The sequence below is a fragment of the Panthera onca genome, chromosome E2 (assembly GCF_046562875.1).
Source record: "Panthera onca isolate mPanOnc1 chromosome E2, mPanOnc1 haplotype 2, whole genome shotgun sequence".
Classification (NCBI taxonomy): Eukaryota; Metazoa; Chordata; class Mammalia; order Carnivora; family Felidae; genus Panthera; species Panthera onca.
The window spans coordinates 14097313-14376534 of record NC_138353.1 but is presented as its reverse complement, the minus strand read 5'-3'; the positions used below and the strand labels follow the sequence as shown (position 1 = coordinate 14376534).

Genomic DNA, 279222 nt, shown 5'->3' with positions numbered 1-279222 from the left:
GCCCTTGGCCACAAAATAAAGCCTCTGCACACCTGCCCACCTGCATTTCCTAGAGTAGGTAGATCATTTGAGTCTTTGATGATTCCTGCCTTCCTCACACTTGGAGTATCAAGAACAGGGAAACAGCCCTGCAGAGTCCCCAAGAGCAGGGATGACGGTTGATGGGGGGACGTTGGATGGCTGGGTTTTGTGAGTATCTCTGGCCCTACTCCATACGGTCTTACTGGAGCACAAATGTGTTTGGTTGGACCAATTCCGTCTCTTGAGGTCTCTCTTTGAACACCTCTCCCTCTGGACAGCCCTCTCTGGTGCCCCAAGCTGGGAGGGAACCCTTCTGCACCCCACTGGCGCCAGGCCCGTGCTCTGCTTGATCACAGTTGAAGTCCCAGAGCCTACTCATGGTAGATGTTCACTTAGTATTTCTTGAACAAATACATGATATCAGTATCTATTTGGAAGTGAGATAGGAAGAAGGAAAAATGGTAGTCACAGGTCCTTGAAGAGACGGAGGGTGATTCCTCTGTAGACCACTGCAGGTTGAGTAGGGAAGTTAACTTCTTCTCCCCGGGACCTCACTAAAATAAGAGGTGATAAGAGAGTAGGATGTACATTCACAAGATCAGGAGGAGAGAGGATCTGGCAGCAACACGGTTTCGGAAAGAGGCAGATAGCTGCTCGTTAACGTAGCAGACGTGAAGCGGAGCCCAGACACAGATGCCCGCTTCAGAAGTCACAGGTGCCACGTTCTGAAGGTGAGGGCTGGAAACAGGCACTACCTGAAAGGCTACAGAGATCCAAACTCATACACCAAGTGCACCTAGACCCTGGAGCTGTAAATGAACGAGCTGTTTTTCCAGGCCCCGTGACCCTCCTGCAGCCTGGCTGGAGGTTTATTCCAGGAAAGGCTGGACTGCGGGTCCCCAGACTGGCAGGCCTGGAGCTCGGATGAGAGGGGGGCTGCTGTGTGGAAGACAGGATTCAGGGAGAGCCCCGGGCGGGCAGCTGAAGGATTTCTGCTGAGGAAACCGGGCAGCATGGGAGAAAAGAGAGAATGGGTTAAGACACCATAAGTCCTCATCTTTCAAGCTCGGTAGCAGCTAATACCTAAAACTAATGATTTTACAAAAGCATAGAATTTAGAAATATGGAAGTAAATTTCAAAAGACAAGAGGATGGGAAGCGGCTGACTCCTGGAAGTAGGGAAATACGGGGTGAGGGTGCCATGGGCACACTTTATACGCACTTTATACAATATTTAACCTTTTAAATTAGGTACTTAAAAACCGACAGGGGGGGCCTGGGTGGCTCAGTCAGTTGAGCGTCCAACTTTGGCTCAGGTCATGATCTCCTGGCTCATGAGTTCGAGCCTTGCATCAGGCTCTCTGTTGTCAGCACAGAGCCTGATTTGGATCCTCTGCCTTCCTCTCTCTCTGCCCCTCCCCCGCTGGCACGCCTGCACACTCTCAAAAAAAATTAAAACATTGAAATTTTAAAAAACCAAGGGAAAAAAATGGGGATTGTACAAGGCAGGAGATAACTTGGAAGCGAGAAGGTAAGGGAGGCAAATCGCAGAAGTGACAGAATGCACCCAAAACATCAGTGATAAAGGGCAAAGAAATTGGAAACAACAAAGCCAAGTGCCCCAGAAATGACAGCAAAGAAAATAACGGGGCAGGGCCGGGGGGGTGCGGTGGAGGGGATACTGCCACAATCTGAACGGAGTACCCTTCTTGGGAGTCACAATTGCAGGTTCCTGCTTCCATCCCATCAGGTGGTGGTGCGACTCAAAGCATCTGCCTTAAGTTCTGTCACTCGTGGTCCTCATCAGTTAAATGGGCATAACACCCAAGACCGAGGGACGGTAAGAGGAGCATGTGAAATCATGCACATCATGTGGACAGCATAAAGCGCTAGCAGGGCGAGACAGAAAACCCAAATCCTTCATGAAAGCTTCTCCTCTTGCAAGATAGTCTCTCCCTGAGTCCACGTGACAGACTGTGCCCTCAACAGGCCTGCAGTCTGGCGGTTTGTCTTATTTTGCTGCTGTTGAGAACTGTTCGCTCAACACCCCAACACTGCCATCTGGCGGGAGTGACCGAGATTTCAGGGATGATGCAGATTCAGTCCCTGTGGTCAAAGACCTGGCAGTGCAGAAGGAAGGCCCATTAGGTAAATCCCAAAGTTACATATATATTTTAACCTTTACTCAGTTTTCGAGAGACAGAGAGAGGCAGAGCATGAGTGGGGACGGGCAGAGAGAGAGGGAGACACAGAATCCGAAGCAGCCTCCAGGCTCTGAGTGCTCAGCACAGAGCCCGATGTGGGGCTCGAACTCACCAACCGCGAGATCCTGACCTGAGCTGAAGTCAGACGCCCAACTGACTGAGCCACCCAGGCGCCCCCCACCCCCAGGTTATATTTTAATAAAGGGGTCTACTTTTTCTGCTTTGAGGAAGTTGGCATTTCCTTGTGGCTTTTGAAAAATTAGGAATCTGGAAGATGATCAGGATAGGTTTGCTAATGTTCTCATTTTTACATTTCCCTGACCGCCCATCCAACTTCAAGTTCCTGGAGTATCTTTGAGAAGATGTGGAGATCCCAGAAAGTGAAGACCATGTTTCTTCTTCATCCATATGATGCTTTTACAGGGCCTTTCTCCATTTCCTTCAGGTGAAATGACCCCAAATGACTAGTGAAGAGTGACCTTGGTTACCCCCATTCCTCGAGGGGTCCGAGGCCTGCTGACCACAGTTCCGCATTTCAAAATTACTTTCTGCATTTTGAAAGGGAGCATAAGCCAAGACCACTGAGAGTAAAAGCCGCCACAATAATGCCATGATTAACTGCATTTATTGCCTGTGCTGTCCAGCCAGAGACCCCTAGGAACACACCCGTAGTCGAAAATTCTGGGTTTAGCACTCGTTATGAGGGAGAACACACACCACGGGGAGCTGTGCGGTGTCTTAGAGGGTGACAGAAAAGACACACCTTGGGGAGGGCTTCAGGAAGCGAGGCTTCGCTCTGGATTTGAGGCTATCAGGATACAAGAGGAATTTTATTAGGGTGGGACATTAGCTGCAGTGAAGGCAGACCAGGGTGAGGCTGAAGCTGTACTGGGTGAGAAGTAGCGGCCACTCCCATTAGCTGGGAGAGGGGGTATTTGGTCTGTTTTGTGACCTGGTTTGTCTGTGCTTAGACAAAATGATGAAGTGGCCTTGTTCCATCTCTCATTATGGTCTCAGAGTGACCTTGATGTTGGTGTTCTAGGAGATTGCTTATGTGCACCAGGAGAATAATGTGGCCTAACTGTGAGCGCCGGGACAGCTTTATGCCACCGAGGCCTACCTGTAGTTGTCAGATGGTTCCTGGACACCAGCAGCTGCTTTTTCCATGCTCAGTTACATGCTACTGGGTCAAGAGGGGAAAAGGCTGGTTTGCTGACCAGCCTGGGTGTTCTTCCATCTTAGAAGTGGTTTTTTGTTTTTTATTTTTTAGGCGGGGGGGGGGGGGGGGGGTTGTGGCAGAAGGAGAGAGAGAATTTCAAGCAGGATCATGCTCACTGTGGAGCCCAACACGGGGCTCGATCCCATGACCCTGGCATCATGACCTGAGCTGAAATCAAGAGTCAGATGCTTGAGCCACCTAGGCACCCTAGAGTGTTTAAAGCAAGTGTTTTCCTGCACATATATCTTTTCTGTGTTCCACTTTGCAAAGACTGGGAGAAGAAAAAAATGTCACTACATGTAAATAGTTTTGTTTTTAATTGTAAAAAAATAACACAGGAGCGCCTGGGTGGCTCAGTGGGTTGATTGTCCAACTTCACCTCAGGTCATGATCTACAATTCATGGGTTTGAGCCCCACATCGGGCTCTGTGCTGACAGCTCAGAGCCTGGTGCCTGCTTCGGATTCTGTGTCTCCCTCTCTCTCTGCCCCTCCCCTGCTCATGCTCTGTCTCTGTTTCTCAAGAATAAACATTTTTTAAAAGTTAAAAAAAACACAAAAAGTACCCACAATATAAACAATATAAATACAGAACGTAACAACTTCTAAATAGAACACGTGTGTAAACATTGTCCAGATTCGGGGGGGGGGGGTGTTTCCACTGAAAAAGAAATTCCCACACCCACAGGCGGTGATGGCGGATTGCGTCCCCTGCAGTTACCGCAAAGGCGCATGCGCTCTGGCTGAATACAGCAACACTTTGGACACCTGTCCATCATTTCCAACCTGTCTACAGGTCACGCGGATTCCTTGGTAACGTTTCCTTTGGGTGCTCCCCAGGGTTGGTAAACATATCTCAGATGAGATGACCGGGCAGTTACTGCTAAGGAGTTACAGATGGCTCTCGATTGTCACAGAGTACCAATGCAGCGGCGTGACACATGTCACCACAGTGTGCACAAACCAGAAGCCACGTGCTGATGGCATGGATCACAGCATGGCCAACCCAGATTATGCAAACACTGTCTTCCATGGCCACCACAGAGCAAGAGGAGGAGGATGAAGAAGCCAGAAGGTGGTGCTCAACATCCTGTTGGACCGCATCATTTTTCTGAGTCACGCTCACCCCTAAACATTACTTGGATATTTTGCCTTATCTTTAGGATCTTAAGGTGTATATACTGTCTGATGTGATAGGACAGGAGGCCCAAGCAGAGTCGCTCGGCATGCCAACTCCTACTCGAGCAGTGACATATCAGGCCAGGCAGACGCTGGGACTCAGGGCGCTTGCAAGGAACAGCAGAGTGGAACAGCCCCAGAAGTGAGCCTGGCCACCGGAGCCTGCTTCTATGTTTTCTACCTACCCATATAGAAAACTGTTAAGTTCATACTATTACGTCTAGTTAACCTAACGTCACAAGGTCCCTTCTCATTTTCTCCCTTTCCAGACCTGTTACTCCCTGCTTTGACAGGGAGAGAAACTCGGCTCCAGTGCCTCTTAATGTGTTTACTCGCTTGACAGGCCCCCTGTGTGTAACAAACTCCCATCGCTGCTCCGGCCCCCTCCCTCCTGCAGATGCTTTCCTCCCCCAACTTGGATTGGGTTCTGACACTCAGCACCTCCTACCTGGCCCGCACGAGTGTGCCCAACTCCATTTGGGCCCTGACACCCAAAGCCAGGCAGTACTCGTATCCAGATGCCCTCTTCACCCTGCTTGGGCTTTGAAATCTCATACCCATAGTCCTCCTGTGTGGACCCCGCCTTACCCTGATCAGGTTGACACCCCATGCTGGTCCATTCCACCAACTGAACTGCCCCCTAGTAAGTTCTGTCGCCCTGCACCAGGCCACCCCCTGTGTGAACACCCTCCTCACCCTGCTCGGGCTATAGATATAAGGTTGTGAAAATAACCTTAAAAATCTAAAAAAAGTAGGGGCACCAGGGTAGCTCAGTCAGTTAAGCATCCGACTTCGGCTCAGGTCATGATCTCGTAGTTTGTGAGTTCAAGACCCACGTCAGGCTTTGTGCTGACAGCCCAGAGCCTGGAGCCTGCTTCAGATTCTGTGTCTCCCTCTCTCTCTGCCCCTCCCCGGCTCGTGCTCTGCCTCCCTTTCAAAAATAAATAAACATTTTAAAAAATCTTTAAAAAAAGTATAATCTTGAAGAGCTACTTTATTTGATAAACTGTGCCATAATAATTATCCTTAGTTGGTTTATCAAATAAAACCTTAAAAGGTATAAACACCTAGCAGGTATCAAATAGAGAGGCTCACTGGCACTTTCCTCAGAGGTATAAGAAACTTCTGGTTAGGTGGAACAACCTTTTCTAAATAGGAGTTGGAGTGTCTCTGTGACCTGTGTTCCACTAGCACAATTTCTATTCTGCAGAAACAAACATACACATCACATATATGTACAGGTGCAAAGAAAAGTTTTGCTAAAATATACCTCCCCAAAATATGATCCTGGGGCTATTTTAATTTTCTTCTTTGTAATTCCCTCATGCATATAACGGATTAACTGCAAAAAGTGAGTATTAATTCCACAATCTTAAGTATATAATAGATCTATATCCAATTAAAAAGAATTTTTAAGTCTTAGAAGCAAACAGGTTTGACACATGTGGGAACAGAAATCAGTGGGACCGTTATAAAGAGCCTACCAGTTCTTGAACATTCTTCAATATGAGATCTTTATATTGCCAAGATTCTTCTTTAAGTGGACATTAATCAGGTGAAAAGCATCTGCAGACTAAATAATAAAATTTGGTCAAAGCTGACAAAGCAGCATTTGATTCTCCCTCTACTTCTCCACCGAGTAACCAACAGAAATATCGCTTTGGATATAATCCTTGTAAAATGTCTCAATCCCAAATATTAGTAAGTGAAATTTATATGAAATTTAAAATTGGAGTATTACTGTTCATCACTGAATATTACTTCACTCATATGTACTTTTTGTTGTCTTATGACAAATCTTTGTCAATATAAATCTCAATCCATTGATTCCTTGGGGAAATCCCTGCCTCTTATGACACAGATTTCCACGCCAAGCCCTCCAATTACATTCCTGCTCCCAAAAGCCTTAAAAAAGCAGATGACCATGTCATTTCTCACTCACGCCAGTCAAACCGCTTCTGATATTGCCTTATTTTTTTTTTTTAACACTTTTTTATTTTGGAGACAGAGAGAGACAGAGCATGAACGGGGGAGGGTCAGAAAGAGAGGGAGACACAGAATCCGAAACAGGCTCCAGGCTCTGAGCCGTCAGCACAGAGCCTGATGGGGGGCTTGAACTCACGGACCGCGAGATCATGACCTGAGCTGAAGTCGGACGCTTAACCGACTGAGCCACCCAGGCGCCCCTTGCCTTACTTTTTAAACTGAGGTTTTGGAGGTGGAAGATGATTCCATCTAAACATTACTCTCAGTAAAACAAAGCTTTAACTAGACCGCGGAATGGGCATTTCTTACTATTACAAAAAGTGAATGCTGAGGAATGATATGAAAGATGAGGAGAGGGGTATCTGGCAGAGGAACAGTGAGGAGAGGGACTCATCTGCATGGCCAGTTGTTCACTGGGAAGGCGGGCCTAGGATGAGCCGTTGGGCAATTTGGGAAAAGTAAACGTTACTAAAAACAAAATCGTGTTTATAAACAAAGAGGAAACAAACTCACCTGAGCTGGACTTTCGGATGTACAACCATTTTTCCTCCTTCTTTTGGAGAATGGCAGGGCTGGGGAAGAAGGAAACCTTGAGACGCCAGGCCTTTGTTAGAGTCGTGCAGACTAAGAAAATCCCCCTGCAGGGCCACATCTGCCCTGACGTCACCCACACAACCACATGTGAGAGGGCGGCTGCAGGTATGGGAACGCTGTGGTTCGGGAAAATGTAGCTGCACCCGCAGCGCCTCCAAGTAGGGGCTCTCCCATCGTTTCTTGCACGGAGTTCGTCCCAGGCACACTTCTAGCTCTAAAAGTCCCACCCCAAGACCAGTCCTCTGCCTTCCTGCTCGGAACCTTCATCCCAGGGCTCAGTGTTTGTCCTCTTGGGGAAACGTGCCCACAGTGCTCTGTGCAGACACTCGGGGCTGTGGGGCAAGCAGCAGGGACGTGGGGCAGTAACACACACCACACAGCCGGCGTTGCCGCGCGCGCGCGCACACACACACACACACACACACACACACACACACTGCCGGTCACAATGGGTTTCATAGCCCCCTCCTCCGGTCCTCACGCGCGCACGGGTGTGAGGCTCTGGACTCCACGCGCCATGGGCTCCTCACTAGGCGGCAGCTCCACGCCACGAGTCCGCCCCCCAGCCTCACCTAGAGCCGACTCCTTCCCGGACTGCCACCAACTCACCGCGGGGGCGGAACCACCGACGGCGCACCATCCCTGTCCCGGGAGCCTCCGCGACCACCGCCCCGGGGCTTCGGGACACACCTTCCCGCGGCCAGCGCGCCGGGCTCCGAATGCGCAGGCGCAAGCGCAGAACCCGCGGCCGCAGCCAAGGTCTCGCGACCCCGCGGTAAACCCACGCGTGCTCGCGCCTAGGTCTCGGCGCTCGGGGAGCCTCGCTGCTCGCCCTGGCGCTGGGTCCCCCCAGAACGGCCGAAGGCACGACCCTGCGGCCGAGCGGGTGTGAGTGGGAACGAACTCCACCAGGCGGAATTTCGGCTGTCTCTTCCTGTGAGATAGTCCGGACGGGATTATCTGAGTGTATTTTATTATTATTTTTTTTTTAATTTTTTTTTTCAACGTTTTTTATTTATTTTTGGGACAGAGAGAGACAGAGCATGAACGGGGGAGGGGCAGAGAGAGAGGGAGACACAGAATCGGAAACAGGCTCCAGGCTCCGAGCCATCGGCCCAGAGCCTGACGCGGGGCTCGAACTCACGGACCGCGAGATCGTGACCTGGCTGAAGTCGGAGGCTTAACCGACTGCGCCACCCAGGCGCCCCTATTATTATTTTTTTTTAATGTTTATTTATTTTTGAAAGTGACAGCGCGCTCGAGAGAGCACTAGCGGGGGAGGGGCAGAGAGAGAGGGACAGAGGATACAGAGTTTGCTCCGCAATGACAACAGCAAACCCCATGCGGGGCCAGAACCCATGAACTGTGAGATCATGACGAGCTAAAATCAAGAGTCGGTTGCTTAACCGACTGAGCCACCCAGACGCCCCAAAAGATTAATGCATTTAAAAAAAACCCCCACACAATTATTAGCGTAAAAGCTAGCATAGGAATAAGTACCTGACATTAAGCTTTTGACCACTGAGGCATCCATTTCAAAAGACATCCATTCTAAATAATAGAAATATTGCCAGCTTTTTGACACAAGTACTAGCAAAACAACCAGAGAAGGGACTGGGCCATCTTCATTCATGAAGCGCCTAGTTCCAGAAAGCCCTGCGGAACCTAGATAATTGACCATTTCGGTAACCTTGCTTCTCCCTTCCAGTACCTTAATTCCCACCCAAGGCTTTAAATTAGCCAATAAGGAGGGGCGCCTGGGGGCTGTTGGTTAGGTGTCCGACTTCAGCTCAGCTCATGATCTGGCAGTTCGTGGGTTCGAGCCCCGCGCCCGGCTCTGTGCTGGCAGCTCAGAGCCTGGAGCCTGCTTTGGATTCTGTGTCTCCCTGTCTCTCTGCCCTTCCCCGCTCAACACACACACATTCTCTCTCTCTCTCTCAAAAATAAATGACCGTTGAACAAATTAAAAAAAATAAATTAGCCAATAAGGAGTACATCTGTGAAACTCTAGACACCCTCCCCTCCCCTCCGTTCCTAATAAAGGCAGAGCCCCAGGTCTACACTCTCTCTCCCTATAGGTACAACCTCACTGTGCGGCTTTCAGGTATGCCATGCACTACCATCTGGGATCTGTGAGTAATAACACCTGTTCTTCAACAAAGTTCTCTGATGGTCGTTGCTGAGGTATATTCTGCAATCATAAGAACCACAAGGGATGGTCCAGCCACAGCATTGGCCCCAGCAGGGGAAATGTCTGGGAGGCTTGCTACAAGGACTATGGGCTTGGGCAAGTGTCTCAGGCATTCTCGGCCACAGCATCACTATCAATAGGCTGGGAATAACAGGACATCTAATGTTACTGTAACTTTGGTTTGTTACTCCAAGTCTTTTCTACATTAAGAAACTTTCCACATTAAAAGATTACCACCTTATACTTTGGGGCACACAGTGTATAAAGACATAATTATGTGACATCAACAACCCAAAGAGGCAGATACAGAGCTGTAAAGGGGCAGAATTTTTATACGTTATTGAAATTAAACTGGTATAGATTAAAACTAGGATGTTAAATATAATCCCCATGGTAACTACAAAGACACTATACACAAAAGAAAATAAGAATTTAAACATTTCACGACTCCCCCCCCCACCCCCCGCCAAAGTCAACTAAACACAAAAGAGTAATGTAGGAAGTGAGGGGAAAAATTCATAAAGCATACATAAAACAAATAGCACAATGATAGAAGTCTCTCCTTATCAGTAATTACTTTAAATGTAAATGGGTTAAACTCTTCCAATCAAAAGACAGTGATTGGCAGAATGGATAAAGAACACATGATCCAACTACATGAGCTCAAAACTCACAAACAGGTTGAAAGTATGGGAAAATAATATTCCATGCAAAAAGGACCAAAAGAGAGTAAGTGTGACTATACTAATATCAGACAAAATAGACTTTAAATCAAAAGACCTGGAAGAGCCAAAGCAATCCTGACACAGAAGAATAAAACTAGAGATATAACATTTCCTGATTTCAAACTATATTACAAAGCTATAGTAACCAAAACAGTAAGGTATCAGTATAAAACCAGACCCATAGATCAATGGGACAGAATTGAGAGCCCAGAAACAAACCCATATATTCATAGTCAATTAATACCTGACAACAAAGCCAAGAATACTCAATAAATAAAAGGCAGTCTCTTCAATAAAGGCTGCGGGGGAAATTGGATATTCACATGCCAAAGAATGAAAGTAGACCCCTTTCTTACATCACTCACGATTAACTCAAAATGGATTAACAAATTAAATATTAACACCTGAAACCATAAAGCTCCGAGAAGAAAACACTGGCAAAAAGCTCTGGCAATGATTTTTTACATATGACATATAAAGTTCAAGTAACAAAAGCAAAAATAAATTAAGGGGGTCTCCATCAAACTAAAAAGCTTTTGCACAGAAAAATAAACGAGATTAAAACAATGAAAAGGCAACTTATGGAGGAAGAATAAATTTTCAAACCACATATGGAACTCATGCAACTCAATAACAAAAAAAAATCCCCCAATAATCAAATTTAAAAATGGTCCAAGAACCTGAAGACATTTTCCCAAAGATGTTCAAATGGTCAACAGATACACGAAAAAGGTGCTCGATATCACTAATCATCAGGGAAATGCAAATCAAAACCACAATGAGATATTACCTCACCCCTATTATAATGACTATAATAAAAAAGGCAAGAGATAACAAGGGATGGTAAGGATGCAGAAGAAAGGAATCTTCATTCACAACTGGTGGAAGTGTAAATTGGTACACTCAATCTGACAAACAGTAAGGTTCTTTTTTGTTGTTTATTTTTTAGAGAGAGAGAGAGAGAGAGTGCAAGCAGGGGAGGAACAGAGAGGGAAACGCAGAAGTCAAAGCAGGCTCCAGGCTCTGAGCTGTCAGCACAGAGCCTGTAGCGGGACTCCAACCCATGAACTGTGAGATCATGACCTGAGCTGAAATCGGAAGCTTAACCAACTGAGCCACCCAGGAGTCCCAAGGAGATTCTTTAAAAAATTAAAAATAGAAATACTACACAATCCAGCAATTCCACTTCTGGGTATGCATCAAAAAAAAAAAAAAAAAAAATTAAATCACTATCTTGAAGAGGTATCAGCACTCTCATGTGCATTACATTTACAATAGCCAAGAAGTGGAAATGATCTATGTATCCATCATTGGATGGAGGGATAAAGAAAATGTGGTATTTCATATTGGAATATTATATATCATATGGAATATTATTCAGCCATAAAAAATAAGGGAATCCTGCCATTTTTAACACATATAAACTTTGAGGGCATTATGCTAACTGAAGTAGGTCAAATAAAGATAAATACTGTATGATCTCACTCACATGTAGAATTCAAAAACACCTGGAACTCAGATACAGAGAACAGATTGGTGGCTTGCCAGTGGCAGGGGTGGGGCTGGGGGATGGGCAAAGGTGGTGAAAGGGTACAAATTTCCACTTAAAAGATAAATAAGTTCTAGGGATGTAATGTATAGCATTGTGACTAGTTAATAATACTGTATCATATACCTCAAAGTTGTTAAGGGAGTAGATCTTAAAAGTTTTCATCACACACAAAAAGGTAACTATTGTGAGGTGACAGATGTGTTAGCTTATTATGGTAATCATTTAGCAATATATACATATATGGAATCACTATTTTGTACACCTTAACCTACTCAGTGTTATATGTCAATTATAACCCAAGGCTGGAAAAAATTTAAAAGTAAAAAATGAATCAACAATAGCCAAAGTATGGAAAGAGCCCAAATGTCCATCGATGGATGAATGGATAAAGAAAATGTGGCATATATATACAATGGAGTACTACTCAACAATCAAAAAGAATGAAATCTTGCCATTTGCAACTACATGGATGGAACTGGTGGGTATTATGCTAAGTGAAATTAGTCAGTCAGAGACAAAAAATCATATGATTTCACTCATATGAGGACTTTAAGACACAAAACAGATGAACATAAGGGAATGGAAACAAAAATAATATAAAAACAGGGACAGGGACAAAACAGAAGAGACTCATAAATATGGAGAACAAACTGAGGGTTGCTGGAGGGGTTCTGGGAGGGGGGATGGGCTAAATGGCTAAGAGGCATTAAGGAATCTACTCCTGAAATCCTTGTTTCACTCTATGCTAACTAATTTGGATGTAGATTTTAAAAAATAAAAAATAAAATTTAAAAAAAAAGTAAAAAATGAAATCTGTTCCCCAACTGTTAATTCCCATTTTTAGTGTTGCTTCCTTGTATTGGCTTAAGGTTTATTCTCTTGTTTTATAGCTTCTTGAGTTGCAGGCTCAATTCCCCCCCCCCCCCCCCCCAAAGTTTATCAATTTCTCATGTACCAGATGCAATAAAGGTGCTGGGGATAAAGTGCTGAACAACAACAAAATAAGGTTCTGGTCAAAATAACCTTGTATACACTGAAGAGTATTAATTTTGTACAGAGTATAGCTTCAGGCACATTCTACAAGTTCAATCATGTTTGCATTTTAATGCAATTCATTCCTGAACGGTCTATTTTCATTTTTTATTTTCTATTTGATTTAGGATTTAAATACAGGAGTATAAATTTCCAAAGAGGTGACAGTCTCTCCAAAGATCTTTACAATGGAGATCTGGTACCATGTTACCCAAATGATCAAATTTAGTTTTACTAACAAAGTAATGACCTGTCCTTACATGTTTTCTGACATGTTGCAATACGACATACAGACATAACCTACCAAGTATTTTCCCCTCAAAACATTTAATCTGAACCTAATGCAGCCTCTAGACCCAATTTCCTTTGTACAGAAAATACAAAAGCCAGAACAAAGCTAAATGACATATAGAAACAGAAAATCTAAACACATGGCAATTTTCCTGGACTTCTCATGAAGTCAACATTCTAAAAAATTTTTTTAAAAATTAAGGAGAAAGTTTCTAGACCAGTGACTCTCTGTAGCACATACCAAAATCCCCTGCAGAACTAGTAAAGATACAGAGGCTCAGTGGGCCTGGACCTCTGTATTTTTACTAGGAGTCACAGATGATTCTGGTACTCCAGAAAATTTGAGTTACTATCCTAGACTAAAAAAGACTAAAGAGAGCTTAAAACCAAATATAATACATAATCTGGAATGCATGCTATTCAGAAGATGAACTCCTAAAAAAGGCATTTTAGAGGCCAATGAAGATAGGTAATATGGAATTATGGATAAATTCCTTAAGGGTAATTATGGTACTATGGCTATATATGAGATTGTCTTTATGTTTGGGAGATACATACTGATGTAATAAGGGGTAAAGTACATGATGTCTAAAGCATATTCTCAATGGCACAACATAAAATATACAGAAAAATAAATGTCAAATTGTTAACAACTCTGAATCTAGAAGGGGTATATGGGTGTTTATTCTTTCAATTTTTTCATACGTGTGGCAATTTTCATGATAAAGAGTTGGATAACATAAATGGATAGCTTTTAGTTTGCTATTCTTTCACTAATATTTAATTTATCTTAACTTCTGGACAGAGAATATAAATTATACATTTTCTGCCTGTTGCCTTTTATAGACAAGTCACTTCAAAAACTCTCCCTGAGTCTTCAACAGCTGTTTTCTCAATATCTCCTCACGCACGAAATCCATAGGGTTTCTTTCCAAAATTAACTTTCTGATGTAACTTAAGGGATGAGCTCTTAATGAAAATCCTCACGTGTTCTTTACCTCCCATGAAATTTTATACGGAGTTACTTAAAACTTAATAGTGAATGGATGAGGTTTTTCTAAATGATTCACAATACACTTTTCCTGTCCTCAGTAACAGTAATGCTAATGGAACAATGTAAAAGCTATCCTTTATGAGCACAAGCATGTGCCAAATACTTTTTCAAGGATTTTCTGCGTACTGTAACACATTTATTCCTATAATTGCACTAGTACTCACTACCATTGCCATTTATAAATGATGCAAAAAGAGGCGAGGCACCTAGTCTAATGTCACATAGGTAGTGAAATAGCAATAAAGCACATGCCTCAGGTAGATGTAGCTTATATTTGTTCCAAGGATAGTTTTTCTCCAGTTGGAGTTTGAAGGCTTTTCTAAATGCATGAAATTAACATACGTAGTAAAATATCTTTCATGATTAGTAAACAATGAACACGACGGCCACCCTGTATTTCTTACATTTAAAGACTCCCTCATCAGAATGTCTTCTCTACTCTAAAGTGTTTGCTGTGACTGTCAATCCTTCCACATTACTTATACTCAAGGAGTTCCTCACCAGTAGGAATACTGTGCTGTTGAGCAAATCTCAGTCCGTGATGGAAGGTCTTCCCACATTCTTTTATATCCATAGGGTTTCTTGCCACTGTGAACTCTCTGATGATGAGTAAGCTGTTCATAACCAGGGAAGGTTTTTTCCCCGCATTCCTTATATTCATAGGACTTCTGACGATTATGAATTTTCTGATGTCGGGTCAGCTGACCAGTCACAGTGAAGGCTTTCCCACATTCTTTACACTCATAGGGTTTCAGACCTGTATGAATTCTCTGATGGGCAATAAACACTGACCTAAGTCTAAAGGCCTTCCCACATTCCTTACATTCATAAGGTTTCTCACCAGTATGAATCCTCTCATGTTGAATAAGGTTTGAGCTACAACTAAAGCTCTTTCCACATTCTTTACATTCATAGGGTTTCATACCTGTATGAATTCTCTGATGGGCAGTAAAGACTGAACAAAGTCTAAAAGTTTTCCCACATTCCTTACATTCATAAGGTTTCTCACCAGTATGAGTTCTCTGATGTACAGTAAGTTCATAATTATTGCTAAAGGCCTTTTCACATTCCTTACATTCATAGGGCTTCTCACCAGTATGAATTTTAACATGTTGAATAAGGTTTGAGCTACGACTGAAGGCCTTCCCACATTCCTTACACTGATATGGTTTCTCACCAGTATGAATTCTCTGATGTACTCTAAGTTCACTACTGCAAATAAAGCATTTCCCACATTCCTTACATTCATAGGGGTTCTCACCAGTATGAATTCTGGAATGTCCAAGAAACTGATAATGATGTCGAAAGGCCTTCCCACATTCCTTACATTCAAAGGGTTTCTCACCAGTGTGAATTCTCTGATGTACTCTAAGGTCTGTACCACGACTAAAGCTCTTTGCACATTCCTTACATTCATAGGGTTTCACACCTGTATGAATTCGCTGATGTTCAATAACTTGGCACTGATGTCTAAAGGCTGCCCCACATTCCTTACATTCAAACGGTTTCTCACCAGTGTGCGTTTTCTGATGTCGAGAAAGTTGTAGGTGAAGTCTAAAAGCCTTTCCACACTCCTTGCATCCGTAGGGTTTCTCGCCAGTATGAATACTCTGATGTTGAACAAGATTTGAACCACGATTGAAGGCCTTGCCACATTCCTTACATTTAAATGGTTTCTCACCAGTATGAATGTTCCGATGTCGAGTAAGCTGTGTCAGAAGAGTAAAGGCCTTCCCACATTCTTTACATTCAAAGGGTTTCTCCCCAGTATGCATTCTATGATGTTCAATAAGTCGGTAATGATACCTAAAGGCCTTCCCGCACTCCTTACACTCAAAGGGTTTCTCACTAGAATGAATTTTCTGATGCTGAATAAGGTTTGAACCACGATTAAAGCCCTTCCCACACTCTTTACATTCATAGGGTTTCACGCCAGCATGAATACTCTGATGTTGAACAAGGTTTGAGACACGATTAAAGGACTTTCCACATTCTTTACATTCAAATGGTTTCTCACCTGTATGAATGTTCTCATGGCGATGAAGCTGGGTGAGGAGACTAAAGGCTTTTCCACATTTTCCACATTCAAAGGGCTTCTCACCGGTATGAAATTTCTCATGTCGAGTAAGTTGTATATGGAGTCTAAAGGCCTTCCCACATTCCTTACATTCAAAAGGTTTCTTTCCAGTATGAACACTCCGATGTTGAATGAGGTTTGAACCACGACGAAACAATTTCCCACATTCCTTACATTCATAAGGTTTCACACCTGTGTGAATTCGCTGATGCTCAATAAGTTGGTACTGATATTGGAAGGCTGTCCCGCATTCTTTACATTCAAATGGTTTTTCACCAGTATGCGTTTTCTGATGTCGAGAAAGTTGTAGGTGAAGTCTAAAAGCCTTTCCACACTCCTTACATCCGTAGGGTTTCTCACCAGTATGAATACTCTGATGTTGGACAAGATTCGAGCCACGACTGAAGGCCTTGCCACATTCCTTACATGTAAATGGTTTCTCACCAGTATGAATGTTCTGATGTCTAGCAAGCTCTACTGGAAGACAAAAGGCCTTCCCACATTCTTTACATTCAAAGGGTTTCTCACTAGAATGAATTTTCTGGTGCTGAATAAGGTTTGAACCACGATTAAAGCCTTTCCCACACTCTTTACATTCATAGGGTTTTGCACCCGTATGAATACTCTGATGTTGAACAAGGTTTGAGCTACGATTAAAGGACTTACCGCATTCCTTACACTCAAATGGTTTCTCACCTGTATGAATGTTCTCATGGCGATTGAGCTGGGTGGGAAAACTAAAAGCTTTCCCACATTGCTTACATTTAAAGGGTTTTTCACCACTATGAAATTTCTGATGGCGAGTAAGCTGGATAAGAAGTCTAAAGGCCTTCCCACATTCCTTACATTTGTAGGGTTTCTCTCCCGTATGAATACTCTGATGCTGAATAAGATTTGAACCACGACTAAAGTACTTCCCACACTCCTTACATTCATATGGCTTATCTGTATTGTGAATAAGAGAAATATGATGAGTATAAGTATGCATTTTTTCATAGCTTGTTATCTTTTGACTGATATACCCCTCTTGATGTCTCTGTCGTCCCCTAAATCTATTTCTGCATTTTGAGTCATTTCTACAATTGGAGGCCTTGAGGCCAGGAGTTTTACTTATTTGCGTTATACTCTGTTTGGGCAAATTTATTTTGTAAATATCATTTTCTGGAGATAACTTCTTAGCTCCATAATTTGACTCCAAATCTGAAAGAAAAGGAGAGAGCAAACACATTTTATTTGTCTGTACATACACATGTACAAAATCCACTAAAGAATACATAACCCTAGGGGCGTCTGGGTGGCTCAGTCGGGTAAGCATCCAATTTTGGCTCAGGTCATGATCTCACGGTTCGTGGGTTCAAGCCCTGCGTCAGGCTCTGCTGACAGCTCAGAGCCTGGAGCCTGCTTCGGATTCTGTGTCTCCCTCTCTCTTTGCCCCTCCCCAACCTGCGCTCTGTCTCTCTCTCAAAAAATGAATAACAGTTAAAAAATTTTTTAAAAAAGAATACATAACTCTAAAAATATATAGAGCAAGAAAAATAAAAAAGATATATATTGAAAGTACATATAATATACTTTCAGAGAATTTGAAAAATGATAAGAAAAGCTCCAAAAATGAAGAAAGTTTATGTAAATAAGATGGTGATACTCATAATAGGGAAGAGATTAACTGTGAAATTTAGGTATTAAGTCAAAATCCTTTGGTAGGTTTGTTACAAAAGCTGATGTTCAAGCAACTCAGATGCATAGAATCGGAATTTTTAGGAATAAGTCCTAAAATGCTGTATTTTTAACATCCCTATCAGATAATTCTGATGCAAATCAAAGTTTAAGGGTCTGTACTTAAACTGTTTTTTTTTTTTTTAATGTTTATTTATTTTGGGGGGGATAGGGGAAGAGAGAGAGGGAGACACAGAATCCCAAGCAGGCTCCAGGCTCTGAGCTGTCAGCACAAGCCTGACACAGGGGTCAAACCCACGAATCACAAATCATGGCCTGAGCCAAAGTCGGACACTTAACTGACTGAGCCACCCAGGCGCCCCTTCTTTTGAGTCTTAAAAAATGAAAATGGTGTCTCCTATAAGCACCTCAGGCCACAGGACTCTCGTATGATGAAAACAGTCTAAGTGAAGCATGAAGTTATTGAAAAAAGGTTCTATCATGTTCTAAGCGCTGAAAGAAGGCAGTGTGGTAGAGACAGGATCCAAAGGGTGGCAGTGGCTTCATAGGTGGTCTCATTATCTGTGGCAAGCGTTTTGGATTTTATTGTAAGAGTAAAGGCAAACCATTCAAAACAGTTTAAGTACAGGGGCGCCTGGGTGGCTCAGTTGATTGAGCGTCCAACTTCAGCTTAGGTCATGATCTCATGGCTTGTGAGTTCAAGCCCCACATTGGGCTATCTATTGTCAGCACAGAAGCTGCTTCTAATCTTCTGTCCTCTCTCTGCCCCTCTCTCTTCCCCTCTCGAACTTGCATGCTCTCTCTCAAAAATAAATATTTAAAAAAAAAGAAAAGAAAAGAAAGAAAACCAGTGGGGCTTAACTTCACAAGTTTTTACAATCAGTGGGTAAACTGTACTTAACTCTAGGTACTTTAAAAATCAGCAGGCTTAGTTCTGGGAAAGCCAGAGGTTGACGGGAAATTTGAGTCCCCATCCTTAAAGAGCCAGCATTAACAAACAACCTGCTAAGCTACAACACAGAAGCGGCAGTTTGAAAAGTGCCTGCGGTATACATGAAAAACATTTATTTACCAATCTCAGAATGTGTGCTGGAGGTGCAGGGATCTTTAAGAAACTTCTCCAACAACAAAAGAGCTGGCAGGAACCACTCCCTGTGCCACCAACACTTGCCTAGACAGTTGGGAGCTTCAGGGAACCAGTGCAAACACACAACACCGACCTTGCTAGCACTGCATGCCCCACCTCCACATTCTCCTGTGGATCTGCCCCATCAAACCCGCCCCACTCCAAAGTGACTCCTGCTCTGGGGAGGGGGGAAGATAACCACCCCCACCCCCCCCCCACACACACACATGGGTATGCCTGCGGTTCTGGCAACTGAACCTCATAGCTAGCAATAGTGTGACCGCAGCCCCGGCAGATGGACTGAGGGCAGGCATCTGGTCTGGCTGCCGGCCCTGCCCCCCAGGGAAAGCCTCTCAGGGGACAAGGCATAGAGGGTGCCTTGCAGGTTGGTTCAACTACAGCCCCAGCAGACAGGCTGAGAGCAGGCATCTAGTCTAACTGCTGACACCACCACACTATAAGCCGCTGGAGGCCCCAGACTACCCCTTAACAACACCGAGATCAAATCTTGTCCAAAACAGGCAAAGTGGGGCACTGAGGCCAATGGACTGACAGAAGAGGCTCTGCCACAACAGTGAGGCAGAGGCTGAAAAGCATATGGATCTAGTGAACAGGGGACCCTGCACTGCAGGGCACCATGGGACTTCTCTTCTTCCTAAGGCCACTACTTTTAAGATCAGGAGCTGTAACTGACTCTCCTAATATACAGAAGCAAACACACAGAGTTATATAAAATGAGAAGACAGAGGAATATGTCCCAAATGAAAGAACAGGACAAAACCACAGCAAAAAAGCTAAATGAAATGGAGATAAGCAATGTGCCTGATAAAGAATTCAAAGCAATGGTCATAAAAATATTCACCTGACTTGAGAAAAAAGTGCATGATCTCAGTGAGGCCTTCAAAAACAAACAGTAAATATAAAAAAGAACCACTCAGAGATGAAGAACTCAATGACGGAGATAAAACAAAACAAAACAAAACAAAACAACACTGAGGGACTCAAGAGCATATTAGAAGAAGCTGAAGAACAGATCAGCGACCTGGAAGACAGTGTAGTGAAAAGCATCAAGCTGAACAGCAAAAAATAAAAAGAATAAAAAATGAGAATAGATAAAGAAAACTCAGCAACATCATCAAGAATAATAACATTCACATTATAGGGATTCCAGAAGGAGAAGAGAGAGAAAAGGGGGCAGAACATTTATTTGAAGAAATAATAGCTGAAAACTTTCCTAATCTGAGGAAGGAAACAGACATCCAGATCCAGAAGGCATAGAGAACTCCCAATAAAATTAACCCCAGGAAGTCCACATCAAGACACACAGTAATCAAAATAGCAAAAAAGTAGTAACAGAGGGAGAATTTTAAAAGAGAAAAATAAATGTTATATAGAAGAGACACCCTTTAAGGCTGTTTTGTTGATTTTTAGCAGAAACTTTACAGCCCAGAAGGGAGGGGTATGATATATTCAAAGTACTGAAAGGAAAAAAACCTGCAACCAAGAATACTCTACCCAGCAAAGCTATCATTCAGAATAGAAGAGATAGAGTCTCCCATACAAACAAGTTAAAGGAGCTCATTACCATTTAAACCAGCCTTACAAGAAACATTAAAGGGCATTCTTTGAATGGAAAGAAAAGACCATAATTAGGAATAAGAAAGTTATTGGGGCATCTGGGTGGTTTAATTGGTTGAGCATCCGATTTCAATTTCAGGTCATGATCTCATGGTTCATGAGTTTAAGCCCCACATCAGGCTCTGTGCTGATAGCTCAGAGCCGGGAGCCTGCTTCAGATTCTGTGTCTCCCTCTCTCTCTGCCCTCCCCTGCTCAAACTCTCTCTCTCAAAAATTAATAAACATTTAAAAAAAATTTTTTAATGGAATAAGAAAGTTAAGAAAGGAAAAAATTTCACAGGTAAATGCAAACATATAATAAAAGTAGTAGATTAATCACTTATAAAACCAGTATGAAGGTTAAAGCACAAAAGCAGAAAAATCAATTATATCTATAAAAATCAGCCAAGGGATTCACTAAATAAAGATGTAAAGTATGACATCATATACATAAAACAGAATGGGGGGAGTAAAACTTTAGTTCTTTTAGAATGGACTCAAACTTTAGCAACCATCAACTTAATATAGACTACTATACACATAAGATGTTATCTAAAAAAATTTTTTTTAATATTTATTCATTTTTGAGAGACAGAGAGACAGAGCATGAGCAGGGGAGGGACAGAGAGGGAGGGAAATACAGAATCCGAAGCAGGCTCCAGGCTCTGAACTGTCAGCACAGAGCCCAATATGGGGCTCAAACCCACAAACTGTTAGATCATTACCTGAGCCAAAGTTGGCTGTTTAATCAACTGAGCCACCCAGGCAACCCAAGATGTTATATATGACGCTGATGGTAACCACAAAACAAAAACCTATAATAAATAGAAGATAAAGAGAAAAAAATCCAAATATAACATTAAAGAAAGCCATCAAACCACAAAGGAAGACAGCAAGAGAAGAAAGGAAGAGAGAACTATAAACACAACCATAAAACAAGTAACAAACTGGCAATAACTACATACCTATCAATAATTACTTCAAATGTGAATGGACTAAATGCTCCAAACAAAAGACCTACAATAACTGAATGGATAAAAAAGCAAGACCCATCTACATGCTGCCTAGAAGAAACTCATATCAGACATAAAGACACATAAAGATTGAAAGTGAATGTATAGAAAATCATCTACCATGCAAATAGAAGCAAAAAGAAAGCTGTGGTAGCGATACTTATATTGGACAAAATAGACTTTAACGTAAAGACTGTAACAAGAGACAAAGAATGACACCACATAATGATAAAGAGGACAATCCAACAATACTATATAGTAATTGTAAATATTTATCCACCCAACATGGAAACACCTAAATACATAAAGCCACTGTTTACAGACATAAAGGAAGAAACTGACAATAATGCAATAATAGTAGGTGGGGCGCCTGGGTGGCTAAGTTGGTTGAGCATCCAACTCTTGATTTCGGCTCAGGTCATGATCCCAGGATTGTGGGATTGAGCCCCACAGGAGGCTCTGCGCCGAGTGTGGAGCCTACTTAAAATTCTCTCTCTCCCCCTCTGTCCCTCTCCCCCACTCATGCTCTCTCTCTCTAAAAAATAATTTAAAAAAATTAGGGATTTTAACACCTCACTTATATCAATGGATAGATCATCCAGGCAGAAATTCAACAAGGAAACCGTGGCTTTGAATGACACATATATTCAGAACATTCCATCCCAGAACAGCAGAACACACATTCTTTTCAAGTGCCCATGCAACATTCTCCAGAACAGATCGCATGTTAGGCCACAAAACTTAAAACTACAAAGTAAGGGGCACATGGGTGGCTCAGTCAGTTATGCATCTGACTTCAGCTCAGGTTATGATCTCATGGTTCTTGAGTTCCAGTCCCACGTGGGGCTCTGTGCTGACTCAAGACTGCTTTATTTTATAACCCGATATATGGTCAGTATAACCCAATATATGGACAGCTGGGAGCCAGAAGCCTGCTTCGGATTCTGTGTCTGCCTCTCTCTCTGCCCCTCAATTACTCACACTCTCTCTCTCTCTCTCAAAAATAAACATTAAAAACAGAACAAAACAAAACAACTATGAAGTGAGTGCCACTGACCACATTTCAAAGAAAATAGCTCCAACATGGGGCGCCTGGGTGGCTCAGTCGGTTGAGCATCTGACTTCAGCTCAGGTCATGATCTCACAGTTCATGGGTTTGAGCTCCATGTTGGGCTCTCTGTTGACAGCTCTGAGCCTGGAGCCTGCTTCAGATTGTGTCTCCCTCTCTCTCTGCCCCTCCTCTGCTCTCTCTCTCTCTCTCTCAAAAATAAACATTTAAAAAAACACACACAAAACAAACTTGAGACTACAAATACACATTCCTTTGTCAATCACACAGAACATTTATAAAAACTGACCATATATTGGGTTATAAAATAAAGCAGTCTCGACATATTTTAAATGAGTGAAATCATTTACTACAGTCTCTGGCCATACTAAAATTCTGCTGAAGCTCAACTCAGAGATTATTCATTCCTTTGGAAATGGAAAGGCATACTTGGTTGACGAAAACCACAGCAATCTCTAAAGAGACTGGATGTGATGTGATTCTTCATGATGCTATTGGAATCCACTGTGGAGCCTTCGGAAGCAAGTCATGAGAAAAATCTTTAAAGCACATGAATTCAGAATGCCACGCTTTAAGTAAACTAGCCTGTACTTAGACTCCAAAGAAGAGTGAGAGAGAAAAACCAAAGTAAAAAAAATTAAAATAAATTTTAAGGCACAAAACCTCTTTAGATAAAAAGGGACTGAAGAAACCTAACCATAAAAAAAAATAATAATAAAAATATCAGGGTTTATATTGACTATTTATATTGACTATTTTCCATTAAAAAAAGGCAGGGCTTTTTTTGAGGGGAAAAAAAGGGGGGGGGGTGGGGGAAATGTACAAGACAAGCCTAGAAACAGGCTGTCTTATTAGACAGGAAGGAGTCTCTCAAAGGCCACCAGGGTCATGTTAAAAGGGCTCCAAGAGCCAACTCGAAGAGGTTCGCACTGGCCAATTGATGGGACAATTTGACAGTCAGCAAACATAGTAACAACAGAGGGAAGTACATCAAATATTATAATTCCATGTATTCCTAATCATCATAAAAAAGGAGTCACCTTTGAAAGGACGCTAGGTGGGGCGCCTGGGTGGCGCAGTCGGTTAAGCGTCCGACTTCAGCCAGGTCACGATCTCGCGGTCCGTGAGTTCGAGCCCCGCGTCAGGCTCTGGGCTGATGGCTCGGAGCCTGGAGCCTGTTTCCGATTCTGTGTCTCCCTCTCTCTCTGCCCCTCCCCCATTCATGCTCTGTCTCTCTCTGTCCCAAAAATAAATTAAAAAACGTTGAAAGGACGCTAGGAAACCAACTCATTATTTAGAAAATTAGTGAGCAAAGGAAAAGAATACCTTTAATTTTTTTTAAATGTGAGATTGCTATTATATATTTTTTTAATTTTGTTAAACACTTATTTATTTTTGAGAGAGAGACAGAGGGAGAGGGGGATGGGGCAGAGAGAGAGTGAGACACCGAATCCAAAGCAGGCTTTAGGCTCTGAGCTGTCAACACAGAGCCCAACATGGGGCTCGAACCCACAAACTATGAGATCATGACCTGAGCCGAAGTCGGCTGGTCAACCGACTGAGCCACCCAGGCACCCCAATATCTTCAATTTTCTATTTGATCTGTATAACTGAGTAACCAAGTAGTAAATAACGTGATATTTCTTTTTACAGATGCATCCTAGCTAATAAAGAATAAATGACAGAATTATAATATCACCAATTTACAACCTCTAGTGAATTAAGGGACATAGTAACTGACTATCCATGACTGCTAACATCATTAAAACAAGAAACCCGGATACCACATGCCGATGGACTGAAGAATATTACCATTATCTAGGAAAACAGTCTTGCCAAAAAAAAAAAATTCCCTCAAAAGTTTGATTAAGCTTCTAGACTCAACTATCATTTTACAGGAAATAGGAGACAGTGGAACATGTTCCTCCATATCACCAAGACGCAATCAGCAAAATCCGGATGGTGTGAAACTACAGGACAAGTGATCTGACTTAATCAAGAAAAAACTGTTAACAACAAAATCAAGAAGAACCTTTAATTTGAAAGAGACTTAAGACTTTTTAAAACAAAAGGCCAAACAAAATCAGACTGGAGATGCTCACTCAGACAATAAACCTCTAGAGAAAAACTCTCCTTCAGGGAAGGAAAGGTTTGTGCGTGCAAACAGACACAAAACAGGCTTCCGGGACAGCTGGCAAAATCCTAACTCACAACCTGGTGTTTCATATATGTACATCTTAAAACAACTAATCATGCAATCCTTTGTTTTATGTGGTCTTCTGTATTCTTGTCATCCTTTGTTTAAAGAGTAAGAAATGAGGAAAACTTTCAATACAGATCAGAACACGGCTGTAAGTAACTCTGGGGAAAACATTCTATACTCCTCACAATAACAATCAGGACCTCGTATGATCTGGTCCTGGCCTAACTCTCAGACCGCCCTTCCTACCATCCTTCCCATATTCTGTTCTAACCTTCTTACAGCTCCCAGTCACACAGAAATCACTTCCATCTCAGGGCCTCTGTGTCTCCCGCTTAGTCTGAGCACACAGAATGCTCTGTCCCATCTTTGTGGCCCGAAACCTTCCTTCACAGTTCTATGCAAGCATGCCTACTTCAGGACATGCGCTCTGAGCACCCAAGCCCTGTTATTCTTTTTTTTTTTTTAAGTTTATTTTTAATTATTTTTAATGTTTTTTATTTATTTTTGAGAGAGTGCCAGCTGGGGAAGGGCAGAGAGAGGGAATAGAGGATCTGAAGTGGGCTCTGAGCTGACAGAAGCGAGCCCGATGTGGGGCTTAAACTCAGGAACCTCAAGATCATGACCTGAGCTGAAGTCGGATGCTCAACTGACTGAGCCACCCAGGTACCCCGATTTATTTATTTTTGAGAGACAGAGAGAGCAAGCAGGGTAGGGGCAGAGAGAGAGGGAGAGGGAGCAGCCCAAGCAGGCTCCCACTGTCAGTTTAGAGCCCGATGCTGGGCTCAAACTCACAAACCATGAGATCATGACCTACGCTGAAATCAAGAGTCAGACACTTAACCAACTGAGCCACCCAGCACCCCCCCCCCCCGCAACTGAGCCCTGTCATTCCTACCCCATTACTCCTATATACTTGTCTGCACAGCATGATTCCTGACATTACAGATTTGCTCATGGGCTTGTTTAACCCACGTCTTGCCAACTGCAGGTAAAGTCCACAAGAGCAGGGACTCTTATCAGTCATGTTCATTTCACTGTACAGACAATGCTGAGCAGTGCTTTGCTGGGAGTGGACACTCAATAAATATTTGCTGAATATATGAATGCATTTTTTAGACACTGGAAACACATGTAGAAATTCAAATGCAAAAGTAGAGCTGGAAAACAGCTGGATGCAAAATACATGTTAAAAGATCATATTGGGAAAGAAATCAGGCACTCCGCTGAAAGGGGAGGAAATAAGAGAACAAAAATGAGAGGTGACTGGCAACAGATGAAGTTCCTTGGAGAGCCCACGCTGTGAGCTTTACTTCCTTCCCGGGTCTCGGGCATCTTTATCTAACAGGTCTTGGGTCTCTGAAGGAATTTTCCAAACCACATCTCAGGGGTGTGAGTCATCTCTGACCCTCTCCTGACCCTCTCTGCCGGCTTCTCCCCTACTCACCTGGGTACCATCCACTTGTTTCTTTCCTCACAACCACCCAAGGCTCTTTCTCTTGCTCCAGTAAGGTAATCACATCTGGCTTAGAAATGGACCTTCCTGCTTAAAAAAAAAAAAAAAAAATGATACATGGTATAGAAAAAGAATTTTTTAAATCTACAAAACCTCACAAAACAAAACTTTGGTTAAGACCTGGTTAAATTTGTAATAATTTAAAAGTCAAAATGATACTAAGAAAAGACTTCAGAGAAGGGTTGAGAAGATTGTATGAGAGCAGCTAGGTTAGACAAAGGACTCACGTTATTTATTTATTTATTTATTTATTTATTTATTTATTTATTTTTAGGACTTATGTCATTTAAACTCACATAGGGTCTGTCCTTTGAGAAGAAGTACAATTCAGTAGCTGAGAACATGAACCTTCAAGCCAGACTGCCTGGTGAAAACCCTGTCCTGATACCCAGTAGCAACAGGACCCCAGGCAAGCCATCTAAACTGTGTCCATCAGTTTTCCCATCTCTAAAATGGGGATGATAATAATACCTACTTTATAGGGTTGGTATTAAAATTATTTAGTATATGTAAAACACTTCCAACATTGCCTAGCATATAGTACTACAAAGTTAATAGTATTTTTATTGTTGTTCTTTATTTTGCCTCCTTAACATTCTAGTTCGTTCTTAATATGTTCATTTCGTGAAAAATACAAACTTTACAGCCTGAAACTACAAAGCAGGTAAAGGAATGTCTGTTAAAGGAAATGGAATGTGTCCGCTTTGGTTTTAAATGAATTTGGTTGACCCAATCAATACCACATAAATCATAGAGGCTCTTTTGATAGAAAAACTCAAAACACTGTTCTTCTTCCAAGTGGGTCAGAAAAAACCCAGAACATCTACAGTAATTCTGAGATCAAACACAATATGAAACCTGTCTTAGAGAATGATCATACAATACATGTCCAAGATTCCTAATTCTGTCCCTTGGTCATTAAGAAAGGGGCAGTGACAGAGAGGGCAAGCGTAAGGGAGAAAGTTCAGAGGGGTGGGCAAGACACAGGCATTTCATGCACGTGCCCATTTTCAACCCAACAAATCCCAAACTATTTCCTTTGGGAACAAGAAGGAACTTGGCTTTTTTTTTTTTTTTAATGTTTATTTATTTATTTTTGAGAGAGAGTGCGCAAGGTGGAGAGGGGCAGAAAGAGAGGGAGACAGAGAATCCGAAGCGTGAAGCCTGATGTGGGGCTCAAACTCAAGAACCGTGAGATCATGACCTGAGCTGAAGTTGGACACTTAACCACCCAGGCAGGCCTGAACGCATCTATTTTTTTTTTAATTTTTTTTTAAGGTTTATTCATTTTTCAGAGACAGAGAGAGACAGGGCAGGAGGTGGGAGGGGCAGAGACAGAGAGGGAGACACAGAATCCGAAGCAGGCTCTAGGCTCTGAGCTGTCAGCATAGAGCCTGATGCGGGTCTCAAACTCACAGACCGTGAGATCATGACTTGAGCCGGAGTCGGACACTTAACCGACTGAGCCACCCAGGCACCCCAGAACACATCTATTTCTTAAAACACAGTCCTGAAATTCATGGTGAAGAAAGCTGATATTCCAGAGAACAGACACTAACAATTTATTAATAATTACAATTGCTCAATACTAATTTTATTGCAAAACGAATTAATCTCTCCAATTAATTAACATCGGGGGAAATAGTCTTACCCAGTGAGAGCAGGTGGCTATAGTTCTCCAACATCACGTCCCTGTACAAAGCCCTCTGAGCAGGGTCCAGACACGCCCACTCTTCCTGGGAGAAGCTGATGGCCACGTCCCTGAATGACACAGATCCCTGAAACTACACACACACATGCATCATGGTGAAACCGAAGGAAATTATTTCAAGGGGAACACAGAGGGGGGGCGAAGAACCACACTGCAGGAAAGGAGTGACTGGGAACTGCGCAGGGTGCCTGCAAGTTCTTGCGGTGTCCCGCTGCTGCAGAGCAAACTTCTTGTGTGCTGCGGGATAACCTACTTACCCCGGCACGTCTGGAATGGATAAAGAAAATGTAAAGTCATATTTCAAGGAGAGGAGATACCAACTTACATAGGCCATGTTTTTAGAATGACAAAATTGGTCCATTTTCCTCACGCTTCCACTCCTAGAGAGAATAAGAGAAGGGCTTAAGCCAAGCTGTGCCTTGGTGCTAAGTGACTTAAATTAATACAAAAATCTTTTTGGGGAGCCCGAGTGGCTCAGTCAGTTAAGCGTCTTACTTTTGGGTTCGGCTCAGGTCATGATCTCACGGTTCGTGACTCTGAGCCCCATATTGGGCTCTGTGCTGACAATGGGGAGCCTGCTTGGGATTCTCTCTCTGCCCCTCCCTGCCTCTCTCTCTCTCTCTCTCTCTCTCTCTCAAAATAAATAAACTTAATTAAAAAAATAGGGGTGCCTGGGTGGCTCAGTCGGCTGAGTGTCCGACTTTGGCTCAGGTCGTAATCTCGCGGTTTGTGGGTTGGAGCCCCACGTCGGGCTCTGTGCTGACAGCTCAGAGCCTGGAGCCTGCTTCGGATTCTGTGTCTCCCTCTGTCTCTGCCCCTCCCCAACTCACTCTCTCTCTGTCACTCTCTCAAAAATAAACATTAAAAAAATAAAAACAATACAATTTGTTCTTCCATTTCTATGTTCCAATTACTTCCTAAAATCCCTCTTCTGTCCCTCTCTGCTTCATACACTCTCCTTTTCCCTCTCTCCCGTCCGCCATACAAATTGGCATCAAATGTGAGGAGTCCGGACAAAATCAAGCTCTCCCCTCAAGCCACAAGGAACACGTTGTCCTCCAAAATATCTCAACAAGAGGGATCCTCCGTTCTCTGGATATGTGACTAGGCCTAGGACGACTGGGCTACTCATCCCACTCTGTGCAGATTCTCCTCCCTTGGTCCCACCTTTCAGGACTAAGAAGGGGTCACATTATCCAAATCAGAACCTCTCTGTGAACTCAGGACTGGGAGAAGTGGGGCAAGGCAAGAAAACTGGAAAGGATGTAGATGGAACTGCTCAGCAGTGTTCGGTTTTCTAAGTCCAACAAAGCCAACTGGTTAAATACAGCAGGGCATCCACGTAATGGAATACTAAGTAGGAAAAATCAGGTTACAAAATAGGATGCAGAATATGACTATGTCTGTAAAATATATGTGTGTATAGGGGTGCCTGCGTGGCTCATTTGGTTGAGTGACCGACTCGATTTTGGCTCAGGGCACGATCTCACAGTTCGTGAGATCAAGCCCTGCGTCAGGCTCCATGCTGACAGCAAAGAGCTGTTTTGGAATTCTCTCTCTCTCCCTCTGCCCCTCCCCCCACTCATGCTCGCTCGCTCACTCTCTCTCTCAAAATAAATAAACATTTAGGGGTGCCTGGGTGGCTCAGTCAGTTAAGCATCTGACTCTTGGTTTCGGCTCAGGTCATGATATCACGGTTTCGTGGGTTCGAGCCCTGCATCGGGCTCTGCACTGACAGCATGGCACCTGCCTCGGATTCTCTCTCTCCCTCTCTCTAACCCGCCCCTACTCGTCCTGTCTCTGTCTCTCTCAAAATAAATCAATAAACTTTAGGGAAAAAAAAAAGTATATCTAATTTCAAACATAGTATCCTGTCATTAGTAAAAAGAACTCACAAGTTTTACTTTCATATTCAGGATATGAATCTGAACTAAGACAATTAACCTCTGAGTGCCTCTGTCTCCTCATTAGTAAAACAGGAATAGAGTAAGGAGCACAGAGGGTCGTCAGGAAGAATACTAAGAAAATTCAATGAAAATGTACAATGACACACGTGAACTGCTTGATATGTGCCATCATTATTATTGAGGATAAAGATTACATTTGTTAAAGGAACTCTACTGTTTCCCTTTTTCTCGTGTAAATCATATAATAAAATGTGGCGTAAGGCCTGCTCTTTCTTAGAATGCTACCCTGAAACATTCAGAGCCTAGCCTGGAGAATGTAATTCTTTTTTCTTTTTTAATTTTTTTTTAATGTTTATTTATTTTTGAGGCAGAGCACAAGCAGAGGAGGGGCAGAGAGAGAGGGAGACACAGAATCCGAAGCAGGCTCCAGGCTCTGAGCTGTCAGCACAGAGCCCAATGCAGGGCTCAAACTCACAAACTGCGAGATCATGACCCGAGCCGAAGTCGGATGCTTAACTGACTGAGCCACCCAGGTGCCCCCATATATCACATATTCCTAATGTCCCTGTTGTATAGAAGGTGAGAGGAATGAGGTAAAATGACCACGCATAAACAAGAGCTAAAACGTATCAAGCACTTGCTGTATGCCTGGCACTGCTCCAAGGGGCTTTATACACATTAACTCACTTAAAACAGCTTTTTTTCTTTTTTTAACATTTATTCATTTTTAATGAGATAGAGAGAACAGAGCGTGAACAGGGGAGGGGCAGAAAGAGAGGGAGACAGAATCCAAAGCAGGCTCTGAGCTGTCAGCACAGAGCCGGACATGGTGCTCGAACTCACTGACCAGGAGATCATGACCTGAGCCAAAGTTGGACACTCAACTGACTGAGCCACCCAGGCGCCCCACACATTAACTCATTTAACATTCATTACAAACCTGAGACAGCCAGGAAGCAAACCAATATTCCAACCCAGGCACTCTGGATCCACAGCCCTTAGTTTCAACCACACTACACTGCTTCCCAAGGTCCACACAAAAAGAAGCCCCAAACACAACTCAAGCTGCCAAACTTCCACAAGATGTGGCCAGCAATGCAAATTTCAACTGATGGAACTTGCTAGAAAAATCCTGGCTCTTACTGATACCACCTCCTGTTGCTATCACTTCTCCCATTTCTGAAAGCCTCACATACTGAATGAAATAAGCTAATGATCTCTGTTCTGCCCTTGCTTTGAAAAGCAGGCCCTTAAGAGCAAAAGATATAAGGTGTGTGGTTCCACTTAAACACTAATCTCTTTCTTACCAAATCGGAGTCCCGAAAATAAAGCTTTAACATCAGTCGCTGGAGGCTTATTTCCGTGTCATCTTAGAAAAACAGAGTGCCCAAGCAGATGTGAAAAATTTACCCAATGGCTAAGTGAGTAGTAAGTGAAGAAGTGAGGGCAATGGGGGACCAAATGGCGGGGTATCAATTTGCACGTCTCCCCTACATTTCCTGAAAGTTTACTGGAACCTATATAGTCTAAAACCAAAAAAAAAACCAAAAACCTTTTTTTTTCTTAAGCAAAATAAATCACGAACTCACCCTTGACTTTAGATGTACAGCAATAATACTCTCATCCTCCTGGGGGTCCTTCTTTGGGATAATGGTAACGACTCTGGGGAAGGAGAAGGAGATGGAAAGCATGAGACCCCAGGCTTTTCTTGGGAGTGCAGACTAAATCTGAAAGCACACTCCAGGGCCACACCTCCCTTATTTCGCACCAAAAGGGGCGGAAGTAAAAGGAGGAATCCGTCTCCCTGGTCCCTGGGGACAGAACTCGGAGAATGCGGTGGGTCTCAGCAAGTAGCTGCCCTCGTGGGGGCCCCAGAGAGGCACTTCCAGCTCTAATATTCCCATCCCAGGTCCAGGTCTGGGCTCTCCTGAGGAAACTTCCATTCTAGGCTCAGTATCTGACCTCCCTACAGGGGCCACTGCTCTGCTGCAGCCACGTGGCTGGGAGAGAAGACGAAGGAAGCAGCGGGCCAATGGTCCCACTGACACACACACCTCCACAGCAAAGCACTACTCAGTGTCTACACGCCCCCTCTCCCCTCACCGCAGCACAAGGCGCGCCCCCAAGCACAGACTCCCACATTCCTCGTCCGCCACTCGCGCTCGCACAATCCCCCTCCTCGCTGCACGCTCGCACACGGGCCGCCGAGGCTCCTTCGCGTGCCTGTCAGCGCCCCGTCCTGAGGTCCTCTCTCTGCCCACCCACACTGGCAGTCCCTCCGGCTGGGGTCCTGATGAGCACAGGCAGCCACTGGTTTCTTCCTCCACCTTAGGGCCTCACCCTACCGGGAAAACGACCCCCGCATGCCAGAAGTGGCCGCTAACTCGGCGTAGTGGCCGCTGGGAAATGCAGTCCCAAAGAGGAAATGACTCAGAAGCCTAGGGTTGGGCGGATCGATTGATCCCGGCAGGCAACCTGGGCCCGCCCCTAAGGGTGCCCAGTGATTTGTGGGAATTCCAGTCTCCCTGAGTGCGCAGCCGCAGGCTGCTGCTGACTGAGGATTCGCCTGGAAGGAGTATTGCTGCGTCTTAGACCGTCGGTGTAACTTACTTTTCTCTTAGTGGAGAAGAATGCAAATGAACACAACTATTAAAGAAGGTGGAATATTACATATGGAAAACCCAAAAGACTCCACCAAAAAACTCAGAATAAATGGATTTAGTAAAGTTGCAGGATACAAAATCTACATACAAAACTTGATTATGTTTCTGTACGCGAACCACAAACTGAAAAACAAATTAAGAAAAAAAATCACATTCACAATAGCATTAAAAACAATACAAACTTAGGAACAAATGTAACTAAGGAGGTGCATAAGCTACACTTGATGAAAGAAATTGAAGAAGACACAAAAAATAAATGGAAGGACATCCCATGTTCCTGGATTAGAAGAATTAATATTGTTAAAATGTCCATACCACCCAAAGAGATCTACACATTGGATGGAGTCCCTAACAATGTTCCAGTGGCATTTTTCACAAAAAATAGGAAAAAAAAAAAATCCTACAATTCATATGGAAGCACAAAAGACTTCGAATAGCCAAAGCAATCTTGAGCAAAAAGAGTAAAGTTGGAGACATCACACTTCCTTACTTCAAATTATATTATAAAGCCGTAGTAATCAAACACTATGGTGCTGATAAAAACAGAACATAGATCAATGGAACAGAATAGAGAGCCCAGAAATAAACCCATACATATACAATCTTCAACAAGGGAGCCAAGAGTACATAAGGGGAGAAGGATAGTTTCTTGGATAAATGGTGCTGGGAAAACAGGATATCCATATGCAAAAGAATTAAAATCAACTCAAAATGGATTAAAGAAACATAATACCTAAAACCACAAAACCCTAGAAGAAAACAGAGAAAAAGCTCCTTGGTATTGGTCATGACAATGATTTCTCGGCTATAACACCAAAAACACAAGCAACAAAAGCAAAATAAAAAAGTGGGACTAATTTAAACTCAAAAACTTCATAGCAAAAGAAACAATCAACAAAATGAAAAGGAAAACTATGGATTGGGAAAAAAATATTTGTAAACCATATTATAATACAGGGTCAATATCCCAAAAAAAAGTCCTATAATTCAATAGCTCAAATATATATATTTGATTTAAAAATGGACAAAGGACCTGAATAGACATTTCTCAAAGATGGCATATAAATGATCAACAGGTACATGAAAGGATGCTCAACACCACTAATCATCAGGGAAATGCAAATCAGAACCCAATGAGATATTACCTCACATCTGTTAGAATGGCTATTATTAAGAGAAGAAAAGATAATAAGTGTTAGTGAAGATGTGGAGAAGAGGGAATCTTTGTGCACTGCTGGTGGAAATGTAAATTTCCAGTGTGCAGTCACTGTGGAAAACAGAATGGAGGGATGTTCAGTGTGGCATATATATACAATGGAATATTATTCATCCTTTAAAAAGAAGGAAATCCTGCCATTTGTGACAACATGGGTAAACCTGGAGGAAATTATGCTAAGTGAAATAAGACAGAGAAAGACAAATATTCTCTTACTTATACCTGGAACTGAAAATAGTGAAAAAAAATCATAGATGCAGAGAGTAAAATTGTGGTTGCCAGGGGCTTGGGGAGGGGGAAACAGGGAGGCGATGGTCAAGCGGTACAAAGTTACAGTCATGCGGGGCACCTGGGTGGCCCAGTCGGTTAGGCGGCCGACTTCGGCTCAGGTCACGATCTCGCGGTCCGTGAGTTCGAGCCCCGCGTCGGGCTCTGTGCTGACAGCTCAGAGCCTGGAGCCTGTTTCAGGTTCTGTGTCTCCCTCTCTCTCTGCCCCACCCCTGTTCATGCTCTGTCTCTCTCTGTCTCAAAAATAAATATAATAATAATAATGCAGGAGGAAACTTGGTAGGTGACGGATATGTCTATGACTTTGATGATGGTGATGGTTTCACAGATGTATACTTATCCTCAAACTCGTAGAGTTGTATACATTAAATATGTGCAGCTTTTTACCTGTTGATCATACCTCAATAAAGTAATTTTTAAAGTAATTGTACTAATTCACACTCTTGTAGAAAGTACCTAGGAGTCCCCATTGTTTCTCATCCATGTCAGTACTTGGCATTTTCTTTCTTTCTTAGTGTAGCCATTCTGATGTGTGAGTAGCAGTCTCTTTGAGCAACTTTTCCCGTGTTTACTGACCTGTAGACTATCCTCTTTAGTGAAGTGGCTTAGCGCATTTTTGGCCCCTTTTTTCTTTTGAGATGCATTTCTCTTACTGATTTTTAGAAGTTTTTTTCATATATTGTGGATATAAATCCCATATCAGCTATATATATATATATATATATATATATATATATATATATATATATATATAATATCTATTGAAAATATCTTCTCTCATTCTTTGAGTTGATTTTTCACTCCCTTAATGTTATTTGATGAAAACTGTTCTTGATTTTAATATATTACAACTTGCAATATTTTAATTTTACGGTTAATGTTTCCTGTGTCCTGTTGAAAATATCTTTGTGTCTTCCAAGGTCAAGAAGGTATTCTCCGTTCCCTCTAAAATTTTTATTTTACATTGCAGAGTCTCCAACTATCTGGAATGGATTTGGGGCAGCATCATTGCATTGCAGTAGATTGTCATAAAATCAAGTCACCACATATGTATGAGCCTATTACTGGACTCTGTTCTGTTCCACTGCTCCATTTGTCCTTGCGTTGGTATCTCACTGTCTTAAACACTGTAACTCTATAACAGATCTTTAAAAATGGCAGCAAAAGTCCTCCAGCTTTATTATTCTTCTGTAAATTTACCTTGGTGATTTGGGGCCCTTTGCATTTTCAGAATGCAGTTTTAGAATCAGCTTGTCAATTTCCACAAAATTTTCTGTAATTTTTAATCAGTACTGCATTAAACACATTTGGAGAAATTTTTATATATTTACAATATTGAGCCTTCTAGCCCATGAATGCTATATTCTTTCTTATTTAGGGCTTCTTTAATTTCTTACAGGAATCTTGTGTTTTTCAGTGTAGTGGACTTGTTCATTTTGTTAGATTCATTCTAAGGTATTTGTCGTATTTTAATGTAAATGGTATGATGTCTTCTATTTCTTACTTATCGCAGGTATACAGAAGTACAGTAGGCTTTTATTTATTGACATATACATAACAACATTGCTAAATCCATGAATTCTAAATTTATGTGGATTGTGTACCTAGAAAACCCAAAGCAAGTATATGATTTGCAAGTAATAACAGTTTCAGTCTTTTCTAATTCGTATGTCTTTTACTTCTTTTTCTCACCTTATTTCAATAGCTAGGACCTCCAGTAAAATTTCAAATAGAGGTTGTAACAGCAGACATCTTTGTTTTAACCCTACTGTTAGGGGGATCATTTAAACATTTTGATATTGAGTATGGTGTTTGTTGATTTGTTGGGCGGGGTGGGGGCGGGGGGACGTGAAGAGATATCCCTCAACAGACTCAGGAAGTTGCCCTCTGGTTTCAGTTTTCTACAGGTTTCATCATAAATGGGTCTTGCGTATTGTCAAATGTTCTTTACTTTTTTATTTACCAAGAGGATTGTATAATTTTTGTTTTTCTTCATTAGTGTGGTAAAATGCATTGAATGTTAAAAATACATTTCATTCCTGGAACAAACCTCATTTGCTCATGATGTAATATCCTTTTATATATCACTGGATTTGATTTGCTAATATTTTGTTAAATATTTTTGCATCTGTGATTATGACAGCTGGTCTATATTGTTTTCTTTAATATCCTCATGAGATTTCAGAATCAAGTTTATTCCAGACACACACAAAAAAGTTGGGAAGTGTTCCCCTTTTATGTTTTCTGCGGGAATTTTTGCAAGATTGATGCAATTTCTTCCATTGTGTTTAGACATAGGGTTTTCTTTATGATAAACTTTTATTGTTTTAAGTTTATTTATTTTGAAAGGGGGGGCATGAGTTGGGAGAGGGGCAGAGAGAGAGAGAGGAGGGAGAACACCCCAAGCAGGTTCCATGCTGTGAGCACAAGCCTGATGGCAGGGATTGATTCCAAGAACCATGAGATACGATACTTTTTTTTTTTAAGTTTATTTTTATTTATTTTGAGAGAGAAATAGACAAAAGATGGGGAGGAGCAGAGAGAGAGGGAGGCAGAATCCCAAGCAGACTCTGTGCTGTCAGTGCAGAGCCCAATGCGGTGCTTGAACTCATCAACCATGAGATTATGACCTGCACCAAAATTAAGAGTCAGTCGCTTAGCCGAACCACCCATGCACCCCAAGATATGATAAATTTTTAAACAGACTACTCAGATTTTCTGTGTCTTCTTCCACTAGTGAATTTGCAAAGTTTTTTCAATGAATTTGTCTATTTCACCTGATTGTCCAATTTACCTCCTTAACATTTTTCATAATACCTTACATTTTTAATGTCTGTATAATCTATATTAATGCCTCCTTTTTCATTCCTGATATTGTTCATTTGTGTTTCCTCTCTTTTTGTTTTGCACTAACCAATTTCATAAGTAGTAAGATTTTTGATGTAGTTTTTCTCTATTGTACATTTGTTTCTACTTCACTGATTTCTGCCCTTTATTATTTCTTTCCTTCTAATTTGTTTAGGCTTGATGTGATAGCCCTTTTCTAGTTTCATGAGATTTGGAGACTGAATTCTAAGCAGGAAGGTTTTTATTGCACCTCGTAAACAGATGTAAAAGTCCTTATAGAAATACCAATGATGGGTGCCTACGTGGCTCAGTCAGTTAAGTGTCCAACTTCGGCTCAGGTTATGATCTCACAGTTTGTGGGTTCAAGCCCCGTGTTGGGCTCTGTGCTGACAGCTCAGAGCCTGGAGCCTGCTTTGGATTCTGTGTGTGTGTCTCTTTCTCTGTCCCTACCCTGCTCCTGCTCTCTCTCTCTCTCAAATAAATAAACATTAAAAAATTAAATATATATAAAAAAGAAATACCAATAAATTGCGGTGCTTGGGTGACTCAGTCAGTTAGGTGTCTGACTTCAACTCAAGTCATGATCTCACAGTTCATGAGTTTGAGCCCCACACGGGGCTCTCCGCTGTCAGTGCAGCGCCTGATTTGGATCCTCTGTCTCCCTGTCTCTCTGCCCCCCATCTCTCTCGCAAATATAAATAAACATTTAAGAAAAAAAGAAATCCCAATAAATCACAAAAAAATTAAAAACATATCAAAACCAAATAGGGTTTGTTCAAGAAATTTAAAAATGTAAAATCCTTAGCAAACTAAGAAGAGAAGAAAAGTTCCTTATTCTTACAATAACATCTAAAATTTCTTTTTATTTATTTATTTATTTATTTATTTTTGGGACAGAGAGAGACAGAGCATGAACGGGGGAGGGGAAGAGAGAGAGGGAGACACAGAATCGGAAACAGGCTCCAGGCTCCGAGCCATCAGCCCAGAGCCTGACGTGGGGCTCGAACTCACAGACCGCGAGATCGTGACCTGGCTGAAGTCGGACGCTTAACCGACTGCGCCACCCAGGCGCCCCTAACATCTAAAATTTCTACAGCAGCAGGGGTGCCTGGATGGCTCAGTTGCTTAAGCATCTGACTCTTGATTTCAACTCTCTCAAAAATGAATAAACTTTAAAAAAATAAAATTTCTACAGCAAATCACAATTAATGATGAATTATTATAATTAAGGGTAAAAAATTGAAAGCTTTCCCCACTAAGATCAGAATTAAGCAAGGATGCCCACCCTCATCACTTTGTTGAGGTTCTACCCAATGCATTTAAGGCAAGACACATGTATAAAAGACATAGATTGGGTGAAAATAAATAAACTTGTTATTATTCACAGATAACATGGTCATGCACATGGAAAATAAAATGGAATCTAAAGGTACATACCATAATTTAGCAATGTTGCTGGATTCAGAGTCAAAGCTGATTTTATTTCTTTCTTTCTTTTTTTTTTTTCAACGTTTTTTATTTATTTTTGGGACAGAGAGAGACAGAGCATGAACGGGCGAGGGGCAGAGAGAGAGGGAGACACAGAATCGGAAACAGGCTCCAGGCTCCGAGCCATCAGCCCAGAGCCTGACGCGGGGCTCGAACCCACAGACCGCGAGATCGTGACCTGGCTGAAGTCGGACGCTTAACCGACTGCGCCACCCAGGCGCCCCAAAGCTGATTTTATTTCTATGTACTTTCTAAAAACTACCAACAAAGAAACTTTAAAAGTGATGCCATTTAGGAGTGCTTGACTGGCTTAGTCAGTGGAGCATGTGACTCTTGATCTCAGGGTTGTAAGTTTGAGCCCTACATTGGGTTTAGAGATGACCTTAAAAATATCTTCTTAAAAAAGTTATGCCATTTAAGATAGCATCAAAAACGTCAAATATCTAGGAAAATATCTAATAATGTGTAAGACTTCCACACTGAAAACCACAAACCATTCCTGAGAAAAATGAACTAAGAACCAAATAAATGGGGGGTATACTATGTTTATGGATTGAAATCTCCATTTTAGAACATCAATTCTCCTAAATCGACATATACATCAATGCAACCCCAGGCAAAATTCCAGCAGGATTATTCATGAAGATCTATAAGCTGATTCTAAAAATGTATGTGGAAACGAAAAGAGCAAAGAATGGCTAAGGCAAAACTGAAGAAAAAGAACAAAGCTGGAGGGTCTATTACAAAGCCATTATAATTATGATAGCACGACTGCGGTACAAGGATAGACAAATAGAGCAATGGAAAAGAGTGGAGAAGTCTACGAACTTACCTGCAAGTATATCCCACCTGATTTATGACAGAAGAGACATGGAAGTGCACTGGGGGTACAAAAATGGTGCTTGGATGGGTTGGGTATCCATAAGAAAAGAAAGTCTTTGATGTCTACCTCACCCACAACAATGAGACCACACATGTCATATATATATACGCATATATATATATATATATATATATATGCATAAACAAGAAAGTTTTAGATGGAAGCAGATAAGACTATGATCATGACCTTGGAGTATGCAAAGATTTGCTCAACAGGAAACCAAAGGCACAAACTTAAAGGGAAAAATAATACAACGGACTACTTTAAAATTAAGAAATTCTGCCAAAACATCTACCTAACTTCTTTCATTTGTACCATTCCTTCAATTAAGTAATTTGGTGCCCCCGCCCCCCAAAAAGAAGAAATTCTATTTATAATATACATGGATAAGAAAGAATGGGAGAAGATACAATGGATTCATACTGAGACTATGTGAAGACCTCTTAACAATATATAAGAAAAAGAGAGGTAATCAATAGAAAAACAAGGCAACATTTTGAAAAAGAACGTCATAAAAGAAGACAGCCAAGAGGCCAACAAGCATAAAGAGTCTTAACTTCAGTAGTCACAGGGGAATGAAAATTAAAATCACAGTGTGATATCACTACACACTCATCAGCATGGCCAAAATGGGGGGAAAACAGACAATATCAAATGTCGGGGGAATGTATATACATATTACATATACATTTATTTATTACATACATTATATATATATTTATATAATATATATATATATATATTTAATTGTATAAAGAAAGAGCACACACAAGCAGGGGAGAAGGGCAGAGGGAGAGAGAGAAAGAATCTCAAGCAGGCTCCACACTCAGCACGGAGCCCCATGCGAGGCTCCATCCCACAGCCCTGGGATCATGATTGAGCCAAAATCAAGAGTCAGGCACTCAACCAACTGAGCCACCCAGTTGCCCTTGCTGGGGGACTATTTGGAGCAACAGAATCCTCATACAATGCTGGTGGAAATATCAATTCATTGTTACAACCACTCTGGAAAACTGTTTGGTATTGTCTGTGAAAGCTAAAATATGCCTTCCAAACAAGGCGGCACTTTTCGCTATATTCTCAGAAGAATTTCATGTATAAATGTCCCAAAAGACATGTACAAACGTATTTACCACAGCCCTACTCTAATAGCCAAGTCTGGAAACAAGCCGAATGAACATGTACGCTAGAAGGATTAAGTTGCCTTGTATTCACACAATGGAAGAATACGCAGATATGAGAATAAAAGAACTTCAACTACAGGGGTGCCGGATTAGCTCAGTCAGTAGAGCATGGGACTTTGATCTTGGGGTCATGAGTTTGAGCCCCGCCTTTGGTGTAGAGATTACTTAGAAATAAAAACCAAAAAAAAATCTTTAAAAAACCCCCACAAAACCCTCAACTACACACAATAACATGTGAGTTTCAGAGTCACAATGTTGACCGCTTCTCGGCCTTTTGGCTAAGATCAAGTGCAGAGTCACAATGTTGAACCACAGAAGTCAGGTGCAATGTACATACTGCTTGACTCCATCTACACAGAGCTGGAATACAGTCATACTAACCTATAGTGTTAGAAATCTGGGTAGTGGAGGGGCTCCACGTGGTATGAAATACCACGTTTTCTTTATCCCTCCATCCGATGATGGATGCATAGATCATTTCCACTTCTTGGCTATTGTAAATGTTGTAATGCACATGTAAATGTAATGCACCTCTTCAAGATAGTGATTTAACTTTTTTTTTTTTTAAGGCATACCCAGAAGTGGAATTGCTGGATTGTGTAGTAGTTCTATTTTTAATTTTTTAAAGAATCTCCTTGGGACTCCTGGGTGGCTCAGTTGGTTAAGCATCCGACTTTGGCTCAGGTCATGATCTCACTGCTCACGAGTTCAAGCTCCGCATCAGGATCTGTACTGACAGCTCAGAGCCTGGGGCCTGGAGCTTCCTCAGATTCTGTCTCCGTCTGCTCTTCCCCGGCTCACTCTCTCTCTCACAAATATAAAATAAAACATTAAAAAAAAAAGAAATCTGGGTAGTGGTTACTTCTGGGATTAGTGGCTTCATTATGGCATAAAATTGGATCCTGGGATATTGGCATTAGTCTGTTCTTAATCTCGGTTTTGATTTCATCAGAAAGTGCAAATTGTGAAAATATAAGTCGGTACACTTATGATTTGGGCTTCTTTCCTTATGAATGTTATACTGCTATAAGATTTATGGGGGAAGAAAAGACATCAGGTCGAGCAAGCAAGAGCCTGGAACTTTTATAAATCTCATCTGTGCTGGAAGCTGGCACAGAAATAACAAGACAACAAAGATAAGTGTTTTCCTGGGGACTGTAATGACCTCAGAACAGGAAAATGTCAAATGCATAAAAATATATGCAAATTAATTTTTTTTTAATGTTTATTTATTTTTGAGACAAAGAGAGACAGCACGAATGGAGGAGGGGCAGAGAGAGAGGGAGACACAGAATCCAAAGCAGGCTCCAGGCTCTGAGCTGTCAGCACAGAGCCTGACGAGGGGTTTGAACCCATGAACTGTGTGATCGTGACCTGAGCTGAAACTGACTGAGCCACCCAGGTGCCCTAAGCATGAAGTCTTCTTGATTCTCCCTTTCTCTCTCTCTGTCCCGCTCCCCCACTTGTGCATGCTCGTTCTCTCTCTCTCTCTCTCTCTAAAATAAAAATAACATAAAGACCTTCTCTGATGAACAAAATAAGAGAATTTACCACTAACAGATCTTTACTGGAAGGAAAGTTAAAGGAAGTTCTTCAAATAGAAGAAAAATGATATCAGATGGAAACCTAGATTTACACAAAAAATGTAAGCTGCAAATGGGAAAAATGTAGGTAAACGTAAAAGCGGTTTTTGTCATCATTAATTTCTTTAAAATATTATTTTTAAAATAAAAATTATGGGGCACTTGTGTGGCTCTGTTTGTTAAGAGTCTGACTTCGGCTCAGGTCATGATCTCACTGTTTGTGAGTTTGAGCCCGGCGTTGGGCTCTGTGCTGACAGCTCAGTTTCCGTGTCTCCCTCTCTCTACCGCTCCCCCACTCAAACTCTGTCTGTCTGTCTCTCTGTCTCTCTCCCTCAAAAATAAATAAACATTAAAAAACCTTTTTTTTTAAAGAAAGAAAGGAAAGAAGGAAGGAGGAAGGAAGGAGGAAGAAGGAGGGAAGGAAGGAGGAAGGAAGGAAAAGAAACCACAGGCTGGAAGGAAATATTCACATTAACTTGTATCCAGAATATATAAACAACTCTTGAAATATATAAGAATACAAACAACTCCGTTTTATTTATTTATTTTTTTAACTTTTTTTAACGTTTATTTATTTTTGAGACAGAGAGAGACAGCATGAACAGGGGAGGGGCAGAGAGAGAGGGAGACACAGAATCTGAAACAGGCTCCAGGCTCTGAGCTGTCAGCACAGAGCCCGATGCGGGGCTCGAACTCACGGACCGCGAGATCATGACCTGAGCCGAAGTCTGACGCTCAACCGACCGAGCCACCCAGGCGCCCCAAACAACTCCGTTTTAAAATGAGCAAAATATCAGTCACTTCCCAAAAATAAATGGTCAATGAACATTTGAATAAATGTTCAACACCATCAGACATCAGGAAACATAAAACCACAGTAAGATATCACTATATAACTACTCAAATTGTTAAAATTGAAAGGAAGGAAATTGTTAAAATTGATCAGGAAGCACTGGACCTCTCCTGTACTGCGGGCAGGAGTGTGAAATGCTAACACCCACTTTGGGGGATAGTTCAGCAATTTCTTATGAAATATAATTACTCAACAATTTTGCTTCTATGTATTTATCCAAGAGAAATGAAAAAGTACGTCCGTACAAAGACTTATACATGATGTTCATAGGAACTTTGTTCATAATAGCCAAAAGTTGGAAACAACTCAGTGACTAGATAAATAAATTATGGTAGAGTCGCAGAATAGAACACTGTTCAGCAATGAACAATGATATGATTGAACAGAATTCTGCTCAAGAATGGACAACTGACACAATTACAATAAATCTCAAAAAAACATTTTGCTGAACAAATAAGCCAGGCACAAGAGAGCACGTATTGTATGATTCCACTTATATGAAATTCTAGAAGAGTCAAAATTAATCTATAGTGACAGAAAGCAGATCAATGTTTGCCTAGTTGCCTGTAGCTGGGAAAGAAGGTGCAATTGACTGCAAAGGAACATGACAGAACATTTCGGGATGGTGTAAATGTTTTATATCTTGACTGTAGTGTTGGTTACATGAATGTATACATTGGGCAAAATGCACTGACCTTATAATGGTCAATGTATTTATAATTGTGCTTTCTCCTGTCTGTGGATTATACTGCAATAAAATTGACTTAAACAGGGGAGCCCGGGTGGCTCAGTTGGCTAAGCGTCCAACTTCAGCTCAGGTCATGATCTTGTGGTTCGTGAGCTCAAGCCCCGCGTTGGGCTCTGTGCTGACAGTGTGGAGCCTGCAGCCTGTTTCAGATTCTGTATCTCCCTCTCTCTGCCCCTCCCCTGCTTGCGCTCTGTCTCTCTCTCTCTCAAAAATGAACATTAAAAAAATTTTTAATAAAATAAACGTAGAAGGAAACAGCAATCGAAATATCTCTATTAGGCAAATAAACCACTAATAAGCACTACAGACAAGATCCACAGATGGATGCTAATATTACCGGGCAAAAGTATGAGGAAACAATATTTGTATAGTCTCAAAGTATCTTCCTTAATACACTTATTAATTACAAAGGGAGGGGCGCCTGGGTGGCTCAGTCGGTTGAGCTGAGTGTCCAATTTCAGCTCAGGTCATCATCTCACGCTTCGTAGGTTCGAGCCCCGCGTCGGGCTCTGTGCTGACAACTCAGAGCCTGGAGCCTGTTTCAGATTCTGTGTCTCCCTCTCTCTCTCTGACCCTCCCCCGTTCATGCTCTGTCTCTCTCTGTCTCAAAAATAAATAAACGTTAAAAAAAATTACAAAGGGAAAAACAGTAACTTTATACTGGAGAAGCAGAGCAGACAGCACTGTAACCAAGTGATCAAAGTCAGCATCACCAATAATAAGACACACGGACACCAGGAAGCCCCGGATATAATTCACTGAGAAGAACGCAAAATCATTCATATGGTATTCTTGGCAAAAATGCATAATTCAGTTCAACCTAAAAGATAGCAGACAGTCCCCAACTTTAGGGACATTCTACAAAGCAGCTGTACTCTTCAAAAGTGTCAAAGTCATGAAAGGCAAGGAGATACAGAGGAACTGTCATAGACTATAGGGAGCCCAGGAGACAGGACAACTAACTGCAGTGTGGAATCCTGGGTTCAATCCCGGAACAGAAAAAGGCATCAGTGGAAAGACTGTCGAAATTCAAATCAGGTTGGCAGTTTAGTTAACAGTATACTTTGTTAATAATAATATAATAATAATAACAGTGCTAATCTCCTGGGGTTTTTTGTTTGTTTTGTTTTTTAAGTTTATTTATTTATTTGGGGGGGAGGGGCAAAGAGAGAGGGAGAAAGAGAGGATTTCAAGCTGCTAGCACAGAGCCCGACATGGGGCTTGAACTCACAAACCATGAGACTACGGCCTGAGCTGAAATCAAGAGTCAGATGTTCAACCAACTGAGCCACCCAGGAGCAACTAATCTCCTGGTTTTGATCATTGTACTATAGTGTTAATATCAGCAGGAGCAAGGGGAGGAGACAAATGGGAACTCTCTGTATTATCTGCAACTTTCCTCCAAATCTAAAATCATCTAGCATTGCAGTACCCACCTCACTGTCTCTGGGTCCACCAGATGCACGTCATGAGGACACTCCGGAGAGGGCCACATGCTGAAGAACAGACCTCCCACCAACAGCCAGCACTGTCTTCCACGTGTGTGAAGGGGATCCCCCAGCCCCAATCATGCCGTCTGATGACTGCAGCCCTGGAAAATGTCTTCACTGCCAGGGCTTTGAGCCAGAACCGTCCAGCAAAGCCTCCCCACTACCTGACCCATAGAAAGTGTGTGTGATAATAATAAACGTTGATGGCTTTGAGTGTCTTTTTAAGAGAAAATGTTGCTGTTGTGCACACTGGCCACCAGATGGCGCCTGGACCCCAAGGATGGAAACAAAGCTGCGGCCAACATTATAAATAGGTCAATTCCCCTGAGTTAGTTTATAAATGTACCACAACCCTAATAAAAATGTCATCAGGGCTTTTTCCTAGACCCAAACAACTTGATTATGAGGTTTATTTGGGAGTACAACAGGCGGAGGAGGAGGAGGAGGAGGAGGAGGAGAAAACAAAGGAATAGCTCTACCAGACATTAAAACCCATGTAAAACAATGTGGTATTGGTGTGCGAATAAGCATACAGATCAAGGGAAAATTTATAAAATCCAGAAATAGAACCAATTGTTCATGTACATTTGTATGATAATATAACCTTTTTTTTAATTTAGGAAAGGACTTTGGGCACATATCTAACTTACTAGTGTTGGAACAAATAGACAACCCAGGGGAAAGCTGGAATCACTCCTCACACTGGATACCACCTTACATTCGAAGTGTATCAAAGTTATAAGCAAAAAACTACAACCCTCCCATAATACAAGGAAACACTGCTGAGTCTCCTAATGACCTGGGAACCGGATACATTTTCCAAACTATGCCTAGACTTTCCAAAAATTCATCAAAAGAAGCAATATAAAAGAGAATCTTGATGGGGTGGCTGGGTGGCTCAGTCGATTAAGTGTCCAACTCTTGATTTTGGTTCAGGTCATGATCTCGCGGTCCGTGAGTTCGAGCCCTGCATCTGGCTCTGTGCTGACAGCATGGAGCCTGCTTGAGATTCTCTTTCTCCCTCTCTCTGCCCCTCTCCTGCTTGTGCTCTCTCTCTCTCTGAAAATACACTATTTATATATGTATAAATACACACACACACACACACACATACACCCAGTATTTAAAAAAAAAAAAAAAAAAAGCACAGAGCCCAATGTTGGGCTCGAACCCATGACCGGAGCCGAAATCAAGTCAGAACCTTAACCAACTGAGCCACCCAGGTACCCCTAATCAGGCCTTTTAAATACCTTCCATCGGGGCGCCTGGGTGGCTCAGTTGGTTAAGCGTCTGACTCTGGCTCAGATCATGATCTTGCGGTCCATGAGTTCGAGCCCTGCATCTGGCTCTATGCTGACAGCTCAGAGCCTGGAGCCTGCTTCCGATTCTGTGTCTCCCTCTCTCTCTCTCTCTCTGACCCTCCCCTGTTCATGCTCTGTCTCTCTCTGTCTCAATACCTACAGCTAATTTATTTGTGAAGCTAAATATCTTCCAAATAGCATACTACTTTTGGTGTTATGATAACTTCCAACTTTACACTTAAAGCATAAAGCCACATTTTTAGAGGAATCCATGGTATTCCAGTATTTATGAAGTCTGTCTCTCTCTGTCTCAAAAATAAATAAACGTTAAAAAAAATTTTAAATACCTTCTGTCACTTCTTCACCTCACTCCCACTGCTCTGGTTTGGACAATCTTCACATTTAAGCTGTATTATGGCAGCAAGCTCTGGACCCATAAGAGTCCAGTGAGGAGACAGAAACTACACCAGCTACTTTAACAGAGAGACTCTAGGGTTCCCAGGTGGCTCAGTGAGCTGAGTGCCCAACTCCTGATTCTGGCTCAAGTCATGATCTCACCAATCGTGGGTTCGAGCCCTGAGTCAGGCTCTGCGCTGCCTGCTTGGGATTCTCTCTCTCCCTCCCTCTGTCCCTCCCCCAGATTAAATTAAAACACAGACTGCCGGGCCTGAGTAGGGGTCTCTGATGGGCCTGGGGTGGGGCCTGAAACTCTGCATGTCCAACAAGCTCCCAGGTGATGCTGACCCCTGTTGGGAGGGGGGACCTCACTCTGAGAACCGCGGCCCGGTATACCATATACCATAGCTAGCCCCGCTAGAGCTGGGGGGCACAGAAGAGAGGGCACCAGCCGCCTGGTGCTGATGTTTGTGATAAAACTGAGTTTCCACATGCTAGCACACTACACACTGGACTCGGGTGCTCCTGCCGTGGCCGCCACCACAGGGAAGAAGCATTGCTGGGGGAGCTCACACCAGAGCAGCAGGCAAGTTCCTTCTGCGTGGGGTGTCCAGCCCTCCCGGGAAGAGGTTCCTGGGAGGCAGGACTTCCAGCGCTAATGCTGGGAAAGTCCTGGGCAAACTGGAACGAGTTGATCACCCGACTTGTGCAGTCTAGCAAGCCCTACTGCCAGGATCTCACAGAGAACCATCTGGCAAAGCAGAAACGTGGTTTCCCGGCTCAGCATCACAGTGCGGAGCAGAGGAGGGTGGGTTTGGAGCCCAGAGAGAGTAACTTCATCATTGATCCTGACTCATCATGGTCTCCCTGGTTCTCTTCCGTCCATCCTGGGGGTGCCATCAAGAGCACGTTACACACAGGGAAAACCAATCGTTTCAGACTCTTGCCAGAAGCTTTGCAATAGGTGCCGGTGCCTTTGTGATTTGTAGCGAGAAGCAGATATTGGATCTTTGTCCCCTTTCCAGACAGAGTCCCTAAAACCCTTGGATTTCCTAGGTGGTAAGAGTGATAAAGAGAAAGGAGCATCTTTTGTTTTTCGTAACAAGCCTGTTTCAACCACATCTGGGTTTAGGTTAATGGGGTGACTTCTAGAAAGCCCCTAGGATGAGAGCTGTTTGTCAGAGAACCACCTTGGAGAACTCTGACCTCCGGGAAGGGAAGAGAGACTGGAGGTTGAGTTAATCCCCAAAGGCCAATGACAAGCAATCATGCCTAGGTAGTGAGCCTCACTCAGACCTTCTAAGGGCTTCTGGGCTGAGGGTGCATGCCCGGAGAGGGCAGGGAGGCTCTGAATACGAAGTGTGAGATGATGACCTGAGCTGAAATTGGACACTCAGCTCAACCGACTGAGCCACCCAGGCGCCCCCAGTGACCAGTATTGAGAGTAGGGCCATGAGTAGACAAAGTCACAGAATTTATCCTTTTCGCTGCCTACCAGCCAATTTCGTGCAGCATGAACAGTTCGTGAAAGTTACTTTCTGTTACAGTCTAGCCTCATCCCCTTTCCTGAACTTTATATCCCAGAGATATACGAATCTTCAAGATTCCTAAAGCGAATCACATTCTCAAGGCGCGATGCTTTGAATATGCTATTCCCCCATCTGAGTGAAAAGGACATAAACCCTGATGTTTTAGAGGAAAACGTCGGATCAGAACATGTGCTTCCCCCTTTTAAAAACGGGGGTTAGTTTTCAATCGATGAAGTCTTAGCTGGATTTGAAGGCCAAAGAAAATCTCAAAGCAAATGTATTTTTGAATTCCACAGTATTTACTGTTCTCAAGCTTCTAACACCCGAGGAGAAAAAGGATGATAAGACTGCCCGTGCTAATGAAACTTGCTAGTTTTTCTTTCCTGTTAAAGATATTTATACCTGAATTCTTTCTAAGGCCTGAAACATTTTTAGATGAATTCCATCCAGGAAAAGCAATGTTGGTTTGAAAATTAGAGATGGTTTATAAAATCATATCTGATGATTTAAAAGATTCAACAGTAGTTTGCTAAGCCCAGTTTTTTGTTGTTGTTTTGGGGTAATCTCTGTACCTGGTGTGGGGTGTGAACCCACGACAACCCAGAGATCGAGTCTCACACTGCCAACTGAGCCAGCCAGGTGCCCCTCCTAAGCTTGTTTTTAAACTCAAAGGCTATTAATTAAGCTCCTGGTGTGGTTTGTGGTTAAGAGTGATTTTTTTTTCTCTCTACTGTGCTACTTTTTTTTTTTTTTAATGTTTATCTTTGATAGAGAGTGTGAGTGGGAGGGCAGTGAGAGAGAGAGACAGAGGGTCCAAAGCGGGGCTCGAACTTACAAACCATGAGGTCATGACCTGAGCTGAAGTCGGACGCCTAATGGACTGAGCCACCCAGGCGCCCACGGTAGCACTTTGGAGAAGACTGAGCTCCAAGGCAGCGCCGGATGATTATTATTTTAACCTTGAGCAAGTCTGTGGTTACCTGAGTCTCAGCTGACTCACGGACAGAAGGCGGAGGGCAGTGGGTGGCAGTGGGCGCTCTGGAGTCAGACTGTTCTGCTGGGCAGCTGCCCAATCTGTGGCCTCCTGTGAGTGACTGAACTGCCAGGGGCCTGCCTGCTCTTCCCACAGAACAGGGGCGACGGTAAAGAGGGTTCCTACGTCATCCATCCCAGTGAGGATTAAGTGAGGTGATGTGCGTTAGGTCCGGAGCACAGGGCTTGAGGCTTCAGACAGAATTTAAATGGTCACTGTTGGAGCTATTTTCTTTATTTTTAAAAATGTTTTATTTGTTTTTGAGAGAGAGACGGAGCGTGAGCAGGGGAGGGGCAGAGAGAGAGAGGGAGGCACAGACACAGGATTGAAGCAGGCTCCAGGCTCTGAGCTGTCAGCACAGAGCCCGACGCGGGGCTGGAACTCATGAACCGCGAGATCATGACACGAGCTGAAGTCGGACGCTTAACTGACTGAGCCACCCAGGCGCCCCTTACTTCGTAGTTGGAAGAACTAAAAGCAGTGATGTGTTCAGTGATTAACCGTGACTTCAGACTCCTTGTGTCTCCGTAAACTGTTCTGGGGCAGCTCCGTCTCCCCCGGAATGCACCCCCTCTGACCAGCTAGCTCTGCTACATCTTGTGCATCCCCCAGGAACAAATGTTCTCCAAAAGAAGGACCCAGGGAAGAGCTAGTCAGAGGCACCTGGGTGGCTCAGTCGGTTAAGCATCCGACTCTCGATTTCAGCTCAGGTCCTGATCATGGTCCCTGAGTTCGAGCCCTGCATCGGGCTCTGTGCTGATGGTGCAGAACCTGTTTGGGATGCTGTCCCTCTCTCTGTCCCTCTCCTGCTTGCTCACGCTCTCTCTCAAAATACACACACACACACACACACACACACAAAGAGTCATTCAGCCACACCACACTATCTCTCTTGACTCCTGCTGCACTGTTTGAAAAACCAGAGTAACTTTCCCAGACCTTGGGGTCACACCACATAGGAAAGCGCTGATGAAGTGGGGTCAAGTGCTGGCCTCGGGTTTCATAATAGCAAATGCCGCTCGAAGGAGTAGTAATGCCAAGTCGCCCCTCTAGGTTTCGGGTCAACGGCCCAGGCCCTGCTGATTTGCAGTGCTTCCCACATTCCTTTCCCCAAGCATGCAGCTGCAAGGCTGTGTGACCGTGGGGCCCAGCCGTGCCTCAGCTGCTGCATTTGGGGGTGATCTAGAACCCTCAGAGACCTAGCAGTAGCAGAGACCACAGTGCCTTTGCTATAAAAGGAGAAGCTTGCGGTCAGACCCGTGCCAGCACCATCCTGGCGAGGACTGAGACTAAGGAAGAAGGAGCAGTTCTTGGGTGACAGGAGGGTCACCAACCCTGGTGACCACAGCTGACAGATGTCACCTTGCCACAAGGCCAGTGTACTAGTTTTCTGGGGGTGCCGTTACAAGGTGCCACAGGCTGGGAGTCTCACACAACAGAAATGTGTTGTCTCCCAGGTCTGGAGGCTGCAAGTCCAAAGGCAAGGTGTCAGGAGGGTTGGTTCCTTCTGAGGGCTGGGAGGGAAGGATCTGTTCCAGAATCTTCTACCTGCCTCTTCGCATCCTCTTCCCTCTGTGTGTGCCTGTGTCCGAATCTCCTGCTTTTCTTCTTTTTTTAAATGTTTATTTATATTTGAGAGAGAGAGCGCGTGCAGGGGAGGGGCAAAGAGAGAGGGGGAATAGAGGATCCGAAGCGGGCCCTGTGCCGACAGCAGACAGCCCGATGAGGGGCTGGAACCCGCGAACTATGAGATCATGACCTGAGCCGAAGTCGGATGCTCGAACGACTGAGCCACCCAGGCGCCCCCAAATCTCCTCTTCTTCTAAGGACACCGGCCATACTGGGTTAGGGCACCACCCTAATGACCTCATTCTAAGTTGATACCTCTGTAAAGACCTATCTGTCCCATGCTTAGGTTAGGACTTGAACACATAATGGGGGGGGGGGGGCTACAATTCATCCATCACAGCCAGTTTGGCCATTCACAGTCACTAGAGACGTCAGTCACACCGTCATGGAGAGCTCTAGGTCTCCATCCCACAACTCACTGTCATGGAGTGTGCCTCGTGGAAACAGGACTTGTCCCAGCACTGTCTTAGCAGGCTGACAATAAAATAGCCCATACAACCCACTCCGTAAGATCAGTGAGGCCCAGGTTCCGCCATGTTAGGCACCTTGTATGAAAGCTTCACTGGAAACAGATGAAACCATTCACTAGCCGTGGGTCAGCCCATCTCATCAGGATCAGGTGGCAGCAACTTGCATGGTGGGGGGGGGAGGTGCAGGGTCTGAAAACTCTAGGGCTAGGGTGCCATTGCCAAGAGCAGAGGCTCCTTGGTTCGTGGGACTGGAGCCTATGGTGTATCTACCCAACCCACATCTTGGCTATCACCCATTTTACCGAAGTGAAAGCAGTTCTGACATCTGTTATGCGAATTCAAACTCTCTGTGTCGCCTAGAGAGGCAGATCACTAAATCCCTGTCATTGCCACCTCTGTCTTTCAAATGACAACTCACCCACCTGCAGTGTGTAGATCCAAACAGAATATCCACATATCCGTCGCTGTGTCCCAAGTATCATTTTTTTTTTCAATTTCAGATTTTTAGTAACTCTCTTAGAAAGAATCTTCTTTCTTCTAAAATAAAAAAATACATAGGGGCACCTGGGTGGCTCAGTCAGTTAAGCATCTGACTCTTGATTTCGGCTCAGGTCATGATCTCACGGTTCATGAGTTCAAACCTGTCTCTCTCTCTCTCAAAAATGAATAAACGTTAAAAAAGAAAAAAAGACTAGATATATTCTTTAAAAAATAATATAAATAAATAAATAACATTAAAAATAAAAATAAAATCACCTTTTTTGCACCAAAAGACATCTCAAGAAATCTTTCTTGACCGAACGCCCACTACTCCAAAACCTCATCACAGGCACCCCTAATATTTCATTTTATACCACATTTTGTTTATCCATTCATCAACTGATGAACATGGGGGTTATTTCCACTCTTTGACTACTACAGATAACACCGCTGTGAACATTCATGGACAGGTTTTTGTGTGAACATCTGTTCAATTCTCTTGGACATTATTTCCCAATGGAATCAGGAGACCATTTGATCTTGGACTTCCAGCCTCCAGAACTCTAAGAACATAAACGTCTGTTGTTTAGCTCCCCAGTCTGTGGTCTTTCTGTTATGGAAATGGCAACAGAAACCTAATACAAGTTTTGGGGCACGTGGGTGGCTTGGTTGGTTGGGCGTCTGACTTCAGCTCAGGTCATATCTCATGGTCGTGAGTTCAAGCCTCACATCAGGCTCCAATGCTGATAGCTTGAAGCCTGGAGCCTGCTTCAGACTCTGTGTGTCCCTCTCTCTTTGACCCTTTCCTGCACACGTGCCCTCTCTCTCTCTCTCTCAAAAATAAATAAACATTAAAAAAATTAAAACAAAAAACTAATACAAGCCTCTTCTCTCACCCATCCTCAGTGCTGAAGGACAGCAATGTAGTTCAAGGGCAGCACTAAGGATGGGTGAGAGAAGAAGCAAATTTGGTGGGGGGGTTGGGGGGACACAGTTCAATCCATAACAAGGTGATAAGACAGGAGATGAGTAGAGACCAGAAACAGATCACAAGAGCCTTGGGAGACATGTTTGGGGACATTCTTCCTCACCCACCCACCTCCAGAGGTCCCCAGGGATTTGGCTTCACGGAGAGTCCCCTTTCTGTCCTTTACTTTCCAGATAGGACTAATCAGCCTTTTCAAAGTTGTCCAGGTAAGAACAGACCCAGTGGGAAACAGCAGAGAGAAAAAAACCAGGAAGAATAAATGCCTCGGAGGTGTTATGCAAATTAGATGCAAATGACCCACCTATTCAGGGTTCCTTCAGTGGGTCAGCTGCTCAGCACTATGGAAAAGAACCTAAGCCTTTAATTCCTGCATTCAACAAATCTGAGGGCCTATTGTGCCAGGGACTGTTCTAGGCCCTGGGGCCCCTGCAGAGCTTTTGTTCTAGGCCTGTACCATCCAACATGGTGGCCACCGGTATGGTTGGCTATTACCCATTTGCAATGTAGCTAGCCTGAACCGAGATGTGCTAACGTATAAAATACACGCCAGATTTCAAAGACTTAATATAAAATATCTCATTAATAATTTCTATATTGAATGCATCTGAAATGGTGTTTTTTATATATTTGATTAAACAAAAATATATTATTAAAATTAATTCCATGTATTTCTTCTCACTTTATTTTTTTAAAATTTTTTTGATGTTTATTTATTTTTGAGAAAGAGACAGAGCACAAGTGGGGGAGGGACAGAGAGAGAGAGGGAGGCACGGAATCTGAAGCAGGTTCTAGGCTCCGAGCTGTCAGCACACAGCCTGACGCAGGGCTCGAACCCACAAACTGTGAGGTCAAGACCTGAGCAGAAGTCGGACGCTCAACCTCTGAGCCACCCAGGTGCCCCTTTACTATACTTAAAAAAAATTTTTTTTAATGTTTATTCATTTTTTGAGAGAGAGAGAGAGAGAGAGAGAGAGAGAGAGAGAGCGTGAGTGGGGGAGGGGCAGAGAGAGAGGGAGACACAGAATCCAAAGCAGGCTCCGGGCTCTGAGCTGTCAGCACAGAGCCCGACTGGGGGCTCGAACCCATGAACCGCGAGATCACGACCTGAGCAGAAGTCAGACGCCCAGCTGACTGAGCCACTCAGGAGCCCTTTTACTTTACTTTAACCGAGACTCCTAGAAATTTTGAAATTACATATGTGACTCACATTTATAGCTCACATTCAATTCCTCTTGGACTGTGCTGTCCTAGACAAGGCTCCACCTGGAAACCCTGTCTGATCAAGCTCATTCTGGTGGACAGAAACAGAGGGGGCGTTAACTGGGACCACCATTCCTAAGGATTAGGGGATTTGGAGGAAATACCTCTAGCTGATGATACCTATTTTAAAATGAGCTGTAGGGGCTGAAATAAATGGGAAAAAGAGGGAAATAAAGAAGAGATCAGCACACTGCTGGGGAGACCAGGAGGGACATAAAAAGTCTCTGAGGCCTGAGAGCCAATCTTCAACTTGCCTTCTGTGGTAGGTAAAATCATGCCCCCCTCCCACCGCCCCCAATGCCCATGTCCTAATCCCTGGAGCCTGCCAGTGTATTATCTGACCTGGCAAAAGGAACCTTGCAGACGAGATGAAGTTCAGGATTTTGAGCTGAAGAGATTATCTTGGATTATCCAAGTGGACCCAAAGTAACCACCAGCGTCCTTATAAGTGAAAGAGGGAGGCAGAAGGGTCAGAAGATGTGGAGGTGGACACAAGGAATACAGATGGCCTCCAGAAGCTAGAAAAGGCAAGGAAATGGATTCTGCCCTCCCTCAATTTTCCAGAAGGAATGCAGCCCTGGGACACCTTGGTTTTAGCCCAGTGAGACCCATTTCAGATTTCTGACCTCTCAAGCTAGAAGATAATAAATTTATATTGGTGGAAACTTCTAAGTTTGCAGTAATTTGTTACAGCAGCAACAGGAAACTAATACACTCCCTTGCCTGCTGGACGTTTCTTTGAGTTGCATTCCTCACTAGTTGAGAGAACCACTTCCTTCTCTAGTATAGTAGGGAAAGCTCTAGATTGGGTCTTTGGACAAGTCCCTTTTCCTCTCTGCTAAGGCTGGGGGCAGGAAGACTGGATAAAATGCGTGGCATTCGAGCAGAGAGGAGGGACGCATTTGTCTGCACTGGGCACCAGCAAAGATGTCATTACTAACATTAGGACTAAACACTTGCCAAAAATCTGGAGGGCTGTCTAGCGTCTCATTCAGTTCTGAGAACAGTCCCATGAATTAGATAGCTATTGTCGTCCCATTTTATTTTATTATTTTTAAAATTTTTTAACGTTTATTTATTTTTGAGAGAGAGAAACAGAGTAGGAGTGGGAGAGGGGCAGAGAGAGAGAGGGAGACACAGAATCCGTGAACCGTGAGATGGTGACCTGAGCTGAAGTCGGACGCTTAGCCGACGGAGCCACCCAGATGCCCCTACTATTATCATCCCATTTTAAAGCCAAGGCAACCGGGGCGCCTGGGTGGCTCCGTCGGTTAAGCGTCCGACTTCAGCTCAGGTCACGATCTCACGGTCCGTGAGTTCAAGCCCCGCGTCGGGCTCTGGGCTGATGGCTCAGAGCCTGGAGCCTGCTTCCGATTCCGTGTCTCCCTCTCTCTCTGACCCTTCCCCGTTCATGCTCTGCCTCTCTCTGTCTCAAAAATAAATAAACGTTAAAAAAATATTAAAAAATAAATAAATAAATAAAGCTAAGGCAACCAAGGTCAGAGAGGTTGGGTAACTTGTCCACAGTCACTAACGTGAGCCAAGAGTTGATCCTGGTTCACAGATGGCCTTTTGCTGATGGCGGGGGATGGGGGGAATCTGCCCGAGAGCGTGGATGCATAAATTTCATTCCTCTGTTCATCCCACAGAGAGCTGGCATTCAGGGTGGAGTGACGAACAACTCGGGCCAGATGTATCTCATCATGGGACCGAGGGAGGAACCGGGGGGCTGCTTTCACAGAAATATGTGCTTCTGAGCCTGAGAGCCCAGTGCCCTCCCGGGGGCGTCATGACCAAATTCATCATGGTTCCTGTCCTTGCTTTCCTTGGGAATCGCCCCCAATACAGGCCCCCCTCTCTCCCATCATCCCAGGCTCCCTCTCTCATCCGCATTGCTCTCTGCGTTGTCTTTCTCTGCCCATCTCCTGCCTCCCTCCACCCTTCCCAAACTCTTCCACGGTGACCCCTACAAACCTCTCCCTGAATGTTCCTTCCAACTTTCACCCTAAGGAAAACCAGCTCCTTCCCCGAAGATATTCCCACAATCCTAACTGAAGGCTCTTTAGTACCCCCACTCGCCGAACAAGGTCGAGAGGAGGAGAGGGGTAGTCAGCATATGCCGCAGAAACAAATGAGCCCAAATCTGGTGGTTCACATAAACAAAGGTAGAGACTCACCGGTGTCTCCTTGTCCGACACGGGTTGGCTGGGCTCTGCTCCACGTCTTTGTTCATGCACCCAGGCTCTTCATTCATGGGCAGCCTCTGAAACATCGCCGATCCGCTGGCAGAGGGAAAAGACGTGTGGACAGCCGTGAGCTGGCTTTTGAATCTTCCACTCAGAAAAGATACACATTGGGGCGCCCGGGTGGCTCAGTCGGTTAAGCATCCGACTTCAGCTCAGGTCACCATCTCGCAGTTCATGGGTTCGAGCCCCACGTCGGGCTCTGTGCTGACAGCTCAGAGCCTGGGGCCTGCTTTAGATTCTGTGTCTCCCTCTCTCTCTGCCCCTTCCCTGCTGGTGCTCTGTATCTCTCTGTCTCTCAAAAATAAATAAACATTAAAAAAAAAAAAAGAAAGTTAAAAAAAGAAACGAAAAGAAAAGGTACAACGTCACTCATGTTCACATTTCATTGTGAGTCATACAGCCGAGCCTCGTATCAACCGGGTATCCTTCAGGAGAGACAGCAAATATTGTGAACAGTAATATAATGTGTTATCATATTGGCATATTGGCTGTTTCCAGATAATACTATTCCCTCTCCAGACTCCTATTTTTTTCACCCTGCTTGCCCTTGACGGATCTCCTAGAATGACAACCAGACCCCCTTGTCTTCCAGCTTTTCACAGTCCCCTGAGAAATCTGACAGTCACACTCAGCTCTTCCTTCTCCTTCACCCCCTATCAGATCCTTTAGAATGTTCCAGAAGTTCTCTGTCATTTCTTTCAGTCCCTAGAGAAGCGGCCCTCCTCCAAGCCACCATCACTTCTTGCCTGAAGCTGCAACGGCTTGCTTACTCTACGATTAATTCATCATTTTGCCCATGAACAGGGTAGGTCCAGCCACACCGCCTAAACCCCTCCATAGTTTCCCACGGCCTCCAGAGAGAGTCCAAAATCCTTATCTTGTGATGCCTGGGTGGCTTAGTTGTTAAGCATTGGACTCTTGGTTTCAGCTCAGGTCATGATCTCATGGTTCGTGGGCTCAAGCCCCGCATTGGGCTCCGCACTGTCAGTGCAGAGCCCGCTTGGGATTCGCTCTCTTCTCTCTCTCTCTCTTTCTCTCTGCCCCTACCCTGATTGTGTGTTTTCGCTCTCAAAATAAATAAATAAACTTTAGCAAAATAAATAAGATACGGGCGCCAGGTGGCTCAGTCGGTTAGTGTCCGACTTGGGCTCGTGGTTTGTGAGTTTGAGCCCCGCGTCGGGCTCTGTGCTGACAGCTCGGAGCCTGGAGCCTGCTTTGGATTCTGTGTCTCCCCCTCTTTCTGCCCCTCCCCTGCTGATGTTCTGTCTCTCTCTCTCTCTCTCAAAAACAAATAAACATTAAAAATTTTTTTAATAGATAAATTAATTAATTAATTTAATTTAATTTAATTTAATCCTCACCTTTTCCTAGAAAGCTCTTCCCAGCAGGCTTCTGTTTGCTGCCTCAGGTCCTGCCACTGCCTTGGTCACTCCGCAGTCCAGCCACTGATACTTTAATTGCTTCAGGGCTTTCACAACACAGTTCTCTTTGCCTGGAACTCTCTTTACCCACCCCCACTTCATCTCTCAGGTCTCAACTTCCTCATTGAGGCCTTTACATCCAGCAGGTTCTTTCTGTACAAGTACTCCTGCAGTGCCCCTATTGCCCCTTCTGAAATACTTAACACTCCCCCCCACCCACCCACCTCACTTGCTCAGTGCCCCTCCTGCCCACCCAGACTGGAGCAGCGTGAAAGCAGTGGCTGTCTGTGCCATTGCTATGTGACAGTATAGTGATCATGCTCCGTAAATACTTTTTCAGGGACACCCAGGTGGCTCAGTTGGTTAAGCGTCTGACTCTTGATCTTAGCTCAGATCACAGTTTGTGGGATCTCACAGTTCGTGGGATTGAGTCCTGCATTGGGCTTAGCACGGAACCGTAGCCTGCTTGGGATTCTCTCTCCCTCTCTCGCTCTTCTGCCCCTCCTCTGCTTGCTCTCTCTCTCTCTCAAAAATAAATAAATAAACTTTTAAAAAATTTTATTATTTATTTTTGAGAGAGGGACAGAGTACAAGCAGGGGAAAGGCAGAGAGAGAGGGAGACACAGAATCCAAAGTAGGCTTCAGGTTCTGAGCTGTCAGCACGGAGCCCGATGCGGGGCTCAAACTCACGAACAGGGAGATCATGACCTGAGCCACCTAGGCACCCCCTAAGGAGTATTTTTTATAAGGACAGAAGATGGAAGACAGACTGTTCATCAGAACAGACATGATTACGGATCTGGCTGCCCGTGTTAGAATCCTGGCTCCACTGATGATTGGTGTGGGCCCTGGATGAGTAATTTTAAACTCTCTGTGCCTCAGTTTCCTCATTTGTAACAAGAGAGTGATAACAGTATGTTCTTCACAGGGATATTTGGGAAGGAGAGTGTGGTCAGGTTTAAATAAACCGTGAACCGTGAGATCATGGCCTAAGCCAAAGTTGTAAATTTAACCGACCGAGCCACTCAGGCTCCCCAATAAATAAACTTAAAAAAATATTTTTTCAGGGCGCCTGGATGGCTCAGTCAGTTAAGCATCTGACTGCAGCTGGGGTCATTATCTCACAGTCCGTGGGTTCCAGCCCTGCGTCAGGCTCTGCGCTGACAGCTCAGAGCCTGGAGCCTGCTTCGGATTCTGTGTCTCCCTTTCCCTCTGTCCCTCCCCTGCATGTGCTCTGTGGGTCTCTCTCCCTCAAAGATAAATAAACAAAAATATTTAAAAAAAAATATTTTTCCAGTGACAGAATGAATTTGTCATACATAGAGACTGAGGGAAGGAAATCATCAAGGTTAATGGATGCAATTAGCCATGAGTAAAGTAGCCTCCTGACCTAATCGAGAGAGGCAGAAGAGGCTGGGACATTTGTGCCACCTCTGGATCCCTTAGTCATGAACTCCCCCATACACCCTTCCCTTCCTGCATTTCCCTCGAAGCTTCTAGACCTCCTGCAGTGCCTTCCTCACCCACGCCCATTGAAAGAAATCTGGTTTCATGACTGCGAGAGTGTTTCCTCCCCTCTTCCTCACCTCTGCTGTTCTCACCTCTCCCCCAGTCCTTCCCCGCGCATCCCACACGTCCTGCCAGCCAACTCAGCTGGAAGAGTCTGCAGCTTCCCTGAGATGTCATCTGTCCTCAGATTCCTTGCTGAGCAGAAGGATTTGAATGACACCCTGAAAGAAGAAATGTCCTGACATATCAGTGAGACACATCCCAGGCCTGGGTTTCTCTGTCTGCCAAACCAGGCTGTGCTGTGGGTGTGAAATGAACAGCTTTGGAGAGGCCCTGGAAGCTTAGTGCCTCTCTCTCTTTTTTTTTAATGTTTTATTTATTTTTGAGAGAGAGAGTGGCGGGGGGGGGGGGGGTGGACAGAGGATCTGAGGCGGGCTCCATTCTGACAGCGACGAGCCCAGTGTGGGGCTCAAACTCAAGAACAGAGTGATCATGACCCCAGCCGAAGTCGGACGTTCAACGGACTGAGCCACCCAGGCGTCCCCGCAGTGCCTTCTTCTAGGGCTAAGATGTGTCTGAAATCATCGCCCTGGAGACAGTGTTAGTTCACCAGAGCGGCCAGCCACGAAGTACCACAGACTGAGTGGCTCAAACAACAACAGAAACGAAATTTTCTCACAGTTCTGGAAGCTATATATGCAAAGATGGAGATGTTGGCAGGGTTGGGCTCTTCCGAGGCCTCTCTTCTCGGTTGGCAGACTGTTCCGCATCACTGGTTCAGTTTCTGGTTTTCTGACCAAACCCCAGTTGCTGCTGCACTTTGCCTCCGGTAGCCACGCGAGTAATTTGGACCCGTGGGATGTAAGCAGAAGTAAGGTGGCCACTTCCGGTCATGTCCTTAAAATGAAACGAATCGCTCCATACTCGCGAGTTGTGTCTTCTCGCACACGTGAGCGCAGGAATTGTGGGGACAGTGGGATGGCTTCGGCCATGCGAGTTGGGACGATGCTCAGAGCTGGGCCAGATGAAAGTTGGGATCTTTGACCTCTTAAAATGGGGCCACCCAACCACTCTGTGGGGGGGAGGAGGTTATGTGTGTGTGAAATAAATGTCTTCTGAAGCATTCTGCTCTGGACTCTCTTTGTTGTACCTCAGTCCAAACTCTACTGCAGACAGCTCTAAAAAGCAAAAATATAGAGTCCCCAAAACTTCAATAATAGAATACAAATAACAATTGAGTCTAAAAATTAAAACATCGGGGTGTCTGGGTGCCTCAGTCGGTTAAGCATCCGACTTCCGCTCAGGTCATGATCTCACGGTTGGTGGGTTCGAGCCCCGCGTCAGTGTCTGTGCTGACAGTTCAGAGCCTGGATACCTGCTTTGGATTCTTTGTCTCTGTCTCTCTCTGTCTCAAAAATAAATAAAAACATTAAAAAAAGTTTTAAATAAACACCAGAAAGTTAATAACATAAGGCACTATACGATGGAGTAAACTAGGAAAGTCACGTGTTTGCCTCCACAGATTAAAAAAACAAAAAATTGACAAGGTTCAACACCTATTTATGACAAAAGCTCCCAGAAAACTAGGGAGAGAAAGGAATGTCTATAATTTGATAAAGACTCATCTACCACAAACTTCATACTTAATATAGAACCTTAAGTTTATTCCCTCCAAGGACAGTAAGAAGACATAGCTGGCCTCCATCACCACTCTTGTTCACTCCTGGGGGTCCTGTCGTTATAAATATTATTATGAATACAAATATATACATAAGATGTGTCTGGGTGGCTCAGTCGTTTAAGCATCTGACTCTTGGTTTCCGCTCAGGTCATGGTCTCACGGTTTGGTGAATTTGAGCCCCGTGTCGGGTTCTGTGCTGGTAGCACGAACCCTCCTTGGGATTCTGTCTCTCTCTCTCTCTCTCCCTCTCTCTCTGCCCCTCCCCACTTGCACTGTCTCTGTGTCTCTCAAGATAAAGTTTTTTAAACATTTAAAAATAAGTAAATAAATAAATATGTACATAAGGAAAGGGAGGGAGGATGACAGAAGTGTCATTATTTGGATGTGATTTGGCATATTCCATACAGAAAACCCAAACCAGGCGCCTGGGGGCTCAGTCGGTTAAGTGTCTGACTCTTGGTTTTGGCTCAGGTCATGATCTCACAGTCCGTGGGATCAAGCCCCAAGTCAGGCTCTGCACTGACAGCATAGATCCTGCTTGGCATTCTCTCTCTCTCTCTCTCTCTCTCTCTCTCTCTGCCACTCCCCTGCTCATGCTCTCTCTCTCTCTCTCTCAGAATAAATAAGCTTCTAAATAAATAAATAAAACCATCTTTAAAAAACTTATAAAGGAATCTAGGTACTCACCCATCCATTCACAAGACATTTATGAAGAAAAAAAATGTAATGTGATTAAAGGACGCAAAAGAAATCAAACAAACGGGGAAGTAGGCCATGTTTAGGAATGCAACAATTAAGATTATTCAGATGGCTCTTCCACCTGAATCAATCTATAAATTCAAGCAAGCCCAAATTCCAGAAATATTTTTTTCTGAGAAACGATAACTCGATTAAAAAAAAAATGCATGTTTAAGAATCAGTGCCCACAAGTAGATGAGAATTGGCCAAAGGCGGGGGCTGGGTGGGGATCTTCTGAATCAGATGAGATACACTAACAAGCTAGAGTTTACAAAAGAAGGCAAAGATTACACGAACAGACAAACTGATCAAAGGAACAGAACGGAGAGGCCAGAATTAGACACATGTATCTGAAAGAACCAGTGACTTTTTTCAGAATAAGCAGCCTAATCAGAAGGGAAGACACGGATTGCTAAAGGATATTGGGAAAACTGGCTCCTTACAAGAAAAGTGGGTTCCCTCCCTCTCACCATAATACAAAGGCCAAATAAATGGATTAAAGACCTAAATATTAAAGCTAGAGCTATAAAGCTAGTATATTACTTTCCCAGCTCTGCCAGCACAAAGTACCGGAAACTGGGTGGCTTAACCTAGCAGAAACATATCGTGTCCCAATTCTGGAAGCTAGAAGTCCAAAATCAAGGTGTCAGCAGGGCCATGTTCCCTCTGAAACCTGCAGGGAATCCTTCTTTGCCTCTTTTTAGCTTTTACTGGTTTGCTGGCGATGTCTGAAGTCCCACGGCTTGCAGCCCCATGACGTCCATCTCTGCCTTGTCCCCGCGTGTGTCTATCTTCAAGTGGCTGTCATCTTATGAGACCAGTCACATTGCAGTAGGTGCCTAAGCTACTCCGGTATTACCTCATCTTAATTTAAGTCATTACATCTACATCTGCAACTACCCTATGTCCAAATTGGATCATGTTCTGGAGTACCGAAGGTTAGAATTTCAGTGTATTTGGGATGGGGGATGTAATTCAACCCATAACAGCGAGTAGAAAAATGTAGGATATCTTTATGACTTTGGAATGAAGAAAGATTCTTAAGGCTAGGGACGCCTGGGTGGCTCAGCAGGTTAAGGTTACGACTCTCGATTTCGGCTCAGGTCATGATCTCACGGTCGTGAGATCAAGCCCCAAGTCCGGCTCTGCAGTGAGCGTGGAGTCGGCTTTGGCTTCTCTCTCCCTCTTTCTGCCCCTCTCCTGCTCACGCACATGCTCTCTCTCAAGATAAATAAATAAACATTTTTTTAAAGATTCTTAAATCTAGAAAACGTAAGCTACATGATGAAAATGAGACGCCCGTGACGTATTAAAATTAAAGATTTCTCCCGAACAAAGACATAACCGAAAAAGTTAACTAATGAGGGAAAGACTGGGAGAAGATATTTTCGGCTTCAAAAGAAAAAGTGATTAATCTCCAGAATAAACAAAATCCTGCAAATATTTCGGAATGGAAAATCAACCGAAAAAAAACTGGCAAAAAATATGAATAGACAATTAACACAAAAGAAAATCCAAATGGCTGACAAGTCTGAAGAGATGCTCAACCCCATTCATAATCAGTTAGGAAATAACAACGTGCTGGTTTAAATCCATCAGAGTAGCCAAATTGAGAAGCGCAGAGAGGAAATAAAATCAAAATTTTAAATTTTAAAAATTACATAGAAGCTCGGAAAGGAACTAGTGGAACCAGAGGACCTAAGCTAGAGGAAGTTAGTGAAGACGTGTGTTATTTGGAACTATCACGCACCTCCAGTTGGTATAATTCAGTATGTATATTCTATGATCCAGCAATCTCAACCTTAGATGTATAATCCAGAAAAACGCTCACACAAGTCCTAGAGGATACAATTACAAGACTGATGAAGTATTATTTGTAGTAGCAAAGAATTCAAGGCAATGTAGATCTTCATTAGCCAGTGAATAGAGATGGTGAGCTATGCAATAATCAGAAGCAATGAATCAGGGGCACCTGGCTGGCTCAGTCGGTAAAGCATACAACTCTTTTTTTTTTTTTTTAATTTTTGTTTTAATGTTTATTTATTTTTGAGACAGAGAGAGACAGAGCATGAACGGGGGAGGGGCAGAGAGAGAGGGAGACACAGAATTGGAAGCAGGCTCCAGGCTCTGAGCCATCAGCCCAGAGCCTGACGCAGGGCTGGAACTCACGGACCGTGAGATCGTGACCTGAGCTGAAGTCGGACGCTTAGCCGACTGAGCCACCCAGGCACCCCTAGCATACAACTCTTAATCTTGGGGTTGTGAATTTGATCCCCGAGTTGGGTGTAGCGATTACTTAAAAATAAATAAAATCTGGGGCTCCTGGGTGAAGCATCTGACTTCGGCTCAGGGCATGAACTCATGGTTCATAGTCCCCCATGGGGCTCTGCACGGGTGGTATGGAGCCTGCTTGGAATTCTCTCTCCCTCTCTCTCTCTCTCTCTCTGTCTCTTTCTTTCTCTCTGCCCCTTCCCTACCTGTGTATTTGTGCTCTCTCTCAAACTAAATACATAAACTTAAAAAATAAATAAATAAAATCTTAAAAAACTTTTTTTAAATGCTTATTTATTTTTGGGAGAGAGAGACAGAGATAGAACAAGAGCAGGGAGGGGCAGAGAGAGGGAGACACAGAATCCGACGCAGGCTCCAGGCTCTGAGATGTCAGCACAGAGCATGACATGGGGCTCGAACCCACGAACTGAGATCATGACCTGAGCCAAAGTCGGATACCTAACCGACTGAGCCACCCAGGGGCCCCAATAAATAAAATCTTTTTAAAAAGAAGCCATGAACCAGACATATAAATAATAACATGATATGGTCTTAAAACAATATCGAGAATGGGAATGCAAGCTGGTACAGCCACTCTGGAAAACAGTACGGAGGTTCCTCAAAAAACTAGAAATAGAACTACCCTACGAGCCAGCAATTGCACTACTAGGTATTTACCCAAGGGATACAGGTATGCTGTTTCAAAAGGGCACTTGCACCCCAATGTTTATAGCAGCACTATCAACAATAGCCAAAGTATGGAAAGAGCCATCGATGGATGTCCATCGATGGATGAACGGATAAAGAAGATGTGGTATATATACATACACACACACACACACACACACACACACACACACACACACACAATGGAGTATTACTCAGCAATCAAAAAGAATGAAATCTTGCCATTTGCAACACTGTGGATAGAACTGGAGGGTATTATGCTAAGTAAAATTAGTCAGTCAGAGAAAGACAAAAATCATATGACTTCACTCATATGAAGACTTTAAGAGACAACACAGATGAACATAAGGGAAGGGAAGCAAAAATAATATAGAAACAGGGAGGGGGACAAAACAGAAGAGACTCATAAATATGGAGAACAAACTGAGGGTTCCTGGCGGGGGGGGGGGGGTTATGGGAGGGGGGAAGGGCTAAATAGGTAAAGGGCACTAAGGAATCTACTCCTGAAATCATTGTTGCACTATATGCTAACTAATTTGGATATACATTTTTAAAAATAAAAAATTAAATTAAAAAAAACAACATGGATGGGGCGCCTGGGTGGCTCAGTCGGTTAAGCGGCCGACTTCACCTCAGGTCATGATCTCGCGGTCCGTGAGTTCGAGCCCCGCATCGGGCTCTGTGCTGACAGCTCGGAGCCTGGAGCCTGTTTCGGATTCTGTCTCCCTCTCTCTGACCCTCCCCTGTTCGTGCTCTGTCTCTCTCTGTCTCAAAAATAAATAAATGTTAAAAAAATTTAAAAAAAAAACATGGAGCAAAAAGAAGTAGAAATTCATTTAATACCATTTTTGTAAATTAAAAACATATGAAAAACAAAAAAATACATAAAGCACTATACATCTTTTTAGGAATATAGACATATCCAAGAATCAGAAATTAAACACATTAGAAACTGTGTCTATAAGGTGGAAGAAGAGATAGAAGTAAGAAGGGAGATATGGGAGGAAAAAAATGACACAAAAGAATAGCTTTATACCAGTTACTGCTAATAGTGGTCAGAAATAAAACAGTATGGGGGACCTGGGTGGCTCAGTCGGCTAAGCGTCCGACTTTGGCTCAGGTCATGATCTTGCAGTTTGTGAGTTCGAGCCCCATGTTGGGCTCTGTACTGACAGCTCAGAGCCTGTAGCCTGCTTGGGATTCTGTGTCTCCTTCTCTCTCTGCCCCTCCCCCACTTGTTCTCGGTCTCTCTCTATCAAAAGTAAATACATGTAAACAAATTTTTTTAAAAAGAAATAAAACAGTATGGTAAAATCAATTCTCAAGAAAAAAAAGAAGAATGAATGAATAAATGAGAAATGTTAAGAAAAGGAAGCAATACAAGCAAAAATCATAAGGAAGGAAAACAAAGGATATTTCATACTGAGGAAAGGAATAATTCACTGATGTCATGTTAATATAATAAATCCTCATGCACATAACAATATAACTTCAAAATATGTAAAGCAAAAACTGATACACCTAAAAGGAGAAACTAACATATTGTCACTAATAATGACAGAGTTTATTATACCTTCCAGAAGGCAAAATATCAAACAGAAAAAAAAAAAGTAAGGAACAAGAATTAGAGAATTAATAAACTTGCATAGTCAGCTCTCTGATCCCAACAACCAGTATCCTTTAAAACATCCTTTAAAAACATACAGAACACTTCCAAAACAAAACAAAAAAACCTCCACATATTAGGTCAAAAGGGAAATCTCAGCACATTCCTAAGGATTTATATCGTTCAGAACATGTTCATTGAATAAAATTAGCAATCAACTGCAAAAAGACAACCAAAGAACAATTCAGGTACACATACGTTCAAAAATACATTTCTAAATAATTGGTGGAAATAATCTGACATTACATCTTTGGGGAACTGAATGACAAAGAAAGCACCCCATACCGAAGCCTGGAGAATACAGCATAAACACTAAAATGGGGGGAGGGCAGTGAATCAACAAAGCAGAAATTAATGAAACAACCTTCCCCCCAAATAAGTAGGAAAGATTATCAGCAAACCAGGGGCTGTTTGTTTGTTTTTTTAAGACTGATAAGACTATAAAATTTGGGGCAATTGATCCAGAAAAATTAGAGAAGAAACAAATGAAAACCAGGAAAACCGAAGAAAATATACCTTCAGATGCAAATGAATCATAAAAAACATCATGCCGATGAATGTTATGGCCTAGTTATGCCAATGAATCTGAAGTCCTAGATAAAATATTGTTCTAGGCAAATATAAATTACAAACATTATTCCAGGAAAAAGCAATAAATCTGAATAAACCAACATCCACAGAAGAAGTTGAAATCATAGTCAGAGACCTACGAAAAAGGCGTCATGCATGGATGATCTTAAGGTCAACTTCCCCCAAATGTCTCAAGAGCAGGTAACTCCAATATATCACAAGCCATTCCAGATTGCAGAATAAGGTAAATAATTTCCCATAAGAATAATGTAGATGGCAGAAAAACCATCTGATCACATTGATAAGTGCATAAAAAGCATTTGGTAAAGGTCAACACCTGCTTTTTAAAAACCTACTAGCAAATCAGAAATAGAATTTGATAAAGGACTTCTACTCGAAATCTGAAAACACCACCATACCTCATAGTGAAACCTTAGCGTTAATCCTTCAAAAATCTCAGACAACACAAGAATTGTCTATTATCACCACTACCAATAACATTGTATTGAAACTCTTCGCCAAAGGGGAAGGGGTGAGAAATGAGTTATAAAGGTTGGAAAGAACTAAACTGGCATTTTGTTACCCTAACAGGATCATCTAGCCAGGAAAGTATGGAGAATTAGCTGTCTAGCTATTCTAAAACAAGTAAGAGTGAGTTCAACAAACTAGCCAGATCCAAGATCAGCAGTAAAAATGCAAGAGTAGTAATTGATTAGGGGGAAAAAAAAAAAAAAGATCCAAGTCATAAATAAATAAGTAAAAATAGTAAAGTCCCAGTGAGTGAACCAGAGAAACATGTACAAGATATCCCAGGAGAAAATCAAACCTATGTCTAAGATGGAAGGCTCAATATTACTAAATCACAAATTCTCCCCCAGATCAATAACTTATTCATTTACAATCCCAATCAAAATCCAAACCATCTGTTATGGAATTGACAAATTCCATCCCACTCCCCATTCCCACTGCAGGACCCACCAGGTTTAGAATCAAGTCAAGGCTCCTTGCTCACCCGAGTCTAGGCATTCACTGGGAAACCACGTGTTCCGCTGCCCACCTGCTTCTCTGATTTGAACCCATAAGCAGTTGGTAAACAGAGTAACAACGTCGGCATAACAGAAGCATGTTGGTTAATATGCAATTTTTCTCCGGGAAGTTAATATTTTGAAGCAATCAGTGACAAGCTTTCTCAGAGTTAAAAGGGAAGCCTTGGTGATCAAAGAAGATCTTCACACACACACACACACACACACACACACACACACACACACAAAGCTAAAAATCTGCAGAACTGTCTTCCTTTAGATCCACAGTGACTTGTTTTAGTGGTTTCAAGGATCATAATGCTTGCTACAATGTTATGGTATGTGGTAAAGCTGTGAATGCAGATGAAGAAACCACAATGATATTTTCTCATATTAAAATGACAGGTTGATGAAGGCAACACCTTAAATCAGATTTTTAATTTTGATGCAAATGGTTTCCATTAGAAATTAATATCTACATGTGAGATAGATAGATATATATATATATATACACACACATATATACACATACACACACACACTCATGCACACACAACGGGATATTACTCGGTGATCAAAAAGAATGAAATCCTGCCATTTGCAACAACATAGGTGGAACTAGAATGTATTATGCTAAGCGAAATAAGTCAGTCAGAGAAAGATAAATATCATATGACTTCACTCATATGTGGAATTTAAGAACAACACAGATGAACATAGGGTAAGGGAAGGAAAAATAAGATAAAAAGAGAGAGGGAGGCAAAGCACAAGAGACTTTAAATACAGAGAACTGGCCATTTCGTGGACGCCAGGTCAGCGAGAGCATCTGCGGGAGCCGGGCCGGAGGGGAGCGGGAAGCGGGAAGACCCATCCGAGGGTGTGTGGTTTTGAGCGTCTGCTTTGTAACCCAAGATTTCGAAATGCATCGTGATTCCTGTCCACTGGACTGTAAAGTTTATGTAGGTAATCTTGGAAACAATGGTAACAAGACTGAATTGGAACGAGCTTTTGGCTATTATGGACCACTCCGAAGTGTGTGGGTTGCTAGAAACCCTCCCGGCTTTGCTTTTGTTGAATTTGAAGATCCCCGAGATGCAGCTGATGCTGTTCGAGAGCTAGATGGGAGAACACTATGTGGCTGCCGAGTAAGAGTGGAACTCTCGAATGGTGAAAAGAGAAGTAGAAATCGTGGCCCACCTCCTTCTTGGGGTCGTCGCCCTCAAGATGATTATCGGAGAAGGAGTCCTCCACCTCGTCGCAGATCTCCAAGACGGAGAAGCTTCTCCCGCAGCCGGAGCAGGTCCCTTTCTAGAGATAGGAGGAGAGAGAGATCACTGTCTCGGGAGAGAAATCACAAGCCGTCCCGATCCTTTTCTAGGTCTCGTAGCCGATCTAGGTCAAATGAAAGGAAATAGAAGACCAGTTTGCAAGAGGAGTGGTGTACAGGAAATAACTTCATTTGACAGGAGTATGTACAGAAAATTCAAGTTTTGTTTGAGACTTCATAAGCTTGGTGCATTTTTAAGATGTTTTAGCTGTTCACATTTGTTTGTCTCTTGGAACAGTGACACATAAAGATGTAATTCTCTATGATTTGAATGGATCATATGAGGCATGTAATATTAAGAGTTGTTACTTTACAATGTTCCCTTAAGCAAAATTGAATTTGCTTTGAAGTTTAGTCTTACATAGACTGATAATAAACCTATTAGCTCCTGCCCAGTTAAAGCTTGACATTTCATATTATGAAGACAAAACTGGCAAAAATTGAACAGTTTTTCCATAGCTGAGATAGTGTGCATGCAGCTGTAATTGAACAGTCTTTAAAAGCTGCTGTGAACCCAAGTCAGCAGCTAAAAATTAAGCTGCACTATTAAACTAGGTTAGAGGTTTAAAATAAAATGAATCCTAGTTGTCTTCGTACTGGGCAGAGGTGGTCCAGTTGGTGTAGAATTGGAAGTTTCAAGAAAGTTTACTTTTGCTATAGGTCATAAGTTCATTTTAACAGGATTGCTGTGTATGAACACACAGCTCTATATAACATTCTCTCTTTGGAAATTTGAAACTATTCAAAATACCAGTGTCCTGCCAGTTTAAGGGTACATTGTAGAGCTGAACTTCGAGTTACTGTGCAAGATTTTTTTTCATGCTGTCATTTGTAATATGTTTGTGAGAATCCTTGGGATTAAAGTTTTGGTTACAAATTGTTGTTTAACCTGAAAGCCTGTTTTTCCTTGCAAAACTAAAATCTGTGAGCTTGGTATCAAGTCCAGGTATAACATTCCTATTGGAAGCCATACTTATATTTTCTTGTAAAGTGCTTTTGAATTAATAAAATATTAGCATAATTGTGTAATAGTCGGAAAAAAAAATAAATACAGAGAACTGAGAGGTGTTGGGGGGGATGGGCTAAATGTGTGATGGGCATTAAGGAGGGCACGTATTGGGATGAGCATTGGGTGTTCTATGTAAGTGATGAATCCCTGGGTTCTACTCCTGAAATCATTATTACACTATATGTTAACTAACTTGGATTTAAATAAAATTTAAAAATTAAAAAATAATAATAAAGCCAGAAAGTTTTCAAAGAAAGAAAAGGAAAGAAAAGGAAATTAATATATCCAGACCAGCATCTCTGAGAAGGAAGCACAAGCCCCGTAAGATTGCAAAGAAGGCACTGAAGATGTTGCTAAGCGCAAACCTCCGTGGAAGTAACTGTGCTAGTATTTCTTCGAGAATCATTATTGGTCTCGTAGCACTCTGATTATGAAGTTGCCAGTGTTTTGAGCAATCTAACCCTGGGGTGTTTTTTTTTTTTTTTCTTCTTCTTCCCCTTAAATTCTTGTTATGTTTAGTGAGCTGTTTTGTAGAACTCCAGGGTTTTTCAGGAACGCATATATCACTCATGGCAGAACTGCCTATAACTCAGAATAAGGGGGGACTCTGTCCTCAAACAAGCATTCTTGATTGTTCCTATGTTTTCCTGATGGGTAGACAAGAGACCAGGTACCCACTTCTAAGAGTGGAACAACTTCCCAGGAGCAGGGGCGGGGTCTGGAACTTGGGAAGCAGAGCACCTCATGGTACCTCTTTTATCTCCTCCCTCCAGACTTCCGGGCCACTCGGGAGAAACCACGTGAAAAGGCCCAGAATTTTGCTGTTTACAAGCTTACAGATCTTGAGCAAGTCACTGAACCTCTGCAGGACTCAATATCCTCATTCTTTAAATGGGAAGGTAGTGTTTTGTTTTTAAATCATGTTTGTTTTTAATTTTAAAACCTACCTTTGAGGCTTGCTTTTGCCATTTACAGTTCTGTGACCTTGGACAAGTGACTTTGCTTTTCAATGCATCATCTGTAAAATGGGGGCTTTGCGAGAATTTGATGATACCATGCAAAGCGCTTAGCACAAGATGCGCATTAAGCCCCAATAGATTGAAGTTCCTATTACGAGAGGCGGGAGTTCTGACTGCTGAGGTGGAAGAAACCAGAGCTGGTGGGGAAAGACATGGCTGTGATTTCCCAACGGACAGTGAACACGTCCTGCCAGCCCCATCTTCCCTGCTGAGGCCTCGCCATCAGCCGAATCCCCTAGGTGGCAGGAGCCACCAACCTTTCTCCAACGTTTGAGGCCGCCTCCCGCGGCGCCTGTCCCGGAACGGACTACATTTCCCGGCGTGCACCTCGGGTCGGGGCCCGAGGGGACGGGCAGCCAAGGGGACCGTGCTCCAGCCGCGTTAGAGGCTGGAGCCAGTAACCACCACTCACGCAGCTCCTCTATTTCGCTTTGCGAAACCGGTCCGCCACCGTCAACCCCATCTTGAGCCGCGGACCCGTAGGGTCTGTGAGGAGCGCTTGGCCCCCGCCTCCTTCCCTCCTCCCGGCATCTGGCCCACCGAGTCCCAGGGAGGGTCCGAGGCCAAGCTTATCTCCTCGGGAGGATTCCTTCGGCCTCGTGGGGTCCCCACTGCGGCCCGAGGCTGGCAGCGGGGCTCTGGAAGCTAGGGGAACAGCCTCGAGGCCGCGCAGCCGGAGACTACAACTCCCAGGCGGCACCGCGGCGGCGGCGGCGGCGGCGGCGGCGAGCACGTCACTCAGGCACCGCCGGCGGCCCCGGGAAGCGGTGCGGGCGGGGGCAGGGCTGGGGCCGACCGGGAGGCAGGTGCTGAGGATGGGGGCAGCCCGGCCGCCCCGCGCGTGAGAAGGCCGAGGGGCGCGCCACCCCATCCCGGGGCGGGCGCCCCCGGGGCCCCGCCACCCCCACCCCGCCCGGCGGTCGTGGCCCGGGATGCGGAGCCGGGGGCCGCCGGTGGAGCTGCGCGGGGTGAGAGGCGTGGGGAAGGGGGCTGCCTGCTTCCCTCACCCTCGTCCCCCACCGGCGGGCCCCGGCAGGAATTGGGGAGCCGCGCGGCCAGGCCCTCTTAGCGCCCTGACATTTGGGGGAGACAGGTGAACCCGCCACCCTATCCGCACCCCGCCCCGCCTGGGCAGCTGAATCAGAGGGGACGACCCTGCCCTTTTAAGGAGGCTTTTTCTTGCTCCTGTGGAGGGCCCCCGCCCCCAGCCATGGCCTCCAGGAGCCCCCTAGAACCCGCAGGGACTGCCCCCCATCCTGGCCGCCGGGGCCCGCCCTCTGCATCCCGCGGGCAGCCTGTGTGAAGCGGCCTCCCGCAGCCCCCGGCCCCTCCCCCATGGAGGAGGAGGAGGGGGGGACGGCCAAGGAGTGGGGCACGACCCCCACGGGGCCCGTCTGGACCGCGGTGTTCGACTACGAGGCGGCGGGCGATGAGGAGCTGACCCTGCGGAGGGGCGACCGCGTCCAGGTGCTTTCCCAGGACTGTGCGGTGTCGGGCGACGAGGGCTGGTGGACCGGGCAGCTACCCAGCGGCCGTGTGGGCGTTTTCCCCAGCAACTACGTAGCCCCTGGCGCACCCGCCGCGCCCGCGGGCCTCCAGCTGCCCCAGGAGATCCCCTTCCACGAGCTGCAGCTAGAAGAGATCATCGGTGTAGGGGGCTTTGGCAAGGTCTACCGGGCCCTATGGCGCGGCGAGGAGGTGGCTGTCAAGGCCGCCCGGCTGGACCCTGAGCGGGACCCGGCAGTGACAGCAGAGCAGGTGCGCCAGGAGGCCAGGCTCTTCGGAGCCCTGAAGCACCCCAACATCATTGCCCTCAGAGGCGCCTGCCTCAGCCCCCCACACCTCTGCCTGGTGATGGAGTATGCCAGGGGGGGCGCACTGAGCAGGGTGCTGGCGGGCCGCCGGGTGCCCCCTCATGTGCTGGTCAACTGGGCTGTGCAGGTGGCCCGGGGCATGAACTACCTACACAATGATGCCCCTGTGCCCATCATCCACCGGGACCTCAAGTCCATCAACAGTAAGTGGTGTCCTCCCCCCAAAACTTGCTTCCACCGAATCTTAGGAGGTCAAGCCTAGGTGGTGGGAAATGGGGACACCAGAAGATATTGCCTAGGGCAAGAAGGGGCAGCGGTATACCTTCCGGGCCAAGTGAGGGAGGAAAAGGAGGCTTGGAAAGGTTGAAGGACCGCCTGTCTCCCAGGCTAAGAGTCACAGTAGCTTAATAAGTATGTATCCATGAACACTGTGACAGGCCCCGAACTCCTAGCATGGACAGCACAGGGCCTGCCCTCATGGCACTCACTGTCCAGCCATGATGCCAGGGTCCACCGGGCAGAGACCGAAAGAATCTAGCCTGGAGTCAGAGTTTCTCAACCTTGGCACTATTTACATTTGGGGCTGGATGATTGTAGGAGGCAGTTCTCTTGTGGGTTGTTTAGCAGCATCCGTGGCTTCTAGCTGGTAGATGCCATTAACATTCTCCACCAAAGACCAAAACTTGTCTCCAGACATTGGCAAGTGTCTCCTCGGGGTTGAGAACCACTTCCTGGAGTCCTCTCAGGCCTCTGCCCCAGCCAGAGTGAGGGAGGAGGGAAAGGGATGTGCCTTATGTAAAAGCTTCCAGGCTGCCTGGCTTATCACAGGCTCTCAAAACTTGATTGGTTGGTCGAATGGGGACTGGGGCCAGCAGGAAGAGAAAGCTCCCCAGGACCCACCTCTAGATCAAGGAGCTTCTCATGATGTCAGCACGTATTAGTTGAGCACCTATTAACAGGAGCCCAACAGGGACCAAGACCGCAGTGGCCTCACCCATTTCCGGAGCGCCTGTTGTGTGCCACACCCAGTCCTGCGTCCTAAGGATATAGCGGGGGAAGAATCCTACCTTCCTGGCTCTCCCAAGCTTCCTCTACCCCATCTCACTCCCTTTCATTTCTGCATGCATCTATTCTTTCATTTTTCATTTGGTGTTTGCTGGGCCAAGTCATGTGCTAAGGAGAGGGATCAACAGTGAATGAGGCCAGCATGTTCCCTGCCCTCCCTGGAAATGTGAGGATTTCCCCTTTGTTCTCACATTTGGACTCCCACATCTCTTCTGATTCCTGTCAGTTCCACACCCTGAAATGTGTTTGAATCCATCCCGCTATTTCTGCAATGTTGTTGCTATGCAGAGCCACGACCACTGCAAGCCCCTAGAACAGAGGGAGTGGTCTTCCTTATCTTCCAGGCCTTACACTTGTACACCAACCGAGCTGCCAGGTGCTCAAGGTGTGCCAAGCCCTGTGGCGGGGCCAGGGAATTGAGCAAAGACAGACACAGATGGTTCCTGCCTCCCTGATGCTCAGACTCCTCTGACATGCTGGGCAAATAGAGGCAGGACCACCAGCATGCTCCCCTTGAAGGCTGGGGTGCCTTCCTGGCCTTTCCTCACCCCTCTGATTCACAGCCTGAAGGTGGGGTGTAAGGACATGCCCCCAGGCCTCTAGGTTTTCCTGTAGCCAGTGCCACCTGGATGTGGCATTGTTGGGGCTCCTTAGGCCAGGGCTTCCTGCTCAGTCAATGGGACAAGTCCATGCCCAGGACAGATCACAGGGCCTCCACAGCACAGCTTCCTCCATTCATCTTTCCCTAGGAGCCCCTCGTCTGGTGTCGCTCGTACATTGGTTCATTCAACTGATAATTCTGAAGCAAAATTAAATATACTAGGCCCTATCTTAAGTGCTGGGATTACAGAAGTGAACCAGGCAAGATCTCCCCACGTAGAAGTTATGGTCTAGTAAACAGAAGTAGATGACTGATATTAGGTAGGTAGGTAGGTAGATAAAATTTCCAGATAAGACCAGGGGGCTCTGAAGAAAATAAAACAAGCGGAAGGAGCTCTTTGAATCAGATGGTCAGGGAAGGCAATACTGGAGCAGGGACCTGAACAAAGAGAACCCAGCCTTGCAAAGGTCTGGGCAGAGCAAAGGTCCTGAGGTGGAAATGAGCATGCCTTGCGGGAGAAACAGCCAGGAGACCAGAGGGGTTGGAAGAGGAGGAACGAGGGAGGGGTAGGAGATGAGGTCAGAAAGGTAGGCAGGGCCCAGATCATGATGACCTTGGGGGCCATGATGAGGATTTGGGGTTTTGTTTTGTTTTGTTTTTTACATAGTGGAAGCCATCAGAAGATTTTAAGCAAGGGATGATGCAGAAATGAAATGTAAGACCATAGTGTGTTCCGTCTGTCACAGGGTCACCCCACCAACAGAAGAGGTGGGGACCCAAGAAGGGAAGCATGGAGTCACATGCTAGAGAGTCGAGGGAGGCTTCTGGGCTTTGATGATAGTAGAATTAGCTCACTGTTGTTATGACAGGAGAAGTCACCAGGAATGGTCAAAGATCTGGGGGGAGAAGTAAAGGCCAACTATGGCCATATCACACACTAATGATAATAGCTAACATTTTTAAAGGGCCTACTGGTGCTTCACCTTACTACAACCCTATAAGGTAAATACTATTACCATCCCCACTTAACAGAGGAGAAATCCTAGCGTTAAGAAGAATAAATCATACAAGGTTATGCAGCTGATAAGTGGCAGAGCTGGGAGTCATGCCCAGGCAGGCCTGTACACTTTGGGGCCTGTTTGATACATGCTGGTCGAATATCATAGCAGTTAAGAGATTGGGCTCTAATGACAGATGTAGGTCAGGCCTTTGCCCCACAGTTTTCTAGGTATACACTCTTGGCCAAGGGACTTCATCTCTTTGAGCCTCAGTTTGCCAGTGGATAAAATGGGTTGCTTTCTAGATAATCCATGTAAAGGCCTAGCACAGTGCCTGCCATATCATAGGCCGCTGATAAACACCAGCCATGATTATAATTGTTGTTAGTAATAGCCCTAGACAGCAAGTTGGAACCATTCAAGATGCTTGGGGGATATAGCCGTCAGACTTTGTCACAGTAATGCTGCGTAGCAAACCACCCCCAAAACTCAGGGTCTTAAAACTTGATGTCATTTATTGCTGCTCACACACACATGGGCCTGCTGGAGCGTGAGCTGACTTAGGCGGGCCTCAGCAGGGAAGACTTTACTCTGAGTACCTCCCATCTACCTTGGACCAGCAGGCTGGCCGAGGCATGGTCTCGTGGTGATGGCAGGCAGATAGGTGAGGCCTCTTAAGGCCTAGGCTTGGAAATGGCATTCTGTCACTTCTGCCTTGTTCTGTTGACCAAAACAAGTCCTAGGGCCAACCCAAGGTAAAGGAGGAGGAAATAGACTCTTCCCCTTCCGTGGAAAGGAGTGCAGAGTCAGGTGGTGAAGAAGGTGATGCAGAAAGGGGTAGATCTGGGGCCCTGAATGCAGTCTGCCACAGGGGGTGACAAAGGCAAAGGAGAAGCACATTCATCCCTTCTGCTCAGAGTCTAGTTCCCACCTCACTGGTGGCCAAGAATTCAAGCCCTGAACAAAGGAGAACCAAGGCTTTGGGCTTTGGCTACCCACATTTCACAGAGCTCCCCAGAGCCCAGGTTAGAATCAGGAGGGAAGTAGACCCAGAGGAAGCTCCTCCTCCTTCATGGGAGCTTGGGGCAGGGATCCGACTGGCATGGAAGCATCCATGATATTCCAGACCAGGAAAGGACCTGCTGCAGAGGGGGGTAACTCATGGTTACTCATGGTTAGAGGGAGAGAACAAGTAGGAGGTTTCAGCTGAGGCAGGCGGGCAGGACACTCAGGTCTGCAGCCCAGAAGGTTGGGGTGACCCATCTTTCTTCCTGCCCCACAGTTCTTATTCTGGAGGCCATCGAGAACCACAACCTCGCAGACACGGTGCTCAAGATCACGGACTTCGGCCTCGCCCGCGAGTGGCACAAGACCACGAAGATGAGCGCTGCAGGGACTTATGCCTGGATGGCTCCGGAGGTTATCCGTCTCTCCCTCTTCTCCAAAAGCAGTGATGTCTGGAGGTGCTGATGGTGGGGCTGGGGAATCCCGGAAATGGGGGAGGGGAGGAGGGTGTTTCAGAGTGGGAGGGACAGTCTCCTGCAGAAGCTAGGATCCAGGCCTGACAGAGAGGCTCCCTGGCAAGGTCAGACCATCAAAGTACCAAAGCAGGTGTCTGCTTGCTGAAGTGGCAGCTGAGAAGGACTTGGATTCGAGTGGAAAATTACGAAGATATAGAAATAGGATGTCAACACCAAGGGCCCCTCAGACACCATCCAGTACACCACCCCATTTGTCAATAGGAAATTGAGGCTTTGGAGGCATCCTTTCATCCTTCCTTCCTTGCTTCCTTGCTTCCTTGCTTCCTTGCTTCCTTCCTTCCTTCCAGCCATCCATCCATCTATCCATCCATTCATCCAGCTATCCATCCATCCATCCATCCATCCATCCATCAGCACTGGGTGCTAGGGATACCGCAGTAAAAAAAATCTAGACACATTTCCTGCCCAGAGGAATAGTAAATAAATAAACAACTACACAAGAAGCTGGGGGGGGGGGGGAGCTGGTTTTAAGTTAAAAAGTTGTAAAATAATTTTCCAAAGATAAAGAGTTAATCCACCAGAACAAAGTATGAGATAGTATTAAGAGCCAGGAGGTAAATCGAAAGCACTCTGAGGGCTGGAGGATGATGTTAGGGAAGGCTTTTCTGAGAAATGACACTTGAGCTGAGTTTTGGATGATGATAAGAAGGAGCCACCCATGCAAATTTTGGGGGAAGAAGCTTCCCAGGCAGAGGGGACAGTGCCCACAAAGGCGGTTCTGACGTGAGAACGAGCTTGGTCTATTCCAGACACAGCCGTGAGGCCAGGTGACTGGAGCAGAGGAGGCAAGGAGGAAGGTGGTAGAAAATGACATAGGAGAGAGAGCGGGGAACCCCGCAGATGAGGGACCGGACACCAGGCTTTATTCTAAGTGCAGCAGAAAGCCATTAGGAGCATTTATGAATGGCACAATCTGGTTTAGCATTGCAAGGCTCCCTCGGCTGTAGGATGCAGAATGGATTGTGGGGGACAGGAGTGGGGGCAGGAGGCCTGCGAGGAGGCTGTTGCCATCACCAGTGAGACTTGATGGCGACAGCAGATACTCTTCAGCCTGGGGCCTTCTACTGGGAGGGAGCCAAACCCAGGTCAGTCCCCAGCTAAGGCTCCAGATGGACCAAGTAGCAAAGTCATGGCTTCTGGGCAGACAAATCAGACAGGAAGTCTCCACTAGAGCAGTGCAGCTCTTTGGGGAAGGTTCTAACTGGCTTTCCATTAGGCATTCATTTGTGGTACCAAACTGCACAGAGCCATATGTCCGTGGCAAGGAGCAGAAAATCCCCAAATAAAAACAAGCCTGAAGTTTCTGCTCTCCTGTAAAGCCCAGGACTGATGTGGTGGTCCCGGTGACAGGAATTCAGGGTCCTATGTCAGGGTTCCTCAACAGGGGCGTCACTGACATAGAGCAAGGTAATTCTTTCTTGTGTGGTACTGCCGTGTATTTTTTAGGATGTGGTTCCCAGCCACCAAACATCATAGCGCTCCCCGGTCCTTGTGACAATCAAAACATCCTCACAGGTTTCCAGCAACACAGGTCAGGTGGAGGGTTCACACCACCCCCAGTTGAGAGCCATTATTATTTTCTTCCACCTTGTGTGGTCTCCATTCCAAAGCTCACTTCATCATCCAAAACGGCTGCTTGAGCTCCGGCTTTTATGTCCACATCACAGCAAGCAGGCAGGAAAAGAGGAGAGGACACCAATTCTCCTTAAGGACTCTAAACTTCTAAACTTCGGGACTCCGAGGACTCTCTTTAACTTCCTGGAAGTTAGTTGCATATTACACGTCCTCCTGCACCCCACTGGCCAGAACCATCGCCATATGGGCATGCTTAGCTGCAAAGGAGGATGGGAAATGATTCCAGGCAGCAGATGCCCAGCTCACATTCACCAGTGCTGGCACTGAGAATGACAGGGAGGCCGTCAGCCGTAGGAGGGCAGAGGTGGTGTCCATCTTGGTCCGGTGCCCAGAATAGTGTCTGGCACACGGCAGACATTTATATGTCAAATGCATGCGTGGATGTGGGGGAGCTCGGGGACTCACTGCATGCTGGACACCGCACAAAATGGTGTTCAGTTTACTGGAGAAGGTGGACCGGCAGGTGACCGTAGCACAGTGGTGCGTGCTCCAGTGTTGTGTATCCATCAAGGACACCGTCATGGGCATCAAGCAGGCCTGAGCCCAAGTGTGGACTGAGACCAGTCCGCTTACTAGCTGTGTGACATTTAGGCAGACAGTTTAACCTCTCTGTGCCTGCACCTGTCCCCCGGCTAAAACGGGGGTCATACCAATACCTTCTGCCTTACAGGGCTGTTGTGAGGATTACTGAGAGCGCCTAGCACAGTGCTGGCCTGGAGTAAGTGCTTTATAAATGTTAAATAGTGTTAACTTGTTTTTAGAGGTAAGTGCTGAGGGTTCTGTGGGAACATAGAGGAGGGGGGTCTCTCATCTAGCTTTGGAGGCTGTGGAATCAAGGAAGCCTCCCTGGGAGAGGGGACACCTGAGTTTTGACTGAAAGAACAGTTACACACAGGGAAGGATGTTCTTGATGAAGGAGACAGCATGTACAAAGCCAGAGGTTAGGAAGAACAAGGCTTGTTCAACTTGTTCAGCGAAGCTGGGGTTGGTACGGGGGCAAGAGGGCTTAGAGGCAAAGCTGCAGGGGACGTCAAAGGTCAGGGCTAAGAAAAGTGGCTCTGTCCAGGGGGTACAGGTGAGACACTGAAAGTTTTCAGACAGGGGTGAGGGAAGAGAGAGCAAAGGCAAGACATCAGACAGCCAACCCCACCACATCTATTTGAGATCAGGCCAGCGGAGGTCAATCATGTTCTCATGGCCTCATCAACCAGCGCCGGATGTGGGGGTGAGGGAGGCCCACCACGGGACCGGAGGCAGGGATGGGGTGTAGGTGAGCATGGGGGTGGGCTGCGGCATCACCCTCCCTCTTCCCCACCTGCAGCTTCGGGGTGCTGCTCTGGGAGCTGCTGACGGGTGAGGTCCCCTACCGTGAAATCGACGCCTTGGCCGTGGCATATGGCGTGGCTATGAACAAGCTGACGCTGCCCATCCCCTCCACGTGCCCCGAGCCCTTTGCCCGCCTACTGGAGGGTGAGCCAGGGCCCTGTGGAGATAGGCTCAGCTTGGGTGGCAGGGGCCCTCGGGCCAGACCTCACCCCTTCACATCCATCCATACCGGTGGGCCCAGGAGTGAGGGAGAAGGGGCTGCAACCATTGGACCACAAACTGTCTCCCCTACAGTTGGCTCTGTGTCCCCCAAACTGTTGTTCCAGCCAGGCCCACGGCCCTTGAGGGCACCTGTTAGCATTCGCTGGCCCTGGGATTCTTCCCTGATCCTTGATTCTGCCACAAGTGAGGGAGCCGAAGCCAGGTTTCACTGTAATGTTGCCAGGAATTTGGCTTTGAATTCCTTCCCTCAGTTCCATGGAAGTTGTTTGTCCACAGTCCCCTGAAGTCCTGTCTTCCACAAAGCAGGGTGATGCCCTAGAGCATGGCCACTGACCTCTCCACCCCCACTGCTGTCCCCCCCACCCCCACCCCAGAATGCTGGGACCCAGACCCCCATGGGCGGCCAGATTTCGGCAGTATCTTGAAGCAGCTTGAAGTCATCGAGCAGTCAGCCCTATTCCAGATGCCACTGGAGTCCTTCCACTCGCTGCAGGAAGACTGGAAGCTGGAAATTCAGCACATGTTTGATGACCTCCGGACCAAAGAGAAGGTGAAGGCAGGGGGCACAGTGGGAGGGATGGAGCAAGACCCCTGCATTTCTGATGCCTTTGGTGGGGCAGAGTCCCTTCCCCTGAGCCCCAGTCTTTGGGTCCATGCAGGGCTAAAGGGGCCTCTTTTGCATATTAAGAAAGGGACCTGTTGGCAGATTAATAAGAAAAAGGCACCCTGCACTGATGCTCTTACAAGTGATACTGCCTGATGTCTGGGATTGGCTTAAAATTTTTTTTTTAATTTTTTAAGTTTATTTATTTGAGGCAAAGAGAGCACGCAGGGGAGGGGCAGAGAGAGAGGGAGAGAGAGCATATCCCAAGCAGGTTCCACACTGTCAGGCTCTGCACTGTCTGCACGGAGCCTGACACAGGGCCTGAACCCACGAACTGTGAGATCATGGCCTAAGCCAAAATCAAGGGTCAGATGCTTAACTGACTGAGCCACCCAGGCACCCCTAAATTTTTTTAATGTTTTATTTATTTTTGACAGACAGAGTACAAGCAAGGGAGGGACAGAGAGAGAGGGAGACACAGAATCTGAAGCAAGCTCTGTCTGCACAGAGCCAGATGCCGGGCTCTAACTTGTGAACTGTGACATCATGACCTGAGCCGAACTCAGACACTTAACTGACTGAGCCACCCAGGCACCCCTGAGATTGGTTTTAAAACACAACAGCAAAAATGGGAGGGAGGGAAAAAGGGAGGAGACAAGGAAGAAGATACGTGAAAAAAGGTTTGCTAAGTAAAAAGAGTTGTTTAGGTGGAATGATGAGAATTGGGGGCACTATTCTGTCTCTGCTTTTGTGGATGTTCAAAGTTTTCCAAATTGAAGAGTCAAAAACTTAAAGGTGAAAACTAAAACCACCCCTTTCTTTGGGCTAATACAGCCTGGAGCACCGGCGCCCAGCTTGGCTGGTGAAGAGTGAGTTGGGTTGTGCCCCCAATTTGCCCCTTAGCAGGACGTCCTTGTGCTGTGCCCCAAGCAGACCCAGTAGCCCCCAGGTCCATCCCCAAGGGGCTGACAGGTGAGCCCTCGCCCCATCTTCTTTCCAGGAACTCCGGAGCCGTGAGGAGGAGCTGCTGCGGGCGGCCCAGGAGCAGCGCTTCCAGGAGGAGCAGCTGCGGCGGCGGGAGCAGGAGCTGGCCGAGCGCGAGATGGACATCGTGGAGCGTGAGCTGCACCTGCTCATGTGCCAGCTGAGCCAGGAGAAGCCCAGGGTCCGCAAACGCAAGGGCAACTTCAAGCGCAGCCGCCTGCTCAAGCTGCGGGAAGGCGGCAGCCACATCAGCCTGCCCTCCGGTACCGCCCACACGCCTTACGCGGCCCCCAGGGGCTGCTGGGAGCATTCCTAACACGGGGTTTACCTCCTCCTCCTATTTTTTTGAAAACTTTTCTATTGCTGAATGTATCACACATGTGGAAAGGGACCAGAAACCCGTCTAGCTTACTGAGTTAGTATAATCACCCCACCCAAGCAGAGAGAACCCACAGCCACCCCACATGCCCCGCCACGCGCTCCCTCCCAGCACAAACCCCCGGCTGCCCGCCAAGAATAACCTTTCTTTTCACTTTTAGGGCATTCACGTCCTTGCTTTTTAAAAATTGTTATTGTTTTGTCTTCTATTTTTTTTTAATCTTTTAATCAGCTTTTTTCCCCTTGCATCGTTTATTCTGCAGCACTTCCCACAGTCTGGAGGCTGCTGCTTGCGTCTCCCCAGTATGACTTACCTTGTCCTCTGTCCCCTAAATTTCCTATTAACTGGTATTAAGTTAAACTATGTGAAACTGCTGATGTCCGGCCCTTTTTGACCAAAACCAAAACAAGTTTCATGTGGATCAACCCAATAGGTTTGTCTCAAGGCATAATCAGTTTCAAGTTCCGGTTGGGTCTCTTCCCCCACCCCCAAAGATTGCTTCTTAGGTAACATGACCCCGCTCACCCATCATAAGACACATGATGTCTGCTCAACCCTCTCTTTGTAATGTTATAAGCCATCATGCAGTGACCAGCACAGCACTGGCCAACAGATATCTAATGCAAGCCACATGGCTAATTTTAAATCTAGTAGCCACCTTAAAAAAAAAAAAAATGGAAAAGGGAAAAAATGGAAAAGAAACAGGTGAAATTGACTTTAACAATATATTTTATTTAGCCTGATATATCCAAAATGCTACAGTGTCACATGTATCAATACAAGAAAAATTGTTAGAGATTTTAACCTCTTCTTTTCACACCCAATCTTTGAAATCCAGCGTATATGTTATGGTTACAGTGTACCTTGGTCCAGACGCTTAATTTTCCTCAAAAATACTTGACCTGTATTTGGGTTTCGTGAAATTTATAGTTGAAAAAAGGTTGATTCACATCCCCAAGATTTGCATCAAACATGCTTAAATGTTTTCAATAACCGAACTGAGGATCCATTTTTAAGTTTAAATTTAGATTAATTGCGACTACACAGATAGGTTCAAACTCTCCAGCGGCTCAGATGCAGTGGCCACACTGCAAATGCTCAGTGGCCACTTGTGGCTAATAGCTGCCACGCTGGACACTTAGGCCTAGATCCGCAGTCAATCCTTAGTTAATTAAGGACCCCATTAGGATCCTTCCTCCCCAATTGAAGCGTGCGCCCGAGGTCTCTGGAGGGCTCATCACGGTTACATGGCTGTGCTTCACCCCAGAGCTGCCCATTCAGAAGGCCTGAGAGTGAGTGCTGCCCCTGAGGTTTGCAGTTGACATGGATGCCGCCGCTCTGGAGACCATAGTTTGCGAACCCCCGTTTAAGGAATGAAAACAGTGGCGTTCCATTCTGGCATTCCTTCTATCCCACAAAGGGAACTTCTCCGGTTACCCACGGAGCATCTTGCTCAGGAAAGTCTCTTTCTTTCCACAGGCTTCGAGCATAAGATCACAGTCCAAGCCTCTCCAACCCTGGACAAGCGGAAAGGATCCGATGGGGCCAGCCCCCCTGCAAGCCCCAGCATCATCCCCCGGCTGAGGGCCATTCGCCGTGAGTATCTCCCAAGGCCCTGACCAGTCAGTAGTCCACAATGTTCTGTGAACATTTACTGGGCACCAAGCTGGAGGAACAACAGGGACAAGACAGGCGGGGTCCCCTCCCTCATTCTCATCAGGGGTCAACAGACACTAGAGTGGTACATATACTATAGTGATAAGCTCTACAAAGGAAAGCAGGGAAGGGAAATAAAAGAGGAGAGGTGCTGTTTTACATCAGGAAGGCCTGTGTAAGGAGCTGGGGTTTGAGCAGGGACCCGGGTGGTAAGAAGGAGCGAGGAGGGTCAAGATCCAAAAGAAGCGTGTCCCTGCAGGAGGGAACAGCAAGGGCCAAGGCCAGGGGTGGGAATAAGCAAGGCATGTGTATGGTCCTGGGAGGCCAGCTCGATTGGACTGGAGTGAATGGCAGGGAGAGGAGTGGGTTTGTGGTCAAGGTTGCAGGGGGCCAGATCTTGCTGGGCCTAGAGAACCGGGCTCGCTAAGGAACCTGAACTGGATTTTATTCTAAATGTGGTAGGGGCCGTGAGCCGGGCAGTAATGTGATAAAATGCACCTTGTCCCTCCGGCTGCTGTGAAGGGTGTGGATTGTGGGAGGCTGGAGCGATAGGGGAAGACAGGAGACAAGGGGAGCGGACCGGACTGGGGCTGTGGGCGGGAGACAGGGCTACGTGGCAGAGGCACGGTTTGCTGATGGGTAGGATACAAGGCTGATCCCCTCAAATCTGTTCTGCCCCATCGGTCACCCCTGGCTTTGCCCCACATATCACCCCCTTCCCACCTCTGTTGGGACCCCTGTTTGTACCAGGCCCCAGAGGTCATTCTCATGGGGACACCAACAAAGACAATGACCATATGCTGACAGTACTAATGTCAGGGTACTTTCAAAGTGTGGAAATGAGAGCAGTAGACTCTCCAGGGAACAAACTCCTCCAGAGCTGGAGGCTTGAAGGGAAAACTGGCAACAAGGCTGGGAAAAGGACTGAAAGGAACAGAGTTCCAGGTGAAGGGAACAGCCTGTGCAAAGGCATGGCGGTGTGGAAACACCCACCTGGGAAATGATAGACATGGGGTCCCAACCAAGGCGCTCATTGCCCTCTGCCTGCATACCCAGATTCCATTTCCTCTCTCTCCTCCTTTTCTCCCTCCCTCCACACCAGCCCCACAGGCCTCCTGGCTGCTCTAAACACTCTAGGCGTGGCCAGCCACAGGGCCTTGGCATAAGCTACTCCCTCTGCCTGAAATGTTCTTCTCCCTTGTATCCACTTGACTCACCCCCTCACCTCCTTCGCATCTTTGCTCAGATTCTTCCTTGTCAAACATGACTTTTCCTACCTCTCAGACTCCTTTCCTGCTCCGTCTCCCTCACAGCACTTACCGCCTATCAACTCCCTACACAAATTACTCACCTACTATGATTCTTGTTGGTCATCTGTCTTCACCCCTAAAATGTAAACTCCCAAGAGCAGGGGGTTTTGTCAGCTTTGCCCACTACTGTCTTCTCAGCACCTCCCGTGGGGTTTGGCGTATGGCAGGTGCTCAGCAGACATGTGGGAATGAATAGATGGCTGATGGGCTTGGCTGTGAGGAGTGACGGGAGACAAGGCTGAGGGAAGGCAGGGAAGTACATGCAGAGCCTCTACTGCCAGGCTGAGGAGCTAGGACCTTGTCCTGACAGCAGCAGGGAGCTATGGAAGGATTTAGAAAAGGGAAGGGTTGAAGATCCCTTGGACTTCTGGTGGACAGTGGATGTGAGAGTGAGTGGGGGGAGCCCAGTGGGGACAGACTGTCCAACACCCAGTAACCAAGTGTCTTTTCTTGGCCCAGTGACTCCCGTGGATGGCGGTGGCAGCAGCGGTGGTGGCAGCGGTGGTGGCAGTGGGACATGGGGCCGCAGCGGGCCCCCAAAGAAGGAAGAGCTGGTTGGAGGCAAGAAGAAGGGCCGGACCTGGGGCCCCAGCTCCACCCTGCAGAAGGAGCGGGCTGGAGGGGAGGAGAGGTATAGGCACTGGGAGCCCACCCCTGGCCCTGCACGTTGCCCCCAGGCCCAGGCAGCCAGAAGGCCTGCATTGCAACCGCCCCTATCTCTGGCGCCCCCTGCAGGCTGAAGGCCCTGGGGGAAGGAAGCAAACAGTGGTCATCCAGTGCCCCCAACCTGGGCAAATCCCCCAAACACACACCGATCGCCCCAGGCTTCGCCAGCCTCAATGAGATGGGTAAGAGGGTGAGGGTGCCTTTAAAATGGAGAGGGAGGGGCATCCGGAGGGAAACAGAACTCAAGACGAAGAGGTGACCATCCCCCCCCTCCCCCCGCACTGGGAGGAGGAATCCGATTTCACTGGACCAGTGGGTAGGAAACATTCCCAAAATGGGGGAAGGGCAGCCCCAGGGTGCAGGGTCATTCCTAGAGGCTTTGGGAGGAGAATGATTTGAGAACCACGTTTAATGGGACTTGGTGGCCTCACGCCAGAAGGGTCTTTCTGGGTAGCCCCTTGCCCACCAAGTCTCCGGGGGTGGCGGGGGCTGCGGCCAGGCCAGCCCTGGAGGCGATTGACGGCCCTCTCCCACTTGCAGAGGAGTTCGCGGAGGCGGACGGAGGCAGCAGCGTGCCTCCCTCCCCCTACACCACCCCGTCCTACCTCACGGTGCCGCTGCCGGCCGAGCCCTCCCCGGGGGCGCCCGCACCCCTCTCCCGGCCCGGGCACGGCGGCCGGCGGCGCTGCGAGCTGGCTCTGCTGGGCTGCGCCACGCTGCTGGGCGCCGTGGGCCTGGGCGCCGACGTGGCCGAGGCGCGCGCGGCCGACGGCGAGGAGCAGAGGCGCTGGCTCGACGGCCTCTTCTTCCCGCGCGCCGGCCGCTTCCCGCGGGGCCTCAGCCCGCCCGGGCGCTCGCCCGGTCGCCGCGACGACGCGGCTCCCGGCCCGGGCCTGGCGCCCTCGGCCACCCTGGTGTCGCTGTCGTCCGTGTCCGACTGCAACTCCACGCGTTCGCTGCTGCGCTCCGACAGCGACGAGGCCGCGCCGGCCGCGCCCTCCCCGCCGCCCTCCCCGCCCAGCACCAACCCCCTGGTGGACCTGGAGCTGGAGAGCTTCAAGAAAGACCCCCGCCAGTCTCTCACGCCCACCCACGTCACGGCCGCGCGCGCAGTGAGCCGCGGGCACCGGCGGACGCCGTCTGATGGGGCGCTGGGGCAGCGGGGGGCGCCTGAGCCCGCGGCTCCCCGCCCTGGTGAGTGAGGCGCCTACACCCAGGGCGCAGAAAACCGACCCTTCTCCTCTAACCCCACCAAAGTCCCAGGTCCCAGCCCAGCGGCGACGCCCTAGATGTCAGGGTGGCCTCTTGCTTAGCATGGGGGGAAGGGTCTGTGTCCCCATGGTCCTCACTGCTAGAGGCACCGCGGGCCCCCAGGTGATTGAGACCCAGGAATGCAGGAGAGGTGGCAAACTAATGCCTCCAGGGGCCAGGTGGGTGGCATTAATGACAACAGTAACAACTATGGGTAACACTCATGTGCTAGACACTGTTCTCTCTACATTTTTTTTTGTTTATTTTGAGAGAGAGAGAGAGAGAGAGAGAGAGAGAGAGAGAGAGCGCCTGAGCCAGGGAGGGGCAGAGACAGAGGAGAGAAAATCCCAAGCAGCCTCCATGCTGTCAGCACAGAGCCCAGTCTGGGGCTCCAGCTCACAAACTGTGAGATCATGACCTGAGCCGAAATTAAGAGCCAGGTGCTCAATGGACTGAGCCACCCAGGCGTCCCTCTATAATTCGTTAACAAAGACAAAGGTGATTAGGACAGGAGTTAACTACCTACTACCAGGCACTGTGCTACGTGCTTTGTTGTTTTATTTAACCCTCACCTATGTAGTGAGCTGCTGTCATCACCATTCAGAGATAGTGTCATGCCTCAGGTCTCCGTGTGCGCACACACCCAGTGCCACATGCATAAGAGGCTTCAGACGGATGAGGGCTTTCTGTATCTAGAGGGATGACGAAGAAACAGGCTCCGATAGGTTAAGGAATATGCCCAGAGTTGCACCCAGTTGAGTGAGCAGTTCGGAGTCGTAGGGGCCTAGGTGAAGGTCCCACCCCTCCTGGAAAGTGGGCCCAAGAAGAGCAGCAGATACCTCAAAAGATGTCAGAGACCCCAATTCTCATGTGACAATCCTGGCTTTTAAATGCCATCCTCTGGCCCACCCCGTTGACCTCATCTGATCCTCTCTTACCAGGCCCTCGAGATCCCCTGGACTTCCCCCGCCTGCCTGACCCCCAGACCTTGTTCCCGACCCACCGCCGGCCCCCCGAGTTCCCTGGCCGCCCTACCACCCTGACCTTCGCCCCAAGACCCCGGCCGGCTGCCAGCCGGCCCCGCCTGGACCCCTGGAAACTGGTCTCCTTTGGCTGGACACTCAGCATCTCGCCTCCCAGCAGGCCGGACACCCCAGAGAGCCCTGGACCCCCCGGCATGCAGCCCACGCTGCTTGACATGGACATGGAGGGGCAGAGCCAAGACAGCACAGTGCCCCTGTGCGGGGCCCACGGCTCCCGCTGAGGCCTGCCCCCCACCGCCCGCCTGGGCAGCCATGAATGTAGCGCCCCAGGCCCCGCCCCAGCCTGCCGCGCCACAAGGCAGGGGAGGCCCTGGGCAGGATATTCTATTTATTGGGGAAGGGGGGAGGGGGTCACTTAATTTATTCCTTTGTACCCCAGAGGGTGGGGCCCTGTGCCCACCCTGCAGTGAGGGGGGAGGGTGGGCAGGGATACTCAGGGACAGGGCACATCATAGGGATTCGGCACAAAATGCAGCATTAAAGGTAACCCCTGCCCCCTACCGCTCTTGGCTGTGTCTTTCCCCAGCCCAGGCCCTGGTCCTGGGGCACCCCACTAGGATCCCCCCCATCCCACACTTCCTCCCTGAGCCTCTGGGTTTCTGGGGCCCAGGGGGTGAAGCCCAGGTGCACAGTCCCTCTCCGCCTCCCCGTCCCCACAAGACACCACACAGAGGCTACAGTCACCAGTGACAAGTGCTTTACCAGCAAACACGTGAGTCAGGGGAAGTTACATGGTGAGGTGGGAGTGGGGGTAGTGACAGTCCCCCAGGTTGGACTTAGCCTATGACATCCCGATTCCCTGGCCCCGCCCCGGCCCCAGCCCCGGCCCCACTGTCTTCCCTCTGGAGGCTGCGACGGTTCATCTTCAGCTGGGTCAGCTGGATGTAGCGCAGGACATTGGTGTCTGCAGGGGAGGCGGGCACGGCATTATCTGGGTGTCCTGGGGCAGCTCGCACCTCATGGTCCCCAGCCTTCAGTGCCCCCAACCCCAAGCACAGCTACTGTTGCCAAAGCCTTTACCCCAAAACCCCAGCCACAACAGGCAGAACGGGGGCATTTCTTTTGCTTTTGCTGTGCCCTCTGCCAGGAATGCCTCTGCTCACAGACTTCTGTCGTACTCCCTCCCCGCCCCCGCCAGCCTCCCGTAACATCTGCAAGAAGCCTGTTCTCTCTAAACCTCTCACCAGGAAAACCAGTCTTGCCTCTGCCCCCACAGCCCTGTGTCCTGTACCTGTTGTGCGCCCTTTTCATTGGCTCTCAATACGAGACTATTGTCTCTGCACCTCCCCCCCCCCCCACACACACACACACGTGCACCCTGTGATGTCCCAGAGGGCAAGCAACAAGCCTCCAACTGGGCCAAACCTGCCCCTCCCACCCCCGCCCCTGCAAACGTCTTGTCATTGCCCACCCTGGGGTCTGCCTCCCTGCGAGTGCTCAACAAGTAGCGGGTGGGTGAAGCGCCGGGGTGAAGAGGTGAGTGAGTTGGGTTCGTGAGCGGATGAATGAGTGGGGGGGTGAGTGGATAGGGAGTGGCTGAGTAGGTGAGTGGGAGGCTGAGGATGAGTCAGTGACTGAACCGATGGGAGGTGGTTGGGTGGATGTCAGAGGAACATGGGTGAGTGAATGGGGGGTGAGCGCCTGCGTGGGTGGGTAAGGAGTAGGTGGATGGAGAGGTGAATGCTGGGGAGGAGGCACAGCACTGCCTTGAAGCAGCTCGGCTCTGATCCTCCCTTGTTCCCTTGTTTCCTCTGCTCCAGCCCCTTTCCCTGCTTTGTCCACCCTCACCTGTGGGCTCCCGGCTGCGGGCCTCCTGCAGGTAGCGCAGCGCGCGTGCATAGTCGCCCAGGTGGTAGAAGGCAATGCCAGCGCGGTAGGTGGCCTTGAAGTTGCCCTGCTGCTTCTCCAGGACCTTGAGACAGTACTCGCGCACCCGCTCGTAGTTCACCAGCTCCGACTGCAGCAGGCAGGCTGCGGGGACACCGGAACCGGTGCTCACAGAGCCTGACGGCACCCCCAGAGCTCATCTGACTGCTAGGAGCCTGGCCTTCAGGCTGCAGGAAGCCCCAGCCCTTTCCCTTGGCTGAGCCCGGCCTGAGGGACTGCTCAGGCCACCGGGGCCGCCAATCTTCTGACCAATTGGGATAGAATCGTTCTGCGCCGCCGCTAGAGGGCGCGAAAACAGACAAGCGCTCCCGGGCAATTAGCTGGGAAGTTTCTGCAGGGGAGAGTACTAAACACAATCTCAGGTGAGGGGTGGGGCCTTGAATCGGTAATCCAGGGTAAGATCTTCTCATCTGAGGTTCGCAGGTGACAGCCCAGAGCCCATTTCTTGCCTCCCAGCCCTTCCATCCCTGTGTTCCCCTACGTCCCCAACCCCTCTCCTTGATAAATTCTGGGGTCTCCCTTCACAGACCCTAGGTCTGTTTCATGCAAGCCTCCAGTCCCCCGCTCAAGGCTTCATGATTGCCCGTCACTCCCTACTCCTCTCCCGTATGCCTCCCCCGACGGCCCCGTACCCGTGAGAGAGTCATAACATTCCACCTCCGTGTTCTCCACCAGGCGCCGCTGCTCCTCGCTGAGGCGGGCTGGCCCCGGGCTGCTGGCGGGCCCGGGGGCGGGGGCGGGCAGACCTCCAGGGCGGGCTCCCTGCGCCGCCTTCAGCTGCAGCAGTGCCCGGTGATACTTGCCGATGGCTTCCCGGAACTTCTTCTCTCGGTAGCAGCGCTGGCCCTCCGCCTTGAACGCCACGGCGGCCCGCAGGCTGCTGTCGAGCGCCGCGCCCAGGCCTCCCGACGGCTCTGGGGCAGGGCTGGGCCGAGCCGAGCCATGGCGGGGGCCCGGGCCCGGCGGGGAGAGGGCGGGAGGCGGGCGCGGCGGAGGCTCCGGGGCAGCGCTGAGCATCAGCACCGGGGACAGCGCGCCGCGCTGCATTGTGGGAAACTCCTGCGGCCGCCGCTGCAGCTACCGCATCGCCCCCCGCGGGGCCGGTCCCCACCCTTTCTCCGCCCCCGCACCTCCGGCAGTCGACTCTGCCTGCCCCCTATGGGTCTAGAGAACCCCCTCAGGACTTTCCCATTCTATCCTCCAAATCAGCCCCAGCCCTAGTTCTTCAGCCGGCCTCTCCCTTGTTCCCACCACTCCCCTTACCTCCCACCCTCCTGCCTGCTCTCCTCCCCCATGCCCAAAGCTCCCAAAGCTTTCTAGAAGGAAAAGACAAGTCTTGGGGAAAGAGCAGGAAGATATCAACCTCGTTGGAAAGCTGGTTTTCAGACCCCTAGTCATTTCCCATATTTGGATAAGAACACAGGTTATGAAAAAAAAAGAGGTTAGAGTGGGAGAGAGCCAAAGCATAAGAGACTGTTAAAAACTGAGAACAAATTGAGGGTTGATGGGGGGTGGGAGGGAGGGCAGGGTGGGAGGGAGGGCAGGGTGGGTGATGGGTATTGAGGAGGGCACCTTTTGGGATGAGCACTGGGTGTTGTATGGAAACCAATTTGACAGTAAATTTCATATATTAAAAAAAAAATAATAAAAAATAAAAATAAAAAAATAAAAATAAAAATAAAAATAAAAATAAAAATAAAATCTTTTTTACAAAGTTCATATTAAAAAAAAAAACCAAAAAAAAAAACCACAGGTTATGGACTCAGGCTGCCCAGAGTCAATTCCCTGCTTATTTTCTCACTAGTTGTAGCACTTGGACACATCACCCAAATTACCTGGGACTCTATATCCTCGTCAGTAACATAAGACAATGATAGCAGCTTGGAAACCCATTTGTTCATCTATGCAACAAATACTCACTGATATATTTTCTGTGACCAGTTCTGGTCTGGGTGATGCCAGGAAAGAGCAGCTACTGAGAGAGCCTTGGACCCTACTCTCTCTGAGCCCCTAGTCCATGGGGAGACAGACCAGTGACCCGACAGTGACAGCCCAGAGTGGGCTCACCTGGGAAGCTCAGACAAAGTGGCCAGGGTGGGATAGGGAGACACAGGCAGGGGGTCGAGCCCTGGATGGGGGAGACACAACAGGTTGTCAGGGTCCAGAGGAGGTGCCTGCCCTAGACTGAGGCGGTGAGTGAAGGCTTCCTGGAGGAGGGGATCACTCTATGAACCAAAGAGATCTGCTTCTTGTCCTGAGTTCACTGTCTGGGGAGGAGACACAGTGGGAAAGCAGACAAGGGACAGCCCGGAGTGAGCGGCACGATAATGCACAGAGAAGGAAGCATGTGAGAGGCTTTTGAGAGAAAAACAGGGTGAACAGGTGAGCGGGGTGGTTGATCTTCCACTGTCCTTAGCTGCTCACTTGGTGGTGGGACCTTGGCCAAGCTCCTTGATCCTCCTCCACCCTGCCTTCCTCCTGTGTGACCTGGGGATACTACGTGAGTGTATTTCAGAGTAGTTGTTGGGACTGAATTATGTTATTTAGGTAAAGCACTTGGCGCAGGGCCTGGCACAGGAATGGGCAATTAACAACCCCTGTTTCTTATCACCCATGAGACTGTGAGGTGTATGATCTTAACAGCCTGGCCCCAGGGGCACCTGGCTGGCTCAGTCAAGAGCCTGGCCCCGAGTCAGCACCCATGTATAGTTGTTGAATGAATGAGTGAATGAATAATTTCGGGTACTGTATATATTCCCACCCTCCCCCACACCTGCAAGACCCTGGTTTGGGCCTCAGCTCCAAGCACCAAGCTTATATTTCCACTCTCCCCTCACCCTGCCACCGCACATCCTCTTTCTGGAGGCCACATGGCAGGTCCCACCCTATAGGTCCAAACCTGAACTCAGCACTTAAATATTTTCTGAGCACCTACTAAATAGCTAGGTGCCAGGGGCTCGGCAGAAACAAGGGACAAGCATACCTATCTCACAGTTCTGCTAGGATGTAGTGCTAACAATTTCCATAACACCTACCGTCAGGCACTGTCCTAAAGTTTTATGTACTTACTAACTCACATTCTCATCACACCTCTATGAGGCCAGTGCTATAAATATACCCATTGACACTGTGGCTCTTCAGGGGTTAAGTAAATCAGATCCTATTTATAGAACACTTGCTATCAAAGACCCATACTACCCCAGACTGATGACTCTCACAGGCCAGCATATTATATGTGATGTGTTGGGCTTGTCCAACCATTAAAAAATAGTGAATTTGTTGCTAACTTATAAACGTAGAGATACTTATGGAACCGTAGATGTTCAGCTACACTTGAACAAAATCTGAAAACCTGGCAACATCGAGGTAGCATTCCTTATGGCTGGGACAGGTGTTCTCAGCTTCCCACAGTCCCCATCCCTCCCAGTTTCTTCTCAGCTTGAGACCAAGAGCCATTCAGATTGCAGCGTCTCTGTCCATTTATCTCCAGTAGGCGGTTACGCTTGGGATGCTAGTTTTAGGTCGCGGAGCCGCGCTTGCGGAAGGCCGCCAGTGCCCCCTGGCGGAGAGGTCCAGAATTCGCCTCGTATCTCCCAGCCGCCATTAAGAGACTTGGTAAAGAACATCCAATCAGAAAGATGAGAGGCCCGGAAAGTGACCAATCAAAAGCGAGAGAGGGGTCGGAATTCGACCAACGAGGACAGAGAGCGCTCAGAATTAAAAAAAAACCTCTTTTATTGAACTGGGAGAAGGATAAACAAGGAGAGTCTTTTTTTGATGGGGTGTCCAGACTCAGGGAGGCCCGGGCTGGGGGCGGCGGAGCAAGCGGGCGGCGGCGAGGCTGGTGCCCTGGAGCTGGGGCCGCGCGTACTTGAGGAAGGTGGCTGCGCGGCCGGGCGCGGGGCCTCGGAGCGCGGCGCGGGCCATGCACGGCTCGAGCGGGCGCAGCTCCGCGGGGCTGCGGCGGGGAGACGGAGAAACTGAGGCGGGGCAGGGGCAGCGGTGAAGACGACCTGTCCTCGGGAGGTTAGCCTGGAGGGCGCCGAGGACGAGCAGACCCCCGATTCTCCCCCGCAGGACGAGGCCAGTGGAGAGCAGGAGGGGGGCTGAAGGTGGACAGACATCCAGCTCTACCCCGGAGGGTGGGGGGGTAGAGGGAGGGCTGGGCGAAAAAAGGATCTCCCTGGCATCCAGTTAAATGGTTAATAGAGAGGAAGGGGGGCACCCCTCTGGACACCCCATTTGCGGCCAGAGGGGCAGCTGGGGGACTCGAGGTTGGCCAACCTCTCATTCTCAACCTTGGGACGCAGTTAGGATCTTCCGAGGCCAGGAAGATGCTCTATCTTCCACCCTGGGGCAAGGTTAAGAGTCCCCAAATCTAGACAAACACCTCATTCTCGGACACCCCCAGACTAGACAGGCACACCATTTTCTCACATCCAGAAAAATCAAGTCTGGGTGCACCCCCTCCCCTGGCTCCAAGGTCTCTCATTCTCTGAGACGGTAAAGACTGTGACCGGGAAGGGGCGCCTGGGTGCCTCGGTGGGCTGAGCGTCCGACTTCAGCTCAGGTCATGATCAGGTCAGTTTGTGAGTTTGAGCCCCGCGTCAGGGTCTGTGCTGGCAGCTTGGAGCCCGGAGCCTGGAGCCTGGAGCCTGCTTCGGATTCTGTGCCTCCCTCTCTCTCTGACCCAACCCACTCGCATTCTGTCTCTGTCTCGCTCAAAAATAAACATTAAAAAAAAATTTTTTTTTAAGTAAAAAAATAAAGATTGACCAGGAATGTAGGTCCCTGGAGCCATACCTGTAAAGCGCCGGCTCCAGGCCTGAGCCCGCCCCGTCGAGCAAGCGATGCGCCAGGCTCAGCGCCGCAGCTGCGCGCCGACCCGGCTCCCATCCCGCTGCCTCGGCCTCCAGCAGAGACAGCTCCAGAAAGTAGGTGGCAAAGAGCGTCACCTGCCAAAGCCCCGGGGAGATGAGGCCACGCCCCTACCCCCATACAAGCCACGCCCCTGCCCCCCTTGCCCCGCACCTGGGGGCCGCTCCCGGCCAGCGCGGCGAGGAGCCCGAGGCAGAGTAGCGGGCCCGGGTGGTGCAGCCGGAAATCCAAGCGGCTCAGGATGCGGCGCTCTGCGCGCAGGAGCTCGGCCCGCGAGAAGGAGCCAGCGCCCAGGAGGCAGAGGGAGGCACACTGCGGGTTGGGGGGGGGGTAGGGTGGGGAGAAGACGTGGGGGAGTCTCGGACCCCTGCCCTGCAGCGCTTCAGTCTCCGTTCTGGACCTCGATTTCCTAGTCTGTAAAGTGGGGCCATTGATTTGTTGTCTGGAAGCCATGGAGAGCACAGGCTTCAGAATCAGACCTGGGTTCGAGTCTTACTGTGTGACAAGGACATCACTGAAGCTCTGAGACTCCGTTTCCTCGTCTATAAAACGGAAATAGTCCTCTCTACTTCACCAGGCAGCTCTGATAAGGCACCGGCTCGAACTACTCAAGGGCCACAACGACCGTTGTTCAAGACTGACTCCAAGTCCCACCTGTTTTGGGCAAAATGTCTTTCCCTGGGCCTCAGTCTCCTCCTCCGGTAAAGGGACACCGTGGTAGCCCTGACCTCATACAGATACGCTGGGATTCCAAGAGTGAGTAAAGCGCTAGCTCGGCACACGCTAGGCGTTTCATCTGCGACGAGGCGAGAGAGGCTTCCACCCTCCCAGGCCCCACTCCGGAAGTACCTCGGGAAGCACGCGTTCCTCCATTTTGCAGGCCACGAACAGGCAGGCCACGCCCAGCAGCTGCAGGCGCTGGAGGCGCACTCTGCCGGCGCGCAGGTAGGAATCGAGCAGGTGCACCGCCAGGTAGAGCGTGTCCCCCGCCAGGCCCAGGTACTCCTGGGGAGGGGCGTGAGTGACCACCGGGGATCTAGGCTGCGACGCCGGCCCAGCCCTGCCCCCTCCCGGATACGTACGTGCACCTGGATCAGCCAGTCCACCACCAGCGCGCGCATCTCCGGGGTCACAGCGCGGGGCAGGGCCCTCCGGGGCAGCGCGTGGCACACCTGGGGTTGGGCAGGGACAGCCTCACTCTCCACACCTGTGCTTCGGCTTCTCGCCTGAGCTCCGGCCCTAAGTGCAGCAGCCTCCTCGCACCGACTGGAGGAAGCGTGAGTGCCCCGCCGCGCACCCCGGAAACCGGCCTCCAGTCTTCTCCAAATGTGCCTCTATTCCTTGTCCCCATTAGAGCCTTGGACTTTGTTCCGGACGCCTCCCTATCCACCTCTCCAGTCTGTAGCCCTCATGGCCACGGGTCCTCCTAAGCATCAACCCCTGGGTTTCCAGACCACTAGTGGTCACCAGCCCTCCACTCATTCTCAGATCCTCCCCCCAAGGGTCTTTCTAAAATACAAAACTGGCCAAGGAACTCCCCAGCTTAAAACCCTTTCATGGCTGCCAGGACCCTCAGGAGAAAACCCTAACTGCTTTCTGACTCTCAGGCACTGCCCCCCCCCCCCCCCCCGCCTCTGACCCCCCTCCCCCCAGTGCCAACACCACCACCTCTTCCCTTGTTTCCCCTCACAACCCACACTCCAGCTACCTCAGCCTTCTCTAGCCCTAGACTATGCCAAGCTCATTCCCACCCCAGGGCATTTGCACGATCCTTCCCCAGCTCCCTGCATTGTCGATTCCTCAGCCCTTCAAACCTCAGCTCAGCTTTCCTACACAGAATTCTCCCTACACCCATTGCACTCCCTCTCGGTATTTTCAGTCTGGAGATAACCTGGTGTTTCCTTGTGTGTTTTGTCTGTTTGCCTCCCTAGGCTGCTGGCACCACAAGGGCAGGGATTTCTCTCTGGATCACAGCTGTATCTCAGTTCCTAGAAGAGTCCCTGGCTGGGGAGAGACAACTCACAAGATGCTTCTTGAATAAATTCATCCCTGCGGTGTTTCTCCCGACAGTGCCTATCTTGCACAGGTATCTGCGGACTTTGGACTCACTTGCCTCACTTTGGACTCACCGCGGACTTTGGACTCACTTGTCCAAAGCCTGCACTTTGGACTCGGGGGCCTTTCTGCAGTGACTGCCTACATCGGCTTGGCTGTCCACAATGACAGCAGACTATGTTGTTCATGACAGCATCCCCAGGGCCGGGAATATGCTCAAAAACATTTGGTAAGAAACCGCTAAGTGTTTGTAAGCGAATACATGTCAGAGACAAGCGGGAGGGGCCGTGCACTAGCAAAGGAGGGGCTGCAGGCAGCCGGGCGTTCCGGAAGGCTCGTGGGGTGGGCCAGCCTGAGCCTCGTCAAACCCGCACCCCTCTGCTGCGCTCACCATGACTTCGGCGAAGATGTCCCCAGCGTACTCGCGCTCTCCCGCCAGTCCCAGCGCGCTCAGCGCCTCCGCCAGCCCGGGCGGCACGCAGGGCCCCGGGGGCCGCGCCTGGCGTCCTGGAGACACGCTCGCGCCCTCGCGGATGCTGTCGGGGACCGGGACGCTCGGAGGCTCGGGGTCGGGCGAGGCAGCGGGACTCTGCAGGAGAGAGGAGGGGTCTGGAGTCAGCGCCCCGGAGACAGGCCCGGGGGGGTGGGGGGGACCCTAACTGCTGCCTCTCACCAGCATCCTCCAGGCTGGCGTCGAGACCCGAGCCCAGCGCCCACCTCTTCCCGCCGGAGCTGAGGACCTGTGGCGGGCGCTTTAAACGTGCCTGCACGCATGCGTGCCGAGCACCCGGGCAGGTGCGGAGGCAATGGCGAACGCCCCTCCAAACCTAAGGTCAGGCAGCTGGAGTCAAATCCTCTTCCTGCTACTAACTATGTGATCGGGAACAGCCCCTCCGAGCCTCCCTTTCCTCAGCTGCAAAGTAGGGATTGTTTCCAAACGTGTAAGTGGTCAGTCTGGGCTGGCGCAGCCACCTCCTCGCTGCTCCCCGGTCCCCATCCCCTGTAGTCTGTCACCCCCATTCAGCCAGAAGGGATCCGGTGCACGCCCAAGTCAGATCCCACCCTGCCCCTGTTCACAACTCCACCGAGTCTCCCATCTCAATGGGAAAGTCCATGAGGTCCTATATTATTAACCTCCCCACCAGCCCCACGCACCTTGGAGCTCGTCGCCCAACCTCCCCACCCGCCTCATGTCTCCTGCCACACCGGCCTCCTGGCTCGTTCTCACCCACGCGAGGCACGCTCCTACCCCAGCACCTTCGCACTCGCTGTTCCCCTTGCCTGAAATGCACTTCCCTCACATCTCTCATTTAAGGTGTTTACTCAGATGTTACCTCCTCTGTGAAAAACGCCATCCTGAGAATTTCCTATCTCCGTTCTTCACACTTGTTCTCTCGTGAGCACTTACCGCCTCATCTTCGTTACTCTCTCCTGACTAGGATGGGAACCCCATGAGTGCAAGGCTTGCCTTCTGTTTTGTTTTGTTTTGATTGCTGTATTCCCAGTGCCTAGAACAGGGTTTGGCGCGTGGCAGGTCCTCAAGAAATAGTTGTTGGATGAGTAAGTGAACAGGCTGGATATAATTTACGAACAGTGGCTTGCGAGGACCTGATGAGGTGATGTTGGAGTGAAACCCGAAAGACGAGCCGGGAATGCAAAGGTGGGGTGCGTGGAGGACCGGAATATTCCAAGTGGTGGAAACAGCATGAGCAAAGGCACTGAGGCAGGAAAGGGATTGCTATTTTCAGGCTCTGGAAGGGCAGAAAGCCTGGAAACATGAGCAGAGAGAGGATTGTGAGATGCTGAACTAACAGCTCCCTGTCAGACAATAAAACCCAAGCTCCATACCTTGGCCACAAGACCCCTTCGGCCCACTGTTACCTCTCTAACCTCGTTTCCTTCCCCATCCCCCTCTATTCCCTTTGACGCACCCCCACCGCCCCCGGCCTCTTCGTGTTCCCCAAACACACCAGGCACCCGCCGGCCCCAGGGCCTTTGTGCGTGTCGTTCCCTTTGCCTGAACACTTGGACAAAATCTAGATATTTACATTTTCAGAGCATCTCTACACAAGACACTAACTACAAAGGGCATGTAGTAACTTTACAGCAGAGAGATGTGACAGACCCCACCTTCAGTCATGGGACAGAATCTCATGTGCCTCTCGAGAAGGTGCACCGAGAAGGGCACATCATCTCTGAAAATCCCTGTCAATCCCTGTCAAAATCCCTGTCTAGCTTGAATAGAACCGTGAGGAAACATCGGGCAACAAACTCTCAGTGGGGGACATTCTGTAAAGTGCCCCCGCAACTGAACGCAACGTGGCAGTCGTTAGCCAGGTCATTTTTATTTTGCTGTGACCACTGGTCAAATCTGATAAAGATCTGAGAGAAGAGGGGTGTTTCAATATTAACTTCCTGACCTTGATAATTGAACTGTGGTCATGTAAGAGAATGTTCTTGTTTTAGGGAGCACATGTAAATATGAAGGGGAAGAAGGAGGGAATAATCATAAAATGTCACAGGAACCTGCATGAAGGGTAGATGAGAATTCCTTGCACTTTTTTTTTTTTTTTTTTTTGAGTAGGCTTCATGTCCAGTGTGGGAGCCCAACACGGGGTCTGAACTCTCAATACTTGAGATCTAGCAAGACCTGAGCTGAGATCAAGAGTCAGACACTTGGGGGCACCTGGGTGGCTCAGCCAGTTAAGCGTCCGACTTCGGCTCAGATCATGATCTCACAGCTCGTGAGTTCGAGCCCTGCGTTGGGCTCTGTGCTGATGGCTCAGAGCCTGGAGCCTGCTTCGGATTCGGTCTCCCTCTCTCTCTGCTCCTCCCCCGCCCATGCTCTCTCTCTCTCTCTCTCTCTCTCCTTCAAAACACTGATACAGTGTTTGTCCGGTTTCTCCACTGAGAAGTCGCTCCCCCCCCTTTCTATACCATCCACTTCGGAAGGAAGTCACTTTGCAGCCCACACGTAAGGAATGGGGGGCTATGCTCCCCCTCCTTGAAGGCACGGTACTTACAGAAATTCTACAGAAATGACCTGGAATTCTGTACACGTGTCCGTTTGCACCATTTACCATTTATCTCCATGCCAACTTGTTTATTGTGACTCTGGGTGTAACCCAGGACTGTGCTATTTTTGTTGCTGGACGTACTTTCAACTTTGCCCAGTGGGAGCACTTTCCATCCGCTCCTGTATGCCTTCACATACCCCTATCAGTAAGGCTCTGCTTTGCAGGTTTTTTAAGTTTCTTTATTTATTTGAGAGAGACAGAGATAGCGTGAGGTGGGGAGGGGCAGAGACAGAGGGAGAGAGAATTCCAAGCAGGCTCCTCGCTGTCAGCACAGAGCCCGATTGGGGGCTCGAACTCACGAACTTTGAAGTCACGCCCTGAGCCAAAACCAAGAAAGAGTCAGACGCTTAACCGACTGAGCCACCCGGGCGCCCCTGCTTTTCTGGGGTTTGAGCAAGCCCTTACTTTGGGGCACTACGAGGTGCCCCAGGCCTAGAATCATCTTAGTACTATTTCTGAAAGTGTTCTTCTATGAGCCTGCAGTTGCTTACAAAATAAAGTTAAAAATCTGTAAATCACCGCACGTTTTCCGGAAAACTATCGGACACGTGTTAAAATACAGCCACCCGGGAACGTGGGCCACAAAAGTGCCAGAAAGATGGATCCTTAAGGTTTATTACAGCACCGTCAGTAGCAGCAAAACATCTGCAGACCGAGTAAATTGTCAACTAGGGGAGTCTGGATCGGGTGAGGCATACCTGCCTCGTGAGAGGAGCCTCATGAAGCAAGGTCCCCAAAATGCAGAGGGAGAGACTCATTTCACCAGGGACCAGCCCACCCTAGTAACGTTCATGTGTCGGCAGGAGCATTGGGAAAAGGTGGCAGGTGTAGCCCGGGGACTTGGCATTATTAACTGGGACAACACAACACCAAAGGGAAAGAGCCTTTTTATGGTGCCAACGAGAATGCCAGGAAGGGCATGCAGGGCCTGGGATCTGCGTGGATTTTCGCTTTTCCTTCCTCGTACTTCGGTGTTGCTTGCATTATTCACTCTCACACACATACATGACAAAAGACAAAGTAATCCACTCAAAATTAAAATTTTCCAATTGGTAAAATTTTATTATTAAAACTCTTCCACCTGAAACTCCCTTTGGGAAAAAGTTCCACAGAAGGAAGCACCACTACATCTGGGGAATCTATGTTCGCCCGAGGGAAGTGTTCGCTAGCCTGTGGGCCCAGAGCCGGGGACCAGGGACCAGGGACCGCGAGGTGATCTATCGGACTGAGGTAGGCTCAGGATTTCCTTGGAGTGGGGCGGGGAGAGGAGGAGAGAAGGAACTGGCACCGGCTGCCTCCGGAGCCTTGACTGGAGGGAAAAGTAGAAGGCTCTTCTTTAGAAGCTTCTACTGCTGCTGGTCTTATAAGCACCAGCACATGCTTTTGTAATTAAATAAATAATAAAGTCCACGTGAAGTAAGAAACGGCCACGCCTTCCCGAGTCTAAACTGGCCCTGACTTTTCTCTGCTGCCCTCACTCAAGATCTCAAGGACTCCACGCGTGCGAAGCAGCCCTAACGCCTGGCGAAATCGGACACCAAATTCATCTGTGCCAGGGCAGCCCTGGTCCCAAGGTGCGGGAAGGGCGGTTCAAGCTCGGGAACCACAAGGTAAAGGGGACAAGCTCTCAGAGGGTCCCAGAGCTGGGGGAGGGCTGTGACCAAACCAGAGGCATCCACCTCGACTCCCATTCATACGCCAAGGATTCTGTGTTGGAATCGGGGGGCCTCGAGGCTCCCTGGTTTGGCATAAATGGGGAGAAGGGGACTGCATGCGATGCCCGGCCCTGGGACTCCAGGGTCACGGGAAGGGCATCCACTCCCACACCTGCACTCCCAGGGCTCAGGGGCGCCTCGCATGCCCTCCCCTTTCAGAGCCAGCCAACCACCCCCCCCCCCCATCCCTCCAAACCGCCCCCTCCCCATTTTAGCCCAGGCAGCTTCTGAAGACTGGGAATGGCCTCTGCCCGCCGGAGCCACAGCCCAGGCCCGGGCAGCTTCCCAAAGTCCTCAGCGGCTCCCACCCACAGCGGCACCCACACGGAGGCCCAGCCACCCGCCCGCGCCCTGCAGCCCGAGGGGACACAGCTCCAGATGGCCAGGCCCAGGCACGACAGACAGGTCCTAGGGGCAGGTCAGTGGGGCCGGGCTCCACAGGCAAGTAACGGCCCAGGGCGGTGGGCCCCGGTCTGAAACGAGTGTCTTTATTGCTTGTACCGTACAAATGGGAGGAAGGGGGAAGGCCAGTGGGGAGGACAGAGAATTGTCAGATAGAAGGACATACGCACACAGAAAGGAAAAAGACCCCCCACCCACCCAAACCAACCCTCACCCCACCCTAGGATGTCTCTCTCGGAACTACCTAGTACAGGAGGTGGGGCAGGGAGATCAAAACCACAACTAAATTCCACACACCGAGAGATGTTGGGTGGTGGGGGGGGATGGGAGGGAGAGTGGGCAGCAAATGGATCCCAGGTGTGGTCCTCCTGCTGGGCCAGCACCCCTCCCTCGGGATGAAATGCTCAGGCCCGGGGACAGGGCCCAAGCCCACACACACCACACACTCAAGGCCGAGACACGCTTGCCCTCACGCACACATACCCAACACATGTGCACGCACGCACGCACACACACACACGCCCGTGTGCATCCAAGTCCGGGATGCAGAGGGACATCCACAAACACACACAGTCTGAGGCACGTACCCCCGTGCCCACAGCACTGACACATGTTCACCTTAAGGCTGCAGAACGTGGGGCCCAGAGGCGGGGGGGTAGAAAGGGGCCCTGGAGCCTCCCCTTCTCAGAGGCCCCCACCCCAGTACGTACCAGAGACCCCCCACCCCACCCCCTCTTCGACCCCAGTCCATGGGGCCCAATACTGTCTTGGTGCGAGATGTGTAACAGCCGGGGCTGGCACCCCTCCGCCCCAGGCGGAAAGAAGGGGGTGATCCCAGCCCCCATCCTTGGAAAGAGCTGGGGCTGGGCCCGGGGTGCAGCGGGAGTTAAGGCCAGCTGGAAGGAAGCCCTAGTAAGGCACAGGACTGGGTGGCGGGGAGGCCAGTCCCCAAATGTTCCTCCTGCCTCATCCACAGGGTCAGGAGAGCAGCTTGGGAGGCTGGGGAAGGCGGGGCAAGGAGGCAGTGCCCATCCCCCAACCACACGAGGGAGCCCTGGACCCCCAATCCCGTACCTTCCAAAGGCCCCAGCCTGTCCCTAGACATTATTGCTTTTCTGCCCCTGTGGGATGAGGGGCTGGGCTACCCGAGCCAGGCCGCTCTGAGCCTAACGGCAGGGCACGGAAGGCAGCACCGGGGCACTGTCCGCGGGGCATCATGTCCCACAAGGTGTCCCCTGAGGTGTCCCACGAGAAGGCGACCTCTGACAGAGGCAGACTGCCTGCAGGCGCCTGGCCAGAAATTCAGGCAGGACCCACAGCCCCACGCTTCGCCCCTCCCTGGGGCTCGTGTTGATTAAAAACCGGAATCCCTCCAGCGGAGAGTCTCCCAAAGCCTGGTCTGAGCACAGAGGTGAGGACAGGACAGGACAGGATCCTGGAGGCAGGGCCGCTGGGACCGCTGAGGTGAGTTTGGCAGAGGGCTGAAGAAAAAACTGGAAATGGGGGTGAGCAGGTGAGAGATGGGGATGCAAACAAAAAAGGCAAAAATAAAAAGTTTAAAAACAAGAGAAAAGCCCCCGGGCGGTGATGGCAGCCGTGCGTGTCCCGCGGCGGTGGTGGCAGCAGACGGCTCTGCTCACTCGCGGATGCTGGCTGAGTAGGAGAACTGGGGGAAGTGGGTCCGCTGGTCCAGTTCGAGGGAGCCCAGGCTGTCATCTGTGGGGGGCAGTGGGAGGTGGATCGGAGAGAACGGGCCTGCAGATGGCCCGGCACCCCGACCACACCCCCGGGAGCGGGCAAGGGGGCCGCGGGGGCCCAGCCTCAGGAAGGGGTGCAGGTGGCGGGAACCCCCAGCCGGTGGGCCATCGGTGAGACCCTCCCCTCCGGTGCCACACTCTGGTCTAGCCTAGACCCTCGGCCCCCGCCCCGCTGCCGTCCCCGCCGATCCAGCCCCCACGCACAGCCAGAGGGGCTTCGGAGGGCCCGGAGGCAACCCTGTCCCCCTCCTGCACAAAACCTCTCCGTCGCTCCCCATGAAGCAAGTTCCCACTCCTTCCAACGGCCCCCAAGATCCTCTTACTCTGGCCCCATACCCCCTCTACCCCAGCTTCTGCAACACTCCATCCTGGACTCTCATTCCCGAGTGCCATTCCTTCCGCCAGGAACTTGGCTCAGCTGCCCAGGCCTCCCCCCTCCCCCCCCCCACCGCACCTCCTCCAGGTAGCCCCCCGCTGACTCACTCGCAGGCCAGGTCAGGCATTTCCTCTGGGTTTCCCCAGTCCCTGGGCTTCTATACCCTCGACCTGACCACTCTGGGCTGTCACCCCACCAGGCCTGAAGCTCCCTCAAGGCAGGGCCCAGTCACTGCTGTCCCCAGCACAGCCCAGCACTGGGTGGGTGAGAATCAACGAACCAATCCAGCCCCAAAGACATGGGCAATTTGGAAAGACAATTGATGAATGTGCCATCCCAGCAGTGACAACTTCCTGTGTCTCCTGCCCAGACCCCTCCCCGCCGAGCTCTGGAATGTGCCGTGGCCAATGGCTCCTGGCGACCCTCACTGGGTGTGAAGGTGCACAGACCAACAGCCAAAAGCCCTTCGAGCCAACCGCTGGCAAACTGCCCAGACACGGGGAGGGGGCCTACAAGCTTCCTCCCCGGAACTGGGTCAAGGGCAGACCCCACCCCTCCATACCCAGCCGGGCCCACGGGGGGAGGGCCTCAGACACTCACAGCGGTCCGGGGGTGTGATTGTAATGGACTGGGCGGTGAACTCGTCGTCAAAGTACCTTGTGTCAACCTCAGAGGTGACCTGAGGTTTGAAGGGTGGCAGGAGCTGCGGAGGTAAGGAACCCAGACTCAGGACCCAGGGGATGGGAGGCCTTGGCCAAGATCACCCTCGAGGGGCACTGCAGGAGCGGGTGGGCGTGGGGCTCACCTTCTTCTGCACCACGTCCTGCCAGTTGACGCTGAGGAAGAACCTGTGCTCCATGACCTCCCTGGCATCGCTGGGCCCCCCGCCGAGCCTGGGCAGAGATGGCCATGAGTACCCGCCTCCCGGGCCAGCGGCTTCTGGGAGACGGGCCTTCAGCGCAGGCCCTGAGCGACCTCTAGTGATTCTGTCCTGGCCACAGACCACCATTCCACACAGGAGGAAACCATGGTTCAGGGAAGGGGCTCTCAGCCCTGGGTCACAGCCCCAGGGGATCCCGACCCAGGACTCCGAGTCCAGAACAGGAGCCGAGAGGGTGGCCTCGGCCACCCTCGGCGAGGCTCAGGGCTGCCGTGACCCTCGGCATGCCCAAAGAACGAGGCAGTGCGGACAGGGCGCTAAGGATGGCCTGGCCCCAAGCGAGTCCCCCACCAGGGCCCAAGCTGCGGGGACTAGTGGAGGCGCCGTGGGGATGACACACAGGCGTGCGCCTGTGGACTTGGCCCCCTCCGAGCGAGGGGACAGCACAACAGGTAGCACGGGGCCGGGCGGGACAGACTCCAGCCCTCACCTCTGCTTGGGGTCCTTCTTAAGCAGCCCAGCAAGCAGGGACTTGGCCTCAGGGCTCAGTGTGCGTGGGAAACGGATCTCCTCCATGAGGATGAGCTCGAAGAGGCGCTCGTGGTCCTGGTTGTAGAAGGGCAGGCGGCCGCACATCATCTCGTACATGACCACGCCCAGCCCCCACCAGTCCACCGCGCGGCCGTAGTCGTTGTCCTCCAGCACCTGAGCAGGTGAGCGGGGAGGGGCGGTGAGGGGCCGGGCACACGCCTGCCAGGCAGCGGGGCTGAGAGGGACCCACGGAGGGACATGGCGCTGCCTGTGGCCACGGAGGGCCATCTAAGGAATCGCAGCACGGCCCTCACAGGGTCTGCGCTGGGGAAACCACACGGGTCCGAGGGCCTCTCCTCCCTTGGCCTCGCACGCCCCCGGGACCTCCAGCCTCAGGCACCTCGGGTGCCAGGTACTCGGGCGTCCCACAGAAGGTTTTCATGGTAGCCCCGTCACTGATGCCCTCTTTGCACAGTCCGAAGTCAGTGATCTTGATGTGGCCATCTTTGTCCAGCATGAGGTTTTCCAGCTGTAGGAAAAGTCGACGTATCAGGGACGCGTCTTCCCAGGGTTTCCCACCACCGCTCCTGAATCCCACGCCCCCTGGCCGTTCCCGCGGAGAGCTGTGGCCCGGGGTGGTAGCTGTCGTGCCAGGGGCTCCAGGCCGGGCACCGGGCACACCCCTAGCACAAAGTCAGGCCCGTGAGGCTCAGAGGGAGGCCAGCCCCCAAGGGCAGCTGGAAAAAAGCCAGGCAGAGAGAGACGGGAGCCGGGCTCTGCCCACGGGCTCCCCACAGCGTGGGCTGCAGCGTCCCAACTCTCCGAGCAACGCCAGCTTTCTTCCTCCACTTCTTTTAAGTAGGCTCCACACCCAATGGGGGGCTTAAACCCACCACCCCAAGATCAAGAGGCACATGTTCTACCGACTGAGCCAGCCAGGCGCCCCTCTTCCTCGACTTTTAACCAAACTTAACACAAATGGGCAATTTAGTGGGCTTCTGTGTAACCCCTACCAGGCCAAGGGAGAACGTTACCAAGACCCCTAGAACCCTCTAGGGGCCCCCTGCCTGTTATTAACCGTCCCCTCAGCTGAGGAAGAACTTTACTCCTTTGCTTTTCTTTAGTTTCCCCACCTACGTATGCACTGTATGTTTAAACAACACAGATCTGGGGCGCCTGGATGGCTCAGTCGGTTAAGCGTCCGACTTCGGCTCAGGTCATGATCTCGCGGTTTGTGAGTTCGAGCCCCGCGTCGGGCTCTGTGCTGACGGCTCGGAGCCTGGAGCCTGCTTCGGATTCTGTGTCTCCCCCTCTCTCTGCCCCACCCCTGCTCATGCTCTGTGTCTGTCTCTCAATAACAAATAAATGTTGAAAAAATGATAAAAAAATAAAAATAAATAAATAACACAGATTTGTACGGTCTGTCCTGGCTTCCCCTCAGCGTGAGCCCATGAGGGGTGCAGCACGGCTGCAGGGCTGCGGTTCACTCAGTGGCTGCTGTGCAAAGCCCGGCCGCGGGGCGCCACCGCAGTGCGTTCTAGCCGTTCTCCGACAGCGGACACCCGGGTGGCTTCCAGCTCGGGGCGAGCGTGAACAGCACTGCCGGCAGCGTGCGCGCATCCGTGCTCGGTTCCCACCGTGCATAAACCTGGGGCAAAACGGCTGGCTCACGGGGACGTGTCCACTCGGCTTTGGTGGATTCGGCCAAACTATCTCCTGTGGTGCTTGTACTAATATTACCTCCACCCCCCACCCCTCCCCATTCCCCGCACAGAGGGGTGTGTTCACCAGAGGTTCAGAGAGGCCTGCGGGACCTTAGTGTGGGACAGCCAGCCGGGGCCTAGGCCAGAGGGTGAGTGGACTCGGGAACACCCACAAGTCAGAGACTCCCTGGAGGGGGAAGTGTGGGCCTGAGGGCACAGGCCCGGCCTCCCCGGTGCGAGCCCCACAGGTGCCACAGGCCAGGAGGCAACCGCACACTCACCTTGATGTCGCGGTACACCACGTCCCGCGAATGCAAATACTCAAGGGCAGAGACGATCTCTGCACCATAGAAGCGGGCTCGCTCCTCCGTGAAGACACGTTCCCGGGACAGGTGGAAAAACAGCTGCCAGCGGAGGAAGGAGCAGAAAGTCAGATATCGGCCCAGAGGAGCAAGAAATAGGACCCTGCCTGCCCCTTGGCCCCCAACACCGAGCCCAGTGACACGGTGACACCTACCATGAACCTGCAAGTGACGGCAAGAAGAACCAAGCGAGAGACAGTGAGCAGGGAAGAACTCAGGTGAGTAAACGGAGTGAGGCATGAAGAACGAAGGACAGCCAGGAGATGCCAAGGGGAGAGTTAAGTGGGGACAGCATGAGGGGACAGGTGAGGGAGGGAGGGGGGTACAGCAAGAAAGCACAGGAACACGTCATGAGCAAGTGACAATAAGCTGCAGACCAATGGGACAGACGAAGCCAACAATGAGGAGCCGGTGAGTGACGCCACACGCAGAAAGCAGGGTGCGGGGGCTGAGGGGCAGGTGGCAGCCCAGGCCTGAGCAACCCAGTCACAACGAGTGGCAGACTCTTCCTGTCAGAACACGGGGGAAGGCGGAGCGCTGGCAGGCCCTGCCCCGCACACACTTTCTTGGCAGCCGTTAAGGACGCCCTTTGCCGTTTGGCCGCCCCCCTTCCCACAGCCTCTCCAGGCCTCTCTGGGCCTGCGTGTGCCCCCTGCCCACTGACTCACTAGCTGTGTGAACTTGGGCCCAGCCGCTTAACCTGAGCTTTAGTTTCCTCGCCTGCGAAATGGAGATGGCGATGCCTGCCTCGAGAATGAGGGGACATCCAGCCAGGCCCCCTCCGCCCCCTCTACAATTGCCCTCTGCCTCCCACGATACCTGGGAAGGAGACGTGGGAACACTGACGCGGGCTATGCTCACCTCACCACCGTTGGCGTATTCCATCACGAAGCACAGGCGGTCGTGGGTCTGGAAGGCATACTTCAGTGCCTGGGGAGGGGGGTGGGGGCAGGAAGGCGGCCAGGGTGGGAGTGGGAAGAAGGCAGGCTCTCTGCGGACTCTGCAGGCACGCTCCCCACCCTGGCAGCCGGGGCTCAAACGTCAGCTTCCCCTTTTGGGGTGTGTGAGCGAGCTTGTGGCTCTGAGGGCAGGGAAAGGGTTACTGGGCTGAAGGAGGCTGTCCTCAGCCTTCAGCTAAGCTTCTGAGAGGTGCGGCCAGGGAGATATCCAGTTCTGAGCAACCAGGGCCATTTTACCCCTCTTCTCCACAGTCGTTGTAGGTCTGCTGGCCGGAAGCAGGCAGTGGCTTGGGAGCCAACCCCAAAGACAGGATGGACAAATGATGTGCCAGTAAACAGCAGTTCTCAAACTACGCTCTAAGAAGCCCAACAGAAAGTTCCTTAGAGGACCCCGAGTGACCCCTCTGCTCATGACAAGTCTAACTATTCTCTGTCTTCTACATCGAAGTACCTTGTAAAAGTATGAACAGTGTCATGGTTTACTAGGACACTGGACAACAGCTGAGCTAAAGAAATGACCCATCCCATAAGCCATCCTATACGTGATCCATTTAACTGATGGCTGCTGGCCTTGATGGGAGCCTGTAGCCCAAAAAGGCGTCTCCTCAGACTAAGCTGACAAGCAGCACCAGAATTCATGTCCTTCTAGAATTACATTTAAAAACAGAAACAAAAAAATAACGTTCCCACTTCGACCAGCTGGGCTAAATGCCTCTAACTCATAGAGTAGCCATGCTCTCCCGGAACCATCTTGTAACGTGGTATCATCAGTTGGCTGAAGCCACGAAGCCACCATCTGTGAAGAAGGTGCCACCCCCGGGGTTTGACTCAGGTCATTTGGGGGAGCCCAACAACACCCAGCCCTGGCCACCTGGCTGACACGAAGTCTGTGCTTCATGGCGGCAGGGTTGGGCTCTTTTCCCACATGGCGCACGCAGAGGCCAGGCCCCGCCTGAGAGGGAAGTACCACTCACAGTGAGGAATGGGTGCCTGGTGTTCTGGAGGACCCGGCTCTCGGTGACCGTGTGGGCAACTTCATCCTGCAGACAGAGGCTGCGTGAGGGGCTGGGGGGCAACACCACACCTGCCCCCCCGACCCCCGGCCCAACCTAAGGGAGGGGGGAGCAATGCTTTGGTGAAATGCAGTTCTAGTCCTAAACACACACCGAATGGCATGGCGGGAGTGGAATGTTACCATCCTCCGGCCACAAGGAAACGATGGCCCCAGACAAGGCCAATCAATCAGTGGCTCAATCTCAAAGCTATGAGGTGAGAAGTCGCTGGGGACTTTATGAAGGAGGTGACAGACTGCCAATGTTAAAATTAACACCCCTAAGGAGGGACAAGCAGGCATTGTAAGACTCCTGAGGTGATGCCACAGGCAGTGGGAATCCCCACGTATAAACATTCTTGCTGAAAAAGGGAAGTGGATCTAATCAGGATTCCACCCGCGGCAATGTGTGGTCCCCATAGCGACTGGCAGCCTGTCGCCTAGGAACTTGGGGAAATGCAGATTCTCAGGCCCCTCCCAGACACTTGGGGGTGGGGCCCAGCACCAGCTTTACAGGCCCCCTGGGGCCACTCTAACATGGGCTCAAGTTTGGTTTCTAAACACACAGCAGTCACCCGAGCTGCTAAAAATCCTGACCTGCCTGCGGTTCCCAGACACTGGCTCTTCCCGGGGCAGGGGTTGGTGAGTCTGTCCCTAGGGGACACTTGATAATAATGTCTAAAGACATTTTTGATTGTCACAACTGGGGGGGGGGGTGCTACTGGCTTTAGGGGTGAAGGCCAGGGTGTGGCGACTCATCCTACAGTACACAGGACAGCCCCACAGCAGAGAATGATCTGGCCCCAAATGCCAACAGTGCTGAGGCTGTGGAAGCCTGCCTTGGACCAGGCACATAGGGGGCTGTTCGTTTTGCTGGGGTGAGATCGTTGTTCCATTACAGTCTTTATGATCTTCATCTGTTAAAGACACATACCTAAGTACCTCTGGGTGAAACCATATGACATCTAGAACATGCCTTTAAGATGCTCCAGGACAAAAAGGAGGGCAGAGCTAATAAAACAAGACGGGCCAAATGTTGACAATTGGGGAAGCTGGATGCTGGCTACATGGGAGTCCACAGTATTTATTTTTCTTTTAAAAATTTTGTGCATGTCAGGAATTTTCCATTTTAAAAACTTATTTAAAGAAGGAAAAAAAAAAGAAGAGAATTCCATTCTGGCCTAGACTCCTAGTGAGAGGCCCTGAGCCAAGCCCCGACCCTCAGGGCCTCCCCACAAGCCCTTCATGCCCCAAGAGACCTGCCTGCAGGCCCTGATGACGCCTGCGGGGTGAAGCCCTGTCACACTCCCCACCGTAGTCCTCCAGGTGCCCAGAAGGTGGGGTGGGGTGGGCCTCAGGCTCCCCGAAGGCACAGGCGAGCGTGCTGCCCAGTGCGCACTCCCCACCGCAGAGGCCAGCCAGAAGTAGCCCTGGGAGCGCCCACCTTGGCAATGATAACTTCCTTCCGCAGGATCTTCATGGCGTAGTAGCGGCCGCTGGCTTTCTCCCGCACCAGAATCACTTTGCCAAAGGTGCCCTTGCCCAGAAGTTTGAGATAGTCGAAGTCATTCATGGTCTGCCCAGGAGGGGGAGAGAGTGGGGCAGTCGGTGCTTGGCACGTGGCCCACGGGAAGACATTTTAACAAAGAGAAAGGAAACATCGAAGGACGCTGTTGCCAAAACGCTCTGGCGGGAGCAGGAAGGGAGGCTCTGGGCAGTGACTGTTTGCTCTGAAGTGGCCTTCGGCCTGGCTCTCCCAGGCAGGGGGCCCCGGGAGGCTCGGATGTGGGGGCAGACAGGTCTTGACAACCTCCCATGATGCGGCTGCCCCTCACCCCAAGTGCACCCATGTAGGCCCATCCCACAGGGCAGTCAGGACACATCCCCGGCTACGCTTTTGCACACACCGTGTGGAAACCAGGGGAGGCAGGGCCAGTGTTGTGCGGGGAGGGGTACTCACAGCCTGGCCACCGGCCCCCCCAGCACTTACCACCTTGGCCCGAGCCTTGCTAACTGCCACTTCCATCTCCTCGGCCGCAGAAGGGTCACTGGGGGAGCCACACTTATAGTCCATGGGGTCCTCACCTGGGCCCCGCTGCTTAAGGCTGTTGGCGACCATCTGAATGGCCCGCATCCACTCCTCCCTGTGTGGGGACACATCCAAAGAGCTGTGAGTCCTGGGAGCCCGGGCAGGAAGGACTGAGCCCCTACCTCTCCAGTGGGAGCAAATAATCAAACGTCCTGGAAATGTCTTTCTTTCTTTTTTTTTTTTTTTTTTTTAATTTTTAACGTTTATTCATTTCTAAGAAACAAGAGAGAGAACACGAGCAGGGAAGGGGCAGAGAGAGGGAGACACAGAATCCGAAGCAGGCTCCAGGCTCCGAACTGTCAGCACAGAGCCTGACACGGGGCTCGAAATCACAAACTGCGAGATCATGACCTGAACTGAAGTCGATGCTCAATCAACTGAGCCACCCAGGCGCGCCAAAAGCCCTGGAAATTTCTGACGAGATCTGAGCCAAGGGAAGCCGATGGAACAGGACTGCAATTTTACAAATTTTCTGGCTGCAGAGGGTAAGAGAGGGCAAGAATGGAATAAGGACAGAGACCATCTATGTCCCAGGAGTGGCCTGGCCTGAGCACCACTTGAAGTCAGGCAGCAATTAAATGACCAAAGAAGGAGACCACCTTTCTTCACAGCTGCCTTGAAAATGAACCACCACCCTGAGCCTGGGATAAGAGAGAGACAGTGCTCCTAGGGATTCCTCCAGAACAACCTCAAGCACAATGTTTTGTAAAAGCAAACCAGGAGTTAAGAGGAAGAATTCATCGGCCAAAGAAAGCTGAAGATCTCATAAGGCAAGATCCCTGGAGGGGGTTGTCTGCCAGGAGGGCGCAGGGACAGAGGTTCCTGGTGGGGCAGGGACGCAGAACAGAAGGTTGCGGACCTGGAAGCAGGTCCCAGCAAAAGGGAGCTTGGTTTGAAAGTAACTATTTCTGTCACTCATGATTTAGAATTTGTTCGGAAATAACTTTCTTTTGATACCCACTTTCTGTCTCTAGAAAGGGAAAATATATCTAGGGAAAAAAAGTAAAAATGACCAGAGACCACAAAAAAGAAACCAGGAGGCTGAAAGATACATTTCCGTACCCCTCCCATTTCTGAACCCACCACACAATTTCAGGCAGTTCGACCCAATATAAGTTGAACCCCCTATGGATTTTGCTTATGTCTACAAAACAGCCACATGAACAGGGAGAAAAACATAATGTTCACAAAGAATGAGAAAACTCAAAAAGCACAAAGAGGCAACCTCCCAAATTACAGCAATTTAATAAGCCTCAATGCAGGACGCCTGGGTGGCGCAGTCGTTTAAGTGTCCAACTCTTGATCTGGGCTTGGGTCATGATCTCACAGTTCGTGAGTTTGAGCCCCGCGTTGGGCTCTGTCTGAGCTGATGGCGCGGAGCCTGTTCAGGGTTCTGTCTCTCCTTCTCTCTGCCCCTCTTGCTCTCTCTCAAGATAAATCAATAAACTGAAAAAAAAAATTTTAGGGGCTCCTGGGTGGCTCAGTCGGTTAAGCGTCTGACTTTGGCTCAGGTCATGATCTCACAGTTTTTGAGTTCGAGGCCCGCGTCGGGCTCTATGCTGACAGCTCAGAGCCTGGAGCCTTCTTCGGATTCTGTGTCTCGCTCTCTCTCTGCCCCTCCCCTGCTCACGCTCTGTCTCTGTCCCCAAAATAAATAAAACATTAAAAAAACATTTTTTTTAAAAAAAGAAAAAAAAATTTTAGATAAGCCTCAGTGAGATCAGCCAGTCAGCCACACATCTTCCAGAATCACCCCCAGCCCCAGGCAGCAGGTGAAACTGTTCCTGCACACCCGAGGCACCGAGGCCCCTGGCCAGTGTCACGCAGAGTGCAAGTGGCCTGAGAAGTTGGAACCACCTTGCTGGGCTGCACTCAGTCTCTGCTTCCTCACATACTGACAGCCCCCAGCGACTACAGTCCACCAGTCCTGTGGCACCAATGTCCCCAGGTTCTGACGCTGCTGGAATCCGGGTGCATCTTAGTCGGTGGCCTATCTCAATTTAGGTGGGCATTGCTTTTGCTTGGTATTCTATAAAGACCCAGTGTGTCTCTGGGTGACGGCACCTGGGACTGAATGGAGGGTGGCAGCAGTACTGTGCTCGCCAGCCGGCCAGCCGTTGGCAGCTGCAGAGAACGCACATGAAACATCTATGCAAGGAGACCCCCTGCAGCTCCCAGGAAGGAGGAGGCAGATCCATGTGTGGGCTTGGGGTGACCGGAGATACCTTAACGGAAAAAAGAAGGTGCAGAACAGTGCGGAGGGGCGCCTGGGTGGCTCAGTCCGTTGGGTGTCTGACTCTTGACTTCGGCTCAGGTCATGATCTCACGGTTCATGAGTTCGAGCTCTTTGCTGGGCTGTGCTGACAGTGCAGAGCCTGCTTGGGATTCTGTCTCCCTCTCTCTGCCCCTTCCCCGCTTGATATCTCTCTCTCTCTCTCTCCCCCTCTCTCTCTCTCAAAATAAAAATAAACTTAAAAAAAAAAAAGAACAGTGTGGAATGTGACACTACTGGAGGTAGAAAAGAGGGATTTACGCACAGACACGTGTATGCACACCGGCACGAACACCTCTGGAAGGGCGCCGACGCAGGGCCCTGGCTGCCTCCAGGGAGGGGAGCTGGGAGTCAGGGGCAAGGAAGAGTCTGATTCCACTGTCCCCCGATTACGAACACTCCCAGGCCACTCACCCTTCCTTGTGCATTTCAGATAGGGAAACGGAGGCGCAGATTTAAAAAACAAAATTCAGGAAAAACACAAGTCGGTGCTCTGAGCCTGGTAGCTGGAATCACAGAGGGCCCGTGACCTTCGAGAGCCGAAGGGCAGGGCTGTTCTCGCTTAGATCCACGACCTGGTCTGAACCGAGTCGTCACCAAGCCCAGAGGCACCAGTTCACACCTGGAAGCTCGGAGTCTCAACATGGCCTTGCTCACAGGAGATTATGCTTCAGAAGACAGAGGTGTGAATGTTGCCAGCGCAAACATTAAGGGCTGGCACACTGGCCCTCCCGAGGCCGAGCCCGGGGGCCCCATAGCCCATGTTCGTCAGTCCCATGAAGGCAGGGATCTTGTCTGTTTGGACGTGGGTGGGTGCTCAGGTGGTATCTGGGGAATGAGTGAGCAAGGCGGCCGAAGCTCAAGTGACCCCAGACCTGGGGCACACGGAGCCCCGATGCACACACACGCAGAGCAACACTGGCTTCTTCCCTCTCTGAGCCAATGTCTCAGGCTGCCATTTCTCAACTTGTTTTAACCCATGACCTCTCTGGAACAAATTACAGTGTAAATCCCTATCCCCACGTTAATATTTCTCTTTTCCAAAGAAATGGGGCAGTGGGTGGGGGGCACATCCCACGATCTGCTTTATCAGATCATGACTGTCCTCTTAGAAGTTTTTAAATGTTGACTTCTGGTGTAAGACCATGGATTGAAAAAAACAAATCACCAATCTCCTAAGAGACACACTAAATATATTAAAAAGAAAAAAATACATATATAGCTCACGTACAGAGATCTTGAGGGATTGTCACATGAGTAAAGCAAGTTAAAGGGGCACCTGGGTGGCTCAGTTGATTGAACCACCGACTCTGGATTTCGGCTCAGGTCATGATCCCAGGGTCGTGGGGTCAAGCCCCAAGTTGGGCTGCTCGCTGAGCGTGGAGCCTACTTAAGATTCATATTCTCCCTTCTCTCTCTCTCTGTTCCCCTGTCCCTCCCCCACTCGCTATCTCTCTTGAAAAAAACAAAACCAAAAGGCAAGGTAAAGACAAAGATGCAGAGTGTGCCATCATCTCTGTTCGTAAGCGGGGAGAACACAGTCCATCGACAGAAGCCGGGCAAAGAAATGACACATCCCCGGCAGGGAGCACCAGAGGCAGCTGGAAGGAGTCTCTCTGGGCCGCACAGCTGGTGGCGAGGAGCACGGGCCTCAGAGCAGCACAAGCCGGGGCTCGAACAGCCGCTCCGCCACCAGGGCGAGCTCACCTCTCCCTCCTCGGGAGACCAGGCACGCTGAGGCGCGGGTGAGCTGCTGCGCACAGGGCACAGCACACAGGAAGTGCCGGCCCCAAGGAAGGTGTCAAGGACGCCGGGGGAGGCCTGTCCCATCCACCCTGGCTCACACGGCCCAGCCCCACAGGGAGCCAAGGAACCCCCAGAGATGTAGGAGGTTGTTCAGGGGTAACTGGGGCTCTCCCACTACCGGACAAGCCCCCGATCCTGTTCCAACTGGGCCAAGACTGCAAGGTTGCGGCACAGAATTCCAGAGAAAAAGCAAGGGCCTCCGTCCAGGATACTCCTTAAGGGTTTGCAACATGGTGTCTGGGGCAGAGGGGAGCTGCCACCCACAGCTGGGGCCGCCGTGCTTCCACTCCTCAAAGGAGAGCCCCCAGGGGAACCGACCCCCTTTCCCCAGAGACACGATGGAAAAAATAAAAGCTCCACAGACACCAGCTCATTCCATACTCATCAAGAACACCGGAGGGGGGCGGGCATTTCTGATGCGGAGACCGAGGCACAGAGCGGTGGAGTCACTTGTGGGGGTCACACAGCCAGGAGGGGGCCAAGCAGAGACTCGCAGCCAGGCCCCTACACCTGGCGCCACGCTACCACTCCCTGCTGAGAGTTACAGCTTCCTTCCCAGAGGAGACCCAGGGGGTCACACGGGCGCTGGCCGGAAGACTCAGGGGACGAGGGACACAAAGCCGGGAGCCCAGGAGTGGAGTGAAGGCAAGCCTCCCCTTGGGAGTTCTGACGGGATCAGATTTCTGTTTTAAGTCTGCAGCTGCCGTGGGCTGCGGATTGGGGGCAGGGAGAAGCAGCATCAGGGGGCTTGGGCTGTCCTCAGGACAAAGTGCCCGGTGGTGGCAGAGGGGACAGAAGAGAGAAAAGGCACCAGCAACCGCAATTCCACGGGAGCAGCCCGGCCCAGACGCGTCCTCCTTTGTTCCTCACCACAGCCAAGGACCTGAGCTCCGCTGCAAGACGGGGCACAGCGCTGGTCAGACTCTGCAACCCGGGCCCGGGCCCAGCCCTGCTACTCTGCTGAGCGGCACCAGAGACACCCCAGAGGGAAGCCCACTGAACCGCAGGTGGCAGGCCTGTCCTCAGCACAGCTTCAGAAGAGCCGACAGCCTGGCCCACGGCAGACGGGGGGCCTCTCTCCCTCACCAGGGACCCCCTCTGATCCAGAGAGACACTGACAGCTGGAGGGCCTCTGGGGTCCCCTTCTGTTTAGACACCCTCAGATGGGCTGCCTGGCGGGGAAAATCCACGCCCTTCAGCTCTCCTCTCCTTTGTCCTCCACCTCTGTGTGTCTCAGTTTCACTACCAATATCCCTGGAAATGCTATAAGGATAAACTGAGTTAATATACGTAAAGACCTTAGAACACGGGTGCCTGGCTGGCTCAGTCAGTTAAGTGTCTGCCTCCTGATTTCACCTCAGGTCATGATCTCACGATTTGTGGGATCGAGCCCCATGTTAGGCTCCACGCTGATACCATGGACCCTGCTTGGGATTCTCTCTCTCCCTCTTTCTCTGCTCCTCCTGCACACGTGCTCTCTGAATGAATGAATGAATGAATGAATGAATGAATGAGTGAATGAAGCAACTCACTCCCTTAAAAATAATACTTTAAAACCGAGTCTGGCTCAAGAGAGAATTAGTTTTAATTATTCTTTTAACTCATTCAACAAACACTTACTGAACACCTACTTGTGTTCCTGACAGAAATACATAAATAGAAAGTGTCACAGCTGGTAGACAGGTGCTACGAAGAAAAATAAAGCAGGAGAAGAACAGCAGAGTCATGGCGGGCAAGGCAGGACACTCTGAGAAGGTGGCATTTGAGCAGAGACCTCACGAAGCTAAGGAGAGAACCGTAATGATACCTGGGAGAAGAGGTTTCTAAGCAGAGGGAATAGTAAGTGCAAAGGACCTGAGGCAGAAGTGTGTATGGCATGTTTAAGGAATAGCAAAGAGACTGCTGTGGCTGAAGTGAGGGAACTAGCAGTAGGAAATGATTCTGGAGAGGAGACCAGATCATGTAGCACTTTGCAGAATATGGCATAGACTCTGGAGTTCACTCCCAGTGAGACTAAAAGCCACTCAGAGTTCTAAGCAGAGAAACTACATTTATCTTAGTGATTTACATTAAGAAGATCCTAATAACATGACGCATTATTATGTATACCTGCTAAGACCAAAGATCTGCCAACTTCTCCTATAAAGGGCCAAATAGTAAATGTTTTAGGCTTCATAGGCCACCTGGTCTCCGGTACAACTACTCAATTCTGCCAGAGTAGGGCAAAAGCAGCCATAGACAGTTTGTAAATGAATGGATGTGGCATGTTCCGATAAAACTTTCTTTGTAAAAACAGGAGGCCGGGCCGTGGTTTGCCAACCCCGATTTCCAGCATACAGAAAATATAAGCAGAGAGGAACAAAGTAAACAATGCCAAAAAGCAGTAAGATAACACATCCAGAGTGGAGACATCCTACAAGACAGTTTCCCCAGCTTGTTTAAAAAAAACAAAAAACAAAAAACAAAAAACAAAAAACAAGGGAGTGGGGGAGAGCAAAGACGGAAGACAAGGCTGAACGAGGTTAAAACAGGCCAAAGAGACAACAGGTACCTTGAGCGAATCCTGGTTTGAAAATCATTTTGCGGACAACTGGGGAAATTCCAGCAGACATGGATACGGACAGACTGGTAAATACTATACTATGAACAGTCACCTCGGGTGTGGTAATGGCATCATGATTCTGTAGGAGAAAGTCAGATGTCTGCCGACGTATTAAGGAGCAAAGCGTCATGAGATATGCATGGAAGTTCACAGTTTAGCATAAAACAAAGCCACAGGAGGCAAACCTGGCAAATGGCCGGACTGCTGAGTCTAGGAATTGTAGGGTCTCTGGACGTCCATTTCTTGCACTAGTCTTTCCACTTTCCTGTACATCTGATACAAGATGGCGGCGATGCAGGGGAATCTTGGGGAAGGCAGGGGAGGCTACCAGGAGCCCAGAGAGCAGGCTGCTTCAGCATCTAGACAACATCAGTGGCCAGTATGGCCGTCGCTGGCCCTCCCCTGCCACCTCTCCCCAGGCTCAGGCCTACGCGGGGCTGGCCAGTGCGGACAGCCACAAATGAGCGTCCTCCTCTCGCTAGCTCACACGTCCCCCAGGGTTAAGGTCAGGCCCCTGGAGTCTGGTCTCAGAGCAGCCCCAGCAGATTTCTCTCCAGCAGCAACAGTGGCAGGTGCTAAGAAAAGGAGCAAGGTGAGGGCTGTCCACCCACCCCCTCCCAGTCCTGGTAAAGGGATTCTTCCCGACGCTAAACGGCACAGAATCCCGCTGAAACGGAGAGTGGACCACCAAAATGCTTTGCCGGCTCCCCACTGCTCCTTCTCCAGGCTTGCAAACTGTGTGCCAGGTACTGCTGAATCAAGGGTTTCCTGTTTATCATCCCCCTGAATCTTTTAGCAACCTTGTGACAAACCCCAATTAATTCACGGGCTGCCAAGCCCTGGGGAGGATCTCCAACTGGAGTCCAGGACCTGGCTGAGCTCCACTTCCCCTCTTCCAAGACCCCTGACCCTGGATTCTTTAGTGACACAGAACCCACTGTGGTCCCTGTGATGACAAGCTGTCTCACCTCCCGGCCTTTGCATATACTGGTCCCCTTTCCTTGAGTCACCTTCCCCTTCTTACCCGACACCTTCTGACACCCAGGCCCTATATACCTAATGGTCTCTGTCTGCTTTTAGTGGCAGTCCAGTTTTTGTCCCCAGCTTTCAAGGGAGTAACACCTCACGGCCCAAGATGGGAGGTAGTTCTGTTGCCTTCAGCAGAGCAGGTGTATTTTTAACTTTGGGAAGCTACGCACTGACAGTTATAATACATATTGTGGAAACACGTCTTATGATATTGTTTTGTGTGTGCTCTAGATGTGCACTGTCCAAGAGGAGGGGGACCAGGGCGCCTGGGTGGCTCAGTCGGTTAAGCGTCCGACTTCAGCTCAGGTCATGATCTCACGGTTTGTGGGTTCGAGCCCTGCGTCGGGCTCTGCGCTGAGTGTGGAGACTGCTTGGGATTTTCTCTCTCCCCCTCCCCCACTTGTGCACACTCTCAGGAAATAAATAAATAAATACTTAAATATTTAAATAAATGTTCCATTTCTCGGCTGCACTAGACACATTCCATGTTTTAAAACCTCAACAGGACCTGTGACTACTGGCCACCCTCTTAGACGCCACAGGTACTGAAATCTTCTATCATGGCAGAAACTTCTCGTGGACGGCACTGTTTTAATGAGTTCACTGGAGGGTTAGCTGAAGCCACACCCGCCAGACAAGCCAAAGGAGTGTTTCTCAAAGTGAGTCCCAAAGGGACAAAGTGGGGAGAAAGAGATTTGCGATGCATTACAAAGGCCCAAGCTCCCTCATACGTGAAGAGCTTTCAGAAACAAGAAAAAGACCAACTATGCAACCGAAACATAAGCAAAGGATATGAACAGACAGTTCAGAAAGGGAAACTCACGTGGCTCCTGAACACGGGAAGAGAATGCTCAAGCTCACCCACAAAGAGAAAAAGGCCAGTGAAAACCACCTTATGGTGCCATTTCCCACTGATCGGACTGGTAAAAATCTAAACGTTTGAAAACAAAAGGCCGTGGGGACACTCTGAGATATCACGTAAGAGAAGCACTTCTCAAAATCACAAGTGCATATTCCCGGTGACCCAGGAATCCCAAATCTAAGAATTCCTTTTACGGATTCACCCGCACACGTATCATGCGAGATAAGCACAACGTACTTCGCTGCGGCACCGCCTGTAATGAGCCGAAGCCCGGAAATATTCACCAATCTCCACTCATAAAAAACTGCTAGGTGACCTTGGGGACATACGTGTGCAGCTGTTTAAAAGAGAAACTAAATGGGGAGCCTGGGTGGCTCAGTTGTCAAGCGTCCGACTCTTGATTTCAGCTCAGGTCGTGATCCCTGGGTCATGGGATGGAGCCCCACAATGGGCTTGCACTGAGCGTGGAGACTGCTTAAGATTCTCTCTCTCTGCCCCTCTCCCCGACCCTGCGTGCTCTCTCTCTCCCAAACAAAAACCAAACCCAATACAGCAGCTGCTGCGGTGGCTCTCTATATCTCGGACCAGAAAGATTCCCTAATATATGTTGAGTAAAAAAGCAAGTTCTGAGTACAATGCTACCTTTTGTGTAAAAAGAACCAAGCAGGGGAGCCAGACCAGAGCAGGGTGCAAAAGTCTCCCTGAATGAGCTCGTCCACCCGTGAAGCTCTCCGAGGACACAGGACAAGAGCAGTTAACCCGAGGGCAGGGGTGGGGGCGGACAGGGCAGAAGTGAGAGAAACCTCCTTACACTGTTTGATTGTGGAACTAGGTAAGTCTGTATCATCTCTTCTGATGATTAAATTGATCTTTTTAACACTGGCTCTCTGGACCAGCTGCTTCAAAATCAATGGCATGCTCATTAAAAATGCAGCTCCCTTGGGGGCGCCTGGGTGGCTCAGTCGGTTGAGCGTCCGACTTCGGCTCAGGTCATGATCTCGCAGTTTATGGGTTCAAGCCCCGCGTCGAGCTCTATGCTGACGGCTCAGAGCCTGGAGCCTGCTTCGGATTCTGTGTCTCCCTCTCTCTCTGACCCTCCCCCGCTCATGCTCAGTCTTCTCTCTCTCTTAAAAATAAATAAAACATTAAAAAAAAAAAAATTAAAAATGCAGCTCCCCAACCCTCCAGGGATCTGCAGCCAACAAGAGACCCTGAAGTAGGCCCAAAGCTCCGTACTGTTAAGCTCTGCCCATGATCCCAATGCACGCTCCAGTATAAGAACAGAGAATGAGGTCTGCAGACTAAGAACCCCTGCTCTTTCTAGCTCTCAGAAGGGCTGAGACCGGAAACTCCTGGGCAGGGGGCCCAGGGGCCCTCCTCCTCACACTAGGCCTGGCCACTCTCGAAGGGCGGCTACACGAAGGCCCGCACTCGCCTCTCGTCTGGAGAGTCTACGTGGAAGGTCCTCTCGATGACAGTGGTCCACTGTAGGCAGCGTATGACAAAGGTGTTGGGCCGTGGTCTCTCAGTCTTCATCAGCTGGCACTCTGCAAGAAGAGAGAGGACAGAGGCAGGAGGGTGAGGGAACAGCCCCGCCGGCCTGCAGCCTACAATCCCCGAGCCACCTTCCTGGATGCCAGATGGTGTGGAGATACGTTAGTGACTGAGTCAGCCCTGGCCTTGTCCCTACGGGGCTCCAGGTCCAGTGTGTGTCAGGGAAGACAGCTCAGTGGTCATGGGGGAAGCCAAGGAGGCAGCCGACCTAGCAGAGAACTCAGGCATATCCCAGAGGAAGGGGCATCTCTGCACCGAGCCCTCAAGGAGAAAGCAATGTAGTCAGTTGTGCAGAAGGGCGCGTCGTATACAGAAGCCCAGAGGTAAAGAGTCCAGCACAGTGAGGGAATGGTAAATTCTGCTCTAGATGTGAGGAGGGGAGAAGAGAGGGCCAGACTGCAGAGCTTGGGGGGTGTGGTGACGAACCTCGACTGTGGCTTGAGGGCAAAAGGGAGCCATGAAAGGCTTTCAATAGGGAAGGGACATGAAGAGATTTAGACAGATCCCGCTAGCTGCCTTGCAGACAGTGACAGAAGGGAGACTGGGAGCCTGGGGAAGAGGTCGGGACTATGGCAGAGTGGGGCCACTAGGATGAGGCCCAGATCTCTGGCCTGCACACTAGGAGCTAATAGGGCCCTCCCTGAGATGGAGACAGGGTAGATGGAGTTGGGGAAGGGGAGACTCGAAGGCCAGTTTGGGACACGGTGGGTGAGACGGACCTAGAGAACATCCAGGGAGAAACGCACAGGAAGCTTCTCAGGATAGGCTGGCAGTTCAGGTGAAAAACTGGTGCAGGGCATAGCCACATCAGAGTCACCAAACCGCAGGGAAAGTGACCAAGACAGGCTCTTAGCAGGACAGAGAGGGAACTAGAATTGGCTTCAGAGAGCATAGGTAGGAGCAGCCTCGAGGGGTGACGCCGGGCAAGAAGCTGGCGCAGGGAGCCGGTGGGAGAGGACAGTGGTTGGGGCTGAGGAGCTGCAGAAGAGATGGGGGTTTCTTTGAAATGTTCTTAGGAGGCGGGACGATGAGGACACGGTGACCAATTAGGTCACCAGGGAAGGAAGGAAGCAGAGGGTCAGGGGCAAGACTGTGGTTCTGCAAGGCCAGGCAAGGGATTTGGGCCGGTCAAGCTTTCCCCGGCCACGGTCCACTGAAAGGCACCACTTGGGGTACCACAGGGGGGACGGAGGACGTCAAGTCGGCCCTGTGATCAGCTGAGTGGGAAGCCACGCTGTCGTAGGTTAGAGGGACAGAGAAGTGTGCTGTTACCAGAGCGCAGGACGCAGGCACCTGACACCGGCCAGAACCATGGGGCCTGGCCAGCAGACTCAGAAGCGCAGAGGCGTGCTGCCTGGGGCGAGGGGCTGGGGAAATGCCTGGCTTCTCCCTTCTTCCTCCTCCCCACTGGCTACCTGTTCAGCCCTCCCTCCTGAGGCCCAGCTGACACAAAGGTGAGGCAGAGGGGAAGGGTGGGGAAGGGACCCGAGGGCACGCAGGCCCTGCACAGGCCCGCACCCAAGAAAGGCCAACCTCCATGTGCCCCCAGGACCTGCCAGCGGTTCTCTGAGCACCTGAACTCTGGCATGGCGTGCCCTGAGACGCACCTGCAACAGAGAAGTTGTTTAGGGGGGGCAGGGTCTGGTCTGGGGCATCAGGCCGCTCCTTGTATCCGATGAAGGAGCCGTCACTCTTCAGCAGGAAGTACCGGGGCCTCCAGGTCTTGATGTATTCACCTGATCAGAGGCAGGGGGAAGGGAGAGAGGTCAGGGCAGGCTGACAGCACCTCATAAAGGGCACCTGGGTGGGAGGAGGGTTGATGAGAGGGCAGGGAGGAGAAAACCTCCGGGCAGCCCCTGCTGACGCAGACTGGGCGCTGGGCTGGGCCCCAGTGATCCAGAGGTCATGCCTGGCAGGAAGGCGCCTGCTGCAGTGCCCCAGGGCACCAGCTGCCTCAGCGTGTGGCCAGCAGCAAGCCATCCCAGCCATCCTTGCCAGCGCGTGGCACAGTCCCAGGGGAGGCCCAGGCTTCTAAACACACATGCCCTGTGGCCCTGTAAGGCCAAACCCCATGGGCTGGTATTCACCAGGACAGCCGTGCAGGTGGATCAAATGTCAAAACACTGTGCCAGGCAGGGTATAACTGTTGCTGTGCCCTCTGAGTGCCCCTTGATTGCCTCCATTTGTTCTAACCACGAATATCCAAGCACTCCGCGTACACACATCCACACTGCAAGGACCCACTCCTCAGAGGGCTGCTAAGGATTAAAGTAAGATGCTGAGGGGCGCCTGGGTGGCTCAGTCGGCTGGGTGTCTAACTTCAGCACAGGTCGTGATCCCGTGGTTGATGAGTTCAAGCCCTGGGTCGGGCCTTGTGCTGACAGTTCGGAGCCTGGAGCCTGCTTCGGATTCTGTATCTCCCTCTCTCTGCCCCTCCCCTGCTCTCGCTCTCTCTCTCAAAAATAATAAATATTTAAAAATTTTTTAAAAAAGTAGAAACCCATAAGTCCATCAACTAACAGATAGACAAAACGTGGCATATACATACAACAGGGTATTAGTCATAAAAATTACTAATACGTGGATGAACCGTAACTTAAGCTAAGTGAAAAGGGCTTATCACAAAGGACCACAAATTATAGGATTCCATTTATATAAAATGTCCAGAGTAGACAAATCTATAGGTGAAAAGCAAATTAGTGGCTGCCTAGGACTTGGGAGCAGGGGAGGAGGTAGTCTGGAGGGAGACTGGAGGGGAATGGCCAAGGGGAAGGGCAGGTTCCTTTTCAGGGTAGTGAAAATGCTCTAAAATGGATTGCAATGATGGATACATGACTCTGAATACACTAAAAGCCACTGAACCGTATAAATGGCTGAATTGTATGGTATGCGAATTACAGCCCAAGCTGTTAAAAGAGACGGCAACCATAAAGCGTCCAGCTTAGGGCCCAACACACCACAGGGACTCAGCAGATGCTCTGTTACCATCAGTCCACTGTGCAAGCAAGCAAAGACTGCACCAGGCCCTCAACTCACACGACGTGATCACAGGATGGGCTCCAAGCCATGTGTGCTGTGTGGCCTCCAATAAGTCACTTCACTTCTCTGAGTCTTTGTCTCCTCTCACGGGGATATTTGTTAATTGGTGACAATGATAAGGTAACATTCTATGCCAGGCACTGTCCTAAGTATATTATGGGTTTTAACTTATTAAATTCCTTCCAGTGTGGATACTAAATGACTCAATCTATATAAAGTTTAAAAAAAAAAAAAAAAAACCTAGCAAAAATCCCAAATTCAACAGCACAAAGGAAGGATGATGACCAAGTGGGTTTTATCCCAGGAATGCAAAAGTGGTTCAACATATGAAAATCAATCAATGTAATCTACATTAATCAAATGAGGGGGGGAACCACATGACCATTTTGACTGCTGTAGAAAAGTATTTGACAAAACCCAATACCCTTTCATGATAAAAATACTCAGCGAGCTAGGAACAGAAGAGAATTTCCTCCACAGGATAAAGGGCATCTATAAAAAACTCACAGCTAACACCATTCAATGATGAAAGACCAAAAACTTTCTCCTTAAACATCAGGAAAAAACGAAGCGGTCTACTGCTTCCACCACTGCTGTTAAACACTGCACTGGAAGTTCTAGCCAGAGAAAAAGAAGAAAAGAAGATAAAAGGCATCAGACTTGAAAAGGAATAAGTGAAACGATCTTTATGTGCACATAACATGATTCTATGTATAAGAAATCACAAGGAAGCCACAAAGTAATGATTAGAGCTGATAACCTCAGCAAGATCAACACAAAAACACCAGCTGTTGTTTCTACACATCACCAATGAACAATCCAAAGAGGAAATTTTTTAAAAATTCCATTTATAATAGCACAAGGAGGCAAAAGATGTACATACTAAAACCCACAAAACACTGCTGAAAGAAATTAAAGCCCTAAACAAATACAAAGACATCCTGTGTTCATGGATTGGAAGGCTTCCTATGTTGAGATGGTAATGCTCCCCAAAGCAATCTAGAGTCAACACGGCACCTATCAAAATTCCAACAACCTAGTCTGCAGAAACAGAAAAGCCCATCTTTACATTTACACAGAATTCAAATTCATAGGGCAAAGGGTCTAAAAGAGCCAAAAACAATATTGGGAGATGGGGGGAAGAACAAAGTAAAAGAACTCACGCTTCCCAATTTCAAAACTTACTACAAAGCTACAGTCACCAGTCAGCATGGCCTAAGGATAAACATATAGACCAATGGAATAGAACTGAAAATAAAAAAATAAACCCACATATCTATGGCCAATCGATTTTCAGCCAGAATGCTAAGACTAGCCCATGGGGAAAAAAACAGTCTCTTCAACAAATGGTGTGGGACAACTGGAGACTCACATGCAAAAGAACAGAACTGGACCCCAGCCTCACACATTATACTATATACAAAAATTAACTCAACATGGATCTACTTCAAGATAAGAGCTAAAATGGTAACTCTCAGAAGAATACATGAAACAAGTCTTCATGACCCTGGATTTGGCAATGAATTCTTAGATATGACACCAGAAGAACTAGAAATAAAAGAAAAAAATTAAGGGGCACCTGGGTGGCACAGTCGGTTAAGCAGCTGATTCTTGATCTCGACTCAGATCATGATCTCACAGTTTGTGAGTGTGTGCCCCTCATCGGGCTCTGCATTGATGGCATGGAGCCTACTTAGGATTCTGTCTCTCCTTTTCTCTGCCCCTCAACTGCTTGTGTGTGTGTGCATGTGTGTGCGTGCACGCTCTCTCTCTCTTTCTCTCCAAAGAAATAAACTTAAAAAAAAAATTAAGTGGATCATTAAAAATAAAAGTTCTGGGGAGCCTGGGTGGCTCAGTCAGTTGGATGTCTGACTTCGGCTCAGGTCATGATCTTGAAGTCCGTTGAGTTTGAGCCCCACGTCTGTACCAATAGCTCAGTACCAACAGCTCTGTACCAATAGCTCGGAGCCTGGAGCCTGTTTCAGGTTCTGTGTCTCCCTCTCTCTCTGCCCCTCCCTACTCATGCTCTGTTTCTCTCTCTCTCTCAAAAACAAATAAACATCAAAAAAAAATTTTTTTTAATAAAATAAAACTTCTGTGCAAAAGATGTTATCAAGAAAATAAAAGACAACCAACAGACTGGGCAAAAATATCTGCAACTCATAGATCTGATTAAGGGTCTAGTATCCAGAATATATAAAGAGTTCTTACAACTCAACAACAAAAAGACAATTAGCGCAATTAAATAATGGGCAAAAGACTTGAATAGCCGTTTCTCTAAAGATATAAAAACAGCCATCAAGCACATGAAAAGATGCTTAAGATCATTAGTCATTAGAAAAATGCAAATCAAAACCATGATGAGGTACCACTTCACACCTACTAGGGAGAACTGTAATTTAAAACAGAAAAGAAAAGAACAAGAACAAGTGCTGGTGAGGATGTGGAACAAAAGAAATCCTTGTGCGCTGCTGGTGGGAATGTAAAATGAGGTAGCCCTGTGGGAAAGTTTGGTGTTTTCCTCAAAAATTTAAAAATAGAGGGGCGCCTGGGTGGCTCAGTCGGTTGAATGTCCCACTTCAGCTCGGGTCACGATCTCATGGTTCGTGAGTTTGGGCCCCGCATCAGGCTCTGTGCTGACAGCTCGGAGCCCGGAGCCTGCTTCGGATTCTGTGTCTCCCTCTCTGCCCCTCCCCCCGCTCACGCTCTGTCTCTCTCTGCCTCTCAAAAAGAAAGAAAATAAAAAATAGAATATATTATAGGTTATAAGTATGGAATACACAACCCTGATACACAAACGCAAATATGTATATGATCTAATCACACAGGATACATTAAGTTATGATTATAGAACGTATGACCCAGTTTATACCACCTGTATAAATACAGGTTACAGAGAACATATGATCCAGCAATTCTGCTCCTAGGTCTGTACCCAAAAGAACTAAAAACAAGTACCCAAATACTTGCAAACAAGTGTTCGTAGCAGCACTGTTCACAATAGCCAAAAGGTAGAAATAACCCAGATGTTCATCAACTGATGTATGGATAAACAAAATGTGGTATTTTCATACAACGGAATATTGTTTGGCCAGAAGCGGCAAAGAAATACTGATCTGCGCTACAACATGGATGAACCTCAAAGGTGTAATGTTAAGCGAAAGAAGCTGGGCACAAAAGGCCACCTACCGTATGATTCACTTATACGAAATGGCCATAATCAGTAAATCCTTAAAGACAGAAAACAAATTGGTGGCTGCCAGGGGCTGGGGGTGGGGGTGGGGGAATGGGGAGTGACTGCTTAGTAAGTACAGGGTTTTCTTTTAGGGTGATGAAAACGTTTTGGAACTAGACAGAGGTAGTGGTTACACAACATTGTGAATGTACTAAAAGGCTACTGAATTGTACACTTTAAAAGAGTTAATTTTGTGTTATGTAAATTTCACCTCAACTTTATTTTTTAAGTTTACTTATTTTGAGAGAGAATGCAAGTGGGGGGGAGACGGAGGGAGGGAGGAAGGGAGGGAGGGAGCGGGGAGAGGGAGAATCCCAAGCAGGCTCCACACTGTCAGTGCAGAGCCCAATGCGGGGCTTGAACTCACCAACTGTGAGATCATGACCTGAGCCAAAGTCGGATGCTTAACTGACTATGCCACCCAGGCACCCCCTCACCTCTATTTTAAAGAGCAAAACAAAAAACCCAGAAAAACTCACCTAAGGCTACTGGAAGTTAGGAAAAAATGTTACTGCTTGGGAAGGACAGAGGACTTCTGCACATTGGTTTTGGAGTGAGTTTATGATCCAGGTACTTACCTGTGGTGTTTTACATATTGATAATAAGCTGAGGAAAGGAGGAAGGGAGGAAGGGAGGAAGGGAGGAAGGGAGGAAGGGAGGCAAGGAGGGAGGAAAAGAAAAGAAACCTAGAAGGACAGGAAAAATATCCTCGCAACAATCCCATTTTACAGATGAGAAAACTGAGGCCCAGAGGTTTTTATTACTTGCCTGAGGCTCGCAGTTGTCAACTGGGAGAGTTAGGGTTGGACCCAGGTTTGCTCCATCCAGAGTCTACACTCTTGACCACTACACTGTCTGCCTCAAAACTGGCAGACAGGGGCTGGCCTGGTGGGGACTGGCAGAGGGTGTGCTGAGGCTGTGTCAGAAAGGGGACCAACACATGGCATGAGTGACTCCACGAGTCGTGCTCTCACTTTGCCTGTTCCTTGAACAGACCCTGCTCAGCAAGAGGTAGCCTGTGGGCCAGGCCTGGAGATCACAGTTTCTGCAATCAGAGAGCCACCTCTCTGCCGAAACCTGGGGCAAATCAGTCTTCCTGCTGAGCCTCAGCTTCCTCGCCTGTAAGATGGTGCCCACCTCACAGGGCAGCTTGGAAATGCATCAAAATTGGGCTTGCCTAGAGCAGAGCCCATGCCTGGCACAGACAGAATGGGCACATGATAAACTAGGGCTCTATTATTTTAACCACCAGAGGCAGGGTGCGATGGCACAGGTGCCCACCTTTCCTTGCCTGCCTCTGCTCAGAATGGTGGGCGATGGGGGGCACCTTCCTTGCCCAGTCGGTAGAACATGCAACTCTTAACCACGAGGTCGTGAGTTCAAGTCCCATGTTGGGCCTAGAGCTTACGTTAGGGGCGGGGGGGTGGGGGGGGGGGGGAGAATGGCCCAGGAGCAACATGCATCCACGTGTGCCTGGTGCAAACCCAAGATGGCTGTGTCCCAGCTGGACCATCCCAACAGCTCATCTGGCCCCCTGCAGCATGAATGGAGACCCTGAAGGCCTAAGAGGGGCTGAAGCCCATTTAATGCCATGGGCAGCCCTAGACCAGAGACAAAGCCCCGCCCTGGCAACAGTTCTCTGGCCACCTCCAAAGCCCCTCACAGAGCAGCCCCGTGAGCCATTGGCCTGGAGAGACTCAGGAGCCTGAGACCCTGGCACACCCTAACGTATATACCACCTACACACAATCTCAACACATTCACTCAACAGTTACTGAGCACCCACTGCATGCCAAGAACTTTTCTAGGCACTGGGGATACCACAGGGAACAAGCCAGATAAAATCCCTGCCCTCATGGAACCGAGTATGTCAGAGGTCTGGGTTGTTAACCCATTTTACAGATGTGAAACCAAGACTCAGAGGTGACATAGCTTGCTTGCAGTCACCAAGAGGAAGTGGCAGAACCAGGGTTAGAACTTTGACATCTGCCAAGGTTCAGAAAGTTCCAATGACAGCCCCAGACTCAGGGCCCACCCTGGGCAGGTGGACCAAGGTGACTCAAATACCACCCCTGCCTTGAAACGGCAGTGGGAAACGGGTCTCCCCTGCTCAGTCTGATGGTGGAGGCCTGGCTCTGGGGACCACCTCCATCCCTCCTCACTGCTGTGTCTGCAGCCTGGGACAAGGCAGGACGGGTGAGTGTTTCTCCCAGTTCCCACGGGGCTGGCCCCATCAGCCTCCTTGCCCTCTTCAAACACGCCCGGCCCACTCCCTCTCTGGACTCACAGTTGGCCCCTCCACCTGCACTCTCCTGTCCCAGTTAGCTGTGGGGCTCGCTCTCTGGCCTCCTGCATATTTTTATCAAACGTCCCTTCTCGGTGAAGCCCTCCCTGCCCACCTTGTTTACGACAGCTCCCCCCACTGCCTCCCACACCCCCTTCTCACATTGCTCCATTTTTCTCCACGGCCCTTACCACCACTGTCCACGCTCATCCATCGGTGCCACCCACCTCTCCCCACTAAATGTGACACCAACACAAGGAGGGGGATCTGTGCCTGTCTGGTTCGTTGCTGAATTGCCAGTACCTGGAACACAGTGGCTCTGCTCAGTAAGTGTTTGTTGACTGAATGGATGTGCACAGAGAACCGCTGCCACCAAGCTTGGCCCTCTCCCTCCCAAGAAGGTCCACAGAAGCCAAGACAGTCGGCCTCCTTTACTCCGCAGCGCCTGGACAGCTGTCCCCCTAAGCCGGTAAGCACCACACTCCTGGGGACAGGAGGCCCGGGGGTCTTACAATGTAGGATGTTAGTCTCCTCGCTGTAAATGACTTCATCTCCCTGGGCCTCAGTTGCGCACCAGTACAAGCAGAGGAGGCCATGCCCTGGATCCTGATACGTTGGGCTCAGATCTCCTGCAGGGTTAAGGCCAAGGTCCCTCCCGTGGCCTCCAAGGCCCAGCATGGTTGGATGCCACATTCAGCTCCCCCTCGCTCCCCCTGCTCCAGCCACCCAGGCCAACTCAACCAAGCACATTCCCACCTTCATCCCTGCTGCCCCTTTCCCTAGGACCCCCTTGCCCAGCTCTGTGTGTGGCTCACTCGCTCCCCTCCTCTGGGGCTCTGTTCACTGTCCCCTCCTCAGAGCGGCTTCACCTCAGAGTTCTTACTTCTCACTACAGCACTTATCACCTCCTGGCATCACAGATCTGCTTCTCTGTTCACTGTCCCCAGCCCCCACTGGAATATAAACTCCGTGAGGACACCACATGTCCCAGGAGCCTGGGACCCTGGGACGGCCTGGCGCACCACACACACTCAGTGAGTATATGCTTAAAAGAATGAACGGGGGATGTCACCCCACTGTATTACTTCAGTGAAGTGACTTCCCCTCTCTGAGCCTCAGTTTCTTCAGTTATAAAATGGGGCTATGAATGAGACCACTAATATAGAGGCAGACTCGAGATCTGGCCTGGGGGCCCATGCGGGGGGCCCAGGCAGATCTGTGGCTCCCCAGGCTGCTGCTGAAGGAGATTCCACGAAACAGGCTTGTAAGGAGCTCCTGGCCTGGGGCAGGCAGGTGGGGCTCGGCACACAGGCTCCTCGGGCTGTAAAGACCCTGTACCTCTGCCTCCCCGGGCACCAGCCGCCAGAAGGAAAGCCAAGATAGAAGGGGAGACACGCAATCCGGTGGACGAAAGCAGCCCCTTACCACGCTTGTGGAGCCAGCCTTCTTTGATGACAGACACCTCATTCATGGTGGCAGCGTAACACGCTGTCACCTAGCTTGGGACAGCTCAGGGCAGCAGGACATGCAGGAGGTGCGGTGGACAGAGCACAGTCTGCAAGACAAGAGAAGAGCCCATCAGAGTGCGAGAGGGATTCGGCCGGCCCGAGCAGGACCGCAGCCCCTACCCTCAGGGCGGCCAGGCTCTGCCCCCCACCCCCCACCCCACCAGCTGGCTGTGCTCTGTGCTCGGGGTGCTCTGCAGGGTGGAGCCACAAGGACAGCCCAGTGTGAGTCGGGAAGATGTGGCCTTGTCCTCAGGGATTCCAACTGGGGACTGGGGGGAGCCTGCCCCCGCCCTCGGGACCTCACTCTGGAGGGCCTGGAGGCTCCTGGGCGGCTCCTTGGCCCACGTGCAGGCCTTGCTGAGCAGAGGCAGCCCTTCCAGCCACCTTCACCCCACACTGGGCTGGAGGAAAGGGAACCACGGCTCCACCCCATGTCGCTCCCAGGCCCTCACGCTGAGGTAACCTGGGATGAATCAGACAGCCCTGGGCATCGGAGGGATTGCTCAAAGCCACCAGCATCTGCCTGCCCCCCCACCCCCACCCAATACACACGCACGCACACAGGCACCCTCTCTCTCCCTCCGCCCCTCCCCTCCTTCCAACCTACCACCCTCGGCAAACCGAGTGCCCCAAACCCCCTGCGCCAAGCCACCCCAAGTCACTCTCTCAGCCTCGGTCCCCTCTTTGCCCCCAACCAGATGACTGAGGGAAGACAAGTCTCTAACGTTCAGGATCTTGAAGGAGACGACAACCTACTGCATACGCACTTGTCTGGGGCTTAGGAGTCAGTCTGGGGGCTCAACCGAGGCCGTGGGCCCTTCCCCAAGACCTGCACTTCCGTCCTCAGGGACCAGCAGCCGACAGACTGACAGACGCCGAGGCCTCCGGCTTCGTCTCAGGTTCCCAGGGTGGAAGGGAGAAGGGCAGGAGGCAGCCGCCCACTGGGCCCCTACCTGGAGCCACAGGCCTGGACAGGGGCCACGGAGCCCAAGGCGCCTTTCGCCTTTCCCGGCCTGGGGTTATTTGCGGACAGCAGGTCAGGAGCCACAGCGGCCCCCGGAGAAGTGGCAGCTGGCTCTAGGGACACCATGGGCATCAGCTTTCTCTCATGCCCCAGGGGAGCTGGTGGGCCGGACACACTACTGCCTGGCATGTGACGGTGGCAGGCTGCCCGGGCCCGGGCCGGGTAGGGAGGTAAGTGGGAGGAAGCGAAAGGAAAGACAAGATGGACAGTGACGGGGAAGTAAACAGCGGGGTGAGAAATCACGTTCTGGACTCCGAGCTGCAAAGGCAGGGCCAGGAGCAAGCAACGGGGGCTCCCTCCCACAGCAGGCATGACCAGCACCGAGTGGCCCACACCCCACGGACAGAACACTCAGCATTGCAGACCCTCCACCCTGAACATCCAACCAGCCCGGGCTTCCACCTCCAGGGTGACCGGTCTCTGAATCTGCCCTGCCCCACCTCCCGCCCTCCTGGTGGCCTGGCTCACTGGTTCACGTCCAGTGCTGCTCTCTCCCTCAAGTCCCCCCACCCCAGATCCCTGCTCTGTTACTGCTCCCTTTCATCTGCCCCCCATTCAGCAGCTAGACCCCCCCAACCTGACCCTGTCCTTCCCCCACTCGAAAACCCTCCGTGGCTTTCCGCTGGCCTCGGGAAAGAGCCAAGCTCCCTCACTTGGGATTCAAGGCCCTTCAGGACCCGGCCTCTGCTGACCTTCACTCCAGCTGCCTCCCGCCCCCGCTCGGCCCAGTCGTCCCCACTGTCCATCCACCCGCTTCCTGACACCCCTCCCAACTGCCCTGGCCTTATCCCTGGGCCCTGAGCCTCTGCTCTCAACCTGTATACTCCATCTAAATCCAGCCCCAGCCCTCCAGGTTAAAAACCCTTCCAGGGTTCCCCAGTGTGCTCAGAGAACAAAATCCTTTCCATCATGAGTCTAATGTCACCTAGAAAGCTCTCAATAACACCTAATGACCATAACAATGACTATTACAGCCAGCGCTACCCACCTCTCCAGCCCCTCCTCCCCACCTCCCTCTACCAGCCTTCTGTCCCTCAGACCCTTCCCTCTGGCCTCCATCCCCTGCACCTTCTGTGGGTTTTCCCTCCTCCAGGAAGCCTTCCTGACCTCAAGAGGCTGTCTTGGGGCTCTCTGTGCACCTCCTCGGCCAATTCTCCCAACACCTATAAAGTGCTAATTCTGCGGACCAGCACAGCATGTGGATATCTGCCGAGAACACAGTAAATGAACCAAAGTCTCCCCAAAGGCTTCCTGGCCACGGAAACATCTCCAGAGTCTATTCACACCACCAATCTTCTCCGAGCATGTCCTAAGCTCCAGACACTGCCCTGGGTACCAGAGATGAATCATCAGTAAAACACAGCCCCTGACTTCACGGAGCTCACGTTGTGGTAGGGCAGACAGGTAACACACAGGCACATGCAGAACACTATCAGCCGGTGGCGAGGCGCTGAGAAAAGTAAAGCAGAGGAAAGGATGGCGGGGAATACGGGGTGCTACGTTAGCCGTTAGCCGTGTGGTGTGGGGGCCTCATGAGGAGGGAGTGAGCCATGCTGACACGAAGGGAAAAGAATTTCAGGCAGGGGAAGAGCAAGTGCAAAGCCCCGGAGGCAGGAAGTACTTGTAGAGCGTGAAGAACTGCCAAGGGGCCGGTGTGGCTACAGGGTAAGGAGCCATGAGAGGGGGGAGGGGAGAATGCTGGGGGCCTGCGTGAGGTGGTGGTGGCAAGTTAGAGAATTCCTTCCCTGATGCAGGGGCCGACACTGCGCTTTCCCTGGGACCAGCTCAGTTCGGAAGTTCCAAAGAACCGGGATGGAGAACCCAAGTCCAAAGGAAGGGAGGGCACAGAAAGACAGGACGGGGGGCCTAGTGACCAATCTCCGCCCTCCCCCCCCCCCCCCCAGCCCCGCGACTTTACCTCCATGATTCTGCACATCTCGGGCGGTCGGCCACACTGAAGCACCTGCTGTGCGCAGAGGCTCAGCCTACTGCCTGGCCCCCAGTGAACAGACAACACGTAGCCACCGTGATCAGAGAAAAGCAAAGGCAGCCAGGTGTGGCCAAGAGTGGTCAGGGTTACAGAGTCCGAGAGCCACTGCCAGCTGGGCGGCCTTGAACAAGCAGGGTGCCGGTGCCCTCACGGAGTCTCTCCTGAACGCTCCCAACCACCCCAGCAGGGGGGCCGTGACCGTGCCTGGGGGAGGGCAGAAGCTCAGAGAGTGTAAGCCGTTTACCTTGGGTCTCCCAGCTGAGGAGTGGTGGAAGCCCTGGCCGCTGCTCGGCACACCGGGGCCACGTTTTACATTCTCATTTCAGCAACTAAGAAGCCCGCAGCAGCTTGAGCAAGGGCAGGGGGAGGAACTGGAAGATCCCCTACGTCCTGCCTGGATCCTGCCCCGTCCTCCCACTGAGGGTGGCGCCTCGGCTGAGGTGTCTGTGACGCAGTCCAGAGGTGATGAAACACCAGGCACCGAAGCCAAGAGGATGGCCTGCTCCCTGGGGAGCTGCCGATGGAGGACGCCCAGGCGGGAGGACAGAGGACAGCCTCTGGAAGCCAGGTGTCAGCCCGCAGGGGACTGCCCTGGCCACTGGCCCGCAGGCCACACACCCCACGGCAGGGAGTGCCTGTATGGCCCCATCTCCACTAGCTGCTTCCTTGAGTGTCCAGGCCTGAGTCCGCTGAGGGCCTGGACCAGATCTGCAGCTTGTAGGCTCAAGGTGAGCCGCCTGGGAGGCAAGGCGAAAAGAGCAAGGGCACTTCACAAGAGAGGACGCTCACACAACCAAGGAACGCACACCGTCTCATTAGTTAGGGGGAAATGTGAATTAAAATCGCCTGCTAGGATGGCTGAAATTTTAAAGACTAACAATGCCAAGAGTTGGTAAGGATACAAAGGAATACCTCCCAGCGTTAAGTATGAAATGGTTCAACCACCATGGAAAACTCGCAGTAAAAATTAAAACTCAGTATATGCCTACCCCATGACCCAGCAATCCCTAACCCACAAACCCTCAACAGAAAGGAGTGTGTGTATTTATCAAAGGGCACATACAACAGCAACACTCACAGTACCCCCCCATCTGCAAACAGACCGGATGCCTACCCACAGGAGAATGGACAAGCAGTGGTAAATTCATACAGCAGAACGTTCCTCCACTTACTACGGACACATACAACAGGGACAAAGTGTAAGCAGGTCACAGTGAAATAAAAGAAACCGGACACAAAGCAACACATCAAGTGTGAGTCCATTCACAGCAAGTTCAGAACAGACAACGTCACACCACTTGTTTAGGGGTGCGCTTCTCACTCATAAAACTATGCAGATGGGGCACTTGGGTGCCTCAGTCGGTTGAGTGCCTGACTCTTGACTTCGGCTCAGGCCATGATCTCACTGTTTGTGTGAGTTCAGGCCCCGCACTGGGCTCTGCTTGGGATTCTCTCTCTCCCTCTCTCTCTCTGCCCCTCCCCACTCACCCCCCCTTCTCAAAATAAATAAGCATTAAAAAAAAAAGCGCAGAACGTCAAGGAAACAAATCTGCAAAAGTCAGGAGAGCAGGTAGCTTTGGGAGCAATGGAGGGGGGATTTCTGGGAGCTGACCATATTCTCTTGTGGTTACGCAGGCCTCTGCTCTGCATCCATTTGTTATACTGTACCATACAAAATGGGCTTAATGTATTTTTCTGTATTTTATAACAACAACAACAACTATAAAAAAAGAAGCTGGGTGGGGGTGGGGGGGCGCCTGGGTGGCTCAGCTGGTTGTTTAAGCATCCAACTTTGGCTCGGGTCATAATCTCACAGTGAGTTCAAGCCCTGCATCAGGCTCTCTGCTGTCAGAACAGTCCTGCTTCAGATCCTGTCTCCTCCCTCTGCCCACCCCCCACCCCATGCTTGAGCACGCTCTCTCTGTCTCTCTCTCAAAAATACACACACACACACACACACACACACACACACACACACAGCGCTTAAAAAAAGAAGCTGGGTTAGACAGTCCAGAGAATGCGGGAAGCCGACATCGGGGCTCCTGGCTTCCAGGGCTCGCCCACCCCAAGGATGCTCTGCCTGGATTTCCCCCTCAAGAACACCGCGTCACCAGTTGAGTAAGAAGGAGCAATCAGGGGTCCAGAGGATCGGACTTTCAACCCCAGGCTCTGCTGGCTTCCCAGCTGTGTGGCCACAGGCAAGTGACACCCTCTGTGACTGTAGTGCTCCCATGTCTACAATGATCCCACTGGAGATGGGACATACACCCCAGGAGGGAGCAGACAGCACATCCCCAGCCCCACAGCCTGCGGAGCAGGCTGGCGTGGGGGCAGGGTACCTTCAGCTCTGCACAGAAGCAAGCTGAATGGGAATGAAAACCGCTGCTCGCAGTGATCTGTTCTGAACAGTGACAGGGGAAGGCGACTGAACAGGGGTCTCCAAGGAGGCTCGGACCACTCTGGCAAGCTTTTGTTTGTTTAAATAGCCGCTGACTACAGGAGTGTCACTGACTTACTCTATCGTTATGTCTCAAACGCTCTATGATAATTTATTTTAAAACTTCTTTAAGACAGAGTCACCTGGGGTGCCTGAGTGGCTCAGTAGGTTGAGCGTCCAACTTCGGCTCAGGTCACGATCTCACGGTCTGTGAGTTAGAGCCCCGTGTCGGGCTCTGTGCTGACAGCTCAGAGCCTGGAAACTGCTTCGGATTCTGTGTCTCCCTCTCTCTCTGCCCCTCCCCTGCCCATGCTCTATCTCTCTCTCTCTGTCAAGAATAAACATTAAAAAAAAAAAAAAAAAAAAAGAGGCACCTGGGTGGCTCAGTTGGCTAGGTGACCACTCCTGGTTTTGGCTCAGGTCATGATCTCACGGTTCGTGAGTTCAAGCCCCGCATCTGGCTCTCCACTGACGGTTCAGAGCCTGCTTGGCTCTCTCTCTCCCTCTCTCACTGCCCCTCCCTGTGCCCCCCTCTCTCTCTCTCTCTCTCTCTCGAAATAAATGAACTTAACAAAACCATTAAAAAAACCTATTTAAGATATTTTTATTCCCATCTATTTGATTCACGGGTGTTATTTATTGCTCAGTGGTTTCCAAACTGCAGTAGCTCCTTCAGAAGCTTCATCTCACAGTGCTGGAGTCAGATCCATGAGAGGCAACTTACAAGACGATGCAGGGCCATTGAGGAGAGGCCCTAGTGGCAGCCTTGGGAAGGGACCAGGCCCCGGGAAGGGTCCTTCCAAACCTGTCTCCTCATTTGTAAGAGTAGGGCTGCTTGGCGAGGGGGTAGGGCTGTTGTAAAGCCTCGCTGAGCTCTCGTGCTTCTGTCCTCACATCTATAGTCTGGGATCCTGTGACTACCTGAGTCAGAGCCCATCCCTCCTGTGCTCAAACGCTCCCGTGTCCCCATCTTACACAGAGCAAAAGTCAGAGGCCTTACAGGAGCCTCTGAACACTAGGAGGTCTGCACGGTCCTCCCTTTACTTCTCTAAACACACTCCATTTCGACGATGCCTACTCCTGTGGCTCCCCCAGCACACCAGGACACCCTCACCTCAGGGCCCTTGCACCTGCTGCCCCTCAGTTGGGATGCTCTGCTCCCTGGTATCTGCAGGGCCCCACCCCACTTTCTTCAGCTTCTGCTCAGGTCACTTTCTTTGAGAAGCCTCCTAGACAAAAGGGAGCACCCACCCTACCTCCCCTTACCCTTTATTTTTCTCTATAAGCACTTTATTGCTGGCGTGACCATATGTATTTACTTAGTTATTATAGCTTATTGTCGACCTCCCCCCACTATGATGTCAGCATGGTAAGGGCAGGGGCTCTTGCCTGTCTTGGGCCTGCTGGATCCTCTGAGCCTTGCAGGGTGCCGGGTATACAGTGGGTGCTTCGTAAGTATTTGTGGAATGAATGTGCAGAGTGAAGCCCTGTGCCCAGAACAGGCTCAGAGTAAGTTAGATTCCTTTCCTTGCCATTTATCAAGTTCTTTTTTCTCTGGCCCCCTCTCCCTGACCTGGTTTCTATGCCAGACAGCACAGATGGCACAAGGAGGCAGGAGAGGAGCCGAGGCTCTGCATCTCCTGGAGCTGGAGACAGCAAGGTGGGGCTCCTTCCCTGTGCTGCAAGCCCCAGGAGCCTGTCGCCTGCCCTCTAGTCTGCCTTCCCTACAGCTCCTGGAGGAGGACTTGCTCAGGAGATTAAATTCAAAGATAACAGGGGCACCGGGGTGGCTCAGTCGGTTAACCATCAAACTTGGGCTCATGAGTTCGAGCCCTGCATCAGGCTCTGTGTTGACAGCTCGGAGCCTTAGGATTCTGTCTTCCTCTCTCTTTGCCCCTCCCCCACTTGCACTCTCCCTCTCAAGAATAAATAAACATTAAAAAAAATTATAATCCAAAGACAACAGGAACCTGTCCTTCAACAGGCGGCACCTGCTTATGGGAATCTGGAAGGAAAGGCTCACGGGGCGAGCGGAGGGAAACAACTCCCTCATGTGCCATCCACAGCTCTGTGAACCGGTTCCGCGTTTTGGGAGGGCACTTCAACAAAACTAACGAAGTGGAAAATGTCCCTGTCGGAAATTCTCCTGCAAAAAATGCTTAGGAGGTTCGGAAAACGTACAGAGGTCGTCCTAAAGCGGGGTTTCTCAATCTCAGCAGGAGTGTTATTTGGGGCCCGAGAATTCTTGTCACGGGGACCGCTGTGCACAAGGGAGGTTTAGCAGCATTCCTGGTCTCTACTTGCTAAAGCCCACGGCACACCCTCCCGAGTTGTGACTATCAAAAATGTCCTCCCCCACTACCAAATGTTCCCTGGGGGCAAAGTCACCCCACCCCCACCCCCGACTGAAGGTGTAGCTGCTGAAACAGTGAGAGCCCGGAAGCAACCTAAGTGCCTGCACAGGGGTCTGGCTCTGTAGTAGCGGCTGATGTGACCACACCAAAGAGTGAATGAGCGCCTGTGTCGCACTCAGCACACAGCACACACCAGGCGACCTAAGCGCTCGGTACCTGTGAATTCGACCCTCCCAGGCACTTTTATAATCTTTCTCCCCCCCAATGCTTATTTTTGAGAGAGACAGAGCACAAGTGAGGTAGGGGTACACAGAGAGGGAGACACAGAATCCGAAGCAGGCTCCAGGTTCTGAGCTGTCAGCACAGAGCCCGACGCGGGGCTCGAACTCACATGACCTGACCCGAAGTCGAATGCTTAACTGACCGAGCTACCCAGGCGCCCCGCCCCCTCATCCCTTTTCTGCAACACCAACAAGTACACAGCACACAGCCTAATTCTGATTCTTTCTCACACACTGACATTCTTGAGCCAGTCGTCCTTGTCACCGTCCAAGTGTAACTGTCTTCTACAGCATCGTCTTCAGAAAAGCCGTCACCCCATCATCGACAGTGGATGTTCCAGGGAAGAGTACCTTAGGCTGGAGGCCAGGAGGAGGTACGTGTTTAAACAAAACATTGCACGCATAGGGGGGGCGGGAGTCAAAGTTGCCTCCGGGACCAAATGCGCCTCAACTTCAGCTCTGCCACTTGCTGTGTGACCTTGGACAAATCACTTCCCCTTTCCTTGCCTTAGTTTCCCCATCTGTAAATTAGAACAGTACACACTCCAAGGCTGCTGTGAGGCATAAATGAGTTAATCCACATAAAGTCCTTTGAACTTTGCCAATGTGGCAAACGATCAACACCTATCAGGTGTTATTATTTCCTCTGGTGGGTGGAGACACAGGGACCCTCACTTCCCACGTCGCACATCTCTGTACTACGTGAATTTTTACCTACTCTACCTCCTTGGTACAAAGACAGCATTAAAGATACTTTTTTTTCTCTTAAACACCACACACTCCCCTCAGCTGCCCCATCTGTCTGCTTGGAGCAGGTAGGACTGGAAGCAGACTGAAGAGTAGGCGGGCTGCAAAAGATACTGGGACAAGAATAAGCACAGAGCAGATTTCCTTCTCTTCCTCGCCACCCCCGCCCCACACCTTCCCCCTCACCCCGCCACCTAGGGCCTTGCAGCACCCACAGAAATCATGGCAGATATCGAAGTCAGCCTGGTCATGGGCTCCAAACACACCGACTGCACCAGGCTGCAGCTGTGAGAGACCCTCCAACCAGAGCTCTGACCCTGTCCCTCCCCTGCTTGGGGATCACATCCAAGGCTTTTGTGGAGACAAGGGCCCACCTGAAGTGGGCCTATTCTCCTATTCTCCTGCCTCATCGATCAGCAGCACCACCCCCCCACACACTTTCCCCTTCTCCTGGTCCCTTGAACACTCCTTGCTCGCTCTCTCTCTCTCTCTCACCCCAGGGCCTTTGCACATACTAGTCCCCTACCTGGCCCTGCTCACCCATCTTTACCTGCTAAATCCTCATTTCCTCAGGGAAGCTTCCCCCGTCTGTCCTTGCCCCACAATGAGTCACAGATCCTCAGACCTTAGCCTTACCTGTCCCCTCACAGCACTTACGTCTAATGTGCTCCGTCACCTGTACAATTATCTGGGTAATGGTGCCTCCCTCATTGGACTGGGAGCTCCACAAAGCAGGGATGGGAGTGTCCTGGTCCCCACTGTGTCCCCACCACAGGCCGGGCCTAGAGCTTTCATTAACTAAGGGTAGCGGTAGCAAACACAATCCCAGCTTTTGGGGCCAGAATTGTGTCAAGTAAAGGCAAAACAAAAAAGTCCTGAATTCATTCATTCCACAAACCTGGCACTTAGGCCGTGTCAGCAGTGCTCTAGTCACCAGGAGGCAGCAGTGACCAAAACAGAACTCCCTGCCCTGGGGGAGTTTGGGGGGGAAGGGGGGGAGGGTGGGCAGGCCTCAAAATGAAGCTAAACGAATAGGCAAATTACATGCTGTAACAGAAGTTGACAAATGTCACGGATAAAAGCAGCACACCGAGGACTAGGTCTGTGGGAAGGGGTAAGGGTTTCCAGTTTTATCCAGGGTGGTCAGAAAACGGCTCCCTGAGATGGTGAAATGGGAGCAGAAACCTGAGAGATGAGGTAGCCACGGGGCCAGGGGAGAGGGGAAGAGCACTCCAGGCTGAAGGAGGGTGGCACCAAGGCCAGGGGTGGCCTGCACGAGAGCCAGTCAGGAGGGTGGAGGGGAACGGGGCACGTGTGACTGCGGAAGCCGGGGTGCCTGGCTGGGCAGGGCCTGGGAGTTCACCGTAAGGGCTGTGGCTGTTTCTTAGGGACAGATGGGGAACTGTCTGGCTGGAGGTGAGGCGGGATGCGGAGCTCCTGGCCCCACTGAGGCGGGGGTTGTATCACAGCCGCCTTCTCCAGCTGTCCCTGGAAGAAGCCCTATGCACTGGCCCGACACCCTCACCTTCTGGCTCACTTGGGGACCACAAGGACCCACATTTTACCAAAGAGGAAACTGAGGACAGAACGACTGAGTACCCAATGCTGGGCAGCCAGGACGCAGGCGAGGAAACTGGATCACGTCCGTCCCAGCCCTGTGCCTCTTCCACCTCCCTCTGCCCACACTCAAGAGGCCGAGTCTCCTCCCACCTCCCACATCCCCTCCCACATCCCCAACGCCCTGCAACCCGGGCGCTGCCCTCCCCCCCCCCCCCACCTTGTACACAAACACAGGCGCGGACAAGTACACCAGGCCCCCCTCCGGTCTGGCTGAGGGGTTCCGGCCTCATAGGCTTTGCTCCATATCATCATCTGCCTGTTTCCCTGGCCAGCAGCTTTGAGGCAGGGTCTGGTGGCGTGAGTCCCCTCCTCATCCCTAGGGCACCTAGGAGCAAACAGGCAGTCTGACCCATGGCTAACATTTACTGAGTGCTCACAACGTGCCGGGTCTGGATTCCTATCAATTCTCCTAGCAACCCTGGGAGGCAGATGCTATTACTATCCCCATTCTTCAGAAAAGGAAACTGAGACCCAGGGAGAATACGTCACATGCCCAAGATCACGCAGTGGGTGAGTGCAGGAGATGGCTGATCTAGCCAACAGAACTTTCTGTAATAATGGAAATGTAGCTATAGCGGCTAGTGCAACTAAAAAACTGAATTTTTACTTGTATTTACACTTAATTCGCTAAAACGTAACCAGCCACACACGGCTAGTGGCTGGCCTCCTGGAGGTATAGCTGTCCGGGACCTCTCTGATGAAGCAGTGGGAGGCTGAAGGGGCCCAAGGGGCTGGATGACCCCAGCCTGCCGAAGAGAAGCTCCCATGTGGCTCCATCACTGCCAGCCCGGACCCACTCAGCCCAGAGAGCTGAGACAGGGCTCAGAGGCCCAAATCCACCCCCAGAGGGCTGGTCAAGTCAAATCCTGACTACTACCTCCAGGCCACACAGGTCGCTTCTCTGAACTTCAGGGTCCTCATCTCTAAAACAGGACGTTACTACGAACCTGAGCATGTGCTTATGTTATCTCAAAAGATGTCTTTTGGGGGGGGGGCAATCCAGGGTCATCATGGGGACCCAACGATACCTGCTTCAAACACAGCTGGGGATGGGGCCAGCACTTTGGAAAAGAGGTGGTAATGACACAAAGGCCAACTCCAAAGTCAACGGCCAGCCTGAGCCTTAGCTCATCAGAGCTATGGAAGAGCAGCTATGTTAATACTGTCACTAGTTGGTTAAAAGGAATCATCCAGATGATTCACGACATGCCCATATTAACTTGTTGAAAACAGCTAAAAAAAGTAGACAAGTCGCAGACACTACCCCAAAAACACATGCTTAACACCCGCCACCACCCCCACCCCCTCCAGGTCTTTGGACACCAGTCTGAGAAGCACAGACTTGCCTGCCAGAGCTGAGCCCTGCCACCCTCCTCTCCCGCCACCCCACTCTCCCAGCTCCAGTGGCAAGTATTCAAGTGTCACCACACTGAGGCATATCCCACCTCAGGACCTTTACCTATGCTGCACCCCTGCCTGGCCCGTTCCTTTGGGTTTTCATGTCAAGGCCTGAATGCCTCACCTTGGGAGACTTCCCCAAGTTCCCCTCCCACCAAGTCCGGCCAGATCTCTGTTCCCTTCCTCGGCGGCACCAAGCACTTGTACAACAAACACTACTTCTCTGCCTCCTCCAGCAGACTGGATGCCACTCCCTGGCACCTAAAACTATACACGGCACATAGTACGTACTCGATAAATTATCTGGTGAAAGAATGGGATACACAAATGATCAAAAATAGCCACGGGCTGGCTCCAGAGGCCTTTCAGGAATCAGACCCCAAGGCAGGGGTAGGGGAGTACCTCCCAACCTTCACCCCCACCCTCGGCTCAGGGAAAGGAAGAGGCTGGCCAAGGCCGGGGCTCTCTGGGCATTAGGGGGTGGAGACAGGCAGCTGTACCCCATCTCCAAAGCAGGGATCGAACAGAGCTAATCCAGTCATTTCCAGAACAACTGAGGCCTACTTAGTGCTGGCTTTGTCTAGGAGAAAAGAAAACAAAAAAGATCATTTGGAACAACAGTAATGAGAGGTGTCTGGCTGGCTCAGTCAGTGGAGCGTACGACTCTTGATCTCAGGGTTGTGGGTTCGAGTCCCACATTGAGTGTAGAGATTATTTAAAAATAAAATCTTTAGGGGCGGCTGGGTGGCTCATCATTTAAATGTCTGACTTTGGATCAGGCCACGATCTCAAGACTTGTGGGTTCAAGCCCTAGATCAGGCTCTGTACTGACAATGCGGAGCTGGAGCCTGCTTCAGATTCTGTGTCTCCCTCTCTCTCTCTCTGCCTCTCCCCGGCTCATGCCCTATCTCTCAAAAAAAAAAAAAAAAAAAAAAAAACAAAACATTAAAAAATTTTAATAAAAAATAAAATATTTTTTAAAAATTTTTAAAATCTTTATTCATTTTTGAGAGAGAGAGACAGAAGGTGAGCAGGGGAGGAACAGAGAGAGGAGACACAGAATCCGAAGCAGGCTCCAGGCTCTGAGCTGTCAGCACAGAGCCTGACGCGGGGCTCGAACCCACGAACTGTGAGATCATAAGCTGAGCCAAAGTTGGATGCTTAACCAACTGAGCCACCCAGGCGCCCCCCAAAATAAAGTATTTTTAAAAACACCACCACCACAACTAATGACCTCAGAAACAGTGGCCATGGCATTGATCAGAGGCAGAAGAGTCAGTCTTAAAGAAGCAAACTTAACCCCAGATAGAGCTGGGTTCAAATTTCATGTCTGTTACCAACTAACACTGTGACTTTGGGCAAATCTAATAACCTGCATGGGCCTTCATTTGTTCATCTATAAAATGGGAGGAAAGTTACACTGAGCTCCCAGGTCATGGTGAGGACAGGTGAGAGCAGGCGCTTCAGGCCTTAGGCCCCAGAGCAGGGCCCAGCACAAAAAGGCCACCCTGCTAGCTCTCGGCAACACAGCATTCTATGTAGCTTTCTGTGCCTCAGTTTCCTAACTACCAATGGCAGTGACTCTTACCCACTCATAGGCTGCTGTGCCGGAGCTCAACACATGCGCAGGCTGCTCAGCATCATGTCTGGCTTGAGGGGGGCCAGGGGGCCTTGGTGACGGGTGTGATGAATATTCCTCCCTAGCCCTCCCCGGCAGGAACCTCACTCAGCTAATCGGCCTGCCACCTCCTCCCACCGGTCCACCAACAAGCCCAGGCTGGTTGCATCCAGAGCCCCTTGGCTGCTCTCAGATGCCCAACCTGACCCCGGCTGACCATCTCCAGCGGCAGCACGGATCCACTGGAGCACCGTCCCAGGAGGCCCCACGTCAAGCACTTTCTGACAAATGAGATCCCTGAATTCACCCTACAGCCCCGCTTGGAGGGGATGTTCCCTTTTCCACTGAGCAAAATGCACCTCAAAGAGTTGACACAAGGACCCAGGGTTCCAGAGCAACCAAGGGAGAGGCCAGGAGCAGGGTGCAAACCCAGGTCAGCCCGGAACAAGACGCAACAACCCACTTTATGATGAAGACCTTGAAATCAGGCCAGGGAGGGCTAGGGAGAGAGGCGACAGAGCGGCAGCTGCCCCAGTCCCTTCGGAAAGGGCTCACGAGGTGGCAAACCAAGGCAGGCTTGGATTTCTGGCCTCACCCTTAGAAACAACATCTGCGGACGAGCTTCCTGGGCAGAACGGCTGGGCTCGAGGAACTTCCTGCATGGACCTCTACATGTAGGTCTTCCCTTAGCCAACCCCGGAGCGTCTTGCTGTCCCCTGCTTCACGCACCCAGTGCAGCCAGGCTCTGCTGCGGGTGCTGAGTTGGCGGTGGGTCCTGCCCCCAAGGGGGGCCAGGCCCAAGCTCCCACCCCCCCCCCGCCCCTCCCACCCCCCCCCACTCCCTCGCTCCCTCCCTCCTGGTCCTGCTCCCAGGGCTGTCTCCCCTAGCTGGGCCTCTTGCTGCTTGGCTGGTTGTCCAGAAGAGCCTGCCACGGAACCACCCCACCGTGCAGCCCAGAGGCCTGGTGGTTGAGAGCCTTCCACTGAGAGCTCTTGGGAAGCTGAAGAGAGGCCCAGGGAGGGGTGTCCCTAGTCCTCCAGAGGCCTGGAGATCAACTGCAAAAGACACTCCTTTCCATCCCTTCCCACCCTAAAGGCTTTCTCCCCAGGAGAAAGACCCCAGGAGGTTTGCTCTGAGGGTCTCCACTCCTTCCAGGAAGACAGTTCAGAGACAGCCTGGCCCCTCTTACTGCACTAAGTATGAGGCTCAGGTGCAGGATTAGAAGCCACTTTCACCCACAATTACCAAGCACCTTGCTGGTTTGGGAAGACTCTGGAGCCACATTGCCCAAATTCAGAGCCCGTCCCCAACACTGCCAGACCCGGCACAGGTTATCAAGGTTCTCCAGGCTTCTGCGAGGTGGGAATCAGAGCCAATTCCTCCTCAATCTAAGGGACCTTCACTCAAGTCTTCCCATGCTCCTTTTACAGCACTCTAATCCCTACCTACATGTCACCTCCTCCAGGAGGCCCTCCCTGATCACCCCAACTAAAACACAGTAATATCCCCACACTCTCTTTCCCCTGATCCCTATTCAGTTTGCCTTCATAACACTATTACAAACTGAAATCCCGCCACAGATTTGTTTGCTGGGCACCTGTCGCCACTAGAAGGTAGGCCCCTAAGGTCCGGTCTTCCAAGTTCTAGAGCCACACCAGGAATGTGGCAAGCCCTCTGGCATACAAGCTGAGTGGAAGGTAGAATCAGTCGAGGCTTCATCAGGTATCACCGTTGTTCTGCACGGTTATTTAATATTAAGCCCAGCTGTTTGCATTGGGGAGGGGTAGGCACAAATCACCTCACCAAGCCTCCCCCCATCTGTCCCTAAACGGAACAGCCATGGGCCCTGGGGAATGCGGTGTGAAAACCACAGAGGAGGGAGGCCACCATCACCCTTGGCCGTTTCTAAGGCAGTGATTCTACTCAAGGGGGAAGTGGGAGGCATGTGAAACTCCCTGACCGGCTCTAAAATCCACCCCCCACCCCAGGCAAAAGTCTGAGTGAGAACCTCTTATGGCAAAAGGCACCCTCTAAATCTGACCACGCTGCTCCTCAGAGCAGTCTGCAAGGCTCTGACCCCTGCCCGCTCGCAGCCCCTGGCCTCCCCTCCCACACCCGCCCCCTCACTGAGGCCTCTGTGCCACAGGTCCCTGGCCTCGCCAAGCTTTCAACTCTAGCACTGTGGTTCCCCTCCACCATGCCCCAAGGCTGTTCCTTCTCCTCACTCACCTGGTCGATCTGGGATCAGCTGGGATCAGCTCCGAGGCCTTCCTGACAGCTTAACTAAGGAAGCTCCCAGTCACACCTCATTTTAACCCATTGCCCGGCACCTCCCTTTAACCTGTCATTTCTTCACCAGGTTTAGGGCTTGTCTCCCTCAGCTCCATGGAGGTAGCGCCTCTGTTGAGTGTACCACCATGACCCTGGCACCTGCACACAGCAGGTGCTCGATAAATGATAGCGGATCACCGAAAAGCTTCAGCTCTGCAATGCCTTAGGGGTCAAATGCACACTTCTCCCCCCCCCCCCCGCCCCCCCACGTGGCTCTGCACAGGTGACTCCCTCCAGCACTTCTGCTACTCACCCTGCTCACACCCAACCTTCTGCCTCAGCCTTCAAAAGGGCTGTTCTCACCTGGGTCAAGGCCCTTCCTGCTACTCCTGGTGGGCTGTGTCGGAGATTCAATAAAAGCACATACAGGAAGGAGGGTTAGAAAGAGCCTGCCGTCTGAAAAGGAGCTAGGTAGAGTCTGACCTCGGAGGAGCTCTGGGCAGCAACTGTGTGGGAGGAGGAGGCAGCCTGGGTACTGCATTCGCCACTCTTTATTTGATTATACGTCCCCACCCCCGCCCCAACCCTCCAAAACCTGTTTCCTCCTTGGGAAAATGGAGATGCTAATTTCAGCCAGGCCCTCCTCCCGGTGTTCCCTGACAAGGGATCTGTAACCGGGGAAGGGCCTTCAGAATCCTAGCAGAAATAATGAAGAATTACAATTGCTAAGATAATCTGAGGGCTCATCGTGTGTCAGGCACTCTTCTGAAATAGTGAGAACAGGAAACGTTTGCTGGAGACTGTTAGGCCAGCAGGGCTATAAATGCTTTCCACAAATCAACCCATTTACCCTTCACAACAACCTACCAAGGGGAATTCTCATCCCAAGACACAGACAATGAAAGCTCAGAAAGGTTGAGGAACCTGCTCAAGGTCACACAGCCAGGGAGTGGTAGGGCCGGGTCGGAACCCCATGCTCAGATAATCACTTCAGTGCAGCTCTTTACAGGGGTTAGAAACCAGGACACGGATTCCTGGATTCTGGCTGGGCCAGGCTAGGGAGCTGGACACCCGGACACCTGAGAGGACTGAGGGTAGGGTGGGGGGAAGGACACCCTGAGGATGCCCTCAGGACTGCCGACTGAGCACCTGCGCAGTGCCACGCACCATTCTGGAAGTTTCTCGTGGCTTGACTCATGAAATCCGCACAGCAGCCTCAGTGGGGGCCGTTCCGAGCCCACTGCACAAGGGGTGAACACTGTGGCCCAAGGTCACACCGCCAGAATGTGACGGCACCAGAACCTGCACACAGGCCCACCACACCATCTTGTGCAGGGACATCTAACACCAGGGCCCTTGGTAGCTAGGTCATCCCCTGCATGTCTCCCCTGCTGTTCTCTCCTGGCTCCCAGCACACACTATGCACCAGCTTCAAAGACGCTCTGGCTCAACTCTGAGTGGGGGGACCAAGTTTCACCAGCAAGTCCAGAACCGCTGGACTGGCTGCCCCAGAGTCCTGGGCTCCCAGGCTAAACGGAAGGGCAGGCCCAAGGGTGCAGCTGGCAGGGTCCAGGGCAGGGCTCTGGAGGTGACAGAGACCCACTCCAGCTTGGCACCTGGTGAACAAAGAACGCATGACACCAGGGGCAAGCTGACCTGGGTTCAAAGCCCAGCCTGCCGCCTAGGGTCTGACAGAGGGCAAAGCGATTCTTCCTCTGAGCCCCAGTGTCTCATTCCTCAAAATGGAGAGAGACACCATATCCACCCCTGGGGGGAGGGGGGGGGGCAACTAACCCACAGCTCTAGTTATGTTGTCAACAAGAGGTTCACTGAGGCCAACCAGGCCCACGGGTTCCCGTCACGGTTCTACTACTTCTGGCTGTGACACAGCAGGAAAATCATTTCACTTCAGTGTCTCAGTTTCCATATCTGTAAAATGGGCATCACACGCCTACCTAGCTCTTAGGACTCTAAAAAACAGGCATTTTCATACTTACCCCATAAGTGTGTTTTGAGATTTAAATGAGGTCATGGGTCTAAAAGGGTTGCCGCATGCCTGACATAACAGTGGATGTGTGTTCACTGGCTCTGGAAAAGATTTGCCTGTCTGTTGTTTCCCCTTCTAAAACAGAGATCGTGACAACAGTACGTGTGGCTCTAGGATGTGAGTGTTCAGCACGCTAATCCATGTGAAGCATTCTGAATAGTGTGTGGCACACAGAATCCACTCGATAAACATCAGCCATCAATCTCATGATTATTGTTTTTATTGCTGCTGTCAACCCCATCCAGCAAACCCTCTAAAAGTTGGCAGGAAACCAGAGAAACAAACCCCAGGTGGAGAAAAATTCTACAGAGCCACCACGGTCTCGAAGAGACTCCAGGGCCATTCTCTAGGAACCACAACCACAGAAGCCAGGCAGCTTGGAAGCCAATGATGTAGACCAGAAGCAACCATCTGCCCCCTTTGACCGTATCACCAGCCCACGTTAGCCAGGTCAATCAGGGACTACAGCCAGCCCTCCCGGGAACTCCAGACCCAGGACAAAGGTTACCAGGAAAGCCAAGGTCACAAGTTGGCCTAGGGAGCAGGGGCAGTGGCTCCAAGCACCCACCCAGTGACCACAGTGAGAAACTAGATCTGTGGGGGATTTGGCTACCCGAAGTCCTTCAGAGAAATCTGAAGGGTCAGGCTGGGCCAGGGTCCCCCCGCCCAAATCCCCTTGGCCTATGCAGAGAGGAACAGCTGGGAAAACAGCACTCAGCCTCACGGCCGCCTAATGGTGAAGCCAACTGTTATCGCCTGGTGGGGAGCGTAAACATGGCACGCGACAGAAGGCTGTACAGCTACCCTAGGGGAGACACAAACAGCCTCGTGGCCAGGATGGAGGAGCCCACCATGATCTGCATTGGCCTGATGGGCACCTGGCTCATCTGCACCCCCACCCCCACCCCCACCACAAGGTCTGGCCAGGACTGAACTCCCAGTGCTTCTCTGTGAGGAGAAAAGTGAACAAGGTTGAAAGGCAGACCACAGAGGACCCACCTGATTACTCTAGCAGAGGCCTCTTGCTGAGCCCAAGCGGCCACCAAATGAGAGGATGCGGGTCTGCAGAATCCCAAGGATCAAGATGTCCCCAGCCACCTTGCTTTGTCAGAAAAGGTGTTCTTCTAAACACTCCTTCCTCCTAAGGCTTACCAAGCAGATCCAGCGGACATGGCTCCTCAAATCTAAGCTCAGTACCTCCTCCCCTCCCTAATACGGAGCAGAAAGCTCAGGAACCTTCAGACAGTGGCTTCCAAGACATCTCCTGCCCACAGAATCAAAGGATTTGCTCCAGGGGTACCCCACACACCTTAAAATAAAGCTTAATAACATGAAAAGGTTCTGCGGCAGACAACAGTCCCAGTGACCAAACAACAATCCCAGTGACCATACAATTTCCCCCCAAAGTCATCAACAAGTTCAACAGCGATCCTCCGTGCTCTAGCTCAGGGTAAACCCCCAAGCCCCACCCACCAAACTCGGGAGGCAGAAGCCCTTCCTCAACACTCCGCGTTACAGCCCTCCCAAGATACTCCACAGAACACCCACTGGGGGCTGTCCCCCACCCCCGCCCGTCCTCTCAAAGATTATAAACAGCACAACCCTCCTCCTTTGATACAGAGCTCCTCCACGCTCTCGGGATGCCCCCCCGCCAGCACTTCAGTGGTATAACCCACAAGGCGCTACCCCGGCCGCACTTGGTACGGCTCCCTCCCCAGCAGTTCCCCCACCTCCCCCAAACACGCTCAAGGAACTGCTCCCACAGCCCCGAATAGGTACGGCCCCCTACACTCGGTAAGGCACGCACACCGGTCGGGCTCTCCTTTCCCATCCCACTGCCTCAGCCTCCAGCTCTTCAGTGGTTCGGTCAACGCACTTTGGTGTGCCCCCCCCCCCCCCGCGCCGCCTCAGTGGTACGGCCGGCCGCCCCCGCCCCCGGCCCCTCAGGGCTAGTCTGACCGCCCCCGGCGCGTCCGCCCCCAACTCAGTTCCGGAAGGGGGGCCTCCGAGGACCGCGGTCCCCGCCCGGCGGGCACTGGTGGTACGGCCCAGTGCCGCACTGCGGGGGGTCCGGACGCGACCATCGTGGGGGGGAGGCACTCGGGGACACGCGCTGGCGCACTCACCTGTCACCGGCGGCCGCCCAGCCTTTCCGGCGGGGCCCTACTCCCGCCCATCGCCACGCTGCGCTTGGTCCCGCTCCTTGTGTTTCCTGGCGGCGGCAACTGCAGCGGCAGCGGCAACGCCTTCTCCGAGCCAGGCCCAACGGCTCGCGCGGCGCGGCCCCCCCGCCCCCTCCCCCCGGCCCCCGCTTACCGCCCCCTCCCACCCTCTGGCCGGAAATACCGCCCTCTCCCGCCACAAACAGGAACTGACGTCAAAGAGCGAGAGATGAACTCGGAGAGCGCTAGAGCGCAAGCGCAAGAAAGGGCAAGAGGCTGACTCAGAGCAGGACGCATGCGTACAGTAGGCAAGTTTGGGTCGATGTGGGTTACCGAGGTGCCACGCGCAAGCGCCCGACGGAAAGAAGAGACAGGATGGCGCAGGCGCAGTAGGACTCTGACACCCGCTTTCCCTAATGTCTCGCCGCAGTGATACTTCCCGGCAGCCCCTGGTCTTTATTTACATACGCTTTGATCTCGCTTTACTGTGATCTCGCCTTTCCTCCCAGTTCCGAGGCTCTTAAAGAGCCCCGGAGCGGGGGTTTTGAGAGTTGTCTTTTCAGTGTGTCCCCTCATGATGAGTATAGGCTCTGAAGCCTCACAAACCCAGCTTTGCATTCATTCCCTTGCTGGTGATTGTAGGCAGAAGACTTGACCGGTTTTCTGTGCCTCTGAATCCACATCTGCAAAATAGAAACAGAGCTGTGTCACCAAGCTATTGGACTTTTTAATGTTAAACAGAACACTTTATATCAATTAAACATTCTGTGACTCCAAATACTAACCCTACCTGCTCATCATATACAGTATGTGCAGTTAAGTAGGGATTGGACTTTTATGGGGTAATTTGGGCCTGCAAAGGCCTTAAAATCGCCCTGTAAGAAAAGAGCTTTGCACAGATCCTGGCCCACTTGCTAGCTAGTGTACTAGGCCCTATGAGACATCTGTCTCCCAGAACTTTCTCATAGGTTGGGTAGGGCCTGCTGTCCTCAGTTTGGGTTCCAGTGTGCCACGGAGCTTGGCAAGTAACACATTGGTTAGTGCATACTTCTAGGAGGCCTAGCTGGGAAGTGAAAAATCTTAGGTCCACCTAAGTCTGTGAGAGTGATGCAGAAGCAAGTACGGCTCAGAGGTGGGCCTTAGGTTCCCCAGAGGTAAACCTAATACTGGAACTCGACCTCAGCTAATGGGTTTTCAGCTTGGAACTTGCTGTTCTGTATTCCTTATTCATGGGCTTCCCCCATCACAGCCCTGACCATTTTAGTGTCTTACCGTCTGGTGATAGGTCTGTCTCCTCCACTGCACAGAGTGCCCCACCAGGGAAAAGACCGGGACCGTCCCAGTCATCACTGTGTAGCTAACACTGCCCAGCCAAAGTTCTGGCACAGAGTATGCTCTTGCGGATTTTTTGTTTCAATAATTAACCCTTCCGCTCTCATCTAGATTCAAGATTACTGTGGCCTACCCTCTTTGCCCCTTTCCATGCCCAACAGTTCATGGCCCATTCCCCTATTTCTGAGTCTTCCTTGAGCTAACTGGAACCCCTGTCCCTCCTGGGATGGTTTACAACACATGGAGGATCTCACTGAAGCCTTGTGTACAAACTCCTTGGGGTATCAGTAGTCAAGAGTAATGACCTAGTACACACATAGGTATACTTACCTGTAGATAGATAGATAGATAGATAGATAGATAGATACCTGTATGAAATGTAAGTGCCATCAAATACTATTTACTCATAGGCACCATACACTCGGATTTTTTTTTTTTTTTTTCAGTGCTTTTTGAGGCCCTGCTGAACTGATTTTCTGACCCTCTACAGGGTCTTGCCTTTCAGTTTGAAAAACACTGGTTTGGGGGTGAACAACACTCAATGGCTTTGGAGATAGGCCCTAGTTCTAATCCTGCTCTTCCTGCATCCTTTCCTGTCAAAATAATTTCACTTCTCTGAGCCTGCCTTTCTTCACTGCAAAACAGTATCAATAGAATTTATTTAGGGGCCCCTGGGTGACTCAGTCGGTTGTCTGACTTCAACTCAGGTCATGATCTCACAGTTCGCGAGTTTGAGCCCGGCGTCAGGCTTTGTGCTGACAGCGCAGAGCCTGGAGCCTGCTTTGGATTCTGTGTCTCCCTCTCTCTCTGCCCCCTCCCCCCCGCTTGAGCTCACGCACGCGCGCGTTCTCTCTGTCAAAAATGAATAAACATTAAAAAAAATTTATTTAGCAATTGTAACAGGCCAGTTTCTGTTCTTGACACAGTCCCACCAATGCTGTCCTATTGCTGTCAACACAATCTTGGAGGTTAGGTGCAAATTAAAGGGCTTGCTCAGGATCCCAGGACACTTTAGGGGTAAGGCAGGATTTGAACCCAAGCAGTCTGATACAAGAGTCTGTGCTTTGAATTCATATCATGCTATAAAATGGGAAGTGATAGCCCTGTTTCTGCCCCATCTTGCTTCTTAATTATCTTAATTTGGGGGCTTCAGTCTCTCAATTTCCAAATCAAGGGTGATTGAGGAAAAAATTCCCTAAAACCCCAAATCATTCTATACCCTTTCATCTATTCAGCAAATTCCCTGCCTATAACTGTAAATATGGGCGGCACAAGCACTTCTGGGGAGATGGGCCAGTAGCTTCTCATCTGAAGGCTGCCCAAAGGCCTCTTGAATCTGAAAACAGTGATTAAGGATCCTTCCTTGAGTAGCTCCGTAGGCTCTGGTTCGTGAGTTTGAGTCCCAACGAGTCCCATATCAGGCTTTCTGCTGTCAGCACAGAGCCCACTTGGGATCCTTTCTCCCCCTCTCTCTGCCCCTTCCTCTCTCTCTCTCAAAAATAAACAAACATTAAAAAACAAAAACAAAAAGCCAAACCCTTCCCTGAGGGAAGGAGAGGGTATCTCCTCCAAATCCCCTCTTGTCCCCAGAGAGCAGAAATCAGGCCCTAGAGTTCATTTCAACCCTTATCAGAGATTGGGCTGCCAGTGCATGGGCCAGCCAGAAAGAACCTCTTTAGTAGCCCCAAATGGGGAGCTTCCACTCCTTCCCCATGCGGGGGGGGGGGGGGGGGGGGGGGGGGGGGGCGGGGAGTCTATGGCAGTGGTGGATCTGGCCACAAGGGGGAGCCCTCCCTGTCACACGGGGAATCTAGAGAGGATTCCAAGAGGACTCAGATGTACCCCCTTCTTCATCTTAAGCAGAGCATTTTCAGGGAGAAAGTCCATAGCACTGATCAGATTCTCAAAGAAGTCTGGAACTGTTTAAAAAAAAAGTGGGGGGGGGGGCTTCTGGGTGGCTCAGTCGGTTAAGCGTCCGACTTCAACTCAGGTCACGATCTCACGGTCTGTGAGTTCGAGCCCCGCGTCGGGCTCCGGGCTGATGGCTCAGAGCCTGGAGCCTGCTTCGGATTCTGTGTCTCCCTCTCTCTCTGCCCCTCCCCCGTTCATGCTCTGTCTCTCTCTGTCTCAAAAATAAATAAACGTTAAAAAAAATATTTTTTAAATAAAAAAAATAAAAGATAAAAAAAGGTTTTCTTTAAAAGAGTTTCCCACGTTATACAGAAATGTTGAAATATCTCTGACTCCTCAGCCAGAATACTAAGCCCAGCGATGCTACTGTTTGGGAAGATCTTATTAGAGTGATTTTAAGTGGTTGGCAGAAGTACAGATAAGCCTCAGGGATTCTGTAAATGTTGGTTCCGGTTTCCTCTTTGTAAAATATGTTTCTGTTTCAAAAATTGTAATGGAAGTCACCATGCATCGTGCCCATTCGACTTTTTAACACATCAGAGATTCCCAAAACGTTTAAGTGGTCACGCGAAGCTAATGCACTTATACGCAGACCATGGGACGAAGCTTTTTCTACTCTTAGAAAGATTGAACACTTTTTCCACCTGATCTGAACACACAAATGGCTTCCCATCCCACGTGGAATAAAAGCTGAAGGCTTCATCAGGGCCCTATGCGAGCTACCCCTGCCTACCTTGCCCTTGACCACCATGTCCTAGACACGGTAACCTCTGCCCCTCCAAAAAAAACAAGCTTGTTCCCACCTCAGGGCTGTTTCACTTGCTGTTCTTTGGCCTGGACTGTTCACTCCCCGGATCCTCATGTTTGCATGACTGGCTCTTTCTTGTCTTTCAGAACTCGGTCCAAATCTCACCTCACCTAGAGAGGCTTTCCCTGGCCAACCCAAATCCAAAAGAGCCACACCGTTACTATTTCTGTAGCACATTTGAATTCCCTACCTAGCACCTAACACTCAACACTATTCTTGTTGCTCGTGTAGCTGTCTTTCCTCAAAACCAGAATAGAAATTTGCCCCCGAAGGTGACTACCTTGGCTTGGGTGGCACCACGGTATCCCTACCTCCTAGAACAATGCCTGGCACATAGTTAGGACTTGGGGATCAGTAAAATACTTGTTGACTGAATGTGGTTTTGATTAAGAAGGTTATAGCAAATGGGGTGAATTTGACTTCAGGTCTAAACTTGTCCACTAACAAAAGCTTGAATAATAATCATCTCTTAACCTTTATGAATGAATTCCCACCTATCAGGTACATTGCTAAGAACTATACCCATGACCTTGTTAAATGTTCCCACAGGTGGAAGTCTCTGTAAGGCTTATTTTGCAGAAATAAACATAGGCGCAAGGAGGAGAAGTCTCTTACCAAATACCACACCGCTGGAATGTTGTGGCGGCCAGATCCGTTCCCACAGGTGTCTCAGGCCAAGCCCCTACTTTTAGACAGAGCGCTGTGCTTCACCCGTCTGGGTCCAGACTTGAGAAAATAAGTCTCATTTTATGCGGAAGTATATGGATTTGAAACAGCGAAATGCTTAAAACATAGTGTCCTACATGATTAATAAAAATTGGGATGATACGAATATCACCTAATGTTTTAGGGCACCAAGGAGGGAATCATTTCACAGCTGCCCAACGCAGTGGTTTATAACCTATTCCCGCTGTTGCCACAAGATGGCGCCACATGAACTGGCCATTCCTGCTTGCAGGCATGGAGCCTTCCAGGAGCAAGAGGGGGGCCTTCCTTGGTGCCGTTATTTAAACATTCTCTGTTTACAAGAAAACTGTGACAGCTAAATGCAACACATGATCCAGAATTGGATTGTGAGCCAGTGGGAAGAATGGCCATAAGGAGCATTATTGGGACAGCTGATAAAATTGAAGTATGATTGAAGTTAGATGAGTCTTGTATGTTAAATGTCTTGGTTTGGATAGTTATACTGTGCTTATGGAAGAGAATGTTCTTGTTTTGGGGGAATACACACCGGGGAATTAGGAGGTTAAGGGCCATGACGTTCTCCAACTTAACTTTCAAACGCTTCAAAACACAACATCCATATATGTATGTATGTGTGCGTATGCGTGTGTGTGTGTGTGTGTGTGTGTATATGCCTGTGGAGAGGGGGGACAGGGAAGAGGGAACGATAAGACAAATGGAGCCAACAACTGGCAAGTCCAGATAAAGCATATTCAGAAATCCCTTAGACCATTCTTGCTACTTTCCTAGAGGTTTACAATTACATTAAATAGTTACTCAAAAAGCTCTCTTTGTAGCCAGTGAGAACGTGTGAAAGAGTTCTTTAAGTAGTGGTGCTGAAAGTCACCAATTTCAGAGATGAAATTAGATGGCAACCAGTGCCAAGGCTCTGTGAAGCCCTTCCCGGTTATTCTGTGAGGCAGATGCTACTATTACTCCCATCTCAGTGGAGAAGAAGTAAGCACAGAGAGGCTGAGTAACTTGCCCAAGATCACACAGCCGCAGAGCTCATGCTTTTAACCTTCACAGGCCATCAAGAAGGCCAAACGATAGCCACGATATGCTACAATGACCATTTAGGAGCAAGCACTGCACTAAATATGAGGGACCAGAGAAGGAAGATTTAGGGGAAACGTTGGAAAAAATGAATGTAGGTTTATGTGCTCTGAACACCTGCCTCAACTTGATGTCACATCTATGCCAACGTCGGTCCCGTAGTATGCAAGGTTTAACCAAAATAAAACTGGGAAATCCAGTGGATGCTGGTTCTAAGGTGACTGCACCTGCTGGCCATTAACACTGGAGGAAAAATTGGAATGTTCCTCACACGAATCTGATCGTTCTCGATACGTACTTGTAATTACACGAATAGCATAAATTCAAACTTATAAAACATAGGTACATTCCCTTTGCCCCTGCAATTTAAGTCTTAGGTATTGGCCCAATGGATATGTCCGCACGTAAGCAAAATTCAGTGCAAACTAGAGGCACTGACTGTGATAGAAGAAGACCTGGAAAGCCCTAAGTGTCCACAGTAAGGGACTGGTTAAGTACATCAAGGTACATCCACACAAGGGAGTATCGTGCAGCTACTTTAAAAGGAAGCTTTGGAAAACAGCCCAGCAGTTCAAGTGGTTAAAATACAATTAACACACTGCCCAGCAATTCAACTCCTAGGTATATACCCAAGAGCAAACATGTCCACTCACACACTCATACACGAGTGTTCAGAGCCTTAGTATTCATAACAGCCCCAAAGCGGCAACCACCTCAATGTCTGTCATCTTGGTAAACGAGATGTGGGAACTCATACACTGCAACATCACTCATCAATTGTTTCAAAATGGAATACAATGGAAGATCTATGGTGTAACATGGATGAATGTCAGAAACAGGCTAAGTGAAAGAAGCCAGACGGGGCGGCCGCGTACTGTATGGTTCTGTTTACACGAAATGTTTAGTAAAGGTAAATCTACAGACAGATTAGTGGTGGCCACGGGCCTGGAGCCGGGGGGCAGAGTGTGGGAGGACTTGGAGAATCATGGTTAAGGGGTGTGGGCTTTCTCTCCGGAGTAATGAAAACATCCTGGAATTCTAGTGATGGATGCACAACTCTGTGAGTAACTAAAAGCCATCGAACTGTGCGCTTTATTTTTTTCCAATGTTTGTTTATTTTTTTTGAGAGATAGAGACATAGCATGAGTAGAGAAGGGGCAGAGAGAGAGGGAGACACAGAATTCAAAGCAGGCTCCGGGCTCTGAGCTGTCAGCACAGAGCCCGACGTGGGGCTCAAACCCACGAACCGTGAGATCATGACCTAGGCCAAAGTCAGACGCCCAACCGACTGAGCCACCTAGGCGCCGCTAATTGTGTGCTTTAAATGAGTGAATGGATGTGCGTTATATCTCAATAAAGTATGTGTGTGTGTTTTAATGTGAGAGAGAGAGAGCGGGGTGGGGGGGGAGGGGCAGAGGAGACAGAGAGAGCGACAATTCCGAGCAGGTTCCACACTCAGCACAGAGTCCGACACGGGGCTCAATCCCACAACCCAAAGATCAAGACCGAGGCCGAAATCGAGTTGGACGCTCAACCAACTGAGCCACCCAGGCACCCCAGTGTGTGTGTGTGTGTGTGTGTGTGTGTGTGTGTGTGTGTGTGTGTGTGTGTTTAAAGAAGCTTGTCATGTATTGATATGAAATGATCTCCAGGATATATTAGTGAAAAGAGCAAAGCGCAAAACTGCCATATATGCGACCATCTGAGTGGGAAAACAGAGTTATGTTTGCAAATGAAATACTTCTGGAAGGACACATAACCCCAGTAACACCCACTGCCTCTGGAGAGTGGAACTGATGACCCAGAGTAGGAGAGAGAATTGTTGTTTTTTAATTCTTAAGAGATACCAAAAACATATAAAGAATAACACAACAAACACCTGTGTGCCCACCACCCAGCTTTAAAAACCATTCCTATACTGTTTTCGTTTTTTAAGATTTTATTTTTAAGTAATTTCTATACCCCAACTTGGGGCTTGAACTCACGACCCCGAGATCAAGAGTCGCATGCTCCCCCAACTGAGCCAGCCAGGCACCCCAACCGTTCCTAGGCTGTTGCATATGTGAGGTCCAATCACATCCCATCCTACCCCTGGAGGGAACCATGCTCCCACATCTGGAGTGCGTCAATCCTATGCATTTCATACATTTGCTACATTTTAAAGAGCAAACTGATTGAATTGTTAAGTGAGTAAATATTTAAGTAGTAAATATTTTGCATATTGCAGAACTACACATATTCTTCTGCAATTTTTTTCAGTGTTTTGCTTTATTCTTATTGATATGTGCGACGTTCGTTCATTTCCATTGATATATAATATTCCACACCCAATACATCAGACAGTACATCCTATATTGATGTATGATTTGCCCAGATGGCCACAAAACAATCGCTCATCCCCCACGCTCTTCTTACTATGAGACAGTGACATTCCTGTCATTGAGAGGTAGGGTCTATGGTCCCTCCCCTTGAATCTGGGCGGAAGTGAACCAATGTGACTTGCAATACTAGGTTAGAAAAGGCAATACGGTTTTTCCTGGCTCTCTTCAGCAGCACGCCGTTGGAACCCAGCCACCATGTTGTAAGGAAGCCCAGGCCACACGGCGAAGCCGTATGTAGGCATTCTGGCTGATAGCCCAACCTGAGGTCTGAGCTAAGTGCCAATACTGGTTAACCACCAAACAACCGAGGAAGCTTTCAGGAGGACACTAGCCCCAACCAACATCTGACTGCAACCATGAGAGCCCCCAAGTGACACGGTCTGAGTCCAGTCAACCCCCAGAACCATACGAGATCATAATTATTGATTTGAGCCGGTAAGTTTTGAGGTGATTCATTGTGCATTAGATAACTGAAACAACTATGCCACAATCTGTCCATTCTCCAGTTAATGGATATTTGGGTTGCTTCCAAGTTAATGCGATTACAGTGATCTCATGAACATTCTTATTCATGTCTCTGTATGTATAAGTGTCTCCAGAATGGTAATTGCTGGGTTGGGGAGTATAACATCTTCATTTATATTACAACCTACCAAATTATTTTCCAAAATGGTTGATCCCAACTTACATCCCAAAAGCAGCGTACCATATTCCCAATACTCCAAATCTTCCCCAACACTGGAGACTACTACTAATCTACTGGGCACAAAACAGTCTTCTGGTACGTATCTTTTGGTGCCTTTGAATTTGTTACTGTTTGCATGAATGGATCCCAAATAAATATTTATCATTTTCCTATTTTAAACATGCTTTATATATTGGCCTTTCATATTAAAATTACATTTTCTAAAAAGGAGGTGCTCCCCCAGTGGCAAGGAGCACATCTCGAGCCTAGGCCTTGGTTTCAATTCCCAGTTACCATTCTAGGTAAAATATTCTGGGGCTCCTTGGAGAAATGGCGGACTCTAGGACCAATAGTGGAAGTATGTCAAAGGACACAGGAGCCAAGTGAAAGAGTCCCCAAATGCCAAAGCTAGAATAATGTGAACACAAAATAATTCAAGTAGTATTGGATTATATAACCCAAAGTATAAAATAAATATACCCAGGAGTCCAGACTGATGAAAATAAATGACTGAATAAGTTAATAGAAAAAAGAGACACATCTTCCTTGCAGAAGAATTCCCAGCTTTTTTTTTTTTTTTTTTTTTTTTTTAGAGAGAGAGCGCAAGCAGGGCAGGGGCAGAGAGAGAGGGGGACAGAGGATATGAAGCAGGCTCTGTGCTGACAGCTCAGAGCCCGATGTGGGGCTTGAACTCACGAACTGTGAGATCATGACCTGAGCCGAAGTTGGACGCTCGACAGACCGAGCCACCCAGGCGTCCTCCCAGGTTTATTTCTAATTTGTGTCAGCACTTTGCCCTCAAGGCAGTGAAGCCTAAGCCCTGTACTCCTTAGGTGTGGGCTGTGCAGAGTGACTTCCCTTCAAAGAGTTCAATACAGAAAGGGAGAGAGCAAACTGACAGTGCAGAAATCCGGCAAATAGTAGGTAATGAAGCCAGGTGACCAAGGTTAACATAGACCGTGGTAAATCACATGGCCAGCATGCACCCTACGGACGATGTGATAAAATGGCACTCTACCTCGGAGCTCTTCCTCTGAAAAACACATAACCCTGGTCTAATAAGGAGAAAGACAAATCCCAACTGAGGGACAATCTCTAATAGACCTGCCCACTATTCTTCAAAACTGTCAAGGTCATCAAAAACTGCCACAACCAGAAGGGGCCTGAGGAAGCATGACAATTCCCTATTTGTCAACGCAAGTGTTCGACAACATAAACGTAATATGCTATCCTGGAACAGAAAAAGATATTAAAACTAAGGAAAAAGCTAAGGAAATGTGAAGAACTATGGACTTTATTTAATACCTATGTGTCAATATTGGTTCACTCACTGTAACACATGAAATCATGCTAATGTAAGATGTTAATAATAGGGGAAATTGGAGGAGGGGTATACAGGAAGTCTGCCGGCAGAAGTGCACTTCTCAATTTTTCTGCAAATCTAAAGTGTTCTAAAAAATAAAGTCTGTTGGGGCGCCTGGGTGGCAGTCGGTTGAGCATCCAACTCTTGATGTCAGCTCAGGTCGTGATCTCACAGTTCACGGGATTGAGTGCACTTCGGGCTCTGCGCTCACAACATGGAGCCTGCATGGGATTCTCTCCCTCCCTCTTTCTCTGCTCCTCCCCTGCTTGTGCATGCTCCCTCCCTCTCTCTCTCTCTCAAAATAAATAAATAAACTAAAAAAATGTTTTTAATTAAAAAAACAAATAAATAATAAAGTCTGTTCTAAAAAATAAAGTCTTAAAAAAAAAAACAACTTAAAAAGGCAAGGCTCCTGGCCAGCTTCCTGACAGCAGACCTAGTCCTCCCACTTGCCAGCTGGGTCAGGCTTCGCCTGTTTGATGAAGTTTGCAGAGGCCTGGAGTTCGCAAAGCAGGTGAAGTTTTGTGTAGGTAAACATCAGGCCTTCAAAGACAGAGGTATATAGAAGTCGCGTTCACCAGTCTAAGTCAGCTCAGATCCCCAAAGGAGGGAAAGGAGGAAACAAGGCCGCCGCAGCCTGATACCTGGCCCATCTGGGTGGCACCAGGCTCCGACTCTGGAGGAAGGGGCGGTGGGGCTGCCTGGACGCTGGCTGGCCCCCACAGGTGCTATAAGTTCCCATCCCGCCTCTTCCGTCTACTGGTGTGAGCTAAGGAGGTCACCTCATCCCAAGACCACCATCCAAACAGAATCCTTCACCGGGAATGGCTCAGATCTGGCTCTATGATTTAGCATGAGCCCTAGGTTCCCTGTCCCTCCATATGACATCTGTTTATGGGAGGAGAATAGGAAGTCCCTGACCTCCATGCTGCTGCCCTTTCCCTAAGGATTTGGGAAGTCTGTCAACTAACCAAAGCCCTTATTTAGTATTTCCTGGCACAGAGGTGTGGTTGGTGCTAGTTCTCAGCATTCCCTGACCTGCTTCCTCCAGTGGTCTCCAACCAGAAGAGTCCAACGGCTCTCCATTCCTTTCTGGAATGGGGTGATGAGTGTATGAATAAGTCGTGTGAGGAATGCCAATAATCTTGGGGCAGGGGGTGGGGAGCCTGGTTCAGATTTCCTACTGACCCAATTATCAGTAGTCGCACTGAAGTATTGATATAACTGGAATTCTTCATATTCACCCCTGACCTGACTTCACATGGGACAAGCTTACCCACTGCAGCACAGCTTACACTAGTAAGAGACCGGAAGCAACCCGAATTCCCTTTCAAAAAGGGTTGGTGAAGTGAATTAGGCCATAAATATGCGTGTGTGCCTGTATATGTGTACTGTATGTTCCTCTGCCTGTATATATATATATGAGTGTGTGTGTGTAAACTTTTCACCATAAAGCCTTTGGAATCTTGAACCATATGAAAGTATTCTGCTCAAAAAAAAACTTAATAGAGGGGCACCTGGGTGGCTCAGTCAGCTGGGCTTCCGACTTCAGCTCAGGTCGTGATCTCACAGCTTGTGGGTTCAGGCCCCAGGTTGGGCTCTGTGCTGAAGCTCAGAGCCTGGAGCCTGCTTCGGATTCTGTGTCTCCCTCTCTCTCTACCCCTCCCCCACCATTCATGCTCTGTCTCTCTCTCTCTCAAAAATAAATAAACATTAAAAAAAAAAAATACTTAATAGAACCAGAGGAAAAATAACACACTTCTGTGGGTCCCAGATGCTGGGGTTGGTTTGGGGGAATCACCAAGTCAAACAGTGGGGACACACACTGTGTCTCTGGAGCAGCTAGGAGGCATAGGAGGTGTCTGGTCTGGCCCACCCAGCACACGGTGGCAGGAGGGGGCATGACTCTCATGGGCCACAGCATCCCAAAGCTGCAAATGCTTTTCACAACAAGTCGATTGGGTGGGTGGGGGGGGGGGACATGTGCATGTAAATAACTCGAGAAAATCCAAAACTACTATCCTAGGACCCCACCCTCCCCTTTCCAAAAGATCCTTGTTTCAAACCCACAATCAGCACAAGGTAGGGTTCCTGGTCGGCTCCCTGACCTGCCACTTGCCAGCTGGGTGAGATGCGGGGCAGCTTACTCCCCTCTGGGCCTCCATAAAGAGCCACAGTGACGTGACTATCCTCACGCAGGTGAGCCTTTCGTGGGTAAGTGAGCGACACGTGTTTTTTACATCATTGCACATCAAGAAATTATCCAGTGCTCTTAAATTTAGTAACCGGAACTTTTCCTCTGAACCCTGGCAGTTGCTAGAATTGTCCATGAGGTGGAACCAGAGGAAATGACTGGGGAAAAAACCCCAAGAGTTGAAGAGCAGCAGGGAAAGCATGCGGCGTGTGAGCCCCTCCCTGTGGCGCCACCAGGAGGGTGCAGCCTCCGGAATCACCGCTGCCAACAGCTGCTGTCCTTCTGAGGTACGACCTCCTACAGTCCCCCGAAAAGGTCTAGCCTCAGCCCTCCCTACCGTGTCCTTCACACTGAAGCCCCACCCTTCACACCCAGGCCCTGTGCTTGGCTCGCTGCCCAACACACAGTAGCCCCCAACACGACACAACCGAAACACTACAAATAGACAATCAGCTCAGGAAGACGACACAGATGTGGGGACGATGGTGATGATGGTTATATGACGGTGTGAATATACTTAATGCCACTGGACAGGATGCTCACTTTAAGATGGTTAAGATCGTCAAGTTTACGTTAGGTTTATTTTATCACAATAAAAAAAAAAAAAATGGGTGACGTCTAATCTCATGCTCACCTGCTCTTAGGCCTCCCAACCCCCAGACCACTCCCGCTAATCCTATCAGTCCTGGTCTCTAAATGGGAAAAGGGCCCCCAATTCCCATCTGGGCCCTCTCCTGTCTCTATGCTCCCTTCAGACTGGTGTCACTCCTCGAAGCTCCCCGGGTGGCCCCCTCAAGCCCCAGCGGCCACGTGCCCTCCCACCCCCGCTCCTCTACCCCCAGCCTCCTGGTTTCCACAAACGGCACCTCTGGCTAGATGCTCCGGTGTCGAGGTGACCCCTGCTCCCCGCACCCCAGCTTCCCATCCATCCGCGCTGCCCGCTGCTCCACCGAAGCCCACTCACCTTCCTCCTCCCCACGCGTCACCCCACACCACCTTCCTTTCTTGCCCCAGCTCCTGTACGGCTGCCTCCCGACAATTTATCCTCCTCACAGGGACCAAAGCCATCTTCACAAAAGGCAATCCAGACCATCACTTGCCGGCTTTACCCTCCCCAACTTCTCAGAGCGTAGGGAAGATGTCCAATTCCTCACCATGAATCACAAAGCCCTAAGTCACCTGGTCCCCGCCCACCTGCCCCCACCTGTGCTACATGGCAGGCCCCTCGTTCAGCCCCTGGCTCCCCTGACACCTGACGGCCCCCTGGCCTCTCCCTGCTCCTCGCTCAACCTCTGCCCTGGCCTTGTCTTCGGCCGAACACTCTCCTCCTGCACTTCACGCAGCCGCTTCTGATCGTTCCCGGCTCAGCCCTTGCCTCACCTCCTCTTAAAAGGCCTTCTTACCCCCAACTTCTGAAGAGGCCTTGGTCGCCTCTGCTCCTCACTCCTATTCTTCCGACAGCATGATCACTTTACCGCCATCTCCCTGGCCAGAGAGGTCAGCCGTGCTGGCAGGAGCTTGTCTGCCTTGCTCCCAACGGATCCCTAGCTCCTCAAACAGGCCTGGCACAGGGTAGGGGGCTGTGCAGCAGTGAATGGGTGTGTGATCAAATCGGCAGGAGCTGCCTCACCAGGAAGCCAGCAATCTGGAAAGCTGCCAACAGGCAGAATGGCAGGCACAGGTGAAATATACGGTGGGGGGACAGACACAGAGACAGGACCACCGCAGTTGGTTGATGGGGAGAGGAAGCCCAACTGAACAGGGACCGTGACCATTACTCCCTTCCACTGGGGGCCTGCAGCAAAGACATGGCCCACGTGGAGCCTTGACCTTCAGAGACAGAGCCCAACCCCTCACTGGCACCCCCACCCACATTGTGCTTTGTGTGAAAAACAACCCTGTGACTCACCCTGAAGGAGGGGAGGGAAACAGTTTGAAAGCCACAAAAATATATTAAAACAGCTGTTTTCTTCTCTCTCGGCACTGGCCTCCCTTCCCGGTGACCCTTGCTCGCCACCCGCCACAGGCTTTCAGAGAAAAAGACGCCCAGGGCCGGAAAACAGAGGGGCCCTGCTGCAGCCCAGGGTCTGGGAGCGAGGGCGGCTAACAGTCTCTACAGGCTCGACGCCACCGTCGACGGGGCCGCTGGGAGGCCGGAGGCGCAGGAGGGTCAGGCAGGACGCAGCGCACGGTCGGGCCTTGCCACAGGGACAGAAAACAGAAGAGAAATGAACAGCATGAAGAGAGGGAGAGACCGAGAAGTTAAAGTAGCAGGGGGACGGGGCAGAGGGGCGAGGGGAAGTCGGGAAGTCGGGAAGTCGGCCCCTGCAGGTGACACCTGCTCTGGGGGACTGGAAGGCTGAGGAGCTGGGGCTGAGGCAGCAGATGCTGCTGAGAGGCAGGAAGGGGAATGGGGGAGGGAAAAGGGCACTTGGCTCTGGGAGAGGTAGAGGAGTGTGCCCTGCCAAGGCCACAGTCAGAGAGGAGAGAACAGAGGACGTGAGAGAAAGGAAAAACCGGAGCGGCAAGGCCAGGTCACAATGACCATCTCAGACTCAGAAAACTGGGGTGAGTCCCCAGAAAGCTCGGGACGGCTCCAATGCCGAGGGAGACAAGCAGTGTCATCCAGAAGCCGGCAGAGGGTTGGGCGCGCCCTCACTGGAGCCTCTGCCGGAGCCAGGAGCCTGGAGAGGGGACTGCGCCCCACCCAGAGGCTAGAAGGTCCTGCGGCCCAGTCTTTTGAACACGCTCACTGTGCCCGCATGGTCCATCTGGGCACCCAGGCCCTCGCTGGAGCTGTTCCCCCGGGGCCCCACCAGAGTCCTCTTAATGGTGACCTTGACCTCGGCTGAGGACTTACTCTTGGTGCTCGTGACCTGGCTGTCCTGGGCCTCAGGCACAAGGGCAGCCTTGCCCAGTCTCTGGATGATGCTGCCTTTGGACAGGGACTCTGGTTTCCTCTCGAGTCCAGGGCGTGAGGAAAGGGCCAGGCGCCGCAGTGTTGGGGTGGCAGCCGTTGTGGCCGAACTTGTGGCCTTAGCTTTGACAGTCAGTGCTGGCTGGGGACTGGACTTGGCCGGGCCTCGGCCCAGCTTCTTCAGGACCCCGGCATACTGCAGGACAGAGCTGCTGCTGTCATTGTCGCTGTCCCAAGCCAGATCCTCGTCCATCTCTGGGGTGGCCCCCAGGCGGCTGAAGACTCCTGTGGGCTGCAGGGGTCAGAGACGGGACAAGTGAGCCATGTAGTCACTCAACACGCATGCACGGAGAGCTGCCCCATCTGTGCCTGGCCTCATTGGGAGAAATCCCCAACAGTGACACGCTACACAGTGGTGAGAGCCACGACAGGGGAGATTCAGAGACCTGGTGGGGCCCAGAGAAGACTCCTGACCTTGGCTGAAGTTCAGGAGAGACTCCCTGGACAAGAGACCTCAGAGATGAGATCTGAAAGTAACGGCAGGTGGGTCTAATAAAGAAGGGTGGGGGGGAGAGAAGACGGAGAGAAGACCATTTGCAGAGATCTGCAGGAGAACATGAGAGAAGAAAAATTTGCTCATTCACTCAACAGACATTTCCTGAGTCCCGACTGTCCCTGGCCCCATGCTGGGTGGTGCTGGGGAAACAGTGGTGACTAAGCACAGCCTTGGCCCTCCCCTCAGGGGGCTCCCAGTCCAGTGGGGAAGACAGACCTGGCGTGGTAAATGACACCCAACGATTCCCTAATTACGACAGTGCTGCATTCTCTGGAAGAGATGGGAGCACAGGTGGACAGGAGACAGGGAGGCCTCGACCCCTCTCGACTTCAGGGATGCTTTCTCCGAGGTACTGATGTTTAAGCCAGGCCCTCAAGGATGAATCAGCAGAGAAAAGAGCAAGGGCTAAGTCCCCAAGGCAGGAATAGGAATCATACTGATGGAGCACTCGCTCTGTGCCAAGCTCTTTACACGGCTACATCTTCAAGCCACACGATCCTGAGTGTTATTATCCTGCTCGTGATAAGACTCTAAGAAGCGAGGAAACAGTTGGGTAAGCCCTGGCAAGCGAGGGCCGGAGAGGCAGGAAACGCAGCTGGGGAGCTCCGGAGCAGTTAGTCAAAGGTGACACTTAAAGAGTGCCTGCTGCGCACCAGACACCCCCAGCACTGTGCCGGTGTGTGTCGCTTAATCCTCACAAGCACCCCATGAGGTGTGCACTACACGGATAAGAAAGCTGAGGTACCAGGAGCTTAAGTGACGTGGCCAGAGCCATGCAGCCAGGTGGTGACGGAGCTGGATTCGTGCCGGGCAGGGCTCAGGCTGCGTGCTCCTAACACACACTGTCCCTGGGGCCCGCAGGACTTCAGGCCAAGGCGAGGAGGGTGGCGTTCATCCTGACCACGGTGAAAGCATCTGGTGGGGGGTGGGTGGCCTGTCCTGTGGGTGGCACACACTGCTGCTATGGGGGGAGGGCCAGAAGGGGGTTCACAGGAGCTGCAGACCAGGTAGGAGGCCACCGCCCTATCCAGACAGGGAAAAGTGGCAGAGAAGGGAAGACAGATGGAGCCATCACTAGAGCCTGCCCGGAATGGGGCACTGGGGTGTCCCTGAGACGGGGCCCGGGAGGGGAGTTACTCTGGGGGAAGATGCCGAGGCCAGTCTGGGACATCTGGTGGGAGGACCCAAGGGCAGCATCCAGGAGTTGGCCAGACCCCGGGGACTGGAAATCAGGAGAGACGTTGAGGTGCAAAGAATGCAACGGAGACTGTTAAGACAGGGGAGGCGGCCCAGGGAGTACGAGGGGCTGGATGTGGGATCAACACCCGCAGGAAGACAAGAATCAGAGAACCCCAACTGGCTTCCCCGTTTCCAACTCACTTTATTCCCTGTTGTCGTGTCTGCCTTGGTCTCGGCGCCGAGGCGGTCGAACACGGACGTCCTGTGGAGACCTGGGAGGGAAGTGAGCCCTCAGCCAGCACCCACTGAGCCACGCGCGGAGCTTGGGCCCGGCCGAGCATCATGCATCGTGCAGACAAGGGAGGGGAGATGCGGCCCAGGCCCAGGCAGCTCCGGCCCAGGCAGGCACGGACTCTGTGTCTGAGCGCTGGCTGACACGGACCTGACCCACGTGTTTCTGGCTAGTGCCAAATGTGGGAAAGATCCACTAAAATTGACCCTTGGGCTCCTGGAAACTTTGCACGAGTTCGTGAACGTGTGCGGGAAGAGTTCTAAATCCCTACTTGTTCCCTTCAGTCTTGTTCTGGGTCATGGGCCTCTGAGAGTCTGCTGAACGGATAAGCCCTCTCCCTAAATAACACCCTAAATAGCCATCAATGGGAGAATGTTTACTAAATCGTGATATACGAATACGATGCAAATATTAAATTTAAATGACCTTTAAAAAGAACAAAGCAGAGGAGCACCTGGGTGGCTCAGTCGGTTAAGCGTCCAACTTTGGCTCAGGTCATGATCTCACGGTTCGTGGGTTCAAGCCCCATGCTGGGCCCTGTGCTAACAGCTCAGAGCCTGGAGCCTGCTTGGGATTCTGTGTCTCCCTCTCTCTCTGCCCCTCCCCCACTTGCACTCTTTTTTTCTCACTCAAAAGTAAACATTTAAAATAAAAAAAGAATGAAGCAGATCCACGAGTATTCATGTGAAAAGATCTCAATAAAAGAATTCTACAATAATACCTACAGGCTGCTGCTATTTGTGTTGAAATAGAAACAAACACCTCTCTATGTTTTTATATATAGATACACGCATGCAAGTCCACAGGTGCCGGTCTGGAAAGGTTAATGACGGCGTGGGACACGGGAGTGAGGGAAAGAATGAGTTGACATCGGATACTCCTCTGCACCATATGAATGCTTTCCCCGTGGGAATGCGTACAACATTCTAAAAGGAACACTGTGAGGAAGACCATCTCTGCACTACCAGATGCAAACCCCAGCTACAGACTGAACCTCAACCAGACTCCTCTGGCTCATGATGACGGTTCCCACCATTTTGGGCACCTGCCCTCAGCCAGACACGGACACCACTTTACAGTCAGGCAGTCACGGAATCCAAGCCCCTGCCCTTGGGGAAGAGGTGCCAGGTGAAGCACCTGCTACACTGACTGCAGGATGCGAGGGTGGAGGTGGTGATGTGCTCTCCTCCTCTATGGCCACCCTCACTGTCCCCTTGGTCCAAGGCCCCCTGGATCTCGTTAGAGCCCACTTCTTGGCCAATGCCCATAGGGCATGACCAACCCCGCACAAAGCAGCAAAAGGGAAAGGCAGTCTCCACACCAAAGCATGTGCCCCCGCCAGCACAGTACCTTTTGCCGCCTGCTGCTGCTCCAGGATCTTACGGGTCCGGGGGGTGGTGCCTTTGGGCATGTTGATGATGTATTTCCCCTCCATCTCGGCAGTGACCCGGCGCCGCTTGGTGGGAACGGCCAGGCTCTCCTCTTCGCGGCGGGCCAGGGCTGCTGGGGAGGAGAGGGGTGGTGAGTACCTTCTGGGGTGGAATGTTCTCCTGGGGTGGGGGCTAGATGCCCAACGAAGGGCACGAATGTGCCCTTTATCTCCATACGTTCAAATGACTGCAATCCCCTATCTTCCCAACCACCCCATCACCACTGACTCTGAACCACTAAGAAATTCAGAGGTCTGGGCACGACGGGGTTGCCGACGGTGCTCAGAATCCCCACGCTGTGGCGGGCCTCCCAGGCTCTCTCTGCCTCTGTCCCTGCCCCGAGCAGGCTGACTTCCCAGCCCAGTCAGGATCCCCTCAGAAGGGGAAACTGCTGGCTGATGGAAAAGTTCAAGAGCTCCAGCTAAGCAATGGTTTCACAGGTGTAATAATTTTTTTTAAATGAATCAAGCCGTATACTAGCAATTTGTATATCATGCCTAAGTAAATTATATCTCAATTAGAAAAACAAAATCCCCTCGACACATTTGCTAGTCACTCCCAGGCTCATCACTTTTTCAATACTTTAGAAATCAATTTAAACTTTCTTACTCATGACATCAATCAAAAGGCCAGAAGGGCACCTGGGTGGCTCAGTCGGCTAAGCATTGGACTTCAGCTCAGGTCATGATCTCATGGATCGTGAGTTCGAGACTTGCGTCAGGCTCTGTGCTAACAGCGCGGAGCCTACTTGGGATCCTCTACCCCCCTCTCTCTGCCCCTCCCCCCGCCCCAAGAAGTAAAGGGTCCAAAGAAGGGGATGAGGCACTTCTAAACACACACGGCAAAAAGGGAGCATGTGCAACGGAGGTGGACAGAGCATGAAGGGGCTGGGCATCAGAATAACAAAGCCCCCTCCCTGGGCCTCAGTTTCCACTTGTGCCAAGATCTTTGCTGTGGGGGTGGGTCCGACAAAGGCAGGACAGTGGGGCAGACAGAAGGACGGCTTGGAAGCCCAAAGGCCAGGGTCCTATTCTCAGATTTCAAGCTGAGACCTGGAAGAGGAACAGAGGCCAAGCATAAAAGGTCTGTAAAGGAAGAATGTGCTGGGAGAAGGGAACATCGGGGCAGAAATACCACGACAGGAAGGAGCCTAGAAGGGACCTAGGGAAGGGAGCCAGGGAGAGACACAGGAGATGGGCTCACATTATGCACGGCCTATAGGCCACGTGGGAAGATGACTTTGTTACTGGGACAATGGGAAGCCCTGGAGAGTTCTAGCTGAGTGTGAAAGGGTCAGGTTGAAGGTTTGAAAGGATCCTTCTGGCTGCTGAGAGGAAATGGTAGTTTCTTGACCTCTGACCCCTGCATCAAGCACAGGGCCCGGCACCAGTGCAGGCCTCAGTGAACATCTGTTAAAAAGGACTGAGACACTAACATTAACCACTCTGGCAACAACAGATGTTGGCGAGGATGCAGAGAAAGAGGATCTCTTTTGCACTGCTGGTGGGAATGCAAACTGGTGCAGCCACTCTGGAAAGCAGTGTGGAGGTTCCTCAAAAAAGTAAAAATAGAACTACCCTATGACACAGCAACTGCACTAGTAGGTGTTTACTCAAGGGATACAGGTATGTCGTTTCAAAGGGGCACACGCACCCCAATGTTTCTAGCAGCACTATCGACAATAGCCAAAGTATGGAAAGAGCCCAAATGTCCATCGATGGATGAATGGATAAAGAAGATGGGGTAACTATATATATATAATGGAGTATTACTCGGCAATCAAAAAGAATGAAATCTTGCCATTTGCAACTACATGGATGGGACTAGAGGGTATTATGCTAAGCGAAATTAGAGGAAAACAAATATCATATGACTTCACTCATATGAGGAATTTAAGATACAAAACAGATGAACACAAGGGAAGGGAAGCAAAAATAATACAAAAACAGGGAGGGGGACAAAACATAAGAGACTTATATAGAGAGAACAAACAGAGGGTTACTGGAGGGGTTGTGGGGGGGGGGGGGTGGGCTAAATGGGGGAGGGGCATCAAGGAATCTACTCCCGAAATCATTGTTGCACTAGATGCTAACTTGGATGTAAATTTAAAAAATAAATAAATGATTAAAAAAAAAAAAAAAAAGAATATATTTACCAAAAAGAAAAAAGACTGAGCCACCTATAGTCCACAGAGCTGTACTGTACACTTAAGACTTAATTAAGGGGGTGACGTCAGGGGCGCCCGGGTGGCTCAGCGGGTTAAGCATCTGACTCAGTTTCGGCTCAGGTCAGGATCCGACAATTTGTGAGATCGAGCCTGCATCGGGCTCTGTGCTGAGAACACAGGGCTTGCTGGAGATTCTTTCTCTCCCTCTCTTTCTGCCTCCTCCCACTTGTTCTCTCTCTCTCTCAAAACAAATAAATAAACATTTAATTAAAAAAAAGAGGGTGACACCATATTAAGCATTCTTTCCGTAATAAAATAAAATAAAAGATTTAAAAAGACTGAACAGACCCCTGAGTGAGAACCGCCGTGCCCCTGTGCCGTTAAGTACACCACGTCCACAGCTTCCCACTGTCCCCATTCTATAGACTTGGAAAGCAAGGCACACAGAGGTACAGGGGCTTGACCAAATCCAAACGCTTTGGACACCCTGAGGCCTTCAAAGCACCATGAGATATCTGGAACGTGATCCCCAAATACCATCTGCCAACCCACACTCACCCCCAGCTCCTCCCGCCATCTGCCCAAACCCCCTCACCGGCAGCCTTGGCAGTCTTCGCTGCCATCTTGTTGGACACGGTGACTGAGATCTTGGAGGTGCTGGTGTCCGGCCGCCTCGGTGGAGTGCCGGGTGGGGAGTCACGGTTCAGACTGTTAGCAATCATTCGAGAGGCAGCTGCGGGGAGGAAAGGCGAGAGTCCCATCGTCCCTGGAATGGAGGCCAGGACACAGAAGACAAGCCTTGGGACTACATGGGGAAGGGGCAGCTGGGGTCCCCCTGTAGCTGCACTGCCATGATGGGGATGCTTGGGCATCAGCCAGTCTAAACAGGAGCTAGCCCGCTCCTCACTGCCTGGGGGGTCCTTCCTGAGGGCCTAGACCAGACTGGTTCCTGTCACTCTTCACCCAACAGTTACCCAGCCCTGTTCTGAGCTCCTCTCCCAGCTCCACTTCAGCCCAGCTGGTCTGGGGATCTTCTTCCCCCAGAAGTGTGCACCTTCTCAAAGCACATGCTGTTCCCTCTGCCTGGCATGCAGTTCCCTGAGTACCAACGGGCCTTCTCGGGCTCTTTACTCAGGTCTCCTCTCAGACAGCACCTCCTTAGAAAAAGCTTCCTGGACCTCTCCATCACCTCTACCACCCTGACCCTACGCAAGGCTCTCTTTTTCTAAGTAGCCCTAATTGCTGCTTGACATCAAATTACACGTTTTTGTTTGCTGGTGGAATCTCCCACGAGCATGCAAGCCCCATGAGAAGACAATGCCCATTTATTTCTGTATCCCTAGTGCCTATCACAGTTTCTGGTGCTTTAGAGGTCCTCACGGAACATCTACTGGCAAAGATGAACACTATCACTGAAAATCCCAACATCCCTACCAGACAGATCTACTGCAAGCCAATTTTACAGACGAGGAAATGGTGACTCCAGGAGGGGGGTCACTCAGCCAGGTCCCTAAGCAGTGGTGGGTCCGGCTCCAGTTGGGCTGAGGGGAGATAAGCGGTAACCCCCTTCTGGGGATGGAGGATGGGGGTGAGGGCAGGCTCTGGCGCCCCTGTCTTCTGTGGAGCAGAAGGAGGGATTTCAGGGTGCAAGGTGGGAGCTACAGCATGCTCTAGAGGGTCAACCCCAGCATGGGAAGGACACGGGTCTTGTCTTCAGAACAGCTGGGTTTAGGGCACAGGTTTCAAAAGCTCTTGGGGAAGCCCTGCAGGGGAGGGAGGGGGTCTCCATGCTGTCCCTGCTTGTACCACAGTCCCAGTAATCCCCAGACCCTCCACCAAGGGCTTTCAGATTTGGGTATTCCACCCTACCTACTCCCCAAAAGTCTTTTCTTTTTCTGCTCTGTGCTCTCTCTCAAAACCTGCTCAAGTTCCCCATAATGACCCTCAATACGTTATCACAATTATATGTTACTTGGTTGATTTTTTAAATTATAACTATAGCATACAGAAAAATACACCAAACCCACAGAGACCACTGAACAAAAAGTGAACTCCCACATACCCACCACCCAGGTCAAGAACTGGAGCCTTACTGTCACCCGGAAGTCTGGGGACTGGCCCTTCCCAATCAGACCTCTTCCCTGCCCCTCACCAGAAAGAAACGGTCACTTTTCAGCCCTGCTCACTCCCCTGGTAACGATCGGTATACACCCCTCCACAATTTCCCCAGGACATTTCTTCAGACAGCTCTGAAGCCAGATAGGGGTGGCTTTCTGACCAGCTGTAAACCACGTGGCTGCACAGAATCTGTCCTGGGATGATCGGGACGTTCTGCTATGAAAGGTAAGCAGCTGAGAGGCCCTGCCTCTTGCAGTGTACCCAGAGGGAGATGTCTTGCTTAAAAGGGATAAGGCATATGATGTTTTGTCACGACAGGTAAGCGCCATTTGGGTGCAAGAAAAACAACTATCTTCGCCCTAACGAATTTGAACTGTACTCAGGTGTCAGACACATAGATACAGACATGCGTATTCAAAGGTGTATATCATAAAGTGTATAGAAGTGAGTGTACCAGGAATGCTTTTCTGGAACATTCTTCCCCACCCCTTTCCTTCTTTGCCTGCTTCCTCTATTCCTAACTGCCTATTTTCTCCACGAGCATTTTTGTTAGTTTTAATTTTTTTTAACTTGTTTGACACTAAGACATTCAAAAAGGTATAAAAATAACATACTATCTGATTTCATTTATGTGCATTTGAAAGACGAGCAAAAAGACTAAAAAACTAGATCATCAATGCTGTTAGAAATCAGGGTCAATAAGGGGCACCTGGGTGGCTCAGTGGGTTAAGCGTCCGGCTCTTGTTTTGGCTCAGCTCACAATCTCACAGTTTCGTGGGTTCAGGCCCCATGTCAGACTCTGCGCTCGTAGTGCATAGCCTGCTTGGGATTCTCTCTCTCCGCCCCTCCCCCACTCACACTGTCTGTCTCTCTCAAAATAAATAAATAAACTTAAAAAAAAAAAGACATCAAGGTAATGGGTACCCTGGAGAGGAGGGGCGGGTAGTGATGCTGGTCATGTTTCAGTTTCTGGATTTGGATGCTGCTGGCTACACGAGTGTTGCACTTGTGAAAAGTGATTCGGCTGTACCTTTATGATTGGAACCCTTTCCTGTGTGTAAGTTGAGGAAGACTGCTGCAGAAAAGAACACCAATTTTTTCAGCCTCCCTCTGTCCATGCCTTTGGGTAGGCACTGCCCACACTGATTCTGGGGTTAGCCACGTGACTGGCTTTGGCCAATGAGGCAAGAGCAAGTGTTATACAGGCAGAAGCTTAAGAGGTGCCTTGAACACTGGGGTCTGCCCTCTTATGCTGTTCTGGGGAGCCCTGCAATCAGCACTGCGTGGACAAGCCCGGGCTAGCCTGCTGCAAAATGAGAGACATGTGGCCAAGTCACCTCTGTTGGCCCAGATGACAACAAGCCAACCACCAGACGTGTGAGTGAGGCCATCCTAGATCACCCAGCCTCAACCAAACTGCCAGGTGACCACTGAGATCAGCTGAGCTGACCCAGAGCAGAAGTGACCAGCCATGTCATAAAATCACGAGAGATATGGGGCGCCTGGGCGGCTCAGTCGGTTGAGTGTCCAGCTTTGGCTCAGGTCATGATTTCACAGTTTGTGAGTTCAAGCCCCGCGTCGGGCTCTGTGCCGACAGCTCAGAGCCTGGAGCCTGTTTCGGATTCTGTGTCTCCCTCTCTCTCTGCTCCTCCCCCACTCATGCTCTGTCTCTCTCTCTCTCTCTCAAAAATAAATAAAACATTAAAAAAAAAAATCACCGGGGGCGCCTGGGTGGCTCAGTCGGTTGAGCGTCCGACTTCGGCTCAGGTCATGATCTCACAGCTCGTGAGTTCAAGCCCCGCGTCAGGCTCTGTGCTGACAGCCCAGAGCCTGGAGCCTGCTTCTGCTTCTGTGTCTCCCTCTCTCTCTGCCCCTAACCCACTCACATTCTGTCTCTGTCTCTCTCAAAAATAAATAAACATTAAAAAAAAAAAAAAATCACGAGAGATAAAAGCTTGTATTTTAAACCAGTTTGGGGCTTGTTAAGCTAATATGCATATTAAATTTCTAAAGTTTATTTTTCCTAAAAAAGGTACCACACTGCTAAAAAATCAAATGTATAAATACCATTCTCACCATCCACGGATTCCATATTTGCAAATTCGCCTATTCACTATAATTGATTTCTAACCCCAAAACCAGTATTTGTGGTGCTTTTACTGCCATTCACAGCCATGTGCTGAAAAGCGAAACACTCGAGTCACCCAACACACACTCCCAACTGAAGTCAAACAAGGGGACTCTCTGCCTTCAGCTCTCACAGTAAACAAGTATCCTTCTCACGGTCTATTTTGTACCCCCTTTTTACATTTTTGTGCTTTTGGATAGTGATTTTGCTGTTTAAAATGGCGCCCAAGCATAGTGACAACGTGCTTTCTCATATTCCCAGGTGATGTGCCTTATGGAGAAAATACATGTTAGATTAGCTTCGTCCAGGCAGGAATCACAGTGCTGTTGGCTGTGGGCTTGATGTTAATGTATCAACAATGTATTACAAATAAAAGGTCTCTAAACAGAAATACACATAAAATAAGATCTGTGTCGGGGCGCCTGGGTGGCTCAGTCGGTTGAGCGTCCGACTTCGGCTCAGGTCATGATCTCACGGCTCGTGAGTTCGAGCCCCGCGTCGGGCTCTGTGCTGACAGCTCAGAGCCTGGAGCCTGCTTCTGCTTCTGTGTCTCCCTCTCTCTCTGCCCCTAACCCACTTGCATTCTGTCTCTCTCAAAAATAAATAAACATTGAAAGAAAATAATAAGATCTGTTAATCAACTGACAAAAATGTTGTGACTAGAGGCTTACAGGAACCTAACTTTGTACTTCCTCTAGGAGCAGTGACTCAATATTCACTAATTCAGTGGTCACAGTGACGTTATGGAGCAGAACTACCACCAATGAAAATCGACGGGACATATTGCCACCTCACTACCCAGACTATTTTTTTCCTAAGAGAACCTCAGATGGCTTTGTTTCACCTCTGCAGATTTCAGGTGTATCCCCTCTACAGCTGAAGCGCATGACTGAAGGAAAGGAACCCTGGGTAGGTGGAACTCACCGCTAGAGGTGCCTCGGCGAATCTCGCCTGGGAGGGGGCTGGGGCTGCAGGGCACGGACTCAGTGGCAGCTTTGCACATGTCCTGTAAAAATATAAATAAATAAAATAATGGGACACCAGGGTGGCACAGTCGGTTATGCCTCAGACTTCGGCTCAGGTCATGATCTCACGGTTCGTGAGTTCGAGCCCCACGTCGGGCTCTGTGCTGACAGCCCGGAGTCCGGAGCCTGCTTCAGATTCTGTTGTCTCCCTCTCTCCCTCTCTCTCTCTCTCTCTCTCTGCCCCACCCCATTTGTGCTCTGTCTCTGTCTCTCAAAAGTAAATAAACATTTAAAAAAAAAAAAAAGGTGCCTGGGATACCACGCGGATAAGGATAATCTGAGAAATCTGAGCAACATAGGGGGATCAGAGTCTGAGCTGCTACAGAAGAGAGTTCAAAACATTTCACTCCTAACCATGAGAAAGCATCAGACAAACCCAAACGGAGAGACGTTCTACAAAACAACTGACCAGTACTCTTCAAAACTGTCAAGGTCATCGAACATTATCTGGGAAGACTATGAAACTGGTATAAATCAACGGGGACTTAAGAGACAGAAAGAGACATAAATAAATGCAATGTGGTATATGAAACAGAGAGAGGACTTTATACAAGAACTGGTAAGATCCAAGTAGTCTGTATTTTAGTTAATAGTAGTGTCCTGATGTTTATTTCTTAGTTTTGACAAATGGACCGTGGCTACTACGAATGTTAACATTAAGGGAAGCTGGGTGAAGCAAACACAGAAACTTTCTGTACTGCTGTCGGAACTTTTCTGTCAATCTAAAATCATTCCCAAATTTAAAAGTTTCAAGGAAAAAAAAAAAAAAAGTGTTGCTCAGTGACCTTCTCTGTGATAACTCAGGTCCCTGACGTGAGAAAGCCATCACTGCGGGGGCCTGGCTGGCTGGACAGGTGAAGGCCCGTCCCTGGGTGGGGGAAGCAGCTACCATTTGGTAAAGTGGGGAGTCTGAGAGCACCGCTCCAGAGCCAGTTTCCTTCTCCGTCAAGTGGAGTGAGCAGGAAATGAGTTAAAATGGATGAAGGATGGAGACAGCACCTGGCAGGCTATGGTAAGCGCTCGGTAAATGCCAGCTATCAAAGCTCAACAAGCTCTTCATTCCCAGTGTGGAGCTCGGTACCACATACTATCTGGTAGGTGGCCGCAGCAGGAGTGGTGTGGGAGAAGCCTGTTTCAGAAGATTCAGGGAAGTGAAGATCACTAGTCTAGGGTCACCGTAAGTGGAGGGGCCGAGAATGGAACAGCCATGTTGTTGGCCAAGTCAGCACCTGGGTCCTAAGCGGGGAGCTCCTGTCCTGGGGACAGACAAGAATCCTGCTAATGATGTTATTATCACGGGGAAGATGAGAACTAGTAATGGTAATAGAGAGCCTTTACTGAGGCCCTACTGTTTACACTGTACTGGGGCTTTATTTAACGTAATACAACAACTTTGCGAGATAGGTCTGCCTATCTGCATTCTACAAATGGAGAGAGAGGGACGCCTGGGTGGCTCAGTCGGTTAAGCATCCAACTTAGGCTCAGGTCATGATCTCGCAGTTCGTGAGTTCAAGCCCCACATTGGGCTCTCCACTGTCAGCACAGAGCCCGCTTCGAATCCTCTGTCCCTCTTTCTCACTGCCCTTCACCCTGTGTGTGCTCTCTCTCTCAAAAATAAACATTTTTTTTTTTAATGTTACAAATGGAGAAAGAAAGGCTCAGAGAGGTTAGGCAACACGCCCAGTGTCACACAACAAATGGTGCAGCCAGCCTTGGAGCTCAGGTCTGCCTGTCTTTGCCTCCAAGCCTCCTGCTGGCTCTGCTACCGCTGCTCCACCGCGCCCTAAACCCGGGGACCGAGGGGTGGGGTGGGACACCCACCTGGCGGTGCACCACCTTGGCATGCTTGAGGATGGCGATGATGTCACCCACCACAGTCACGCCCAGCTCATTCATGATCTCTTTGTTGAGATCCAGCAGCATGCTCTTCTGGATCCTACAGGGGAGGGTGAGTGGTGAGGCCACCAGTGCGCCAGGATGGAAGGGCCGGCCAGCTCCCATCTCCCCCCGCCCCCCCCAGGCTCCCCCCACTTCTCCCCGCCTCTCTCCGCCTCTCTCCAGGTTCAGCTCTGTCCCCTCGGGCCCCCTTACCTATTATCCACAAACATCACGGCGTAATTGACAGCAGGCCCGGGAGGAATGCCGGCTTCCTTAAAGAACTGGATCCACTCGGAAGTGGCTGAGGGGTGGACAGGGTTCATTATTCCCATTGTTCTCTCTAGAGAAGAGCAGCCGAAAAGCCACAACAGCAGCCACAACAGCAGCAGCTCCCACAAATTAAATGCTCACTGCATGCCAAACCCTGGCTGAGCGCTTCACGCAGACAGTGGAACTAGGCCCGCGACAGCCCTGTGAGTTCAGCAGCATTAGGACTCCCACACTTGGCCAATGAGGACACTGAGGCAGGGAGAGGTTGGGCAGCTGGCCTCAGGCCACATCGCTAACAGGAAGCAGAGTCCCCAACCCATGTGCTGCTGTTACCGCCCTTCTTATAAGCTCTGCCCTGCCCTGGGATGTGACCCGCAGCGGTCGTCCCCATGCTTGGCCAGTGCCAGGTTTCAGGGAGCTGGGACTCTGCGTTCTCCGCCCTGGTCCCCATTGACAGGCCCAGCTCCAGAGAGTGACGGGATCCACAGGTAAATGGGAAGAAGGGACACAGAGCTGGCCTGTGAGCGTCAATAAAGCCCTCTCCTCACTGTAGGAGCAGCAAGTATAGGCTTTGGAGCTTGGGTTGAAATTCTGGCTCTGCCACTTCCGGGCCAAGAGACAATGGGAGGTTAACGTCTGGTGTGTCAGTTCCCTCATCTGTGAATTTACGATAATACACTCAGTAAGTATTTATTGAGGACTGGCACAGGCCAGGTCCCATTCGAGCCACCGGGGATACCGCAAGGCACAAGACAACATCCCTTCCTTCATCGAGTTCGAATTCTAGTGATAACACTAACATCCTCAGATCACTGTGCAGACTCAATGAGAAAGTCCACATAAAGGGCCTTGAATGACACCTGGCCAGGGGACAACATCAACTCATAGCAGCTGCCATTATTATTATTAGTAGCATCATTATTATTATTCTATTCTACCACCATCACCCAGGCCAAGGTCAAGACCAAGGAGGCACCCACCCATGAAAGTTTATTGTCTGGAAACTTCTTCGTTGGACTCTTGGGTGTGACGTTCAAACTAGGTGTGGCCAATGTGTGTTAGATAAGATCACTAATTCCAAAAGATTTTTTTTTCACATTTTAACACCTCTGAAACTAAGATCCACCTCAGAATCAATGGTGTGCCATGGTTTTAACTGGTGAAACTTTTTCTCAAGGTATATAGCATGGCACCCAACAATCCATGCTATGTTAGATGAGAAGAAGTCTGCTACTGCTAGGCCCATTTTGCTTATCAGACAACTGAGCCTCGGAGTGGGGAAAGAGATTCTGGTCTTGGTGGCCATCCAGAACTCAGGCCAAGCCCAGGGACCACTCTTCTCCCAGGGAGGCCCCTGCCCACCTGGCCACAAGCCCATCTCCCAGGACTGAGGCAGGTGAGGAGCTCATGCCCTCAGGATTCCCCCACCAGCCCAGAGAAGGGGGGCTTTTGCTGCCTTGCACAGGCACCATCCACCTGCCCAGGCATGGGGCCCTGGGTTCTGTTAGCCAAAAGCAGGCAACTTTGTCTAAATATCAAAAGGCACCACAAAATGATTCCATTTATATGAAATGGCTGGAACAGGTAAACATCTACAGAGAACTACAGAGACAGAAAGTAGATTAGTAGGGGCGCCTGGGTGGCTCAGTCGGGTAAGCTTCCGACTTTGGCTCAGGTCATGATCTCACGGTCCGTGAGTTTGAGCCCCGCATCAGGCTCTGTGCTGACAGCTCAGAGCCTGGAGCCCGTTTCAGATTCTGTATCTCCCTCTCTCTCTGCCCCTCCCCTGTTCATGCTCTGTCTCTCTGTCTCAAAAATAAATAAACGTAAAAAAAAAAAAAGTAGATTAGTAGTTTTGAGAGGCCGATGAGGAAGAGGGTAACTTGACTATCAGTTAATGGGTATGGGCGTTTGGGAGGAGTGAGGAAAAGGTTTTGAAATTGATTGTGATGATGGTTGTATAGCTCTGTGGATAAAAACCACTGAGTGGGGGTGCCTGACTGGTTCAGTCGGTTAAATATCCGACTCTTGATCTCAGTGTTGGGAGTTCAAGCCCCATGTTAGACTCCATAATAGGTGTGGAGCTTACTTAAAAACACAAAACCATTGAAGTGTATACTTTAAATAGGTGAACTGTATAAAATGTGAATTGTATCTTAATTAAACTATTATTAAGGTTAGGGGGAGAGCCTGGGTGGCTCAGTCAGTTAAGTGTCTGACTCTTGAATTCGGCTCAGGTCATGATCCCAGTGTTGTGGGATCAAGCTTCGCATCAGGCTCCACGCTGAGTGTGGAGCCTGCTTAAGATTTTCTCTTTCTCTCTCTCTCTCTCTCTCTCTCTCTCTGTCCCTCTCCCCTGCTTACACTCTCTCTAAAATTATTTTTTTTATTTTTTTAATGTTTATTCATTTTTGAGAGACAGACAGAGAGGCAGAGTGTTAGTGGGGAAGGGGCAGTGAACTAGGGAGACACAGAATCTGAAGCAGGCTCCAGGCTCCCAGCTCTCAGCACAGAGCCGAAGGCAGGGCTCGAACTCATGAACCATGAGATCACGACCTGAGCCAAAGTTGGACCCTTAACCAACTGAGCACCCAGGAGCCCCACTCTCTAAAACTAATTTTTAAAAAATCTTATTAAGGAGGAAAAAGGTGCCACATCATTTGGGGGTAGCTAGCTGCCTGAAGCAGAAAGTCAAGGAACTGCTAACATCCCCACATCAGGCCCCCACCATCATTTTATGTCCTACTGAAGAGGAAAATATACTGCCAAAAAAATGGTCATAAGCACCCCCATTTCCGAAATATTAAAGATGGGCAACAGCGTGGGTCATGGACTCAGTGAGGTATGGCTCGCTATACACACCAGGAGACATTCACTAGAATATTCAGAGCAGTCTGTCTGTAACAGCCCCAACCCAGAAACAATGCAGTGGCCACGGACAGAGGCAGGTAAACAAAGGGCGGCCACTCACACAGTAAATACCACACAGCAGTGCAGAGGAGAGAACCACAGCTACACACGGCAACAGAGGGGATGCTCAGATGTTGTGCGGTGGCAACAGAGGGGATGCTCAGATGTTGTGTGGTACAGAAGAAGCCACACACGAGAGAACACAAGGCACGATTTCGTTCCCCCAAGTTCAAAACCAAAGTCTAAAGAATAGGAATATTCTCATTGGTGGTACGACTATAAAAGGCAAGGAGAAATGATCACAAAGATGAGATAATGGTTGATTCCATCTGGAGGAGTGAGGGGGTTGTGACTGGGGTGGGCTCTGGGGAGGCTGGCAACATTGTATTTCTTGGCCTGGATGGTTCCTTTTTAAAACCTTTGTATTGAACTAGAACATACCCACATACAAGAGTACACATAGGTTGATAATTTTCACAAACCAACACACACCAGCACCCAGATCCAGAAATAAAACATTTCCAACATCCCAGAAGCCACTCCCACCCCCCCCACCCCCCCCACCAACTCCCTATGTAGTGGTGTCTCGAGGGCAACCACCACCTTCTAACGGTACAGATTGGTTTGGGCTGTTTCTGTGCTTTACGTAAATGGAATCGTGAAGGATGTATTCCAATGTTTGCTTCTTAATTGCTCTTCCGACGTTTTATGTACTTTTCTAGATGTACAAATCTCAAAAAATTGCAAAGCTGCCAGCTGACCTCAGTGCTTGGGCAATCCCAAAATACGGGCTTAGAGAATACAGAGACACAGCTCATGAGAATAATAACGGCTAACATTTGTCAAGAACCATGCCCAAGATCTGATGTGCAACAAGCTCTCTACTCCTTACAACATCCTAGGATGTAAGGAACTGTTAGTATCTCCATTTTATAGGTGAGAAAACCCAGGCGCTGCTGGACTTCATGACACAAGTTCTTTAAGGCTAGACCATGCTGTCCGGAGGCCAACACACAGAGCGGAGAGGCCCTGGCCCCGCCTCCACGTTCCTCAGGGTACAGCTGTTCCTGCCAGTGACCTGGCCCTCCCTCCCCCACCTCGTCTCCCCTCACCAAGGTCATACCTCAAAAAGGACAGTGGGGAGAGGGAGCCCAGAGAGAAGACCACAGACTCACCCATAGTCACTGAGACCATTGTCTCCCTGGCCCTGGTGCTGCTCCCGGGAGCCTGGAAGACAGAACGAGGGGAGAAGGGCCCATGAGTCGCCACGGGCTGCGAGTGTACGTACGTCCCTCCCTTGCTGCCTGTCGGTCTGCCTGCCAGAGAAGCGTTCCTGGGCTGGGGGCTCACAGCCCAGGAATAGCCTGGAACAGCTGGCAGGAAGTCAGCCTGGGACAGAGCTGCCACCACAACTATCACTGCTGCCTGGGACAAGGCCCAGGGACGGCAAATGTCCGCAGCTCTGTTCCCACACACCTCAAAAGTTTCTGGCTGGAATGAGCAAGGAAAAGAAAGAAAAAGAAAACAAAAGACACCCCCGCTCAAGACTTTAACCATAAATGCCCACTAGTCAGCCATTCCCAAACTGCTTCCTGACAACCTACTCTGCGTGTGGCACTATTCTAGGAGCTAAGGATACGGAGGGGAACAAAAACACAGAGTGTGGCATCTAGGTGGAGACTGGGGAGAGGGGAAGACAGAGAAGTAAACAGGCAGAACAGATAAGGATACGGTGAGTCAGAAAGCCTTCGGTGTCATGGAGAAAACCTGGAGGACCAGGAAGGGAGGGGCTGCAACTCTAAACAGGGTGAACAGGGGAGACCGTTCTACAGTGACATTCAGAGACCCGAAGAAGGTGGAGGAGCGAGCCACGTGGTTTTGTAGAGGAAGAGTGTTCCGGGAAAAGGGACAGCAAGTCCAGTGCCCCGAGGCAGGAGCCCATCTGGCATGTGAGGGGGACCGCACGCACGGAGCCGTTGAGACTGCGCGGCAGTGAGTGAGCGGAGGGGAGGAGAGGAGGGGGAGCTGAGCGCAGACAGGTGGCCCACCGCCTCACGAGGGGCCTCGGAGGAGAAATGGGAAACCAGTGTCCACTTAGGTAAGACTGCAGGTCCCCGGAAGCTGTTAAAGACATACCAGCACCAACGGAGGAGACCTTCCCCTGAACATTAAGAGCAGGGCTGAAAGGAAACTAAAGGGAAAAACTTCCTTGCCTGATGGGTCCACATTATCGGTCTCCAGGACCACTCGTCCCACGCTGCCCAGGCCCAAACCTCCCACTCAGCCCTCCTGTCCTTCTCCAGCCCTGCCCTCTCCTCCAGCCCCTCTGCCCTCTTCTACCCACCTCAGCCCCCGATTCTGATCCTTCTCCCTCACCCTTTCTCGGCGTCCTCCACAATCTGCCCCTCCCTGTCCCCATTTTGACGGTACAGGAGAGACAGTAGAAGAGTAAGGGCCCTGGAACCAGACTGCAGGGTTCAAATCTGGCTCGACCACATGCTAGCTGTGTGGTCTTAGCAGGTTACTTCACTAGTCAACCTGGCGTCTTCATCTGTAAATAGGGACAGGGACGGTCCAGATGGTACTACCCTCGAAGGGCTGCTGTAAGGCCAGGCGAGTTTCTATGCACGGGGTACCTGAGGCAGTGCCTGCGCATTCCAACTCGTCTAGAAGCAGTGGCTGTTCTTATCTCCCAGGGATCCCGCCTTAGCCTGTCCTCTAACACCCAAGGGCTTTCCCTGCCCCCCTGGTTTTCCCACAGCAGGTCACCTGGGCCCAGAATGCTTTCTTATCCTGTCCTCCTGGCAAGCTCTCCTTCACTCTGCTGGCCTGGCCACCTGCTTTGTGAAGCTCTCCTGAAGTCACCAGATGTGAGACTCTCTCCTCTACCTCCAGCGAGGGTTCATCCTGACCACCTCTGGCTTTGGTTGCATGTCTTATTGATGAACGTGACCACAGACATCACTCTGCCCCGTACTTGACTCCTAAGATCTACTTTCCCCTCTGGATTTTGCCACTGGCCAAAGACCGCACAACCAGCATCTCTCAAAGAGCAGGGCATGGCGAGGGTTCGATATGTCAGACAGGAAAACAAATCTCACGTACCGAGCACTGACTATGCACCAGGACCGGAGCCAGGCATCGTGTCGACACCTCACAACCTCCTCATGACTGAGCACTATTATTAGCCCCATCTTAATCGATGAAAAAAAAACGACTCGTCGAGGTATAGTCATTTACCAAATGCCACATCTAGCAAGTGACTTTACTGGGATTTGAAAACAAGTTCTCCCGGATTCCAGGGCCCATTCAGTAGCTCTTGTTGAATGTTTCCTCGGCAGGCACTGAATATACACAGTTCAGTGTCTCCCCACAACCACCTGGGGAACAAAGTTAAAATGATCCCCATGTTTGTTTGTTTGAACGTTTTTTTATTTTTGAGAGAGAGAGAGAGAGCGCGCGCGCAAGCAATGGAGGGGCAGAGAGGGGGAGAGAGAATCCCAAGCAGGCTCCATACCATCAGCGCAGAGCCCGATGCGGGGCTCGAACCCATGAACCATGAGATCATGACCTGAGCTGAAATCTGGAATCGGACGCTTACCCCACTGAGCCACCCAGGCGCCCCTAAAATGATCCCTACGTTACAAACGAGAGTGGCAGGTCCGGGATCACACAGCAAGTTAACTATAAGCCAGGACTTGAACCCAAGTCAGTCCAATGACTATGATTTAACACTGGTTGAGCGATTACTACAAGCCAGGCACTGTGCTCAGTCTTGGCAAGGTTCCAGTTAATGCTTACCAGAAGCCTTTGAGTACTGGTATCCTCTCCCTACAGCTGCAGAGGTCACCCTGCTGGACTCAATTGCCTCTCTCCTTCATTAAAAGCCCATCTCCAGCGCTGACTTTCTGAACAGTGAAAATTGGAATGTTAATAATAATAGAAAATGACAATTCCCCAAACTCAAGAAATTACCACGTATCAGACTCCCTTGCTAAGCCCTTTTTTAAAAGGCTTGGACCTAAATCCTTTTACCACTTCTGAACCCTGACCCTGGGGCAAGTGGCTGAAACTTTCTGGATCTCACTTCCCCTCAACTCTAAAACAAGAAGGATAGGAGTATCTATTCTTACAGTGGTTAGAAGGATGAAGCAAGTTCATAAACACCAAGTGCTTACAACAATGCTTGGCAGGAGATAAGTGCTATGTACATACGCATTAAATAAATGCACCTTCGGTGAGCTAGAGAAAAGGTAGGACAGTCACTGACTTTTGTCAGTCCCGTGCCAAATGCAAGTGAAGAACAGAGTATAACTTGATAGGGTCCGTGGCATTGTGGAATCGCAAAGCACAGGTTATTTCAATCTCTTTCAGCTTCTGTCTACAATTTAATAGACTATACTACTTCCGTTGCATTTTAGGTTAAGTTTTCCTTCTTTTCACAGCCAGCAATGCTGGTTTTCCATTAGTACAGCAATGCAAAATGTCCATCTCAAGTGAACTGACTGGAGGAAAATGCATTAGTGGTTTTAAAAAAAAAGAAAAACTTAAATCTAGGAGATCCGGCAAAATTGGTCAAATAGGAAGTGGCAGGACGTCGATTTGCCCAATTCCAGATTCCAGTTTTTCCTATTGCTGTCTCTGGGCTTCCTCCAACCCTTTACTCCGTTGCAAGTCCCAGCTACACCGGTAACTCTCAGAATCATTATTATCATAGTCCCAATACATGGAGCTCTTACTCAATACTGTACGAAGCCCTGTGTTAAGGGATTCACATGCACATTTCATTAGCATCCTCACAACGACTCTATGATATTGGTACTATTAGCCCTCATTCTGCAAATAAGGAAAATGAGGTTCAGAGAGGTTAAGGCACAGGCTCACTGCCACAAAGCTGAGCTGGGACTTGACCCGAAATCTGCCGGCCTCCGATTTCATGCCCCCACACCCAGATCTTCCATGCCAAGCGCAAACATTTTCATCAGTACATTACTAACAAAAGTATAGTACGAAGTGTGCAGTGTGCTAAGCGCTGAACTAGGGTCTCCAACATGCACGAGCTGAGCTCTCACTCCAACCCAGAGGGAGGATGCTATGCCAGATTCTGGCCCCCATTCTACAGAGGAGGAAACTGAGGTTCAGAGAAAGAAGTCGTTTGTCCGGGCCGCACAGCGACGCCGAGAATGACTCCAGAACCAGAACGCCATCCATCCCTTCCGCATCCGGCCCAGTCCCACCACCCATGGCCCGCGCCTCACCTGACCCTCCTTGCCCGCGCCCACTCGCGCCGCCCGCCCTCCCTACCCGGCGGCGCCAACTGTCAGACCCTCCTCCCTCGGCCCGGCTGCCCGCCCCGGAAGCACCGCCCCCATCGCCGGAAGCCGGACCGCCCGCCCGCGGCCGCTCTAGCCCACCGGGCCGCCACCAGCGAGAGTGTGGCCGCAACCGTCACGTGACCTCCCACGGTCTCCCAGGCGCTTCGCTCCGCCCCGCTCTAGCGAGGAGCGCAGCCAATGAGAAACGCACATGCCTAGCCCCCGCTAGCCCGCAGTCTTGCCGGAGTGCGCCTGTGCGAGGCGGGGGTGGTCGGGCGGGGCTCCAGCCGGCAAGGTGCGTGCGGGGCTGGGTCCCGGAGTGGGAGACGCGGAGTGCAGGTACTGTGCGATCTGGGGGCGCGGCGCCTCTGTTATCCTTTTCATGTTGTCCTTCCCGCCGTAATTCACTTCTTCCCTTTTGTCATCCAGTGCCCCTTTATGTAGCCATTCCTCCCCTTTGTGTCGCGCCCCGGTTAAATCGTCACCACCCCGCTTCTGTCGGCGTCACCCTCCTTATGTCGCTGTCAGCCGCCTTAATTCGCTTTCGTTCTAAGTCCCTATTGCCACCCTACGTTGCAGTCTTCCACCTTTAAGTCACCATTGCTTTCCGTCACCTGCTCTCTTCTTTTGTTGCTATTTTTCTTTTATGAAGTCCTCACTGAAGTCGTCATCATACCCCCATGTCACCTTCACACGCCTCCTGTCACCATCTCCTTAAATCGCAGTCACCCTTCCCTTGTGTCATTTTCACTTCATTCCTCCCATGTCACCTTTGCTTCCTAACAGTCACTGTCCATGCCTCATGCTTCTAGTTTTCCCGATAAGGAGCCACTCTGCCTTCCAGTTGTTTCTCTTGCCTCCGTGTTGCCGTCATTTCTCCGTGTCACCTCTCACATACTCACCACCGTATGGGCTAGAGTCCCATCCTGGCGTGTGCCAGAATCCCAGCTCCACCGCTAAACCCTGGGTAACCTTGACCACCTGATCACACCTTTGCAGTCTCAGCTTCCTCATTTGTAAAACGCACACAAGGACACCTACGTCAAGGACGATTATGAGGATTCTGCAAATTTATTCTTGTGATATGCTCATCCTGATGTGGAGATTTGGACTAATAATGTTATTAACCATGTCACCCTCACCCTCATGCGGTCCCCTTCATCACCTCTTCATTGTCACCTCCCCCCCTCCCCTCAGGTGCCCTCATCATTCCCATGGTGTCGGTACACTCCCTGTGTCATGCATGATACCCTTTGCCATGGCAACCACCCACGCCAACCCCACGTCACAGTCTCCATGTTCTCATCTCTGCCACGTCACCACACCTGAGGGGGTGGCCCATCGGCCATCACAAACCTTGCTTGGGTAAATACTTAATCCCTATTTCTACCTTGTTGGATTGAGTGATCTGCCACCCCCAAAACGAGAGCATTGAGCCAACGCTGTAGTGGGAATCCAGGAGTAGTATGGGGTGGGGGGAGACTAGCTAGCTTAGGCCCAGGTTCCCTTGACTTTTAGAATCGGGGGTACAGAGAGATGAGGCAGGTCCCAGCACACCTCAGTCCAACCTCAGCAACCCTGAATGCCTAGGTAGAGAGGTAAGTATCTTATTCACTCGACTTGCCTTGGGGAGGCAGTGTGAGACAGTGGTTAGCAATGTGTGCCTGGGGGCTGGAACCCTGGTTCCAGTCTTGGTTCTAGCACTTAGTACTTAAAAAGTTGCATGGCTTTGAGCAGGTGGCTTAACATCCCTGTGCCTCAGTTGCTGCATCTGCAATATGGGGATAAAAACACAAGGTATTCATTCAACAAATATTTTTCAAGCATGTTCTACATGCCCAATACTGTGCTAGGCATGGTGGGACACATCAGTGAACAAAACAGACAAGAGATCCCTGCACCCATGAAGTTTCTATTCTAGCAAGGGTCAAAGACAAGCAGACAGGTAAGTGGATTCTATGATGTGTTAGAAGGAGGGGGAAGAAAAAAGAAGAGGGATGGGAATGCATGGTAAGGGTTATACTTTCAAATAAGGTGGTCAGGAAAGGTCTTCTGAGATGGTATATTTGAACAAAGACATGAAGGAGGGGAGAGAGTGACGAGGCTCTACGGAGAAGAGCGTCGTAGGCAGAGAAAACAGCACATGCAAAGGGCCTGAGGTGGGGACACACGTAGAATACTTAAGGAATAGCAAAGAGGCCAGTGAGGGAGGAGAGGGGTGGGGATGAAGCCAGAGGAGTGAGGCGGCAGATCATCTGGATGTCATGGGCCGTGGACAAGACTTTGGCTTTACTCTGAGTGAGACGGGAGCCATGGGAGGATTTGGAGAAGAGAGACTCAATCTGATGTGACACGATGTGACATGAAACGGCAGCAGCAGCAGCTCCAGAACTTCGACCAAGGATGGATCGGCCAGAGCAGCCTGGCCAGAAGGAGCACCAGAGCTGTCTGCTTAAAGCTGCACTCACATATCCTTTATATTTGGAGAAAGCTTCCGACGTCCCCCTCAAAGACGGGGAGGGAGAGGAGATGTTGCTAGAGTGTCTGCGAAGCCAGTGCCACCTCTTGGTTCACGTGCTGCTGGGGGTGGTGGGGAGGGGTGGCGGACAGCCACGGATCTACAGATGATGAACAACAGGAGAGGCAGCTGTCTACACCTGGGGCCCCAAGGCAGCTCAGGGTCAAATCCTGGCTCCACTGTTTCTTGGCTGTGTCCTTTTGCGCCAATGACTTAACCTCTCTGGGTCTTTAGTTTCCTCATCCCTCACATGGGGCTGAGGAAAGGGCTAATTTGGTGAGAAACTGAATACGTAAAGTGCTTCCAGCAGCGCTCGGTTCAGTAACAAGGGGCCCTGCCCTCTCACCCCACTTCCTGCCCTCCCTCCGGGTGGCAAGGAAAAGACATTCTGCCTGTATGTTACATTCATGAATCGGTTTCCGACATCGTGGTATCCTGGAACAGAACTGAGCCCCGGGTTCGAACTCCATACCGACAGACTTGACATTGTACAACCCGAGCAGAGTTTTCCCTGAACCCTACTGCCTCATCCGAAATGGGGAGAACAGTGCCTTGCCCCCAGATGTGCAGTGGTGTTATTTTTGAACTGAGACATCAACCACTTTCTCTCTCTCTCTCTCTCTTTTTTTTAATATTTATTTTGAGAGAGAGAACGAGCAGGGGAGGGGCAGAGAGAGAATCCCAAGCAGGCTCCAAGCCACCAGCGCACAGCCCAATGTGGGGCTCGATCTCACGAACAGTGAGCCGAAATCAAGAGTTGGACACTTAACCGACTGAATCACCCAGGCGCCCCTAACACTTAGTGGTTTTTTTCTTTTTAAGTAAGTGCTCTGCCCAACGCGGGGCTTGAACTCATGACCCTGAGATCAAGGGTCGAATGCTCTACCGAATGAGCCAGGCGCCCCCATCCACCATTTTCAATTGTGAGGCTATTATGTCCCTCCCCTACTGGTTTTTCTCCAAGGCACATACTATATGCTTCATGCGTCTATCTATTGTCTCACTCCCCAAAAAGAATGTCATCTTTACTAGGATTTTTTTTTTTTTCTGTGTTGTGCTATCTTTCCAGTTTCTACACAGGCCTTATCAGTGAGTAGTCACTGAATACTAGTTGAATGACTAGATGAATGAACTGATACCTACTGTCCCTGTGCTGGGTGGTAATGGGCACACTGCAGCGACTGAGACAGCCCAGCGCTGCCCTCATGGGTTTCATAGTCCAGTGGGAGAAACAAACCCATCACCAGGCCGTGACAGCACAGAGCGGTCAGGGCTGGGGCTGGGGAAACAGAAAGGTCATGTGGGATGGAGAAGCCCAGGGACTATTGGAACCCAAAGTGGGGGGTGGTTCTGGACCAGCCCGGGAGTCAGGGAGGACTGCCTAGGGGAGGTGGCACATGAGCTGATAGGAATGAGCAACAGGAAGAGGAGAGAAAGGTGTGCTGGGCAGGAGGAGCAGCTGTGGGAGTGTTTGGTGGTAAAAGTGTGGTTTCAGTTCAGGGAACTGAAAGATATTAAATATGGATGGGACATAAATGAGACAGTAAACCAAAGAGGTTATTAAGGGGAGATCATTCAGGGCTCTGGGAAGCACAGTGAGGAGCTGAGACTTTGTCCTAAGGATACCAAGGGGTGGTGGGGGGCATAGGTTTTTGAGCGGGAAAGGAACAATTTTCCATTCAGATGGAGGGGGACTAGAAGGGTTGGATAGAGATTGGGAACCAAGGGAGGTGGCGGGAGTGGGGATCCCAGTGGGAGTGGGATCCCTCAATCCCAGAGGGCAGGTCGAGGCTGTGGAGGGGAGAAAAAGGGTGTGTGCGGGAGAGACCTTCAGGATGCCATGTGGACAAGCTGTGGAGGGTCCAGGACGATGCCCAGGACTCCAGGGGAGTCAGGGCGGTGGGGGGGAGGGGTGCTTTCTGAAAGAAGTGACACGTAGGCTGAGACCCGTAGGATGAATAGGATAGCTGTCCTTGAGATGGGGACCCAGAAGAGCAGCAGGTTTGGGAGAGATGCTAAGGACAGTTGAGGACATGGTGGGCGTGAGGGGCTTGGGGACCCCTGGAGAGAAACATCTAGGAGGCCAGGGAGCTTCCAAAGCTGAAATTCAGGGAAGAAGTGAGAGCTGGAGACAGCTTTGGGCCCTAGAGGACATGGTAAGAAGTTTGCCCTTGGCCCTGAGGGCAGTGGGGAGCCACAGAACGGTTTTGAGCAGGGATGAGACAGCTTAGATTTTTGAGTTCCAACTCAGAAATATTCACCAATCATGATGTATTTTGTTGTTTTTTACCCATTTGTTTTTCAGACCAAGCATCTTCTCTCCCTAGGAAGGGCACCTTCTAAAGGTCCTTTGAAATAAAGGTTCTACTGCTCAAAACAAAACAAAACAAAGTTTACAAAACCAGTGCTCTGTTCCGTTTTCTGTAGACTTGACCTCAGGCGATTGTTCAGTCCGAAGGGGTCTGCGCAATCAAGTGAAAATCAGCTCCTTCAAACACAAGAACGTTTCTGTTTTGAACCATATAGAAGGCCCATAGGTTTGTAAATGTTTCCTGTGGTGTAGTCTGGTGCTTCAGCAGCCAACTGGCCCTGCACCCTCCTTTGCCCTCTCAGGTGGCTTGAATCAAACTTAAACTGACCTTGAATTTTACTCTCAGGCTGAAAGGCTGTAATCTGCACCCACCCATCTGCTCTGGGCTTAGAGCACAAGCTGGTTATCATTGTGTATAAAAAAAAAAAATGTCACTGGGTCTAGAGAGACCCCTGTGAACGTCTTTTTTCAAAGGTTTCCATTCTACCTCATTTCTTCTGTTCCCAACAAACATTTATTGAGTGGTTGTGATGTGCTGGGCACAGACTTAGCTTTTTAAGGGACACACAAGTCTATCTGTGCTAAAAGTGTGTACAGAGTAGTAGGGGATACACGGATGTCACCAAGAAGTTTGTTTGGGGGATTTGCTGTGCTGCCTGTCTCCCATGGATGGGTTCATTGACAAATGTGAGGTTGGTATATTTGTTTCCCCATTGGTCTGAGGAGGAAAGTAAAGCTCCGAGAAGGGAGCCTTGGTTCCCAGGAATACATGGCTAAGCTCTGAACCCGGGGCGGTAGGACTCTGAGACCCACCCCTTAAACCATTCAGAGTTCGCCAAGCTCCACCCCCTAGATGAGTATGAGATGATCCCCCACCCTTTTTTGTTTTTTTTTTTAAGTTTACTTATTTATTTTGAGAGAGAGTGCATGCACACATGCGTGCAAGCTGGGGAGGGGCAGAGAGAGGGGACAGAGGATCCAAAGCAGACTCTGCATTGACAGCACAGAGCCCGATGCAGAGCTCAGACTCACAAACCATGAGATCGTGACCTGAGCCGAAGTCAGACGTTCGACCGACTGAGCCACCCATGAGTTGTGCCCCATGAGACGATCCCCATTCTATAGATGGGCCAGCAAGGCTCAGAGAGGTAAAGCCCCATGCCTGAGGTCACTCAGTAAGAGTGACAAGTGGGATCTGAACCCTAGACTCTGCAACGTAAAGCACTGGTATGGAGGAGGGATCAAATCTCCTGCCCCCACCCAAGGGAGGGGTGTTCAGGGAGCTGTGACCTAGCACGTGTCTCCGAAACCCAGTGGGTTTTGCTTCCTCCTTTTCTGTGGGCTGTAGTGTCACACTCCAAGGCAGGCAGGGCACAAGCCAAGGGACCAGGGATATCCTCTGGGCTGGGAGGGGCACCCTTGCAGACAGAGGTACATCCCATGACCAAGGAAGCAGAGCATAACGATCAACTTGGGCACTGCCCAGGGACCCCGTAGGGGTTCTAGGTTACTGGCCACAGGAACTGAGCCAAGCTGAGGAAAATGCCCAGCACCTGCCAGCCTAGCTCTGTCAGTCTAGCTGTCTGCTCCCACCTTTGATCTCACCCTGCCCTGCGCCCCCCTCCTCCCAGGGATCAGGATAGGGATGCTGGATACTTCCAGCTAAAGATTTTTTTTTTTTTTTTTTTTGAGACTGTGATATGGAGGAAAGGGCACCCCAGCTAGGAGCTTGAGCCTCATAATTTAATTTCCACACAAGTCCTATGCATTTAAAAAATTAAATGGTCACTAAAACCCTACAATGAAAAGCATCTTGTCTTGGGGGTGGCAGGGGGAAAATGGTGCCTTTTTTCTTTTTCTTTTCTTTTCTTTTTTTTTTTTTGTCAGGAGCCTTGACACAATCACATTTATTGAGAACCTCTCACGTGTCCATTGTATACACTTGAGAGGTATTGATCCCTTTAGTTCAAAGGAGTCCCTTCTCAAATTGTGTATGTTCAGAACACACACACGCAGTGTATGTATTCATTCGTTCGTTCGTTCGTTCATTTCATTTCTTTCTGGCCTTACCCCAAGTTGACCTTCCCCAGATCAGCTATTGGGGCACTATCCGTGGCAGTTGTTTGGGCCCAAACCCCTGGCTGTACCACATACACACATACACACACACACACACACACACACACACACACACACACGTCTGTTCCCCACACAGCCAGAGGGAGCCTGCAAACACATGAATGAGTTTCCTGTGGCTGCTATCACACATTACCACAAATTGAGTGGCGTAAGACAAGCAAAATGTATTCTCACCATTCTGGAGGCCAGACATCCAAACTCAAGGTGTTGATGGGGCCAACACCCCCCTTGAAGCTCTAGGGGAGATTCTCATGACTCTAGGCATACCTGGGTTTGTGGGCATATCTCAGCAATCTCGGCATCCCTGGTCACGTGGTCTTCTCTGTCTCTTCTCTTCCTGTCTCTTAAAGACACTTGTCATTGGATTTAGGGCCCACCCATATAATCCAGGATGATGTCATCTCAACATCCTTAATGACCTCTGCAAAGACCCTTTTTCCAACTAAGGTCACATTCACAAGTCCTGGAGATTATGGCCATATTGGACATATCTTTTGAGGCCAGCAGTCAACCAACTACAACACCCTAGGCAGATCATGTCTGTTCTCTGCTCAGAGCCTACCCATGGCCCCGACCTCACCACAGTCCAGGCAGCCCTGCACAATCTGGCCCTGTCACCCCTCTGACTGTTCTCTCCTCCTCACAGCCCACCCCACTACAGACACACTGGCCTTCTTGTTCTTCCCAGTACACATCAAGCACACTCCTGCCTCTGGGCCTTTGCACTGGCTATTCCCTCTGCTTGACACACTCTCTAAGAAGTCCATGTAGCTCCTTCCCTCCCCTCCTTGAAGTTTTTTCCAGGTATCCCCTTCTCAGTGAGGCTTTTCCTGACAATCCCAACTCCTCCCCCCCAACCCCGTCCCACTTCCCTGATTCTCTGTGGCATGTATTACCTTCTAACATAATTTACTTATTTTTGTATCTGTCTTCCCTGGTGTCTGTTTTGTTCACAGTGGTATTTCCAGTGCCTCAAACAATAGCTGGTACATAGATACTCAGTAAGTATGTGTAAAATTAACGAACAGCCTTATGAAAAGTAGGTACTATTGTCACCATGCCCATCTTACAGATGGGAAAACTAAGGCACAGATTCATTGTCACTTCTCAAGGTCAAACAGTCACATGAGCACTGAGGATCATATTCAAGTCAGGCATCTGGCTCTGGAATCCACAGTATTAATTGCCTTACAGTCTAACCTACCTCTCCATTTGATTGATTGATTGATTGGTTGATTTATAGAGAGCGAGCAAGCACAAATGTGAGCGGGGGAGGAGCAGAGGCAGAGGGAGCAGAGCCCAACTCGGGACTCTATCTCACAACCCTGAGATCATGACGAACCAAAATCAAGAATCAGACTCTAAATCAACCGACCCAGCCACCTGAGCACCCTACTAGTTTTTTGGTTGCTTTTTTTTTTTTTTTTTTTTTCTAAACACCTTAAGTGTATTTTTTAAGTTTATTTTGAGACAGAGAGGGAGACAGAATCCAAGCAGGCTCCACCTCATGAATGCAGCACTCAGTCTCATGAACCATGAGATCATGACCTGAGCCACAATCGAGAATTGGCCACTTAACCAACAGAGCCACCCAGTTGCTCCTTAGGTGTATTTTGATAAAAATATAGCAGAAATTAAAAGTAAACCGTTTGTTTCAGACCTGTAATCACCATACAAGTTGAAAGCCAAAATGTCACTAATAATCTGAATGAAGTGCATGCTAGTTTCTACCTACTTTTGGTGTATTAATGGCCATTCCAATTCTCGGCCTCATTGTGCCCAATCCCATGCCTCGCACCTCCATGCCCAACCTCTCCCCCAGTTTTGTTTTTGTTCACTTTATTTTCCCTAATTTTACATCGCGTGCGGTTCCAACCCCATATTTTGTTGTTGTCGTTTTAGAGTTATCTACATCCAAAGTGGGGCTCAAACCCACAATCTCGAGACTAAGAGTCACAGGCTCTACTGGCTGAGCCAGCCAGGCGCCCCTCAACCCCATGTTCTTCAATAAAACCTTTCTCACCAAGGCTTTTGCAAATAAATAAAAGGCAAATGTTTCCTGCCCCAAGCCTCCCCTCGCCCACCTGGCAACCCTGCGGTCAGCCACCTCTAAGATTGTTTTCTGCTGCTTCTGGTGACCTCTGAAGTTCCAAATAACCTTGGTCTGTTACCATTTCTTGCTGGATCCATTTGGCCTATCCCCATTTGTCTCCCTGCAATGAGAGGAGGGGATCTAGCTGTGCTCAGCCCTTGCCAATCTGGGATCTGACGTTGTGGGTGAAGGGGTTTCCAAATTATCCTTTCACGTGTAGGCTGGATCTTCCGGTAACGCGGAAGGGCGGGGGGGACCTAGCTCCCTTTTGCAATTTTCTTCTTTCCTTCTTTTTTAAAATCTCAGTAATGCGTGCCGTGGGACGCAACACCTGTGTTGGCTTTACAATTATTAATCTGCACAGAGATTTTTTTCCTCTACTTTTCTGTAAGTCGCTTATATTGCACAATTTTTAAAAAGAAAATAGGCGTACAATAAAAAGCAATCCTCACCCACCCCAGATGCCACTCGAGGCAACCCCTTCTGACGTTGTCGCATCTCTCAGTGATCATCCTTTTCTGCATTCATCTGTTGACTTCTTGCGAGGACGGAGGGGAGGGCGTCCTACCCCTATTGTATTGGGAAAGGTGGGCGGGGAGGGGTTCTTCAATTCTTTTCGTCAGCGGTGGTCTTAAATCCTGCTTGGGAAAAAGGAGATGGGAAGTGGGAAATCTTGCTTAATCTTCCAGCCGGAGCCTGGATTTCCGAAACAAAATTTTAAAAATCCCTATCAAAATATCAGTTGGCTTTTTTTAAAGAAATTAAATAGTTATCCAAACAGACGCCAACAGAAAACCCACAGTCTACTTCCACCACCCCGCTCATCCCCCCCCCTTCCCAACACCATAGCTTGAGTTGTGTCTTCTGATTTTTTTCGCTACCTCTGGAAATCATATTATTCAACCTTGATCGCTCCACTTTATTTTATAAGGCTTTTAAATTTTTTTGAGTATAATTGACATTTTATACGGGTTTTTTTTTTAACAATTTTATTTATTTCTGACTAGGTAATACATGCCCATGGTACAAAAATTCACAAGGTTTGTAGACAAGATGCGGGGTTTCTTTTTCTCTTTACCTGTACCCTCCCTACCCCACCCCGGGGCTCTGGGGGAGATGGGTGGCAAAGCCCATCCCCCAGCCATGTACTCTCCGCACCCCGGCCAGGTTGGCGGGACCGTATCTGGGGGACCGGAGCCCCCCTTCTCCCTGCGGTGAGCCGGGGCGGCCTGCGCACTGCGCAGACTCCCCGCTGCAGTGGGCGGAGCCCCGTCTGGCCCCGCCCCCTCCCTCCCGCCCCTGCTTAGCCTGTTGGGGCAGAAGCTGGGGCCCCGCGGAGGTAGCAGCTGCCGCCTGCGGAGTGAGACCGAGTCCCCTCCGGGGTAAGGTGGCGGAGGATGGCTCGGGGGATGGGCTGGGGGCTGGCGGTGAGGCCCCGATGGTTCCGGGTTCCCGGCTTGAGCTTTCTGGTGGGTACCTGATGGTGATGGCAGAGGAGCCACCTGGAAAATGCTCCCTGGGTGGTCTTCGGGCTGCGAGAAGCCAGGCAAAGATTTGGGGCTTCACTGACCCCATCCGGAGTGGTCTTCTTGGGAATGTCTATATTAGAGCTCAGAGAAGGGAAGATGCTAATAGGGAGCGTAATAATGAGGAGCAGGATGGGCGCTAAGGGGGAGGGGGCAGGGTGGGCGCTAAGGGGGACAGTGTAGGCACCACGGAATGATGGGAAGAAGGCAAGGCGTTAGACTTTGAGGGATTTCGAAAACCCTGCTGACCAGCGGTCAGCTTCCTCCTTTTGGGGTGGCGGGCCCCATGCCAGTGATCCCGTGCTTACAGACAAGGAGACCCAATGGATCCCGTGAGCCCGACACTACTCTGCTTTCCGTGATGTTCCCCCAAAGCCCGGAAACCCCACCACAGTGCCAGTTTTTGTTCCCCACAGTTTGGAGACCCTGACACACCCACTTGCCCCGCCTGGGCTCCACATATCCCCTGGCTGCCTGGCAAGATGAAGCCTAAACTGATGTACCAGGAGGTAGGTGGATCTGGGGCCCCGTGGGTTGGGGCTGGGTGCAGTGGAGGGCAGAGACCCTGCCAAGCTGCCCTGTCACCCCCCTACCATACCCATTCCCCAGCTAAAGGTGCCTGCTGAGGAGCCCGCCAATGAGCTGCCCATGAATGAGATTGAGGCTTGGAAGGCTGCGGAGAAGGTAGGAGCCCGCCACCACCCTCACCCTGTCTCAGGTGTGGGCTGGGCTGGTAGCCTTGGGCTGGCTGATGGCCTCCTCTTCCCCACAGAAAGCTCGTTGGGTCCTGCTGGTCCTCATCCTGGCGGTCGTGGGCTTCGGAGCCCTGATGACTCAGCTGTTTCTATGGGAATACGGCGACTTGCATCTCTTCGGGCCCAACCAGCGCCCAGCCCCCTGCTACGACCCCTGCGAGTAAGTTGAGGCGGGGGAGGGGTCTCGGGCAGTGGGGGGAAAGAGCCCTGCCAGGACCGGGACGCTTACACATTGAGCAGGGACTGCCCTGAGCCACAGCGGGTGCCTGGGACAGGGGGAGGTGATCTGATCGCAGATTCCCAAATGCACCGTCACAGGGCCTTCCCTCCATCCCCAACCCCTCCCCCCAACACTGTTCCCATGACAGCCACAGCATCATTTTCTGTCCGTGTCTGTGAGCAAACCAGCACACACACACACACACACACACACACACACACACACGGCATCTTCTGACACATGTGTGGACAGACACACACACACACAAATAGCCGCATGCACAGCCTGCCTTCCACTCGTCTAGACGAACAAATGCACAGACGCACAGAATCGTGAGTACAGGCACACACAAATATCCTCCGTGGACTGACAGGGGAGCACTCATGTTCCAGCCAGTTGTCTCTGGCCCCCTGTGGCTGATACCACCCCCCACCCCCCAGAGCAGTGCTGGTGGAGAGCATTCCAGAGGGCTTGGACTTCCCCAATGCCTCCACGAGCAACCCGTCCACCAGCCAGGCCTGGCTGGGCCTGCTCGCCGGTGCCCACAGCAGTCTGGACATCGCCTCTTTCTACTGGACTCTCACCAACAATGACACCCACACTCAGGAGCCCTCTGCCCAGCAGGTACCTGGCAACATGGGCCCTGGCTGGCACCAGGGGTGGTGGGAGCCATTGGGGGGAGGTGGGGGGGAGTGAAGGGGGTTCCCCTGCAGCCCAGGAGACAGATGGGCACGTCTCACACAGTGGGTTGGACACAGGTGATTGAAAGCAACTGTCTTCACATGGCGCTCTGGACTGGGGGCGTTTGTCACGGTCATCTGGAGGCCTCTGAAGGTCAGGGTGTGGGTCTGATTACCAGGGATTAGGCTGACAGATGTTGTTCGCCCAGACCCTGTCACACAATGAAATGGAAGAGTAGGTAACAGCCCAGCCTCAAGCCAGCCTGCCGCCTCCCAGCCACGTGACCTTGGGCAGGTCACCGCCGCTCTCAGGCCTCAGCTTCCACATCTATAGAATGGGGCCAATAGCTAGCACTTGCCGGTTACAAAAATAAATCCATGCAGATTCCAGCACGGTCTCTGACAACCATCAGCGCCCCCATCAGTGTTTGCTTTATATCCTTGTCAAGGTCTACAGACACACTTAAAAAACATAAAACCTCAGGATGTGAAAAGGACCAGCCTAGGCGGGTAACCCCTTCCTTGAAAGACACACTGACTTGGTCCCTTCTTGTTTTCCTCCCCTTGCTGCCTCTTTTTGTCAGAAGCGGGCTTAACATTTATTAAAATTGCGGGGCTCCTCAAGCACTGCCTGAAAACATAATCACAGAAGTTAAAAATGATTGGAGTGCTCCCTCCCCGCCGGCTCCCCCTGGAGTGGTTCAAAGCACAGACATAGGAGGCAGGTGACCTGGGTTCAGATCCCACTTCACCACTGAGTTCTCCGATGCCAGCTTTCTCCTCCGCACCTCCGGGATTTTACTCAGACCTGCCTCATCAGTGAGAGCAGTGAGGAGTCTGTGAGTTCAGATGTGAAGGGTGGGGCCCGGCTCACAGTAGGAACCAGGGAATCCTTGGCTGTCGTTCTTACAGTTATTGGCACCATCGGGCCTCACCCTATACCTTCCTGGATCCCCAGCCCGTGCCTTGCCCCCAACATCTGAGAGGGTGCATGGAGGCCCCTGTGGTGCCAAGCTTTGATGCTTCCAAGGCAAGATCTTGGGGAAGTCCCTGGAAGGACAGGACTGGCAGGGAGGCCCTGGTGTGGCCCAGAGCACCAGTAATTAACCAGATGAAAGGTTTTCATAGCTTAGCCTGTAAAGCCATCTCTCCGTGTCCCGGCTAATGGAAAGCCTGTTCAGTCCTGATCACAAATTGAAATGCAAAATCAAGACGGCCTTTTTTGGGGGGTGCCGCATGGGGTGGGAGAGCTGGTGGGCCCAGCCTCTCAGAGGCTCTCCCCTCCCTACAGGGTGAGGAGGTCCTCCGGCAGCTACAGGCCCTGGCGCCTCAAGGCGTGAAGGTCCGCATCGCCGTGAGCAAGCCCAACGGGCCCCAGCCGCAGGCCGACCTACAGACCCTGCTGCAAAGTGGTGAGCCAAGGGGCAGCCGTGGGGGGTGCCGGGCCGGGGGCCTTCCGAGCCGGCTCCCGACAGCCTGTCTGTCCCAGGTGCCCAGGTCCGCATGGTGGATATGCAGAAGCTGACCCATGGCGTCCTGCACACCAAGTTCTGGGTGGTGGACCAGACCCACTTCTACATCGGCAGCGCCAACATGGACTGGCGCTCCCTGACCCAGGTCTGCCTGCACCCTACCCGCCCTCCCTTCCCAGCTCCTCCCCGCCCCCACAGGGCGCCCGGCCTCCAACCACACCCCTCTTCCATCCCAGCATCTTCTGTGTCCTGTCTCTGCAATGGCTTCCTTCCTACCTCCTACCAGGCCTCCCTAAACATCCCCAAATCCAGCCCAGCCCTCACTGCCTTCCCCCCCGCCCGCGGAAGCCTGGGGTTTCCTCTGATCCCCGATGACAGCTGCCAGCCCTTCTGCATTCAAGGCCCTGTCCACCGATTTGCCCTTCATTATTCATTCCCTGAGTGCCTGCTCTAAGCCCAGGCCTGTCCCGGGAGATACTGGGAACATGGTGGTAAGCGATGGACCTCTGGGAACTGTCAGTCCAGTGCAGAGGCAGGCTGGTCACCAGGCAGTGCGGCAGCCCAGAGGGTCAGGGCCAGGATGGGGGACCCAGTCCGGAGTATCAGCGAAAGTCTTCCAAAGGAGGTGACAGCTAATATGATAGCTGAAAGATCTGTAAGAATTAGCGCGAGACGGGAAAGAAGGTACGGCTTAGGCAATGATCCTTTATTTCCTCAGCAAATAACTCCCAAGCCCCTAACAGCACCAGCTCTGGGGGAGATGCTGAAGATACAGCCGTGGCTGAGACATCCCTGGTGGCTGTCTTCCCAGTCCAGCGTCACTAGAGAGAGAAATGAGGGAAGTCCAAGGGACCGTGAAAGCCCAGAGGAATGCCCGACACAGTCTGGGCAGTCAAGAGAGGGTTCCTGGAGGAGGAGGCTGTCAGCCGAGCCCTAAGAATGAGTAGGAGCTGGTTCTGTGGAGGGTAGAAACAAAAGCATGGGCAAAAGTTTGGGAAACCTGGCACTTCAGAATAACCAAAGGATTTTTGCCAGAACTTGACGAGTTCTTAGGCTTGAGTCAAATCCACACCCATCTTAGGACTTTAGTCCTGGTGGTGGCGGCGGGGCTGGGGACGGAGGGGCAGAAAGATGGGGAGGTTGAGAGGCAAGGGGCAGGAAGGAAGGCTGAGGGGGGTGGAAGAGGGGGCCGTGGGTGTTCGTGCCATCCGTGGGTGCCAGGCTACCACCCCCAGGCTCAGCACTGCCCTCCCACAGGTCAAGGAGCTAGGCGTGGTCATGTACAACTGCAGCTGCCTGGCTCGGGACCTGACCAAGATCTTTGAGGCCTACTGGTACCTGGGCCAGGCGGGCAGCTCCATCCCGTCAACCTGGCCCCGGCCCTATGACACGCGCTACAATCAAGAGACACCGATGGAGATCTGTCTCAACGGAACCCCTGCTCTGGCCTACCTGGCAGTGAGTCTTTGGGAAGAGGGGCCCTGTCACAGTCTCTGTCTAACCCTGCCAAGTGATGGGGAGGGGGCGTCCTGGCCACTCACTCTGGCTCACTCTGCCTGGTCTGGGGCCGGGGCCGTGTCCCAACCTCCCTAGGCCTCGGTTTTCTCTCCTGCCACCTCTAGGGAGGTACAGCTGTGTTCATGCAAGCCCCCGGTGCCTCTGTGCTGTCCCAGATAGCGAGCGGCTCTTTGCGTTTAAATCGGCTAAGGTTAAACATGGCCAAGAACTCAGTTCCTTGGTTGCCTTAGCCACATTTCAAGTGCTCGGTAGGCACATGCGGCAGACGGCTACCACACCGAACGGTGCAGATACATATAGAACGTTTCCATCGCTGTGGAAGGTTCTCTTGGACAGCATCCGCGGTCGCCTGTGGCAGATGCTGAGCACTGTAGACGAGGCGCTGCTGTTTTCAGCTGCTGAGACTTTCACCAGTTGGGGCGGCCAGTCCGGGTGCCTTTTGGTCCCCCTGAGCAAGTGACCTGGCCAAGCCCAGAGTCCTGGTGGAGGGCCACACAAAGGCACGGATGCAGGGACCCATGATTTACCGGGGTCCTTTGCTCTGGTAGCCTCGCCAGGAAGGTTAAGCGTTCCCCTGTTACCACGTCCCCTTCAGAGCTTGAGTTTGCTCATCTGTCACGAGGATGGAGGGAAATAGGGCATGGTGTGGTACGGTACACAGGCAAGGTCAGCAATGAGCAAGTCGGGGACAAGAGTGATTAGAGGTCCTTAAACCTGAGCATGCATCAGAAGCATGGCGCTGGGGCAGGGGGCGGGCGGGGAGGGTGGCTGTTAAAACCCAGACTCCTGGGCCCCATCCCAGCACCCTGGCTCAGTATGCCGGGGGCAGTGAAGCCCAAGAATTTGCAATTCTTTTTTCTTTTCTCTTAATTTTTTTAATGTTTATTTGTTTTTGAGAGAGAGACAGACAGACAGACAGAGCATGAGCAGGCAAGGGGCAGAGAGAGAGGGAGACGCCGAATGTGAAGCAGGCTCCAGGCTCTCAGCACAGAGCCAGACACAGGGATCAAACCCACGAACCCGTGTGGTCATGACCTGAGGCAAAGTCAGACACTCAGCTGACTGAGCCACCAGGTGCCACCACCCCCCCCCCCCCCCCCGCCCCCAGCCAAGAATTTGCAATTCTAACAAGTTCCAGGTGATGTTGTCTGTGCTGGACCAGGACCCTTATGTCAGGAACCCCTGTGTTAGAGCGTAAATTCTCTTTTTTCTTAATGTTTATTTATTTCTTTTGAGAGAGAGCTTGCACAAGCAGGGGAGGGGCAAAGAGAGAGGGAGAGAGAGAGAATCCCAAGCAGGCTGTGCTATCAGTGCAGAGCCTCATGTGGGGCTTGAACTCATGAGCCGTGAGATCATGCCCTGAGCCGAAATCAAGAGTCCAATGCTTAACCGACTGAGCCACCCAGGTGCCCCTCGCATGAATTCTGGAACCAGACAGCCTAGGTTCAAATCCTGGCTCCATTTGTCAGCTGTGTGACCTTAGGCAAATCACTTACCCTCTCTGAGCCTCAGTTTCCTCACCTATAAAATGGACGTGGTAATTATCCCAACCCTTCCCGGAGGCTGAGAATTCAGTGCAATCCACAGGACCTGGCTTGGGACAATTTGTCTGTGCCTGGGGTCCACTACGATGGCACCCTTGGCAAGGCACGTGTCTTGACTGCCCCCTCCCTGCAGAGTGCGCCCCCACCACTGTGTCCCAGTGGCCGCACCCCAGATCTGAAGGCCCTGCTCAATGTGGTGGACAGCGCCCGGAGTTTCATCTACGTTGCGGTCATGAACTACCTGCCCACCATGGAGTTCTCCCACCCACGCAGGTGCCACTGCTGCATGGATGGGGCTTGAGGCAGGCAACCACCATGAATGGAAGAGGCAGTGGGAGACAGAGTGATGAGGCCACAAAGCAGGCAGGGGACCCAGGCAAAGGGAAACCACAGGGAGAGGCAGAGGAGACAGGGATGGGGGATTTGGATACTCAAGACGGGGTGGGGCGGGGGGGACAGAGGAAAGGATGACAGTACTGGGGGTTGGGGACAGGGCGGCGGACCTGAGGCCTGGGGCAGGGGTTGTGCGGTGTAGGATTTCTCAAGTTAGGGAGCAGGGAGTATGGGCTGGAAACAGGATGAGGAGCTTGGGGGGCAGGAGTGGGAGCCAGAAACGGGATGGGGCACGTGGGATTTAAGGAGGCGGGAACAGAACTGGGAGCCAGAGACAGGGCGGTCTTGGGATTTGAGGGCGCTCGGAAGCTGGAGCAGGCCTCAGGGTGAGGCCGTAGGTAAAGCTGTCCTCTGAATCCCCCAGGTTCTGGCCCGCCATTGACGACGGGCTCCGGCGGGCTGCCTATGAGCGGGGCGTCAAGGTGCGCCTGCTGGTCAGCTGCTGGGGACACTCTGAGCCATCCATGCGGGCCTTCCTGCACTCCCTGGCCGCGCTGCGTGACAACCACACCCACTCCGACATCCAGGTGGTAAGTGCCCCCCCCCCCCCCCCCCGGACCTACCCCTCGGACCTGAAGACAGCCCTCAAGGAACTCACCTGTCACCTGACAGGGACGACCCAGATGGACAGGGCTGTGCCATGAGGGGGAGACGGCGGGTCCAGCCAGGAGGACAGGGCACAGGGAGAGGGGGCAGGGCCCAGACGGAGGAGACATGGACGGAGGCATCATGGCCAGCATAGGGGGGGTCCTCCCGGGAGGCATCTGCCCCAGTGGGGGGGTGTCAAGGAGGACTTTTTGGAAAAGGGTGAGGTCTCATCTGTGGTGAGACCTAAGGGACGAACAGGAGCTGTTCTAGAAGGAATGGCAAACAAGGCAGCTGGTTCCTCCCCGGTAGCAGACACCCACTCCGCTGGGCCCCGTTCTGGCTCTCACAGTTCTGTGGGAAACAGCTGAGTCCCTAGTCCTGCAAACCTGCTTCCACTCCCCACCCCAGACCCTGGCTTGTCCCCAACCCCACCCTGCATCTCACGCTCCTTCCCGTTCTCCCCTCGCCCTCAGAAACTCTTTGTGGTCCCTGCGGACGAGGCCCAGACCCGGATCCCATACGCCCGCGTCAACCACAATAAGTACATGGTGACCGAACGCGCCACCTACATCGGTGAGTGTCCTGAGCTCCACCAGGGGGATGCAAAGGGAGTCCGGTCACAGCCGTGGGCTCTGACTTTCTGACCCCACCCGGCAGGAACCTCCAACTGGTCTGGCAGCTACTTCACGGAGACGGCGGGCACCTCGCTGCTGGTGACACAGAATGGGCGTGGTGGCCTGAGGAGCCAGCTGGAGGCCGTTTTCCTAAGGGACTGGGACTCCCCTTACAGCCATGACCTTGACACCTCAGCTGACAGCGTGGGCAATGCCTGTCGCCTGCTGTGAGGCCGCGGTCCCGCAGACAGGCCGAGGCCTGCGAGGCCCCCACGGACCCAGATATCCCGGGTCCCGGCCCCTGTCCCCGTGCCCCCGCTTCTGTGTGTCCCGTTGTGGCTCCAATGGCTCTCCCCTGCTCTCCCACCTCTACCTCCGCCCCTGCCAGCCTGACGCTGTGGCCCCAGGACCCGGCCCAGCTGGGGGAGGGATCAGCCCCCGAAGAAATGGGGGTGCATGCTGGGCCCGGCCCCCTGGCCCACCCCCCTTTCCAGGGCAAAGAGGGCTCAAGGTTGTAAGAAGAAGTAAATAACTTGTCTGTACAGCCTGTGCCTGGCTCAGTGATGTGAAATGAGGTGTCGGGGTCGGGGACGGCTGGCATGGGCCTCTCCTGGAGACGTAGTGCTTGCTGAGCCCTCAGCATGTCAGCGGTGTGGCTTGGCAAATCCTGAACCCACAGCACGTGCTGTGCCTTTAGCATGTATTTGGCACATGCTGGGCTCTCGGCGTGCAATGCACATGAACCAGTACGTGCTGAGCATGTAGCGTGTGACCACGTGGACTGGCACGAGCTGACCCCCACGTGGCCAGCCCCACGCTGCCGCACACTCGGCGTGGCGTTCCCAGCCTCCCGGCCAGACGGGCACACGCTGACCCGTCGCCGTGTCCCCCAGGGTGGGCTCGCATGTCTGAACGCTGGAGTGTGCACCGAGCGTGAATTTCTGCCTGCCAAGTGAATTGACACTTAGCGTGACCCAAGCATGGGTGAGTGCATGCCAAGCCTGTGCACGTGGCAAGGGCAGGTCAACAGATGACACCTGGGCATTTGGCGAGCTTGGGTTGGCAGCTGCTGGACACCGGGAATGATCTGAGGGTGGATTCTCCCGTGCCAAGCACGTAGCATATTTAGGGGGTGGGTCAGCGAGCGAGCGAGCGCAGCCCGTCCCTTCCCAGTGCGACGGCAGCCCAGCCTCCAGCCTGAGCCGGTAGCCGACTGGGCGCAGATCGGAGAGCAGGGCCCTGGCCACCGGCCTGAACCCCACCCTGGCACCAGGCCAGGCTTCACGCAGGGCTGCTGAACAGTTCTTTATTGAAATAGGCAGAGGCGGTGGGGCCAAGGGCATGCGCGGGGCCAACGGGGTACAGCCCCCTTCCTGTGTCCCTTTGGCCCAGGGGGCCACGGGCCAGACCCCAAGGCCCTCCTGTGTTCGACGTGTGTGTGCTGGCATGCATGCACCATGGGCGAGGGTAATGGGGAATTTCTGGATAACTATCTTTCTGTAAGAATAATCTGTGGGTTCAGGAAATGGCTCTAAGGAGGGGATCCCAGCCCAGCTAGCGCAGCCCCCGGTGATGGGCAGGGGTGGGGTCACCATCAATGGTGCCCACCGACGTGCTGCAGGAAGCTGGTGGTCCGGGGTGCACCATGCGGGTGAACGTGGCGGGGTGGGAGCCCCTGAGCCAGGGGCCCCCTGACACCCTCCAGGGTCCAGTCTGGCTCACTCAGCCATTCCCCAGGGCAGCTGCTGGGGTCGAAGAGCTCAGGGCCCGGCCTCTGTGGGGGAGAAGAAAGGACCATCAGCCAAGAAGCCCCCCACCCCTGGGAACCACCAGCCTGCCCCTCACGGACTCTCTCCAGTCCTGAATGAACCCTTCTCACTTCCTGAGGGCGATTTTGTTGGACCCACGTTGTAACTTTGGGGCCTGAAATAGCGTATGTGGAGACCTTAAGGGATTCTGAAGGAACTTCTTTCCGAGGGAGGGTGAGCACCTACTAAGGCCTTGTTCCGAGTGTTGGGCCTTTATCACTTCCTGTAGATGGATTACTACTACGTTCTTAGTTTTCACACAGCCTGAAAGTGCATTAGTATGTGCTGAGCCTTGTCACATCATGAGAGCAGGTTAATGTGTGCCGAACTTTACGTCCTGAGTATGAGTTAGTGTGTGCTGAGCCTCTTAACCTGAAGTTATTAGCGTGTGCTGAGCCTCATCGCCTTGTAAGGGTGGGCTAGGGTGTGCTGAATGTTACATCCTGAACACAGGCTGTATCGAATCCTAATCGTATCCTGAACATGGGTTCGTGTTTGCTGAACCTTATCACATCCTGAGAGTGGACTAGTATGTATTGAGCCCTGAGCCAGCCGCAGGCAATGCAGACGTGCGGGGGGGCGGCGGGGGAGGGGGGGCGGGGGCGGGGTGGTGGGCAAGGCCTGGTTCACCGACACCCCCATCTTGGAGCTCGGGGAGGCCCTGATCCCAGAGCCACCTGCACCCCGCCGGCCCACCTGGCTCACTCACGTCAGCATCCATGGTCATATCCTCGATGTCTGGTCCATCCCCATCCCGCTGCGGGATGGCAGGCGGCTCGGCAGAGGCCCCGCGGCGCTCTCCTTCGGCCCAGCCGCTGCCTTGGCATGGCCCATCGTCGTCAGGCGAAGCCTGGCTCAGCCGGATGAGGTTACTGAAGTTAGAGTCCGATTTGGAGCCTGCGGGGGGCTTGCGGGCCTTGTGGCGGCCTGCCAGGCGGCTGCCGTAGAAGGCCAGGATGGGCTCAGGGCCCGAGTCGGGCGCCCGGCGGCCAGCGGCGGCTGCCTTCAGCGGGACCAGCATGTCGGGAACCACATCGGCTCGGGTCTCCCCCCACAGCCCACGCCCCACCTCCTGCAGACTCAGGTCATCCAGCTGGTCGATGGCCCTTTGCATGCCCGGTGCCTTCTCCTCGCAGAAGAAGGGCCCGCTGCCCACCACGCTGCCCAGGCCCACGGCCTCCTCCTCCTCGGCCAGACGGTAGTAGGGAGGCCCGTCTTCCGCAGCGGCCACCACCGGCGCGGGCGTCTTGCCCTCCGCCTGCAGGGAGAGGCGACGGCCGTGCAGCGAGAGCTGGTAGTAGCGGGTGGTCTCGTGGGCACTGCGCAGCTGCTGCATGGACACGAAGGGGTGGCGCAGGGCTGCGCTGGGGCTGATGCGTTCGTGCGACTCCCACGTCAGCATGCGCTTGATCAGCTCCACCATGCTCTTGAGGTCAGCACGCTCCGCCAGCGCCTCGCGGTCCGGGAACGTCAGCCGGGCGGCCGCCCCACCGCCATTCACCGTCTCGATCTGGTCCAGCGATTTGAGCATGTATTTGCGGCGCTCCAGGGGGCGCACCTGGTGGGACCCGGTGGAGGGGGGGGGGCACGAGGCTGACGTTGAATCCAGGCCTTGGGCCTTGGGTGCTCCCGAAGCGGGGCCCACACACGACCCACCCTCCTCCACCCCCAGCTCCCAGTGTGCCCTGGAGGCTGGTCCAGGGCGCTCATGTTGCTACAAAGTCCACACGCCTGAAGCTAGGCTTCCGGTTCTGCCCGTGATCTGACTCGGAGCTCTCTTGCTGCTGGAGGGCCACACCTACTCCCCAATACCAGACCCCCCCCACCCTGGTCTGACCCAGAGCCCTCCTACTGCTGCAGGAAAGGTACCTGTGTTCTGTGGTCCTCCTGTCATCTAACCCAGAGTCTCACTGAGCCAAGTTTCACTCCCCCCACACACCTGTAGTCCTCCCCAGATCCATGGGTCCGGCCCCTACCAGCTGCTAGCAGAGGGGCTGTTCGAAACCTCTGGTCCTCCACCCCCGAGCCCGGTCCTCCAGGGCTCCCAGTGGTCGAACCTCCCTGCCACACTAGCGTGCTGCCCCCGGCCACGAAACTCCGAGGAGCCACCATCCACCTGCAGTGCCGCCTTCGGTCTCACCCACGTCTCTCATGCTGTGACCACTCCCGCAGCTGACCCTCGAACTTCCGGTCCTCTCCGAGGTCTAACCTAGATTGCTTTTTTTCTCGATGCGGCAGCCCCCGCCCGCCGCCACCGCTGCCCTCGCCCCGCCTGCACCCCTACCTTGGTCTCAGCCAGGTAGTCGGCCGAGGACTTGAGCTGCCAGGGGTTGCTGGCATCGGGGTGAGGGTTGCGCTTGAAGAAGTGGTGGGCCTTGCGGGCGGCGTGCAGCAGGTGGGGCTTGGGCAAGCCCTGGGTCTCACAGATGTAGCGCACCTGGTCGTACTCGTTGTTGCCCGGGTAGAGGGGCCAGCCCAGGTGCAGCTCGGCCATGACACAGCCCAGGGACCACACGTCCACCTTCTCACAGAAGGGCAGCCCCAGCAGAATCTCGGGGGCCCGGTAGAAGCGCGACTGGATGTACGGCTCTTTCACGTAGCGCACCTCGCTGAAAATGCTGGCTGAGCCGAAGTCAATCACCTGTGTCGGGGGAGGGAGGCAGGTGGGCAGGGCGAGGGACAGGGACAGCCGATCGATCGAGGCCTCCCCGGTGTCTCTCGCCAGTGTCTTTCTGCAGCTGCCACCTGGCCATCGCCGTGTCTGGGAGTCTTTATCTCTCATTTATGTCCCTGTCTTTGCCAGTCTGTGTCTCTGGTTTGCATGTTGGTCTCTCCGTCTGTTTCTTTCCACTAGAACCCATGTCTGTGAGGGTTAGGATCCCTCTCTTTGGCCATCAGCAAATCTTGTTGGCTCCGCCTTCTGAACAGATCCAGAATCTGCCCGCTCTATATCCCAGCCTCATCGCCCCCCGCTGCCCCGTCCTGTCCTCCATCGTCTCCCACTGAGGCCAATGTAAGGGCCTCTTCTCTGGTCTCCCTGCTCCTCCTTCGGTGCCCCGATCTCTGCATCAGATGCACCCTGAGAGATCCTATGAAGACCTGACTCAGATCACGTCCTTCCCCTACTCAGAACCCCCCTGTGGCTTTATCACATCCTGTGATGAAAGCCAGTGTCCTCAGTGTGGCCCCCAAAGCTTGAGCAATCTGCCCCATCACCTCTCTGCTCTCAGCTCCTCCCCCTTTCCCCCTCGCATGAGCCTCTCACTGTCCCTTAAATAAGCCAGGTGCATTCCCAGCTCGGAGACTTTGCACTGGCTGATCCCTCTGCCTGGAATGCTCCTCCCCCAGATGTCCACACGGTTCCCTCCTCTCAGGTCTCAAATGTTACCTTCTCAGTGAGACTCCCCTGCCCATCCTATGAAAAACAGCCTCCCCCACCGTTCCTATCCTCCTTCCCAGCACTCTGCTTTTCTCCAGAGCTCTGAACACCACCTCACACACCATACATTTTACCTTTCATTTGAGTTCATTGTCTCTCTACCCAGCTAGGATGTCAGTCCCATCAGGGCAGGGATTTTGTCTGTTTCACTGCTGCCTCCCTAGAAACTTAGAACAGTACCCAGCAGCTAGGGCTCCGTCAAGAGTGAGTGAATGAATGAATGAATGAATGAATCAGCTTTCTGTCCCTGCCATTCTCTCTGCCTCTTGTTTGTAACTCTCTTGTTCTTTTTTTTTTTTTTTTGCCTTTTCATTGTTTGCCTGTTCATCGTGCCTCTCATCTCTCAGCGTCTCTCTCTGTCTCCATCTCTGTGTCACTGCTAGGAAGGCACCTCCCTGAAGCCCCGACCCTCTTCTGTCTTTATCATCAGACACTGTTCACATCCCTCGCAGGCCCTCGGAACATGACAGGGGCTCGACGAGCACCTGCTGAACCAGCACTGGGAATGTGGCTGAAAGTCTGTCTCTCTCAGGGCCATGGGCCATTTTCACTCTGAATGTCCAAGAATCTATCTTGGTCCCTGCCTCAGTTTCCCTCTCCGAGTTTCCCTGCTTTTCATTCAGCTACCCCTCACTTTCTAGGTGCAGGAGGTGGTATGATGAAATGGCTCTTAATCCGGACTCTAAATACAGACTGCTGAGGCCCGAATCTCAGAGCTTGAGGGACCCTGGGCACTCAGTGTTCATGGGATCCATCCATCCATCCATCCATTCCACAAACACGGGAGGGGTGCCAACACTGGCCAGGTGTTGTGGATCTGTCCTGTTTCCTGCTGTGTTCGTGGGAGTCTCTCTTTCTTTGGGTCTCTGTCCTTCCATCTCTTAGGGCAAAATGATCTACCTTTTCATGTCTCTATATCTCCCTGTGACTCTGACATTCATTTAGCATTGTCTCCGCCACAGGGCTGTGCTGGCAGATGCCGACAGATCTGACGTGGCTGCCTTCACGGAGCTTCTAGTTCAGACCCATCCCAGACAGTAGCAAACCCAGAAGTGGACCGAGGGGCCAGGGCTGGGATTGGGGGGCACAGACAGGGGGGCCAGGGCAGAGGGATTGGGGCTGGGATGGGAGGGGACACAGGCAGGCAGAGGGGCCGGGAATGAGATGGAGGGGACCAGGGGTTTGTGGCCTGCAAGGCCCTGTGTGACCAGGCCCCGTCACCTCCCTGATCCCCTTTCCTTCCTCTTCTCACCCTGCTTCAGCCACCCTGGGCTCTGGGGTGCTTCTCAAACACATAGACTCAGATCACTCCTACCTCAGGGCCTTTGCACTAGTTTTTCCTTCTACCCAGATGCTTTTCCCCAGATGTCTACATGGCTACCTCCCTCCTTTGGGACTGTTCTCAAATGTCACCTTCCCAATGAGGCCTCCCTGACCTCCTTGTCGACAGTTTCACTCAGCACCACCAGTCAACACCCCACATCCTCCTCCCTACTTTATCTTTTCTCCTTCTCACTCATATACCATATTTGACTCATTTGTCTTGGCGACTCCGTTTCCCCCACCAGAATGTCAGCCCCGCAGAGACAAGACTGGGCCTCGAGGAGGTGAACTAGGAACTGGACAAGGACGAGAGGCCTCAGGTCTGAGAGAGAGAGGATGTCAGAATCGGGACAGGGAGATGAGGATTTTAGGACTAGGAGGTGGGGACAGGCATCAAGGGCAGGGTAGGGCAGGGGAGACTTCAGCGGCGTGGGGGTGGGGTAGGCGGGACAAGGGAGCCCATGGTGACAGGAGGGCGTCTAGGGCTGGGAAAGCCAGGAGAAGACCGGAACGAGGGACACCGTCACCCCAGGGCCACCCCACTCACCTTGACCCTAAAGGGGCAGCGGGTCTGGTCCACCAGCATGATGTTCTCGGGCTTGAGATCGGCATGGATAATCGCCAGCTCCTTGAGCCGGGCCAGGGCTCTGAGCACCTGCAGGGTGACCGTGCGGATGTGGCGGGCAGGGAGGGGTGCGAAGTTGTTCTCCTTCTGGAATTCGAAGAGGTTTTGCTCCAGCAGCTCGAAGACCAGGTAGAATTTGAGGGCATCATGGAAGAACTCGAGGAAGCGGATGACGTGGGCCTCCTCTGGGTCCAGGCCTCTCATGCAGCGCAGAAGCTTAAGCTCATTCTTGATGATGCGGTTGCGGTAGGCATCGTTCTTGAGGATCTTGATGGCCACCATCTCCCCCGTGCTTCGCCGCCAGCCCTTGGCCACCTCCCCGAAGGTGCCCTTGCCTAGCACCTCAATGATGTCATAGCAGTCGGTCTCGGACTGGATGGTGGCCATGGTGCCCCTGCCACCGGGCACTGCCCTGCTGTCGCCCTCACCCCACAGGCTTTGCCTTTGAAGCCTTTGGCCCCGCCACCGGCTCCGAGGCCCCCCAGTGGGGGAAAGAGAACCGCACTTGTATCTCCCGCTGCGAGGTTCACCCCTACCTCCCTGGCACCCCCCAGCCCCCTGGGCCTCACTGCCAGTCTGCCAGGGGCCACACCCCTCCCCCGAAGCCCTCCTGGCTTGGGACGAGGGGCCCCAGGCGCCCCCGAATGGGTTCCAGCGTTGCTGAGTGGCTCTGGTTCTGTTGTCGGAGACCTGAGCCCCAGGCTGGAATGGGGGGTGGGGTGGCAGGTAGAGCCCCCTCCCCCACCCAGTGGCGGAACCCTGGAGGGGCTGGACGGGTGAAGGGTTGACTGAGAAGGAAGTCTGATCCTGGACCTCTAGGCCGGAGGGCAGGGACATTCCTCAACAGAGGTGAAGGGCTGGGGGGATTTGTGTGTGTGTGTGTGTGTGTGTGTGTGTGTGTGTGTGTGTCTGTGTTCAGCAAACACCCACCCCTGCCGGTGGCTGCAGTAGGAGAGGTGTGACTGAAGCAGGGCCAGGTGGTAAAAGGTCTTCACTGACAGGCTAAGGAGTTTGGAGTCATTTAGGGTCCTGGGTACAGGACCGGGGTACTGGGTACAGGGTACTGGGGAGCCACAGAAGGGCTGTGAGCAAGGCAGGACAGCATCAGATTGAAGTATCAGAAAGCTACTGTGTGAATAAGAGTGGAGGGGACGAAACTGGAGACCCTGAGCCTGGAGCGGGGCCCAGGTGAGAGAGGGTGGGGTGTCGGGGAGGAGGCTGGTGTATGAGACAGGAGGCCAAGCTGTGGGACTGACGGGTTGGGGGAGGGGGGGAAGAGGGAACCATCCAGAACAAGGCCCAGGGCTCAGGGATGGTCCCTCAGACAGGGACACGGTCCCTCAGATAAGGAGCACTTTAAGGGAGAAGATGCTGGTGTCAGATTAGAAGCTTGGACACCGAAACATATAGACATGTCTTGAGTGCTTTACAAGCCTTAGCCAATCCTAATGACATACGTTTCAATAGCTCCATTTTATGAAAGAGAAAATCAAGACACAAAGAAGTTGAACAAATGCCTACGGTCACCCAGCTGGGTGCCAGATACAGGCTTACCGCCCACCCCCACCTCCCCCCCACCCCCCAGCAGTCTGGTTCTAGAGCCAAGCTCCCAGTGCCCGGGAGACATCCACGGGTGGTGCACTGCATTCCCATGTGGACCACGGGGAGGGGTGACATGACCTGGGGAGGGTATGGGGGTGAATGAGGGCCTGGGAGGAGTCCTGAGGGCCCAAAGGGCATGAGGAGAGAGAGAGGGAGTGGGGAAGAGACAGGAGAGGGTGTTCAGGGAGGAGGAAGGGACACTGAGAAGTCCGGAAAAGGGGGACAGAGGAAGCCCTCAGCGTGGCCACAGAGAGGTCACTAAGAACCCTGACAGGACGGCCGTGGTGGGACGGAAACCCCAAATGCCGGGGCGCTAGGCAAAGGGTGCACACCGTGAGTGTAAATTCTTGCCGTGTCTGGCCATGTTTGGTGGGAATGAAGAGAAAGCACGACCAGGCAGGGACCTGAGGGAGGCCAGCTTTAAAGGGGAAGGGGCTAGGATACATCAAGGGTCTGTGACAACTGGAGGGCACAGCCGATGAGGGAGAGTCTGGAGGCCTCGGTGGGGAGCTTAGATCCTGAGTGGGGAAGGGTCCCCGGGAGCCGAGGCCCAGCCCTGATGGGAGCTGAGGACCCTGGGACCTAGTCCCAAGAGGCAGCCGGGTATCTGGGGTGGAGGCTCTGAACCCATGAGCCGGGAGAGGGGACAGGGAGGGGCCTCCCTGGGTGGGGCCCCGGGTGGCCGGGGCAGTCAAACCAGCCTGACAGGAAAGGATCGCCAGGATGTGGAAGCGCTCTTGTGGATGTGAAGGTGGCCAGCAGAGGGCAGATGGGTAGCAATCGTTGTGCTCTCTTAGGACGACCCCAGGGAGGTCTGGTGGGAGTGTTTCCCCCAGAACTGGCAGAGTTCCCAGCAGAGGGGTCTTGCTCAGAGGCCCTAGGGAATTCGGAATGGCTAGGGCAGGCCCCTTCCCAACCCACCCACCGCAAGGCTTCCCTGACTCTCTTCAGACCAGGGGTGGCCTGTGTCTCTCCTGAACACAGACTCTCCGCAGGGCAGGCTCAAGTCCCCTTTCTTCCTCCTTGGGGACCTCTTTTCCTGCACCCTCTCCACCCTCCCCTGTCCCCCATCCCTCCCCAACCCACCCCCCTACACGCACAGAGGAAACAGAACACAAGCCTACCTCTGGATTATTTTATTCACATGGCTTGGCAAGATACAGGTAGTCCAGCCAGTGAGCCGGGCAGGAGGCCTCCCCGGCCCTCTCCCGGTCAGTCACCCACCTCCCGGCCCTCTGAGGGTTAGTGCTAGTTATGTCACACACAAAACGAGGACGAGGCAGGGATGGGAAGATGGGAGGGAACTCTCCCTCAGCCCCCGGGGCTTCAGATGACAGCCTGAGCCCCCTCCATCCTGGCAGGGCCTGGAGCCCCTGTCTCCGAAAACCCTACGCTGGGCAGCCGGACCCGGAATCCACCCTCCTCCCGGTCCCCGCTCCCACTCCGGGTCTTGGGGCTTAGGGACACCCGGGGGAAGCGGAACTTGGGTGACTTCTCCCCGCCAGGGGACTTGGGGGCTGCGTCGCCCTCCTGTCCCCGAGAGGCCTTGGAAGGGGTGGCCAGGCCCACGCGGGGCAGGCGGACTCGGACTCTGCCTCGGCGCCCGGGGGCCCCTTCCCCGCCGCCCTCCTCCTCCTCCTCCTCGGGGCTGGGGGAGCCTTCCCCAGTGACTGCCTCGCTCTGGCTGAAGCCCACTCGGGGCAGCCTGAGTTTTGGGCTCTTGGTCTTTTCACCCTCTTCCACGCCCTCCTTGGCCCGAACCAGGCCGAACCGGGGCAGCCGCACCTTGAGCTTGTGTCCGGCATCCCCCTCGCCCTCTGCCACCTGGTACTCGGCGTGGCTGCCCACAGCAGGTGGCGAGAGCTCCACATCGGGCAGCGAGAGGCGGAAGGTGCGCTCGGCCCCTGGGGGCTGGTCTCCAGGCCCCTCTTCCCCAGCTTCGGCCCTGGCCCCCAGTGTGGGCATCTTCAGCCTCAAGCCACCCTCGCCGGTGGCTGCCTCCCCAGCCTGCGCCTCCCGGCTCAGCCCCACGTCCAGCTCAAGCTGGGGCACCGTCACAGCAGGCATCTTGAAGACGCCCTCACCTACCAACAGCTCACCACCTGCCACCTGGGCTCCAGGCAGAGACAAGGTCACCTGAGGCACCTGGACCCTGTAGCCTGCTGTGCCCTCTGCTGAAGGGGCTGCACCCTTGACCTGCTGCCCGGGGGTGGCACCCAGGCCGGCCTCCCCGAGGCCGGCCAGCTCCACCTGGGGCAGGGAGATACCCAGGGGCATCCTCAGCCCCCCTTCCTGGCCCTCGGCACCTGCCTGCCTGGTCGTGGATACTTGCAGGCCTGGTAGCCGAACTCCACTGACGGCCACTGCCCCCTCGGCGCCCCCGTCCTCCTGGGCCCCCAGGGTGACCAGCTCCACTTCGGGGATCTTAAGCTGGCCAGCCAGGGACTCTGGCTTTTCTCCGGGGCTGCCACGCCCGCCCTGGATCTCGGCTTCCTTCCCTCGAGCCAGCCCAAAGGAGGGCATCTTCAGCTTGGAAGCCCTCACCTTCCTGTCCCAACCCCAGCCCTTGCCCTCCAACTCAGCTCCCCCTGACACTGCTTCTCCCGCCTCAGTGTCCCGGCCTTTGACCCCAAACTTGGGCAGGGCAAACCTGGGCCCCTTGAGCTTGACGTCAGCCCCGGCCACCTCCACCTTGCCCGTGGGCAGATGGGCATCCAGGCTGAGCTGCGGGATGGACAGATCGAGGGCGGGCAGGAGGCCTGCCTCCCCTGCCCCTTTGGCCTCGGCCTCAGTCCCCGCTCGGGCCTTGGGGAGTGAGATGGCAAACTTGGACACCTTCAGCTTGGTGGCTCGCCCAGCCCCCTCAGCCTCCGCCTTGGCCACTTTGGGCCCCGAGAGTCCAAACTTGGGCAAAGAGAACTTGGAGGAGGGCTTGGCTTTCATCTCCATCGCCTCTAGCCGCCCTTCCTCCACCTCCACCGTGGGCAGCTGAGGAGTGACGATTTCAACGGAGGGCATCCGGAAGGCCACTTCCCCGACCCCTGCCGCTGCCCCAGGGCTCTCTGCCCGTTCCACCTTGCCCGCTTCGGCTGCTGGGACCTGCCCCTCCAGGCTGAGGGCCCTCGGCAGGTCTAGCTCCACCGAGGGCAGTGAGAGAGAGGGGACAACCACCCGAGCCTCGGTGCCCACCTCTGGCTGCAGACAGGGGAGCGTTATCAGCTTCCCTGGGGCCTCAGCCCTGGCCTCGCCTGGCTTGCCTCGTGGTGGGGACTCTGCCCTCCCCAGCTTGGGCATGGTCATCTTGGGCATTTTGAAGCCAAATTCCACTGCCTCTGCCTGCTCGGCTTTCAGCCGCACTTCCGGAGCCTTGGGCAGCTTCACCTCGGGTGCCTTTGGAAGATGCACATCTGGGACCTTCGGCACCTGCACTTCCGGCAGCCGCATCTCGGACACCTTTGGCAGCTGCACCTCTGGCAGGTGGACATCAGGCACGGCCATCTCCGGCACCTTGGGGAGTTTTATCTCGGGGAGTTTCACGTCAGGGACTTTCATCTCTGAGACCTTGGGCAGCTGCACCTCCGGGAGTCGCACCTCGGGCACGGCCATCTCGGGCACCTTCGGGAGTTTCATCTCTGAGACCTTGGGCAGCTGCACCTCCGGGAGTCGCACCTCGGGCACGGCCATCTCGGGCATCTTCGGGAGCTTCACCTCCGGGAGCTTCATCTCCGGGACTTTCGGGAGCTGTACTTCTGGGAGCTGCACCTCGGGCACCGCCATCTCGGGCACCTTCGGGAGCTTCATCTCGGGCACCTTCGGGAGCTTCATCTCGGGCACCTTCGGGAGCTGCACCTCCGGGAGTCGCACCTCCGGCACGGCCATCTCGGACACCTTCGGGAGCTTCATCTCGGGGAGCTTCATCTCAGGGACTTTCGGCAGCTGCACCTCTGGAAGCCGCACCTCGGGCACGGCCATCTCTGGCACCTTCGGGAGCTTTATCTCTGACACTTTGGGGAGCTCCACCTCGGGGAGCTGCACGGCTGGAAGGGCCGCCTCGGGCACCTTCGGGAGCTTGACGTCAGGAGCCTTGGGGAGCTTCACCTCCGGCCCCTTGGGCATCTTGACCTCAGGGGCCGAGACCCCAATGCCAAAGGAGGGCATCTTGATGGTGGGCAGCTTCAGCTTGCTCTCGACAGCAGCTTCAGCGGCAGCGGGCCGGGGCTCCAGGAGAGAAAGCCCAAAGGTGGGCATTCGAAGTCTGGGCCCCTTCACCCTGGCCTCGGGGCTGGCCTTGGCCACCTTGGCCTCAGCAACTTCCTTTGCTCGAGCCCCAAAGCGGGGGAAACTGAGGCGGGGCATCTTCAGGGCCACCTCAGGTGCCTCTCCTCGGGCCTCCACCTCCGCACCCGGCAAGGCCAGGTCCACCCCTACGGCGGGCGCTGCCACGTCCAGGGTGGGCACTGTCACCACCACAGCCCCTTCCCGGGTCTCCAGGCAGGGCAGCGTGGGCAGAGCGGGGAGCGAGGGCAAGGCGGGCAGCTCCACCTGGGGGACCTGGATCCCTAGGGCCGCGGGCTCCACAGCAGGTGGGGCTGGGGCGCCTAGTCCAAGGCTTGGCAGGTGGAGGGCCACCTCTCCCAGCCCCTTGGGGGCTGAGACCTGGGGGACACCCACCTCGGCGCCTGGCAGCCGGGGCCCAACCAGCTCCACCTGGGGGGCTGTGAAACGGGCTCCTGCTGCCATCTCAGCCTCCACTTTGGCTTTCCTTGGGGGGGGAGCGGCGGCGGCCAGCCGGGCTGCCTGGGCCTCTTCCGCCACTTCCCGGACGCGCAGCCGAGGCAGCTGGAGGCGCCGGCGGGTGGGGGCGGCTGGGACAGGACCCTTGACAGCCTCAGCTTTGAGGCCCCGACGTAGACGGGAGAACTTGGGAAAGGAGAATTCGACGTCAACAGGGGCCAGGTCTGCAGGGGCCCCCAGGGCCCCGGGTACCACCATCTTCTTCTTCTTCACAGGGGACAGACTCTGGATGTTCTGGGGAGAGAGGAGAGATGCGGGAGGCGGTGGGACAGTGGGAGGCTCGGGGTAGACGGGGGGATCCCCATCTGGTATTACACCAGGCTGGGGACGTGTCGGACGAAGCATCTCGTCCCCAAATCACCATCCCCACTTCCTTCCTGTCATTTCACCATTACTAGCCCTCTAAGGCAAAGACTTTCATTTAGCATCTGACAATGAGTCCACAGGAGTGTGGGAATTGGGACCCAAGACTTCTAGGTCCTCATCCAGGATTCTCCCCAATACCTTCATTCTAGAAATGGGGAAACTGAGGCCCAGAAAGGGAAAGAAACTTGTCCAGGGTCACTCAGCAGTAAGAGAGCAGCACTCAGGTTTGAACCTGGCCTCCCTGGTTTGGAGTCCCTTCGGTTCAGGACCCCCAGCATGCCTAGAGCTGCCTCCTCTCCAAAGTGGGTAAAGGTCTGAGATGGGCGGGTCTCCCTCCCCAGGGAGGAGTTTAGGAGTGGGGAACAGGAGGCAGAAGGTGGGATTAGAGTTGGGTTAGTGACAAGACAGAGGGCAAGGCTGGCCCAGGGTGTGGAAGAGTGGGGCTCACGGCGCAGAGACTGGATCGCTGGGGCAGTCCAGAGCCGGGACCGGGCTAAGCACGCGTACCAGCTTGGCCACCTTGGCCCGTGGGCCCTTGATCTCGTAGCCAGCCACGGTCCCAGGCCGCAGCGCCAGGTCCCCGGTGGGCACAGTGCGCTTCAGGCAGAAGGAGACCTTGTAAGGCTCGGCACATTGCAGCAGGCGTAGTGCGTCCTCGTACTTGAAGTTCTCGAAGAACACTCTGGCGCTGAGCAGCTGGTCCCCTGCAGGTGAGGCGGGAGATGGGCAGGGCGTGGGCTGGGCATCCGCTTGGCTCCATCCAGACCTGGTCCCACCCACTTCCCTGGAGCTAGCGAGGCCCAGCCCCAAACCTTGGCCCCGCCTATCCTGCCCACCCCCAGCCCAGAATTGGGAAGCAAAGTTCTTCCCAGTTTAAGGTGCAGACACTCAAGCTGAAGCCCCGCCCCATGGCCTTAGCTCCGCCTCCCCCAGCAAATCCACACCCATTCAAACCACGCCCATTCAAACCACGCCCGTTGCTTTCCACTTCCCTCTCCCATTCTCACCTTTTAGACACTCGACTTTGTTCCCTTTACTGAGAGAACAGAATCAGAAAAGAACTTCTAGAAACTCCCACCCCCTTACTCACCACCCCCCCCCCACCTGCCCCTGTGGTAATTTACTCCACCTGTCCTCATTTCTCCCCCAGGTCAATCTTTCCACCACATTTTCAGGGACATCCTCGAGCAATTCTCCCCTCTCTCCCCACATCATCATTTTGTCCCTCTCTTGTATGTTATTCTCATCAGCATACCATTACTTTTCCCATAAGAAAAGTTGTCTTGACCTCACTCCTGGAGCTCCTGCTCCACATATCTGTTCGCCTTAATGGCAAATGCATTGAGTTATCCAGCTGCATTGTTTCCACATCTCCAGTCACACTTCTGACACCCCCTTCCAGAACCTTGAGCTGCTCCTCTCAAGGTCCCATATCTCTGTGTAGCTAAGTCCAATGGGCAAGTCCCAGACTTCATCTGAGTGGACCTCACAACCTTCGACCCAACTTGACCCTCTCCCTTTCATCCACTTGTTTGGCTTGGCCTCCAGGGTGCCACATACCCTCTACGAGACAGGCCCCCCTGTGCCATACACCCTCTAGAACCTCCCTGGAAGTTCCTTCTCAGACTCCTGGGATGGCACCTTCCCATCTCCCGAATCTCTTAAAGACACACTGTCCCAGAGCTCAGGCTTGGGACCTCTTCTCATCTCTATCTACATGCTACACGTACCTCTTTAGGAAGCTCATCCAGATTCAGGAGTTTAAAGAACAGAAATGGGCTGACAATTCCCAAGTGTATGTCTCCAGCCCAGCACTCTCCCCTCCATCCAGGACTCATATACCCATTTACCCCTCCGCATCTTCACCTTGGTATCCAATAGATACCCCTCACTTTACAGATCCAAACTGCAAATGTGGTCTTACCCCAAGCAAGCTCCAGCCCCAGTGTTCCCCATCTGTGGAACTGCCAACTCCATCCTCAGGTCAAGAATCCCTGGACACATCTTTGACCCCTCTCTTTTCATCATACCCCATATCCAGCCCTGAAGGCTCCTCTCCTTCAAAATACATCCGTAATGCAAACCTTTCTCTTCAACTCCATTATCACTGTTTTGGTCCTGAGCATCACCATCTTTTACCTGGATAATCAGAGTAGCCTCTTTATTTTATTTTATTTTATTTTATTTTATTTTATTTTAGTAAACCTCTGCACCCAATGTGGGGCTCAAACTCATGACCCTGAGATCAAGAGTCGCATGTTCTACCAACTGAGCCAGCAGGTGCCCCGGAATAGCTTCTTTGTTGGGCTCCCTGCTCCCCACCCTGCTGCCTTCAGCCTACTGCTACCACAGCATGCTATTCAACACAGCCAACTCATGTTCCTCCTCCACTCACAACCCTTCCAGATTAAAAGCCAAAATCCCCACCATGGTCTATATAGCCCTCTAAAAACTGCCCTTTCCTTACTTCTCTGGCCTCCTTTCTTACTCTCCTCTTCTCTAACTCTATTCCATCCACACTGGCTTCCTTGCTTTTCCTCCATCAAGTTAGGCACACCCCAACCTTGGGATGTTTGCACTGGCCATTCTCTCTGCATGGAATGCTCCTCCAGATGGCCACAGAGCTCACTCCCCGTCCTCCACCAGGCCTTTTCTCCCTTCCTGGCTCACCCTATTTAAAAAGACAACTGTCCTGCAGCACCTGGGTGGCACCTGGGTCAGTTGAGCATCCAACTCTTAATTTGGGTTCAGGTCATGATCCCAGGGTCTTGGGATCAAGCCCCGCGTCAGGGTCCACGCTGAGTGCAGAGCCTGCTTAAGATTCTTTCTCTCTCTTTCTCTCTCTCTCTCTCTCTCTCTCTCCCTCCCTCTGCCCCTCTCCCCTGCTGGCTCTCTCACGTGCTCTCTCTCTCTCTCTAAAAGAGAAAAGAAAAAAAATAATAACTGTCCTCCTGGCACCCATAGCACATATTGCCTTCTAACTTACTATGTATTTTACAAACTTTGCTCAAATATGTCTCTCCCTACTAGAAGGTAAGCTCCTTAAGTGCAGAGAGTTTTGTTCACTGCAGTAGCCCAAGCCCCTAGAATAATATCTGGAAATAGCAAGCACTTAGTAAATAGTTGTTGCATGAATATACCACATCAGCCTCATCCATGTCACCTAAAACATCCCTTACTTATTAAGCTCCCCTCCACACCCCTCCAAGTTGTTAACTCCACCTCTTTTCTCCAGTCCCAACAACAAAAATAATAACTAATGCTTACATTGTGCTATGTGCCACTTAGCGCTGTTTTCAAATACTGACTCATTTAATCCGAGTCATAGCCCTGTGAGGTGAGTACTAAAATCATTCCCACTTTCGAGATGAAAAAAACCAAGGCACAGAAATTCACAAGCTACTAAACTGCAGATCTGGGAGTCAAACCGACACTATGAACCTCCAGAGCCCGCTCCGAGCCACTGCAAGGCCTACACACAAAGCCCCGCCCCAAGCCCTTCTCCCCGCCTCCTGGCCGCCAGCCACGCCCCGGACCAAGGGCCCACTCCTAACCCCGCCCCCTCAGAGACGTCCCGCCCCATGCATCCGCCCCGCCCACCTTCCTGCAGGCTGAGGCTCCTGGCCGCGGGCGAATCCTCCCGAAGCTCGCGGACAAAGATTCCCTCCTTGCCGCCACCTGCTACGTTGATGCCGCTGACCCCGGTCTGCGCCTCCGTCTCCACGATGATCTCCACCAACTCCGCCCGCCTCAGCTCCTGCGGAGGACGGCGAGGCATCGCATGGGGCGCTATGACCGGACCTCACCCAGAGCCCGGCATCGCGCTTAAAAACGGCTCTTAAACGCGTCCTCGAGTTACAAGCCCCTAGGCGCGACTCAGGCCGGCCATGCGGTCCCACCCACTCCGGCATCTTCCCTTTAAGGAAGCGCGAGGGCCGCCTGATCTCTCGGAACCGCTGCAAGGCTCAACGGTTCCGTCCACTTTTTGGCCGGGAGGAGCCCTGTGGCCGCCGTCTAAAGGGGCGGGGTTAGGGGCGGGGTTATGGAGGAGGGGCGGTGTAGGTAGGCCCGAGGGAACCTGAGATGTAAAGAGGCGAGCCTGATAGGGCGGGGCTGTGCCCTCGGGGGGCGGGGCCAATTCGGGGCGGGACTAGGGGTTTGGCGCCTAGTCAGACTGCATGCGCGGACAGTCACAGAGGAGGGGCCAAAAATCTGCGAGGGGTGTGGCTAGCGAGTCATACTTGGAAGTAAGGCGGCGACCCATAGTCTAAGGATGGGATTGAGGTATGGGAAGGGGGTTTAATAAGAGCAGAACAAGGGGTGGTGTGAGAAGGGGATTCTGGGGAAAGGGCTGGACGTCTTAAGTGGTGCAGGACGGAGGGGTGAGGGTGGGACTGGGCTCTTGGAGGCTTGAATGAATGTATGTGAGAGTGTTCCCTTTTGTGGACTCTGTGACCCCAAGACCTGCATAACGCCTTTGGGAGAGGGAATCAAGTGATTGGGGGGGGGTGCGTGGGTAATGAGTGGTGGACTAGCAGACGTGGCATTCCTGGTATTCACTGTAAATGGTGCTGCCCTGGCCCCGGCCCAGCGACGCACTCCGGGATTCACTTCCCGGCTTAGAAAAGGCAGTGACTCTCACCTCAGTTCCACAACCATCTTAGAACTCAATCTGCTGTGTGTCTCTAGGCGAGAACTTTGCCCTCTCTGGGCCCATTTCCCTACTCCCTTCCGGGTGTACCGGAAGGAGTCTCTGTGAGCTGAGGCCTGAAGCCACAGGGATCTGAGAGGATCCTCTAATGGGCAGGGCATCAAGGCTGGTATAGTCTGGGGTTGAGCATAGGGCTTGGAGAGGGGAAAGCAAGTCTGGGCCCAGCAGTGGTCCCGGGACTAGAGAGCTGGGAGGAACATGTTGTAATGGCAGCAGGGAATGGCATACCCATCACCACCACCCTGAGGGCCTGGGCTAAGCATTCTATGCCCAGCATCTCATTTCATCCTCCCACAGCTTGGACAGACTCAAAGGAGGACACCAAGTAAAGAGAAGCAAAGTGATTCGCCTAATGCCGCACGGCAAGTTAAGCTGCTGGGCCTGAACCCCAGGTCTGTGACCTCAGAGCCCATAGGCTGGCCTGGAGGCAGTGGCCCTGCCCTTAACTCCCTGCCAGCCACCCCTCAGCTTCAGCTTGGCTCCTGTAAAAGCGGACCCGCTCTGTGCCTAGCATCCCCTGGAAGCAGTTGGTACCAGTCCTCTATCTCCTTAACAGTGACCACAGCTAACATTCAGGTAGGCTTCCTGGATGCCAGGCCCTGTGCACATGGCTCAAGAGTGAGTCCTCAACACCCTTAGAGGTGGGGACCATTGTCCCATTTCACCAATGGGGAAGGAGGGCTTGAATGGTCAGGTCACCTGTTTAGAGCTAAACTGGTAAGGTTGGGACTTAAGTCCATGGGCTCAAAGCTCATGCATTTAACAACCCCTCTACTATCCTGCCTACTTGTCTTTAGCCCGTTATTAACTGTAACTCCATGATCTCCAGATGAATGAGCTCCTCTGACTCTCAGTCTCTCCCAGGCACAGTGCTAAGTGCTTTACATATGTTAATTTTTTCCCCTCACAGCGACCTATAAAATAGGCACCGTTGCTATTTCTATTTCACAGATGGGGAGACTGAGGCACAGAGAAATCAGGAAGTGTCCGTCTTCCAGCTGCCTTAGCCTGTGCAGCCCCGCCACCAGGCCCCATAAGTCCCCCTTGGAACTCACCTCAGCACTCCGGCTCCTGGCCTCCATGGCGCTGCTGGGAGTCACCTGGGCCCCAGGCTCCTGCTTCCTCTCTCCCTTCTGCTGCAGGACCAGCTTCAGTTCTGCATGGAGCAGCTGCCTCTGAGCCTGTGGGGGGCAGGGGTGGAGGCTTGAGGCCGGGAAGGGATGAGAGAAGGAGGCTGGGCATGGAGGGAGAGGTCAAGATTGGTATCAGAAGGGGAGCAGGGCCCCCCACCCCTGCCCTCTCACCGCTGCCTGAGCACAGGCACCCCCTCCTAACAGGAGCCCAGCCTGGGGTACTGCGCAGTCGTCTGCGGGGCTCTCGCCCTTCCTCTGGGGTCTTGCTGCCTGCCAGGAAGAGACCAGGGCATGAGGCTCCAAGCAGGCCAGGGAGGGACAGGGAGGGGCATGTGGCACCGGCCAATGCTCACCTCAGGATCACCTCCAGCTCCTTGGGCCTCCTGGGTCCGGGGCTCTAAGAAGAAGAAGGTGAGCATTACCATCAGCTGACCCCACCAATTGCTTCCTACGTGTCTGCCCCTTCCTGCGTGCTGTCAATATTCTATCCCCATAGCGCAGGCAGGGAGACTGAGGCTTAGAAGACCTTTTTACAGCAAACAGTAAAGCCAGAGCTGACTCCTAGGACTGTCCGACAGCAGAGCCACTCCACCAAACACCGGGGCTGAGCGAGGGAGCCACATTCAGTATAAACCCATCCTAACCACTCCCACGTACTCCCTGTGGGCAAATCACTTCATCTCTCTGTGCCTCAGCTTCCTCGTGTAGAAAATGGGGGAGAAGGAGAGCACCTACTTTGTCAAATACGCTAGCAAATATAAAATCCCAGGTACATGGAGGGGCTTCAGAAGCACTTACTATCATTGTTACTAAGAACTTCCCGTGGTCCCGATCTTGCGTCAGATGTCCCACAGGGGTCATTGCACATAAACCTCAGAACACTCTTGTGAGGTCAAGACAATCGTTGAGCCCATTAACGGAAAAGACACCTGAGGCTGGGAGAAGGGAAGCCATGCACGGATGGTCACAAATGGCTAAGCCAGGACTTGAACTTATCTGAGAGTTCCAGACTCTTATACGGATGATAATAACTAATGGGTGTTGGAGTGGTTACTCTTCATCAGCCCTGTGCTCCTCACTGCAGAAAACCCTAGCCTCTCAGAGAGGCCAAGGACCTTGCATAAGGTCACACAGCACAGTGAGAAGGAGGCAGAACTGGGATTCCCATGCAGACTCCCCAACAGACCTTTCTGGGGAGTGGATACTGTCTCTCTACCCCTCCTCATGCCAACGCTGGCCTTGTCCTCCCAGCCCCCACCTGGCATGCCAACCCGCCAACCCCCACTCTACAGGGAAAGGTCAGGCCTCACGCGGCACATTCCCTCAAACAATGGCCCATCTGCTGGGCCCAGTCACATTCCGCCCCTGCCCACCCACCCCCAGCCGCACAATGGCTCTTCATAGCCCACCACTGGCCAAGATAGAGGACACAGGGACCCCTCAATGCTCCAGCTGTACCCACTCCACTGGCAGGCACCCCACAGTAGCAGAGGGCCCCTCTCTGGTGCTCCTAGGAGTCCTGGTCTCCATGGCCTTCCCCAGGCTCCCCTCTGAGCCCTCAGCTCCCACATCTGTGGCATTTCCTCTGAACTGGACCCAGGCCTGGCACCCATAAGTCTCAAAATCACCCTGAATGCGGTGGCTGTTTTAGAGTTGGAAACTGAGGCTCAGCGTGGGGAAGTGACCTGTCTGGGGTCACACAGCCAAGACCCTGCCCTTGACCCCCAACTCTGTAACTGAACTCGTATTGATGGCTCTGAGCACTGGAGGAGCCCAAGCAGCAAAACAACTGGGAGGGCATGGGGATTGAGGGTGCCCCGAAACGGGCATTTTTAGAAGGACCTCTTTGGTGCCAACTCTGGGCTGGGCAGGCACTTTACAGATGTGGCCTCAATACCCCCATTTACTTACAAGAAAATTAGGGTTAAGATATCACAGTGACAGGATATGACGGTAACAGACAACTTGGGTCTGCAAAACTGAGTCCCTGACACAACATAGCATCCTGAGCTGGAGGTGGGAGAGCCTGGTACGTGTAGGAGGTGGTAGAGATGGAGGGGAGGCTCTCCTGGACCGCAAGCTCCCGGTTTCAGGCCAGGGCAGCGAGGGTCACACCCAGAGGCTGGCACAGGAAGCTTAGCTGGGGCGGGAGCAAGAGAGAGTGCCCTCCTTCCTCATCCCTGCCTGGGACAGCCGCCCAACCCAGGTTATATTTAGCCTAACTGTGCCCTTCCTGAGCCACATACCCAGGTCCTGGCATGGGGTGGGGGTGGCTTCGGAAGGAAACCCCGTCCACCCTGGGCACTCTCTGTTCCCAGCCCTACCCATCCCATTAGGCAGGGGAGGGGTGGGGGAGGTTCCTGGGGGTCCCTGACTGTGTTAGGGGAAGATCTAATGGGGTTCCCCCGGTGAATCAAGTCCAGGCAGGGCCTCCCAGGTGCCAAGAGCCATTCTTGAGTGGTTCCTTTGGCACTCCCCTGGCACATTCCTGAGCTTCCAGAATTCTCGGAGTCCCCATTTCTTGAGCACTTACTATGTGCAAAGATCCTTCCCTACCGTGGCTCATTAAATCCTCACAATACCTCCCGGAGGAAGGTGCCACTTAGATTCCCATTTACGATGCCGCCAATGCCCTTCAGAGCGGCTGGGGTGAGTGCCTGTCATTTGGGCCCTGGGCCCTTCAGCTGAGCTGGGCCTGCTGAGGAAACCCCTAGATTTGCCCCTCTGTACCCTCTTCTCCCCATGGCTGGTGCCAACCCCATTTAGGAGCTCTGCCTACCCAGAGCCTCAGCTTCCCTAACTGCCAGTGATCTGGTGCCCTCAGCAGTGGGAGTGAGGAATTGACCGGACTCATCCTGGCCCCTAGACCATCTGTGAGGCAGAGGGGGAGGCGTGCTGGCAGGGGCCTCCCAGCTCCCTCAGTTAGTCCCCGCTCTAACATTTCTCAGGTTTGAATACTTGGGCAAAGTATTTCACATCCCAGGGCCTCAGTTTCCTCATCTGTGAGATGGAGTCACTAAGAGTGGCTTTGAGGAGTCACAAAATAACAGCAGGTGCTTAGGATATTCCTGTTATAGAGTAAGTGCCCAGGTAATATACACTAGTCTCTGACAGCAGTTGGAGGGTACGCTGTCCATCTCAAGTGTCTCGTATCCAGGTTTTGCTAACCAGTGGCCCCACTTTCTCTCTTAGCCAACGGGAACTCTGGGTGAGGGACAAAACCCAGCTCAGGCACCTGCCTCCTACCAACGGGATCAGTGCCGCCTCCCCAGCGCCCTATTCCGAGCACCAAAAAGCCTGCTCCACCCCAGGCATCCTGCCCAGCTCTTTGTAAGCAGCAATTCATCTACTCTCCATCAGCCCATTTCACAGATGGAAAAGCAGAGGTACAAAGGGTGCAGCATCTTGCCCAAGACTGCATAGCCAGAAAGAGGGGAACATTGAGATTCGAACCCAGGGTCTGGCTCCAAAGTCTGTGCCTTTAACTCCTACACCACACTGCCTCCTGAGCCCAGGTACCCTCCCAGTATCTGCCAGCACCTGCCAGCACCTCCCAGGACCCTGGGTCTCATTCCCTTGGCTTCTCAGCCTGGCCAAGGATCGGGTTAGACAGGCTGATCTCTTACCCCTAAGCCTCCAGACACCTCGAGAGCTCCCAGTCCGTCTGCTCAGCCTCAGCCCCAGGCTGGGGGGGAAAAGGAATGGGGAGGGGGAGGAGGGAGAGACCCCAGCCATTGGCTCCTGAGGCATGACATCACCAGGGAGTGGGTGGTGGGGAAACAAACATCCCTGCCCACCCCCCCAGCTACATCCACAGGCAAGGGGGTGGGGAGCCATAAGACGGCTCAGACAGGCTGCGCGCCCTGGACTGGGCTGAGACCTTCACCAGGAGCCTTGTTCCAGGGACTTGGACGTTGCTCCCGCCACTGGGAGGCTGATCACCCGACAGGCATTATTTCCTGGTTCCAGACCCGGGCATGGCCCCACTGGTTCCAGGGGCCCCTAAAATAAACTCCTTCTACTCCTTCTCCCGGTCAGTTTGGGTTCAGATCCCAGTCTAGTCACCTCCTGGCTGTGCCACGGCATCTTTCTGGGCCCCCTTTTCCTTGTCTCTAAAACAGGGGTGATAAAAAGCGCCCACCTCATGGGGTTGTTGTGAAGATGAGATGCGTTAAAAGAGCCTAAAAACTTGAAAAAGTGCCTGGCACAGAGTGAGTGCTCCTTATAAGAATTTTGCATTATTAGTCACACAAATTAGGGGGCCGGCTAGACTTGTTGGGGGAGAGGCTTTTGGCCTGGGCACAGGGGAGCCCCACTTCTCTGTTTAATGGAGTTTCTCTGCTGGGGGGACACCCATCATGTGCTAAAGAATGTGCTGGGCACCCAGAGCTCTGCTCCCAGAATCCAGGGTACACGGGGAACACATTAGGCCCAGAGACCCTGCAACTCTCTTCTGTCCCCTTCATAAAACAGACAAGGAGGCTCAGAGAGGGTAAGTGAAACCCAAAGTCACCCATAGCAAGTAATTGGTAGCCCCAGGATTTGAACCCCGACCTGCCCAACTCCCAAACCAAGGCCCCCAGGCCTCACCCTGATCCCTCAGCCCCCGGCCCCAGCCTGCCCTGACTCACCAGACCCCGGGGGGCGGCACAGAGAGCACAAGTACCCCCACATGCCCCTTGCGCCCACCCGGCCGCTGGCTCCGATGCTCCGGGCTCTCTGAGCCCAGGCCTGGGGCCAGGGCTGGGATGAAACTGGGGATTACCCCCAAAATGCATGTCAGCAGCTTCTGTCCCATTGTCTGGCCAGGCACGGCCACCAGGCCTTCCCCTCAGTTGTCAACCTTGCCCCTCACACCAGCCCCCTGGCCCCTCTGTGGACCTGTACCCCTCCCTGCCACACCGAGAGCTTGGGGCCTACTTCCCTGAGGGAATAGGGACCCGGCACAAGTTGGCCAGATCCCAGAATTCTAGGGGCCTCCCCCCTTCTCTCCAAAATGCCCCCTGCCCACTCTCAGCCGCCAGGGAAGGCAGGAATGTGCTGAGCTCTGGGAAATGCCATCCAGGCCTGGCAGCCACCAAGGGTTGGGGTGTGGCCAGAACCCTGCCAGAACCCTTCTCCTGGGAAGGGAGGAAGGAATGGGGCTGCTGATGGTCCTGAGGAGCCCCTCACCCCAGTGCATTCTCTCTCTCTCTCTCTCTCTCTCTCTCTCTCTCATTGATTCATCCAACCATTCACCTGTTCATTTATTCATTCAACAAACATTCACAAGCCCTTGCCAGCAGCCTCTTTGCTGGGCATTGGAGATACCGACAGACTTACATTTACCGTGTACCATGGGGTGGGGGTGGGGGGCAGGCTCAGGAAAGGATTCCTAGAAGGCGTGACCTCTGAAGTCAAACTGGATGGTGGAGAAGCGGGGAGTCAGGTAAAAGTGTAGGAAGGGGCTTCCAGGGAGAGGGGACAAATGCAGGCAAAGTGTACCAGAGGGGAGAAAGGGAGCAGTCTTTATCCAGTGTCAGCAGTTAGTGAGTCCAGCCCTACGCTGGATGGTGCCGGGGACACAGTGTGACTGAGATAGCCCGGGCTTGCTTTCACAAAGTTCACAGTCCAACAGGGACACAGACCCAGCATGGCCCAGGATTGGGGTGAGAGAGTCACAGGGAAAAAGGTCAGGGCCTTGACGGGGGAGCCCAGGAAAGGTCCCAAGGGAGGTCAGGTAAGGCTTCCTGGAGGAGGGGACATGTGAACTGAGACTTGGATGACCTACAGGAGCGAGGCAAGAGAAGAGGGAGGGGAAGTTTTATGGGCAGAGGGAACAGCCTGTGAGGAGGATCTGAATCCAGAGAGAGGTCAGCACATGTGAAATTTCTAGGAGCTGGCAACTATGTCCTTCCTTGTTCATGGCTGTGTCCCCGGGCCAAACATGCCCCTTATATCTCCTCCTCATGTATACATTCATTCAGCAGCTGTTTACAGATACCTCTTCTGTATCCAACCCTGGGCTCGGTGGTGCTTAGGACACAGCAGTGACCCTGATTTTGCCCTCACAAGACTCCCAGTGTGTGTGTGTGTGGGGGGGGGGGGGCCGGGGGGGTATGAGGGCAGACATTAAAGAAGTGATCAGTGAAATGAGTGTATACTTACATACTGAGCTAAGCACTATGAGGGACAGATCTAGGTCTATAAGAGGGGCCTGGCACTCTGGTACTACCAGAAAGGGCAGGGAGAGCTTCCTGGAGGAAGTGACATTTGAACTGGCACCTGAAGGATATGTAGGAGTGAGTTCCTGGAGGGGCACCTGGGGGGCTCAGTTGGTTGAGTGTCCGACTTCAGCTCAGGTCATGACCTTGCAGTTTGTGAGTTTGAGCCCCGTGTCAGGCTCTGTGCTGACAGCCCAGAGCCTGGACGGAGTCTGCTAAGGATTGATTCTGTGTCTCCCTCTCTCTCTGCCCCTCCCCCACACTCTCTCTCTCTCTCTCTCTCTCTCTCTCAAAACTAAATAAAATTTAAAAAAAAAAGTTCACGGAAGGCTGCTGGGTAGGTGGTGGGTCAGTGAGAGTGGGTTCCAAGTAGAGGGACAGCCTGTGCAAGGGGCCCCTTGGAGAAATCGGGGAATGAAAAAGAGGCAGGGGAAGCTGAGGAAGCTTCCTTTTCTAGTTTGCCGTGTTTTGTCATGAACAGTGTGTCTGTGTGTCTTTGTACCTCTCTGTTCCTCTCTTTGTCTCTATCCTCATTCCTCGTCTCTGTCCCTCTCTCTGTCTCTCTCTGTCTCTCTCAATTTCCCTCACCCCAGGGGGTGTGGCCATGGGAAGTTGAGTTTAGGGGGTGGCACCAGTGTCCCGGTTCCGGCCAAGGCCACCTCAGTAAACACAGGATATCCTGTGCGGCTGGGGAAAGAGGTGGAAGCTTGTCCTCAGGGACCACCCTCTCCGATCCACTCTGAGCCAAGTGGTAGCTGGGTGCCCAGCAACACAGCCAATATCTCTCCCTCACTCACATCACCTCTGCCTGCTCCTGTCTCCCACCCTCCCTATTAAGCCCAGTCCCACGGGCCTCGAGACCCAGATGCCTTCTCCTGGGTGTCCCCCCACCAGCCCCTCTCACCCACTGTGTCCCTCTCTGGCCTCAGCGTCAACCCCAGACCTACTTGTCCCCCCAGTCACCATCCCAAGGCAGCCCCACTGTCCCCATGGGTCTCCTGGTTAGAGCCCTGGGCCTTGTGTGAGGCCCCTGCCCCATCGAGGCTCATCAATCCCGGAGCCTGTCCTCTTGGTTTTCAAACCCCTCTCCCCTTCCTCCCAACCATCCTGCCACGGATGTGATGTCCCTTCCCAGCTTCCCCTCGGGGTTCCCGGCCTTTAGTCTCATCTCTGTACCACTGCGTCCACATGGCAGCCAGAGGGATTCCTTCACTTCGTGATTCCCTAGTACCTTAGAAGTAAAGTGCCTCACCCAGTGTCCCTTGCGCCCTGGCCCCCTGCAGACCCCTCCAGCCCCATCACTTACCTCACTGCTTCTCCCTCTTTCCAGCCAAACCCAGAGCTTCCAGATGCTAGAAAAAGTTTTAGGGTCCCTCAGGGGCTAGCCGTTGCTTATACTGTTCCCTCTGCCTACAACACCCCCCCCCCCCCATCCACCTCGGGACAACAGCCCTTGGAGGTAGGCTGTTACTGTTCCAGTTTACAGATGAGCACAGAAACGTGAAGTCCCTTGCTTAGGGTCACAGAGCCACAGGATGGCAAAGCAGAGAGGTTCAAATGCAGGTGATCTGGCTTTTCAGCACAACCTCTGCTCAATGGCTTATTGCATCAATAATCATCGACTTAAGCATAATTAGATTTCTGGGGGCGCCTGGGTGGCTCAGTCGGTTGAGCGTCAGACTTCGGCTTGGGTCATGATCTTGTGGTTCGTGAGTTCAAGCCCCGCATCGGGCTCTGTGCTGACAGCTCAGAGCCTGGAGCCTGCTTCGGATTCTGTGTCTCCCTCTCTCTCTGCCCCTCCCCCGCTCATGCTCTGTCTCTCTCACTCTCAAAAATGAATAAATGTTAAAAAAAAAAAGCATAATTAGATTTCTGCACTGGGACCGCAGGTGCTCAGTAAACGTTCCTTAAGTGCGTGAATGGGACGGGGAGGTGGGGGAGATGAGCCTTGGTAGGGGCAGAGTTCAGATCTCAGAGGAGCAGAGGACAGACACAGATTTAGCGAGGCACGCAGTAGGCCATCATACATCTTTTCTGAATAAGAGAAGGAACGAAGGGAGGGGAGCAAAGGACAGCAAGGACAACTGTCCCAGGTGTTGAGGAGAGAGGTGTGTGTGTGATGGGGGATCCTGAGAATGCCCCTGGAGGGGAGCTAGCCTGGCTGGGGAGTGTCCTGGCAGGAACACAGAGGCTCTGTGAAAAGGAGTAACGGCGCCAGGGCTGGTGGCTCAGCTCGGAATGGTGTGGGCCCTGGAATCTGCTGGCTGAGGTAGGGCGGCCTCTTGGGGTTGAGCCTGAGGGCGGTGGGGCACACTAGAGCCTGGGAGCCTGCGCAATCATCTGGGGGTCAGACATGGGGAGAGTAGGGGGTGGGGGGGAATAGGTCCTCAGGCACGAGCTGCTCACAGACCCGAGGGCACCAGTGGGATGGGACTAGAGCTGATCCAGCCCATATGGTGCTTTTGTGCAAACGGCATACTCCGGCATACTCCTTCCCCAAGGCGTTTGACCTCCATCTGCTGGGAAACTGTTGCAGTCAATATGTAAATGAATGGTGCCTGAAACACGCATAGTAGCCCCTTAAACATGGAGTCTATGCGCAGCCCACAACCTGTGTAACGGTATACAGAGGCTCTGGGGAGAGGGGGGGCATCGCTGGCCAAGTAGGCACAGGGGCAGATGCGAGCATCGTTGACAGATGGGTAGGCTGTCTGCATCAGTATGCATCACAGATTGTCCCCCAGTTTGGCACCCAGAGACAACGGAAACAGGCCCCCAGAGTGTTGTAAACAGAGGGCATTGCTGGCCCTACACTGGGAGATTACTTGACCACTGGACAGATCTCCAGGGAACTAAGGCAGTGGCATCTCAGACCCCCAGACTGAGCACCAGGGGGCATTGCAGAGCTCAACCCACACTCTCAAGGTCTGAATCCCATTGGAGTCACCCGGTGTAGGAGTCAGGCACCCGAAGACCCTCAGCCAGGGCACCAGCTCCCTTCGGGCCATTTCCACTCCCCCTCCCCGGGCCGCCCCATCCACTTCCAGAAATGGGCACGACTTCCTCTCCTCCTCCAGGAAGCTCCGCTCTGCCCGCCCCTTCCCGGCCCGAGGGGCCGCCGAAGCTGCCCGCCTCCCCCAGTTCCACCCCAGCTTCAGCCTCCCTAGAGCTTCCGGCCAGGGTGGAGGCTCTGGGGCTCGGCGATTTCGGTGTCCTCTTGCCGGCGTTACCCCACTGGAGGCCCAGCGGGCCTCGCAGGTCACCGTCCGGCCCCCGGCCCCCCGGCCGCCCGTGGGTTTCACCGTGCCCCTCCCCCCGCCCGCACCCGGGGCGCTGCCCTGCCCCCACAGCCGCCAGGAAGGACGCCTCCTGGGTCCCGTGCCAGGCCTCTGAGTGTGCGGCCCCTCCCAGCCGGGCCAGGAATGCGGCTGGACCGCGGGGGCGGCGCAGACACCCGGCGCGGCGCTCGGGCGGGCCCTATCACACGAGCAGTGGGGCAGGTGGCCCCAGCTCGCCAGGGCCTGGGTTTCTTCTAGAAGGAAAGCAGGACCGCCTCTGCTTTGCGGTCAAGCCGCTAAACCCGGTGGCTTTATTTCAGAGGCACCCTCCAAATTGCCCTATCCCTGCCCAAAGGCAGATGAGACCCCGAGTGGATTTTTTTTTTTTTTTTCTTAACTTGCTGGAGTCTCCCGTGCCTTTCCCCATTTTCTTGGAGAGCTGGCTCTCAAAGCTCTTTGGAGAAGCTCCATCAAGCCTTCAGCTTTGTGCTTTTATTTCTGGCTCATTCTGAAACCTCCCTTTTGCCCCACCCCCAGCCTCAAGACACACAGGTAGACTTCAGGCAAGGCCATGATTTCTGGTGGCCTGGGGCTCCTCCACTGCTACCACGACCACCATCATCATGCACAATCAGGGAAACCTGGCTGAGTATGTTGGGGGGAGTTTTCTAGAGGGCCAGTTACCAGAGCTAACTCATCCGCTTACCAGAACAAGAAAGCAGTAAAGTTCACGGCTTGAAACCCACCCCCTCATGCGATGTCCTGTTGGAGCCTCAGTTTTCTCAAAATGTAAAATGGGGATAGTAATAATGGCCATCTAATTTCAAAGATGAAAAGAGTGAACACACGTCAGGTGCTTAGCACACACAGTCCACGCTCAGTAAAATTTGGAGGTTATTACCTGACCCTTGCCTTAGCCCAGAGACAAAGCACACAGACTTGAAATAACCCAGGAATGGTTTTAATTTCCAGAAAATGGTGCAGTCTCGTCCCACATCACGGAAAAAGTATCCCCGGGAACGACCTCCGCCGATTCAGTCCAGCACAGGGCCTGGTCCAAATCACATTCCAGCCACCGGGCCCTGTCATCCCCTCCCAAGGGCCAGTCCCAGACTCCCCTCATTAGCCCTAGACAAGAGGACAGAGGTGAAGTTGCTCAGGAATGGATTCTGTCTCTCCAAAGCCCCTCTTTCCGTTCTAGGGAAGTTAGCTGTGTCTTTCCAAGGACAGTTAGTCCAGCAACCAGGCTCAGTTTGGACACCAAACCACCATCTCCGCTGTGGGGGTCAGCGCCCTGGCCCCGGTGGCCGCTCCAGCGCCTGTGTGCCCACCAACACGTCCAGCAGGTAGTCTAGCTGGGCCTCATCCAGCTCCAGACCTTCCTCCTTGCCAGGCCCATCCTCAGGGCCGGGTTTGAGGCCCTCAGACGCTGGTGCCCAAAGTTCGCTGTCGTACATAGAGGTGTCGATGTCCTCAAACAGGCCCTCGAGCTCATCGTCCAGCAGACAGCCAGTGGCTGGGCCCAGCAGGTCCAAGGCACCCAGGCCGGGTGGGGCCCCGCCACTGGGGCGGCCCGGCGGCCCTTCGTCCACCAAGGGCTGGGGGGCCTGGCTCAGGCCCTCAATATGGCTGAGGTCCTCCAGAAGGCTGGCCATGGAGGCTGAGAGGGCAGCGTCTGAGCTGGCCAGCAGGCTGTCAGCCGCCACGCCAGGGGCCTCAGGCGGGCTGGGCACGGAGGGCAGGGTAGCTTCGGGCTCCACGGATGCCTGGATGCGCCGTAGGGTGTTCACTAGCAGCACCAGGTGCCGCAGGTCCGGCTCACTCTGCCGCAGGCTGTGGTGGAGCTTGAGCACCGAGAGGTCTAAGAGGGAATTGGAGGGCACAGCCGGGGGTGCCTGTGCCACTGCTGGGAGCCTGGGATCCAGCCACCAGGTGTCGACTGCCAAGGCTTCCTTCTCCGGCTCCTCCTCCTCCTCCTCCTCCCGCTTGCGCTTCAGACCTTTGCTCAGCATCATCTGCAGGGGGTGGGGGGTGGGGCGAGTCATTCACTTATAGAAAGTCCGTGGCAAGTTCAAACCCTGGCTCTGGTAACTGGTGTCTGGTGTGATCTCGGGCCAGTCATTTAACTTCTTGAGCCTGTGCTTCCTTAGGGAAACTTTAAGATAATGGATGATAATAGTATCTACTTCATAGAGTTGTTCTCCGGAGTAAATGAGATAATATACAAAAAGCACAACAGTGCCTAGTACACTCTATTTTTTTTGAGTTTATTTATTTTGAGAGAGGGGGAGAGAGAGGTAGAGGGGGGGAGGGAATCCCAAGCAGTCCCTTTGATATCAGCGCAGAGCCTGACTCGGGGCTCGATCTCATGACCTGAGCAGAAGTCAAGAGTCGGATGCTTAACTGACTGAGCCACCTAGGCGCCCCTACATTGTAACTATTCTTATTAACAAGTACTTTTAATAGCTATTATTATGTACTTCTTCAGTGAACCATGTGAAATGCCCAATATTCAACCTTTTTTTAACCCATGAAAGCAGCTGTTTCACATAGTTTAACCTAACATTTATTGAATGTCTATAAATCAGACAAATACATACATAAACACAGGAAATGTAGGGGCGCCTGGGTGGCTCGGTCGGTTGGGCGACCGGCTTCGGCTCAGGTCATGATCTCACAGTCCGTGAGTTCGAGCCCCGTGTCGGGCTCTGTGCTGATAGCTCAGAGCCTGGAGCCTGCTTCAGATTCTGTGTCTCCCTCTCTCTCTGACCCTCCCTCATTCATGCTCTGTCTCTCTCTGTCTCAAAAATAAATAAACATTAAAAAAAAAAGAAATTTTAAATACAGGAAATGTACAGATGGTGCTAGGAAGACACTAAAAGATTCTGGGGGGTGGTCAGGGCAGGCTCCTCTGAGTAAGAGACATTTGAGTGGAGCCCTCAAGCAGGAGAAGGAGTCAGCTATAGAAGAACCAGGGGGAGAGCACTCAGAGAAGAGAGAACAACAACAAAAGCAAAGAAAGACCTGGAGGCTGGATGAGCTTGAACTGAAAAAACACCCGTGTGGTCAGCGCACAGAGTGACATGGGAGGGAACAGGGTTTGGAGAGCAAGCAGAGGCAAGAAGTTTGGATTTTACTGTGAGTGTCACTGAAGGGTTCTGAGCAGGGAATAGAGTGGTGCTGTGGATTAGGTTTCCAGAAGATCCCCCTCAGCTGCTTGGAGTAAGATGAGTGGGGAGGAGTGGAGACGGGGAAGAGCGTGATCGGAAGCTCCATTTGGAGGCTAGTGCACTCTTGGGATGATGATGGTAGCTTGGAGTAGAAGGTGATTGGTAGTGGACGTGGAAGGAAGTTGATCGATTCAGGATTTATTTGGGAGGCCTAGTAGACAGAGCTTGCCGGGAAATCTTGACGGGCACAGGGGGCCACTGAGAGAACTTTGAGGACCCACACTTTCCCCGAGGTAGGGGCCCCTGGAGTTCTGGACCCCAGCCCCAACTTGCTTTTTTCAGACTGGAAGCTTGCAAGGTCCAATCCCCGAGGAGTTGCCCAACAGGACCTTAGAAGTAACCCCCCACCCTACTAAAAACGGTCCTCGCCTCCTTCCCCGCAGACCCGGGAGTTCAGAACCGCAGGAATTCTGCCCCCACCCGACTCCGCCCCCTGGTCCCGGTGCCCCCTAGCGGCGCCAGGCCGGCTTTCCCCGGGGATTCCGGCTCCTCAGACCCCGGGATCCTCGACACTGCCCCCACGTCCTGGCTGTCGCTCCAGCTTGCCGCCCAGGACCGTGCGGGCTGGGATCCCCGGAGGACTATTCCGCCTTCTCTGCCTGCGCTCGCTTCCGGCAGGCAGTGGAGGTGGCTCCTTCCGAAGCGGCGGCGGCGGCGGCGGCGGGGGCGGGTGAGTCACGCAGCCGGAGCCAGAAGCCGGCGCCTCCGCCCCCTTCCTGGGCTGCGACGTGATTCACCCAACCCGGCCGGGCGACACTTAGAGGCCCGCGCATCTCGATCCCGGGCAGCCCCGGCGCGTACCGGCAGGACCCGGGGATCGAACCGGCCAAACGACCCCGCCGAGGGTTTCCCGTCTCTCCTCAGGCCCCTTCACTTCATTTACATACCTAGCTCACCCGCTGCCAATCAGAACGAAGAGGGATCAACGCACAGCCAATCAGGAAGCGGCGACGGCAGCATCGCTCGCTCGCTTTCCTTCAGCAACCGGCGCCTGGGTCGTGAGACGCAGTTCTGACTCCGGCGCACGATTCCAGGCTCCTGACTCTCCTTAACTACCGCCCACTCCCGTGGCGGCCCCGCCCTCCACCCAGGGATTGGGCCTGGACGGTGATGGGCGGAGCCTATAGAGGGAAGGTTCGAAAGGAGGGTAGGTTGGCTCCAGGGCGCATGCCCGGCTACTGCGTGAAGGGACCGGGCCAGGTGGGGTGGCCGTTTTCCCTGCGGGACAGTAGAGGGGAGGGGTTTTTAACCTCTCAAAGTGCAGGCCCCTCACACCTGCCCATGCACTTGCCAAACCCAAACTGAGCTTCTTACACACCCAACTCTAACGGGTCTGTACTGTAAGCCAGATAGGCATGGGTTCAAATTCTAACCACTCATTAGATGTGTGTGTGACCTTGGAAAAATGCTTAACCTCTCTGAGCCACACAGTGTGTTAAATGGGCATCTTCTTACCTACCCCTTGGGAGTTAGGAAAATTAAAATAAGTTTGTATCTGTAAGAGCACTATAGCACGTTCAGCAAATGCTGGGCAGTTATATGGTGGTTATAGGCGTGGAGGGAGGCGGCAGGAGTGGATGGCACTGGAGTCACATATCCTGGGCTTCATACCCTAAGTAACGTTGTGACTTTGGGCGAGTGTTTGAATCCCCTCGGGTCTCAGTTTCCTCACCTTAAAAAAATTTTTTTTTTAATGTGTATTTTATTTTTGAGAGAGAGAGAGAGACAGAGCTCAAGTGGGGGAGGGGCGGAGAGAGAGAGGGAGACACAGAATCCGAAGCAGGCTCCAGGCTTTGAGCTGTCGGCACAGAGCCCAAAGGGGGGCTCAAAACCACGAACTGTGAGATCATGACCTGAGCTAAAGTCAGATCCTTAACCAACTGAGCCACCCAGGTGCCCCTGTTTCCTCACCTTTAAAATGAGATTATTTTGAGGATTAAAAAGAATAATCATATAAGGGCACCCGGTTGACTCAGTTGGAAGACCATGCAACTCTTGATCTTGAGAGTGTGGGTTCAAGCCCCACGTTGGGTGTAGAGATTATTTAAAAACAAAATCTTTAAAAAAGGCCGGGGTTGGGGGGGACGGGGTGCCTATGTGGCTCAGTCTGTAGAGCATGTGACTCTCGATGTCAGGGTCATGAGTTCGAGCCCTTAGTAGGGCTTGGAGCCTACTTAAAAATCAATACATACATTAATTCATTAATTAATATCAAAAAAAGAGTAATCGCACGAAATGCTCAGAATGGTGCTCGACATGTCCTTTTGGTGGTAGCACTAGCGGTTGGCATAGCACAGGTACTTAATTCAAGGAGAGGGGGACTTGTGGGGTGGGGTATAGGTAGACAGGAGTTTAACACTTGTCTGATAAACTGACAATGGGACTTAGCTTCTCCAAGTAGCTCATTTGCTAACTCTTCTGGAGTTCTGGGAAGAATTGTTAGTTGTAAATAAAGCTTCTGGCCAAAGTAAGCTCTAGAAAATGCTAACTAAACGATTCGATTCAGGCATCAATTATCAATGGATGCTCAAACCTTAGGGTGAAAGGTTAACAGGATCTTGGCAGGCTCCAACACATCACCCCACAGGTTACTTGCTAACTGCAAGGGGAAAATATCCTTTTATGATGTGGAGATGTGGTTCTCACCACCTTAACCATGTAATGAAACTCTCTACCCACAAGAGAGGGACACCCCAATACTGGGCACCACCCAATATGATGTGTTAGGAAGTACACACACTCCCTGTGGAGTCTCCCTGTTAAATTTCATAAACTGAATCTCACAAAGCCTCTAGCCTAACCTTCAGCTTATAGGAAACAGAGAGGAACAAATTAAACATGAACACAATCAGACAAATACAAAATGTGGAACATCTGCAGCACAACTGTGCTGTTCCACCAACAATTCAATTTCAAGAAAACAGAAAAAGGTTTTGGTGGGGTTGATGGTGGAGGATTTTCCAGAATGAAAATTACTGTATAATGTCTTTATTACAACCAAATAAGCGTATGAACCTTCACGAAATCCTGACTGGGGGGGGGGGGGGGGGCGGTGTTGGAGAAACAGCTACAAAAGATATTCACGGGGAAATCTGAATATAGACTGGATATCAGATGACTTGTGGAATTCTTAATTCTTTTTATTTTATGTTTACTTATTACATTTTTTTTTTAAGACAGAACGCAGGGGAGGGGAAGAGAGAGAATCCCAATCAGGGTCCTTGCTGTCAGCGAAGAGCCAGTTGTCATGGGACTCGTTCTCACATACCATCATGAGATCATGACCAGAGCCGAAATCAAGAGTCAGACCCTTAACTGATTGAACCATCCAGGCGCCCCTGGAATTTTTTTTTTTAATTTTTTTTAATGTTTATTTATTTTTGAGACAGAGTGTAAGGGAGGGGCAGAGAGAGAGAGAAACAGAACTTGAAGCAGGCTCCAGGATCTGAGATGTCAGCACAGAGCTTGATGTGGGGCTTGAACTCACCAACTACAAGATCACCTGAGGTGAAGTCAGACGCTTAACCAACAGAGCCACCGAGGTGCTCTTTTTTTTTTTTTTTTTTTTTTTTTAAGGTTTTTCATTTATTGACAGAGAGAGAGAGAACAAGTGGGGTAGGGACAGAGAGTGGGAGAGAGAAAATCCAAAGCAGGCTCCAAACTGTCAGCACAGAGCCCGATGTAGGGCTCGAACTCACGCACCATGAGATCATGCCAAAATCAGAGTCAGACACTCAACCGACAGAGCCACCCAGGCGCCCCTGGAAATCTTAATTCTATTAGATGTGAAATGTTGTGTTTGTAGGTGAGTGTCCTTAATCTTAAGAAATACCGAGGTGCCTGGGTGGCTCAGTCAATTAAGCATCAGAATCTTGATCTCAGCTCAGGTCATGATCTCATGGCCCCCACTGGGGCTCTATGCGGGTGGCCCCCTGGAGCCTGCTTGGGATTCTCTCTCTCCCTTTCTCTGCCCCTTCCCTGCTTGCAAGTGCTTGCTCTCTCTCTCTCTCTCTCAAAATAAATAAACTTAAACAACAACAACAACAACAAACAAAACCTCCTTTCCTATTAAAAAAGAAAAAAGGAAGAAAAGAAAAAGAAATTCCTGCTGAGCTATTAGAGGTAGAATGTTAAGATGTCTACAATTTACTTTCCAATGGTTCAGCAAAAGAAAAAATATACATATGCATATATACATATGTAGATAAAGGAAACAAAATATTAACAATTAAATCTAGATGGGAGGCTATACAGGCACTGAGAATACATCCCACCCCCCATCTTTTCTATATGCTTACCATTTTTCATAATAAAAGGAGGGTAAAATGCTAATTAGAAGCAGGCCCCTGCTAGGCAAGTTCACATAATTTCTCCCATAACCTATCTTTATGGCCTAAGGAAACAGGAGGCTCCGAGTCTCCAAGTGGCTTGCTCCAGATCGCATGCTGGAGAGCTCACAGAAATCGCAAGAGCTTGATTAACCCGTATTTATTGAACACCTACTATATTCTGGGCACTGTTACAGTCAATAAGGATCCAGCAAGGATACGTGAGGATAAGCCTCACAGGGTCTCTCTTTTCATGGCTCAGGGGAGGAGGTAAACAAAGAAAAGAAATATGAAAACAAAGACATTCATTGATTCACAAACATTCATGGATTGAACACCTTCCGTGTGCCAGGTACCGTGGATGATACCGCACGGATACGGCAGTAAAACTATGAAGACAAAAACCCCTGACATGAGGAGGTGGACAATACACTTAATACAATAAAGAAATTACTTAGTATCTTAGAAGGTGAAGTGAAAAGGAAAAGAATAAAACAGAGCAGGGGGAGAATAGTGAAAGGGTGCGTGGTGCGTGGTGTCGATAGGATGCTGGTTGGTGCTGGTAGGAAGTTCCTTGAAGAGGTGACGTTGAGTAGACCCAATGAAACGAGAGAGGTACTAAAGCTCTGGAACAAGAGTGTTCTGGCCAGAGGGAAGGGCCAGTGCAAAGGCCCCGAGGAGGGAGTTTGCCAGGCAGCAAGGCCAGTGTAGCTGGACTGTGTTGCCTGGGAGGTCAGAGAAGCTTTCAGGCGGTTTAGAGCCCTCTATGGAACACTGTGTTTTATTCTGAGACCCTAGAAGATGAATACATGACGAAGATAATTTCGGCCCCTGTTCAGTGCCTTGAGGAAAACAAAACAGGGCGGTATAATAGGGAGGCCTGTGGCGGGATGGTCCAGGAGAGCCTCCCTGAGGAGGTGACCCTGGATCTGAGACCAGAGAGTGCAGAAGGAGCCAGGAATTCAAAGGGCTGGGGGAAGGGAGACGGAGAGAGGTCAGGCCTCGGCAAATGAAACTAGAAGCAGGAGGCCCGCCCGGCAGGCCTGGGGAGGAGGCTCCGCCCGCGGCGGGAGGAGGGGGAAGCGGGTCGGGGAGCGCCCCGCCCCCCGCCGGCCGCCCCACCCCGCCCCACCCGGCCTCTGGGGAGGGAGCAGGCGCCGGGCCGGCTCCCGCCGCAGCCGCAGCCGCTACCTCCGAAGTATTCCACCGCCCGGCCGGCTGGGGATGGGGAGTGGGCAGGTGGGAGGGGCCTGTCCCGTCGGCCACGCCCCGAGGCGGCCGCGCCCCCTCCCCCCACCGCGGGCCGGAAGAGCGCAGTTTGGGGAAGGTGGACTCTGTCTTCAGATACCCGGTCCCTCTGCGGGCCAGCCTTTCTACTTCTCTCATCAGCCTCTTTAACGGGGTGCGGGGGATACCGGGCCTCTCCGAGCCTCAGTTTGTCCATCTGGAAAGTGGGGATGCTCCTTATAGTGGCCTCACTGTGGTACTAGAAAGCTACTTGATTCCTTTTCACTCGATTATCTTTAGGGCAAGGAGGACCTGTTAAAAGGTGAGTCAGGTCTCATCCCTCTTCTGCTCAACAGCCTCCCATGGCTTCCATCTCACTCGGTAAAATTCAGTCCCTCAAGACCATACGTCTTTTTCAGCTCCTAGGATGCTCTTTTCTTGCACTGTTCCAGCCACATTGACCTCTTCAGGTCCCTCAAACGCTCCACTCAGGCTCCCACCTCAGGGCCTTCGCACCGGCTGTTACCTCTGTCTGCATCTGCATCGACATCCGTTCCCCCTCAGATTGGCATGACTCACTTCTCACCTCCCTCAGGTCTTGACTCAAATGTCACCTTGTCGGTGAGGCCTTCTCTGGCCATCCCATTGAAATAGTTAACACCCCCATCCCTCTCCTTTCTTTTTCTCTACAGCATTTGTCACCACCCGACAGACTCTCCGTTTTAGTTATTTGTGTGTTGCAGCCTTCCCCAACTGCCATGCTGTATGAGGGCAGGAGTTGTCTGTTTTATTCATATGCCTGGAAGAGCACCAGGCCCACCGTAGACAATAAATTTGAGCAATTATTGGAATCCTTGGCATGCATCAGGCCCTCCTTTCCAGTTTGCACAATCGCTCAGGGAGGCAGGTATGAATCCAGTCTTAAGGTTGGGACATGCTGGTTTGTTTGAAGAACTGTAGAGAATAGTATAGCTGGAGCATAGTAGTGGGGAGACTGTGAGGAAGGTGAATTCAGAGAGGTAAGAGGGAGGGTTGACCGTTGCAAGGTCGGTCCATTTTTTCAACAATAGCCCAAAAAGGGGCGCCTGGGTGGGTCGGTCAGTTAAGTGTCCGACTTAGGCTCAGGCCATGATTTTTCAGTTTGTGGGTTCGAGCTCCACGGCAGGCTCTGTGCTGACAGCTCAGAGCCTGATGCCTGCTTCTGATACTGTGTTCCCCGTCTCTCTCTGCCCCTTCCCCACTCATGCTCAGTCTCTCTCTCTCTCAAAAATAAATAAAGATTAAAAAAAATTTTTTTAATAGCCAAAAAAAATTGTTTTTGAGTGCACACCTGTACTGAGCATAGTTTTGTACACTAGGGCACACAGCTGGGCTAAGACCACCAAAACCCCTCCCTCTCAGAGTTTTTATAGACCAGGAGGCTAACCATAAACAGGTGATAAATAACTTGAGATAGGATAGATGATACCAAGAAAATCAAACAGTGGGGTGAATGTTCGGTGCAGCAAGACACGTTGAGCTAGGAAGGGCAGAGAAGACCTCTCTGAGAAAGGGACATTTATGTTGGTGAAGCTAGAGGGGACATATCCTCTGGGCCATTAATAAGTGCAAAGGGCCTGGGGTGGTTACGAGCATGGAGTCAAATGAGACCAGGGTGACTGGTGGTGCGGAAGAGTGGGAGATTCAAATGGGGAAGTTAGGAGCAAGATTGACAGGTTTTTTTTTTTTTTTTTTTAATGTTTATTCATTTATTTTGAGAGAGAGAGAAAGGGAGAGAGAATGAATACCAAGTAGGGATTCATTGCTGTCAGCACAGAGCCCAATGTGGGGCTCGATCTCACAAACCCTGAGATCATGACCTGAGCCAAAATCAAGAGTTGGCTGCTTAACCAAATGAGTCACCCAGGTGCCCCAAGATTGCTGTATTGCAGGCCTTGAAGTTGGGGTTTTATTCTGAGTGTGAGAAGTCACTGAGAGTTTTAAGTAGGAGTAAGACATGGGCATCCACAATGAGATGTGAAACGCATGTGCCTTGAGGCTCTCATGACCATTTCTTCTCTCTCTGTCCATTGGCACCTGTCAGTTACCCCAATGCTTTCAGACTTAGATGCAAAGCCCCTCTTAAGCTGAGAACCTTGGCTTTGGGCCAGAAAGCACAAGCAAAATCCCCCTCCTTTCCCTGCCTGTGGACTCCACCGGTGTAGTTCCTCTTTGCAAACCTTCTAGAAGAGTCCCTAGTGCTGTATAAACTCACCTGCTGCATTGTCTTCAAAGGTCTTTGCAAGAGGCTTAGCCAGTGCTAAGCATTGCATCTTCCTGGCCCCCCTCTCTTTTCTCCTCTCACAGGCCTGGGCTTGTACCTCCCAAATAAATCCTTAGCACTTTAAATGTTTATTTTTGAGAGAGAGAGAGAGAAGCAGAGAGGGGAGACACACAAGCCAAAGCAGGTTCCAGGCTGAGCTGTCAGCACAGAGCCCGAAGCAGGGCTCAAACCCATGAAACATGGGATCATGACCTGAGCGAAAGGTGGACACCTAACCCACTGAGCCACCCAAAAGCCCCAAATCCTTAGCACTTTAACTTCAACCTGGTCTCTACTTCCTAGCCAAGTTTTCTAGAGAGAGCTTCCCCCCGCCCCCTTTTGAGAGAGAACACCAGTGGGGTAGGGGCAGAGAGGGAGAGAAAACTCCAAGCACGCTCCCCTCTGTCAGTGCAGGGACCAACTGACCCACAGCTCAAACTCACAACTGTGTGAGATCATGACCTGAGCTGAGATCAAGAGTCAGACACTTAACCCACTGAGCCACCCAGGCACCCCTAGAAAGATCTACTCTTAATGCAGACTATCTTTAGGCATTTTCTTTCCCCTCTGGGTCCCAGCAACACATTGCATGCAATGAAAAAAATGACTTTTAGTTGCTAGAGTCACCTATCCTTTGACAGTTTGGTAATTCATGGGACTTAGTTTCTCCTTTCTTTGTGCACCCATGTGGCTGGGGAGTCTAAGTCTACCAAGGAGCAACAAACACAATAGTTGAAAACCAATCCCTGGAGGCAAACTGAGTTTGAGTCCTAGCTCCCTGGTCCTTGCTTTCCTTGCTGTGTGACCTAGGGCAAGTGATTTGGCCTCTCTGAACTTGAGGTTCCTCCTATGTAAAACCTGTTAACAGAATTCTGTATTATCATGAAGATTAAATGACCTAATCCAAACAAAGTGGATACAACAGTACTCTTAACAAATACTCTATAAATATTATGTTTAATAATATGCCTGCCCCAACTTTGGCGGGGGTGTGGGGAGGTGGTGCAGGTGTCCAGGGAACTTACCAGGTCCCTCTCATCGACCCGCTGAAGTTTAGAAACTTCAGGCAACATCACCCTTTCCAAAATACTTTTATTAAAAAAAAAAAAAAAAAAAAAGTCATTACAAACAATCAAAAACAAAACAAAACAAAACCCACCACAAAACCCGCCTTTCTTTTAAATAATGTGGCATGGAGCGGTTTGATTTCCACCCTATTGCACGTGGTCCGGCCTGGTTATGCATCAGGAGACTGCTGGGACTGGGGTCTTGCCAATGAGGTGGGGATCAGCCTTGAGGGAGGAGGTCCGTCCCTCCTGCTCCCTCCAGGTGCAAGTGACAAAGTCTGAGTTCCCATAGCAACCAGGCAGCACATCCCAGTCATCAACATACAGGCCCAGCTTTATCTTCCCTGAGGCCCCAGTGGTCACCAGGGGAGTAGGAACTGGAGGAAAAGGCAGAAGAAATGTGGGAAGTGGGAAATCAGACTCCCAGAAAGAGTCACGTTAAGGCATTTGGAACAGATAAATTAATTCAGGAAGACCCACCTTCACAGAAGGCTGTGGCAACCAGACACACACACACATGCAAGACGGTTTGTGGAACCCTGAAATGGGAGGAAAGGAGGCCACAGTCACTGCTTAGAGCCCCTGCAACACACACACACAGACACACACACACACACACACACACACACACACACACACACAGAGTTGCATCCAGGGATCCCGCCCACTGAGGCAGAGATGAGAAACAGCCCCTGGAAGTTTTAGGATCCCAGAATGATTTCCATAATGTGATCAAGTTCATTACACTCCCAGGACCCTGGGGCACAGAAGAGGTTGTGAGGAGGCTCCGGTGGGGCCAGTGCAGGCTCCTTCTCCACTGCAGATGTGTCAATGTCCAGAAAGAAGTCATCCAGACCAGAGTCCCCCAGGTACCGGGAGCTCAGAGCTTCCAAGAAGACTGGATCAGGCTGGGGCAGCACTTCGTTCTGGGGGCCCGGGGGAGCTATTGGATTCTGAGGGGACTCCGTGTCGTCCATGGAGGTCTCCAGTTCCCTGAGAATAGAGCCGATGGTGGCGGACAGGGAGAAGTCCTCCTCGCCCGGGAAGAGGGGCTCAGGGGGTAGGGCAGGTGCTGGAGCCAGGCAAAGGGCGGCCTGGAGCTGCTGGAGGGTATTGTGGATGAGGACATGCCTGCGTAGGCTGGGTGCTCGGGGGCCCAGACTCCGCTGGACTTTGTCTAAGGAGATTTGAAGCAGGGCTTGCTGGTAGCTCCGCAGGCCTGCTGGACCCCAGTCCCACTTCTCATCCTCCTCTTCCTCCTCCAAATCTGAGTGTTTTCTCTTCAAGCCTCCTACCATGATGCCCTGTAGAGAGAAGAGGGGCAAGTCAGACACCGCAGGGATAATTCAGATCCCGAATTTCCTGTATGGTTGTTTGGTTTTTAAGTAGGCTCCATGCCCAGTGTGGAGCCCAATGCAGGACTTGAACTCAGGACCCTGAGATCAAGACCTGAGTGGAGATCTAGAATCAGACACTTAACCGACTGAGCCATCCAGGCACCTCCCGGTTGTTGTTCATTTTTATGATCTAAACCTGTTTCCTCATCTATAAAATGGACATGATATGAATTCCACAGGGCTGAGGAGGAGACTAAATGTAAATGACTAAGAAAACAAGATCTGGATTGAAACATAGGTGGGTTTGCATCCCCCTACTTGCCTGTGTGGCCTTGAATGGTGAATTTGCCTCCTTGAGACTCAATTACCTCAGCTGTAAGATGAGGATCAAGTTCCTGAGCTTTAACACTGTTCTTTTTACAATACTCGGTTCTTCAACAGTGTCACGTATGACAGCTGTGGAGTACGGAGACCTGGACTGGAGGCAGGGAAACCTGGATTTGAATTCTGCCTTTGACACTGCTCAGCTGTTTGATCTTTGTAAGTTATGTGACATTACCTCTCTGGGTCTGTTTCCCCATCTGTAAAAAGAGGAATGTAAAAATTCTCACCGTATTCTCAAGGAGATCCGATGTGTAATATACACGGTACCCATCTACAGTTAACGCTTAACGAAGAAGAATTTAATTGCCATTTATTCATTCAATATTTATCTATTATTGCCTGTCGCCACCGAAGCCCTGTTAGGACACCAATTTGTCGAAACTCTTCTTTTACAGGGAGTATATTTCTGACCATGTCCTCTTCCTAACCGACTGGGAGCTCTCCCAAGAGCAGGGAAGGAGCCTCCCTCATTCTCTTAGCCCGCGCCTTCGACTTCCCCCAAAGCGCGCCCCACAAGAAACTTGCTAAAACTTGACTCAACGCCCGACTCCGCCTCCTCCCTGGATCTCTATTCAACGTCCAGGCAGGCAACAATTTGGCCCAGGGGCTTCTGGGAAATGTGGGCCAATAGCCGCCTGGCACGTGCGTTAACGTTGAGCTTGCACTACAATACCCAGAGGGTGCCGCACGCCTTTGGGACGAACCTCCCCCGCCCTCCCTTAAGGCATGCGCACAAGTGCCCGGGGCGGGTGGGGGAAGGGAACCCGGACGTCCAGCTGCCCGGCGCCTGCCGAGCCCCGCCCTCTGCTGCCTCTAGGGCTGCGGGTCTGAGCTCCAAGCCCGGAACGCCCCTCCCCCACCCCAGACTCCGGCCCTAAAACTGCTTTCTCTCGGGTTTCGCACCCCAAGGAGGTCCTAGATTCTTTCCCCAAACTGCTCTCGGGTCCAGAAACCCAGACTCCAACACATCGCTCAAAAACTACAAATGCTCTCTGATTTATTCCATTTGGGAGACTAATTCTGATACCTTCACCCGTCAACTTTCCCCTTTTCTCCCGTCTTTCAAATGCCTTTCGACTTCACCTCCAAACTCTCCCTCTGACTCCAAGACCTGAATATGGGACTCTCACCAGCACCTCCTCACCGCCACTGCATCTCCCTTACCAAGATTCCTTGCCCGTAGTTATCTCCGTTTTTCCAAATGCTCAGGATCCCAGCCTCAACCCCTCACCCCTTTTCCAGAACACTAGAGCCCCGAATTCAACCCGTCCGGGAGACTCGAATTGTCCTAATCTCCAGATTTCCTGCCCCAAAAGTTCCTTCCTCGGTTCTCTCGCTTCTCCAAACACCCCATGTCCCAGCTTCAAACTCCCTCCACTTGAAGATCTTACCCCAACAACTTCGCCTTCAGTCCGGGATCTCGATTTCAGTCTCGAAGCCCCACCAACCCTATCAGTCACCCTTATCTGCGCCCCCGACTCACGCCCAGACCCCGCCTCCAGGACTCTCGGGGGGCACGCCTCCACCTTCCCTAAACTAAGGCAAATCTCAAGCCAGGTGGACTCTCTCACCTCAGCTGCCAGGTTCGCAATGACCAAGTCGTGGAACGTCCGTAGCTTTTACAACCCAACAGTGCTGGGTACGAGCCTCGCTCACCTCCCCAGGGCCTCTCGGTTTGGCCTCCGGCCCACCCCGCTCCGCCCAGGAGCCGAACTGCGAGCCGCGATTGGCTGGAGCCCTGCCCGCTGCGGGGCGCGGATTGGCTGGGTGGAGCCACCGGTCCGTCGCCAGGAGACACCCGGCCGGCCCTCCCTTTCCTTACACCCCGGACCTTTTAAAGGATTCCGACTCGCCCGGAGGAGGGGCCACGTCTCTTGGGTGGAGGGTGGCGGGGACGTCAGAACTGCTTCCTTCAATTCAGCCACTGTCCTCGCTCCAAAGTCGTCAACATTGATCTCTGCGATGCCTTTATACCAGGTGAGGACCCTGTCGGGGAGCGAGGCTGGTCGGCACGCCCCTCCCCACCCTGTTTTCCAGGCGGGCGGGGCTGAGCCACTCGCGGAGGCCGCGCCCCCGGGGTTCCGAGGGCGGACGCTGCGGGGCGGAGGATGACGTAGCTGAAGACCAGCCAATAGTTTGGCGCGGCCTACGTTGCCTGGGCGATCGCAGCCCAGTTCCTGTGCTCCCGCCCCCCAGTACTTTACCCCGAGGCCCCTTTCTTAATCTTCAGGACTTCTCAGCACATCCTGTGGTGGTCTCTCCTGCAACCCCCGACGCCCCATCCTTCCCCTCTCAGGATGGCACTGCTGGGAACTCGTTACTTGCTCGTACTCCCCTGGGGACAAAATGCAAACTCCTCCCTTTTGCCACAAAGCCCTTCACGGTCTGGTCCCTGAAACACTCCTTGCTCCCTGTGATCCGACCACAGATTGACTCTCAGTTTTTCTAAAATGACTTCGAGTGCCCGCCACCACCATAAACACAGATTTTGTCTGTTTTCTTCCCTGCCTTAACCCCAATGCTTTAGGTACATAGCGAGTACTCAAAAATGACAATAAAGGGCCTATGGATCTTTAAACTTGTTTCCCCATCCTGAAAGTACACCTTCCGTTCCCAGACTGTTTCTCACCAGGTCTCATCTCAAAGATTTCCTTCTCTCAGAAGCCCTCCCTTGATGCTTGAGTGGGTTAGGACCCATTCTGGGCTCCTATGGTGTCCTGGGCTTCCCCCCCATCCTGACCCTGACCCCTCTGCCCATGTCTCCCATTCTTGGCCCTGAGGGCAGGTACTGAGGTTATCTCTGTCACCCAGGGCTTGGTCCGTAGCATCACCCAGCACATGGACACAAAGCAGGCATCCAGTGAAAGTTCTTTAAATATGCCCAATGTGACAGAAGGAGAAAGAGGGCAGAAAACAAAAACAAAAACAAAAAACCCGAGCTAGTGCCCTGAAAGCCTGGACCAGTACTGCCCTACCCAAAAGTTTCACCAAGAGGAGGGAGAGGGAGTTTTTTCTAGGCTACCCCTGGGAAGGGAGGTTTAAGCCTCCTCAGACCAGTTCTCACGGGTTGGAATTTATCAACCAGTCATCCTGCTGCTTGCAGAAGCAATATATGATTGGAATGGATTTTTTTTTTTTTTTTTTTTTTTTTTTGGAGGGGAAGGTGTTGGGTGGGTAGGTGGGGGAGACTGTGAAGTGGGGACAGAGGAGTGGCTCACTCAAACCTGCAAAAGGTGTCTCTGGGCAACATGGGCAGGGGACAGTAGATTCCAAAGAGGGACATGATTAAGAAGGGGTCATTCTCCCCCCCCCCAATCCTGCCCTGCTTCCAGAGGCCCCATCTCAGAGTGGCCTCACTGTAACTCCATCTCTAGGTTCCAGTCCCATGAAGCCTGGATGCCTCTCTCCCCTCCATCATGGACTGTCCAACTCCACTCACCTCCACTCTCTTGCCTCCGTCAAGGCCTCTGTCTTGGGGCCCTGGGGCTCTAGCCTCCACTCTTGCACGCCTCCGATCCACATTTACACAGCAGTCAAGGGCAGCTTTATACAACATAAACTTGACTGTGCCCCCCTCCACCTCTCTCCTGCTCCCCTCCTAGCACAGAACCTCAGAATGAAGCTCAAGCTTTTTACAATGATTCTGCACAATTTAGCTTCCATGTAACAGCCTCTTGGGGCTGACCACTCCTCCCCTCCGAGCCAAGTATTATTAACTTGTTTGCTCCTGGAGCTGGCTTAGGTAGTTTCCTAAGCCCTCTGGACTTCCTCTTTCAGAGCCCTGGCCACTCTGGGTGGTCACTGTCATGGGCAAGGGTGTCTTCCATGGGCAAGGGTGTCTTCCTCACTGGACTGTGAGATCTGTGAAGGGAGGGTCACCCCCTGGGTCCTCATAGTCCTCACCTGGTCTCCAGCACAGGGCCAGATGAAGAAATGAAGGAAAATCTTACACAGAGGCAGATAGAGACACCGAATCAGCCAGACAAAGCCAGACAGAGGAAGAGTCAGAGTCGGGTCTTCTAGAATAACGTGAAGCTCTGGGCTCAAGATTTATTGCTCCTTTCCTCTGTTCTCCATTTCTCAGAACGCCCTCCTCCTGGATGCGGTCAGATCCCTAGTCGTACTGGTGGGAGGGGTAGGTACTGTGCCCGTCGTATTTATCAGTAGTGAGACAGCTCAGCATGAAGTGGCCCAGGTCGTGTTTGGAGATGACCCTTGAGGGGCCTCGTCCATCCAGGGTCACTGAGTAGGCCCCAGTCAGTGGCTGGTCTCCTGCAAGGTAAAGACACAGGAATGGGTGAAGCAGATGCCCCTTCCCCTTCCTACAACACGTGATCATTCCAGGGGCCTTACAGTGTGCCCAGCCCAGAGGGTATAGGAGTCAACCATGTATGAAACCCTTCCCACGAGCAGGACGCTAATCTATACCCCTAACTTCATTCATTCAATAAATCCTTATCGATGGCCTACTGTGTGTCAGGTGCTGGCCACCTAGCAAGGCAAAAACCGGACAAGAACCCTTGCCCTTTGCATGCAATCATTCCCTAGGAAAAGGCAACAGATAAGAAAGTAAAATAGACAATGTGTTACATGGAGAAAAAGCAGAGAATAGGCTAGGGGCTATTATTAACTCTTATTTTACAGATGGGCAAACTGAATCTGGGAGATTACTTTGAAGTTACTTCCCAGGGTTGCAAAGGGTGACCCGAGCAGCAAAAGCTAGATTTGCTCTGGGTCCTTCCGTTTGGAGGCATAACTTGGTTGTTAGGAGGGCATCTGTTGGCTGCATTATGACAGTGACCAACTTCACTTAGGGGTTGAATGCAGCTACCAGTGCAGGGACAGCCTAGAATCATGTGCAGTAAGAAACACACACCCTCACCCAAGTGGCATTCCTGCCAACAATGTTTCATCTGAGTCTGGGAGAAAACAAGCAGAGAAATCCAGAAGATGGGATATTTAGAAAGAGACCTGGCTGAGTCAATTTTATGAGACATATTTTTAATTTTTTTAATGCATATTTATTTTTGAGAGAGAGAGAGAGAGAGCAAGTGGGGGAGGAGCAGAGACAGAGGGAGACAGGATCCGAAGCGGGCTCTGCGCTGATAGCACACAGCTTGATGTGGGGCTCGAACTCATGAACCATATATATATATATATATAGAGAGAGAGAGAGAGAGAGAGAGAGAGAGAGACACAGAGGGAGAGGGAGAGGGGAATCCCAACCAGGCTCTTTGCTGTCAGCCCGGAGCCTGACATGGGGCTCAATCCCATGAATTGTGAGACCATGGGGAGCCAACCAAGCATCAGATGCTTAACCAACTGAGTCACTCAGGCACCCCTAAAAATTTTATTTTCAAGTAACCTTTACACCCAACATGGGGCTCAAACCCACGACCCCAAGATCAAGGGTCACAGCTCTTCTGACTGAGCCAGCCAGGCTCCCCAGTATTTTTTAACAATTGGAAAATTTTAAATATGGAATGGACCCTAAAGGATATGGTAGAGTTAATGTCCATTCCCTTCATGCAACAATGGTACTGTGGACCATTCCCAAAGATACCTCTTTTGGGGGGATGCCTATCAAAGTTCTAGGACTGAAATGTGATGATGTTTGCAACTTATTCTCAAATGGTTCATTTTCGCCAAAAATTTTTTTTTAAATATATGTATATTATATATATGCACAAACACTATAAAAAATATATACTACACATGTATTCACATATACACATTAGGTGCATGCACAAAAGGTAAAGCAAGCGACAGAATGTTAATTGAATCTAGATGAAGGGTTTAGGGGTCTTCATAAATCTTAATGTCTTCAACTTTTCTGGAGGTTTCGAAGTTTTTACACACATACTACAAAAAAAAAAAACAAAACCAAACCCTACCTAAAAAAAGGTATTCTGTGTTAAATGACGTTTAGGTATGATGTCTCTGGGTTTCACTTCAAACCCCAGAGGTCAGGAAGTAAAATTATGAGCCCTGTTCAGAGGGGAGAAAACTGAGGCACAGAAGCCCCGGGCCTGAAGTCCACACAGTGCTGGGGCTGGGATTTCCACCCAGTTTCTCCATCATGCAGCCCCCCGCCGATTCAAAGCTTAGGATTCTGGTCCCCACAGGGCCCTGAACGGAACCTAAGCACTGAGCCTTATTTGAACCTCTAGAAGGCGCACAGACCTTCTCTTGTCAGGGATCCCAGGAGCCAGAGGGCAAAGCAGAGCTGCTCTTGCAGTGAAACAGGCAAATGTGAGGCAGATACAAGTGCCCAGCCTTTGGGCCTTGGTGTTCCCGATCCCTCACCCCAATCCTCCTTTGCCCTGGACACTCACCGGCCTCTCCCTCGCTGCACGAAGCCATCTCTTTAGAGAGTCAGTGCTCCGTAAACACCTCCTCATGTCTCCCTTCTCTGTGCTTTATACTTTCTTCAGTCACCACAGCATACCTAACAGTAATATCGAGTTTCCTGTCTCCCCTGCTAGAAATGCAAACCTCATGAGAGCAGACTGTGTCACCAGTGCCTGGAAGGGTACATACTCCATATGCAAGAGACATTTGTTGAATGAATGAATGAATGAATTCATTCATTCCTCCCTGTGTCTCTCCCAAGGTGGATTCCAGCCCTGGGAGAAGAAAACAGGGTGTAGGTGTGGTTTACTGATTCTTTCCACAACGGCACCCTGAAATGTGGTTCACCAGACAGATATTTACTGAACATCTACTTTATGCCAAGCCCTGTTCTGGGCACTAGGAACACAGCTGTGATCAAAACAAGACAAAATCTATGCCTTCAAAGAGTTGGCATTCTACAGACAAAGACACACGCTAAATAAGATAAAGAATGGAGGGGTGCCTGGGTGGCTTAGTCGGTTAAGCGTCTGACTTCAGCTCAGATCATGATCTCATGATTCTCATTGGGCTCTCTGCTGTCAGCGCAGAGCACGCTTCAGATTCTCTGTTCCCCTTTCTCTGTACCCCTCCCCTGCTCATGCGTGCGTGCTCTCTCTCTCAAAGATAAATAAACATTAAAAAAGAAAGAGAGAGAGGGGGGTGCCTGGACGGTTTAGTTGGTTAAGCGTTCAACTTCAGCTCAGGTCATCATGGTTGGTGGGTTCGAGCCCTACATCTGGCTCTCTGTCAGCGCAGAGCCGGCTTCAAATTCTCTCTCTCTCTGCCCCTCTCCCCCCTCTAAAATAAATAAACATTAAAAAAAAATTTTTTTAAGATAAAGAAAGGAACGATATGTGTGGTAAAAGGTAAATCCCCCTCCCTTGAATATGGGCTAGCCCCAGTAACTCACTTCTAATAATAATACTAAAGAAGGGCTGGGGCACTTGGGTGGCTCAGTAGGTTAAACTTCCGACTTCAGCTCAGGTTTTGATCTCACAGCTCGTGAGTTCGAGCCCCGCGTCGGGCTCTGTGCTGACAGCTCAGAGCCTGGAGCCTGCCTCGGATTCTGTGTCTCCCTCTCTGTCTGCCCCTCCCCTGCTTGTGCTCTATTTCTCTCAAAAATAAATAAACTTAAAAAAAAATACTAAATAAGGGTTGTTTTACATTTCTAAATTTGAGGTGGTTGGTCAAACAGAGGTAATGGAAAAGGGTATCAGAAAGGAGATAAAATCAAGCAGGAAAGAGGATAGAAAGTGCAGGGGGAGGGTTTGCAATTTTACACTGGCCAGGGAAGGCCTGGCAGATCTCACCATCTGATGGGAGGGGAGTGGCTGGTGGCAACCCTGCCCCCAGGTCCCAGCCCCACTCACCTATGTGTGGCGGCATCACGGCCACGTACTTCAGGCCTGACTCCTGCAGCACCTTGTGCATCCGGATGTGGTCATCGGTCACATCCTGCAGTCGCAGCGGCACCTTGGTCGGGTCCCATAGCAGGAAGGCTGGGAAGACACAAAGCAGGGTAAGCCAGGGCTTGAGGACAGCCTGGCCAGGCCCACAGCCCGCTGGTCATATGCCAGGACAAAACCCTGCAGGGGCTCCCCACTGCCTTCCAGTTGTCCCGGCTTCCTGTCTCTCACAGCCACGTAAGGGCTGACCTCCTCTCTCCCTACCTCTTCCTGTCCACTTACCTCCTGTCTGGGTCATGACAGCAGCCTCCTCCCTGGTCTGCCTACCCCTGCCCCCACAACCTGCCCCCTGCAAGCAGCCAGACAGGGCCTGTGCACCCCCAGAGGGTCAGAGTTCATCTGTGGCTCAGCCTTATTCGGGGTAAAAGCAGAGTCCCCGTCAGAGCCCACAAGGCCCCACCAGACCTGGCACCATTAGCCCCCTGACCTGAGCACCCAACACTCTCCCTTTCACTCACTCTGCCCGCGCCACGCTCCTGCCTCTGAGCCTTCGCAACTGCGGATCCCTCTGCCCTCCCTTGGGTCTCTTCCTTCCTGGGGAGGATGAAGCACAGAGGCAAGGCACGGAGACCGTGGAGACCGCCAGCCTGGTTTCACAGCCTGGTCTGCCAGCCCCAAGCTGTGTGACTGCGGGGCAGCCGGTGGGCCTCCCCGTGCCTCCACTCCCTTCCATACAAGGGAGGCATAAAAACAGCTACTATTAACTGAGTACCTACTATGTGCCGGTAGGAGTATAAATACTCAGAATTTTGTGATGACTAAGTGGCACTCATCCCTAAGGTACTCATATGGTGCTTAGCACACAGGAGGTGCTCAGTGAATGCTGTTAGCATTCACTGCTCCTGTTATGCACCCTGTACCCTGTCTTTTGGATTGTGCAAGGCAACCATTTGTTTCATGACCTTCTCCTCATAAATTGGGAGCTCTGTGAAGGTAGAGACCTGGTGTGTGGATCACGGCTCTGTCATTTCCTATAGGAGGCTCTCCCTGCCCCTCTCTCGGGCTGGCTGGGTCAGGTGCCTCCTCTGGGCTTCCGTAGTCCTCTACGCCTCTCCTGTTCTCGCCCTGACCCTCTGCCTGTGCCCCTTCATCTCGGCCCTGGCTACTCTGGCCTGTCCCACTGTGTGTGATGATGGGTCTGTTTACCACTTCCCTCCCATCCGTGAGACCCATGAGTACAGGGCCCAGGGCTGTATTGGTCACCACTGAGTCCCCAGCATCACCCGGCAAGGTTCGTGCACACAGTTGGTGCTCAATAAGTGCACAGTAACTTGGGATGGCTCCAGTGGCAACTTGCATTGGCTCCTTGCATTTGGATGGCTCCAAAGCTCCTTGGCTGCCTGTCCAGTACCTACCCCCCCACCCTTCAGCCCCATCCCTATGATCCCACCACCCACCCGAGGTGCAGGCCACGACCTTGTTCACACCATGGGCCTTCATGGCCGCCACAATGTTCCGGGCGCCCTCGGACATAACTGTAGTAGGACCTTAGAGAGGACAGAGAGTGGCTGTCACTAGCAGGTGGCGGTGGTGGTGGGGGTGGCAGGGGTGGGGCCGGGGGCGGGGGTGGCGCTGGGGGCCGAGGTGCAGGGGTGGGCCGTGGGCAGAGAGGGGGCTCAGTACTGAGATCATTGCGGGTGCCCAGCAGCACGATGATGGCATCCTGCCCAGCCACGGTCTTGTCTACATCGGCCGCATGCAGAACGTCACCCACTACCACGTGGGCTGGCTGGGGCCCCTCTGGGGGCAGCCTGGAGGCATCCCGCACCAGCACTGTCACCTCATAACCTGTGGGCAAAGAAGGGCAGAGAAGCAGGTCAGTAGGCTTGTGGGCTGCCACTCCCAGGCTCCACAGGCTGGGTCCCAGAGGGTGCCACAAACCCCCAAATCCATCCCCCAGGTCCCTTGTTATGGGGAAGTGGTCTTCACACATTTTTTAAAGGCTTATTTATTTATATTTATTTTTAATTAAAAAATTTTTAATGTTTATTCATTTTTTGAGAGAGAGAGAGAGAGAGAAAGACAGAGCGTGAGTGGGGGAGGGGTAGAGAGAGAGGGAGACACAGAATCCAAAGGAGGCTCCAGGCTTTGAGCTGTCAGCACAGAGCCCGACATGGGGCTTGAACCCACGAACCATGAGGCCATGACCTGGGCCAAAATCAGCACTTAACTGACTGAGCCACCTAGGCATCCCAAAGGTTTATTTATTTTTGAGAGAGAGAGAGAGAGCAAGTTGGGGAGGGGCAGAGAGAGAGAGGAGGACAGAGGATCCAAAGCAGTGCTCAGTGCTGACAGCAGAGAGCCCGATGCAGGGTTTGAACTCACGTTCAGAACCATGATATCACGACCTGAGCTAAAGTCAGACGCTCAACCCGCTGAGCCACGCAGGCACCCCAGTCTTCAAATATTTTTGCTGGCATACTCACAGTTGACATTTAGCTGGTTGTTAAAATAGGACAATACCTTCATGCCTGTTTATAAATAACCTGCCCTGATGCCTCCAAGGGCCTCCCCCAGAACTGCCCAGACTTCTCCACCCTCCAGCAACTAAAGGGTTAAAGCCTGGCATCACACCGGTCTATGCCCCCCATCCATGGAGGAAAATGAGGTACAGAGGAAAACATGAGTTCCCCAAAGGTTGCCCAATGCTGGGATTGGTCCCCAGGCTTACTTCTGAAGGTCAGGGCCCTAAGTGGTCATTCAAGATTTTGAACATCGTCTTGGTATGTCGAGTCCCAAAGAATTTTGAGTAACTGTATCTCCACACATACACACCTATTTTAAAGTTCACAACCAACAGTGGCTCAGTCGGTTAAGCGTCCAACTTCAGCTCAGGTCGTGATCTCACAGTTTGTGGATTCAAGCCCCGAGTCAGGCTCTGTGCTGACAATGCGAGCCTGGAGCCTGCTTCAGATTTTGTGTCTTCCTCTCTCTCTGCCCCTCCCCTGCTCACACTGTCTCTCTCTCAAAAATAAGCATTAATTTTTTTTTTTTTTTAATAAAATAGGGGTGTCTGGGTGGTTCAGTCGGTTAAGCGTCCGACTTCGGCTCAGGTCATCATCTCGCGGTTCGTGAGTTTGAGCCCCGCGTCGGGCTCTGGGCTGATGGCTCAGAGCCTGGAGCCTGCTTCGGATTCTGTGTCTCCCTCTCTCTCTGTACGTCCCCCGCTCACACTCTGTCTCTCTCTCTCTCTCTTTCTCTCTCTCTCTCTCAAAAAATCAATAAACATTAAAAAAAATTTTTTTAAATAAATAAAATAAGTTCACAGCCAACATATTTCTTCCTTTGTTCTAAACAATGGCAAAGGATGTTAATGTTTGGGCGTATGGAAATGATGATATTTAAAAAATTATTAATTGTGGTCTCTGTTATGGACTAAATGTTTGTGCCCTACCCCCCTAAATTCATATGCCAAAGCTCTAGCCTCCAATGTGATGGTATTTGGAGATGGAGCCTTTGGGAGGTAATTAGGTTTTGATGAGCTCATGAGGGTGGGGACCCCATGATGGGATTTGTGTCTTTATAAGAGGAAGAGAGACCAGAGCTCTCTGGCCACTATGTGAGGATCCAGCAAGAAGGCAGCTGTCTGCAACCCAGGAAGAGGGCCCTCACCGGAAGCCAAGTCTATTAATACCTTATCTTGGACTTTGGAGCCACCGGAACTATGAGAAATAAATACCTATTGTACACCACCAGTCTATGGTATTTTGTCATAGCAACCCGAGCTGACTAAGACAGCTTCTAAACATCATTCTTGTGATAAACGAACCAGAGCTCCTTAGAGAAAGGACAAGATGAGGCTGGAATGTCTTGTAGTGCTGGTAAGGCAATGCTTAAAGAATGATGAGGCTATATTGAAAGGACACAGAAGCCACTTTTATAAATTTATTTTTAAGTTTATTTATTTTGAGGGAGAGAGAGAGGCAGAGTGCGAGCAGGGGAAGGGCAGAGAGAAAGGGAGACAAAAAATCCAAAGTAGGCTCCAAGCTCTGAGCTGTGAGCACAGAGCCTGACATGGGGCTCGAACTCACGAACCACAAGATCACGAACTGAGCTGAAGTCGGACGCTTAACCAACTGAGCCACCGAGCCGCCCCTGAAAGGACACAGAAGCCACTTGAAGGCGTTCTCATTGGAAAAATCAGGGACAATATGATTTGTCCAAAAGAATACTGACAAAGAGGGATGCCTGGGTGGCTCAGTCAGTTAAGCATCCAGCTTCGGCTCAGTTCATGATCTCACAGTTGGTGAGCTCGAGGCCTGCATCAGGTGAGTTTGTGCCCTGCTTGGGCTCCACACTGACAGTGGGGAGCCTTCGTGGGATTCTCCGCCCCTTGCTCACTCATGCTCTCTCTCTCTCTCAAAAATAAATAAATAAAATTTAAAAAATGGTTAAGTTGGTAAATAAAAAAAAAATTGACAAAAAATTTAAACACATCAAATATTTAAAAATCTGTGAGTTCAGAATGATACTAACAAAGAAACCTCATTAGTCATCACCAACAGCTACCAGAGGGTTAGTTCATTATCCAGAAAATGATAAAAGAAAAGGAAAAACAACAAGCAAAATTGTTCCATTTCTCTTGACAGCTGTCATGTATTTCAGAAACAAGTGATGGGAGATTTGAACACTCTGGGGCAATGATGATGAAAATAATGATAAACAGTGTGCCTGGGTGGTGGCTCAGTCCGTTAGGCGTCCGACTTCAGCTCAGGTCATGATCTCACGGCTGGTGAGTTCGAGCCCTGAGTCAGGCTCTGTGCTGACATCACAGAGCCTGGAACCTGCTTCGGATTCTGTGTCTCCCTCTCTCTCTGTCCCTCCCCCGCTTGTGCTCTGTCTCTCTCTCAAAAATAAATAAATATTAAAAAATTTTTCTTAAGAAAATAATAAATAAAATGTATGCAATACTCACTATATGTGTTTGACATATATTTTACTCATTTAATGCTCAAAGTAACCCTGGGTTTGAATTGCAGCCACGCTAGCTGTGTGATAATGGGCCAGTCACATAATCTCTCTTGGCCTTAGGGCCTTCATCTATAAGGCGACACTGATAATGGTCTCTACCTCACAGGGTTAATGTAGGTTTAAATAATACATCTAAAGGTTTAATGTAGTCAGTTGATTTTTGACAATGATGCCCAGACAATTCTGTGGGGAAAGAATAGTCTTTTCAACAAATGGTACTGGGATAACTGGACATCCACATGTGAAATAATGAAGTCAGATCCCTACCTCACATTGTATATGAAAACTAACTCAAAATGATCAAAGACCTAAATGTTAGAGCTGAAACTATTTAAAAAATCTTAGAGGGGCACGTGGGTGGCTCAGTTGGTTGGGCATCCGACTTCGGCTCAGGTCATGGTCTCATGATTTGTGAGTTAGAACCCCACGTCGGGCTCTGTGCTGACAGCTCGGAGCCTGGAGCCTGTTTCAGATTCTATGTCTCCCCCTCTCTCTGCCCCTCCCATGCTCATGCTCTGTCTCTCTCTGTCTCTCAATAATAAATAAACATTAAAAAATTAAAAATAAATAAATAAACAATCTTAGGAAAAAACAGGTATACATCTTTGTGACTTTGTATTAGGCAACAGTTTCTTAGCCATGATATCGAAAACACAAGCAACAAAAGCCTGGAGCCTGCTTCAGGTTCTGTGTCTCCCTCTCTCTCTCTCTCTCAAAAATAAACGTTAAAAAAAAAAGAAAGAAAGTGAAAGGAGAATCAATAGAATGGGAGGAAACTTTTGTAAATCATACATCTGATAAAGGGCTTGTATTTAGAATACATAAAGGACTCCTACAACTCGATAATAAAAAGATAAAACCCAATTAAAAATTGGGCAAAACATATGAACAGAGACTTCAAGGAAGATACACACGTGGCCCATAAATACATGAAAAGATCCTCAGCATCATCAGTCATCGGGGAAATGCAAATCAAAACCACAAAGAGATACAACGTCACACCCACTAGAATGGCTATGATAAAAAAGACATTAAATGCTGGTACACACGTGGAGAAGCTGAAAGTCTCATACGCTACTGATGGGTGTGCTGAATGATGCAGCTAGCTGCTTTGGAAAACAGCCTGGTAGTTAGTTCCTCAAAAGGATAAACATGAAGTTAGCATATGACTCAGCCTTTCCACTCCTAGGTATATGTCCAAGGGAAATGAAGACACATGTTCATACAAAAACTTGCACATGATTCCATGGAGGCATTATTCATAATAGCCCCAAATGGAAACAACCCAGACGTCCTCCATGGACTGCATGGATAAAATGAAAATGAAACCCGGTCTACCCATTCAATGTACATAATAGTACTGGGCAATAAAAAAAGAAAATGACAGACTGATACGTGCTCCAACACGGACACCCCTTGAAACAATGTTTTTTGCTAAGTGAAAGAAGCCGGTGGAAGCCAGTGACAAAGAACAATGTGATGTACGATTCCATTTACATGAAATGTCTGGAACAGGCAAATAGGTACAAGGAGAAAGGAGATGAGCGGTCGTAGACAGCTGGGGGAGGGGTTAAGAAGGAAAACGGAGGGGGTGACTCCTAGGGATTTCTTTTTGGGGTGATGACAATGTTCCAAATTAACTGCGATGGTGTTTGCACGTTCTGTGAATAGGCCAGAAGCACTAAGTTGTATACTTTGAGTGGGTGAATTATATGGCATGTGAATTAAATCTTAATAAAGGTGTTTTAAAAAGCATAGAACTGAAACGAACAAATGAAAAGTTGAGGGGGGTGCCTGGCACAGAAAGGGGCGGTATGTGGGGCTGGCTGTTACTATACTTTTTAATCATCTCACAAGGTTATTTCCTGTCCTGGTTTAGTCCTCCCTGGGCTCCCGGCCCCTGTCTCACCCCCTCCCATCCATACTCCACATGGCAGTCAGAGCTTTCCACAGTGCCCTCCAGCTCATATCCCTCCCATGATCCCCTCAGTGCCTGGACATAAAGTCTGTGCTCCTCATGACAGCCTTCCAGTCCCTCGGGGTCTGGCCTCCCCTCTCCAGCCTGTGCTGAAGCCACTACCCTCTTAACTCACTGTATTTTTTTAAGTTCTTCAAATGCATCATGGTTTCCTGCCTCCTGGCCTTTGCACATGCTGTTCCCTCAGCCAGAAGCACCCTTGATCCTTTCCCCAAGCCCCCAGCTGCTTGTGTTTCCTCTGTCACTGTCTTACTTATGCTGCCCTAGAGTAAATAATGGCCCTGCAGTTCCAGGGACGTTGTCATATTCGTCACCATCTCCCTGATGTTTTATAAACACAAAAGCACAGGGGTGGATATACACACAATATAAACACAAAAGCACAGGCTTTACTGCCCCATGGACCTGGGTTCAAACTCCAGCTCTACCAGTAAGTGGCTGAGGAACCACAGGAAACACGGTCCCTGGCTGGACCCCAGTCTCCTCTCTAAAGTGAAAATGAGAATTCCCAGTGTCCCCATCCTGCGTGACCACCTTTCAGAAGGGAATGGCTGTCCTCACACACATCAGGGAGCAGTGGGAACTTTCAGGGTGCCAGCGTGGGCATCGGTTAACTACCAATGGTTACAACGGACCCTAGTAAATTGTGAGCATTCTGAGGGAGAAAAATGTTCTCCTGGAGAGTGAGAGCTCTGACACATGCTCAGTACAAGGGTGCCCATTAGTGTTATATTATTGCTGATTAATGACATTTATTGAGAACCTCTTATATGCCAAGTGCTGTGCTAAGCTCTTTCCATAGATGAATGGTATTTTTTTTCCAAAAATTAAAAAAAAAATGTTTATTTATTTTGAGAGAGAGAGAACATGAATGAGCAGGGGAGGGGCAGAGAGAGAGAGAGGGAGACAGAGAATCTCAAGCAGGCTCTGCTCTGTCAGCACAGAGACCAACCTAGGCTCAATCTCACAAACTGTGAGATCATGACCTGAGCCAAAAATCAAAAGTCAGCTGCTTAACTGACTGAGCCACCCAGGCGCCCCTTTTTCCAAAAACATTTTTTTAAACAACCCATATTTAAATGTAAATTTCAATAGCCACATATAACTAGTGGCTACCATATCAAACAGCATTGTTTCAGAATTCACAGATTTGGGGGGCGCCTGGGTGGCTCAGTCAGTTGGCCGTCTGACTTTGGCTCTGGTCATGATCTCACTGTTCGTGGTTTTGAGCCCCACATGGGGTTCTCTGCTGTCAGTGTAGAGCCTGCTTTGGATCCCCTGTTCTCCCTCTCTCTGCCCTTCCCCTGCTCATGCTTGCTCTCTCTCAAAAACAAATAAACATTAAAAAAAAAAAGAATTCACATACTTTACCTTTTAGAAAAAACAAGAGCATTGGTAAGGTACTTCCACACTTTTTTTTTTTTTTTACAAATCCCTAACTTTATATTTTTCTCTTAATTTTTTATTTTGAAATAAACTTTTTAAAAAAGAAATTCTATTGTATATGAAAGTTGGAAGACGTCATTTCTCATGTTTGCTTTTGCTTTATCTTTCTGTGTGTATAATATATAACATATGTAATTATATATGTGTGTATATAAACACACACACACACGCACATACATACAACATGTGCGTAAAGTTTTTTCCTAACTATTTGAGAGTAAGTTGCAGAGATCATGCCCCTTTTAAAATTTTTGATCTCAACCCTCAGTCCAAAACAGATTTCCATGCCTAACCCAGTATATACAACTCCATGCATATATAATTGAAAGAAGTTTCATAAAACCAATATTTAACCTATGATATACTGACACCTTTATAACCAATTAAATGTATTTCGGAACTATGACCCACAGTTTGAAAAGCACCAGATTGCAGCAATCCTAAAAGATATTATTATATGCCCATTTTGAAGATGGGGGAATTGAGACCATTTTAGGTTAACTGAGCCAAGTTCACACAGCTATGAGTTCACTCAGCCAAAAGAGGGCTTATTGAATTACCAACTATGTATTGGTCATGGTTCTTAGCATTTTCCACATATTATCTCATTTAATCATTGCAAGCACCCCAGAGCAAGCAATACTAGTTTTCTTCTAAGAAAATTTTTTGGTTGGGGGGGGGGGGGTGCCTGGATGGCTCAGTCGTTTAGGAATCCGACTTTGGCTGAGGTTCGTGGGTTTGAGCCCCGAGTCAGGCTCTGTGCTGACAGCTCAGAGCCTGGAGCCTGCTTCAGATTCTGTGTCTCCCTCTCTCTCTGCCCCTCCCCTGCTCTCTCTCTCTTTCAAAAATAAACATTTAAAAACATAAAAAAAAATTTTTTTTAAGTAATCTCTACGTCCAGCGTGGGGTTTGAACTCACGACCCTGAGATCAGGAGTTGCACGCTCTACTGACTGTGCCAGCCAGGCACCCAAGTGCTACTAGTTGTATCCCCACTTTCCAGCTGTCTAGGTACACAGACGGCAAGGCGTCCGTCGATGTAGGTGGTGAGTGGCAGAGCTGGGATGTGAAGGCGGGCAGGCTGGCACCAGCCTATAGAATCAGTGAGGTAAATAAAAAGCCAGCTCAATCAGGCTCCTCTTTTCCTGCTGGAGACGGTGAGGCTCAGAGGCTCAATGTGGCTCTGAAGAGACTTGTCAGAGCCACCGTGAGATGGCAGGACCTCCCCTCGGCCTCAGCTCTCAATTCCCTGGGGTGCAGTCCCAGTTGTGACCAGCAGGGTGGACAAGTGGAATTCAGCAGAATTCAGGATAAAGGGTAAGGTAGTAACATGGGAATCTGGATCCTCAGGGTGACTCAGCACCTTTCGACTTCTCCCTCTTACTTCCTCCCCGAGAAATAGTTATCAGCAAATTTCCTTCTCCCCTCCCCACAAATCAAGATCCTCACCGAGTCTTCCTGGAGAGGGAGAGAGCAGTGGGCCTGATGAGGAACTGTCAGGCCAAGTCCCTCCAAGGGCTGGGCTAGGAGACGATGGAGAGTGGGATCCTGACAGCCTCCACCCTTTTGGGGCACCCAGATAGTCAATATCTTCAGCGTCACTGAGGCCAGCGAGGGTGGGGCCTTATATCTGGAAGTCCCAGGCACCCCCCGGGGGTTGGTGAAGTCTGGATGGTGGAGGCAGGGGAGGCCGCAGGACGTTATCCCCTTTCTCGGAGCAACTGAATTTGCAACTCTTACCCACTTTCCCAGGACCAGCGCCCAAGTCTTCACCTACGTCTCCATTATCCTCTTTCCATAACGTGCTCACAGCAACTGGCCACCCAGCCTTCTAAACTTCCAGCCTTGATGCCCAGGCCACGAGCAAGTGCACTTTTGGCAGTTAAGAGCACAGGCCAGGTTCAAATCCCAGCACCACCACTTTCCACCTGTCTGATATCGGGCAAGTCACTCTCTGGGCCTTAGTTTTCTCATCTGTGAAGTGAGGTGATATGAGTACCCCCCCGCACATGAGCGCTGGGAGGATTTAACAGGGGGAAGAGCGGTAGGGGCTGGGAGGCAAGCCGTTGCCTGGCTTAGTAAGCCCTCGCTGGGTGTGCTAACAACCACAACTACAACTACAGCATTTCATAAGAGCACTGTATTTAAACCTGTCACTGGAATTCCTCTGCCTCCCAGGGCCAATTCTTAGTCCTCAGACTCATAAAATTGGATCTCACGGCGTCCCCCATTTCTGTCCCCGTCGCCACCTGCTTTGCCCCTAGGTCTCAAATCAAAGCACGGATGGCCCAACCAGCCTTGCCCGGGTCCCAGGATGCCCCTTCTTAATGAGGGGCATATACACCCCGTGACATCCCCCGCCCACCCCAGCTCATGCCTGCTTCCACCGCCTGCGCCAGGGTGGTGAGCCCGGTCCTGCCCGTGGCACCGAAGATGGCAATCTTCTTGACCTTCATTCTGCGGACTCGTGGGGGTGTGAGGCCACGGAGTTGCACGACGCGCGGGAACTGGCTGGCTGCTGGGCCTCCCTCTCGTCCTTCTCCGGCGGGAGGGACAGGGCGGGGCTGGCACCGAAGGCCACGCCTCAGCCTGCCTCTGGGGCCCAGGCTCAGGCCGAGGGGCGGGGCGAAACAGGCCACGCCTCTAGCCAGGAAGAACGCCGTGGGAGCGGCAGCAGTCTGCTCGCCTCCACCTGGCGTCCAGCACCGCCCCCTCCGCCTGCCACTTAGACTGGGAGGCGTGGCCGCATCTGGACAACTGGGAGGAACGTGGGTGGACCCGGTGCCCCGCCTCTGCGCTCTAGTCGGGGGCGGGGTGAGCTCGGGCCACGCCCACCGACCGCTCCTAGCTCACGCCCCCTCTCCTAAGGCCTGAGGCTGACCTGGGACCCACGCTGTGCCCCAAGACCTTTCGGAAGCTGCAAGGGGAGAAAATGAGGGAGGGTGGGACACTGTGTGTATACGTGCCCATGTGACTATGTGTGACTGAGTAGCCCCAAGGGAGAGCAAAATTGTGGATGACACCATGCGCCATCCTCTGTGTAGCACTATGTTGCAGTATGAGACTGTGTGAGACATGTGGCAAACATTGATGCTGTTCTTTTGGGACCTTGTGGTGCCACTGTGGATGACACTGTGTCAGTCTGTGATGCTGTATGCATCCATGAAGCTGGGGGATGTGGTGTGGGACACGTGTGAGATGTGTTTTATGGGAGTGTATGACACCACATGTGACATGTAAGGATGTGTCACTGTGACCTTATCTGAGTGTGTGGCTGTGGGTGTTAACTGTTGTGATGCTGTTTGTGACCTCTTGGGACTGTATGATGTATGAGTGTATGACCCTGCAAGATGTGTGACAGGTGTAACAAGTTTGAGTGTGTAAAAAAGTGTGTGATACTGTGTGATTGTGAAGCTGTGCGTGACCCGTGAGCAGATGGTACTCTTTGTGACCCCATGGGAGTGTGCGACAGTGCATGGCATATGCGTGCTTGTGTGTGACATGGTGTGGGTGGTGGCACTATTTGAGTGTGTCACCATGTGTGATGCTGTCGGGGACTGTGCCAGAGTGGGACCCCATGTGAGCGTGTGACTGCGTGTGAGTTTGCATGTTTGGCTCTGTGTGTCCCTGTGGGTGGGGGGGGGGGTGATACCGTGTGAGTGTGTGGCTGTGGGTAAATGTTTGCGACGCTGTATGTGACCCCGTGTGTGTGCGTGTGTGTGTGTGTGACAGTGTGGGAGTGTGTGACCCCGTGAGAGTGCGTGGCTGTGTGTGACGCTACCTCTGGCCCGGCGAGTGGCGTGGCTCGGTGTGTGACCGCGCGTGGGCCAGCGCCGCAGGCGGCCGAGGCGGCTGGCGGGAGGGGGTCCCGGGGGCGCGCCGAGAGCGGCGGCCGCGCGAGCGGGGGAGGCGCGGCGGCGGCGGCGGCGCATGCGGATCCGGTCGAGCGGCGGGGCCGGCGGGGCCGAGCGGAGCCGGGCCGGGTTGGGCCGGGCACCGGACGCCGCCAGTGAGGGCGGTCGGGCGCCGCGAGCAGCGGGGACGGCGGCACCGGCGGCCACGGGGCCCAGGTGAGCGGCTTTGGGTGATAGCCCCTCCCTGCAGCATGTCCCCACCTGCCCGAGAATCCCTCCCCCGCGCGCCGTGGGCATGGCCTGAGCCCCTAGGGTCTCCCGGGCTGGAGGAGGGGAAGGGTCCAGGGCAGAATGAGCCCCCACACCTCAACCCAGGCCAGCCTCCGCGCCATGCGTGAGTCTTCCTCCCGGGCCTTGTCCTTCCCAGGTCCCCTGCTTTCGAACAGTGACTAGACTGCAGGGAGAGAGAAGCGCGGCCTCGGAAGGGTTAAAGCATCGATTATTATTTTTTTTTTTTTCCCACCCCCAGCCTGGAGCCTTTGCTGGGGCCCTGGGACACCTCTTTCCACCTCCCCCATCTCCTTTGCCTCCCTTCCTTCTCCATTCAATCCCATAATGGCCAGCGCTCTTCCCAGCCTGACAGAGAAGCTCACCAAGTGCTAAGTGCCTCCCCATCCCCAAGTATTCTCCACGGAGGAAACAGTTGTGATCACCATTTAACAGGGAGGGAAACTGAGGTAGGGAGGCCAAGTTAAAGATGGGTTAAAGATGCAGCAAGAATAAAGCAGGGCTTGAACTCCTTTCTCTCTGACTCCAGCACAGGCACTTTGATTTGCTAAGATATGTGACCAGAGAGGATGAATAATGATAACAAGGACCATGTATCAAGGGCTTGCATGTACTAGATACCGTATTTCCTGCACTATTAACTCATTTCATCTACAAACATCCCTAGAATATGGGCACTATTATTGCCATTTTACAGATGAACAAACTGAGGCCCAGAAAGAGGAAGTGACTGGCCAAGGTCACACAGGTGGTAAGTAGCCATGTGCCTACTTATAAGCTTTCTGTAGAAGGAGAGAAGAATAACAGTGGATTTTGGAATGTCCACTAGAAGGGACAATCTCTGCTACACTGACCAACACCCAGACCCTGCTTTCTTACAATCTGGTGTGTTGTCAGCTGTTTGGGTCTTTGAGAAGGACATTGATCTCCTCACAGTTCCTTCCTTTTGTAGTCTCAGAATCAGGCCTGGGGGCCCAGAGGGAGGAGGAGAGGTATCCGAATGCCTCCCACCCTCTTTAGTTTCATATTTGCAATCTGGCAAGTGTTCTAGAGCATAGCTCTGGATCAGACAATATGTCAGCTAGCTGTTGCCACAATAATGCTGCATAAGAAACCACCCCAAACTCAGTGTTTGAAAACATGGCGCCTTTATTTACCCATCAAGTCTGAGGTCAGGGACTTAGGCTGGGCTCTGCTGGACAGTTTTTCTGGTCTCAGTGGGGCTGATTCACGTGTTGGGATGTGGGGTGGGGAGTGGTGCTGACTATTGGCTGCTTTAGCCGGCCTTGGCTTTAGTGACTGGGGCCTTAGGCCCAGCCTACCCTGAGAGTGTTTTTCTCACAGTCACAATCAAGCACAAACAAAAACATGCAAAGTCCTTTGAGTTTTAGGCTTAGAATTCAACAGCACTTCCACTTAATTCTGTTGGTCAAAGCTAGTTGTGTGCCCAAACCGGAAGTCAAGGTTGTGAGGGGACGCTCTTCCACTTTTCCCCTCCCTACATAGAACTCTCCAGAGTTCTATGGCAAAGGATGTGGTTATAAGGATGAAGAATTGGGGCCATTTAATGTAAATGTAGTACCTGTGTTTGAACTCTGGCTACCCACTAGCTTTGTGACCTTGGACCTTAGTTTCCTCCTCTATAATGTCTTTTTTTTTTAATCCTTTAAAGTTTGGGGCACCTGGGTGGCTCAATCTGTTAAGCATCCGACTTTGGCTCAGGTCATGATCTCCTAGTTGGTGAGTTCAAGCCCTGCATCAGGGTCTGTGCTGACAGCTCACAGCCTGGAGCCTGCTTTAGATTCTGTGTCTCCTTCTCTCTCTGCCCCTCCCCTGCTCACACTCTGTCTGTCTCTCTCTTTCTCTCAACAAAAATAAATAAACATTATATTTTTTAAAGTTTATATATTTTTGAGGGACAGAGAGAGAGAGACAGAGAGAGAATCCCAAGCAGGCTCTGCACTGACAGTTCGATGTGGGGCTCGGACTCATGAACTGTGAGATCATGACCTGAGCCAAAATCAAGAGTCGGACACTTAACCGACTGAGCCACCCAGGTGCCCCAATGTCTTTTTTTTTTTTTTTTTAATGTTTATTTATTTATTTTGAGAGAGAGAGCGTGCATGCAAACAGGGGAGGGGCAGAGAGAGAGGAAGAGAAAGAGAATCCCAAGCAGGCTCTGTGCTGTCAGCACAGATGTGGGGCTCCTACGAACTGTGAGATCATGACCTGAGCCGAAGTCCAACACTTAACCGACTGAACCCCTCAAGAGCCCCTTCACTGCATTTTAGAATTCTACTGATAAGTGTCATCCTTCTAACAATAATATAGGGACAATTTGCCCAGCCCCTGCCCTGCTCCAGGTGCTGAGCTGGGTGCTTTATCACACCCCTATGAAGTGGTCACAGTGAATATTATTGTCAGTAGTATTAGGTCCACTTTAAAGACAGGGAAACTGAGGGCGAGGGAGTGGACAGGACTCACAGACAGCGGCTGTTAGAAGTGGGACCTCTGAGCTCCGGACCTGTGTCTAGCCTAACCTGCCTCTGCTCCTCCCCAGGCCTCACCTTCCCCGATGGCACAGGTACCAGGGGAAGTGGACAACATGGAGGGCCTGCCGGCCCCTAACAACAACAATCCTGCAGCCCGCTGGGAGAGTCCGGATCGGGGCTGGGAACGGGAGCAGCCAGCAGCCGCCACGGCAGCCGCCTCCCTCTTTGAGTGCTCCAGGATCAAGGCCTTGGCAGGTACCTGGAAGAGGGCTGGGGTGGGAGGAGGGAAGGAGGAAAGGGAGGAGGTTGTTGGGGTGGTATCTGTGTACCTCAGAGCTTGAGAACCTTGATGGCCTGGAGGATGGGAAGAGAGTTACAGACCCTTTTCACTTGAATCTGTAGACCAACACTGTCCAATGGAACTTTCCACAGTGATGGGAAAATGTTCTCTATCTGTGATGTCCGATGTACTAACCACTAACCACTAGTACTTTTGGCTGTAAGCGCTTGAAATGTGGCCAGTGCTTCGTGAGGGACCAAATTTTTCATTGTATTCAGTTTTAATTAATTTAAATTTAAGTAGCCATATGTGGCTTGTGGATACTGTATGGGGCAGTGCTGCCTTACAACCTTGAAAATGTATAGTCTCAGAAATGTGGGATTTTTGGGGCGCCTGGGTGGCTCAGTTTGGTTGAGCGTCGGACCTCAGCTCAGGTCAAGATCTCACAGTTTGTGAGTTCAAGCCCCGCGTCAGGCTCTGTGCTGACAGCTCGGAGCCTGGAGTCTGCTTCGGATTCTGTGTCTCCATCTCTCTCTGCCCCCTTCTCATGCTCTCCCTCTCTCTATAAAAATAAACATTAAAAATTTTTTTTTTAAATAAAAAAGAAATGTGGGATTTTATAAGCGTACTTCTTTAGAATCTCAAGATGCTGAAATATTGGATTTTTGGACCTTGGAATGTCATACTCCAAGATTCTTTGAAGTTGAGGCCTCTAGAAATGAGACTCTTAGAACACAGAACTTTATAATCATAGACCTTAGAAATTTTAATCATTGACCTCCTTGGATCTTAGACCCTTAGAAACCTAAACTCTAATACACATAGATCCTTAGGGCTTTATAATCCTAAACCTTTAGAATTTCAGAATAGAAATGTGGATCCCGAGAATTTTGAGATAGAATGACCACACTTCCAGTTTTTAGCACTGAAACCCTCTGAAACCCTGGGGCCAACCAGGATGGTCGGTCACCCTACGTTGATGTTTTTGTTTTTGTTTTTTGTAAATTTTTAATGTCTATTTATTTTTGAGAGAGAGGGAGAGACAGAACATGAGTGGGGGAAGGGAAGAGAGAGAGGGAGACACAGAATCCGAAGTAGGGTCCAAGCTCTGAGCTGTCAGCACAGAGGCTGACGTGGGGCTTGAACTCACAAACCTTGAGATCATGACCTGAACCATATAGTGATAGAATCTTAGAACCGAAGACCTTTGGAATTGTAGACCCTTGAGCCTTAGGACTTCATATTCAGAGAGGGCTTTAGAACCTCAGAAGTTATTTAATCATCAGCACTAAAACTAGGAGCAAGTGCTCCTGGGTGGCTCAGTGGGTTGAGCGTCTTGGTCTTGATCCTCAGCTCAGGTCTCTATCTCAGGGTTGTGAGTTCGGGGGAGGCAGGGGAGCTGCACTGGGCCCCACACTGGGCATGGCGCCTACTTCAAAACAAACAAACAGTGGTGCCTGGGTGGTTCAGTCCGTTGAGCATTTGACTCTCGATTGCAGCTCAGGTCATGATCTTGCCCTTCACAGCACAGAGCCTGCTTGGGATTCTCTCTCCCTCTCTCTCTGTCCCTCCCCCGCTCGTTCGCACATGACTGTGTGTGCTCTCTCTAGCTCTCTCTCTCAAAATAAGCCTAAACAAATAAACAAAGAAAAAAAGCTATGAGCAAAGACCCTGAGAACCTTCAGAGACATGTAACTTCATAACCACGAGCCCTAAGTCTTTAAAACATTAGACCCTTAGTACCTTTGACCCTTGGGACCTTCTTATCTCAGAAACGCGGAATGTTGTAAACATAAACGAAGACTGTAGTAATCATGAAATCTTAAAACCCTAAGGTCGGAATCCGTTCCCTCAGAATCTCAGAATTTTAGTAACTCAACATATCCATCATGGGATCTTTGATACTAAGATTGTTGAAACTTTATAATTATAAGATGTTGAAGAGTGGTGTCAAACCTAAGGGCCTCCCAGAAGCAGGTGACATAAATGAGAGAGTAGACTGGGGGCCATGGTCAACTGGGGAACAATACCCTGGTCACCAGCTCCAGCCATGGGAACTGTGGGCCCAAATTTGCTAGCTCTGATTTTTTTTTTTAATGTTATTTATTTATTTATTTATTTATTTATTTATTTATTTATTTATAAAAATTTTAATGTTTATTTATTTTTGAGAGAGAGAGTGACAGAGCGTGAGTGGGGGAGGGGCAGAGAGAGAGGGAGACACAGAATCCAAAGCAGGTTCCAGGCTCCGACCTGTCAGCGCAGAGCCCGATGCAGGGCTTGAACCCATGAACTGTGAGATCATTCCCTGAGCCGAAGTCGGACGCTCAACCGACTGAGCCACCCAGGCGCCCCTAATTGTTATTTATTTTTGATTGAGAGAGACACACACACAGCGTGAGCGGGGCAGGGGCAGAGAGAGAGGGAGACACAGAATCTGAAGCAGGCTCAAGGTTCTGAGCTGTCAGCACAGAGCCCAATGCGGGGCTTGAACTCATGGGTTGCAAGATCATGACCTAAGCCGAAGTCGGACATTCAACTGACTGAGACACCCAGGTGCCCCTAGCTCTGATGTTTTTGTACAATTTCCCAGTTAAAAAAAATCTATATGTTCCACAAAAGTGTGAATGAGAATTACCTAATGGATGGCCAGCTTCCTCTGATTTAGAAACTAGAATGGGGTCGCCTGGGTGGCTCAGTCGGTTGAGCATCTGACTTTGGCTCAGGTCATGATCTCACAGTTCATGAGTTTGAGCCCCGAATCAGGCTCTGCACTGGCACTGACAGTGAGGAGTCTGCTTGGGATTCTCTCTCTCTCTCTCTCTCTCTCTCTCTCTCTCTCTCCTCTCTCTCTGCCCCTCCCCCACTCATGCTTTTTCTCTCTCTCTCTCAAAATAAATAAATAAACTTAAAAGAAAAAAAAGAAACCAGAGGGGCGCCTGGGTGGCTTAGTGGGTTAAGTGTCCGACTTCGGCTCAGGTCATGATCTCGCAGTTTGTGAATTCAAGCCCTGCGTCGGGCTCTGTGCTGACAGCTTGGAGCCTGGAGCCTGCTTCGGATTCTGTGTTTTCCTCTCTCTCTGCCTCTCCCCCGCTTGTGCTCTGTCTTTCTCTGTCTCTCAAAAGTGAAAAAAAAAGAAAAAAGAAAAAAAAGAAAGAAAAGAAACATGTAAAAAAAAAAAAAAAAAAAAAGAAAAGAAACTAGACTGGTATAAAATACACTCGTGGAAACTTAAAATCATACTTTTAGATTCTTAGAACCTTAAAAACTTGGGATCACATCAACTTAGAATTCTAGATTATTTCATCCACAAAATATTCAGTGCCTCCCCTGTGCCTGACCTATGCTGGACAATCTGAGGGACATGATGGTAACTGAGCCAGCCCAAAGAGCTCCCAGTCCCCTGGGAGAGTAGTGATGACCCGGAGTGGTCAGGGCCAGGATGGTGAGGCACAGGCAGGGGGCTGGGATGGGGAAGCCCAGGGACTATTGGAGCTCAGATGAGGTGCCTGATTCAGTCCAGAGAGGCAGAGTGCTTCTTGGAGGAGGAGATGCCTAGGCTGAGCCCGGAAGGATGAATAAGAGTGAACCCTGGGGTGGAGAGCAGAAGAATATTCCAGGCAGAGGAAACAGCATATGCAACCCTTCCAAAAGTTGGGAGTGGGTAGAATGCGGTGGTGACTAATGCAATGCAAAAGGAAGCAGCTGGAGTCAGATCCTGAGGGGCCTTCTAGGCCGCCATGTAGGTTGTGAGGGCACTGGGGAGCTATGGTAAGATTTTAAGCAGGGGTGGGATGTGGTAACATGGGGATCAAGGACTCTTCACTGATTCACAGAACATCAGTGCCGATACCACAAACAGACAAACATCTAGTCCAGAGAAGTGTAGGCATCCCCTGTAAGGAAAAAAAAAAACAATTCTCATACGTGCCCCATGTCTTCTTAAGTTATTACATCTATAATTTTCCTAAACGCAACAAACCCACAACTGTTTTCATCTCTCTTGTTCTATGTTTATTTATTTATTTTGAGAGGGAGAGAAAAAAAGAGAGAGCATGAGTGGGGGAGGGGCAGAGAGAGAGAGAGAGAGGGAGAGCGAGAATCCTAAGCAGGCTCCAAGCTGTCAACATGGAGCCTGACGTGGGGCTTGAACCCACAAACTGTGAGATCATGACCTGAGCTGAAATCGAGAGTCAGACACTTAATGGACTGAACCACCCAGGTGCCCTGTTCTGGTAGTTTTTTGTTTGTTTGTTGATTTACTTATTTTGAGAGGGAGACAGAGAACACAAGTGGGGGAGGGGGGCAGAGAGAGAGAGAATCCCAAGCAGGCTTCACGCTCAGTGCGAGTCCAATGCAAGGCTCGACCCCACGACCCTGGGATCATGACCTGAACCGAAATCAAGAGTTGGTTGCTCAACTGACTGAGCCACACAGGTACCCCTCCCATTCTGATATATACTTAAAAAAATTTTTAAGTTTATTTATTTATTTTGAGAGCGAGAGAGCATGCAGAAGGGGCAGAGAGAAAGGGAGAGAGAGGATCCCAAGCAGCCTATGCATTGTGAGTGTGGATCTGGACATGGGGCTTGAACTCACGAACAGTGAAATCATGACCTGGGCCAAAATCAAGAATCGGACACTTAACCAACTAAGCCACCAGGCACCCTAGTTTTTTTGTTTTGTTTTGTTTTGTTTTGTTTTGTTTTGTTTTGTTTTGTTTGGGAGAGAGAGACAGAGTGTGAGCAGGGGAGGGGCAGAGAGAGAGGAAGACACAGAATCCAAAGCAAGCTCCAGGCTCTGAGCTGTCAGCACAGAGCCTGACGCGGGGCTGGAACTCACGAATCGTGAGATCATGACCTGAGCTGAAGTTGGATGCTTAACTGACTGAGCCACCCAGACGCTCCCCATTCTGATAGTTTTAATGCAAATTCTTATCTTTGTGGGTCAATGATTTTACAAAATGTGCATTGCTAATTAGTGGGCATGTATATCATACTTTAACTGTTTATTAAAGTATTATATGCACATAAAAATGCAGATAAATCGTGAGTCCCCAGCATTTCCACCAATGAGCAGCGGGTGGTAACCAGTCCCCAGATAAGGAAAAGGAATGTAACGGCCCCAGAGAAGCCTGCCCCCCTAAGGCTACCTCTCTCACTACTTCCCTAGAGTAAAGACTGACCTAACTTCTTTTTTTTTTTTAACGTTTATTTATTTTTGAGACAGAGAGAGACAGAGCATGAACGGGGGAGGGTCAGAGAGAGGGAGACACAGAATCTGAAACAGGCTCCAGGCTCTGAGCTGTCCGCACAGAGCCCGACGCGGGGCTCGAACTCACGGACCGTGAGATCATGACCTGAGCCGAAGTCGGACGCTTAACCGAATGAGCCACCCAGGCGCCCTAAGACTGGCCTAACTTCTAACAGCGTACATCTGTTTTCCTGGTATTTGAACTTCGTAAAAATAGAG

At 50.9% G+C, this 279222-nt stretch overlaps 13 protein-coding genes, 3 long non-coding RNA genes and 1 pseudogene across 46 annotated transcripts in view; 7 read left to right on the top strand and 10 right to left on the bottom strand.

Moving 5' to 3' along the window:
- Positions 1-9486: 9486 nt before the first annotated feature.
- LOC132690555 (uncharacterized) lies at positions 9487-57617 on the bottom strand. 6 transcript variants are annotated; one of them, XM_078438431.2, is made up of 6 exons: positions 32014-32370; positions 31549-31621; positions 28378-28432; positions 27993-28125; positions 26273-26371; positions 11327-17323 (listed from the first exon to the last, which is right to left on the bottom strand). In XM_078438431.2, the coding sequence occupies exons 3-6, from the start codon at positions 28411-28413 to the stop codon at positions 14544-14546; spliced, it is 3048 nt and encodes a 1015-aa protein (XP_078294557.2). In that variant the 5' UTR covers positions 28414-28432; positions 31549-31621; positions 32014-32370; the 3' UTR covers positions 11327-14543. The 6 variants fall into 6 exon arrangements, with proteins under 6 accessions (XP_078294552.2, XP_078294554.2, XP_078294553.2 ...); XM_078438429.2 differs by having other exon boundaries at positions 32221-32370; XM_078438430.2 differs by having other exon boundaries at positions 32225-32370.
- An 11282-nt stretch (positions 57618-68899) lies between these two features.
- Positions 68900-70448, top strand: LOC144614548 (serine/arginine-rich splicing factor 3 pseudogene; annotated as a pseudogene).
- Positions 70449-71794: 1346 nt separating this feature from the next.
- MAP3K10 (mitogen-activated protein kinase kinase kinase 10) lies at positions 71795-89052 on the top strand. The gene is made up of 10 exons (XM_060651118.3): positions 71795-73474; positions 77218-77398; positions 80433-80581; positions 81034-81209; positions 82264-82510; positions 84106-84222; positions 86052-86223; positions 86328-86440; positions 86799-87452; positions 88451-89052. The coding sequence occupies exons 1-10, from the start codon at positions 72793-72795 to the stop codon at positions 88771-88773; spliced, it is 2814 nt and encodes a 937-aa protein (XP_060507101.1). The 5' UTR covers positions 71795-72792; the 3' UTR covers positions 88774-89052.
- Positions 89053-89183: 131 nt separating this feature from the next.
- On the bottom strand, positions 89184-91678 carry TTC9B (tetratricopeptide repeat domain 9B). Its single transcript, XM_060649791.2, has 3 exons — positions 91072-91678; positions 90341-90523; positions 89184-89456 (listed from the first exon to the last, which is right to left on the bottom strand). Exons 1-3 carry the CDS (start codon positions 91484-91486, stop codon positions 89329-89331), a joined length of 726 nt encoding a protein of 241 aa, XP_060505774.1. The 5' UTR covers positions 91487-91678; the 3' UTR covers positions 89184-89328.
- A 2514-nt stretch (positions 91679-94192) lies between these two features.
- CCNP (cyclin P) lies at positions 94193-98494 on the bottom strand. The gene is made up of 7 exons (XM_060651137.3): positions 98046-98494; positions 97764-97961; positions 96400-96489; positions 96167-96322; positions 95471-95629; positions 95243-95394; positions 94193-94397 (listed from the first exon to the last, which is right to left on the bottom strand). Exons 1-7 carry the CDS (start codon positions 98049-98051, stop codon positions 94232-94234), a joined length of 927 nt encoding a protein of 308 aa, XP_060507120.1. The 5' UTR covers positions 98052-98494; the 3' UTR covers positions 94193-94231.
- A 5609-nt stretch (positions 98495-104103) lies between these two features.
- AKT2 (AKT serine/threonine kinase 2) lies at positions 104104-152553 on the bottom strand. Of its 4 annotated transcripts, none has more exons than XM_078438437.2 (14): positions 152380-152553; positions 132383-132512; positions 124007-124135; positions 122277-122392; positions 112176-112325; positions 111630-111761; positions 110109-110174; positions 109037-109105; positions 108095-108217; positions 106511-106639; positions 106070-106284; positions 105505-105592; positions 105300-105402; positions 104104-104282 (listed from the first exon to the last, which is right to left on the bottom strand). In XM_078438437.2, the coding sequence occupies exons 2-14, from the start codon at positions 132426-132428 to the stop codon at positions 104203-104205; spliced, it is 1446 nt and encodes a 481-aa protein (XP_078294563.1). In that variant the 5' UTR covers positions 132429-132512; positions 152380-152553; the 3' UTR covers positions 104104-104202. The 4 variants fall into 4 exon arrangements, with proteins under 4 accessions (XP_078294563.1, XP_078294564.1, XP_078294565.1 ...); XM_078438438.2 differs by lacking the exon at positions 152380-152553 and adding an exon at positions 135724-135863; XM_078438439.2 differs by lacking the exon at positions 152380-152553 and adding an exon at positions 133233-133374.
- Positions 139345-150614, top strand: LOC132690565 (uncharacterized). Its single transcript, XR_009615434.1, has 3 exons — positions 139345-139425; positions 140843-140925; positions 150338-150614. It is a non-coding gene; the product is annotated as an uncharacterized LOC132690565 (long non-coding RNA).
- LOC132690564 (uncharacterized) lies at positions 151853-153624 on the top strand. Its single transcript, XR_009615433.3, has 3 exons — positions 151853-152047; positions 152622-152727; positions 153062-153624. It is a non-coding gene; the product is annotated as an uncharacterized LOC132690564 (long non-coding RNA).
- CE2H19orf47 (chromosome E2 C19orf47 homolog) lies at positions 152886-189290 on the bottom strand. Of its 8 annotated transcripts, none has more exons than XM_078438435.2 (10): positions 189268-189290; positions 187543-187649; positions 184917-184968; positions 180775-180862; positions 180505-180619; positions 178583-178664; positions 174008-174145; positions 171166-171318; positions 169725-169795; positions 159340-168080 (listed from the first exon to the last, which is right to left on the bottom strand). In XM_078438435.2, exons 3-10 carry the CDS (start codon positions 184933-184935, stop codon positions 167586-167588), a joined length of 1161 nt encoding a protein of 386 aa, XP_078294561.1. In that variant the 5' UTR covers positions 184936-184968; positions 187543-187649; positions 189268-189290; the 3' UTR covers positions 159340-167585. The 8 variants fall into 8 exon arrangements, with proteins under 8 accessions (XP_060507113.2, XP_078294561.1, XP_060507114.1 ...); XM_060651131.3 differs by lacking the exon at positions 189268-189290 and adding an exon at positions 189000-189128; XM_060651130.3 differs by lacking the exons at positions 187543-187649; positions 189268-189290 and adding an exon at positions 152886-153098 and having other exon boundaries at positions 167732-168080; positions 184917-185290.
- PLD3 (phospholipase D family member 3) lies at positions 189264-207968 on the top strand. Of its 3 annotated transcripts, XM_078438436.2 has the most exons (13): positions 189312-189395; positions 190575-190654; positions 200059-200151; positions 200252-200326; positions 200415-200557; positions 201058-201241; positions 202589-202709; positions 202787-202914; positions 204027-204227; positions 205965-206104; positions 206589-206754; positions 207286-207385; positions 207470-207968. In XM_078438436.2, exons 3-13 carry the CDS (start codon positions 200125-200127, stop codon positions 207655-207657), a joined length of 1473 nt encoding a protein of 490 aa, XP_078294562.1. In that variant the 5' UTR covers positions 189312-189395; positions 190575-190654; positions 200059-200124; the 3' UTR covers positions 207658-207968. The 3 variants fall into 3 exon arrangements, with proteins under 3 accessions (XP_060507104.1, XP_078294562.1, XP_060507103.1); XM_060651121.2 differs by lacking the exon at positions 190575-190654 and having other exon boundaries at positions 189264-189395; XM_060651120.2 differs by lacking the exons at positions 189312-189395; positions 190575-190654 and adding an exon at positions 199378-199498.
- Positions 207969-208715: 747 nt separating this feature from the next.
- On the bottom strand, positions 208716-215254 carry HIPK4 (homeodomain interacting protein kinase 4). Its single transcript, XM_060651124.3, has 4 exons — positions 214544-215254; positions 211519-211875; positions 209944-210792; positions 208716-209200 (listed from the first exon to the last, which is right to left on the bottom strand). The coding sequence occupies exons 1-4, from the start codon at positions 215006-215008 to the stop codon at positions 209021-209023; spliced, it is 1851 nt and encodes a 616-aa protein (XP_060507107.3). The 5' UTR covers positions 215009-215254; the 3' UTR covers positions 208716-209020.
- Positions 215255-215367: 113 nt separating this feature from the next.
- LOC132690567 (uncharacterized) lies at positions 215368-231253 on the top strand. Its single transcript, XR_009615435.1, has 4 exons — positions 215368-215470; positions 226392-226670; positions 230420-230613; positions 231131-231253. It is a non-coding gene; the product is annotated as an uncharacterized LOC132690567 (long non-coding RNA).
- PRX (periaxin) lies at positions 217345-231959 on the bottom strand. 5 transcript variants are annotated; one of them, XM_060651139.3, is made up of 7 exons: positions 231859-231959; positions 227581-227624; positions 227399-227497; positions 227150-227275; positions 224984-225140; positions 221891-222087; positions 217345-221251 (listed from the first exon to the last, which is right to left on the bottom strand). In XM_060651139.3, exons 1-7 carry the CDS (start codon positions 231899-231901, stop codon positions 217550-217552), a joined length of 4368 nt encoding a protein of 1455 aa, XP_060507122.3. In that variant the 5' UTR covers positions 231902-231959; the 3' UTR covers positions 217345-217549. The 5 variants fall into 5 exon arrangements, with proteins under 5 accessions (XP_060507122.3, XP_078294548.2, XP_078294549.2 ...); XM_078438422.2 differs by lacking the exon at positions 231859-231959 and adding an exon at positions 230854-230925; XM_078438423.2 differs by lacking the exon at positions 231859-231959 and adding an exon at positions 230854-230880 and having other exon boundaries at positions 227399-227493.
- A 5688-nt stretch (positions 231960-237647) lies between these two features.
- On the bottom strand, positions 237648-240992 carry SERTAD1 (SERTA domain containing 1). The gene is made up of 2 exons (XM_078438421.2): positions 240826-240992; positions 237648-238723 (listed from the first exon to the last, which is right to left on the bottom strand). Exon 2 carries the CDS (start codon positions 238721-238723, stop codon positions 237995-237997), a length of 729 nt encoding a protein of 242 aa, XP_078294547.1. The 5' UTR covers positions 240826-240992; the 3' UTR covers positions 237648-237994.
- A 7907-nt stretch (positions 240993-248899) lies between these two features.
- On the bottom strand, positions 248900-252377 carry SERTAD3 (SERTA domain containing 3). 8 transcript variants are annotated; one of them, XM_060651149.3, is made up of 4 exons: positions 252155-252376; positions 250759-250780; positions 250522-250677; positions 248900-250166 (listed from the first exon to the last, which is right to left on the bottom strand). In XM_060651149.3, the coding sequence occupies exon 4, from the start codon at positions 250158-250160 to the stop codon at positions 249564-249566; it is 597 nt and encodes a 198-aa protein (XP_060507132.2). In that variant the 5' UTR covers positions 250161-250166; positions 250522-250677; positions 250759-250780; positions 252155-252376; the 3' UTR covers positions 248900-249563. The 8 variants fall into 8 exon arrangements, 7 of the variants coding, with proteins under 7 accessions (XP_060507132.2, XP_060507131.2, XP_060507134.2 ...); XR_013552354.2 differs by lacking the exons at positions 250522-250677; positions 250759-250780 and having other exon boundaries at positions 248900-249239; positions 249343-250166; positions 252155-252369; XM_060651148.3 differs by having other exon boundaries at positions 250568-250780; positions 252155-252377.
- A 2223-nt stretch (positions 252378-254600) lies between these two features.
- BLVRB (biliverdin reductase B) lies at positions 254601-269400 on the bottom strand. Its single transcript, XM_060651144.2, has 5 exons — positions 269214-269400; positions 260066-260230; positions 259840-259929; positions 258347-258475; positions 254601-254855 (listed from the first exon to the last, which is right to left on the bottom strand). Exons 1-5 carry the CDS (start codon positions 269290-269292, stop codon positions 254698-254700), a joined length of 621 nt encoding a protein of 206 aa, XP_060507127.2. The 5' UTR covers positions 269293-269400; the 3' UTR covers positions 254601-254697.
- A 1153-nt stretch (positions 269401-270553) lies between these two features.
- SPTBN4 (spectrin beta, non-erythrocytic 4) overlaps positions 270554-279222 on the top strand; it is a 78330-nt gene continuing 69661 nt past the window's right edge. The window contains exons 1-3 of one of the 3 annotated variants that reach the window (XM_060651154.3): positions 270558-270906; positions 271676-271729; positions 273539-273725. In XM_060651154.3, the coding sequence (XP_060507137.2) occupies positions 273554-273725 (172 nt within the window). In that variant the 5' untranslated portion in view covers positions 270558-270906; positions 271676-271729; positions 273539-273553. Of the gene's footprint in view, positions 270907-271675; positions 271730-273538; positions 273726-279222 lie in introns of all 3 variants that reach the window. The other 2 variants (XR_009615438.3, XM_060651153.3) reach the window with 2 other exon arrangements.

Bases quoted from the DNA above. Each gene is read 5' to 3' on its own strand.
- LOC132690555 (XM_078438426.2), bottom strand. From the start codon at position 56,560: ATGTTTCAGAGGCTGCCCATGAATGAAGAGCCTGGGTGCATGAACAAA. The intron at 31,622-56,465 runs GTGAGTCTCTAC...CTCCTTCCCCAG, and splicing joins TGTCGGACAAGGAGACACCG to AGTCGTTACCATTATCCCAA. The intron at 28,126-31,548 runs GTGAGTTCGTGA...GTGTGTGTGTAG, and splicing joins CTGTACATCTAAAGTCAAGG to TTTCAGGGATCTGTGTCATT.
- MAP3K10 (XM_060651118.3), top strand. From the start codon at position 72,793: ATGGAGGAGGAGGAGGGGGGGACGGCCAAGGAGTGGGGCACGACCCCC. The intron at 82,511-84,105 runs GTACCGCCCACA...TTCTTTCCACAG, and splicing joins CCACATCAGCCTGCCCTCCG to GCTTCGAGCATAAGATCACA. The intron at 87,453-88,450 runs GTGAGTGAGGCG...CTCTCTTACCAG, and splicing joins GCCCGCGGCTCCCCGCCCTG to GCCCTCGAGATCCCCTGGAC.
- TTC9B (XM_060649791.2), bottom strand. From the start codon at position 91,486: ATGCAGCGCGGCGCGCTGTCCCCGGTGCTGATGCTCAGCGCTGCCCCG. The intron at 90,524-91,071 runs GTACGGGGCCGT...GTGTCCCCGCAG, and splicing joins ATGTTATGACTCTCTCACGG to CCTGCCTGCTGCAGTCGGAG. The intron at 89,457-90,340 runs GTGAGGGTGGAC...CCTCCCCTGCAG, and splicing joins CCGCAGCCGGGAGCCCACAG to ACACCAATGTCCTGCGCTAC.
- CCNP (XM_060651137.3), bottom strand. The intron at 96,490-97,763 runs GTGAGCGCAGCA...GCCCAACCCCAG, and splicing joins ACATCTTCGCCGAAGTCATG to GTGTGCCACGCGCTGCCCCG. The intron at 95,630-96,166 runs GTACTTCCGGAG...CCCAACCCGCAG, and splicing joins AGGAACGCGTGCTTCCCGAG to TGTGCCTCCCTCTGCCTCCT.
- AKT2 (XM_078438437.2), bottom strand. From the start codon at position 132,428: ATGAATGAGGTGTCTGTCATCAAAGAAGGCTGGCTCCACAAGCGTG. The intron at 111,762-112,175 runs GTAAGTGCTGGG...CCTCCTGGGCAG, and splicing joins GCAAGGCTCGGGCCAAGGTG to ACCATGAATGACTTCGACTA. The intron at 108,218-109,036 runs GTGAGCATAGCC...CTCCGCTGGCAG, and splicing joins AATACGCCAACGGTGGTGAG to CTGTTTTTCCACCTGTCCCG.
- CE2H19orf47 (XM_078438435.2), bottom strand. The intron at 180,620-180,774 runs GTAAGGGGGCCC...CCTCCCCTGTAG, and splicing joins GTGATGTTTGTGGATAATAG to GATCCAGAAGAGCATGCTGC. The intron at 174,146-178,582 runs GTGAGTTCCACC...TCCTCCCCGCAG, and splicing joins TCGCCGAGGCACCTCTAGCG to CTGCCTCTCGAATGATTGCT.
- PLD3 (XM_060651121.2), top strand. From the start codon at position 200,125: ATGAAGCCTAAACTGATGTACCAGGAG. The intron at 200,558-201,057 runs GTAAGTTGAGGC...CCCACCCCCCAG, and splicing joins CCCTGCTACGACCCCTGCGA to AGCAGTGCTGGTGGAGAGCA. The intron at 204,228-205,964 runs GTGAGTCTTTGG...CCCTCCCTGCAG, and splicing joins CTGCTCTGGCCTACCTGGCA to AGTGCGCCCCCACCACTGTG.
- HIPK4 (XM_060651124.3), bottom strand. From the start codon at position 215,008: ATGGCCACCATCCAGTCCGAGACCGACTGCTATGACATCATTGAGGTG. The intron at 211,876-214,543 runs GTGAGTGGGGTG...CCCCCGACACAG, and splicing joins GCTGCCCCTTTAGGGTCAAG to GTGATTGACTTCGGCTCAGC. The intron at 209,201-209,943 runs GTGAGTGAGCCA...TCTCCCCCACAG, and splicing joins ATATGACCATGGATGCTGAC to AGGCCGGGCCCTGAGCTCTT.
- PRX (XM_060651138.3), bottom strand. From the start codon at position 228,095: ATGTGCAATGACCCCTGTGGGACATCTGACGCAAGATCGGGACCACGG. The intron at 227,498-227,580 runs GTGAGCATTGGC...TCTTCCTGGCAG, and splicing joins GAGCTGGAGGTGATCCTGAG to GCAGCAAGACCCCAGAGGAA. The intron at 221,252-221,890 runs GTACGCGTGCTT...CTCTCTCCCCAG, and splicing joins GGGCCAAGGTGGCCAAGCTG to AACATCCAGAGTCTGTCCCC.
- SERTAD1 (XM_078438421.2), bottom strand. From the start codon at position 238,723: ATGATGCTGAGCAAAGGTCTGAAGCGCAAGCGGGAGGAGGAGGAGGAG.
- SERTAD3 (XM_060651148.3), bottom strand. From the start codon at position 250,160: ATGGTAGGAGGCTTGAAGAGAAAACACTCAGATTTGGAGGAGGAAGAG.
- BLVRB (XM_060651144.2), bottom strand. From the start codon at position 269,292: ATGAAGGTCAAGAAGATTGCCATCTTCGGTGCCACGGGCAGGACCGGG. The intron at 260,231-269,213 runs GCATGAGCTGGG...CTTTGCCCACAG, and splicing joins GGCGCAGGCGGTGGAAGCAG to GTTATGAGGTGACAGTGCTG. The intron at 259,930-260,065 runs GTACTGAGCCCC...GTCCTCTCTAAG, and splicing joins GGGCACCCGCAATGATCTCA to GTCCTACTACAGTTATGTCC.